Here is a 243,793-nt window from a genome sequence, read left to right on the forward strand (position 1 = left end):
ATCCCAAAAATCTTGGACCCACCACTCTTGTACACAAAGTTCAAAGACACAGTCTAGGAGAAAATATTGCCACATAGACAATTGACAAGGGTAATATACAGAGCATATAAAGATCTCTTTATATCAATAAAGATATGTGTCTAGAAAATCTATATTGTCAGGGCCATGAGAGGGATACAATAATTAAAGCTTTTTTTTCTTTTTGTGATATATCAGTAATAAAAACATAGAAAAATAAATATTTTAGAATATTTTCATGAAACTGTTTCTGGTGCTAAATTACTGTACACATTGTCAAAAAGTCTTGCTTAATGTATTTTCAGATAGTGAAGTCCATGCAAAAATAGTGACACATTTCTGCTTGGCCTTTTAGTTGTACAGGCATACCTTGGAGAAACCACTGCAATAAAGTGAATATCGCAATAAAGCAAGTCACACTAATTTTTTGGTTTCTCAGTGCATATAAAAGTTATATTTACACTATATTATAGGCTGTTAAGTGTGCAATAGCATTATGTCTAAAAAAACAATGTGCATACCTTAATTAAAAAATACTTTATTGCTAAAAAATGCTAATGATCATCTGAGCCTTCAGCAAGTTGTAGTCTTTTCTACTGGTGGGGGATTTTGTAAGAAAAGTAGTATCTGTGAAGTGCAGTAAGGCAATAAAATGAGGTGTATCTATGTATGAGATGCCAGAAAAATAAACATATTTCACTATTCCGCATCAGAGTAAAAAAAGCATGGTAAATGATTGATAATCAATTGGTATAATTCACCAGGTAAAAGGTACTGACGTGTCAATTTAAAAAGGAAATTCCTCAATCATTTCCATCCTCAAAAGGAGTTTATTTGGGAATACCCACAAAAATTGCAACTTGGCATGTGCATGCTATGGAAACCAAAGGCAAATCCATAGAGACAAAGGAAGGGACTTGGTTTTATAGCGCAAAAGAGGAAGTAGGGAGGGCTGTTCTAAATGAAAGTCCATTGGAGGAAAGTAGTAACAGTACAGCGTGGTGAGGCCTTCTCACTGGCTGATCTGTGGCATTTCTCATTGGCTGGGCTGTTGCTGGGCGGCGAGAGAAATCTTCCTTCATTAGTAAAGAAGTTGTACTTCCTGTGGGAGATGCAAATAAATGTCTCTTCGTGTTTGAAGTAATTGAGGATGTATGAAAGGATGTGAGAGCTGCCCCCTACAGGCCTGCCTGACTCCAATTTAGTTGAGGTTTCTCTTATTTATTTCACACATTAGTGCACAAACCCTTCTTGAAAATAAAACTGGGACAGAATCACTGAAAAGGGAATCATTGCAATGTCTAAGTCTTTAAACTTCCAAGCAAAAAAATAGGTGTTTACCCAGATGTGTATAATCATCAGGTTTTGCCCCTTATCTCCTGACTCTAGGCAGATGTGCTCTCCATAAGCTCTGAGTGGACCTACAGTTATATCCTGAGGGCTAACGGTAATACATACAACTTGCTACTAATAGAGTCTGAAATAAGCACAGTCCCTTGAATACAGATAAACCTCAGCTAATTTGGTGAAAAATCTAAGAGATGCTTTTCAAAAAATAAAATCCAGACAAGTCACCATATAGGGTTAACTATGTAAGTCAGTTCTAATCAATGAGATGTAAGCACACCTTGTTGAATGAAGCTCTTCAGAAGACTCCTGAAGAGTGGCACGCTCAGTTGGTACATACCTTTTATGTCTTTTGTCCTTGCCCTTCTTCCTGTCTGGAATACAGATGAGGTATCCAACAGTGGAGCAGTAGTCATATGCCCACAGGGTAATATACGCATCCTAAGGATGGCTGAAGGAGAAGGGGCTTGAAGCGCTTAAGAAGACCTTGAACCAGCCTGGGATTCCCCATTACAACAGAAAAATAAACTGAATTTGTTTAAGCCACATTTTGTGTGTGTGTGTGTTTAGGATTCTTCCTGAGTATAGGATTCTTCCTTTTCCAGGTAAGTTTGTATGCATAAAACATATAGCATTGTTTTAGATATTTTAACATTTTACATTAATGAGATCATTCTGCACATATCATTTGGCAACTAGCTTTTTTAAAATTCGGTAATATGATTTCAAAATTAACCCACATGTATACATGTAGATCTAGATCATTCATTTAAGCCATTTTATGGTAGTCCACTGTTTGAAAATGTTACAGTTTGGTTGTTGTTTATTTCATCCATTCCCCCTATTGATGAACATTTGGATTACTTAGTATTTTTCATTTTACAATGCTACAATAAATACATTGGCATATGTCTCCTTGTGCACATGTGCTAGAGTTTCTCCAGGTAAAGACCTTAAAGTGGAAGAATATAAACTTGTTCAGTTTAACCAGATAGAGCCAAATTACACTCCAAAGTGACCAGGACAATTTACACTCCCACCAGCAGATTACAAGTTTTTCTTTCTCCATACTTAGAACTGTGCTTGGTATTATCAATTATAAATTTTAACAGTCAGTTCGGTGTAAAATTTTAATATTTTCTTAAACATTTTTTTACTTTGGTTTATTTATTTTTTTAGGGAAGATTAGCCCTGAGCTAACATCCGCTGCCAACCTTCCTCTTTTTGCTGAGGAAGATTGGCCCTGAGCTAACATCTGTGCCCATCTTCCACTATTTTATATGTGGGATGCCTGCCACAGCATGGCTTGATAAGCAGTGCGTAGGTCCACTCCCAGGATCTGAACTGGCGAACCCCAGGCCACTGAGGTGAAGTCCGCAAAGTTAACTGCTACTTAACCGATTTCTTTTGTCCCAGGGAAGTTTCTTATTTTAATGTAGTTGTATTTAATGAAATTTTCCTATTCTTTTGTACTTTTTGTATTGTGTTCAATAAATTTTGTCCCACTCTCATGTTAAGAAAATATTCACCCACATTTGTAATTATTAGTTTTATAGGAATAGATTGATACATACTCAGGCAAACATATGCATATCTACATATATCTGTATTTAAACCAAATGTTAATACTGGTGTCAGTCAAAAAATATTAAAATGCTGGAAAATTCTCATTAAAATTAAGAATAAGACATGAATGTCTGTTGTAGTTCTTGCCATTTACCATGTGCATTAACAAATACAATTGTTAGACAAGATAGTCATTGCACCAGATAGTTTGACAACATAGTAATTACACAAGGTAGTGAAATAAGATATACGTAAATGTGTACCTGGAAAACCAGAATAAAACAGTAAAACCCATGAAAACAAATAAATTATGAAAAAATTAAATGGGATGACTGGTTACAAAATTAATATACATAAATCAATATATCTTTTGTGAATCAATAAGAACCAGTTGAAAAGTATAATAGAAAAAGACATAATTTACAATAACAATTGAAAAATAATCAGTTGTTTATAACATGAATAATTAAATCTGTAAAATTATAAAATTTTATCCAAGACCATAGATAAATAGGCTTATATTGTTTTAGGACAGAAAGACTTTGTATATAAAAAAAGAAGACAATATCCTACATCTGTGCACATATTCAATGCAGTTCCAAAAAAATTTCCAATTGCAACAGAATTTCTTTTCAACATTACAAAATAATTATAAAAATATACAAGTCAAAATAGTCAAAAATTCTGAGAAAAATGAGAATGGCTTGCTTTAGCACATATTAAAATGCATTATAAAATGAAAGCAATTAAAAATATATGTTCCTGGTGCAAAAACAGAAAGAATAATAGAAAGAATACAACTCCAGACTTAGAATCAAGTGTCTATGTGGAGTTTATGTATGTAAAGATGGCTTTTTAAAGTAATAGGAAAAATAAAGATTAGTAAATGAACTTAAGACAATTAGCCAGACATTTAAAAAAAAATAAATCTAGGTTCCTACCTTGCCCACTATACCAAAATAAATTCTTGCTTAAATTATTGAAAAATATTTTTAAAATCTTGGGTTGGGGAAGACCTTTCTAAGTTTGTCTCAGCGTGGAAAACATAAGATTGGTAAACTTGACTACTTAAAAAATGAAACTTCTGCATAAAAATAAACACCATAAAAGGTTGAAAGGTAGAAGGCAAATTGGAAATTTTTTGCAAAATGTTAGACAAAGAATCAATGTCCCAGATAAATAGCTCTTAAAAATCAATAGGGAAAATATTTAATGTTTTAATGGAAAAATGGGCAAAATACTCTGAGGCAAGTTACCAAAGAAACAGACATATGAAAAATGTTTAGCCTTACAAAAATCAAAGAAATGCTAGTAAAATGTGAGTAGTGTTTTCCTTCCATCAAACTGGCAAAGATTAAAATTATTGATGAACTCAAATTTGCAACTGTGGGGGGCAGCAGGTCTTTTCCTGCAATATTGTTGAGAGTGTAAAACAGTCACATCACCTTTGGAAAGGAGTGCGGTAGTATATATTGAAATGTAAAATGGTTCACTCTGCAACACACTTCTGGGAGTTTACCCTAAGGAGACGAATGCACATTACTGCTCTATTTACAATATTGAAAATGTGAAACAATCTTAATGCCCATCAATAATGGACTGGGAAAGTAAATTTTGAGGTAGGAATTTCGTACAGCTCTTCAACATAGACTTAATGTTTATTGACTGGAAAGATCTTGTCGAATGAAAAATGAAGGTTTCAGAATACAGACTATGTAAAATTATAGTAATAGATTTGTATGCCTATTTATGAATAGAGAGATGCTTAAAAGGATGCTCACTCTCTGCCCACCCCCTCCACCAAAGAAAAGTAATAAAAAATAATGCATGTTTCATGTTAAAAAAAAATCAAATGCTACAGAAATGTAATAAGTAGCAGGTGAAAGTGCATCTCTCACTTCTCTCTCGGACTCCCCACAACACCTGCCCCAGGGATAAGCAGTGTTAACAATTTGATTCCCACCCTTAAGACCTGAAAGGTCATATCTACCCTCATGCTAACATAGATGGAATAGAGATATATTGATATTTAAATATTTATGTTGTTCTGCTACTTTAAAAAATATCTTATGGAAGTATTGTTTGCACTCATATAACTGCCCATACCACAAGTGTACATCTCAGTGAATTTTCATAAACTGAACACATCTGGGTAACCAGTTCCAAGATGAAACAACAACAAAACCCCAGGACGTTACCAGCACCTACAAGGCCTCCTCCTGCCCCTTTTCCAGTCACTACTCTGACTGTGCTGACTTCTAACAGGAGTCAGTTTGGCTAGTTTGTATTTTAAATAAATGTAACAACAAAAATAAAGTATACCTGCTTTTGCTCAATGTCACATATCTGAGGTACTTCCATGTTGTTACATGTAGTCGTAGATCATTTATTCTCATTGCTGTCTAGTATTGCATTGTGTGACTACTTCAACATCCATTGCACTTTTGGCTTTTGGATAGTGTCCAGTTTGGAGTTGACTAGTGCCGCTATGAACATTCCTGTGTATGTCTTTGGGAATCAGGCATATGCATTTCTGTTGACTGTAAACCAAAGGGTAGAATTACTGCATCACAGAATATGATAATATTTCACTTTGGTGTACACTTCAGAGACATTTTCCAAAACCCATTTACACCCCTTGTGATGGTTAAATTTAAGTGTCAATTTCACTAAGCCATAATATCCAGATATTTGATCAAACATTATTTTAGATGTTTCTGTGAAGGTCTATTTTAGATGAGATTAACATTGACTTTGAGTAGACTTTGAGTAAAGCAGATTACCTTCCATAACGTGGGTGGGCCTCATCCAGTAGTTGAAGGCCTGATCTTGGATGAAGAGGGAATTCTATTAGCAGACTTCAGACTTGAACTGCAACTCTTCCCTGGGTCTCTAGCCTGCCAACCCATCCAGTAGTTTTTGGACTTGCCATCCTCCACAATTTCATGAGTCGATTCCTTAAAATAAATCTCTCTCTCTATGTATACACACATCTGATTGGTTCTCTTTCTCTAGAGAACCCTGACTAATGCACCTCTACCCGCCTGTGTTTGAGAATTACTTTTCCTCCTTTGCATCCTCCACATGTGAAGGAGGAAACGCTAGAAAAATACCAGAAAATGCCAGAAAAACTTGACACTTTCTGTCTTTGGTTTTAGCAGTGTTATGAGCATAGTACATGTTTTAGTGGCATACCATGAACAACATTCCACATCAAGATATTTGGCCTTTATTTGACTTTAAGGATTATGGATCTTCCATTTCGTATATATAGCATCTTCTATTTAACAGCCTCCTAATAATGGATATTTAGATTATTTCTAGTTTTTCATTATTATAAATACTACTGCAGGGCCGGCCCTGGGGCATAGTGGTTAAGTTTGACGCACTCCAATACAGAGGCCTGGATTCACAGTTTCAGTTCCCAGGCATGGACCTACACCACTCGTCAAGCCATACTGTGGTAGTGACCCACATACAAAATAGAGGAATATTGACACAGATGTTAGCTCAGGGCTAATCTTCCTGACCAAATAAGAATAATAACAATAATACTGCAATGAAAAAAATTGCACAGAAATCTTTTAAAATTTTGTGTTTTTCTAGACCACATCCTTAGAACTGAAAATTTGGGCAATAAACACACATATTTAAAATGATGGCCAATATTTCCAAAGTGTTCTCCAAACATATACCAGTGTACACTCCTACCAGTAGTAAATAAGAATGCCTAATTCTCCACACCATTACCAAGTAAGATGTATTTTTAAAACCTATCTTATTTTCATTTTTAATCCATTTGCATTTCTTTGGTTATTTCCTAGGATGACTTTTTAAAATATATATTAGTCATGTATATTTCTATTATGATTTCTGTCCATATCTTTTACCCACTTTTCCATTGAATTAGTTCGTGTCTTTCTAAATGATACATAAGAGTTCTGTAGTCATAGATATGTTGCATTGAATATTTTGTGATGCAAATATTTTTCCAAATTTTTTTGTGTATTGAGGAGGCAATGTAGTATACTTGTTAAGCAAATAGGTTTTAGAATCAAAGTTGGTTTATAAGTCTCAGTTTTGTCACTTACTAGTTGGATAACCTTAGTGAACTTATCTAACTATCCCCCCCAAACCACAGTTTTCATAACCGTAAAGTACAAAAAATAATAATTTTTCTCATAATGGATAACTGTAAGAATTAAATGTTGTGTGTAAAAATGTAAACACCTAGCCATTATCTGTCATTCAAAGTGCTTATTATTATCATAATTATTTGTCTTATAACTTTTTATATGATTTCTTAAGCAGTTGAGAAAGTTTTAATTTTTATGTTAAATCAGTCAATCTTCTTTATGATCTCTAGGTCTTAAGTTACATCATATCTCTCTAAGATAATAAAATACTGCTCTTTTTCTTCTAGTATTTACATAAGTTTATGTTCTTCTCTTAGATTACCAAGCCATAGGGAATTTATTATTATTTTTTTATTAATTTTTTTTTGAGGGAGATTAGCCTGAGGTAACATCTGCTGCCAATCCTCTTCTTTTACTGAGGAAGACTGACCCTGAGCTAACATTCCTGCCCATCTTCCTCTACTTTCTATGTGGGACGCCTGCCATAGCATGGCTTGACAAATGACGTGTAGGTCCACACCCAGGATCTGAACCAGCGAACCCTGGGCCGCCAAAGCAGGATGTGCAAACTTAGCTGCTGTGCCACTGGGCTGGCCCCAGAACTTATATTTTTATGTTATAAAGATTTACCTTCCTCTTCTCCCAAATAGAAAGCCAAATACCCAAAGCCATTTTTCTGATAATTAGTCATTTCCTCACAGACTCTGTGTCACTGTTTTAATACTAACGTAATATTTGTATTTGGATGTGTTTCTGGACTCTTTTTTGTTCCCATTGATCTATTTTCTCATTTTTACACTGGTACCATATTGTTTAATTTTGTTAGCTTGATAACAATTTTTTATATCTACCAGTCAAGCCAGTTTTTCTTCTTCTTTTTTACAACAGATTCTCAATGATTATTGCAGATTTATGCTTTTAAATAAAATGTAGAATCAACTAGCCACGTCAATATCCTGCGGCATAACACCATTACTGCCCAAGGAGAGGTCATCTGCCTGATGCAAGATATGCCAGTAGTTAAGAGGCGTGGTGGTAGAAGAGAAAGTGTTTATTATTACAGCTTGCTGGCAAGAGGGAAGATGGCTGACTAATGTCCAGAACAACCATCTTACAGAACAAAGACTACAGGCCAGTTAAATATGGGGCTGGTTTCTGGGTGGGGAGGTGAGTGGCCTCCAGGTGGGGGCAGACATCTGGTCCCAGTTCCTCATAATCCTTTGTTTTGCTGGATATGCATGAGAGGCTGGAACAACGCCCTATATCCTGATCTTTCAGGTGTCATTGATGATGACTATCAGCATAGACTCTCTGCCCCGGGGTCATCACATTCCTAAGGAACTCAAAAGAACAAAGTTATCAACTTAAAGAAGCTGGGAGGGGCCATAAAATCTACAATACTTGTCTGGGTTAGTCAATCAGAGGTCATTCAAAGTTGCAATATGGTTTCTTTTCTATAATATGGCTTCTCTCATGTCAACCTTGTATTGAGCTGCAGTTGTTACCACCTAGAAACATAGGTTCTTTACCCGCCACACAAGATGGGCCAAATAAAAACTGGCTTATGACAAGGAAAGGGTTTTTATTTCAGGTAATATCAGACAGGAAATGAGAGTGAGCCCTCAAATTTGTCTCATCTTATCTCGTCTCCCCGAAAGAGGGGAGGTGAGGGATTTCAAAGATTTGTGAGGAATGTGGCTGCTTATAGAGAGGCAGGGGGAGTCAGTTGCTTTGCTAGTTGGAGCTTTCCCACCAGCCTGCATTCAGCCTTGGGACATTGTTTGCAGGGAGGAGGAGGAGATGATAAGGAATCCAGGTGGGCAAACTTGGCTGTTTGTCTCCATGGCAGATAGTGGATTCTGGAGCTAAGGGAGTAAGCAGGAAAAGAATGCTTTGGTTTTAACCCTACATATGCTGGGTTTAATGTAGGGGAACTGATATCAGGGCCAGCATTAGTATCAATACCACCCCTCCTCATTTTGTTTTTCAATGTCTTTCTGACTGTATAACTCTTCATGGATGTTTTGATTGAAAGAATATATGTCCTCTTTAATTTCTCTGAGAAGGTAGAGAATGTTTTGATTTCAGGTTTTTCTTTTTTGTAGTTTTTATGCATATGTCTCATCTTACTTCCTTTCTGCTAATTATTTCTCTAGAATGGGAGACCAGGGCCACCATCTAGAGCTGTATGGTTGTGCATCCACAACTTTAGGAGGCATCCTTCATGTAGATGTGGTACAGACCTAACAAAACTGTAGTACAGCAGGCTTAGGTATCAGTCGTATGGAATCTTCTTTTAACTCAAGGTTAGCATGTGTTAGTTCTCCTTGATTCTCCTCTCTGGTAACATGGACACTATTTTATTTTATTTTATTTTTTGTTTGTTCATTTAGTTTTTTAATTTATTTTTTATTTTTGTCTTTTTTATTGCAGTAATGTTGGTTTATAACATTATATAAATTTCAGATGTACATCATTCTATATTTCATATTCTGTGTAGATTACATCATGTTCACCACCCAAAGACTAATTACAATGCACCACCACACACATGTGCCTAATCACCCCTTTCTCCTTTCTCCCTCCCCCCTTCCCCTCTGGTAACTACCAATCCAATCTGTTTCTCTGTGTTTGTTTGTTGTTGTTTTTATATTCTTCTTATGAGTGAGATCATAGAGTATTTGACTTTCTCCTTCTAACTTATTTCATTTAATATAATACCCTCAAGGTCCATCCATGTTGTCACAAATGGCTGGATTTCATCATTTCTTATGTCTGAGTAGTATTCCATTGTGTATATATATGTACCACATCTTCTTTATCCATTGGTCCCTTGATGAGCACCTAGGTTGCTTCCAAGTCTTGGCTATTGTGAATAATGCTGCAATGAACATAGAGGTGCATGTATCTTTATGCATTCGTGTTTCCATGTTCTTTGGATAAACATCCAACATAGGAATATCTGGATCATGTGGTAGATCTGTTCTTTAATTTTTTGAGGAATCTCCTTACTGTTTTCCATACTGGTTGTACCAGTTTGCACTGCCACCAGCAATGTATCAGGGTTCCCTTCTCTCCACATCCTCTCCAACACTTATTGTTTCTTGTCTTGTTCATTATAGCCATTCTGATAGGAATGAGGTGATATTTAAATGTAGTCTTGATTTGCATTTCCCTGATAGTTAATGATGTTGAACATCTTTTCATGTACCTGTTGGCCATCTGTATATCTTCTTTGGAGAAATGTCTGTTCAGATCATTTGTCCATTTTTTAATTGGGTTGTTAGTTTTTTTGTTGTTGAGATATATGAGTTCTTTGTACATTTTGGATATTAGCCCCTTATCTGACATACGGTTTGCAAGTATCTTCTACCAATTGTTAGGTTATCTTTTCATTTTGTTGATGGTTTCCTTTGTTGTGAAGAAGGTTTTTAGTTTAATATAGTCTCATTTGTTTATTTTTTCTATTGTTTCCCTTGCCTAGTCAGACATGGTAGTTCAAAAAATATGTGGCTAAGACCAATGTCAAAGACTGTACTACCCATGTTTTCTTCTAGAAGCTTAATGGTTCCAGGTCTTACATTCAAGTCGGTAATCCATTTTGAGTTAGTTTTTCTGTATGGTGTAAGATAATAATCTACTTTCATTCTTTTGCATGTGGCTGTCCAGTTCTACCAACACTATTTATCAAAGAGGCTTTCCTTTCTCCATTGTATCTTCTTGGCTCCCTTGTCGAAAATTAGCTGTCCAGAGATGTGTGTTTATTTATGGGCTCTTGATTCTGTTCCATTGATCCGTGTGTCTGTTTTTGTCCCAGTACCATGCTGTTTTAGTTACTATGATTTTGTAGTATATTTTAAAATCTGGGAGTGTAATATCTCCAGCTTTGTTCTTTTTTCTCAGGAATCCTTTGGCTATTCGGGGTTTTTTGTTGTTCCATGTAATTTTTAGGATACTTTGTTATGCTTCTGTGAAAAATATTGAAACTTTGAGAAGGATTGCATTGAATCTATAGATTGCTTTAGAAAGTCAGAACATTTTAACTATCTTAATTTTTCCAATCCAAGACATGGAATACCTTTCCATTTCTTTGTGTCTTCTTCAATATCTTTCAACAATGTTTTATAGTTTTCAGTATACAAATCTTTCACCTCTTCAGTTAAGTTTATTCCTAAATATTTTATTCTTTTTGTTGCAATTGTAAATAGGGTTCTATTCTCAATTTCTCTTTCTACTACTTTGTTGTTAGTGTATAGAAATGTAACTGATTTTTGTATATTGATTTTGTATCCTGTGACTTGACCATATTCATTTATTATCTCTAAAAGTTTTTTAGTGGATTCTTTAGGGTTTTCCGTATGTAAAATCATGTCATCTGCAAATAGTGACAGTTTCACTTCTTCCTTTCCAATTTTGATCCCTTTTACTTCTTTTTCTTGACTGATTGCTCTGGCTAAGACTTCCAATACTATGTCAAATAAGAGTAGTGAAGGTGGGAAACCTTGTCAGGTTCCTGTTCTTCGAGGGATAGCTTTTAGGTTTTCTCCATTGAGAATGATATTAGCTGTGGGTTTGTCATGTATGGCCTTTATTATATTGAGGTACTTTCCTTCTATACCCATTTCATTCAGAGGTTTTATCATAAATGGATGCTGTATCTTGTCAAATGCTTTCTCTGTGTCTACTGAGAAGACCATGTGATTTTTATTCTTCATTTTACTAATGTGGTGTATCATATTGATTTATTTGTGGATGTGGAACTATCCTTGCATCCCTGGAATAAATCCCACTTGATCATGGTATATGATCTTTTTAATGTATTCTTCTATTTGATTTGCTAATATTTTGTTGAGGATTTTTTCATCGATGTTCATCAGTGATATTGGCCTGTAATTTTCTTTTTTTGTGTTGTCCATGTCAGGTTTTGGCATCATAGTAATGTTGGCTTCATAGAATGAGTTAGGATGCATCCTCTCCTCTTCAATATTTTGGAAGAGTTTGAGAAGAATAGGTATTAACTCTTTGAATCTTTGATAGAATTCACCAGGTAAGACATCTGGTCCTGGACTTTTATTTTTTGGGAGGTTTTTGATTACTGTTTTCATCTCCTTGCTGATGATTATTGTAGTCAAATTCTCTATTTCTTCTTGATTCAGTTTTGCCAGCTTGTATGATTATAAGAATTTATCCATTTCTTCTAGATCATCCAATTTGTTGGAGTATAGTTTTTCATGGTATTCTCTTATGATCATTTGTATTTCTGCAGTGTCCACTGTAATTTCTCCTCTTTCATTTCTGATCCTATTTCAGCCTTCTCTCTTGTTTTCTTTGTGATTGTAGCTAAAGATTTGTCAATTTATTTATCTTTTTAATGAAGCAGCTCTTGGTTTCGTTGATTTTTTCTGTTGTTTTTTCAGTCTCTATTTCATTTATCTCTGCTCTGATTTTTATTATTTCCTTTCTTCTACTGATTTTGGGCTTTGTTTGTTCTTCTTTTTCCAGTTCCTTTAGGTGTGCTGTTAGATTGTTTATTTGGGATTTTTCTTCTTTGTTGAAGCAGGCCTGAATTGCTATAAACTTCCCTCTTAGAACTACTTTTTCTGTATCCCATAGATTTTGGCATGTCATATTTTCATTTTCATTTATCTCCAGGTATTTTTTGATTTCTCCTTTGATGTCTTCATTGACCCAATCGTTGTTCAGTAGCATTTTGTTAATCTCCACATTTTTGTGGCTTTTATGATTTTCTTCCTGTAGTTGATCTTTAGTTTCATAATTCTGTGGTCAGAAAAGATGCATGGTATTATTATAATCTTCTTAAATTTATTGAGACTTGTTTTGTGGCCTAATATGTGATCAATCCTGGAGAATGTTCCATGTGCATTTGAAAAGAGTGGGTATTCTGAAGTTTTTGAATGGAATGTTCCATGTATATCTAGTAAGTCCATCTGGTCTATTGTGTCATTTCAGGCCAATATTTCCTTGTTGATCTTCTGTTTGGATGATCTATCCATTGGTGTAAGTGGAGTGTTAAAGTCCCCTACTATTATTGTGTTACTGTCTACCTCTCCTTTTATGTCTGTTAATAATTGCTTTATATATTTATCTGCTTCTATGTTGGGTGCAGAGATATTTACAAGTGTTATAACCTCTTGTTGGATTGTTCTCTTTATCATTATGTAGCGCCCTTCTTTGTCTCTTGTTACAGGTTTTGTTTTAAAGTTTATTTCATCTGATGTAAGTATTGCTACATCAGCTTTCTGTTCTTTACCTTTTTTATGGAGTATCGTTTTCTATCCCTTCACTTTCAGTTTGTGAGTGTCTTTAGGTCTGGAATGTGTCTCTTGCATGCAGCGTATGTATAAGTCTTGTTTTTTTACCCAGTTGGCTACTCTATGCCCTTTGATTGGATCATTTAGTCCCTTAATATTTAAAGTAGCTATTCATAAATATATACTCATGCCATTTTGTTACTTTCTTCTGGGTGTTTTAGTGGTTCTTCTCTGTTCCTTTCTTCTTCTCTTGCTCTCTTCCCTTGTGGTTTGATGGCTTTCTTTAGTACTATGTTTGGGTTCCTTTCTATTAATTATTTGTGTATTTATTATAGTTTCTGGTTTGCAATTACCATGAGGTTCATATAAAATAATCTATGTATAACAATCTATATTGAGTTGGTGGTCTCTTTAGTTTGACCTCTTTCTACAAGCTCTACTCTTTTACTCCTCTCCTCCCACATTCTGTGTTTTTGATGTCATATCTAACCTCTTATTTTGTGTGTGTGTATCCATTACACTATTATCATTGAAATAGGTTATTTTAGTACTTTTGTCTTTTGACCTTCATATTATCTTCATAGTTGGTTGATCTGCTATCTTTACTATATTTTTGCCTTTACCAGTGATTTTATTGCCTTTTTTTCTTTGATAATTTTCTTATTCACATTTGTGGGCTTCTCTTTCCTACTTAAATGAGTCCCTTTAGCATTTCTTGTAAAAGTGGTTTCTCAGTTATAAACTCCTTTGATTTTTGCTTGTCTGGGAAACTCTTTGTCTCTCCTTCTATTCTGAATGATAACCTTGCCAGATAGAGTATTCTTGATTGTAGGTTTGTATCTTTCAGCACTTTAAACCTATTGTGCTACTCCCTTCTATCCTGTAAGATTTCAGCTGAGAAGTCAGCAGATAGTCTTATGGGGTTTCCTTTGTTTGTCACTTGCTGCCTTTCTGTCATGGCTTTTAAGGTCCTCTCTTTATCATTAATTTTGGACATTTTAATTATAACGTGTCTTGGTGTGGGCCTCTGTGGTTTTATCTTGTTTGGTTTTCTCTGTGCTTCCTATACCCGGATGTCTGTTTCCCTCTTTAGGTTAGGAAAGTGTTCAGCTATTATTTCTTCAAATAGATTCTCTGCCCCTTTGTCTCTCTCATCTCCTTCTGAGACACTTACAATACAAATGTTGGTGTATTTGATGTTGTCCAGAATTCTCTTAGACTGTTCTCATTCTTTTTAATTCTTTTTTCTTTTATCTGTTCAACTTGGGTAATTTCCTCTAGTCTTTCTGGACACTGTTTTAATTGTGCCATTATAAATTGAGCTAGAGAATCATTTGTGTCACAGTTTGTAATCTCTGTACAGTACTTCAGTTATTGTCAGGGGGCCAGAAGCAAGAATTGGATCAACCAGTATACTGAGGCAAACTTATTTCTGAAAGGTAGTGTCAGGGCACTGTGGCAGAGACTTTTACCTGAGACACACCTAGCCTATACTGCCTGATTCCCATTGCAGTTGGGTGTGGCCACATGACAAGTTCTCATCGAGGAAACATGAGCTCAAGTCATGAATATATATTACTGCCAGGATGAACTGGTTTAGGGACAGACAAGCCTTCTTCACTGTGGTATAATGCACATATGTATTTAATCTTTGTTCCATGTTCCTAGCAGGGGGCTCCTAAAACCCTTGGAATCTCTTGAATGATAAGCATCTTTTGTATGCTAATGAAATGACTCTTGGCCAGAGGCAGTGGGGGGGGGGAGGGGGGGGCAAGGCAGATAGTTTTTGGCTAGTGACCAGAAAAATCAAACCTTGATTAGAGGATTAGGACTTTCAGCCCCATGTCATAACCTCCAGGAGAGGGGCTGGAGATTAGGTAAATCACCAATGACCAATGGTTTAATCAATTATGCCTCTGTAATGAAACTTCCATAAAAACTCCTAAATGACAGGCTCTGAGGAACTTTGTGTTTGGTGAACACATCCAGGTGGTGGAAGGCACACCTCAAGAAGGTACATTCTGCACCCACCTTCCTGTGCACTTCCACCACCCCATACTTTGCCCTATGCATCTCTCCCATTTGGCTGTTCCTGAACTATATCCTTTATAACAAACAGGTCATAATAAGTGAAGTGCTTGCCTGAGTTCTGCAAATCATTTTAGTAAATTATCAAACCTGAGGAGAGGATTGTGGGAATCCCTGACTTTATAGCCAGTTGGTAGATGTCTAGGTGACAACCTGGGATTTATGACTGGTGTCTGAAGAGGGGAGGAGGCAGTCTTGTGGGACTGAGCCCTTAACCTGTGGGGTCTGTGCTAATTCTGTGTAGTTAGTGTCAGAATTGAACTGAATTGTTGAAACCCAGTTGGTGTTGGAGAATTAGAGAAGTAGTGTCAGAAAAAATACACAACATCCACCCTTTATATTTCTATCTTCTATAGAAATACAAAGGACTCTGAGGCCCTGGAGGAAGGTGAAGCCACAAGACAGAATGAGCCAATGACCCTAAATGACAGGTAGATGACCACTACCAATGAGGAATATTTACTTTAGACTGCTACATCAGAAAAAAATTACTTTTTATTGTGTTGAACGATGCAAATTGGAGGTTTGTTTGTTGTAGAATGTACTTCCAAATAAAATGTAGAATCAACTAGCGGAATCAATTTCCTGAGACTGACCCTCCCACCCTTCTTTACTGGGTTTGTTTTTGTGTCTTTTGGATCTTTTCATCTTTTTGTTAATCTGTGTCTCAAAGAATACATATCCTCTGAGCTCTTTGGCTCACAATTAGGACTCTTAGCTCATGGATTTGTTTTTTAGTGACTTAGTTTTAATTTGTTTGTTTGATTTTTAATGTTTGCTTAGTTGACTTTAGTCAACTGATGCCAAACTATTCTGATGGCTAAGCTAGTCTTCTTCTTGAATTGTATATTCATATTTCATTCTTATTTTCCAGGCTTGACTCCTGCTACTTTCCCCAGTGTATTGTTCCCTAGCCACACTTTCTTCTCATTCTTCAAATACATGCTGCACATTTTTTGGCTCTTATCTTTGCTCATGCTATGACTTAGTCTAGAATAATTTTCTCTGCTTTCACTTCCTATGAAAAGCTTAACTAATCCCTCCGTAGTCAACTCAAATGCCACTTCCTCCATGAGATTATCGTCATATAAATTTTTCCTTTCTCACATTTCTTCATAGCTTTTATCATGTCATTTATTTTATTTTATGTTGCATTTTAGTAGGCATCAATGAGATGGACATTGATTCAATGTCCCGTGTCAATGAATTTATTTAGTAAACATCATTCGAGCATTTACTATATACCAGGCGTTTAATACAAAGGATCCTATTTCAAAGTTCCCTTTACAAGTGAAGAGCCTCCATAGTGTCTGACCCACAGTATACTCTCAGTGTGAATTTTGTGATTGAATGTGGTTATTAGAGGTGCCTATCTTGGTAAATCAATAATAAATTCTCCTACTTGACCACTCCCCAGAACAGATGGAAAATTTGAAGCTCCTTCCTTTATGACCGTTCTTGTTAGAGTGTATATCAAATATATAGGCTCAGTAACTCATTCAAGAATAAATAAGATGCTCAGCATGGGTCTTCAAGTAAGATGAGGAGATGTCTATGTGGAGAGGCAGGCTGGTGTGGGCTGAGAGTTCCAGCTCAAGAGAATTCCAGAGGGTGTTGACATGGAGGGCAGCCTGGCATGAGAGTCAGAAACCAAGCGGGAGGGGAAAGCATCATCCACACAGAGGTGCTTCCTGGCTTGTGTTGCTGAAACTGGAGTAAGTAGAGGAGAGCATACACATAGGAAAGAGGATAGGCAGAGTGATGGAAGGTTGCTAACATACCATGGAGTTGATAAAATAAGTAAATATGGTAAGGATAATTCCCAATAGATTCCTCAGTGTCACAGAAGAGATTTACAAATAAGGAAAGGGAGAAAAACTAAGATGAACATATGGTGTTAGAATGGAATTAGAGAGATTGGTGTGAATTCATGGACTTCTATTAATATAGATAGATATAGAAATAAATGTAGGCGTAAATGTATGTGAACGTTCTGTTAACTGAGAGGGCCTGTTGTCCTCCTCTCAATAGCAATGAGCATATGTAGTGCCCAGATCGTGGCTTTTAAATACCATTTTCCAATAAAAGAAACCAGTGCTCCTTGGAGAAATGGCTGAGTCCAAGGCAGGAGGAGGGAAAGTTCAAGATGAGCCCAGAACATCTTTTTATATCAGAAAGCAAGGAAGTGCTCAAAGAATGATGAGACATGTCAAAAGGACACAGGAGCCATCATGAAGGCCATCACATTTGAGCATCAAAATAAATCATGAGAATAAAGGATTATAATCTACTGAATAAAGTATGAAACAATAGTCCATTCTGATATAAATAAAAAGAAAATTTGATGAACAATGGGATGTTTACATAGTTTCAAAGAACCTCTTCACAAAACACTTACAAATTTCAAAGGAAAAAAATGTAACCTCACAGTAAAGAAGTGTGGCATAGACTACCTTAAAGAAATGATGAAGGGAACATCGTCAGTGATGGGACAAATTAAAACCCCGTGTCCCCTGATAGGATGCAGTGAGAAGAACACAGCTTTATTCTCTGATACATCTGCCAAATCGCATAACCTGATTCTAGTCAGGAGGAGACATCAGACACACCAAAATGGACAGGCATGATGCAAAATAACTGGCCTGTAATCTTCAGAAGTTGCAAATGCAACACATAGTTCCTAGTACCTAAATGCAACACATAATTCTAAACTGGATTCTTTTGCCATAAAGGACGTTATTAGGACAATTGGAAAAACCTAAATGGAGTCTGAGGCTTAGATGATGGTAGTGTACCACAAAATCAGTTTCCTGATTTTGGTGTTTGTATTACAATTATTAAGACAACATCCTTGCTTGTAGGCAAGACACACTAAAGTATTAAGGGGGCTAAGAGGCATCAAGTCAGCAATTCGCTCTCAAAGATTTTTTGTACCACTCTTCTGTAAGTTTGATTGTTTCAAAATAGAAGATATATGCCAAAGAAAGAATAAAATGGTTTGTGAGATTTCCTATCATCTTAAAATCAACTACAAAACTTCCACATCCAGTTCTAAATCTATTTTCCAGCAGTGCATGCTCACTTCCACTGCCTTGAGCAGCTTTTTTTCTCAAACGGCTCACTACGGCACTGGTCATGCTCCACACTCTCTTCTCCCCTTCGCTACTGTTCACTGGACCGTTTCTGGACTTAGGATGTGCTTATTTTTAGAACCTGGACTTTAACCACCAGAATAGACGTGTAAATGCCTTAGGCACATTGCAGCGCATCCAGTGTTCATGCTGACAGAAACGTGAGGATGGGATGTTAGAACCCTTAGTAGACATCATATAATAATTTGTATTTTTTATCCCATTGCATTATATTTGATTCTCATGAAAACGTCTATTTATTGTGCAAACCAAATGACATTACATTGTTTTTTCTCACAAATCTCTATGTATAAAAGTTTACATATATAAAATATATTTTATTATCTTATTTTGATAATTAAAACATTTTAAAATTATCAATGATTTCTTTAAAGTTTGCACATATATTTAGCCTTGAGAGGTGAAAGATAAATATTGCAATGTATTGATATAAACATAGTATACTCTGTGTGTAAGAGACCAAATTATCTGTCAGGGAAAACACAATATGTTTGTTGCCATCTGCCTGGATAAGTAAAAAAGATATAAATCAAGTAACTGAAGGAAAAATGAAAAACCAAAGATATTTCCCTGTATGTATTATAGAAAGGAATATGATAGCTCAAGTATTTGGGTACTTCCTTTGGAATGGAGGGACTTATTAATTTCACCAATAAGTATGAACCTTATAACAACTTGAACTACATGCAATATTCGTATCACTTCTATGGCTGTTTAATATAGGAGCTAGAGGGATACATCACTGGGCCATTAAATAGGAAACTCATGTGGCTACCTTATTTGTCACTATGACAGTCAAGCATGTGTCAGCCTGCTTACACCGTGTCAACTCAGTTGACATTAAAGCAGCCTAATCTTTTTGCTTACATGTACCATAATGGCCCATATACGCCCAAAGTATGTCAGTGTGTGTACCATGTCACTCCATTACACACTGTGACAGCCCCATGTATCAATCTACATGCACCATGACAAACAAGTATAAATATGACAGCACAGCATATATCAGCTTGCATGTATCTCAAGAACCATTCTACACTGTGGAGGACCAGTATGTGTTAGTCTCACACACTGTGACACTCTTATATTTGCTGTAACAATGCAGAGTATGTCAGGATGTATGTATCATGACAGCCAATAGAAACTGTGACAGTCCAGGATCTATCATCTGGCATGCGCTATGACAACCTTCTCCCTTTAGTACTCAGTATATACCATGACAGTCTTGCACAAACCACAGTAACCATTTTACATGGGGGCTGAGGGGAGGTAAGCATTTTGTGTCAGTCTACATGTACTATGACTGTCCAGTGGATGTTATAACATCTTAGCAGACCAGTATGCAATGTGACAGCCCAACATGTGTCAGCCTGCCTCTATTCTAACAGTCTGTATGCATGGTGACAACGCATGATTTAACAGCCTGCATGCTCCATGCAGACACCGTGTACTTTAACAGCTCAGCATGAGCCATTCTGCATGTGCAATGACAAATACAGACTGTGACCACCCAGTGTGTGGAAGTCTGCATGGACCAGGATGGTCAGTACATACTATGACAGCTTATAATGTGTTGAGCCTTTCATTCTAGCAATGCAACTTGGTGTGGTGTCTGTGTGTATGTGCACATATGCATATACTTACTTTACCTACACTGGTTCTAGCTAGCTGCATTTCTTTCCATGGCATTGGCTTATGTTTTACATTACTTACTTCGTGTTCCCATTTCCTTCAAGTGGTTGTGTCTCATCTTCTATAACATCTCTCAGCATTTGCCTTCCTCAATCCAAAAGGCTGCAACAGCCTGTTGGCCAGCTATCTTTTAAATTCTTTTTTTGAACTAAGGTGCAGTATAAATAAGTAAAGAAATAAGGTCAATGGAGGGGGTCACAAATTTTACAGTTTAACCTCCTTCTTGTTTGGTTTTCTACAACCACAATCATCATCATCACACACACACACACAATTGCATATACATCACATCTTTAAAAATCCTCAAGGTATCCTAGTGCTAAAGAAATGATTTAGCATCACTGCCATTACCTCCCGTATTTTCCTTCAACTTTTCATTACAACCCACTTTTGTATTACACTTTGTCCTGCTCCATGAACAAAACTCTGCGCTTTCTCACCTCTAGACCTTGGTTTGCCTTACACCCTCTTGGCAGAACATACATCTCTGAACATCTCCTTAAAAGTTTGAGGGCCTTCACTCTTTCTGCCCAATTTTTCCCTTCCATTGACTCAAATATCTAGATATCTTACAGTCAGGGGAATAATATTTCACTAAAAGGATAGCACGCACATTAAGCATTTGGTTCTAATTGCACGAGATTTTAGAGGTATATTAGTACAGCACAATATCTTCTAATAGGTGGCACCCCATCTCAAATTTCAGTTTCAAAAGGGAAGATTTCTCTACCTGAATATACCTATTAGCCAAGCAATATTCTGAGAGGCATGCATGATTTACTAAGATGATTTTCATTAACTAGTAATAGAAACTAAGTGGTCACACCTACTCCAAATCATTGGAATCAGTTTTTACAATCTCTCTACCCCTTGAAAGAAATCATTATTATTCACAAGTATTGTGTGTAATCAATATTTTATTTAGATAATGAAAAAAATTCTGTCTATTGTAGTCAAACGTTCATAGTTTAAAGAACTTAAGATTCTATTAGCAATTTTTAATGTTCTATTCAGCATACTAATAAATTTGAATTTCAGTTCCACCACTTAACAGCTCTTTGAATGTGGGCTAGATAATATATCTAAGCCTCAGTTTCTTCATTTGTGACATAAGAAAGTTGATAACACCTACCTCATCACATTGTGAGAGTTAAATGTGATCATTCATTCACTAAACAAATATTTATTGAATACCTACTACATGCCAATAACTGTTCTTAGTGCTAGGGATATGTTGATGAACAAAATTTTTTAAAAAATTCCCTGGCCTCAAGAAACTTGCATTTCCAGTAAACACGTAGTAGTTACAGTACATTAGAAGTGCTATGGAGACACAGGGCAAGTTAAGAAAGACTATGAGTTCTAGGGTAAGGTTGGCGAAAGTTATCACTGAAAAAGTGACACTTCAGCAAAGTCTTAAAAAATGTGCTGGACTAAACCAGGCAAACATCTGGGGGGAGAGTGTCCAGGTATGGTAAACAGCCATTACAATGATGTTAAGGCTCAAGGAACCTTAAGCATATTCAAGCAATGGCAAAGAGACCAGCGTGGTTTGAGAAGAGTAGGTAGGAGGCAAGGTAGGAGATGAAATCAGAGAGGTAACCTAAGACCCAAATCACGTGGAGTATTAATAGTCATTGTATGAATCATGGCTTTACTCTGAATGAGATGAAAGACTATTGGAGATTTCTGAATAGAGGCGTGACATAATCTCATTTAAATTTTAAAAGATGTGCATTGACTACCATCTTGAGAATGAATAATAGAGGGACATGGGTGGAAAGGGGGAGATGGGTTAGAAAGCTAATCCAGGTGAGAGATGATCATAAAAATGAATGTGGAGAGAAGTGGCCAGAGTCTAGATTAACACAGAGCTCAAGTGATTTACTGAAAAGATGTGAGATACGAGGGAAAGAGGATAATAAATTATGACTCTAAAGTTTTGGCTTAAGCAATGAGAAGAATGCCATTAGCTGGGTTGGTCTAGAGTTCAGGTGGAGCAGAATGGGGCTGGGCAAGAGAAGAGCTCACTTCTGGACATGATGAATTTGAGGTGCTTATTTAACATTCAAGTGTAGAGGTTGAGAAAGCAATTGTATATATGAGTCTGGAGTTCAGAGAAGAGGTATAAGCTAAAGACATAAATTTAAGAGTTTCCCTTTTATAGATGATATTTAAAGCCATGAGACAAGTCCCCAAAGGAAGGAATGTAAATAGGGAAAAGAAATCCATAAACTGAGCCCTGAGGTACTCCAGCATTGAGAAACCAGGAGTTGAGGAAGAACCAACACAGGATGCTAAGCAGTCATCAGTAGGGGTGGAGAGAAACCAGGAGACTGAAGTAGTATTGGAAGCCAAGTGCCCAGTACTGCTGATTAGTCATGTAACATGAGGATGCGGAATTATATTTGAATCAAATGGATTTTAAATATGGAATTAAATTTTGGATTATTGGATTTAGCAACAATGAGGTCATTATCAGTCTTGAAAAGAATAATTTTGGTGGCACTATGGAGGCAGAGTCTGAGTGAATGAGTTTGAGAAAGAATGGTAAGAGAAGAACTATATGTATCAAGTATATACAACTACTTATACATACATATATATATATATATATATATATATATATATATATATATATATACTGTAAGGAGAGCAGAGAAAAGGGCACAGTAGCTGGAAACAGATGTAGGGTTAAGAGAGGTTTTTTTTGTTTTTTGTTTTTTTAATGAGAGAAATAATTGTGGTACTGGCCCTACTATCTGTTCCCCTACATTAAACCCACCATATATGGGGTTAAAACCAAAAGCTTCCATCCCCTTTTCCTGCTTCCCTAAGTTACTTTCATATGTAAATGTCAGTTTCTTTAACCTTTATATCCCTGAGCTTCAGGAGGCAAATAGAAGTTACAAATTATTTAAAACCCAGGTGACTTCACACTGAGCTCGCACTAAAGTTTTGGCTAATTACAGGTCCTTGAAGTTTATTACAGGGAAACTGATGTCCAGAGAATATCAAGAAGCTGAAGCTTCCCAGACCCCAACTCCTCAGCTTCCTGGCTACAGAATCCACCATCCATCATGGAGGCAGACAACCAAGGATATCCACCTGCAGATGCCCTTATCTCACCATTCCCCTCCTTAAAAGCAGCCTCAGAAGGCCAAACACAAGCTGGTGGGACGCACCCACGTGCAAGGCCACATACTCCCCCTCCCCTACCTAAAATCCCAAATAAAAACCCCTGCCTTTTTCCCTTCAGAGAGATGGATTTGAGTTTTGGCTCCCATCTCCTCCTCTGGCTGCCTTTTGATAATAAAAAACCCTTTCCTTACTACAAGCCTAGTGTTCTGGTTTTTTATTTTTGGCCCCCCTTGTGTGGCAGGTAACAGAACCTGTTTTTGTGTCCGGTAACAACAGTAGGTTCACAAGCTGATAAGGAAGTTCCAGAAGAGAGGGAGATTGTTATTTCAGGAGCAAGCAGGAAGAATTCAAGAGTGATGTCCTTGAGTGACAAGAAGGGATGAGATCTAGTACATGGAGTAGTGTTCTTGAGCCCTGCTACAGGACCCCAAGAGCAGATTATGAGCGTCTCTTCTCAAGTCCAAGTTCAGACACATCATGTTGGTAGCTTGAAATAAGCCATAGTGGGACTATTTACACCACAGAAATCAGTAAATGCTGCAAGTCTGAGCTTTTTTCCAGGAGAATTGGATGTTAAACATTTATGAGCACACCACTTAGTTCATCAGTGGAGGTAGTGGCTTTGGATAAGCACAGGAAGTGTTCGTCTACAGGAGAGAAAGAAGAGAACGAACAGAAGTGCAGATTCTGGTAGATGGAGAGATGTATGTAACATGTTGTTCTAGTGACTAGCACACAGTAAGTGATTAATTATTATGTTTATCACCTCATTCAATCATACCACTTGCCTCTAGCTACAACATTGTCCCAGGCTATGTAGCACAGCATTATGTTTTTTGGAGGAAGATAAAATAGTCAGTCTCTGTGGACTAAGACTTTAAGTTTATTGATTCACTGATTTATTCATTTAATAAATATTTATTGAGTATCTATTAGGTGCTCCAAGTTATGTCTTAGATTAAGTTAAATAAATCCAATAAATATTTAATAATAAATTACAATAGACAAAATATTTTAGTGTGTACAGTAAAGGACCAAAGATGAATCCTAGTAAAAGAAAAGATTAAATTTATACATAAGTTCTAAAGCAAGCAAGTATGTGTCATGCGGTATAAACATATAAAATAAGTCAATAGTCAAAATGATTATAGCAGAACTACATCTATTATTATATAATTTTGTGAATTTTAGGCATAGGAGAAGCATCACTTATAAGTATGCATTTTATTTTTCAATAATTCACTGAGAATCTAATTCTATCCAATTTGAGAGCAGGAACTACTGAAGAAATCTAAGAGCCAGAAAAAAAGTTTAATACCGATTGTTGTTTTCTAATCCTTATCCTATTGGACCTATTTTAGCAGATGTCATACTTAGGAAATATTATGTCATTTTTGAAGCTCTCCCACTTTGTTTCTGTAATCACATCATATTTTGGGTCTTCTACATCAACGACCTCTATTTTGAAGGAAAAAGGGTCTTATTCCTCTGTCCTCCCGTATTACTTCGGTGTTTCCCAAGAATCTGGTCTTTTTGACCTCTTTTCTTTGCATGACGTTCCTGGGTAATCATCTTTATGCAAGTACAATTTCAAGTTTCACCTGTATGCAGACAAATAACAGCTGTGTGGCTTCCATTTTGTAAATACGCTGCGTTCTAGAGCTGTACATCTCAAATAACCACTTGAAATCTCACTCAAGATATTTATAGACACTTTAAACTCAACACATTCACCTCCTAGAAACCAAGGCATTACCTGAATTCCTCCTCTCTCTCCCTACTACATCTGCTTAGGCATCCAATTCTATCAGTTCTCCCTTTAATATTCATTGTCCTGCCAATTCCTTAGTTCAGTAATTACTATTTTTACCTGAGTTATTGCTAATAGTCTCCTATTTTGTTTCCCTATTTCCAGTTCTTTTTCCCTTTCATCCCAATTATCTTTCTAAGATACTGACCTGATCAGATTACATTCCTTCTTAAAATTCTGCAACTATATCTATCCTTAGCATATAGTCTCATATGTAATAAAAACACAGATGAATTATGAAGATGTTAATCGTAGTACAATTAGTGAAAAATAGAAATGGCATAAATTTTCAACAATAGCGGGATGGGTAAGTTGACTATAATGTGTCCACTCAATGAAATATCCAGCAGCCAACAGTAACAATTTTCCAGGAAACTAGAACAGACTGAATCTAAGTGATGCACATTGGAGCTAGTACAAATTTATGTTCTCATTTTTTCTACAACCCACACAGTCTTATTCTGACTTATACTCCAAGAAAATTGCTTCATGCTCATGGGGGTCACATGCAACTTCAATAGATCTCAGAAACTCTGCAAATCTTACCCCATTTACACTGTAAGCAGTTTCATAAAGGCAATCACCAACACTTTTGTGCCTGTTGCTCTTGCTTTCTTCATCTCTGATTTTTGTCTCCTGGACCCATACCCCAAATTTAATATCCAATTGTAGTCCCATTGGATTTTAACAAATTTAGGACAGATCCTTCCGGCTCTCTTCAGAGTTCATGTTCCCACCTGGGCTTTATGCATGCCTTTGTTTTTGGTACCCTCTGCCCTTACGTTTTTGAGTAAAGATTTCTTTGCACCCATCCCTAGTCCTATAATACACTATGTCTTCAGAATTTATACGTGGAATTTGGAATTCCCAGTCTTCCATCACTCACTCAAGACAAGTGATGAGAAATGGTCACTGTGCTCCCCCTTCAAGGGGGAATGTGACACAATTGTATGACAATGTGATGCTACACAGACAGGAAACTACTATCTCTACACAACTATGAAGTTTGGGTTTGTGGTAGAGCATTCACAAGAACTGCTAGAAAAGGTATTCCCTGACCCTTCTTGAGTTTCCTCCCTAACACTGATTTGGGGTGGGTGGGATGGAGGAAGGGGAAGGGACATCCATAAGAAATACACAGACTTCCTTCTGCACAAGTGACCTAGTTTGTAGGGAGCCAGGAAAGAGAGGCTTTCTTTGTTGTCTGCTTATCTATGGAGAATGAACACTAAGTGGGTGGTCTACATCTCCAGTAAAAGGAGTCCCTTTTAACGGGAGGCACAGGATTCTGCGACTCAAAGTATAATAGAGTTGACATCGTATATCCTATATATATCCTTTATATCCTAAATATCCTGTATTCAGGACAGACTGAAGGCTGATAAAAATAAACATTCCTCTCTGGCAAGGTAAAGAAAGAAGTTTGAGCCTTCTTATATCCTAGCATTTCTCTTGCTGATTTAACCTCTGGAAAGAAATCTCTCCCTCTTCTGGGTTGAGGAAAAACTTTATTATTTTCTTGGCTAGAGGCCTTATCACCACATGAGAGAAGGGAAGGTGTGTTCTATTCATCACTATATCCCCAGAGTCCAGCAGCATGTGGCACAGAGGTGTTCAATAGGTATCTGTTGAATGAACAAAGTACTGACTGCCTTCTTGCCTCAGGGCCTGTGTTCCATTCCTAGAATGTCATTTCACGTGTTAAGATTTTTAACTCTGCACAGAGACATGTTTGTTCTTCCCTGAGTTAGCGATTCCCAGGTAGTCTTACTGAATCTAGCCATCTGATTCTCCATGCTGCCAGAACACCAATCAGCTCATCAGTCTACTGCGACCAGGCTTGTTCTCACCAAGTTGCCAGTGAACTCCTCGTCGCCAAATCAAACTGTGTTATCAGACCTTTCTGCCACACATCACTCTGATCCTCCTTCTTGAAATCCTCCCATGCTTTAACTATAACTGTGACTCTCATTTTCAAAAATATGTGTCCTTAATCCAGAGCTCTCTCAAGTCCCAAATAACCAGCTAACTGTCCAAGAAGATTCTCAACTTCAGTGTGTCCAAAAATTGGTTTATAATCATCCCCTCAAACAAGCTTCCTGTCTCATATTTGTCATCTTGGTTAATTAGCTGGATTAATCAAGTTGTCTTTGTTCCCCTTTTCTTCAATTAATTTCAAAGTTCTATAACCTCTTTCTAGTTTTCTATTGGTTTCCTTAATTTAAATAAACATTTTGAAGTTTTTTCCTAGTAGTGTTAAGAATGAAATAATAATTATGTTTCTGTCCTCTCAATGATATAATAATAATAGTGATGATGAGGAGGATGATAGAGGATGTTTATTAAGCACTTACTATATGCTAACTACTCTTCTAAGCCCTTTATTTGTACCAATTTATTTATCCTTCACAATAACCCCATAAAGCTGATGCTATTATCAATCTCCTTATACCTTATACCGAGGAGGAAACCAAGGCGCAAGAGGTTGAATAATTTGCTCTTGATTATAATAGCTAGAAAGAGGTAGAAGTAGGAATTAAGCTTGAGAATCTACACTCTTGAATTTATTCCTACACTGTTATTCATTTTTTTCTTACTTTATGTCCTTTCTATTTCAAGAATTCTTTCTTAACAATCCCCACATATTTCAGGACCATAGTACCAACTGTTATTTAGACTGAATTAGAGCTACTCTCATTGATTGCTACTGTTTCTTGTATATTAAATTTTCACCATCTTGAGATCTTTATGCTAATGCATTTTCATTTGGCTAGAGTACTTTTGTGAGTATTTTTTCTTTCAGAAAGGAAATACGGATGCAACACTTTCTAAGTGCTTGTATGTCTAAAAGTTCCTTGCCATCATGAAGGAACAAATGTGGTTGGATATGGTGATGCAGAATTGCCATCTCTTTTCTTTTAAAATCCACAGATATTGCTCCATTGATACTATTTATCCAGTATTATAAATGAAGCTGTTGGTTGTGTCAATTTGATTATTTTTCTTTTTAGGTAACTGCTCTTTTCTATGTGGAAGCTTTAAGGATGTTATCTTTTGATTCCAAAATGTCACCAGTGTATGTCTAAGTGTATGTAGATATTTTTTAAATAATCTTGGCCAGTATTTGGTTTTCCAATTCAGAGAAATTTTCTTCCATTTTGACTTTTATTGTCATTTCTCCTCCATCCACTCTTTTCTCTCCTTTCAATCCTCTCATTCTTCAGATTATAGCACTTGGATTTATCTTCCATGAGTTTTCTCATAATTTTTCTCTCTTTTTCTCCTTGGTCTGTATTCTGGGAGGATTATTTGTTTCAACAATTAAACTCTTTAATTCAACATTTAGTAGCATACATTCCTCTGTTCATTGCCTCTATTGAATTTTTCATTTTGGCAAATACAATTTTTATATTGAAAAACACTTTCTTATTGTTAAATTGCTCTTCAGTGGGGCAGCATGCCGTGTTTTATCAACTCAATATCCCACTAACAGAGAAAGGAGTTAGAATTCTTTAAAGTCTTCTCCTATTTCCTACATTAATTTTTTTTTTAAATGTTGTCCTATTTGCTCTAGTTACTCAGTTCAATACTCTGTTTTGAAGTGTTAATTTGTTTTATTTGCTCCATGATTTTTCCCACTTGAAGAGCTACATAGTTTTTTTTCCCACTGGGGTGTATTCCTTCAAATCCTATGTAATTCTGGTATCTGTAGACCTAGAGAAGCAGCAGTTGGATTTTCTCTAACTTCAACTTTGAAGAGATGAAGGTGCATTTCTTTATCTCTAGGGATTGACCAGAGTCTCCATTCGCCTCCACCTCTCCAATCATATGTGCCACAGAATACTCAGGTAAAACTTACCAACTGGCCCTCACCCTTATAGTTCTTTTCGTTGTGTGGGGACCTGAAATTGGCCACCCCAAGATATGTCTCTTTGGCATCAGGATTATTTGAGGCTGATTGCTTTTGATAAACTGGGACAGGGAAGGAGGCTCTGAGGAATGGAACTTGCCCTTTGTTAGGACACATTTACATTTGTAAGGTAAATCTCTATCTGTAAAATGTGCCTCCCTCTCTGTACCAGGAAGAAGAAAGGAGATGACCTTCTCTCTAACAGCTCTTAATCAATACCAAAGGCAAGGACTTAAATCTGCATTTTATTGTGCTTGTCTGGTAACCTCCTGTAACTGACTTCCCTCCCCCTCCCAACTTGGCATTTCTTTAAGGATTAAGCATCTTTCCTTAGGCTAGGAACTGATTGCTGAGCTCACCTGTGACCGCCCAGCTCAAGACAATAGACTTGCCTTTGGCTACACCCATCGAGATAGCAGACCACTACCTGCTGTGTCCATCAGGGCAATCTTGTGACTATTGTGGGAGGGACTTTTCAGTCACATGTGAAACACCCTGTTTGGGGGTATATAACCACTATGTGCACCCCACTTCTTTGGTGCCCTTTCTTCCTTCGGGAAGAAAGGCCCCGGGCCATGGTTCCTCATAAAGCTTGTTTAATTTTCTCTTGCTATTCTGTCTCACGTGAATTTAATTTGTTCTCCGGCCAGACTAACCCACATTTGGGAAGAGGAAATGTCTTCCTCCCCCACAGTTTGATAATGTGGTCAGATGAGAAATGCTATGAAAACATAACTCACTTCTGAAAAAGTTTTCATATGTGGGAAAGTAGATTCCTAATGGATCAGCAGAAGAAAGATGTGGTGGTATGAGAAACATGATCGATTCTGAAAATTACAAAAGATCTAGCATGTCTGCAGTGGAGTGTGGAAGAGATAAGGCTAAAGAGTTGGGTATGGGCCAGATCATGAGGTTTTTTTAATGACACGAGAAAGAGTTTGAACATTATCTGGAAGGCAATCGGAAGTTGAAGGCTTTTAAGGAGGGGAGCAATAAGATTAGGTGTGTGTTTCAAGCAGATCATTCTGGCAGTAGTGTGGAAAATGAATTGAATGAGGGGAGAATGGAGTGAGGAAACCCAACAGAAAGCTATTAAAGGGGTTTAGGTGAGAATTTATGAGGCTTCTAGAAGGGCCCATAGCAATGTGGAGAATAGTGGAGAGACTCAAAAACTACTTAACAGGTAAAATAAACAGATTTAGTTTGATTATACATGGAATGAGAAGGAGAAGCCAGGGCCTAGAATGGCTTGGTGATGGGTGTGCCTGGTGACACCATTACTGGAGGCAGGGAACATAGGAGGAGAATTGGGTTTAGGGAAAAAGAGGACATATTGTGTATAACTTGTCCAAGATATTTGAATGTGAATGTCCAAATATGTCCAATATGTACACCCACACATTACACATACATAGAAAAATTATTCAGCAAGGATACATGAGCCAGATTTATAGACATGGACATCAACAACATATGGTTGATGTGTAAAGAAAGAATAATAATAGTAAATACAATTTTGGGGCTATTAGCATGGTATAGATACTATACTGGTGCTTTAGGAATAGATAGAAGAATCTAGAGTCTCAGAGATAAGAGCCAGAGAGGTAAACATAGTATGGAGAGAATGTAGGTCAAAAAAATGTGGTGGTGGGAGAGAAGGGAGTTTCAAAGTGTGGAACAAAGTTATATTCTTGAGATGTCAAACAAGTTGAGGACTAAAAGGTGTCCTTCGACTTTGACAATTAAGAAGTCACTGAATTCTTTTTCTTTTAAAGATTGGCACTTGAGCTAACAACTGTTGCCAATATTTCTTTTTTTCTGCTTTTTCTCCCCAAATCCCCCCAGGACATAGTTGTATATTTTAGTTGTGGGTCCTTCTAGTTGTGGCATGTGGGATGCTGCCGCAACGTGGCCTGAATGAGTGGTGCCATGTCCACGCCCAGTATCCGAACTAGCAAAACCCCAGGCCGCCTAAGCAGAGCACGGGAACTTAACCGCCTGGCCTCGGGGCGGCCCCAGGAAGTCACTGAATTCTAATTAAAGAGAAGGATAGACAAAGGGTATGGAAGAGTTCCAATCTCTTTCCTTAGAATTGCATTTGACTTTGATTAGTCACCTTTTGAACAAGTTTTAGAGGAAGTACCTGAGATTGGAAGGAAGTCTCTGAGAGGAAAAAGTCTAGTTGTAGTTGCGTGTTATTGGAAGTGAATAGAGCCAAATTCCTGGAGAGGGAAAAATAAATCCTGCCCCCGCCAGAGCAGGTTGATGCAAATAAACAAAGTTACCTCAGTGTTGTGAGAAGCCCACGATACTCATGTATCAGAAGGGATGGGCAAGGCTGAGATACCCGAACTCGGCTTGAGTAGAGTGACTTAGAGGGAGGAAGGGTGAATGTACTAGATGCCGCATCCTGTTGTCCAGATTCCTTTACCAGGAGCAAGGCACTCATTCTTCCAACTGTCAGGAATGTTGACTGCTGGTTGCTCATGGCTGAGACCCTCCGCAGAACTTGTCCTTGTCAAAGGTTTTGCTCCCTTCCCAGGGGCAGCCTGGATGCAATGACTGGTAGATGCAGGGATATCAGAACTCATTCCCCTTGCCTCAGTTCAGGACATCTCTGAAGGGCCGTCCCAGCTTCAGGGCTCCCATGAGATTGGCTGAAATCTCAGTGCAACCTCATACCACTTTAACCTCTTTCTTAGCAGACTCCAGTCTCTCTTGCTCGTTTAGAGGTATCGTTCTCAAGAACAGTCTTCAATAAACCTCATGCATCAAATCTTCGTTGCAAAGTCTGTTTCTGGGGGACCCAACCAAGGGAATGAATTTCTATGTTATATTCAGCTTAATGTCTCCCAGATTTGGATCTGACAGGAACAGAGCTTTGATTTCATCATGTAGAAGACTGATCAAAAGACTCCAAAGTGAGAAGTTAACATGATGTAATTCCAAAGCAGTAGTTCCCAACTGGGAGCAGAGGTTAGAGATAGGGAGGGTACATCCAGTGGCTGTTCCCATCTGTGTCCACCTTTGATACCTTTCTTCCCCAGATTCTGACACCCCACACTGCCCCCACCACCTCCTTGAGAAACACTGTTCTAATACTTGTGTAACTGTCTGCACATGGGAGTGGACTTGTTCCTTGGGACTCACTGCAGATGGAAAGCCTATCAGTGACACAAGGTAGTCGCTAAAAAAGAGGGGAAGGGCAGAGGAGAGCTATTTTGGTTTTGGTTTGTTTTTTTTTGTGAGTGAGGAACACTCCGAGCTAACATCTGTTGCCAATCCTCCTCTTTTAGCTGAGGAAGACTGGCTCTGAGTTAACATCTGTGCCAATCTTCCTCTATTTTGTATGTGGGACACTGCCACAGCATGGCTTGACAAGGGATACTTCAGTCTGCACTTGGGATTTGAACCTGTGAACCCTAGGCCGCCAACTTACTCAGCATGCGAACTTAATCACTGTGCCACCAGGCTGGCCCTGGTTTTGTTTTTTTAAGGGAAGTACCTTAGTGTGTTTATATTTTGGATGAAAAAGACCAGTGGAGAGGGAGAAGCTGTGAATATAGGAGAAAGAAGTAATTACCAGAGGACCACTTTGCCTGAAAAGACCCTATACAAACCAAGCCCTGTAAATTTTTCTCCAGTTGTCTCATCTCCACAATCATAATGCTAAACTCTTATTTGCATCTTTAGAATTAGAGTTCCTATCTCCAAATACCTGAACCACTAAGACTGGAGGTTGGTGATATTTGACAGAGACTTCCAATGCTCTTCTTCTTTTTTGTTTTTAATAAGAGAAAATAACCTTATATTGCCATATTTTATGTGTTTTTTAAATTGAGGTATAATTGGCATATTATATTAGTTTCAGGTGTACAACATAATGATTTGATATTTTTATACATTGTGACATGATTACCAAAATAAGTCTAGTTAACATCCATCGCCATACATAGTTAAAAAAAATTTTTTTCTTATGATGAGGACTTTCAAGATCTATTCTCTTAGCAATGTTCAAATATGCAATACACTATTAACTGTAGTCACCATGCTGTACATTACATCCCATGACTTATTTGTTTTATAACTGGAAGTTTGTGCCTTTTGACTCCTTCACCCGTTTTGCCAACCCAGTGTTCTTTTGACCCATTTCTAAATGACTTAGACACTCTGGCTTTTAGCTTCTGTGGTCATGATGAGACCAGCAAGTGTCAGCCTCTTTGGGAGATCAGGTTTCCTGATGGTCTGGGTAGTTCTGCAGTGGCCATCCTTCCCTTTGAACCAAAACCCAAAGGTTAATAAGTCCCTTCATATCTAATAGCTAATGTAAGCTATAATTATGATGAAACAAAACTGGGAGTCCAGCTAAATGTTCTTACCACCGAAGGAAGTGTGTGTTCAGGGCAGTCATGCGGCAAGGCTTCGCTGCAATTAGAAATCACTCCTGGATGTTGACACCTCCCTCTGAGTTTCAGAGGGAAAATAAATTGGATGAGAGGAAGGGACAGGACATGCAAGAGGAGGGAAAAAATTTAAAGAGATGCCTGACAAATCAAAGCTCGAAGGTTGAAATTTTTTATTTGTTTATTTATTTTGCCGCTTTGGGGGATGAAAGCAAATTTCCCTGGTAAGAAATGATTACAGGACTGGCTTGGGGGTTATTAGCAAGATATGACTGAATGCAACGCTCCCCACAGGTCATAAATATGACTATATGCAGGAACCGATCATTGGAAAAGTAATTAAGGCTATTATTAACCTATTACTCAATTACTTATTAATTACTTTAAAATGTGGCTAGAAATGAGGCAATTAGGAGTTCACAATTTAATTGGTATTTGAAATCACAGAGGGTGAATTGATGAGCACCAGCTGCTCTGACGTTTTGCTTGGTGATCAGCTGCTGAGGAAGAGGCTGTCAGCAACCTTCTGTATCTCTCTTTTCACAGCACGGCCACGCGCAGGGAGGGCAGGTGTTTCTCCTGGGAGAATATAAAAGTACCTGCACTTTCATTTGACTGGAGAGCTGTGAAGTCAGGATCAGGCTAAAGCATGCCACCCTGGCAGACAGTAGGAGGAAAGCTGTGCAGTGGTCTTTCCCACAGTGGACAATGGAACTGAAGCTGCACCCAGGAAATGTGGGATGACTGTGGGTATGGCTGAGTTCAAAACTGAAATTCTGGGCCAAGTGGGTTATTAGCCAGTCAGGCACAGTATAAATTCCAGTGACACAGCCTTCAGAATCCTCTTGTTTGTTGAGAATAGCTGGGCTAACCACTCAAGACACCCTTCCTTCCTCATTCAGGTCTTCAGAAGGCATTTTGGTGTCTTTTGATCACATGTCCATCAGCTCTGTGATAAGAAGACAGGGTGCTCAAGGAAGTGGCCTCCTCCCAAAAATTTCCAAGCGTTCTCCTCCTTCAAGGAAATACCTTTATGATATTAGATATATCCTAATATTGTTATGCGTATGTTTCTGTTCTCCTCATAGATGTCTTTAATCATATCCTGTGAGACAGGAGGAACAATTCTCATCATATCACAGCTATAGAGAGTTTTCTCATGTCCAGTAACTGTACCAAAACAATGACAATCTTTTCTGAAAAGTCTAGAGATTTTTTTTGTTTGTTTTTTTGGTGAGGAAGATTGGCCCTGAGCTAACATCTGTTGCCAATCTTCCTCTTTTTTCTTTTTTTCTCTTCCAAGCCTAAGTATATAATTGTACATCCTAGTTGTAGGTCTTTCTATTTCTTCTATGAGGACACCACCTCAGCAGGGCTTGACAAGCAGTGCTAGGTCTGTGCCCAGGATCTGAACCAGCAAACCCTGGGCTGCCAAAGTGGAGCATGTGAACTTAACTACTATGCCACCAGCCTGGCCCCAGAGATTTTTTTTTAATCAAAAAAAAGCCTTTTGTTTTTCTAGGAAAACATAGAATATGGAAAGAAGCATCTCAGAAAGGAGGGGAAGGGGGCATGGGAAGTAAAGAAGAGTGAAAGAAAGAATAGAGAAAAGGGCCAAACAAAGAAGCAGAGGAGAGTGAGAAAAAAAGAGAGGCAGAAGAAAACTTATGAGGTGTGCTACCTGAAAATCTCAAGCATATAAATGCAGGGGCATCTCCTTGTCTCCATCTGTGATAGTTAATTTTATGTATCAACTTGACTAGGCCATGGGGTGACCAGACATTTGGTCAAACATTATTCTGGCTGTGTCTATTAGGGTGCTTCTGTATGATATTAACTTTTGAATTGATAAACTGAGTAAAGCAGATTGCTTTTGCTAACGTGAGTGGGCCTCATCCAATCAGTTGAAGGCCTGAATAGAACAAAAGGGCTGAGTAAGGAGCTCCCCCTGCTTGACTACTCGAGATGGTCTTTTCCAGCCTTCAGATGAGCTCTTCTTGGGTCTCAAGGCTGCCAGCTTTCAAACTGGAAATTACACCATCAGATCTCCTAGTTATCAGACCTTCAGATTCAGACTGGAACTACACGTTGGCTCTCCTGGGTCTCCAGCTTGCTTCCAGCCTCCATAATCACATGAGCCAATTCCTTATAATAAATATATTATAGCATAGTATAGTTTATTAGTCAGGGTTGCCCAGAGAAACAGAACTAATAGGAGATTATATATATATAATGGAATATATATACATATATATCCATTGGAAAGAAGCATGTCAGAATACATATATATACATATGTGTGTGTGTGTGTGTGTGATATATACGTGTGTGTATAAATATATATATATATATATCTCCTATTGGATGTGTTTCTCTGGGTAATTCTGACTAATACACCATCCCAAAACTTTTCTTTCTCTATATATTTGGGAGAAGAAGGAGTTTGTCCCACACTACTTCTGGGCCAGTTCATGCTGAAGACTTCTCTATTATCATTTAGTTTCTCATGCCTACTTTCTTATATGCCTTAGGTGTCTGCCTACTTTGCTACCTTTGCTATGGGACCATCACCTGAAGCTCTGGAACTGCCATCCTCCATCATATTGATCCTGCTACCACCATGCTGGTCTCAATAGAAGGATGATTCATAAAGGGCCATTTTTCTTTAAAGTTCAGTTTTAATTCTCCAGAGAACCACTATTGGACGGAAGTTGTATGTAAGTGAAAGTTTAGAGATAAGTAGAAAGAATGTCTAGTGGATTTGTGGTACCAATTAGTTTTGTTATCCAGCATCTCTTCCTCACTGTCTGGTAATAGCACCCTCTTCCATTTGGGAGACCACTCCATTCCCATTCCTTTTGGTTCTGGCAGGATATCATCACAGTGCCCACACCTCATGGTAACAGTAATTGTACCAAGGGATAGACACAAGATCCAAACAAAGAAATCAGAAGCTTTCCTTGGGATTGATATATGGACACTGAGAAAAAGTGTTTATCTTTCCACTCAGGTTACTAAGCCCAGACAGTGTAAAGTTGGAGCTGCTGACAATCATCTTCCCTAATTCCGTTGAAAAAGTCTATCTGTAGTAGGAGAAGATACGGCCAACACAGAAAGCAGCAGAACTAAAAAATGAGGAGGAGGAAAAGAAGAAGGAGGGGGAAGGAGACATCTAATTAAGTTATTTAAGTCCCTAGGTCCAGCTATGCCTGAAGGAGCCATTAACTACTGGACTTTCCAGGTAAATGAGCCAATGTGCTTCATTTTTGGTTTAAGGTAGTTTCACTTGAGGTTCTGTTATTTCTAAATAACACCTAAGGCAAATAATCTACACTATTCTGATTAACACCAAGTATTCAGTATAATCTAAAGCATTCTGATTAACACCAAAAGTGGTGCAGAGGTTGGAGAGTTACTACCAACAGACTTGTAATTGTAGAACCAGCAAAGAGCTTGGGCATTGGACAGTGAGGCCTCTTGCTGAGAAGTTGACGATCTTGATTGAATGGTTGTGAAACAGCTGGTTAAACCGCTGTCTACTGGGTATTTGAGTCAGATTCTGTGCCTACTGTAAGGCTAGGATTTCAGAGGACTTGGTGGAAAAATGTAAGGGTGGTGAAGCATTTTTCTTATTTCTGGTGCCCTTCATAAACATTCTGCAATAAAAAAAGATCAGCTTTGGTTCAAGATGGCCCATCTGAAAATAGCAAAATAGCACAAATAAAACAGCATATGGCTTTGTAAAGAGATGCTCTTTAACCCTATAACAAACAATCCAAGCCTATGGAGGTGAGGAGAGGAGTCAGATGATCATAGATCTTTTCAAAATGCAAAAATTTAATTGTCTGCATCTACAAAGTCAGAAAAAGTGGCAAAAAGTGGGATTAGGGTGTCTTGTGGGATTTATGCTTCCTTCCTTAAGACAGGAAGAGAGATTGTCCTTTCCTACAGATTGGAAAGATCCTTAGAATCTCTTTCCTAAGACATTGTGCTTTTTTCGAAGAAATTTTAAAGTACGAAAAACACAAAGAGTAATATAACAAATGCTTATTCTCCCACAACGCAGAATTAACTCTGGTTAATTGCTTACAGACATAGGTAATCTGTATATAGTTCAAAATTTTTATTCCCTGTAGAGTGTTTCATAACACGATTATAAACCTGTTTTGTCTGTTCCCTTCGTACTAGACATTTAGGTTGTCGTCAGGTTTATAGTATCACAAACAATAGATTAATTACTTTCATTATATATGTTTTGTGATGCATATGTGTAAGAATTTTTTCCAGTTTGTACACCTAGAATTGGACTACTGGGTCATAAAGTTTGCATAGTTTTAATTTTGCTAGCTGCTACAGTTGCTTTCCAAAATTGTTATGCCAATTTATAATCTTACCAGTAATGTATGAGAATTCTATTTTCCAAAAATCCTTGCAAATAATTGATTTTGTCAGACTTTTTAATATTTGCCTATTTGACGAGAGAAAAATGGCATTGTCTTGTTGCTTTACTTTGCATTTTGCAGAATCTAAATGAGTTGGAACTTCTTTTTGCATGTTTATTACCCATTCAGATTTCTTCTTCTATTAACTTTATATCTTGTGACTGTTTTTCTGTTTTCTCTTCTTGATTTGTGGGAGATCTTCATATATTACGCATATAAATCCTTTGTCTGGGTGGTGATTGTAGAATAGGCTTTGACCTGTGTTTGAATTCTGGTTTGTCACTAACCAGTAAGTTACTTATCTACTCTGTGCTTCAGTTTTCTTGTCTGTATGCTCGAGATGATAAGTTTCCCCCTCATAGTATTATCATGATTTATTGAATTAATAGCTACCAGAGGGATTTAGAACAGTGCTTGATAACTTGTCAGAATGCGGAGGAGAGAGAGCGTGATGAAAAAAACACGAGGAGCTTACATTCTTTCCAATTCTTTTACAGCAGCAGAAACAAAACAACCATCAGTAGGTCAATAAATCATCCTGGTACACACATTATAGTGTTCTTGCTGAGTTTCTTCACTTGTCAAGTGCCCCTTCTTTGCCTGTCTCCATTCTGTGTGTCATTCAAGCTTCTGCACGTCTTTGCAAATTTAGCACAAATAGTGTATGTTTAAGAGAACTTACTAGATGATCTCTTCTTCGGTGCCCAGCACTTCTTGAACGTACCTTGAACATAGCCCTTACTTACAGTATTGCAATATTCTTTATACGTCTGCTCAACCTCCTATATGGCGGTTAAGGGTAAAGACTGCCTCATTCATCTCAATATCCCCAGTGCTAGGATCATTACTGCCCCTTAGAAGGGATTCGCTAAATGTTGAATGACTGCCTGACAGAAGCTGTTTCCAGCTGGAGGAAAAATAATGCTTTAAAATTCTTGCCCGGCTCATCAGTAACTAAAAGGGCAGAAGCATTAGTGAAGGTTAATTTTGGAATCATTTATTAAACATATTTTTCATAAATTGTAAAGTTTCATTTGGGAAATCTAGTACACATATATTATGTGTAGACAGCACCTATGCACCAGCGCATCACGATCATACACACATACTATACTGTAGAAATAACAGCAAAAGCTGGTGCAAAAGGTAGCTTCCTGTAGCTCTTCCTAGAGCTCAGCTTGGAGCTTATTTAAAAGAAAGAATTTCTTCGTTTCAGGGCCTCAGCACAGAACTCTGCTAAACAGAGCTCCTGGACTGGGAACACATCAGAGAGAAAGGAAAGTGTCATTTGGCAATTTGGCTGCTGCTGATGACACAGTCATCTTTCAGGAAGAAAGTTAACTCCAGAGGAGGGCTGCCTGTTAGAGCAAAGGGGTCGGACGTTAAGAGAATTGGTTGCTAGGTTTTCTTTGTGGGAAAGCAAGCTAATTTCTTTTCTGCTGAGTATGAAAAAAATGTAGCCTATTTATTCTGACTGAGATAATACTAGCAAAGGAGAGGCTGGAAACCAGAAATACAAATCTTGAGAGGTACGGGGCCTCTAAGGTCGTTGGGGAAGGATTCATGCCTGTTTTGTTCACCCTTTGTATACTGAGGACCTGCAGTGTCTGGCACTAGCAGGCACTTAGTAAAGGTTTGTTGAAGCAGTATATGAATGAATGCCTCCTAGATTTTAAAAGTATCCCCTTATCCTTCTTCTCAACAATTCTTTATTATAAAAATATAACATTCTCAGTATTTTCAAAATTACAGAAAAATAAAGAGAATAAAAGAAAGTAAATTAGTAATCCATCCATAAAGATAAAATTAAGTTTTGAATATTTTCCTGTGGTCATTTTTATATATGCATATGTGTTGGCATTTGCATGTATGCATGCATAGATATAAACAAATTTATAATCATGGTATATAAACAATTTTCATTCTAATTTTTCATTTACATTGAGAATATTTTTCAATATTATTAAACAATTTCTTTGAGAATATGAAACAATTACTGAAAAAAATTATCAACCTATCAACATTTAGTGATTCTTCCCTATAGTTAGATAATTAAGCTGTTTTTAAAAAATAGCTCCTATTTTAAAAACACAAATTCCAATTAATAACGTTACTAAAGTCAAAGGATATTAATATTTAACCACTTTGGTATATGTTTCCAAAATCATTTTCCAGACAGGATTGTACCTAATGCTAGTATAACCCTCACTAACACTGAGTATTACAGATTTTTCTTTTTAAGATTTTATTTTTCCTTTTTCTCCCCAAAGCCCCCCGGTACATAGTCATGTATTTTTTTTTTCAGTTGTAGGTCTTTCTAGTTGTGGCATGTGGGACGTCGCCTCAGTATGGCCTTATGAGTGGTGCCGTGTCCGTGCCCAGGATTTGAACCAGTGAAACCCTGGGACGCCGAAGCAGAGAGCTTAACCACTTAACCACTCGGCCACCGGGCCGGCCCCCAGATTTTTAAAATTTTTTTTGAATTTGGAATCATTACTTCATTGATATTTTAACCCACAATCCTCACAACTAAAAAGATCAAACATTTTTTTTTCATATTTTTCAGCCTTGCATGCTTCTTTGGTGAATTATCTGTTCGTGTCCTTTATCTATTATTTTCTATTGAGGTAAAGTGTGTTTCTTCTTGATTTAACAGCAATTTAAAAAAATATTTTAAGAGTATTAAGTCTTTGTCTGCAAATAATTTCCTAGGTTGTCAAATTTCTTTTAATTTTATAGCAATGTATGAGAAACAGGTTTTAGATTTTTAAGTAATTAAATCTACTGATTTTTGTTTGTTTGTTTGTTTGTCTTTTGCTTTGTGATTTCTTCCATGTCTTTCATTTTTAGAAAAAATTGCCCCTTCCGTCTATGAAATGCTCATTGGTAGTTTATTCTGGTTTTGTTTCATCTTCTTTGGTTTAGTTTTATTTCGTCTAGTTTTAAGCACGTCACTAAGTGATTTCAGTCCAGCTTTATTTTTCCCCAAAGACCTAACCAATTGTTCCAACATCATTTATTGAATACTCCTCCCTTTACATGTTGATTTATGATGGAAATGTAACTAGATATTAAATTCTTACAGGTAAGAGTGTTGGTTTCTAAAATGTTTATACTGCTTCATTGATCAAACTGTCAATTCTTGCCCTAGATACACAGCCTCTAGATAACTGAAAATTTATTGTAGGCTTTATTATCTTGTAAGACAAATCTCTCTTCATTACTCTTTTCATCTTATTTTATTTTATCTTTTTGAAACTTTTTTACTATTCAAAACTATATACTTGTTTAATGAGATATATTTTCACTTTGTCAAGAAAAATTAGAAGAACTCTTTTAGAAAATTTTTATTGGAATCACATTAAACCTTTAAATTATTTGAGAAGAATTAAATAATTACCTTTATAATATGTATATCTCTCCATTTAGTCTTCCATTGTATCTCTCCATATGTTTTTTTCATATAGATGACATACAATTCTCTAAATTGTTTTTCACAAATTTCTCATTAGGGATATTTGTAAATTTGCTTAATTATTTTGATATATAGAATAAAATAGTTTCACTATCATAATTTTGACTATTCCTCGTGAAAAGAAAAATATAATATTTTATATTTATATGTGTATCTGAACATTTTCCTAACTTCTTTAATTGGTTCTAATATGTAATAATTTTTATTAAAAATTTCTTGGGTCACCTAGATCAACAAATCAATAATTTGTAAAGTATTCTTCTCTTTACTTTAATAGCTGCAGCTTATTTCCCTTTAACTCTATTATTGTATTTCAAATTTACAAAGTAATTTTAAATAATAATGAAGAAATTAATTATAATTTTTGTCCCTCAATTATAAATGAAATATTTCTGGTGTTTCAGCTTGCAGAACAATGCCTCTAGATTTTTTAAAAATTATTTTATTGTAGTCATATTGGCTTACAACATTGTGTAAATTTCAGGTGTGCATCATTTTATTTCAGTTTCCGTATAGACTGCCTCATGTTTTCATTCTAATGTTAAGGAAATTTCCCCCTTTGCCTATTTTCCAAGACTTTTTTCAGAAATAGGCATTAAATTTTATGGGATGATTATAGGACATCTGTAGGAGTGATTACATTGCTTTTCTCCTTTGACCTATTACTAATGGACAATATTAATAAATATACTACTAATAAGTGAATCTTATATTCCAAGAATAAAATCTGCACACTCTTCTGAGCATAGTATTCTTCTAATATATTGCTATATCATTTTCATTGGTTTATTTAAGATTTTTACGTCTATCTCTAAAATGTCATTGCAGAAATTGTAACCTGGCCACTCCCTTCCCCATATTCTAGAGGCCCCTTACCAGGTATCCCTCTTTTGTTTTTTTCTTAAAATGGGGCCATGTAGTGTATTATATAAGTAGAATGAAAGCTTCATAAGAGCAAAAATCTTTGTTTTATTTCATGATGATGCATTTAGGATCTTAGGAGTGTGCTGACACATAATTGATATTCAGTAAACATTTGTCGAATAGATTAATGCTTTCTTTTATTGAAATTTCCATTCTTCTTCAATCATTTTATTCTATGAATTACACATTCTTTGACTCTTTATTTTGAGTCTTTACCTGATTAACTGGAATATAGAACCACATATATTACACACAATTTTTTTCTATGTGAGTAAGAGCATGGTATCCTTGCAGAACCTTTGAATATCTGAGGATATCTTTCTGTTGCCATCAGGAATGGAAAAATAGCTGAAGACAAAATTCTTCTCGTATACTTTTTTTTTCCCATCAAAACTGTAAAATATGGTTCCGTTATTTTCTGGTACTTAGCATTGCTGAAGAGTATTATGAAGCTAGGCTTTGTTTCTTTGTCTACAATTTTTGTTTTTGTTTAGAGCCAGGATGCTTTATTCTTAAATTTTAAATGCAATGACAAAAATAATACATTTGATTATTTAAAAATATACAGACATATGTACTACATAAAGTAAGAATCCCTCTCACTACTTGGAAGTTCTATTCCCCAGCTCATAGAACTCCTCTTCAACATTAACCTCACTCCTCAGATGTAACTACTCTAGCACTTGGTTGTGTTTTTCCTTCTAGGTTTGTTTCTCTATATTTATATGAATATAGAGTTTATTCTTTCTAAAATGAGATCATGCTCTTGTAACAGGGTGCCTGGAAGAACTTTGAAAGCATTTTATAAATAGAAGCTGCCAAATGCTTCTTTGTCTAGATAGACACAGAAATTCACATTGAAACAAATTTTCTTGACCTACTGCTTGAACAGCTCTACTTGATTGTGTAAATATTAGATGAGGAAGCACTTGTCATCCTAGGGGAAAGGCACAATAGGAACTTTTGTGTCTTTGCCAAGGCTGCCTTTTCTCAATGTCCCGATGTATGCAGACATATTTGGTCTTTGAGTAGAAAGTGGGAAATTTTACATAGGGACCATGAAGCTGCCCCAGAAGACAGACAGATGCTTCAACTCCTTCCCATCTGAGAGTCAACATTACTAGAATCTTAGACTTGGATTAGGATGGTCCCAAATCAGCACAAGGGTCTCACAGTAAACAAACTAAGAAGAAACTTTGAGTTTCTAGAGGATTAGGAAGAAATAGGAGATGTATGACAGAGCTAGAGAGGGTGAAAAGCCCTAGCAACGTATCAGGAGGTTAAGCTAGTTTAGAGGATCCTACCCAGTGAGAAATTCCTAATGATGGAGAATGGCCAATATATTTCTAAGAACAATGATGTCCTTTCTTAATTTGAGGGTGTTTCCTTTATTGACTATAATTACCTTCTATTATCTTTAAACCGTCAGTAGAAATCTGTTATCTAAAATAACCTAGTGTTAGTGGTACTTTGTGGGTATGAAGGAAGAGGAAAAGAGTCCACTGAAGACTCAGAAGCAAAGAAAACCTATGAGGAGCAGGCTGTAATGAAGAAATAGAATTTTGGATGGGTTATTCAGAACACAAACCCTCCCTGGAAATCCAAGGGACTATACTAGTGGCAGAGGTAGATGTACTTCCTATAGTATTGGGATAGTTGCTTGAACCATCTTATTTGGCTATTATGCAAAGTACTTGACTCAAAACATGGAGAATTTGGGGAGTACTAGATTACATGCTTGAATATAAATAATTCCCAGTAAGAATGACCTTGTCCTAATGAATGTGGTGGACAGCCTCTAAAATGGCCCCCCATGATCCTCACCTCCTGATATTCATGCCTTTGTATAAACCCTTTTGTTTGATTATGGACCAGATTTAGTGACTCACTTTTAGCAAATAAAATTCAGGAGAGGTGATGGGATGTCACTTCCAAGAATAGAATAGGTTACAGAAAGACTGTGTATTTCATCTTGGGCATTCTCTCTTACACACTTACTCTGTTGAAAGTCAACTGTTACGTTGTAAGCTGCCCAATGGAGAGGCCCACATGGCAAGGTTGTGAAGGAGGTCTCCAGCCAATAACTAGCAAGAAACTCAGGCCCTCAGTTCAACAGCCCACAAAGAACTGAAACATGCAAACAAACACATGAGTGAGTTGGGAGGGGATTCTCCCCCAGCCAAGTCTTCAAATGAGAACACAACCCTGGCCCACAGCTTGACTGCAACCTCATGAGAAACATTGAGCCAGAACCCAGCTAAGCCACCCCTGGATTCCTGACCCAGAGAGACTGTGAGAAAATAAATATTTGTTGCTTTAAGTTCCTAAGTTTTTGGGTAATTGTTATGTAACAACAGATAATTAATTCAGCGTGAAAAACAATCAAGTGTACATCACAGGTAGTTGATAAATTGGAGTGATGACTCAGATACGGGATTCTGAATGGAATCAAATGTTTAATAGAGTCAAAGTCTAGGAAATACAATGATATGTTTAAGGATGCATCACTGTATAAAGCAACATAACACAGGATGTTATCCCAAACCATCCATTTTCATGATTCCACTTGGTTCTTAAGATATGAATGTAAATCTGTTTTTCAGAAGAGACAACACAAAGGCTCAGGTGGACCCTAGTGAGACAATTCTGACTTGTTTTCCCTTCCTTTCCAATGACATATTATGAAAACACAGAAAGTTACATAGGAATATTGGTCAAAAGTCTGGGAGGCTTGAAGTAGAGCCGCTCACCAGAGTGTAGAGAGGGCCTTAAGAGTGGAGAATACTGAGAGATCCAGGCTTTCACCTACCAAAGGCTGCAAAGAGCCACTCCTTGGACCCCTCCCCTCTCCAATCACACGCAGCAGGCTCCTCGTTAGTAAGTCTCTTTCTGGATGCTTCCAGGGAATTCAATTCCCAATATTCAATATAGCTGAGGGCATAATATAGACAAATGGTGGAGCACTGTATCCAGAGATATCAAGTTGATAGCACAAAACAGTAGAGGCAGAGAAAGCTTTGAAGCCTGCTTGCTTTTATTAGTAAGTTTTTGTTATAGTCATGGCTGTTATAACAGATTCCTGGTGTTTTCCATCTTTATATTTGTGTTATTATAATTCTAAAACTAAATTAATCTCCAAATACATAATTGCCAAAGTCCTGTTCTATTTTAAATTGTGATTTTATTTAATATTACAATACAAGTTCATTTCTAGAATTTGCCTGAGACAGGGCCCTGGTCAGTCAGATAGTGTGGTGTCTTTGGGCAGACTCCAGCTCTCCTGCTCACTGGCTGTGTCACGGTGGGCAAGTGACTTACTCTCTCCAGGCTTCAGCCTCCTCACTTGTAAGGTGAAGATAATAAAAGCACTTACCTGATAGCATTACTTTGAGGATCCAATGAATTAATGCTTATAAAGTGCTTAGAACAGCAACAGCTCCACAAATGGGTTTGCACTATGTTAGCAGTTGGTTTTGTGATAGAACAGTAAATTCTAGGGGGTGTTGGGGTGTTGGTGACGAGAAAAGAAACCTCAAGCTTCCCCAGTACAGAGAAGTTCCTCTTGCCTCAGGAGTCAGCCTGACCCAGAAACAGCGTTAGTGGTGTGACATAAGGCTGTTTTGTGTTCCCTGAAAATTCTAGATTAATATTAATACTCATGGAATAGTCTCTGGAGGCCCAGACTTGGACCTGCACACACCTTAGCCCTGTTGGGCCTTAACTCATACATATTCACTCAGACAAATATGGCTTAACCTGGGCGAAATAATCAGCATATTGGGCCTTTGTTTTTCATTTTATGGTTCTGTCTTTTCTTTTGAAAAACAAATGATTTATTCTCTTGTCTCTCTGGGAGCAGAGCAGGTCATAAACTGAAAACAACTGTCTGTGGAAAAAAACTTTCCAGACAACAGTTCTTCTAATAGACAGAACATAATCTATTCAGTAGAGAAAGCCAAGCTTGCTTGCTTGCTATTTTTTAATACTCTAAAAAAACCCCTGAGACTGGTAGCTTTTCCATGGTCATCTTTATCTGAAGCTTCACAGTGAATAGACTCCTCCTGGCAGGAATATGGAATGGAGGCCCAGAGACCGACAAGCAGGAGATATGAGGCCCCCCCAGGCTTGTTCTCGAGAGTAAACCTGCTAACTTGAAGGAAGGCTGCTGGTTTGAGGTTGGGCTGGGAATTCTGCGGGCATAAAGAACTCTCTTCCTCTCTCTGGACTAATCAACACATGTAACCACACACTCAGAGTCTCTCTCATACATCCAGCATGCACACACTACTAAATTTCACATTTACTCTTTTACATTTTGTGTGCATGCACACACACACACACTCCACTCACCTATGAACACTCACACCTTCAAGACACATTCACATATACAGGAACATGGTGGTCATGGTTGAGGGGTTGAGTCAGAGAGAATGACTGAGAGGTGAAGGGCTTACATCAGTTCAGAAGACGGAGCTTTTTGATAGATTACTATCAAAGTACGACTGCGACATCACACCTTTCTCAAGTCCTTTGACAGGATTCATAAGCGTGAGGCACGAAGCCAGGAAAAACTCTCTGCAGGTATTTAATATTTATCTTTAAATTCAGCTGCTTGAAGTCTGTCTATTTGCGGTGAGGAATTCTACCTGATCTCGAAATACTAGATTAGGAGAGGAAGAGGAATTTCAGTCATTACCCAATCAACAGGCACTTAACTGATGCCTACCATGGGCCAGGCAGTGCCATGAGCACTGGGCTAGAGGGATGTTTGAGGCATGATTCCTACCCTCATTGTAGTCTAACAGGGGAGATGAGACTAACACACACGAGACAGACTGATTCAAGATCAACGTTATATGGTCAATGCCCCATAGGACCTTGTCTTGTCAAATACGTCCATTTTGGCAATGAGACACTGATATCCAGAGAGTCACTTTCTTATGGCAACACAACCAGATAATAGGAAAATGCTTCTTAGTAGAATTACTCTCTCCATCCCTCTATATTCTTTTGTAATTCTATAAAAAACTTTAACCTGGCCCTGTAGTTTAACTAGGTGTCACCCGTCTGTCCCTCCCCCAGGATTGGGAGGTCTCACAAGGTAAGAACCTGATCTTATATATTTTCAAAGCTCACAGTGACCAACACAGTCATAACTATCCAGGAGGTGCTCAATTCATCAGCCTGAAACCTTCTGAAATAGTCCAGGTAACTTTGCTTTTGGCCCAGGGCTCCATTCATTACACAAGAAGCAGCACAGGTAGTAAAGAACTAAATCTCGGATACAAATTCAAGGTAAGATATTTCAAACTTGGCACAAAAATGACAGACACATTTCCAAGCCTTTCTGTTTTCTTAGCCACTTTGACCTCAGCTCTTGTATAATTTTACAGACAAAGGGAATGTATTTTCATTTCAGCCAGCAGGAAAAGGTCAGTTTCCTCAGGTGCTTTTGACTCTTCATTCACAGACAGAATCATTGAAAGGTTTTGATATATTTCTCCTTAGCGTTTTTTGAAATTATAGCAGGTCGTGCAATCATCAAACATTTATTTCAACAAGAATTTTTTCAATCATTTCCTCTGTGCCAAATACTGGGCAAGTTGTTGGCTACAAACTTGCCTGACTGAATTATTGAACACTTACTATATGGAGAGAAAAAAAATAACAGCATAGCTGTGATATTATTTTCCTAGGGCTGCTGTAACAAATTGCCATAACCTTAGTGGCTCAAAACAACAGACATTTATTCTCTCACAATTCTGGAGGCTGGAAGTCCAAAGTCAAGGTGTTGGCAGGGCCACACTCCCTCTGGATGCTGTAGGGAAGAATCCTTCCTTGCCTTCTCCTAGCTTTTAGTAGTTCCTGGCAATTTCTTGGCATTCCCTGGCCTGTAGCTGCATCACTCCCATCTCTGCCTCTGTCTTTATCTCTGTGTATCTCTCTGTGTTCTCTCCTATTCTTAGAAGGAACCCAGCCCTAAAGCTGAGATGATTTCATCTCCAGATCCTTAACTAAGTATATCTGCAAAGACCTTGTTTCCAAATGAGGTCACATTGTTGACGTTCCAGCTAGACGTGAATTTTATAGAAACACTATTCAACAGCTGTCCCTCCACTTTGCTGGCTTGGGTCTGCATTGAGAAGACTGACAGTAGAAGAGATGATAGTGGAGGGAAGCTTGACTTTGTTTCCATGAGTGAGTTCCTTCCATCTTGCTTCTGGTTCTCCACAGTCTCACTCCTGTCCTGCATGTATCCAGATCCAGACTGCTCACTTGGATTCTGAGTTCCTGATTCACTTGATTCATTGACATCTGACACTGGCTCTTATGTGTTTGCCAAGCTATTAACCCCTGCTCTCACTAGTACCCTGGCCCATCTGCATTACGTGCTCCTCATCATTATCTACCTGTCTCAATTAACATATATTCACTGGACACTTCCTGAGTTTTAGGCAGTGTCTTGGACACTGGACTCTCAGCGAAGACAGACAAAGTCCCTATTGTCATGTGGAATAAGGGAAGGGAATAAACAAAAAACAAGCAAATAGATACTTGGCACCAAGAACAGTTTCTGGCACATAGTAAGTGTTCAATAAAAATTTGTGATTTGATAGAATGAGCAAGATAGTTTCTAACAGTGATATGAAGGAAATAGAGTATTGTTAAATAGAGCATTTAAATAGGGTAAGCATGGAAGGCCTCTCTAAGAAGGTGATGTTTAAGCTACAATGTGAAGAAAAGGAAAGAGCCAGCCAAGGAGATATGTCTAAGGTAGAGGAAAGAGCAAGTGAAACATGGCTGAATTGAGAACAACCTGGTTGCATTTGGGGACAGAAAGATAACAATGTGACTGAGACATACTAAGCAAAGGGGAGAGTAGGTGTCAGAAAGATAGAGGGAAGCTCAGATATATTGGACACTATAGGTCAAACAAAGGAGTTTAGGTTTTTAATTTCCTGTACAACTGGAAGCCATTTGAGGTTTAAGCAGTGAATTGATGTGACTTAACTCATGAATTAAAACGTCACTATAGCTGCTCTGAGGAGAAAGGATTGTAGGAGGCAAGACCAGAAGAAAGAAGAATGCTTAGGAAGTGCATCAGTTAGGATGTTTTAGTTCACAGACAGGTTATAGGTGTAAAAAATATTGATCCCTTCAGTCCTTAGTGTAACCAGGAGAAGACGGGGCTGGCCAAAGCCACAGGATTGGTCTGTCTACAGACTCATCCATTAACCTGAGCTTGCTGAATAAATAGCATCATTTGCCATGTCTGCCACGACGTAAAAAAGATTGGAAAGCATTGCACTAATGAACATTTTTCATGCTTTCTGGCCATCAAGCTCCTTTTACACACCCTTTCTATGTTTGGAGAATTTCCCACTGTGGTAAGCAGCCTCCAAGATGGCCTCCAGTGCTCTTGACATCCTGTTATTCACACCCTGGTGTAGTCCCCTCCACACCGTATTAGGGTTTAGTTTGTGTAACTAATAGAGTGTGACAAAAGTGATGGTATATCACTTCTAAAGTTAGGTTATAAAAGACTATGGCTTATATCTTGGGCTCTATCTCTCTCTTTGATCATTCACTCTGAGGTAGCCTGCTGCCATGTCTTGAGAATATCTGGGTATCCTTATGGAGAGGCCCACATGGTGAGGAACTGAGACTTCTAGCCAACATCCAATCAGTAAACCTTATTGTAAATGGCCCCAGTCAAGACTTCAGATGATGCAGCCCTGGCCGAAAACTTGACTGCAGTCTCATGAGAGACCCTGAATCAGAACCACCCAGTGAAGCTGCCCCCAGATTCCTGATGCTCAGAAGCTGTGAAATGACAAATGTTGGTTGTTTTAAGTTGCTAAATTTTCGGTAATTTGTCGCATAACAATGATAACTAATGCATCCCTTTTGGGAGCCTTGTCACCCCAAAGTGGAAGCCAATAACTCTTTAGTAGCCTCCCTTGCAGCTAGGATGAAGGTAAGTAGCCTGAGCTTTGCCAGTCTGACTCATCTGGCTGAGTCTTCAATTCAGGAAAAAATGACATGAAGAAGGGGGTGCTGCAGAGAACTGATTCTGGGGAAGATGGTGGAGGGAGATTCAGCTTTCAGAGGCGGCAGAAGTAAAGCTGCTAGTGGTGAGTCTCATGCCCAGCTTCTATCCATGTGAGCTGCTGTGCCTGCACCCAGCAGCGGTGAGAATGGTAAGGCCTCCATTGGAACTGTCTTCTGATGTAACATGGACATTGTTCCTGGACTCCAAACCTGATTCACTCCAGGAAATTCTTTCACACATTTTACTTAAGTGATCTAGTAGGCTCCATTGTTGGCACCTAGGAACTCAGACTGACACAGAAGCCTTTGGAAACAAGTAAGAGAAAATGCTGTCTCGAAGTGGCTTTATTAATATGGAAGTGAACTGCCCCCCACAACAAGAAGTACAGAGGAAGGAGACTGTGGAGGAAGGCCATCAAGACTCCAGCTCCACTCTACTAGAGCTCTTGAGGCTGTGCCCTTCCACATGTGTTTGTTCCATCCTCTTTGCTTGTTGCAGTTTGGCTGTGGCTGTTCCATGTATCAGATTTGACATGAAAATGTCCAGAGGGAGAAGGAGGCTCCATATTCCTTGCATCCTCTTGTAAGAGTGAGGAACCTTAATCAGGAACCCTCCATAAACTTTCCTTCATGTCTCATTGACCATAATTTCATCAGACGCTCCTTCCCAAAGCAGTCACTCATAAAGAGGATGATATTACCACAATTGTCTTGGACTAATTAGGTTCTACCTCCAGGATCTGGGGATGGAGCCAGACTCCTTGAAGCATCTGGCCAGGTGGAAGAAGGTGGTTGCATTTAAAACATTAGGGCTTTTCTGGAGATTAACAGATGCTGGGTGAGCAAGCAATACTGTCTGCTATAAGAGGGTATTACAGGTCCAGGCAGAAGTTAATAGTGGCTTGCATTAGGTAACAGGGTGGAAACAGAGAGAAGGAAGCAGACTGAGGGTATATTACACATTTAAAGCAAGAAGATTTGCTGGTGGATTGAATTAGGAGGGAAAGGGAAAAGAAAGGAATGAAGGGAACAATGCATTAGTTTAGACCTGAGCATTTAAATGAATAATTTACTTAAATGAGGAGGGTTGGGAAGAAACAAAGTGAGGTGAGGGTGAAGTTACACATTTAAATGGTTACCCAGCAGATTAACATATAGTTTGGAGTTCAGAGGGAGATCATGGATGGAGATGTGAATTTGAGATTAATCAGTATAGGGAGGGAATTTAAAACCTGAGGACTGAATGGAATGGCTTAGGAAAAAGTATAGCAAGAAAGGAGTGGAGTTCAAAGAACCAAGTTTGGGGCATCCAACAGTTAGAGGTCAGGTAGAAGAGGAGATGTCAGTAAAGGAGAATGAAAGAGAACAGCCTGTGAGAAAAGAACACCAAGATAGATCTCAGAGGACATGAGATGGTTCAAGTAATTGTTCTCCAGCCTCTCCAGTCCGAAATTCTCTCCACCCTCCCCGCTCTGTCCCTGGATATCTACATTGAAGGGAACAACCGTCTTCTGCATCTGTGTTTGAAGTTCGTATATCAGATTTACTTCAAGCGAGTTTCACCCCCAGTTGAGCCTAAAAACCACTGGAGACTGAAGAAAGATAGGAATGTAATCGAGAGGAAAAAAGCACTTTAGAAAACTTGTCTACTTTTTCTTTCTTGAATAATATATGCAAGGTATTTTCCTCATAAATGGCATGGTAAAAGGCTAAAAAAATAAAACCACAAAATAAGCTTTGAATACATCTTTTTATACCCCAAACATTTTAAAACAAAAAGTGAACAAGACCAACTCTTACTATTTTATTGAGACCGTACCCTTAAAGCAGTTTACAGATAGCATTATGTTGCTTTAAATAGAACTATTTCAAAAAGGACAACTGATATATAATGATTTTTCTCTCTTTCTTTTTTTTCTTTTAACACCTGAAAGAGAATTAAGGCATGTCCTTTTATTCTGATCAATGGGAGTTATAGTTTAAAAGGTACACTTCTTCTTCTAATTAAACCCTCAAAGTCAGGCAGCCATCTACAGTTCATTAAAGTTCAGATTTTGCATAAAACCTTCATTATCTAAACTTGATGAGTTTCCCTTCCTTTCAATACATTGCACTCTCTCAGAAGAGGTCTGAACCCAAAAGATCCTTCATGAAATGTGAAGTAAGCCCTCCCCCTCGCTTACTGCTGTGCCCTGATGAACCTGAACAATTCTAACCATCTTTGGAAACAAATACTCTTCTGCAGGGAATAAAATGATTCAAAGGAAAAGTAGCGTATTTGCTGCGTCCATATGCACCCACAGACGTTGTTTGGTATTGCAACAAATAGTCCATTACTTCCTATACTGGCCAAGCCCTGAAAACGAGTTACTCTTATTTTGCCTTCTTGTTGGCAAAAAAAAAACACACACACACACACACACAGAGCACGTATTTTAGAGATCCATATGAAAATGAAAGAAATGAGGTTAACAGAGAAACTTAGTAAAGTGCTTCCCAGGTATGAAGAGAGAAAAAAATATGTGTTCGTAAAGATGGCAATTATTTTGCACTTATTGAATGGGAGAAAAATTTATGTCTAGTCAATGGAAACTCTCTATGCAAAATCTGAGCTTTGATGAGTTGCAAATGGAGAAGTTGAGGTCTCTGTGTTGGAGGGTGGCAATTCCAATGCCTACAAGGAAGGCAGAAGTACAAAAGAGAAGGTGAAAGAATGCACGCCAGGAGAAAACCAGAGGAGAGGATCCTGACCACAGTGGGATTGCTCATTTCCTAGTCAAGCGGGACTGGGTTAGCGGAATAGGAGAATAGAGTGTTTTGCTTGTAATTTATTGTATAATCACCTGGATTTTAATCAACTTTTTAGTAAGTTACATATAATTTGTTTTAGAGTGTGGATTTGGTTTCCTTGCAGTTGTCCAGGGAGATCATAAGAGTCTCCAAGAATGTATATAAAACTTGAAAAATCCTGCCAGGCATTTCTCATATGAAGTTCATGGGGAAGCATATTGTGTGATAGTTAAATTTCAGTTCTTGGAGTCTCCCCAACGTGAGTTTGAATCTTCGTTCCATTGCTTGCTAGCTGTGTGACCTTGGGCAGGTGACTTAGGCCTCAGAGTTTCAGTGTTCCCATCTCTGAAGTCAGGATGATAATAACAACATCTGTTTCAAATGGTTGTGGTAATGATTCAATTAAACCTAGCGCATAAAGCACAGCATACAGTTCACGGTACAGAGCAATTGCTCAATAAATGTCAGCTATAAGTGGACGCTTAGGCCAATCTGGAAAGACCCCACAGGCCATAAATGTACATTGGCCAGACCCTGTCCATCCTCACATGCAGAAAACAAAATCAAGGTGTAGGTCTGATTGCATCCACCAGAGTTGGTGAAAGCACAGTGTCAGCACTGCTCTTTTGGCCGCTTGGGCTTGGTCAGTTTCAGGATGTAGGCTCTGTGCTCTCCTGGATCCGCTTACTCACCTGCAGAGGAGGGCGGTGTTAAAGGCAGGGCCCAGGAGTCACATAGCCCATCATGACCACTGACTAGCTGTGTGGCCTTGGGCAGGATACTTAATTTCTGTGCTTATGTTTCCTCAGCTGAAAAGTAGGGATAATTAATAACAATACCTTCCACATAGGGTTGTGATGGAGATTATATGAGCTAATATATTTAGACCATTTTTTAGAGTGTCTGGCATATAGTATGAGCTCAAAAAACTATAGTAAAAATAATAGTAATGTTATAATTATAGTAATAACTTTGAAATAGACTTCTAGGATTCCAAATTCTGCTTTGCTTCTGGACAAAAACTTTGCAGAATGGATTTATGGAAAGAAAATTCGAAAGAAGAAAATTAGGAGAGGTAGTTTAGAGGTGGGAAAGAAAAGTCAAGAAATTTGCAATAGAGATAACAAGGTATAAGCAATACTATGAGGATAAAGCTTTAAATAATAACGCACAACATAAGAAGAATAAGAAAACTTAAATATGGAAATTTAATATTCAACCCACAAGTTGTATCGAAAAACCCTTCCATTGGGCCAGCTCGGTGGTGCAGTGGCCTGGGTTCGCTGGTTCAGATCCCGGCTGTGGACATACTCACCGGTTGACAAGCCATGCTGCGGCAGGCATCCTACATATAAAATAGAGGAAGATGGCCACGGATGTTAGCTCAGGGCTCAGTCTTCCAAAAAAATAAAAAACAAAACCAAAACAAACAAAAAAAACCCTTGCATTTAGTGAGCGCTCAGTAGACATTTAATTAATTGATTGGTTGGTTAAATGTGATTAAGAACTAAACTCTTCAGCGGATAACCTGAAGCCTGGTTCTTTGGACCCAGTGAAGGCTGAGAAAAACATGTGGTATTCTTACGGTCTTCTGAATAAGGCTAGAGAGGCAATAAATGGATATTTGTGTCTCTCTTTCTCTCTTTCTCTCTAACCAGAGATTTTTGTCCAAGCCATTTATTGTTAAGCAAAAGATCAAGAAAGGGATTGTTGAAACTCTTCTTTAAGTGCTTAATACCCATATTCTCACCCATAAAAATGCACATGGACTCCTCCTCTTAATAAGCAGACAGCTGAGTGCAGGTCAACCTGCTCTAGATCCATTTTCAGCACTGAGGATGGAGGAAAGCTTGCTGTGGAAGATAAGGAAAGCTACTGATTATTTGGAATCTTTTCTTCTGGCACCACTTTAGCTAGTTGGATATTTCACGACCACTGTGACACAGTCACAATGACACAGTCTAGCCTCTTCTCTCTTTCCAGCATCCAGAGTGACTTAAGCAGTTTCCCAGACCTGTGCAGGGTGAGGGACATCAGCCACTTTGAAAGGCAGCTCGAGTGATGCAAAAAGTATTTAAGAACAAAAAGTTACTTGGTGGCTGAGGGTACTGAGGTCTAGTTTTTCTCAATCAGCAGAAATATGACCTCTGCTCTCTCCTCTGGCCTCATTCTGAAAAGATGAACAAATGTAAAACCACGAGTGTCTACTAAGGAGAGACTGTGGAGGAGTGCCAGGCCCTCTGACCCGGAACGTCGCCTTCTGTTCCTTTCAGTATATTCCTATTATGGTGTAGGTTTTAAATACTAAAGCTAATAAATCTCTACTTTCTTTAAAGTCAAAGAAATTGGAGTTATAACTTTGTAATTATAATTGGCAATCATAAAACCAGGAAGGAACCCACACAGGCCAGGAAGGAAGAATAAGATTCTGAAAATCCCAGAACACCCTGCTATTCGGTACAATGATAAGAGACACATGGGCAAAGAGGAGTACCACAATCCAAAATTTGCTGTCACTTCATCTCTCAAGAAAAACTCCCTCCAAACAGGGAAGGACCAAGCTCACAGATTTAAAAGGAGATTGATGCCCAAGATGAGAGAGTGGTTGTCACAAAACATGAGCTCAGTTCTAGTCTCTTGGTCCAAGCGAATTATCCTTCAGGCTCTAAAGCAAGTGTAAGGACGAATGCCTGTTTGGGATAATTAAACAGGAGTTCTGTGAGTAGTTCACAGGAGTGCTAATCACTGGGAGGACAGCATGGGCTCACTAGGAACAAGTCATGATGGTCAGATCTTATTTTCTTTTGTTAAAGGCAACTATCCGGCAAGGAAATGAATTAAACAAAATGGCAATCAATAGGAAGTTCTGCCATTAGGAATCCCAAACCATCTCCCGAGAACAGAAGCTGGGTCTCGGGAGCAGCAGTGAGGATACGGTATAAGAGCAGCATGAAAGACGTACAGGATTTCTTTTTTCATTATTTTTTTCCACCTTTATTGAGGAATAATTGACAAACAAAACTGTATATATTTAAAGTGTACAACATGATGATTTGATATATATATACATTGTGAAATGATTACCAAGATCGAGTTATTAACACATCCATCACCTTTTAAGCTTTTGACTTTTCCTGAAACTTTGTGGTAAGACTGTTTAAGATCTACTTCCAGCAAATTTCAAGTGCACAATACTGTATTATTGACCATAGTCACCATGCTGTACATTAGATCCTTAGACCCTTATAACTGAGAGCTTGCGCCCTTTAACCTACATCCACCCATTTTACCCACCCCCAACCCCTGGCAACCATTGTTCAACTCTGTTTCTATGAGATCAGCTTTTTTTTTTTTTTTAGATTCCACCTATAAGTGATACCATACAGTATTTTGTTTTTCTCTGTCTGGCTTCTCTCACTTAGCATAATGCCCACCCGGTTTATCCACGTTGTTGCAAATGGCAGGATTTCTTTCTTTTTAAGGTTAAATAATATTCCATTATATATATACACCACATTTTCTTTATCCATTCAGCTATTGACTGACACTTACGCTGTTTCCATGTCTTGGCTATTGTGAATAATGCTGCAAAGAACATGGGGGTTCAGCTATCTCTTCAAAATAGTGATTTCATTTCCTTCAGATATATACCCAGAAGTGGGATGGCTGGATCACACGGTTGTTCTATTTTTAATTTTTTGAGGAATCTCCATACTGTTTTCCACAGAGGCTACACAAATTTACATTCCCACCAATAGTGCACCAGGGCTCCCTTTTCTCCACATCCTTGTCAACATCCATCCTGACAGCAGAATATCACTTCCACACATTTTGCTGATTAAAGTCAGTCATGGGGCCAGCCCAGATTCAAGGGGAAGAGAAACAGACTTGACTTCTTGAGAGAAGGAGTGGTAAAGCCACGTTGCAAAAGGACATGTGGAACGGGAGGGATGGTTGCAGCTTTCTCTGGAAAGAATCTGCCAATTTCTCTCCGGGAAAACTATTTAACCACCTGATTTCACTTTCTTCATCTGTGAAATAGGAAATGATACCTACCATTTAGGGATGTTGTGAGGAATAAATTAAGAAAGTGTGTTTAGCACCTGACATATTGTAGTAGCCACACAACAGCAACAACAAAAACATATATTGATTGAGCCCATACTACATTGCAGCATTATTCCAAGTACTCGCTGTAATTTTTATAACAACCCAATGACACACATACTGGTATTTTCTGATGAGAAACCTTAGGCACACAAATCTTAAGTAACTTGCACAAGGTTGGTTGCACATTAGCTATTCCCTCTACATTATGAATGTCTTACTGCCCGCTATGTCCAAAGGATAATTCTTAGTTTTTGTCTCTTTAAGTTCTATTGACACTTGATGCTGTTGACCACTCCTCCATCAATGCTCCTCCTGTCTTAGCCCCCATGACTCTCCTCTGTCTGATTTTCCACCTTCTCTGATTGTTACTTTTCAGTCTCCTCCTTAGTAAGCCACTTTTTAAACGGCAAGGCTCTCTCCCATTTTTCCAGCTCTTCTTTTCTGGAGGAACCCACCTAATGTGGCAACTCAGTTTCTACCTTTCTACAGATGATTGCCAGTCTCCTCCCTCTCCTAAACTCTAGGTTTGCAATGCTAAGTATTATCAGGGACTCATCACGTACGACCCACATATGACCCAGAAACTTCCATGTCTTTCATTGTTTCTCATTCCATTGATTGGAATCTTGTCAATTAATACTTGAAATGTTTTCCAGATTTGGATGTGCCTGTCCATTAGCCAATGCCTTTGGCCTGATGTAGGCCCTTGTCATATCTTGCCTGGCTTATCAAAGTAATTTCTTAAGGGAATTTATCACTTTCAGTTCCTTTCTGACATAGTTGCATCACTGTTATATTTCTACACACTTTAACACATGCTGCTCCCCACCATTACTACACTAGCCCTGGCATCACACTCTCTGGTTTCCCCTCCACTGTCACGTGGTCTTTTCCCTCCTTTCAAGGACCAGCTTCTGCTATACCTCCTCCACAGGCTCTGTCTCGGCTGGTTATTTCTTATCTAACTTCCTTAGGGCACGGTCTACTTGTCTTTTTCACAACTCTCTGGAGTTAGCTTTACCTTTACAACTCTGCATTTTCTCTGTTGTTCTAATATAAGGTCCTCGAGGCCCTAGCACCATTTACAGCAGGATTTCAAAGCTTGCCTGTTGGGTGAACACTCTATGGTGTCCAGAATGACTGTTCTGCACAATACGATGGGCCATGAGATGTCCCTAGCAATGGCACAATCTTGTGGCTAAGAGTGCTAGTTGTAGATATTCTAGTCTACCTGTTTTAGAGAGGGGGCCTGGACACTGGTCTCATGTAAAAGCAAAAAAAAAATAAAAATGAAAAAAAATGAAAAGGCCAGCCCGATGGCCTAGTGGTTAAGTTCCCAGGCTCCGCTTGGGCAGCCCAGGGATTGTGGGTTGGATCCCGGTGGTAGACATAGACACCACTCCAGTGTTTATGTCCCACATACAAAATAGAGGAGGACTGGCACAGAAGTTAGTTCAGGGGCAATCATCCTCAAGCAAAAAGAGGAAGACTGGCAACAGATGTTAGTTCAAGGTCAATCTTGCTCACACACACACACAAAAAAATCAAGATTACTCTGTCTCTCCATGTACAAACTTGGGCAGATGACACCTTTCTGAGTCTGTTTTTTCATTGGTAAACTGAAGCTAACAGTTGTACAGACCTTGTTGGGTTAGCGAAGGAATTAAATGAGATTATATATCTAAAAGGCTTGTGGCACAGTGCCCAGCACACACACACACACAAGAGAGCTCAATACTCCGTGGTTATTTCTGGGCTTATTGCCCGAAAGGCTGAAGAGGTGGGTGTATGAGAGGTGCCCTCTGTTCCCTTCCAAACATCCCAGATTCTGATACCCTTCGTTGGTAGGTGCTGGAGCCACGTTGGCAATTCTCTCATTAGTTGCTTAGAAAACCAGCCAGGATCTGCGAAGCTCCGGGTAAATCCGGCGCCTTTCTCCGGAGCCGTTTATTTGACCTTAGTTCTCATCTGAGAACCTCCACCTTCTCCAAATCACCCAGATGGTCGAAAAGGTCCCGCGCTTGGAAAATCTTTCCTTTGTTGGCGAATCTCGGCCCCAAACTCCGGATTTGGGCGTCTATCACCCTTAGGCCCATGGTTTATGCCCAGACAGAGCTTTTCAAGTTCGAAGCAGGGACTCGGTTCTCCAGATCCAGCGGGTGTGATCCAGATTGTACCTTTTACTCAACGCACCCAAGAACGTGCTGTGGACGCACCCGGCGAGAGGCGGTGGGAGGGGGAGCTTGGTTTGCATCAGGACACAGGGGTGGGGTGGCGAGAGCGCCCGGAGCGCGCACCCGCTCACACTCCAAGCCTGGGCGCGGCTGTTCTGCGCGCGAGGTCCGGAGCCTAGTCCCGCGCTCCTCTAGGAGCGGGCGAGCGCCCCCGGGGCCCCGCGGGTGCCCAGGCAGGGGACGCCGGAGTCCTGCCCCGCAGCGCGCACCCCTGACCCGGCCCCGCCCCCGGCGGCCGCAAGTGGCGGGCGGAGCGCTAGGAGAGAGGCGCGCCGGGCTGTGCGGCGCCGCCTCTCCTCCTCGCCGGGGGAGGGACGGAGGGGCCGCGGGGGAGAGAGAGAAAGCCCGACCGACCGGCTGGCAAAGAGCTGCATGCAACCGGTGGGAGGCCGGGCCGGCTGGGGCTGCGGCTCGGGCCGTTTCTCGGCGGGTCCCTGGCGGCGAGCGCGGACGGCCCGGAGGCGGCGGCTCTGAGCTGGCAGGCGGAGGGTTGTCTCCCGCGCCCGCCTGCCCGGCGCGGTCCGAGGATGCGGGGGGGCGATGCCCGGGGCCAGGGACGCGCTCTGTCACCAGGCGCTGCAGCTGCTGGCCGAGCTCTGTGCCCGTGGGGCCCTGGAGCACGACAGCTGCCAGGATTTCATCTACCACCTGCGGGACCGCGCCAGACCCCGGCTCCGCGACCCAGGTGAGTGCCGCCGCCGCTGCCAGGCGCGACCGGAGGGCCCTGGGCTGGGAGTTGGGGCCGCACCCGGGCCTGAGGAGAAGAGCGACGCGAACTGGAGGGAGGAGAGGGGTGGCCACCAACCTAGAGAAGGGGATCAGGAACCAGCGCGCAGTGGCCTGATGCCAGCTAGAACTGGGCGGGGACCCCGGCGGGGGCTGCCGCGCGAAGGCCGGGTCCCAGTGGGCTGGGGCAGGGTTGGAGGGACCACGCCCGCCACCTGCGCTCCCACCGCCGGGTCTCCTGGGGGCGTCTCCCGAGCTCGGAGCTCCGGGCTCCACTTCCCCTGCTCTGCGCTCTGTGCCAGGGGAGGCCGCGGCGGCCTCGTGAGCCGTGGGAGGGGGGACGAGGCCGGAGAAACTCTAGGAAGTTGGGAGTTGGGGACGGCCCCAGCCTGCGTCTGAATCCCACTGGGCGCTCTGCATCCTCGCTCCGGAGCGCACACTTCCCTTCCTTGGTCTGGGGTGAGAAGGGCGGGGCGGGATCCTGCGTTGGGCCGGGGACAGGGAGCTCCGGGTCCCGGGCAGCCGGGCCTGAACCGGTTCCCTGCGGGTCGTTTGGCGTGGAGGCGGCCTGGGCCTGGGTGCCCGGCCCGACCAGCTGCCACCGCTGGGTACACCAGCGTCGGTGGACTCGCTGGTCACGGCTTCTGCACCTGCAGTTACCCCTAGTGAAAGTTGCAACGCTCCTAACTTTGGAAAGTTCATTTATTTTGGCATTTGACCAGTTAAGGTTGGAGGAGGGAGTTTTAGTGGAGCCATTTGCCTTCCCCGAGGGCCCTGGGTCTCCCCTGTCTTGTCATCCACTCCTGATTACTGGAAGACACATTCCTTCCAAATGTTTACTTGAGGTTCTTCTCACCTGGAGAAATCATTTTCTCGAATATTCTCTCAACCCAAGTATCAAATAAATAAATAAAGCAAGCATATTGTGGTTGGATTTTTAAAGATGGGGTGAGAAAATGGCCTTTCCCCTGATATTCCTGTGGATAAATATTGGAAACAAGCTATTGCTGTGCTAATTATCCCACATTAATTTACCTCATTTTCAGCCAATCCATTACATAGAAATCCATTTATTCAAAGGATATGTTATAGAATTGTTTGAATCATGAAGATGTACGAAGACCGACTTAAATAGCATTTCATCGATAGTATATTCAAAATAGGTCTGTGGGGTGAAGAGAAGTCATTTGTTAAAAGTTTATGTCAGATTTTCCCCACTCAAAGCCTTATTTTCTATTGAAAAAGAAAGATTATTGTTCCCCATTGTCTGTGGTTACATTAATTAGCTGTATTAGGTGATCACTAATGTGTTACTTCAAAGTGGAGAATTAAGTTGAGAGATACTGTTGATCCCAAATGATTTCCCTGGAGGTTGAATGTCCAGCCTTTGTGTGGCTCATTGCTGGGTGTGCTATGCTGCGCAGACCGCAGACATGGATGAGAGCACCTCATTTCATGTTCAAAGTGGGGAAAGTTCTGTCCTTAAGCAGCAGGAACAAGAAAATTATCTAGCGTGCTTCACCCAAAGCGAGCGTTAGTGTTGAAACGTCCCACTTGCTCGCCTGTGACTGTGCCTGGAGTTCCCATTGTCATCCCACGTAAGCATCATCTTTGGCTTTGCATGAGAACAGGGATGAGGCCTCTGGCTGAGTCGCGTGTTGAACTCTCCGGATCTCTTTGGCTGATTTTATGTCTCTGCTCCTTTTGATCCACCAGCTGGACTCCATCTTCTTAGGTTTTGCTCAGCCCCTGCACTGGGCAGCCCTTGAGGAAGAATCGTGGAGAAGACTTCTTGCAGGAGACATACCTGTTTCCTTGGCTGAGAAATAGCCATAGCTAAGAGTGTGCCGTGCTATTCTTTGAGTTCCTGAAAGCACTGTTGTGCTTTCTTACCCTAGAGTACAGGGATTTTGAGGTAGCCCTGTGCCCCCCAGATCTTTGTGTCAGGAAGGGGCCTGCTCATGAGGCAGGAGTTGGGGACTGTGAGTGCAAGTTGAAGGAACTGAGGCTGAAGACAACATCCAAAGTGCACCCTCTCTTCCAGGGCACTTAGCTCAGGCCAGAGTCTCTCTTCGCTCCTTCCTCTCCTTGCCCACATTAATTCTTACATCAGATGCATTTATCTCCATCCCTCTGAAGCTGATTGTCTAAGCCAAGAGTGGCTTTAATTTCTGAGCCCTAAGAGCTGCGTGGCTGGAGCAGCTGCACTGCGCAGCACTGCGAATGCCCCTGCCATTGTGCAGTGCAAACCAGAATGACCCCGCTCAGCAGCCTGGGACGAGGGTCCCTGGGGAGAGCTGTCTCTGCAAGTGGGCGATTTCCTTTTCTGTAAAGGGACCCACCTGAATGCCAGGCTTGGGCTTTCGCTATTGTCCATCCATGGCTACCCAGTGGTAGGTAGGTTTTTTTCAAGCTCAAAGGAGGAACTTTGGTTTTAAAGGGAGAAAACAGTTGTAATTCCCTGTGGACAGCAGAATGACACTGCAACTAGGATATTTGTTCGTTTTTTCAGAGGTGGGATAAGCCTGGGTCCCAGACTAGTGGGCCATCAGAGAAGTTATTCTTTGCCCAGGTAGTTGCAGCCCCCTGATGTGGGAATATGGTACCTAGTCTTCCCCAACTTGATGCTGAAAGAGGATTTAATGAAAGTGTGATTTTAAAAAATAAAGCTAAGTCACTGTTGGAACTTGAATACCTCACCTAGTACTTCATCTGTACCAACTATGGACAGTAAAATGCTGATCTTTAAGCAAAGTGTGAGCACTTTTTTCTGTAGAGAGTGATTAGAATGCTTCTGTTAGGCGTCTTTATGTTGTTTTACATATTGGCAATGTGGGATATAAACTTGGGAATCTCAGAGAATAGCCTTCACAGCAGAAGGAAGAGCAACTGCAAAGGTCCTGAGGTAGAAGTGTCCTCGATGTGATTCAAGGAAGAGGGAGCTCAAGGGTGGCTGGGGCAGAGTGAAGAAGATAGAGAATGACAGGAAATATGGTCGAGGGTTGTGGGCGGGGGAAGGGGCAGGAAGATCACGTAGGGCTTTGTAAACCCTTCTAAGGACTTTGGTTTTTACTCTGAATGAGATGTGAAGCCGTGAGAAGGAATTGAGCAGAGAGGTGGCAACGCTCTGGCTGCTATGCTGAGAACATACTGTAGAAGATCAAGGAGGAAGACAGAGAAACTTGTTAGGAGCCTATTGTAGTAATCTAGACAGAGGAGAGAGTGGCTTGGACTAGGATAGTTGTAATGGAGGTGGTGAGAAGTAATCAGATTATGGGCACAGTTTGAAGGTACAGCACTGGTATTTATTGATGGAGTGGATGTGAGAGGTGAAGAAGAGGAGTTAAAAGTGACTCCAAGGCTTTTTGACCTAAGCACCTCCGTTTACCGTGTAGGGGAAAACCTCAGCAGGAACAGGGGGGAGGAGAGTAGAGATTCAATAAAGAGGCTGCTGTTTTATTTTTAAAAAGCTTTTGTACATATTAAGTGTGTGATGTCTCTTAGTTACACAGTGATCTGAAGCATGAATGTCTTCTTTAACATCGTCAACTGGTCTGTGCTCCTATTTTGTAACTGGGGACTTCGCTTTCTCCTCAAGAGCATCAATTGATTGTAGGATGTTAAAAGGGTTTTCTTTGTGTAGAATGAAAAGCTCTCTTTAACTTCCACTCATTGATCTTGTTTGTACTTTTTGTAGTCAAAAACAATTAGTCTCTTCTCCATTGTACACTTTGGCTATTAAGAGGTTAGGATTGTAACTCTTCTCAAACTGTTGTTTCCACATCTGGACAAGAAAAAAGGATTGGATCGTGGGATTTCTAGGTTTTAACCATGCTTTACATTTTCCTCATAAGTCTTTTTCTTCTGTAGGGTGCCAACCACGTCTGTGCCAAGCACTTTATGTAGGTCATTTCATTTAATCCTCGTAACGTCTTCTAAGACCTTGCTGCACCAAGTGTTCGTTTGTGGACTGGCAGCATGAACAGCATCTGGGAGCTCATTAGAAACGCAGACTCTCAGACCCCACCCTAGACCCACCACATATGAATCTGTGTATTAACAGGATTCTCAGGTGATTCATGGACACATTAAAGTTTGAGAAGCATTGCTGGAAAGAGATTGGTGTATATGAATAGACTGAAGTGCAGAGCTAAACTAGCACAGGGCCATAGGTTGCATTTAAAAAAGAGTTAAGTCAAAGTAGCTTCTGAGGTAAGCGCAGCACATATGCTAAGAACCTTGGAGTTGTTGTCAGTGAAAATTTTCCAGGCATTTTCGGAAGACCTACCTTTAGGCCTACTTTCTCTGTTCTGTACTTCTATAATGGATTTAATCTCTAAGTGTAAGTTAAATTCTGTTCAGTTATAAAGATTCAGCTCAGTATTTTCATTGCAAATTCTTTTATTCAGGACACTGGTTTTCCATTGACCTTCCAGCTTTGTATTTCTGGAGATTTTTCTTCGTTTTCTGGTCAACTGGAAAATGTTCACCTGATCAGAGTGTGAGGAACAGCCTTATGACATGTCATTAATGATTCCTCTTTTCAAGCGGATGTTAACCCTATTCAGGAAAATCTTTTTCTAGACCAATGATTCTCAACCTCAGCTGTACCTTAGAGACATTTAGGAGCTCTAATAAACAAACAAAAATAAAACAAAAAAGCTACCAATGACTGAGCTTTACCCTAGACCAATTAAATCTGAATTTCTGGGGGTGGCACCTGGTACCAGTATACTTTTTAAGCTCCTCCGTTGATTCTAAAGTGCAGCCAGATGGAAGACAACTGTTGAAACCATCAAGTGAAGGAGGAACCCACCTAAGTCTTCTCAGATCAGCTCATATTTCTTTCTTACGAAATTAGGAAAGATGGTATCAAAAGTCAGGGGCCTTGACTGTTACCTTTGTGCACTTACTACCCAAATGAACTGATTCTTAACTTTTTTTGACAGTATTATTGCAAATTTTTATTTTGAGAGCTCTTAAAAAATATCATGAGAATCTCTTAAGTCCTCTTGATTTGGGGAAAAAAAGAACAAATTGAGAAAACTGTGTCCAAATAGTATTTCATTAAAAGGCCAGAATGTGGAACCTTCACTATTGTCATCTTATATTGAATTAGAGTGGGATCACATGTACACTTAGAAGATGTACATGTAAAATCATAATTAAATATAATTTCTAAGGAAAAATTTCCAAAATAATCATTGAGATTAATGATTACCCTTAATTCAAATTTTCAAAGTTAATCCAAAGAGAATCAACCTTAGAACACTGGATTTTCATGAATAGACATTGGTGAGATATGCACAATGGGGTTAACTTTTAAAAATTAATGTTAATTGCAATCAGGAAATAGAGAGTCTTCTAAGGAGTGAGTGACATATTGGATGCACAATATGTGAAGATCTGATTTGCATTTACTTCCGTGACATTTTAGGGCTTCTTCATAAATATTTTATTTAAACAAGTGTGTTTTCATCTCTGTGGGATTCCTCTACATGGACCAGTGAGTGGTTTAGTCAAGAGGTAATTATCAAGAGAGAAAAACAAAAGCAAATTGTGGTAAAGACATCACAGGCAGCCCTGTGGCCAGCTGCCTCTTTCAGAATAAACAATCAAAAGCACAAACTTTTTGATGTGGACTAAACTCTCAAGGAAAAATTAAGCTGACACCCAAGAGAAAACACCCTGAAATTTCCTATTATGTAAGGGGCATAGGCATCGCTTTCACTGTAAAAGTATATCGGTGCGTTTGTGTGTGTATGTGCACGTGTGCTTTCCCATATGATTGGCTTAAAAAAATTCATAATCCCTTCTTAACTGACTGACTTGAAGGAACTAACAAGTTTGCATGCTGAAGTGTTTAGAGAAGGGAGGAGCTTAGTGAGAGACATAAGTGGGAGAGCAGCAGTCTCACTTTTAAAAGAAGTACGAAGTATGTATTTCTACTTTCTAAATGAAATCACAAGTTAAGCCATAAATGTGCACCATGACTTTTCTTTCAAGTGTTTCATTGGGCTGGCTCTAGGACTCCCTTTAAACCAAAGCAAACCTCAGTGACTAGGTTTTGCAGATCTCCTTGAAATATTCATGTGTCTTTATGCATTTATTTTGTCACACAAAAACTTTTATATCAACACTGATAGAATTGCACCTGAAATTAAAAAAGAAAAAAACTCATCCAGGAAATCAAGATGACAAAGTGGAATCAGCAAGAGCTTTGGAGTCAGAATCTAATCCTGAGCTTACTAGCTTTATGACCTTGAGCAAAATATTTAACTCTTCATTCATCTGTAAAACGGGAGTGGAATGCTGTTATAGCCCAGTACCCAGAGTAAGTGCTCAATAAATGGATTTTGGTGTAGGAGTGTCACCTGTCCATGTTTCCTCTCAGCTGTGGTCCATGGGCATGCATATGTTTCACCTATTTGTAATCATTCATAGATAAAACTTTCTATTCTACTTTTTTGTAAACTTAGCATTTGTAAACCGCTTATTAGCTGTATGTCCCTGGGCAAGTTATTTAATTTCTGTGTCTTAGTTTTCTCATCAGTAAAATGGATTACTAGTATCCAGGTGAAATATGAGATGCCCAGTTCAATTTGAATTTCAGATAAACAATGGATAATATTCCATGAAACATACTTATACTAAATAATTATCCGTCATTTATCTGAAATTCCAATTGAACTGGGCATCTTATGTTTTTATTTGCTAAATCTCCAACCCTATATTAGTACCTATCTCGTAATGTATGTGAAATACTTACCATAGGACCTGGCACATGGTAAATACTCAATAAATATTAGCCATGGTTACTATTATTATTATAATTTTTCCATGATAAATAATCATTATTGTGATGACTATATGTATTCCAAAGAGTAGATAAATCTTTTTTACTTAACTATTCTTTTCGAACATTTCCATCTTCTAATTATTCATTACTATAAAATTTTATATGTATAGCATCCCACTCCCTTTTGGGAAAGTTTCTTAATAATAATTTATCAACAATTTGTTCAAATTGCTTTCCACTGAGCCCTGCTACATGTCAACAGTAAATCCACTAGTATTAGATGGTATAACATGAACAAAAGGTTGCTAATTTAACAGGTTTTAAGTGGCCACCTGGTTGTTTCGATTTGTATTTTTTGGTTGGTAGGATTGAATATTTTTAATTTTTTAAACTACCTGTATTTCCTCTTATGTGAATTTTCTGTTTACTCTGGACCATGTACCAATTTACTTTTTGGGAATCTTAATGTTTATGTTACCAAATTGCATTAGTTAGAATATACATATTCTGTCAAATTAGCTCATAGAAGGGGCACTGAAGAGTCAATGAGCTCAAGTTGTCTGACTAAAATCAATCCATTATGCTAGATGGGCTTTTAAAATTTTAGGAGTGCATTGATATATAGGGATCCATTGTAACATTCTTTCCAATGCAAAGTGCTGCCTTTATTTATTATATGAAGTATGGAAAAAATTGTTTTGTAACTTGGATCTCTTTTTCTTTGTGTTTTCTTTCCTTATTTCCAACTTCCCTCCCCTCCCAGCACTTATGTAGCCTTTCATCTAGCCACACTGATCTGATCGCTCTTTTCTAATTACAATTAAGTTACATTCAAAAAACATTCATTGAGTGCCTCTTAAGTCCAGGTACTAGGTTAGGCATCACTAATTCAAAGATACGTTAGACATGGTGACTGCCCCTGTGGAATTGAGATAAGACAATAATTACATTAATAAAATAAAGACAGGAAAGGAGATATGTACTGCATACAGTGCATGAAAGAGGAGAGAAGTAATTAGCCGACTTGAGTGGATCTGCAGAGGATTCCTAGAGAAGTTGATTCTTGGGCGGAGCATTTTGCCTGGAATGTGTGGGTGGGAAGGGCATTCTAGGAATTTACAAAGGCCCTAAGCCGGGAGAGAATGGATCTTCGGTAATAGTAACTGGAGTGTGTGTTGGGAATGCTGAGAGATAAGTCTGCTCTAATAAACACTGGTCAGATGGTGAAAGGCCTTGTATTTCATTGTCAAAGTCCCACAGAGGAGTGGGGCTACAGCGCTCTAATACAGAAATCTTAAACGAAGTATAATTGACTGTGATGAGCCCAAAGGACCCATTCTCAGCAAAGTCATCCGGGAGATTTCAGGATGGAGGAAGTTCTGTGAGTGCATTTCTCAAGTCTGCCTGGTTCCTCGTGGGAAAAAAGCTCAAGTGGGTGGCGGTGATGTTCTTCCTGACCAAGGTAAGGTGCTGACAGATCAGAATCACTGCATGGGAGATTACCTATTTTAGATCCCCAATCATCTCACCCTGCAACTCAAGTATAATTACCCTTTATAGTTGTAAAAACTGCCTTTAGCAAGTTTAGTCATCTGGTTCAAACATCTGGGTTCCAGATATAATTTCAGCCTATGCCAACAGTGACATCTTGCTTCCTTGCCTGTTTGTTTAATAATGAAAAAACACTGTGTTCAGTTGCATTGCAACCACTCAGTTTGTGGATTTGCACATTCTGTTTTCTCTGATGTTACAGGGCCCAGGAGGGAGTAAGCATGGCAGGCCTGCCCAGTGCCTACCAAGCCATGCTGTGGAGATGGTTGTTTATTGTATATATAGGGGCTGTCAAATAGCCAGCACAATTCTTTAAAATAATTGAATTGAGTGTCCTTAGGTGTGTCATACACTCTCCAATTTTCATATTCACCCCTGACCCTGGTCCCCCACATGTAAACTTTACTTAGCACATTTATGGGATATGCCTGGGTACTGAAGACATTTCAGTTTGCATTAGCTATAGCACTGCAGACCCACTGAAAGATTTTAAGCTGAAAATTGAGATGAGCTGATTTGTCTCTTAATTAGATCACTCTGGAGACAGGATGAAGGTTGATTGGAGATGCCATTCACTCAGTCATCCAATGTTTGTTGAGCATCTCCTCTGTGCAAGGCTCTGTTCTAGCTATTGTACACATCTAGGTACCTAGATACAGTATTGTACATATAGTAGGGAATCAAACAGAAAATACAAAGCTTGCACTTATGGAACTTACATGTTAATGAGAGAAAAATGTTAACAAATAAATTAACTAATTACATAGTATGTTAGATAGTAATAAGTGCTAAGGAGAAAAATAAAGCACAGAAAGAGAATAAGTTGTGGGGACTGAAATGGCATCCCTGAGAAGTCAATGTATGTGTAAAGATTGAAGAGAGATGCGGAAGTAAATGTGTATGTAGCAGGAGGAAGAACATCCCAGGCAGAGAAACAGCAGATGTAAAGGTCCTGAGGCGGGCACATGCCTGGCATGTTCAGGTATTAGTCAGGGCCAATGGGGCTGTGGTGGACTTGGCAAGGAAGAGGGAGTGGTAGGTGAGGTCAGAGAGGTGATGGCAGGCTGATTGTAGGGCTGTATAAGCCATTGTAACTTTCACTCAGAGTAAGAAGAGATACCATTAGAAATTTTTAAGCAGAGAAGTGATAATATCTGACTTAGGAATAGAAAGGATCACTCTGACCAGCATATAGAGACCAGACCATCCAAGGGTAAAGGTAGAGTCAGGGAGAGCAGTTTGGTGGCTGTTGTAGTAATCTATGTGAGAGATGATGGTGGCTTGGACCAGAGTGCTAGCAGTGGAGGTAGTGAGAAGTGGTCAGATTCCAGGTAGCTTGAAGGTAGAGCTGACAGGGTTTTCTGGTGGATGGATGTAGGATGTGAAAGACATGGTAGAATCAAGAATGACTCCAAAATTTTGGCCTGAGAAAGAGAAGAGAGCTGTAGGAGAAGTAAGTTTGAGGGGAATGATTAGGAGTTCAGTTTTGGATGTGTTAAGTTGGAAATGCTTGTTATTGAGCCTAGTGGGGCCACAGATTAGGAAGTTGGATATATGAGCCTGGAATTTGAGAAAGATGGCTGGATGGGACATATAAATGTGAGAGTTGTAGGCTTAGAGGTGATGTTTAAAATGAGTCTGGCTGAAATCATCTAGGAAGGCAGTGTGACTAAAGGAGGGAACAGGACTAAGACTGAGTTCTGGAGCTCTCCAACACTAAAAGGATGGAGAGAAGAGCAGAACCAGCCAAGGAAGACTAATAAAGGGGGACCAGAAAATCCAAGCAAGAGTGTTGATCTAAAAGATGGAGAAGAAGGTGTATCAAGGAGGAGGGACTGAACAGCTATGTTGAATGCTCCCAGTTGGTCAAGTAGAATGAGCACTGCGTACTGACCACTGTAGTTAGGGGTCTAGGAAGTGATGTTGACAAGCTGTTTGATGGAGAAGTGGGAACAAGAGCCTGATTGGAGTGGCCTTAAGAGAAACTGATGGGAGAGGAATTGGGGACAGTGAGTACAGACTACTCTTTCAAGTTTTTCTGCAGACAAGAGCAGAGAGAAATGGGTTAGTAGTCCCTGGTGAGGGAAGTGAGATAAAGGGCTTTTGGTTTTCTTTTTAAGTTGTAAGAGGTAACAGCCCTAAGGTGATGAGAATGATCTGATAGAGAACAAAAATCCATGATACAGGATAATGAGGAGAGGACCGGTGAAGCGATATTCTCTCAGTGGGCGTTTGGATATACTCTCTAGGACTTCAAGGAAGAAGTCAAGCCTGCAGATGTACATTTTGGAGCCATCAGCATAAAGATGATATTTAAAGCCAAGGAACTAGATTAGCTCACCAAGGGGCCGATGAAGATGGAAAAGAAATCAAACTGCTAGTTAGAAGTTAGGGAGATGAGAAGGAACCAACAAAGGAGACTGAAAAGGACCAGAAGTACAGTGGGAGGAGAGTCAGGAGTGTGGTGGCCTGGAAGTGGAGAGAGTCTTTCTGGGAGGAGGGAGTGATCCCTTGTGTGAAATGCAGCTGTTGTGAGGTAAGATGAGACCGAGAACTGACCATTGCATTTAACAACTTGGAGGTTCATCAGTGACCTGGAACTGAGTGATTTTAGAAGAGCAGTGGGCAAGTGAGTTGGTAAAAATCTGATTACAGTCTCTTCAAGAGAAAATGAGAGGAGAGAAGTTGAAGAAAGAGAATATACACTACTTTTTTGAATTTTGTTGAAAAGGAAAAGGGAGGATAAAAATGATTCAAAAGATGATTTTTAAAGGAGAAGATAACTGCATGTTTGCATGCTGGAGAGAAGGGAAAAATGATGCAGAGGATTGAACTGCTGGACTGATGTGCTTGAGTAGGTGGGTTTTTCAACAGTTCATTCATTGTCGAGGAGTCGAGGCAGCATTTCTGGGCCCAGGTGGGTAGATTTCGTTTGGGAATCTTATAGGAGTTTGTCTTCTGATTGCTCTTCCATTTTCAGTGAAAAAGGGAGCAGCAGGGTTCTCAGCTGAGAGTGAGGATGGGGTAGGAGTTGATGGAGGTTTGAAAGAGGAGAGGTATAAGTGATTGTCCAGGAGAGTGGGAGTGAATGGGTTGGGCAATTGGAGTATGATTGCCAAGCAACATTAAGGGCCTACTTGAAGTTGGTGATTATGAATTTAAAGTGACATCCACCGGTGTAGGTGTGAGTTTTTCTCCCATGACATGCAGCTGTATTTGTACAGGCATGAAGATACAGGAGTTTGTGTTTAACCAGAGTTTACATATATATGACAGTGAAATAGTGGCAAAATTGTTGATGGTGGATAGAATGGAGTGATTAGAATGATTGAATTTCATGTGAGTAAGGAGAGTAAAGTGGACATGGGGGAAGTGGTAGGATTAGTGGATTGTAGGTTCTCTGGGCTGAGATGATTATTGGGAATGCAGTGAAGAGAAGGGGGCAGAGATTATGGAAGGGCTGAAGTTGTTGGATGACTGGGTCTAGGGTATGATCATCAAAGGGAGGCCCTAAGGTCGGGGGGGGGGGAGGGCAGGTTATTGCAGGAGATAAAGAAAAGAACAGAAAGGCCAGAGTTTTGGAAGTATCGAATTAACCAAAAATGAAGACGAAAGTAGTAATGGAGAGAGTGACAACAAGCCAGGAATGGGGGGAAGTGGCCTGAGCAATGGTAGATGGCTGCAACAAGAATGGGAGTTGTGGTGTACTGGTGCAGTCAGGCAATGAGATTCAAAGCTGGCGGGTTTAGAGTAAACAGCAGAAGTAGAAGACTATTAGTGTTTATCTAGACAGAAGTACTGAAGGAATGTTTTAAGGCAATGGAGTTGAAGAAGAGAGTGTAGATATAAAAAAGATTGAGGTGAAATACTCAGTACACTAATATGAAGTAGAGGAATCCTAATTCCCAGATTTCTGGCATAAGTGCCTGAGAGGATGGTCATGTGATTTATTAGGTTTACTACAGGAAGTTGAGCATGTTTTGTGGGACAATAAGATTAATTTTAAATACATTAAGTTTGAGGAAGCAAATGAGATCTGATGCAGGTGTCCCAGGCAGTTGACTGACGGACTGGGAAGAAGCTACTGAAAATCAAGGAGGGTGAGAAACAGTCGAATTCTAAGACCCCTTCCAACTTGAAGGGTTTTGGAAAGTGGTTCTCAGTCCTGGCTATGTATCAGGATCAATTGGGGAACTTTTGAAGGCACAGCTGCCCTGTCCCCAGGCTGACTAAATCAGAATCTTCTGGGGTGACACCGGAAATATTTCTACACATGAGTCTGGTGTGTAGTCAGGATTGCAAATGACGTGTATTTATGGCCTTTATGGATTGAAATTACTTTTTACCGCCCCATTGTCAAAATAAATGCTCCAGCCATCTGTATAAAACTGTTATAAAATATTATGCAAGGAAATGCAAGCACCAAAATGCATTTACTATCTATCATTGATTTTTTTTTTAACTACAGTGGGAGTTATCTCAAATTATTAGTAAGTATAGATGCTGTTAGTACAGCTAATAATAAATTCTGTGGAAAATTTAGCTGTAGGGTATAACTGTAGCATCCCGGTGCTAACTAAAATCATGGTCTTCTTTATTGTTAGACATGTAATATGATTATCATTTATTTTTAATTTAGGATAACCATACCATAAATAAACTCTGTAAAAATTCCAACCGGGCTGTGAGGTTGCAGAAGAACATGGTTGCTTGATTCCTCAAATCAATAATTGTTCCTGCCAGTATGGTCACGTCTCAGAAAAACCTGGGAAACAAAGAAAGACATGAATGAGGGGCCACATTAGAACCACTTTTAACACTTCATTCAGAAAACCTCAAGTCAAACATATGTTCAATTCTGAATTTTTCAAATAATATGAATGTCAATTGATGTTATACTGAGCTCACTCTGAAGGCTTCCCAAATTATTTCAGAGGGAATGAGAAAGCAGTGTTGTTCACTCTTCTTTAATCTGTTCCACTGGACTGCTACTTTAGATTTAAAGTCACTGTAATATCCTGAATTTATAGGTCATCCTTCTGGGGCTTTTAAAGTGCTTTGTGTGTGTTACTTTAATTTTGAGGGAGCTAAAATTCATCGTGTTATGGACTCTATTTCAGAGAGAGTCTACAAAGAGAGCCAGAAATCCCCCGAAGTGTTTTTTTTTTCCTTCTACATGCTGTTGGTAGCAGCATCCATTGATTCTAGCTCCACACTGCTTTAGAGGCCGTTTATGACTAGATTATTCTAGGCTTCTTGAGGGGGAGTCTAATCCCCATAGGTTCAGTTTGAGAGATCCACTCTGCCGGCTGATAAAGATTAAAATCACAGCTCTTTTGCATTACATTGGTTTTTTGATCTTTTAATTTTTGTGTTGTCTTATGCTTCAGTGGCTCAATCACAGTTATCTTCCCAGTGCCTCAGTGTGTGGGAATTTGGGAAGTTAAATTGGACAGACTCACAAAACAAGAGCTCAGTAGTGTATGCCATTATAGTAAAAGGTGATGTCTGAGGGCCTGTGGTCAGAGCTATGGCCAGTCATCAGATTTGATCCAGGGAGGCTCATGGAGAGAAGTGGGTGTTAAGCAGTGGCCTCAATAATGCAGCTTAGGGCATGAGGAAATGTCACAGGAGGATCAGAGTTGGCTCTGCACTACCTGATGCTTTAAATATTCAGGAAATAGTTCCATTAAATATATTAAAATAACAAGTGCAAAATATCTGTGGATTTTATATTGTCTTTATCTGTTCTTTTTCCAAAGCCTCGTGCTAGTTAAACTAACATTCCTATAATAAACATGCTGAATGTGACAGAAAAGTCATTAAATAAGACTTACCTTAGGTTGATAAATAGTATAATATACAATGAAGACTTAGCAGTCATAAACTTTTACTTTTAATGAATGAAGCAGTATTTAAGTATATGGAACCAAGTTCTTAAAACTTCAGAAGTTAGAAACATGGAAATTATAGTGGGAGACTACCATACTTCTCTAATAGTATGACGTATCAAATAGACAAAATAAATGAATAGAAGATACAAATAATGTAGTTAAAAGTTTGATTTGTATATGAAGTACTTATGGAAATTTCTGCTCACCAACAGAAAAATGATAATCATGGACCATTTCAAAAAATTGAGCCATACAGGATCAGGCCATAAAAAGGGAACATTAATTCCAAAAGATCAAAATTGCATGGCTTGCATTTACTGTCCATAATGCAATAAAAGTATCAATGAATGAATAACAAGTAAAAACAATGACATCAAAACACCTGAAAATTGAACTCTTTCAGAGATCTCTTGAGTGAAAAAAAAATAAGGAAGGGAAACTAAATTATAGACATTGAAAATACAATGGAACTGAAAGCACATATATCGAAAGTGTAGAGTCCAGCAAAAGCTATATTTAGATGAAAATTCTTAACTTAAACTTGTTATAGTAAATAAATAGAGCATTAGAAATCAAATAAACCAAGCATTAAATTTAAGAACCTAGAAATGGAAAAATAAAGTAAACCAAAATATGGGAGCAAAGCATTAGTAAAACCAAAAGAAGAGATTAATGAATTAGAAAGTGAAAAATTAAAAAAAAAACAAAGAAAAAGTGGTATTAATAAACAAAGCCGAGATGTGTTTCTTTGAATTATCTATTCTGACCAAGAAAAATTATGAGAAAATGTGAATAGAAAGCAAAAGGAGTGAGAAAAGGAATTTAGCAATAGATATAGAAGCGATTAAAAAGCATAAGAAAATGCCATATATGCCAGTGATGTCGAAATGCAAATTGAATGGAAGGTATAAACATCTCAGATTAGGTATAAAAATATTTAGAAGAAGTTGAAAGGACTATTCCTCATAAAAAGCTATAGGCCTAGATTTTGTATAGGTCAAGTCTGTCAAAATATCAGGTAATGCATTATCCTCTCGTTTGCTGGAACTATAATAGTCACTGTAAATTTGTTTTAAATTCTCATTGCAAAAAAATTTTTTTTTTTTTGAGGAAGATTAGCCCTGAGCTAACTGATGCCAACCTTCCTCTTTTTGCTGAGGAAGACTGGCCGTGAGCTAACATCCATGCCCATCTTCCTCTGCTTTATACGTGGGACACCTACTACAGCATGGCTTTTGCCAAACGTTGCCATGTCACACCCAGGATCCAAACCGGCAAACCCCGGGCCACTGAGAAGTGGAATGTGCAAACTTAACCGCTGCGCCACCAGGCCAGGCCCACAAAAAAACATTTTAAATGAGCACAAGAATTAAATAAAGGTCCCTAGCACTTCTACTACCCAGGAAGAATCACTGTTAGTTATTTTTTTTACCAGAAGTACAATTGCTAGATCCAGGCTTATGCACATTAAATATTTTGATACAAAGTTATCAAATTGTCTTCTGGAAAAGCTTAGCAGTTCATATACTTTTAAAACTATTCTATAGCATAGAAAACATATAGAAAGCATTCCAGTTCACTTAGGATGCCAGTATCCTACTGGTATGGAATCTGAGAGAGACAATGGAAGAAAATCCTTACGCCAATCTCAGTTAAGCACATAAATGCACACATTTTATGTTAAATACTGGTAAAATAAATGCAGCTTTGTAGTAAAAGAATGATATACTGTGTAACCCAGTGGGGTTTATTTCAAGAATATAAGAATGGTAAAGGTATTACCACATTAATACTTTTCTGTTTATATATATATATATATTTTAATTTTTGACCATGTTTACACAAAATAAGTAAGATAAACTTCACATATTTTCCTTAGTTTACCTTGTGTCATTCCCTCATTAAAAAAATAACTTTATTGAGGCATATTTTGCGTATCCTATAATTCATCTGCTTTAAGTGTACAGTTCAGTGATTATGTAGTAAATTTTTGAAGTTGTGCAAGCATCCGTGTAAATCAGTTTTAGAACATTTCCGTCACTCAAGTAACATCCGTCGTGTCCATTCACTGCTAATCCCAGTTCCAGGAGGCCACTAATCTACTCTCTGTCTGTATAGATTTGCCTTTTCTGGACATTTCATATAAACGGAATCGTACAATATGTGATTTCTTTTGTGACTGATCCTTTCACTTAGCATGCTATTTTTGAGGTTGGGACATACCATAGCATGTGTCATTAATTCCTTCCTTTTTATTACTGATTAGTATTCCATTATATGGATATACCACATTTTGTTTATCCACTCATCAGTTTACGGACATTTGGGTTATTTTCAATTTTGGACTATTATGAGCAATGCTGCTAAGAACATGCAGGTACAAGTTTTTGCACAGATGTGTGTTATCATTCTCTTGGGTCTGTATCTAGAGTGGAATTGCTGGGTCATATGGTGACTCTATGGTGAACATTTTGAGCAACTGCCAGACTGTTTTCCAAAATGGCTGCAGTATTTTACATTCCCATCAATTAGCGTATGAGGGTTCCCATTTCTCCACGTCCTCACCAGCATTTGTCATTATCTATCTTTTCTATTATAACCATGCTAGTGAGTCTGAAATGGTGTCTCATTCACACTAATAAGTTTTTGGAGAAACAAACAATCATCTCAGGTGATGCCAACAAAGCATCTGATAAAATTCAACATTATTCTTGATAACACCTTAGGAAACAAAAAAGCCACTATATTAATATTAAGAATGATGATGATGATGACAGTAACAGTTATAACTATTAATTATAATAACTATGATACGTAATAGAACTCAATGCCAGACACTGTTCTAAGCTTTTTATATAATAACTCATTTAACACAGCAACCTTGAGGTGGGTTCTAATGTTATCTCCATTGTACAGGGGAGGAATCCAAAGCATAGGCAGATTAGGTGATTTGTTTGACTCCACACGGCTGGAATGACTCCACACAGTCGCAAAGCTGGAATTGGAACACAGGCATTCTGGATGCAGAGTCCACCCTGTTAATCGTAATGCTGTAACAGGGAGAATCCTATCTCAGCTGGGCCCTCAGGGCTGCTTGATACTTCTTCCATCATTTGGCCTCTTCCTTGTCCTTCCCCCATTCGTTGAAGCTCTACATCTACTCCTAACTTTCTGCAGACAACTGAACTTCCCACTTCCCGGAGAAAATAGACTAGACAAAAAAAAAAAAACCACACAAATGGAACAACAACAAAGTAACATAGCAGTATAGTATTTGGTAAACATGACATTTCAAATCAGTGGAGGAGAAAAGGGATTATTCAGTAAATGGTACTGGCGTAATTGGCTAACTATTTGGGAAAAATGCTATATTCCTGCTCCACTCCCCTAAATTTTCATATGTTTTAAATTTTACAGAAAATAAAATCATTAGAATTCTAAAGGAAATGATAAGATAATTTATAATCAGGATTCTCTATGTATGACAGAAAAACATTAATAACAATGGCTTAAATGCAGAAGGTAAATTTTAAAATTCTCTCATTTAAATAGATCTAGAGATAGGCTGCCCAGGTCTGGGAGGCTCCAGGTAGTCATAAGACCCAGGTTCCTTCTGTCTTTCTATTTTGCCTTCTTTACTGCATGGCTTCTAACTCACAAGTCACCTCGTGGGCTAAGATGGCTACTGGAGTTCTAGCACTCATATTTGCATTCCTGGGAGAGACAAAAGACAACATCTCCAACTTGAGTTTGCTCTTTTTAAGTAACTTTTCTGAAAGTCCCACTCAGCACTTGTGCTCTCATCTCATTGATCAGAATTTAGTCTCTTGGCCATACCTACATTCATACAAGGATAGTTGGAAAATGTAGTCTTTTGGCTTGATATATTATCATTCCAAGTACAATTTAAGTTCTGCGTTTTTCTGGAAAAAGGAAAAAATAGAAATTGGGTGGCAGCTACCAGTTTCCGTCATCTTTTAGGTAAGCAAAGCCTTCAACCATAAAAGACAACCTGGATAGATTTTGACAAACACAACAGCAACTTTTCTTTACAAAAGGCATTATAAACAAAATGAAGACAAACCACAAAATGGGACAGAATAATTGCAATGAATGTGACATATAGTTAGTATTCTTAAAGTGTAAAGAAATATACCAATTAGTAAAAAATTGATTGCCTGTGCCTTTTGGGGAGAAAGTGTCGATTCTTTGGTTCTTCTTTAAATGTACAGTGATACATTATAGACAGTGCTTAATCTTCTGTGTACTTTTTAAAAGAAACCATGTTGACCTTTTTGCATTGGGGAGCATTTTTTGTTTTGGGTGTTTTTATTTTAATTCTCTGCCCCTCAAGGGCACATTCAAGGCTCGTCTGTTTAATGCTACTCTGTATTAATACATGTACAATGATGGGCTTTTTGATTTAACAGACATTCAGCTAGATTACCTGAATGCTCAATTAACTGCCATAGTGAGAATCATCTGCTTTCACATTGATAAGAAGATCAAATCAGTGGCCATTCTCAGTTCAGTGCTTCATCAGGAAGTGAATTATAGTGAAACAATTAGCGGTCATTTCTCTAAATACTAATCACTGAATTTCAAATCCTAGAAAAAACTTTGCATGTTTTTAGTGGTTATTATAGACTGGAATGTTTTTAACTGAGTTCAGGACTTGGGAACATTGGGAAAGGGCATTGTTTCTTGCCATATTACTTAGACAACAATAATTCTTCGTAGCTTTCTGTTAATGCCTTCTGATTAACAAGCAAGTTGGAGCCAAGTGATTTCGGCTATTTGGTATCCTTGGTAACCACTGTTAGATGATAAATTGAATCAGTTAAAATTAATTTCTTGTAAAAATTTGCTTCCATGAGAAAGTATTGGCTTTGATGTTTAGATGCACAAGAATGAATATATATATATTATAATTATATATATATAAATTGCCAAATGTGGAGAATATTTGTAGATAAAAATCTGCAAAACCTAGTAAATTCAAAAAGTGGAGGAGATGAGGGAAGGCTGCAGAGGCTCTGCCTTTAAGGATGCCACTGCCTACCTGGAGAGGGAAGACTTATATAAATGAAGGAACTGAAGCATAATAGCCACTGTGTGAGCTTTTGTTTAGCTGGAGGAGTAGCCTTCCTTCCCTTGCATCTGTGAATGCAAAGCTATTTTATTTTTATAGAAATTTGGAAAAAGAGAACACTTTTTTCCAATATAAAATAACACAATATATATTTTAGCTCCAAGCCCATTTTTAATGTCAGTTTAGGAAGCATCTTCCTTAGGTCCTGATAGGTGCCTTAGCCAAGGCCCATATCTGCTACAAACCATGCATTTCCAGAAATATACATTTTGGAGATATTGCTAGAACATGGAAATACATTTTGGAGATATTGCTAGAACATGGAAAGGCCAGTGCTGGACTGTGTAGCATGGGCTGGGACTGCTGGTTGGTGCGATAGCAGCACTCCTATTCCCACATTTGGAGCCTGGGGCAAAGGGTGGGGTCGAGTGACTCCATTGTACAGACATGCTCTGGGTCCCTGATGGCCATGCATGTCCCTAGAGGGGACCAGGAAGGAATAGATGATCTTGACTTCAGTTCTACATAGGATTTTGGCTAATGCTGACTTCAGAATGTTCTGCTTGCTCTCAAAGGACCTATAAGATAAAAATTCAAGGAGAAAAAGCAGGAGCTGAGCTATAACAAGGTAAATCACAGCTTTATTTGTAAGACTAGCTGCTTATGGGCTGGCCCAGTGGTGTAGTGATTAAGTTTGCACGCTCTACTTCGGCAGCCTGGGATTCACAGGTTCAGATCTGGGCACAGACCTATACCACTCATCCAGCCATGCTGTGGCAGGGACCTACATACTAAATAGAGGAATATTGGCACAGATGTTAGCTCAGGGCCAATCTTCCTTCCCCCAAAAAAGATTAGCTGCTTAGATTGTTTGTTTGTTTGTTTGCTGAGGAAGATTCACCCTCATCTGACATCTGTTGCCAATGTTTCCCTTTTTGCTTGAGGAAGATTGTCCCTGAGCTAACATCTGTGCCAGTCCTCCTCTATTTTGTATGTAGGTCTCTGCCACAGCATGGCTGTTGATGAGTGTTGTAGTCTCATGGCTGGGAACCAAACCTGGGCCACCAAAGTGGGGCCCTCTGAACTTAACCCCTAGGCCATGGGGCCAGCCTCCTGCTTAGAATTTTTTACCATCAAATCTACCTTTGTTCTACTTTTAAATACTTCTTAAATGAACACTTCCAGAGAAAAAGTACATATCCTGGGCAGTCTATGTAAATTGAGTTATAACACTGCTTCACCACTTAAGAGTTGTATACCTTGAGGATAGTTGCCAAACTTCATAGTGTCTCAATTTTCATATCTGCAAAATGAGGATAATAATGTTTATAGGGGAAGTGTAAGGTATGAATGAGGTTATGGATTTCGGAGAGGGCCTCCTGGCACTTACAGCTCAATCAATGTTAGTTTCCTTATTACTCCCCTCAATAAAGACTTTTCTGAGTTTCAGAAAAATCTGTGCAAGTGACTCATACTTCATCCTTTATTTTTGCTTTCTCTTACTTCTTGCACTAATTTCTCTTCTTGTTTTTTCCATTCCCCTCTGATATCCTACTCTATAATTTTTTTTCTCGTCTCTTTCTTCGTCTTATCCCCTCCTGCTGCATTTTATCCTCCAAACTTGTTATATTGGCTCTATTCTGTTGCTCTTCATAAGTGAGAATGTAATGTAATCTAGGTGTTCATTCACCATACTCGACACTCAACAAGCATGTGCCGGACGCTGTCCTTGGTGCTGAAGTTATTGTGAACGAGAAAGACCTGGGCTCTGTCCTCAAGGAGAGTACCTTCTAGTGGAGGCTATAGATGAGTAAACAGGCATTTACAACTCCATGCAACAAGGGGAAGTGCGGTGTGATATGGAAGCACATAGAAGGGGCACCTAACTCAGATTTGGCAGGAGTGGTGGGAAAGATGGCTTCCCCAGAGAATAAATAAATAAGCTCTGACATGTTATAGAAGTGAGAGTTTGAGCAAAGTATTCAGAGAAAGAGTTTTTAGTAAAAGAACAAGTGCAGAGGCTTGAATACCTGAAGTGGTGCATGACCTTAGAGAGCCTGAATGAGTTTAGGGTTGGTGGAGTTGAATTTTGGAGTTAGAGTGGGAATGTTTATGTGGTAAGAGACAAAGTCAGAAAGGTAAATAGGGGTCTTGTGGGCCATGTTAAGAATTTAAATTTTATCCTAATGGTAATAGTGATCTATTTTCTGATAGAATCCATAGGATATGGAGTACAGTGGAAGGGAGGTGTAAAGGAAGTGTGAGGTTTCTGATTTAGGCAGCTAGGTCATACAGAATGCAGAAGGAGCAGATTGAGGGAATGAGAGAGATTGAGTTGGGTTTTAGAAATGTGTTTTTTAGGTATGAAGGAGTTTTAAAACAGGTCTGAAATTAAAAACAATTAAAAATCAATTTCAAATCATATTTTGAAATTGATAGTGACTGCATTTGTTATTCCCAATTGTTTTCATGTGTATGTGTGTGTTTGCGTGATTCTGGTCCTTCTGCTTATCCTTACATTTTGGTATGCATAGCTGGGTAATGATGGCTCAATTGTGCATATCCAAGAGGGGTCAAAGTGTAAGAAGAACACAGTTGAGGTGGAGGAGAGAACTCAGTATGCATTTCCTGTGAAGGCAATTAGAATAAAATAGAGAGCGTTCAGCCTCTGGTATCATAGGAATTGCTTACAGGAACTGGGAGGTTGGCTTTTTTCCAAAAAGCAAAAGTGCCATTCTAAGTGAGTTCCATGGGCAAAACATAGGCTGATGGTGGTCCCAAGGGAAGTGTATGAATGAGGGTGTAAGGGTGAGAGATAAGTAAGGTCTTTTCCAGCCTACGCTCAATCTCCAAGATGACAGATGTCTCTAAATCAGCTAATATCATTTAAGAAACAACCATGGTTTTGTTATTGCTGAATTTATCTGAAAATGTTTGGAATCTATTTTCATTTCTGGCTTGTATGACCTTTGAGGTAAAGTCCTATGGTAAGTTTATTACCTGCTGGACTACACAGAGCTGCATTTGATTAGTCAGAGCCTGACTTTTTTGCTTCCAGTGGAGCTCTCTCATTCCGATATTACAGGATTTGTTATCCCAATCCATGTTTCTGTAGTTTACACTGGTAGTGATTGTATAATCTTTGATCATACCTCTGTTAAATTCATATTTTCATGATGTTAATTTATTTGGTTAGTTTCTCTCCTTACAGCTAGGCTATTGTCTCCATTGCTACTCAGGTTTTCCCTTGCTTCACCTCTCACATGCCGCCTGTTGCATGGAACTGGACCTGACCTTGAACTTCTGGGGTATAAATTCAGCAATGAGGAGTTTTCCTTACAGGATACAGCATCCGCACATAGGGCCACCATCTCAGGAAACCCAGCGATGGCTTCCAACCCCTTCTTCATGGCCAGGCCCCTCAACTGACAAACATCATTTGTTTTGTTTTGCTTACAGTGTCTCCTGTTACACCTTATCCCTCACACAGATTTGGGCGAGCTTCCTAAACATTCTTGCAATCCACTGGAGGGAGAAATGCTAAGTGATCTAACAGCTTCCCTTCTGATCCTGTAAAGTCCAGGTCATGGACTGGAATTAGTTCTTGGGAGGCAGGGCTGCACAGAGCCAGCTGGCAAAGCATGCATAGCCTCTGCTCCAGTTCAGGCTGTGCCCCTTGCCTGCCAGCACTGCTCCAGCTGATTTCTCCTGACTTGCCAGACTGGACTTTGCCAGTGTAGGTGTTCTCTCTGCTGCCCATCACTTTTCCAGACAACCTCTGTCTCTTCACAGCCACACTTCTCATAAGATGTCTTATACTTGCTGGGTTTCCTCCTCATCTTCTTCAAACCACTGTTGTCCAATTCCCACACCCACATTCCTCTGAGGCTGCTCTAACTGGTCATCAATGACCTGCTAATGCTAATCCCAGCAGCCACATTTCCGTTAGTGGAATGCTGCTGCTTTTGAAATGGTTTTCACTGCTTCCTCTCTTGAATTTTGCAACACTGCATCCCATTCTCTTTTTTTCCTTCATGGGTTTCTTTTCTTCTACTTGCCCCTTAGATGTTGGTGTTTCTTAATTACCTACCTTGGCCACTGCTTTTCTCACTTTCTGCACTTTTCCTCGCGTCATCCCCTCCACTCTCAAGGTTCACCAGCCTCCACTATACTGATAGTTCCAAATCTATAGTCCAGCCCAGACTCTGCTGAGCTCCAGACCTGTGTATTTAACTGCCTCCTGGATGTCTCCATCTGGATAGACAAAAGTCATTTCAAATTCAACATGTCTGAAACTGGAGTCCATCACTTTGGTCTTTACACTTGATGTTCTTCTGCCTGAAATATTCTTCCTGCAGGTCCAAGGCTCACTGATCTCTTCATTGAGTCTCTGCTCAATCATCACTTTCTCAGGAAGGCACCATGGACACCTGTTCCTTCTCTGGCTTTATTTTTCTTCAGAGCACTTATAGCTGAATTTTGTGATAGAATTTTATTTACTTACTTAGTGTTTACCTCCCCCCATTAGAACGTAAGCTCTGTTTATCTGTCCAGTTCACTATAATGTTTGTAGGACCTGGACCAATTTCCTAAACATGAAAGGTACCCAAATAGTAGATGAATGAATAAATCATCCCCCCAAACTCAGACTGATTTCTGTATTTTTTCCATCTTAATAGGAGACACCACCTCCATCCCCAGTCACTCAAATCAGAAACTTGGGTGTTATTCCAGAAGCTTCCATTACTGTCACCACATCCCTGCCTCCCTTCATCCAACAGTCACCAATTCCAGCCATGTATCTCATAATTGTTTCTCAAATCTGTCTCCCAACTCCATTCCTATGGCCACTACCTTATTTCACAATTCAAATTTCTCTCTAGTACTATTGGAGCTCCTCATGTGCTTCCTGCTTCTGTTGTGAACCACCCAAATCGAGCTTCCACAGAAGCTGGAGTGCTCTTTCTAAAAAGCAAATCAGACCCTGCTGCTTTCCTTTGTCAAACTTCATCAGTTCCAAACAGCTACAGGATCAAGTCCAAGCTCCTTAGCATGACATACGAGAGACTCATCCAGCCACACAACATGCCATCCTTAGCTTTCTACTAACAGTAGAGGGTGCTGTGCAGATTCTCGCCTCCATCCTTAAGCTGCCTGCTCAGTCTAGAATGATTCTTCTTGCCCACTTGTCCCCTCCCTTCTGATGGATTCTTCCTCATCATTCTTTTAACACTCAGCTTTGGGTCTCTTTCACCTGGATTCTCTGTGCTCTTTTCCTTATCACTGTACCTACACTTAAAACATTATCTCTCCAGGGGCCTGCCTGGTGGTGCAGTGGTTAAGTTTGCACATTCTGCTTTGGCGGCCTGGGGTTTGCCGGTTCGGATCCTGGATGTGGACCTACGCACTGCTTGTCAAGCCATGCTGTGGCAGGCATCCCACATCCAAAGTAGAGGAAGATGGGCACAGATGTTAGCTCAGGGCTGATCTTCCTCAAAAAGACCAAAACATTATCTGTTCATATATCTACCTCCTTCATTGGATTGAGAATGCTCTGATGGAAAGGTCTGTGTATTACTCATCGTTCCATTCCCCTCATCTAACCCAATGACTAAAGCACAATAAGTACTTGATAAATTTTTGATTAGATAAGAGAATGAATGAATAACCTGTGTAGATGGGTGTTTCTGGCTGAAGTCTGGAAATTGTCATCAAGTTATGGCACAGAATTGCATTTTCAAAGCCTGAAAGATATTAGTGTAATCTGCAAAATGGGAGTTCCTCGTGTGCTCTGTGCTACAGAGCGTTCTCCTTATAGTTATCAGAAAGTGCCAAGATCTTACCTTCCCTGTTGTCCTATTAAGACCAAAAGTCAGAGAGCCAGCCCCGTGGCTGAGTGGTTAAGTTCGCGGGCTCTGCTGCAGCGGCCCAGGCATGGACATGGCACTGCTCATCAGGCCATGCTGAGGCATCATCCCACATGCTGCAACTAGAAGGACCCACAACTGAAAATATACAACTGTGTACTGGGGGAATTTGGGGGGTAAAAAGCAGAAAAAAAAAAAAAGAAGAAGATTGGCAACAGTTTTTAGCTCTGGTGCCAATCTTTAAAAAAAAAAAAAAAGACCAAAAGTCAACTTAACAGTAAGTGAAAAGAAAGAAAAAGGGCATTGGAAGATTATATCCATTGGTTGCTACATCATGAATCTGAAGGTTTTCTCAAACAACAACAAAAGGACATTTTTTGCAATAGCAAAGAAATCGTGTCGTTATTATGATATGTATTGTGTCAGGCATGTGGACAATATGGCTTAGTGGATAATTTCTTAAAGATTTAGAGTATGCTTAGTTGAAAGTTACCATTCCCTCCCCCAAAGTATATACTGGATTTGAGTTTTCAATGTGAAAACGAATGTTTTTGTTGCAGAATTTTATCATCAAATTGTTGGAATTTATGCTGAGAATATTTTGAGTTGAAGGGTTCTGTCTCATTGGCATGTAAAGATTCACTAAGAAAGGCACTATGCCAATGATACTGTAAACTTGTTAAAAGCTAGGAATGCTATACATTACTTAAATGGTAGGGAAAAGCCAGCCTCAAACTGAGGTAAATGTTGAATCTGCACAGTGGTTTTAAAACTCTGAGCCCTGAGATTCTGCAACATTGTCTTGGCTACAATTGGACCTATGTGGTGAAGCTAAAGCTATACCTCACTCCCACAGCAACCAGAGCAGCAACACTGGGATCTGGTTTCAAGAGGGTGCTGCTCTATTATATTTCCCTTGATATGATATTTGAGTTGATTTGGCTGGATATAGCTGGACCTGTGTTCTATAATATAGGAAACATTTTAATTGAATAAAACTAGGTATAATTTCATGTAGTCAGATTCCAAATAGCTCAGGAGGAATGAAAAAGATAAAGGATCTTTTAGATTCTCACATTCAGATTCATAAAAATGGAGAAGTGGAAGGGGGAAGACCCCACCATCTCAGAAACTAGTGCTGAGCACAAACTTAAAGGGTTGTGGGTACACAGATGAAGGGCCCAGGCAAATACACATCTATGGCTTTAAGGGGGCATATGCCATGAAGATATTTTCAGGAATGCTGATGGCAAGAATAAATTGGTATTTTGGAAACATCCAGAGAATAATCAGAAATGTATTATTTTAATTTATGTTCAAACCAAGAAGGAAGACTTCTCCCTGCCTGGGGAGAGGGAGTATTAACAGATGCCAGGAGACATCCAGTGAGGCAGGAGCAATGCCAGCAGATAGAGTTGGGCAGACGGCCCAGTCCTCACAGTGGAGGATATGTGGAATCTAGAAATTCAAGACTTGTGAGCTTGGTGTCCATCCCTGGCAAAGTCTGAAGCCAATTTAGCAGATGATCTGTGAGCACTAGAAAAGAAAAGGTGCCCCCAAGTTGGCTTCTTAAAACAAAGTTGTAATAAACTTCCCATGCTTCCTTTACTGGTGGAGTTACTGTTGACTTCAGTAAGAATTTTCATGAGGTTGCTTATGGTGACCAACAGAAGTCCTTTTTTTCCACTAGGAACAAAGAAACTGAGTTGTGGAAAGGGTGGGTGGGATGAGGCTCATGTCAGCTGAAGAGAAAAGCCAGGGAGGCAGGAAGATACCTCCTTATGGCCAGTTGATGGAGCCAATGAGAGTCTGCTTAAGAGAAAGTGGGGAGCTTAGATACGCTGCTATGTTTAAGCTCAAAGTGTCTCATAATACTGCATTTCTCAAACTAAATCATGAGCAACCTGCATTCGGAGATACTTGGGGTATTTATTTAAAATGTAGATTCCTGGGCCAGCCTCGTGGCTGAGTGGTTGAGTCCGCGTGTTGTGCTTCGACAGCCCAGGGTTTCGCTGGTTTGGATCCTGGGTGTGGACATGGCACCGCTTGTCAGACCATGTTGAGGTGGCATCCCACATGCCACGGCTAGAAGGACCCACAACTAAAAAATTATACAACTATATACTGGGGGGATCGGGGGAGAAAAAACAGAAAAAAAAAAAAAAAAGAAGATTGGCAACAGTTGTTAGCTCAGGTGCCAATCTTTAAAAAAAAAAAGTAGATTCCTGGGCCTCATCCAGATTCAGAATCTCTGGAGGCACAGCCCAGAAATCTATACTTTTTTATTTTATTTTATTTTTGCTGAGGAAGATTATCCCTGAACTGCCATCTATTGCCAATCTTCCTCTTTCTTTGGTTGAGGACGATTAGCCCTGAGCTAACAGCTGTGCCAATCTTCCACTTTATATGTGGGTCAGCACCCAGCACGGTTGATGAATGGTATAGGTCCACACCCAGGATCCGAACCTGCAAACTTGGGCTACCAAAGCAGAACATGCCAAACTTAACCACTATGCCATGAGACTGGTGCCAAGGAATCTATACTTTTTTTTCTTTTTTTTTTGGTGGAGAAGATTGGCCCTGAGCTAACATCTATGCCAATCTTCCTCTGTTTTATGTGGGATGCCACCACAGTGTGGTTTGACAAGTGGTGCTAGGTCTGTGCCCAGGATCCGAACCTGTGAACCCTGGGCTGCCAAAGTGGAGTGCGTGAAGTTAACCACTACACCACCAGGCTGGCCCCAGGAATCTATACTTTTAACAGGCTTCTCAGGCAATTATCAAGCACACGTGAATTTCAGAACTACTGCTATAAAGCTAAAATCATCTGCTGTGAGGAAAGTTACCCAGTTAGAGAAGTATAGGAATTCTTTAGTTGATTTATAAGCAGATTACTGTTTTCTATATGATTGTGACCCAGAAATTTCTGATCTTCCTCTGTGTCTAATTGCCCAGGGTCAAGCCCAACTCTGTTGCCATCTGGTGACAGCCCACTTATGCTGAAAAAGCAGGCCAATGAAGCAAATCTTTTGAGCACTAAAATGGAAATTCTGCATCAGATAAAGACCTCATGTAAAGAGCAATGGGGCATACTGGAAGAAACTCAGTTCTGTACAATTCCTTGACAAAGTCAGCCTCCATGCTGCCTGAATTCAGGGCAGTGGTACACTGCTGCCTGTGTAACAACCAGTTCTCTAGAATTGAAAATGTATGCATAAATATACACGCATAAGTTTATTATAAATTTTATGATATAAAGAATGTGCAGCACAAAATTCACAATAAAAGACACATTACATTTTATTGATTACATCACGATTGATTCTTACAGAATGCTTTCCTTGATTTTGGTCAAACTTCTGTATCCATAGCAACCTTTGGTTGCAATTAACAAATGAGTGTAGGTCCAACTTGCATGGTAGTGGTTAGTTTCATTTATGTTAAAAAGTAAGATGAAAGTGAAATAACAACGACACATCCTAACTTCACACTTTTGTCAATAATGCAAGCAGCTTCTTTGTTGAATCAGCTAATGGTTTTTGAATACTGGAAGAAGTTGTCTTCAATCTTTTGTGTGGTATTCACAATGTAATGGCTACAGACATGGTACCCTTTTAATCTGTGATATTGACATTTTCTTCATCACTTTCTTTTTTTTTTCTTTGAAGAAGATTAGCCCTAGGCTAACATCTGTGACCATCTTCCTCTACATGGGACACCTGCCACAGCATGGCTTCATAAGTGGTGCATATGTCTGCACCCGGGATTCAAACCCGTGAACCCTGGGCTGCCCAAGCAGAGTGAACAAACTTAGCCACGACACCACTGGGCAGGCCCGTCCATCACTTTCTTAAGAATAGTCCACCAACAAAATAATAAATCAAGCCCTGATTTGTGGTGTTTGAAATTTCTTTGGTGTAAATGCTTCCACCATGGCCCATTTCAACCTACCACCATGACATCACTGAATGGGGAGTTGGAAAAGATGTATACAAGCACGTCATTGTATAGTATTTCCACCATACAGATGCGATGTAATATAAATAATGTTGAGAACATAGATAATAGTAAAATGTAGCAAAATGAGTAGGCAATGATGACTTTTGAATATTTATTACCTTTGTTTTCAACATAATGTATATAATTGTAAGTTTATATAATTCAATTTTTAAATAATGACTGTGTTTAATAACCAGCTCTCAAAAGTCCCTGAAAATTTAACAATTGGCTCTTACGAGCTGCTCTGAGCTGGCTCTAGCCCACTACTGAATCGGGGCAAGTTTTCTGAACTTGCAGATATGTGACTGGGTTATGTCCCTTCTTTTATGCAGGAGCACAGATATGATATTCAGGTACATTTTCATATTTGCATAAAATTCAGCTCTTCTAAACCAGAGCATAGCAGTAACGTGCCTGACAAATGTGTCCCGCCCTTGAGCATCACTGAAGAGGGATTCCTAAACAGATGAAGTCACATGCAATAGAACAGGTTTCCCCGTCATGTCTGGGAAACTATTTATGACTCACCCTCTTTGCCAACTCTGCATTTTGCATCAGTAGATATTCTGACATGTAAAGCTACCTCTCTTGTGCTGTATCCTTGTCTTGATTTCAGCAACATTGTTTTTGACCCTTTGGCACTCTGGCATCAAGAAGCCTTTCTGAATACTGTTATGATATTATTATTTCTAATTGTTATGATATCTGTTATGATATTATTGTTTCTTTTGTTTCTGTTTTCTTCTATACCTGTACTGTAAAAGGGTGGTCAGTTTGTAATTAAAATCTGATGGCAGCCTGACTGTGGCCACTAGAGTAAATTTTTGGAGTCATTTGCCCAAAGCCAGGTATAGAATTTATTTTCACTTAGTAAGTTTTTGTAGCTGGAAGTTTGAGACTATCTGCCATATGCAAAGATATTACAATTTGAGCCACACTTTTATGTAAATTCTTCTTAAAACCAGCAGTGCTGTGGAGTGTTGTTTCTTTGGTAGAATTTTTGGACAGTCAGTGAGTAAGTAATATGCCTCCAATGCACAATTATATTCTTTCTTCCTGTTTTCTCACTGTTATGCTTGCAAGCAAATTGTTAAATAATTTCATCCTGCTCCCCAAGAGCATGTCTGGAAGTGTATTCGAATTTCCCACGGTAGGAACCTAGGCTCTATGAGTGTTTTCTGTACTGACCATTGTAATTATGGAACAGGGACCTACTTAAACACAACTTTGCTTGCCAAGGAATATAAACAGAAAATTGCTTTAAGTTGCTAACTGTTCTTTCCTGTTGTGGATATTGGCTATAAAATCTAGCACCTTGGCTGCTATTTCAGTCATAAGAGGTCTTCTACTGGCTCGCAAATATTTCCTCAAGTTAAAATTCTCATGGCGTCCACTGACTCTTGATTGGGGTAAGGAAACTTCTCTCCTAATAGTGTAATAAAATTTTGCATTTATAAAATGAAAAAAGGCAACATTTGTTTTTGTATTATAAAACAGATCAAGTGAAATCAAACAATATTTGAGCTGGAGGGAGACCCAGAACCCATTTCACAGCATTGAAGCCATCTTTCCATTTTTCTTTTCAAGCCAAGTCCGTGTATATAGAAGCTCTTTCAGCGTGTGCACAGCCAATTCCATGGTTTTGATTCAGGGCAAAAAATGGAACCACAATCACAGGCTTCTATAAAATACCCTTTGGCCAGGTAGGTATGAGGTGTGAGTTCATAGAGGGAGGCAGGCAGACAGATGGCAGGCTAGGCACCCTGGCTTCACGTGCCTGATGACAGGAGGTGCCTAATTACAGTTCCTCCTGCACTCGCCTCCTGGAGCACTGTGTGCAGGCACAGACCCAGGGACGTCTTGGGCGGCCATCTGGGTCATCTACCCTAGGGTGACCTGTAGACAGCACTGTGAGATGTTTCTGAGAGGAGAAGCCTTCCTAGGTGCTTTTATGTGTTTTTTGGCATCTGTTTTGGTTGAGACAGAGTCCTGTCTGGGCCCTCAGTGATCCTCTTTAGTCAGAATTGGAAATGTCAGCTTCCTAATTTAAAGCATGTTTTCTTTATTTGTGTTACATTTAACTTCTCCACATTTTATTTACAATATTTAATTATAATTATTCAAGTAATATATACACAATGTTAAGTGAAAATCACACAGTACTGAAAAAAAGGGAAAGAAACGCTTTGATTCTGACCCCTGGGTCCACTCTCAGAGACGACCATTTTCATTTCATCTTTTCCAGTTGTATGTTTCTCGTAATTATCTCCATACTGTAAATAATGTACTTGTACTTCAGTTTTTTATTTACCAACTTTAGAATCTATGCAAACAAGCTGAGGAATTTTCCCATTCCCAATTTATACTTGTTATGTTATTTTGGATTTTTTATTGGTTACATTTTTAGACTCTAAAAAAAATTTAATTTCCGTTTCCTATTGTATCAACCTTAGACATTATCTCTGGATCCTCTACTTTGTAAAATGAGGATATTTGTTGGCTATTATGCTCTTATTAGACTGTGATGGTAAAATTTTTACATTCTGTATCATAATTATAAAGTCATCCATGTTTTGTCTATATGTTAATTCTAAACATTAATACCAGCAAACTGTGTGTTTTATGGTACATTTGAAACTTTCTTAACCAGCTTCCAGTTATGTGACTGGCTGGAATTATCAGGGCTTTCCATTTCTTCTAGAAAACACTTCAATAAATACCATGACAGGCTGAGCGCTCTCAGATAGCAGACCAGTGACTGCTATTCTCATTTGTTTCTGCTCCCATAAATTAAGCTGAATGCTAAGAAGCAGCTATTTTTGTTCCAAAACTTGTTTATTCTGGTTACAATTATTATTGTGATTACATAATGTAATTAAAATTACATATACTGATGAAATATGACATGGTAAGAGAATTGTTGTTTCTATGAGAATGGAATTAAATGCTTTCTAAGATTCATTAAAGGCAAGTTACTTTTTGAAATGCTGCTGAATTAGGAGTGAGGGGCAACCAATGATTGAAACCAATGACAAAAATCTGGAAGGATTCTCCTCCCAGGTTGCTTTACAAATATCTTTAACTTCTTATTCTGCTTGAAAGAAACACTAGTTGAACAAAAACTGCATTATGGGTACTTTTGATGTAAGAAAGACAATGCAAAACTACAGTCCGAGGACCCATATTCAAAAAAAGAACTTTACCTTATATCAAAAGATTGGTGGATTAGTATCTTAGGTTAAAATGTTCACGTTAAAATAAAATATTTAACTGACTTTTTCAATTAACTGTGTCGATTGCAATAGCTAAGAGGGCCTTGTAATGTTAAAGTGATTAAGAGTAACCTTCAGCGAGTTACTTCTCATTTCTGTACCTAGGTTTTCTCATCTGTTAAACTGTGGTAATCATAGGGTTTTCATGATGAGCAAGGAAGTGGCCCATGGACGATGCTTATCACAGCATTGGCACTTGTTAGGCACTCAAAGGTGGAGCAATTGTTATTGCTATTACAATATTGTGATTTTGTGAAAATCACTAACTACTGAGCCATGAAGTGTGATTGGACTCTAGAAAAGGAAATACAGTTTTATATTGTTAATCCTCTGCCACTTGAATGCTTCAGTTCCTTGCATCCAAAGTCTGTAGTTATATGCCATCAATTGCTCAAAATCTTGTTGTGTTTTAATTGGCTTGATATTTGACTTATTTTCATGGAATTTTGTGTCTCAAAGTATTTTATAATATTTTCGATCATAGAATACTTAGGATATTTTGTAAACAAAAGAAACATATTTCTTCACTATATTATTAAACATATCCAGTATCTTGACCATACATTTGGTATTGGGAACTCACTTTCTTCTTGATGGTATTCTCCTCAGGAGTTCCTGCTGTCATCTAGAAATACTCTTTAACCTGCACAGAGCTGGTGTCCTGGGACCCCATATCACTGGCACTTGAAGGTTAGGCACACTGTTTATTAGTTTCCCTAATTTCTCTTTCTTGATTTCTTCTTTTTTCATTTAGTTGGAATACATCCTGAAGTAAATTTTTCAGATGGACATAGGATATAAATACTGAGTGCTTGCATTTCTAAATGTGCTTTTATTTTGCCCTCATTTTTATGGATAATTTGGCTGAGCATACATTCTATGATGAAAATAATTTTCTCTTAGAATTTTAAAGATCCTGTTTCATGGTCTTCTTGCATTATAGAATTGCTTAAAAGAAGTCTGAAGGCAGCCTGCTTCTAGATCTCTTTATGGTAATCTCTCCAGCCTTGTAGTTTTGAAATTTCACGGCCGTCTGTCTGGGTGCATGCCCTTTTTCATTCATCTTGCTCAGCATTTCCTGGAATGTGTAATTGAGAACCGTATGAGTTTATTTCACTCTGGGAAATGTTATTTTATTTTTATGATAATTTCTTCCCCTCCATTTTCTCAGTTTTCTCCTTTGGGGGGCCTCCTAGATTAATCCTCTGTGTTTCCTAGCTTCTCTACTGCTTTTTGTCTCTTTGCTCTATGTTCTTAATGTCTTGGAAGGCAAAAGTTTACCTCAGAATACTTTCATATGGGTGAATCTTTTGTTTTCTCCTCCCATTTCTCCGTACTTCTTTCCCTTTACTTGACCCTTTCACCATCACTTTCCATACCTTTCCCTTCACCTCACTATGGACTTTGAGCATTGAGAAACAAAAGGAATGAGTTTACTCAGGCCATTGGGTTGTATTTCCACATCCTCAAGGTGCCAAGCTGTCTTCGTCCCTTTGGGCTGCTATAACAAACTACCATAGACTGGGTGGCTTACAAACGACAGAAATTTATTTCTCACAGTTCTGAAGGCTGGGAAGTCCAAGATCAAGGTGCAGGCAGATTCGGTGTCTGGTAAGGACCCACTTCCTAGTGCGTAGATGACCATCTTCTCACTGTGTCCTTACATAGAAGAAAGGGCAAGAGAGCTCTCTGGAGTTTTTTTTTTTTTTTTTTTTGAGGAAGATTAGCTATGAGCTAACTGCTGCCAATCCTCGTCTTTTTGCTGAGGAAGACTGGCCCTGAGCTAACATCCATGCCCATCTTCCTCTACTTTATGCATGGGACGCCTACCACAGCATGGCTTTTGCCAAGCGGTGCCATGTCCGCACCCAGGATCCGAAACGGCGAACCCTGGGCTGCCAAGAAGTGGAATGTGCAAACTTAACCGCTGCACCACCGGGCCGGCCCCTGGAGTCTCTTTTATAAGGGCACTAATCCCATTCATGAGGGCTCTACCTTCATGTCCTTATCACCTCCCAAAGAGGATCCATCACATTGGGTGTTAAAATGTAACATATGGATTTGAGGGGAACACAAACATTCAATCTGTAGCTGAAGCTATCTGTAGTAGATCTTATTTTAGGGGAATTTTGAAGCAAAAGATCAAGGGGGCTTCTCTCTCTCAATGCCCATATTAAATTAATGTTTCTTTTTATAAATTCATAAGTATAAGGTTCAGAACTCTATGACCTAAACCAGTCAAAAGGGGTTTTTAGCAATGTCTGCTTACTTTCTTTAAAGATAACGTTAAGTAATAATTGGATATAATTACTCACATTAGCTTCTCAGTTCACTGGTGGTTGTGGTCTCTATCTTAATTGTTCAAAGATCTGAGGAGAAATTGAGGCACTCCCTATCTTAGAAGGGGGTCAGACTCCTTGCTCATAACCTGGTCATTGCTTCTTCCCCTTGAGCTAATCTGCATCCGTATTCTATACCTTACTTCATTAATAGTGATGACACCTAATTGCAACTTTTTTTTTCTCATTTTGGGACAATGAGATAGGGGCCCCTATAGTTTCCAAGAAATTATAAAGCAGCAAACATCCAGAAATTCCCAAGACAGTATGCAAGTTAGAAAGACAATCAAACACCTTTTGCTTTCATCCTTTTTCTGTTATATATTTTAGAAGTTACTTATGGAGGTGGAATTGTCTGAGCTCTGAAGTACCATGTTTTCCACGTGACATCTAGCGTTTTATATGTTCATAGTAGAAGGAAGCATCATGACATCATGGCAAATGGCAAAGATGCTCCCTAGACTTAATTTTGCAGGATTGTCCAAGGATCTTCTGACACAGACTCCCAGGGTCACATCAGTGGGAATAAGTATGTGACATTTAGGGCCCTGGGAACCCTGGGAGGTACCCTAGACTTTGGGGGAATGGGCAGTACTCTATTAGGAGTGCTCCAGCAGGAGGGTTAGAGGGACTGTGCACCTTCCTGTTATTGGTATTTAGTAAAGCTGTGGAGTTATGTGTATCTGTTAAACGTCTAACTCTTTATCTTCTTCCCTTTGCTTAGTAATTCTCTTGTGTTTTTATGATAATGTCTCAACCTTTTCGATAGTTTCAATACTTATTTCTGTTTCATTTATTATTGTGTAACCCAAATATCCCCGAATATTGCCCATTCGTGAGCCCAGGTGAGGCTACTCTAGCTTTTTATACCTGGGCCCGCTCTATCACTAGTCTTTACCTGCCAAGAGATAGGAGGACCCCTGTCGTTCCACTTGTGTTTTCCTGTGAGTCTCCCATGGAGGATTCAGTGGATAATAGTATCCCAGATAGAATGAGCCCCTTCCTTTGGCTTTGCTGTCTTTCAGCTGAGCCTATTGCTTTTGTCATCCCTCCAATCCAAACTTGCTGTTCTTGCTGTTTCTTTCCAGTGCTGCCCCTGTTTTCCTTGCCTTGGGTCCCTGCTAATCTCTGCTCTGTTCCCAGGCCCCCGCCTGACTTACCACTAGTCATGTAGCTTCCATTTCCCCCCTCTCTATTGTTGCTGTTTGGAGTTGTCCTCGCTGCTATCTCCAGTGCTCACATTCTTGGTCTTTAGGGAAACATTTTTCCTATCTGAGCCCAGCTTGTATAGAGTGTGTCTCAGGGCAAAGCTGCTTGGACTCCTAGTGATACAGGATGCTGATAAGTGCCAAGAAAAGTGAGAGAAGTTCTGGGTGTCCGCAGGGGAGCACAGTTCCACCCAGGGTCAGAGGATCTGGAGAATGTTAATAAAACACCTGTTTGTAGCCCTTTTCCCTCCTCAACCTCCAAAGCATCATTTGAGATGTGCCCCAGACTCTCCTCTTTATTCTGTGTTTGTGTAGCAGGCCACCTGTGCTCTCTGCCTGTGACCATCTCCAGTTATTCTCTATGTACTTTTGGGAGGTCAAGAGCCTATCTAGTGACCAACTTTCATTAAAATAGAGCGAACTGTTTGGTTTATCTTACAGACAGAAAGTAGAGCAGTGGATACCAGGGGCTGCGTGAGTGCGGGACTGAGAAGGGAATGGGGGGATGTTGTTTAATGGGTATATGGGATGATGAAAGCGTTCTGGAGATGGATGGTAGTGATGGTTGCACAACAGGGTGAATGTACTTGATGCCACTGAACTGTACGCTTAAAATGGGAAATTTTACGTTATGTAGATTTTTACCACAATAAAAATAGTGAAAAAAATCTACCTGGTTTAAAGAGAAGTGAATAGCAGAAATGTCTTACAAAAAAACATGAGTACCTGCTCATAGCTATGGTTTTGTCCACTGCCGTTAGGCAGAATTTCTGTGACTCGTGGAGAGGGCATGCAAAAGGAGAACATTTTTTGAGAAGAAATGGTATTCCTTGTATCTTCCAGATAGAGTTAAGGGTAATTTGTACTGAAATCCAAAGGTCTTTTTCTTTATAGTCAATGCCCTTTAGAACAATTACTGCATTTCTTTGTCATATACCAGTATTATTAATCATTCTGATGATGAATAAATGCCAATTTCTACACATGAATGCTGATGAAAATTAATACTTTAAAAGATGCCACCTTTATTTCAGCAGCATGAAATATTTACGGAAAGGAAATTGATTTAAAAACATATAATTTGTAGAAAATTGACAGTTAAATACAAAGACACAAGAGCCCATGCTTTTAATCAGTTGCCAATAATCTAAGCCTGATCCTGCTTTTAGCACAGGCAGATCCATCACCTGGAGGTACGTTAGGGTTTCAGGCATAGAAGTCCAAGCTAGTAAGAGGTTGTATGTTGGAAGAGATCTGTGTTTTTAGCCATGGACCCGGGTTCAAGCCAGACAGACGAGAAAAAAACATAGGGAAGAGTTTGAACCAGGAGTCCACTCTATGTTCTGACTTTAAGCAGGCTTGCAGCTTGGAACCATTTCTCCAGGAGAGGTACTTCTGGGGTTAGTGTTGGCCATAGGAGCTCGACTATTATATGGGGACACATCTGGCTATGAGAGCTTCTCCTGAAAATTTAGTTTTTCTGTTACCCTCTGCATAGGTCACTCTATCCCCAATTATGTAATATTCATAAAGGCAGCTCAATACAGTGTGTTGTGAAATTAATTTAATAAATGATGCCTGCTTCTTCCATGCTTCTTCCATTACACCGCACTGCCTCCGTGGAGTCTTAAATGTTCAGAGAAACATGAAATATTGTGTCATTTTCAACCATGAAGAAAAGGTAATCTTAATGCTTACTTTCTATGTACTCAAACACAAGGCTTCTTTGGCACTTTCTTTTCCTGAAGCACAGTTTTTAGTGTATATAAAAATGGAAATGATACATAGCTTAGAATTTTATTATTTAAACATTGAGTGCCTCCTGTGTGCCAGACATCATGCTAGTTGTAGAAGATATTTTAAATATAAAATTTCTCTCAATTCAAGAATATGAGATCTGGAAGGGCCCTTCTATCCCATCGCATCTTATTTTGGATATCAGGAAAATCAGGCCCAGATGTGAGTTCAGGTTCCCTGAGGTTACCCAAGGGACTCAAGGTAAGGCGTGGAATAGAAAACAATTCATTCGATAGCAAATCCATCTCGGTCCTAGTGGAAACAGGCAGCATGGTCAAACTAGGTAATTGAGGAGAATTTAATACAGGGACTTTTCACAAAGGTGTGGTCAGGATTCAGGGAAACCGGCAAGGGAGAGGACAGTACTCCAGGGCTCGTAATAGTAGGGAGCCAGTGCCACCCACAGACCTGAAAGAACCTGGAAGAGGAGGTATGGCCTTCAGTGGAAGGACACATGCAACATGGTGACCTCACAGGAAGAAAGCTGGGGAGAATACTCTAACTTCACTCTCCTCCCACCCTCTAATATCCCACTAGGGCCTTTTATTGGCTCAACTCAACAGAAGCCAAAGGCAGGGGAGTCCCTTGATATAGTGCATATGTGGGTCAGCCTCACATGGCCCAAAGGGGAATGAGTTTGGAGTGGTAAGTGGAAGATGCACAGCATGTAGTTCCCTATTAGGAGACTTAGAACGCGTCAAGTATCTAAATGTTAGGGCATAGTTTCAAGGTTAATAAGATGTTGGAAGAGGGTCTTTGACTCATAAAGGGCATCACATCAAGTGCTGAGTTATTTTCCTATAGGATTTTTAAAGTTTCTAATTTGAAAGAGAAAATATTGTCTTAGAATCATAGACCTCTAATAACAAAATGCCTGTAACCTCAACAGCCTGAAGATACGTAAAATTCATTCGCCCCTTGCCCCTAACAGCTCAGCAGGGCACACCAGGACCTTATGTCCTCCTTCCGGGAATTATTTGGAGACTCTAGGGAGTGTCTCACATATGTTTTAAAACAAGTCTGCACCCAGACTCTGGGTCATTTCCTCATATATCCTGTCTGTCACCCAGCTGTTGTGCTGTGAAAAGCATATCACCTCATGTAATTCCCTCCATGCTAATAGACACCTGAGAGTCCTCTGCCCATACCTGTATAGGCACAGCTAGAAAAGAGCATCTGCCCAGGTCTGCTTTCAGCCAGGTCATATGATTAAGGGTCAGGGCCCCATCCTGCAGGTGGCCAGCTGTGCCTGAGGAAGAACCAGTAGAGGGAGTCTGCCTAATTCTGGGGTCCAGAGCAATAACGGACTTTGCAATACTGCACCGTGCCCTATAGAAGTAGACAGATGTCAAGTAGAATGGAGAAGTAGGGCTGTCCTGAGATATCTAATGTGGTAACCCACCTCCCCTCTGAATGGAGAAGTAAGAGGTGGGAGAAGTGCCCAGGAACATTTAAGGAAGTTACTCTTCACGGGAGCCAGGAATGGGAAGAAGCATTCCCACCCTAACATTACACATTGCTTTGTGAGATTTTTCTATTTCACAAAAGTGGTTGTCAGCAAACTTTTGATCTTATTCCACAGGGTAGATGAGAGATTTGACACTAACTGCATCAAAGCAAGATCAGATCTGGCCTAGGAAATGACTCGGCCTGACAAAGTTTGGAAAGGGGTCCCATGGGAGATGTGAATTTTTGGGCCAGTGCAGCACCGTCAAGCTTAAAAAGAATTTCAGGCTATGAAAGCACTATGACAGGCTTTTATAAATATGCAAGTGCACCTGATTCTCAAATGAGCCAGGCAAGGAGGAATTTCTTCCCCCATTTTAGAGGTGAGAAATAGCCTAGGAAATGTTAGAGGCAACCTGAAGTTTCGCAAGAGGTGACAGCTGGACACCAGGTCTGCCAGTTCCCATCCCCGTCCTCTACTGGGTGAGCTGGAGCTCCCATTTCCCACAGACACACCAAGGAGGGTTGCTGACCTCTTCGGCCTGTGCCCAGTGCCCACATGTTCTTGAGTTTTGTTTCATGGTGTTCTTTTCAAGCAGAAAGTCCGCATTGTCTAAAACCCTGCACATCAGATTTTCTATTATTTCACAAGAATCCTAGCACATCTGAGTGTTTCCATTTACTCTGCACAGGCCAGAATCCCATGATACAGAAAACATTGTAGATTTCACAAGCACTTTAAATGAAGCAATAGTGGGTGGTAAAATATTTTAAGTGGATTTTTTTTCCAGTTAAATAATTTCTGTAGAGAGTAAAAAGGGACTGGAAATCCAGTAGCAAACCTGATGGCAATTCCTGAGCCTTCATGTTAGGCAGACAAGAGGCTCAGGTGTGGCGGGATGGGGAAGTCCAGTATTATGGACACAAGAGGTAAAACCCAGCTCTGAGTGTTTGCAGCTCCAGCCACAGTGTGACTTCAGCAGCCCCTGCCCCATCTGGCTGAGGCAGAGGGGGTGATGGCAGTGTGAAGAGGAGTGGGTCGCACTGATGAGGCTGCACTTTGCAAATAGAAGGTGCAACAGAAAGTGTTCTCTCAATGCTAATTTTAGGCCAGCTGCTTAGTTAACACAGGCAGAATCATCTGGGCAGCCTTCTGAGGAAAGAATCTCAGGGCCAAAGACACGAAAATGTGCTCCTTCCTTTATGTCCATCACAGGAAAACGCAGGTAATGCCATTTGCAATTTCCGCGCCCTAATTCATTTCACTAGTCCACGGGCTTCTTAGAGTTAAGGCAGTAGAGTGCTCTGTTTACCTGGCTCAGTACCTTAATAATGTATGGCCCCTGCAGGCCCAAGTTAATGCTCCTTAATCCTTGTAATTTGTGCCATGAGCCAGTGCTAAGAGAACATCATATCTGTTACAAGAATGAAAAGAAGGAATGGCCCTAAAACATAGCTTCCAATTGGATAGCACCCATTGGCTTGTGGCCACTAATGGGAATTATTATGATGGTTTTAGCCCTAGATACAAACATTGCTGTGAACTCAAGGTCATTTGGGAGTTTCACAAGAACCGTAGAATGGGAGAACCACATCCAGGCCCTTTATGACAGATGAGGAAAACCACAGAGGGACAGTGACTTACCCAAGGTCATAAAATATAAAAGATGGCAAGGCTGGTCCTAGAGCCCTTGGAACGTGCAAGCTCTTTCCCAGGGCCACCTTGTACAGTTGAATGAGTTCTGCCCTGTGCAACATGGGTGGCCATACACACAAGTCCTGGCCTTCCTTTTCTCCTGATGCAGTCTTTGGACCACGTGGCCAAATGACCTGGGTTTGGTCTTTATATAAGAGAAGTGGTTATAAGGAGGACTTGGCTCACTCCTTTTTTATGGGAAGCCTTCTCTGAATCCCAGACTGGGTTATGTATCCTCCACTTCTAGGTTTCAGTAGCACTCTGTGAATTGTGGATAGCATTACTGAAATTCTCTTGACAAGCGGTTCTTTGAAGGCAAGGACTAGTTACTTATTTTGTACTCCTGGTTTAGTCTGCAGTAAACATCAGGTGCTCAATAGGATCTCCTTCTCTAGTCCTCAGTAATTCAACTCAATAAGCTGCTATTAGGCACCTGATATTTGCTTGTTGCCAGCCCATTTCATAAAGCTGCAGGAGGCCTCACTAGTTACTAAGCAAGATGACCACTTCTTAGCAGTAAGACTAAGTCTGGATATGGAGCAGCTGAATCCTGAGATACCTCATGAAGAAACAAAAACCAATGACTTACATTTATTGAGCACCAGTACCTTTCTAAGCACGCACTGCAACCCCAGGAGGTGAATACTATTATTAACCCAACGTTACCATGAGGAAACGAGATCCAGAGAATTGATCTTAGGCCACACAACTGATGTTGGGCTGCAGACCATGACTGTGTGATTCTAGAACCTGTGTCTGTAACTACTGTGCTATGTTGCCTACAGAGAGTAAAGAGCAAGGTCTCTGCAAGATTGCATTTTCCAGACAACTTAAGTTCCATCATTTAAACACCCAAACATCTGATTTCAGCCTAAAATCTATTACTTGCTTCTTATCCAAGATGCCTCAGGGTCACCATTTGGAGGATGCCCTCTGGGCTATTGAGGTGTGTATGGAGCTAAGTTTCCTTTCACTAGATAACTCCAGAATGCTTTGATTTTTGAGTGCAACAATTTTATTGTTGTTATTATCTTTTTAAATTTCAAAGTAATATATGTTCTTTGTAATGAGTTTAAAAAATACAGAAAATGAATGAATTTAAATGAAGGCTTTGTGGTCACATGGAAGGGACTGTTGATGAGGGAATTCTGACATGAGCTATTGTGGATGATCCCTAAGGTTTCTTCTAATCCAGTGTTTCCCCTTTGGTTCAATTCCCTGAAACACCGAACATCTCACCACCAGAGCCATCTAGTATTGCCTGTTTCCTCTATCTAATTCCGTTACCAGTTTCCCTGCAAGGTACCATGTGATATCCTCAGGTTCTCCACCGCCTGATTGTCTAACTAAATTTCCCAGTGTTTTTATTTGGCCCCCAAGACACGATTGTTTTAGGTTTAGGACAGCATCTTGTGTTCTGAACCACTATATGTACGTATATACACTATATATATGTACACTATATGGACATATAAGCACTGTATGTGTGTGTGTGTGTATATATATATATATATTTACTTGATCAGGTTTGCTCAGTGTTATCTTTAGACGATCTGCATCAGATTAATCTGAGATCTGAGATGCTGGTTAAAAGTGAAGATTAAGGGCCTTCACCCAAGACCTATTAAATAAGAATATCCAAGAATGAAGTCAGGGATCAACATTTTTCCCCGGCCAAAACGTTTTATTTTTTCTTTTTGTTTAGGAAATTTTCAAACGTATTCAAAAGAAGAATAATATCATGAACTCCACATACATACTTCTCAAGTTTCACCAATTATTAACCCATGGTCATTGTTTCATCTATAATTTGAGGCAAATTCCAAACATCATGTCATTTGAATGTTTCCATATGTATCTACACAACATAACCACAATACAATTATCATATCTAAAATAATTAGCAATAATCTCCAATATCATTACATTTCAAATGTTCAAGTGTTCCTTGTATCATAAATCTTTCTTCATGGTGTAGTGTTTTAGATGCTGAATCATGTAATTGGTTAGGTTTCATTCTTTTCTATGACAAGTGGGGCGTTGAGACCCAGTTCTGTAGCCATCTCCGGCGACTTTACAAAACCTCATACATGCATTCTGGCTATTTACCTGACCCCTGACTTAATCTTCATTTCCCTTTTATTTCTCTTGGCCCTGATTTCCCCACAAAGTTTATTTTATCCTGTCATGCTGTATGTATTTTTAAAGCTGCCTCAAATCCTTTTGCAAGAAAGGTAAGTCACATGTAAGTGAACATATCAGTGATCTTGAGCCACTTGCCTTCCTTCATTTTGCACCAGTCTTTTAAACCAGTTCCTATTATCCCAGCTCCTGACCACGAGTCTCCTCTTCGTTTTTAGGTCCCACTCCACCTCAGTCTCAATGCTCAGCACCACTTTTCCAGCTCTGTCCTTTTTCACTTCCCACCTCAGTAGTGATTCCAGGTTTCCTTTGCCTGCCCTGGAAGAACCACATTTGATTAATCCTGAGTGGTGCACTGGCTCCTCTCTGTCATCACCATCAGATTTCCTGTGGCCATGAGATGACTAGAGAGAGACACCAAATCCTTAAGTTTCAATATACTCCCTTTGGAAATCCCAGTCCTCTGGGACAACAAGAGGTTGGGAGGGCAGTTGAAAGAGGAGAGCTCCGGATGGGAAGGCTGGGGTGGGTACCAAATATGTCATTCATTTCTATGTTTTGCCCTGAGTTATATTTGTTGCCTTAAGAAGTAGAGATGGGACAAGGCTGACATGTGTGGGACTAGGACAATGGTTACCAATCTCTGGTCCCCTGTTTATCCTTCACAAGGTTCTCGCAAGTCTGAAGCAAATTGACAAGATAAGGACAGTGCAGTGGTTTTATTCATAAAGCACAATGTAGTAATTTAAGAGAATGTTATTTGTTTTTGGTGTTAAAAGATTCTTTCTTGTATGAAATGTGTTGTGTGTTTTAACATTGGTATTAGCAAACTAAAAAGTTGATAGCCTATGTCAGTCCCCTTATATTTTGTTCATGAACCAAGAAGTCTGAACAAAGATGAGTAGACAAGGATGGATGTCTTTTATGGATTTGACTTGGAAGGAAAACTGTGCTGGAGAACTGAGATTATCGTTGTTGTAATGATTGTCATGATTTTCATTCATTTGTTCCTTGTAAACCACGGAGCAGGATTAAATAAGGACTGTATTCAGAAATGTTTTGGGATTATAGACCCAACTGCACTAGAATGTACTAAACCATATGTATTTTACATACTACAGTAGCTTAAAAGTGTTCTTCATTCTTTTCTTAATACTTGCTCTTTGTAAAAACAGTCTAGGAGGGAAAGTCCCTCTAATTTCATCCCAACAGAAATGACTTGCTATATCTCCACGTGGTTTTCAATGTAAAAATAAACACTTTTACCATGAAAACATCAATATATACATATTGTCTATCAACTATAGACAGTGTGTCTTTTCCCCTCATTTTAGAAGGCAAACTGTAATTTTTCTTTCAGCTTCTTCTTTCTACCTCTTAATTTCTAACATCTTTTCTATTATTTTTAAGTTGGCAAAGTTGGATTTACATTCTGTTCTACAACCATATTTAAATCTTCCATGCTTTGTCTATTGCTTGGTTCTAAGAGTTGAAAATCAATAAATGGTGTGTATGTTATTATAAATGTAAAATTTTATTTAGCATAGAAGCAGGAGGTATACTGTGATTATTTTTCCTTTTATCAAAAACTTTTCCTCCTAGGATTCCTAATTTCGTTCTCTCTCTCTTTTTTTTACACTATTTGAAGATAAATAATGATATCATTAGAAACTGAACTCTCTATAGTGTCATTTCTTTCTTTCCAAATCATCTTTTTCTGAGGAGACCTCCTTCTGAGAGCCCTGTCTTCCTGCTCCAGGCTGGGCTGCGCCTCTCTAGGCCTGCCACTCAGCTCTCCCACAGGGAGTTCACTGGTCTGATCAGAGTGCAGTTTGTTTCCTGTACACTAAGTCCTTCTTCTGTCTCATTTTAATCTCATAAACCATCCTGAAGTAACTTCCTATTATAGGTGCATGGAGAGTAATCTCTGACTTCTTGTAAGCCTGAAAATGGCTTTTTCAGGCCTCTTACTTCATTGATAGTATGTTTGGGTATAGAATTCTAACTTGAATGTAATTTTTCCTCAAGTTTTCAGGCATTATTCCATTATCTAGTGTTTTTTCTGAGAAGCCCAACGCCAATATAGCTCTAATTTCTTTGTGTTTATATTATTCTTGTCTTTTAAGCTTTTGTGACTTTCTCTATTTTTGTGTTTTGAAATTTTGTAACCACGTGTCTACTGTTGGGTTATTTTATTATGGGTGCTCAGTGGACTCCTATAATTTGTCCTTCAATTCTAGGGAGTTAAAAAAGAATTTTTCTTTGATGATTTTTACGTTCATTTTCTCTGTCCTAACCTTCTGGAAAACTTAGATGTTAGACCTCCTGGATGCATACTCTGTATCTCATATCTTTTGCTTAAATTTCCTGAATCTTTGGTCCACATTCAGGTAGATACTTCTTGACTTTACCTTCTGTCAGTTTTTTTGTTTGTTTTGTCAATCATGTTATTTTATTTCTAAGAATACTGTCTTATTCTCCATTCCATTTATTAGTAGTCTCCTCTGGTTTTATGGATGGAATACCTTCTGGAAACTTTCTGTGAATTAAATGTTTTTAAAGTTCTTGTTTCCTCCCTGATTTATCCTTCTTTTCTCTGGGAACATCTTTTTTTGCTTCTATACGTTGATCTGGTTGCTGTAAGATTTCCCTCCATGGCTGGTGATTCTTTTGCAGCTTAGTCATATTTAATAAGGAGGCAGTAGAAAAGCTGACTATGAGGCTGTGTATCTGTGGGTGAGATTTTAACAGACAAGATTTACTTTAAGGGGATTCAAGGGGCTCCATTTTTTGTAAGAACATGGAGGATGCTACTCTTGGGCACTAATTCTCACACTAGTTGCTTTGGTTTTTCCCTAGACAGATTGGACTATATTTTGGTGAAGATTTTCAATCCATGCCCATGTTTGTAGTCCCACATCTCATTCTTAGCTGCCACCATGCTGGAAATGTCTGTGTCCTGAGCCTGAGTTCAGTAGGTCAGGTTGCCTACCCCTCAGGTGTGTCCCCCTTCTGCATCCTCTACCACTCGTCTATCAGCATACTGTCTTCCAGAAAAATTTCTTAGTTTATTGATGATCTTGTGCTGTACTCTTTGTGTTTGTGGGCTTATACTTTTTATTTATTTTTTTTATCACTTAATGGGAATCTCAGGAAGGAGAGGATATAAATATCTATGCAGCTGTGCCATTATGATCAAAGTCCCCCTTAAATATTTTATATACATATTTGTACCTGTATTTCATTATCAACATCAAGTTGAAATATCTGTAATCTTCCCCTGCTAACAATATAGGACATTTACTTTGTTTTTACTTCCTTCCTTCTTCTGTCCCCTATGTTTTATTGAAATTGTTGGAATTTAAGTGTGTGTATACTTATCATCCCTTTGCTCTAAGAACAGTTACGTTAAACTTCATACCAGGAATTATTTAGATTTAATACATTTTTTACTGTTTTCTTTGCTTATCACTAATTCCTGTGATAAATAGTATGTAAGTATACATTTTACATACTATGTCCTTCCCTTCTTGGGTTCTCTATTCTGACAAATGTTTATTTGTTTGGAGAATTTTCTTAGGTTTTACGCAGGAAAAGGTACATGAGTGGTATATTTTCTGAGTCATTGACTTCTGAAAGTGCCTTTTTGTCCTCTTGTAACCGTGTGGCTGGCTGTGGAATTCTAGGGCTACCATCTCCTTTTCTTAGGTCAGGTGGGATCTCAAGGGTGTCTGTTTCTGGGTACTGCTGCAGCCATACTTCTTAGTCTCAGCCACTATTTTATAAATCTCACTGAGTATGTGAATTAATTTGCCTATTGCATTAATTTGTTTTATGTCAAGGGCATTTGTTCTGATGGTTCAGCTCGGTTAGCCTCTTTGAGTTGCTGATTTGGCCCATTTGTCCCATGACTTTTCCATCATTGTTGGTTTATGTGATCTTCCTGGCCCTTCACAGTTTAGGGGGGCAACTACTGTTCCTCTGTCCATGTGCAGTGATGGGTGCTCAAGCTTTTCCCTCGTTGGATAATAAGATTTGTTATTCTATAACAAGTCTGTAGGCTTGCAAGGGTCCCTTAGAATGATAGATGTCCAGCTGGAACGTCTGTTGGATCTAAGAGTGTTGTGGGGTCTTGTATGTGGTGTCCTGGGATATTGCTGCAGTACGTCATGTCCTACAGCCGGGGCTAATAGCTGGTAGAAGAGCATTCTGGTGACCAGGCGTGAGTGCAGGGCATTCCAGTCCACATCTTGCCTGGAAGGATGTTCTCCACGGGAGCTCTGAGTAGTTTCATGTACGGTCACCCCCAAGCAGCAACATCTGCAGGGACCTGGATCAGAACTGGGTTGCCATTTGCCTCCTTTCACCCCTGAATCACCATCTGGTTATTCTCTTGACTCTTAGACAAAAGGACCAATTACACTTTCCTATTCTTTAGGAAAATTATCTTTAGAATAATAATTTTTTGATGTCACTATTTTTTTTTCAGTTTTTGTTATGAAATATACCATAAAGGCCAAAGAGTATATGGATTTAAGACATATAAAGATCAATAAGACTACCTACTACCATCAATCAATACCTACCATCTAACTTAAGAAATAACTTCTCTTCTTCTAAACAAAGCTATTTTGTGATTCTAAGCGGATTCTCCCTCTCCCTTTCCTGCAGTTGTAGGTGTGAGGTGGGTGGTAGGTGTGGTCTTAGTGACTCCACGACAGTTTTCTAGCATTTCTTTTGGAAAAAAGAGAGAAATGTATAAATGTAGTGTCTAGAGGACACACTGAGCTATTTTCAAACAGAAGTCCTGCTGATGACTCTTAGTGGTTGGTGTGGCTGTGTAGGTCACCACTGGTTTCTCCTGGCAGGTGTTCCCTGGCCCACTGCTAACCCACATCATGCCTTTATGTGAATAAGAAAAAGCCACTCTTGCCATTTGCCAGAAATTTTCTATGATAACGATATGCACAAAAATCTGTCATGACTATGATTTTGACTAGCCTCTCCTGGAGTTTACAGATCACAACAAAATTCATGGCAAACATAGCAGTTGGCTACAGAGCTCCTCAGGTGGGCTTCATCCAACATTTACTGCACACCTACTGTGTGCCGGGCACTCTTTTAGATCTTGAGATTCAGTGCTGAGATAGCGACAAGATCCCTGCTCTCATGGATCGCCCATGACTGCACTTGTGAACAACCTGTTTTTTGGGCGTGTGAGCTGGGAGTCAGGTAACAAGCTGGAGTCATTCTTGAGTATCTTGTAGTTACTAGCAAAAGTGGGCCCAGGCTTTAATTTATTAAGAATATTGTCTATGCCAAGTAAACCCCGAGAGGCCTTGTTGTACCAAGCTGATGAGTTCAGACCTCAGGTGGGATTCTAAATCCAGGGTGACCATATGTCCTTGTTTACCCTGGACATGTGATGTTCCATGTGATTATCAATATTACCACTTTTCCCTCTTAATAGTGGCCCAACCTTGGACAATAAATTATATGGTCATGTTTATTAGTCAACTTTTTTGCCATGGTAACAAATACCTTCAAGATCTTAGTGACTTAAGACATCAAATATTTAGGTTTTTGCTCGTAGACCTATGGATCAGCTGCGGTTCTGCCACCATCTATGGGTCGGGTTTAAGTTATTCCTTATTCTGGACTTTGAGCCTATACCATTGTGGCACGCAGGCTGAAAGATCAATCCTTATTTAAGACCTCTTCTCACAGCAGACGGTGGGAGCCCAAGAGTCCTCTGGTCCAACGTGGCATGGGCCATATCTACTCATATTTCATTGACTAGGACAAGCCACATGGCAAAGACCAATGTCAGGGCATTGGGATTTATACTTCTCCCTTGGAGGGGGCACTGTAGTGGAGGAGAGTGAATAATTGGTGAATAATATAATTATTACATCATACTCCTGAACCCTACTGCCTTCTGGTATACCCCTTCTCCAGCCTTTGCTGGTGGTCTCTTAGCAGTGTCTGTGTTAGGACAATGCCGAAGTGATTAACAGGATGTAAGGAAGGAGTTTTGCCTCTGTGTGGATTACAGAACGTATTAAGGGATTTCACTGTGTTGTGGAGCCTGTTTTGGTTTTAGCTTTCATTGGAGGGGGTGGGGGTAGATGTTTTCTGTGGCAGCCAGATTATCTGGGACAGTCTCCTCCTTCCCCTGCCTCCAGCACTACTGCCTATCGTCGAAGTTTGCGCCAATAAATTTTCCACTCTACTGTGTGAGCTGTCAGAACCAAGTGGACCCTGTGGCCAAACCATGCTCTCCCCTACCTCATATTGGGGCTCTATGAGGTGTAGCTTCTAGTGCTCTTTACTCTGCCCCTTCTGACTCTACTCCCTGTCCCCCATCCCTGCCTTTGTTGCTCTGTGCCTGGGATTTTTAATTTTTATTTTTCCTTCAGTGTCCCTTCATTTGCCTGTGTTAAATGTTCAGCACTGATTGGCTTTTTCTTTAAAACAATTCCAGAAATTCCTCAGTGTTACTGATTCACTGATGGATTGGTGGTACCTCTTTTTGTTTTCCGTTGTTATATAGTTTGCTTATCCCATTTCAGTGGGACTTGGGGAGAAAAAAGTAGCAAAGAATTGAGCTCAGTTACCCATGTTGAAACTGGAACCCCAGTGTTTTCAAACAGAGATGTAATACCGTTTCACCACAAAGGCAAACATTGATTGGGAGGCATGGAGGAGGCACATTAGATCCATCACCAGCCCTGGCAGCTGGCTTTCTGTCAAGAGCAATTTTTCATGAAGAAACTGTTTTATCATCTCATAAAAATGATCAAGTACCTTCAGAGTCATGTTGAAAAGCACATGTATCATAGGTGGTCAGCTTGACTCAGTGGGTAAGTGATTTGCAGGAGGGGTTCACACACATGCCTCGGCAGAAATACAAGCCTTCTCATATCACGGATCGTTGGTGTGCTGTGGATAGTTGAAACTGTGAATATTAAATAACTAATTCCTGATTTTCTCTTTCACTAGAATTAAAGTCTATGATGGTATGAAATGTGTCTGTCATCTTCTTCATTGTATCTCCAAAGCATAGCACAGTCCCTGGTACACAATGGACATTCAGAAAACTTTGGCTGAAACAATGCAAATATTAATGATGGGTAGTAAAGGCAAAACCTAGGGAGAATCTTTGAGGCTCCTGAGTGTAGTGGAGGGCAGTAAGGGCAGGTAGAGATGTCCTTTTAAGTAAGGAGTTTATAGCCATCACAGTGCCAGAAACAAGTTTCAGGTTGATGCCTCAGCCTGCCTGGCTCTCCTGTAGGGTGGGGTGGAAGCCTGGCATGGATTGGGCTTTGTTCTGAGACTTAGGAGCACAGCCTCTGGACACTGCACTGCCCTGGACCCTGGCTGAGGCCACAGGGCTGTGGTCCATGTAGCAGATCCTGTTGTTGTCCCGCCATGTCCCCTCACCCTTACCATGTAAGTGCGTGCCTGCTGACCTCCAAAGGCCAGCCCTTTCATTTACTTGCATGTGGGATTTTTCTGGCCACTGAAGCTTACTTTGCCACCTGTACTGTAGGTTGAAAATGCCCCTTGAGAGCTGCCCTCAAATCAGTGACTGAAAGGAGCTGATGTTATAAATAGCCCAGGTCCCTGGACCCAGGAGTAGGGTGCCTGAGGTGTGTGTGGCCTTTTCAGCAGGCTTAACCTACAGTCCCCCATGGTGGTAACTGGCTTGATAAAGCTCCCTTTCAGGCTGCCTTCCCTGGCTTATTTCCCTACTCCCCTACCTGTGTTTTCTTCATTTTCTAAATAATCCACTTGCCCTTGAACACTTGTGCCAGGTCTGCTAGGGAGAAACCAGACTGTAACAGTCAGCTCTGGGTCCTGGCACCTGACCACTGGGTGGTGGGTATTCTTGAGACTTCAGAGGACTTGAGCTTCATTTTGGATAGGCCCGTAAAAGTTGATATCAAAAATAGAAAAAAAAAAAGCACTCTAGTTTCTCTTGTTTTAAATACTTATTGCTTAAATTGTCCCAAAATTATATTCTGCAGCTCTCTGAGATGATGGAGGAATTTTTAAGGACAGTTGAAACCACTCTACTCACAAAGTAGCCATGATTTGTGTTGCTGTGGGATAAGGTCTTGGTTGACTTGCAGGGCATACCTAGTCCCCCTGAATGTACCGTCTCTTGCTATAGCAGGCTGTTTATTGTTTCTAAACATGGCCTGCCTGTTACCTTCTCTGTGCTTCTGTCTGAACCCTCATTGCCCTCCACAGCTGGCTCCCGAGGGATGAATGTGAGAGGGTTGTTCTGCCTGCACTGTGCAATGGGTGAGCATGGGAGGAGCAATCACACTGACCTTTGATCTTTGCTTCTTTGCAGATATCTCAGTGAGCCTGCTGACCCTTGTGGTCACTGCCTGTGGCCTCGCCCTCTTTGGCGTGTCTCTCTTCGTGTCTTGGAAACTCTGCTGGGTTCCGTGGCGAGAACGAGGCCTGTTCTCTTGTAGCAAAGACAACAACCAGGAGCCTCTTAACTACACGGACACAGAGACCAATGAGCAGGATAACAGTGAGGGCTTCCTAGACCCTCCCACACCCTGCCCTGACTCCTCCATGAAGATCAGCCACACCTCCCCTGACATTCCCCTCTCCACCCAGGTGGGGGGCCAGGAGAACTGTACCCATGGCGTCCGTGTACAGCGCCAAGTCACAGAGCCAACCTCATCGGCTCGGTCAGTAATTCCCCCTTCCTTTCTGAATGCAAGGCAAGGACCACCATGTTCCCCTCTCTTGGCTGCAATGGCATTGATTAGCCAAGGAACCTGGAACCTTTCACATGTCCAGTCAGTATCAGAGACATGAATATGGGAAAACTCAGTGCTTCCTATCCTCCTGTGAGGTTGCTGAGCTCTGCTTAGTCTCTACTTAGTCCACAATAATAGCAGTTAACATTGCTGAGACTTACCATGTCAAGTACTATCTCTCTAAGAACTTTATGTGCATGATTTTATTATAGCTCACAACTTTGTCTAAGACGGATCCTATTATCATTTTCATTTCACAGAAGAAGAAACTTAAGTTAGGGAGATTAAGTAACAAAGTCATATTTTGGTAAACACCCAAGGTAAGGTTTGAACTCTGGTTCAACCAACACCAGAGCCTGCGTTTTTAACCACTTTTCCATGCTGCTCTCCTGGTGCTATAGAGTTTATTCCCTGTGCCTCTGACCTAGCCTTGCTGTCACACACAAGCTCCCCTTAGAACCCACAAAGTGTCTGGAGGTCATCGTTCATCTCTAGCCTGTGAAAGGCCTGTAGAGTACCCAGACCTGGTCATTCTCTTTCTGTGGGCTGGATGCTTTATGCTCTTCAGCAGTAGAGAAATAATAGAGTGCAGTGATAAAAGGCAAGGGCTCTGGGGGTCAAGGAACTGGCTTTATTTACGTGTGTGATATTGGACACATTACTTTACCTCTGTATGTTTCCATTTCCTCCTCTGTAAGAGAGGAATAGTGATAGTACGAACGTGTAGGTAGTTTTAAGAATGAAATGATAGCGTGCACATCACATGCTTTGCACAGGCCTGTACCTGGTAAGTACAGAACGTGAGCTAACATTTTGCCTTCGGTATTCCTATTAGCATCATCATTATCATTGAGACTAGCCTCTCCCAAGACCCAGATGTTACATAAAGGTGGCTTTAAGGTTAAACAGCCAATTCTGAATCACAGTATATGAAAATTCTCTCTTCTTAAGAGACTTCAGGAAAAGAAACTCAGAAAGCAGCTTTCTTTAAAATGAAAATATTAACTTGAGTGATAGCCAGAGGAATAACATGTGCTGTTATTTGGAAAGTATGAGCACAATGTTGTGGGGGGGTAGTTTTTAAAAATCTTTTTTATTTGTTCTCTGGAAACAGAAATAAGATTTTACCTTTTTTTATGTTAATCAAGTTTATCCTAGAGGCTCTGCTCATTCACATTAAGTGGGATAGAATATGACAGTTTATAATTTAATTTTTTCAGAAACCTATTTTAGCATCATTTCCAATTCTGAATCAGAGAGCTGAGCCTAAAATATTCCTCTGCAAGGAAATGGATGGTTGTTTGCCATTTGATTTAGAAGAAATCCTCAGATTTTATCACTAGGATTTCTCTTCAGATTTAAGACTTAAATATAACTGGAGCTCTGTTTAGTGCCACTGTGGAGTCTCTGCGATGGTGCAGACTCATAATAAAATCCTTTCAGCACTTCAATAACCAGAGCCTTTCAGATGGAGTCACCATTGAAATTATCTCTTCGGATTTACTCTGCATGTTAATTTTTCTGATCTAAGTTCCATCCATACAGGGCAACAGTACTGTTTTTCTTAGATTATGGATCTGAGGACTCTGCTATAATTCTCATGAATTGGTAGCAATCATGTCACTATAATTATCACAATATTTATTCTAGAAGACCATATAAGTACTCTGCATATCAAGAAATATAGTTCATTTAAATATAATAACTGTAGATATCTTCACCACTGATTTGTGGAAATTGGGTAGAAGGAGAAAAAATAAAAAGAAGAGAGTGAAGGAATTATCCCTGAAAAATGAATTTTACCCTTAGGTTTATTTTAGTTTTGGAGTCATGTAATTAAATTATCTTTTCTGATGGCCAAAATCAAGTTTAGTAATATCTGAATTATCATAAAAAAACTAAACTCTTTCCAACTGCATTTGACCTAATACTGATAATTTGCATCATTATGCATTTAAAACATCCTTATGTAAATTACTCCTGACCTAGTTTTATGGGTTATGTCTGGAAATACATATCTTTGACTCATGGTCTTACCATAGTAACAGTGGTATATGGTCTTCTAATTCTTTAGGGATTCTGTTATATTATAAACACACACACACACACACACACACACACACACACACACAACCTTTTACTGACAAAATGGGAAAACAAATCAAATTTCTTTCAGGCTCCAAAACATTTTCAACATTCTTTTTTAGGTAACATTTTTGATGCCATATTTGAGGAGGGGAAGGTACTCTTTGCTGAGATGGCTTTAAACAGTCTGCTCTTCTGGTTATTCTTTCTTCTCCCTTCTTTCTTATTATGCTTCTTGCTTTCTCACTTCTGTCACTTTCTTTCTTACTGCTTCCCTTCTGCAGCCATTGTCACTCATCCCAAAGTTCTCAGGATACCTCCTAGGCCCAGAGTGCATAAGGCTTAGACTCCCATTTAAGGCCATCTCCACTGTCACTGGGATTGGCATAGCTTCTGTCATGGCATTTCCGTTGGAATCTCACCCTCACCCAGCCTCTTAAGATGGGATGTGTGTGTGGCTCCCACCAGTGCCTTTTGGAATGTCCTAAAGATGAGCTTTGTTTCATCTTCTAAGAATCTTTCTGGTCAGGATGATTTTCTGTTGTTCTTCTAAGATCAAGCACATTGGAATTCTGCTTCTAATTAGCTCAATTACTGTTAGAATCCTCCAAAATTCCTGTTATTTCTTTTGAATTTAGATGAAACTCCTTTTGTGTAATGACCTAATATCCTAGGAATGTGGATTTTGTTTAATACCAGGACATTTTAAGGGTTTCTACTCCAAATACATGAAAATCCCCCAAATAGAAGGAACCTTGAAAGGCTGTCTAATCCATTTCCTGATTCACGTCCCAAGATGAAAGTCCAACCTGTTTTCCTAAGCTTTCTCAAATTTCCTATGTAACACTTTGGTTTTATAAAAATTTCAATTACCGCACCGCCAACTCCTTATCAGGCCTGTTACAGCCCTGCATCCTATTGCCACAGTCTGCTTCTCTCAGCTATCAGGCTTACCTCCTGCTCAGGGCCACCATGTGGCAGAACCCCAGAGGACACTGCTGATGTGGACTCAGTAGGAGACTTTGCCTGAAAAAGCTTATCACACTCCAGCTACACTAGCTTCTCCTTAGTTCCTTTAGTATCCCAGGCCCTTTCCCGCCTCGAGGTCTTCACACATGCTGTTCCCTCAGCCTACAATGCTTTACTTTTTTTTTTTTTTTTTTTGCCATGCCCGGCTCCTTTGCAGCCTTAATGTCCCAGCTAAAATGTTACCTCCTCAAAACGCCTCCCTGACCACCCTCTCTGAAGTGTGTGCTCTTTCCTCCACTCCCTCCCTCTCTTAACTCTCTTACACGTTGCCTGGCTTTCACTTCTTCATGGGATTGAACTCTATTTCTAACTAAATGATTATCTGTTTATTGCCTATACCCCCCTCTAGACTGTGAGTCCTGTGAGCTCAAAGACCACATCCGTTTTGTTTCTCCCTATATGGGTAACCCCTAGTGCAACTCCTGACACATAGCAGACTTTTTCCATGAATGACTGACAGAATACATTCATCACTGTAGGGCCACTTTTCTCGTGTTCTGCTGGCAAGAATGGCAAAGGGCCCAAGGTATAAACTGAGTAGGGCTTATAATGGTGTGAGGCTGGCAGAAGGCCATTCGTCCCAGGTCTCACATTCATTAAGAGCCTGACAGTTTTTTGATCTTGTCTCTGAACTAAACAATCCACAGAGTCACAGAAATACAGAATTGGAAGAAGACAATCATCACACTCAATTTGGGTCCCATTACTGGCCACATCTCCAGTAAGTAATACACTAGGATTAAATATTGTGATTACTCTATGAGTAGAGAATTGGTTAGATGTAAACATTTAAAACTTCATGTTTTTGAATTATTCTTTTAGTCATTTCTTCAGATTTTAATAGACTGACAGCTTCAAAAATGGAAGTTGCTTAGACTTCTCTCAACTTTCGTGAGACCCTGAAACTTGGTGTAAATGTGTAGTTTCTCTACTGATTTAATTATCAGAAACTTGTGTGTTCGTGGTATTCATAGGTTTACTCTAGACACACGTACTATGTGCAAAGGTCTGTATGACATGCTAGTAATAGAGGGAAAAGATATAGCCCTGGCCTCAGAGAAAGGCCCACAGTCTAGTTGGAGAAATATACAAGAAGAGCATTAATTACATACATTGACATACTCAAATTGTTCTTTAGAAGATTAGTCTGGCAAGAGTGTATAAGATGTGTGAGATGAGGTGAAGACCAGATACAGGGGCCAGTTCAGGCCTGTAATGATGAGGGCCTGAACTTGGTTGAAAGCAGTGGGAAAGGCAAGAAGCACGAGATGTGAGCTACTTTAGAGAAGGTGTTGGTGGACATAGGCTCATCTTAGTCATGGGGGATAAAATACTGGAAGATGACACCAAGGTTTCAACCTGTTTAACTTGGGAGTGGGCGGGAAGAAGCAGGTCATGCTTCAGTGTATCCAGCTGCACTTGACCACTCACCTCCACTGGCCAAGGCCTACATCTTCATTGTCTCAGTCTCTCTAGAGGCCTCTGAATCTCAGAACAAGAGAGCTTCAGATTCCCATTTCTTCTTGCCTTACTAGTCAGTTAACTGTGTCTGTCCCTATCTGGGACTTCCCCTTCTTCTATGTCTGCCTGTGTTTCAGGACAACCCAACTCTCTCCTCTTCATCATCAGGGGAGTTTCCATAAGGGAAACAGAGTCCTGTCTCCTCTGTTTCCAAACCTCCCTGTTTTTACTTGAACCAAGTAAAGAAACCATGATGGTTTTGAAATCACTCTTTCCTCTCCTTGGACCATGAAGCCTTGTCAACACTGATGCCCCAGAACTGAGAAAGGGATAGACCAAGTTTCACCACTGAGATAAGGGAGGGTAGAAGAGTGTACACTTGTCCGTGGCTGCACAGGAAACCCAGATGGAAGGGATGCTGGGGATTCTGAGCGCTGGCTCTTACACAGAGCCTAGATGGAAGGTGTGGTTGGCATATGTGCAGAGAAAGCTCCTGGAGCAGAAGAACTAGAGATTCCATCCTGCTGGAGCACCAGGAGCTGAGATGGACACAGTTAACTTCCCTATTGAGGTCTAGAGCATCAGCTTGGAGGCTGTTAAGTATGAAGCCAAGTTAAGTAGGCAGGCTCAGCTCAAGTATCATCTCCTCCATGACAATTTCCCAAGCCAGAGGCCTCCTTTTGCTTCTGTGGCTCTCTAGCCTCCGGTCAGTTCTTATGCCCCTCTGTCCTGCTTTAGAGTTAGTGCATGACTGTCTCATCATATTACCACCCCCATGCCAGCTGCCAGTCATTCCTTGAAGGCAGTCACTAGGCTTTGCCCGTCTGTGCCTCCACCCTACCTGACCCGTGCTTTGCACTTTCAAATTTGTTAAATTATAGTAATGTCCTCTTTCTTAAGATCCAATGAAGGTAGTTGGCTTTTTGGGTGATGGTTCTGGGACTGAGACTTTGTTTGGAGACTTAAAGTGGGATGCTGGAACTGGTTAATTCAAATTTGGGGAAAGGAGAGGAGGAAAAGCCTTTTGCCTCTGGGCATGCCTCTCCTGACCCTTGGCTGCAACTCAGCAGCAGGCTCAGAATCCTTCAGGCATGAAAGTGTGTTTTTGAGTTTATTGTGGGAAATCTGCTTCACAGATTTTGTTTAATCATCTTTGAAATTAGACTTTCTCTAGGTTCAACCACCAATCTTCCAGCTCAGGTCTGGGACAGCCAAGTCCAATCTTTAAGTTCTCTTCCTTGTCTCTTCCGTGACAGGAGAATGGCTTCTGCCCACACTGAGAGAGAATGGGGGGTGGAGGAAGCTAATAGTCCCAATCCCAGTGGCCAGCTTCCCTAAGACAGCATTAGGGTATGACTGATTTACAGAGGACACCATCTCTCAGCTTCCGTTATCACCTCCTGTCTTCGGGGTCCACCTCCTCTCCTTCCATTCATTGTGCACTTAAGTCCTGAGAACACCAAAATACAGGACTCTCCAGACCTACTCAGAGGACTGTCTGCTTCAGATACAGATCACTCCTTGCCACACTCACTCAGCGTAACTCAGTGGCATTAAAATTCTAGACCCTTACCCTGGGGGGCCTCTAGTTCACTGCACTCAAGGACCACCTCCCTTGACCATTTTAGAATCCCTCATCTCGGGTGGCAGGAGCTCAGATCACAACATTCTGTTCTGTATCTTTCCTCTCTCCTGCTTTTAACTTGCTTTTTCTTCCCGCCTCTATTTGAGTAGCCTATGAGAGCTATGGAATATTGATTTTCCATTTCCTCTACCTCTTCTTCTCCTTCATGTCCCTGGAGCAGCCTCTCTGCTCTACTTTCTCATTTCTCAGCTCAGAGAGCTGCGGAGGTTATGCAGGGAGGTTACGAGTTACCCAGGTTCTCTGGCTGCTCTGGGCTTCTCCGGTCTAACTCCACCCCCACTCCAACTCCAGTAATGGCCAACTCTCTCCTGAAAGGAAATTGAAAGCGATTGAAAGAGAGCCCCAGGGAGTGAGAACTGTCATGGCCTGTTACAATCTTTGCTATCTGCTTTAAGCCACTACCTTACGGTTGGATTCAACTGTTTTCCCAATAGTAAGTGTGATTCTGAATGGGAGGAAAGGGCTGGGAATGAGACTAGTCATGTAAAACATTTGGGTAGATAATAGTATTCATATCTGTGCTTGATTTTTAAAAAGAACCTTCAGCTGTGTGTAATTTTGAAAGGAGGCGTCCTGCGCAATTGGGTTCTGAGGGGATGGGATCCTGCTTCAGTCTTTGAAGTACAAATCTCTCCCTAATGCCCTCCCCAATCCACCCCTTTTACCCCCTGGCAATCCAATGTGGTTGGGAAGAGCAAAGCACATAGGACTTACTTCTCTGCAGAGTTCATTTTTAAGAAAATGTACAAGTAAAACAGAATATGTTCCATTGCTGAGCAGCCAATTCATATATTTTAAATTTAAATTTACATTTACATGACAGGCATAATCCTACACATAAGGGTTAAGAGAAAATGTTGCTGTGATGAAACTAAAGCCAGTACTCAGAAAACTCGAAGGTAAGTTGTTAAGCACAGAGAATCTGCACAGCAACCACCTTGGGAGAAAAGTGGCAGCAGAGTGTCAGGGATTGGGGCTGGTGTAGACACAGAACTGGTGTTCCATCACAGGTGTTGGTCCAGAGAAGGCACATCCAGAGGGCCTTAAGGGAGCACTTTTAGTATTTAAACAGAACCACAAACTGGACAGCACCCAAAATGGCCCATTGTATGTGGAAACTGACTCTGGACCCAAGTATGGCCCTTGTTTGAATCCAGCCTGGGGAGAAAAATCCACAGCAGAGGAACCAGAGCTGGTACCAGCCCCTTATGGCCTCTGCATAGGGCTGGACACTTGCTGTTCCCTGCCAGTCCTTTCTGCCCAGAAATCCCATGAGAGCAAGATTAAAGCTCCATCCTAGCACTACGAAGGTTCAACATCTGGACAAGGGAATGACCTGGCTGTACTAGCACAGGGGGCCACTTAGCAGCATCCCCTGCCTCCTCCCTCTCCTGACAAATCAATCGTAAGATAAGAGACAACTTAAGATTGTGGGTTTCTCTGTAAGGAATTAAAATCTCACAACATAAACTTTCAGACCACACAGTGTTTGCACATGTGGAAATGTATGTGCCTGGGGTGTGTCTGCTTGCAGTAGCCTGCTGGCTGTGACAGGTGCAAGTGACAGCTCTGTGATTGTGCTCTTGTACCACGTGGGTGATTAGTGACCAGGAGGGTATTGTAGGATAAAGAAGAATGTTCAGCATAGCAACATCTGTATGACAAGGGAGAATCATTTCAAACTTGTTTTGGGGTTATTAATCCCATTTTTACATCTTTATTTCATAAAGTAGTCTTAAGAAAGGAAAAGAAGGCAAACTCAAATGTTTACTCTGCCTTTCTAACTATTTACTAATTCCTCAGAGATTCCTTTTTCCTTCTGGTGAAGAGAGGCTATTTTAATTAAGATTATGGAGAGACTGCAAAAAATATAATGATTCTGAACTCTGAGATAAAAACAAACAAAAATAACCTTAAAAACAACCTTTTATGTAATGACTACTTCTCTCAATTTGTGAGGACCCACACAGATAAGCCAGGTTTCAAAGAGAATTTCAGGGAAACTTCTAACCCAAACCAATAAGCTTATGGGGTGAAGAGTAGATTCTGTTAGCAAATATTTAATTTGCAAATATCAGTATCCAGCCTTTTGTAACTGAATCCTTACATACATTTATAGTAGCTTACCTTTAATTTTTATACCCTTAGTGTTTATTACAGAAATAAAACCCTTCTTCTTGATCACTGATCACCCATGTGGTACAACAGCAGTTCAATCACAGAGCTGTCACTTGCACCTGTCAGAGCCAGCACACGCCACTGCAAGCAGATACATTCTGTCACATACGTTCTCGTGTGAGCAAAAACTGTTCTTGTGATGAGGTGATTTGATTTGAACCAGTGTGAATTTATATCCTTATAAAGCTATATGCCAGTGACAGGAAATTCTGTTTCATTTAGAGAAAGATTCATTCTTCTTGAGACAACACATAGCGAACTATTTCAATTTCAGTATGATATTATATATAAAGGTGAATAATTTTAGTTTTAAACCAGTTTGTACAAATCTTTACATTCCACCAGCCGAATAAACCTCTTTAATGTCATATTAGTTTACAAAGTACATTAAACCTTTAAAGCTCCAAGGTCACATGTTAGTAAGTTCATTTCCTGATACCAGGCCTCAATTTTGTGCTTCAAGCCTTGGGGAATGACTTACTCACACTGATGAGCATTTTGAATTTAGGCCAAAAAAAAAAAGAAAAAAAAGCCCACAGATCTAAGCTTTTAATGGTGCAGAACAGTCTACCTACATCCCAGGCACAAGTTTCTGAAAGACCCGTAGCTAATGAGGTTATAACTTTGTTCTCTCTTGCTCTTCACTCAAGGCATAATTCAATCCGAAGACAACTCAATCTGTCAAACCCGGACTTCAATATCCAACAGCTTCAAAAACAAGAACAGTTGACTGGAATTGGTCGAATTAAACCGGAGTTATATAAGCAGAGGTCATTGGATAATGATGATGGGAGAAGGAGTAACAGCAAAGCCTGTGGGAAGCTGAACTTCATTTTAAAATATGACTGTGACTTAGAACAGCTCATAGTGAAGATTCACAAAGCTGTCAATTTGCCCGCCAAGGACTTTTCTGGGACCTCAGATCCTTATGTCAAGATCTATTTGCTTCCCGATCGGAAAACCAAACACCAGACTAAAGTTCACAGAAAGACCCTGAACCCTGTGTTTGATGAAGTGTTTTTGTTTCCCGTTCCCTACCATGACCTTGCAGCCCGGAAGCTTCACTTCTCTGTGTACGACTTTGACAGGTTTTCCCGCCATGACTTAATTGGCCAAGTGGTGGTGGATCACTTCTTAGACTTGGCTGATTTCCCCAGGGAGTGCATCCTTTGGAAGGATATCGAATATGTCACCAATGTGAGTCCAGCATTTCTTCATTTTGGGGGGCTTCTTGGTCAGCGTGCACACAGAATACTTACACTTTATTTTATTTTGGGGGCAAAGTATAAAATTCATGTCAGTGTACACAGAGCTTTTGTTTCAGAACCTCCTTTCTGGAAGCAGGTCTTTAACAATATTCCTTTTGCAATTTTCAAGAATTGTTTATGAAAACGATATTACAGAATAACATTCTCTCCTTTCTATTTTCTAGTTCTTAGCTATTCCCTAATAGATAGTAGATATTATCTGCCCTCCTCACCACACTTTCTTTAGAGCTTTCTTAGGTTGCTTGTGCTAAATGGATCCTGGCATCCTATATTAACTGTAATCTGCAGCTAAGAGACCGTTGCCTGACTCTCTGAGAGCAGTTAGTCCTTTCCCATGTTCTCAGGTCAGCTCAGTAGCATTTCCCAAGATCAGATCTTCAAATTTAACCCCAGAAATGAGGTTGAAAAGAGTTGGCACCACATTTTTAAATATAGAATCAAAGTTACAAGGATGTCAATCTGAAAAGATGCCACAGATATTGGCAAAATTAGTCTACAGAAGATCAAATCCAATTTAGGGCTCAGGAGAGAAGGCAGAAGTACTATATAGTGATGCCATATATCTATGTTTACATGTTAAACATGAGATTGCAGTAGTGATATTTGTACCCCATTTACATCCTTTTCACTGTCGTGCAGAGATGTCTCAACACTGCTGAATTAGAAAGGAAAATTGGACTTTCTTAGGTAACTAGTATTTTAAAGCCACTTGTTTCTTTCATCTGTCCAAATTCCCTCAGACAACTTTGTTAGCTCGTCTTCTGGGATATGAGTCCTTCTGAGCTCAGCATAGTTCTGGTTCTCTGCCTTGGCATCCAAAGACATCAAGCACCATACTCCTTCCTGAGCTCAGGCGATGGTCCACCTTGGGTTTGGAGCCCGTTTAGTGAAGTGATTTCACTCTGCTCAGGAAGAGAACACACGGAATCTCTGCCCAGTGACCAAATACCTGTACTAGGACTTTCTCATCCTCAGCCACTTTTGTGAACTGGGAACTCACCCACACTTTGGTTGTCCCAACGGACACCTTCTCTTTGTGTACCACAAAATACCAGTGCCAGCTTTGTCTTGCTACTCAGATAAGTGAAGTGTAGCATGGGGTTTGACTGGCCTTTATCATAATGATAATAATGACATGATGCTGGGAAAAGGAAAGAAGGAGCTGGAGAAGGTGCAGAAAGTATCAGCTGCTGAAACTAAGGTGGTTTGGGAGATTGGGGGAAGGAACAGACTTCTTCAAACTTGAAAGGTTGTGATTCTGTAAATCCAAAAATGGATGCTGGGGCAAGCAAGGATTGTATCCCAAATCCCACTTGGCAAAATAGGAGACAGCATGAGAAACTTTGAAGAAGTAAAGTGGGCAGGCTGCTTATCTAAGATAAGAATGGCTCGGGAATGGACCTTCTCACTAGAGTTTACCAGGTCCTCCTGGGTTTAAGCTGAGACACTGCCAACGGACAGTGATGAGCTGTGGTAGAGAGAGGTTAGTTACACCATCTAATGTGACACCAAGTTATATTTTTTGACAAACAGTTTCTGTAAAATAGCTGGAGTGGTTATTATAATGCTCAGCAGGAGTCCTGCTGTGAGTTGACTTCTAGAGACTTTATGGAGAGAGCAACACTAAGCGCCAAGTGGCTGATAAAATTCTGGATATGGCTGCTATTGGTGGGAAGGTCCCCTAAAGCAGTTTCCTGTGGGATGAGAATATAGAACAGCAGCCTGGAGAGACCTCCTGGCCCTGAGATCGCTGCCATTTTAGCCCTGTCCCAGGACTAAAAGTTTCCTGTCCATTGTCAGAGAATCCTGGATTTCCACAGAGTAGAGGAAAATGTAAAATTATTTATCAAGGAGGAAAACTGATAAAGCTAAAGACCTCAAAATTCTCAGTTGTTTCCTCAGGCAAATAATAAATATTCTGAGCATTGATCTAGGCCTTTGGATGGCCAGCAGGAGACGAGAAGTCCTGAAAATGGCATTACAGATTATTTCATAATCTGCCATATATTTTTTAAAATTCTATTTTAAAAATTATTATTTGAGGCTGTTTTGACTGTGCTTGTTTGAATGTGACTTTGTACAGAGACTGCCGTGAAGGTCTGAGGTTTACCAAGTTCCCATTTTTATAGTATAGCATGTATGTAACGCAGTGTATGTAATGCACACATGCAGATTAATGAGGGCATAATGAAGTGAATAGACATGGACCCACCCCTCAGAACATAGCCAGTACTTTTGCTGGCCCTTGGGGTGCCCTCCCCCTTCACGTTCCCTCTCAGTTCGCTCCTGCCAAAAGGAAACCACTATGCTGAATTTTATTTATATTGTGGCATATTTGTAAGACAATGTATTATTTGGTTTTGTCTATTTCTGCTTTTCATAGCTCTTCTTTGAATTTTTTTTCAGTCCACATTGATTATGACATTTAGCAATAGAGATGGATGGAGCTGTGGTTCATGTATTCCCATTGCTGTATAATATCCCATTGTGTTATATATGACAAATTAGTTTTCTCGTATTGATACTATTTGGGTTGTTATTAGTTTTTTATGATTCCAAATAGTACTGCAGAGAACACTTTTGTGCACATCTGATTCACATGAGGTGTATGCCTGATTGAGGTAAGCTGCACACACGTTCAACTTTTCTAGGCAATGCCGAGTTCTTTCCCATAGAGTCTGTACAAATTGATCTTCCCACTGGTGATGTATGACAATTCCTAAAGCTCCACATTCTCACCAACTCTTGCAATTGACACAGTTTAACATGAGTGTGCATGCATGCGTGTAAAATGGTATGTAATTTTCATTTCCTTGATTGCCAAGGTGGCCCATCTTCTGACATGTTTTATTGGTCATTCGTGTTTCCTTCCTTGTGAAGTGCTTATTATCTTTTCCTTATTGATTCATGTATGTTCTTTATATAGTCTGGAGGCAAATCTTTTGTTTGGTGATGTGTCTTACAAACATCATCTCTCAATTTATGGCTGTCCTTGTACTCACTTGATGGTATCTTTTGATCAATAGAAGTTCTTATGCTTAATGTAGTAAAATATCAATATTTTCTGCTGTGAATTAGCATGTTTGCATCTTGTTTAAAAGATCCTTCCTTACTCTATGTCATAAAGATATTTCTCTTATACTTTCTATTAGAAGTTTGAAAGTTTTGACTTTCCTAATTATGATTTTAATCTACCCAGAATGAAATTGTGTGTGTGGTGTGATACAGGCATCCTGTATTAGTCATCTCTGGGTGCCATAAAAAAATACCATAGACTAGGTGGCTAAAACAACAGGAATTTATTTCACACAGATCTGGAGGCTGAGAATTCCAAGGTCAAGGTGCCAGCAGCTTCAGTTCCTTGTAAGAGCCCTCTTCCTGGCTTGCCAGCCACCTTCTTGCTGTCTCCTGACAGGGCAGAGACAGAGGGACAGCTCTGGACTCTCTTCCTCTTCTTATAATGACACCATCTCATATTCAGGAATCCCAGTAAATCTCAGTCAGGATAAATAAAAAGAAATGCTCACTTAGAAATATTATAGTTAAACTATAGAACACTAAAAAGGAAAGCAAGACCTTGAAAACAATGAGAAAAAAATTATATACAAAGGAATAAATATTGGACTAAATGTTGACTTCTCAAAAGCAATTGGACGTCAGAAGACTATGGAATGGTAGCTTCACAATACCAAAATCAAAGTAACTGAGAGTTTTATGGCTTCAATTTTTATACCCAGGAAAACAATCTTCTAAGAGCAATAACAAAATAAAAGCATATTCAGAACTGTGGCTTTTGGTTGAGGGTTATTGCCAGTCTATGGCTATCCAAGGAAGGTATTTAGGGGAATAAATATTCTGGCCTCACTTTCCTCCCTTCCTCGTTGTCTGAACCTAACTAGAAGCCAGAGACTAAGAAAGCTGTTTTCAGTTTGAAGAAAAATAAACAAAAACCCCAAAGGCTCCAGGGGCACCAAGCAGGAGCCAATGGATTCCAACTAACTTCTATCATTACTCATCGCACCTCCTTTTTATGTATTTGTTCAATTTTATTTCTTCCCCATTAGACAGTTCTGTGAGTGCAAAGACCATATCTGGCATGTTCACTATGCCCAGCCTCTAGAGTGGAGTCTGGAAGTGAAATAATTACTAAGCACCTGCTGAATAAAATGAAGTTCTTTATTTGGTGAGCCTCTAGGGACTGATTTGGTTGGGGGCGGGCGGGTTGTTGTGCAGAGCTGAACCCATAATCTAATCTCTTTTTTTATAAGCTAATCTTTTTTTTATTTTGTTCTTTATTTCTCCATGGGGATTATGAGTTTTGTAAATATTGGCAATCAAATAAAAATTAATTCTCACACCTTCCTGTGAAGGAACAAAATGGCAATTATTGAGTGTAAAGGTGATAGTTTAATTAAACCTCTCAATTACTGAAACCAGATCAATCAGTAATAGTGTAATGCCTCTCTGTGGGATGTGTATCAGTCAATAAGAGAGAAGATAGCATCTGGAGGAAAGTCAAAGTTAGGAGAGCATGAGTTCAGTGGTCAGGGTAAGTATTGGCTATACGCTTGGCATTTTCAGTGTACCCCACTCATCACTGGCTTCCTGACAAATAGGTGTTGAGCACTTCAGGAATCTCTCTTGGTGGCATGCTTAGAAACTGGTTCAGAGACTTTCTCTGGCACCTATAATCATCTCAGCTAGACTCTAATTTGGAGGAGATGCTAGAGTTTTCACATGGTAACAGTAGAAGTCATGAGATTCCCTCTATGCCAATATGGATCCCAGTTCATAACAGGCCAGGGTACAGTTGACAGTCACATAGACTTTCTTTTAATGTTAGGAATTTTAAAACTTTACATTTCCCTCAAAATTTGACTTTGTGAGTCATTGTAAAGTCCTATATTTTGCAGTGGCTGATTTAAGAATTTCCCCGTCCTGTCTTCCAGGGCCCTGGGGCCATTTCTAGACTTGATAGAGGTGGGCACCTGGAGCCACTCAGGGGAAGTTATAAGCCTTCAGGGAAGTCCAGGTTGCTTGCTCCTCACAGTTGAATACAAATGGGCAGGAGAGTCTCTGTGACTGAAGAATTTTATTAATTTAATCCTGTTTCATTCTGTTGCACCATGAGTCCTAAGTTATTATTGCATGATTCTATGGCTTTGTCACATTCAGTCGTGTCCTGGTAGATGTGTAACAACTGGATTAGGGGTGGGGAATAGAAAGGGGACCTGATTTGTAGCATTTGTTTATTTCTATGGTGTGAGTACTCCCAGCAGGACTAATTTCAAGCTACCAATGTGACATTGCTGAAGGTGGAGTTGGCAAAAATGCTCACATTGGCTTCCACAAGCTGGTGCCAACTAAGAGCCTGCTCCAACTAAGTACCACTCCATGTAGTGCTGAAAACACTAAGGCTGGCTGGCTAGCAGATCCTAAGGGACCAACAATTTGAAGAACCCCATGGAAAGCCCTGGTTTCCGATTGACAACAGAGAAGCCAAGTTTCTCCTATAATGTGGATGTGGGTGGAGTCCAGCCATTACTGGGTTCTAATGAGCTATGTCTTCATGAGCATCCACTGAATCCCACCCTGTCGTTTTTCCCACTTATGATCTCTCAGACATGTTATCCCCTTGATGTCTAGATTATTCAGAAGGAGTGAAAAGTGGCAGAACTGTGGAACAGAACATATGAAGGAAGGGATTAATAAAGCTACAGTTCTCTGACAGAGAGTCTTTGGTAACTTTTCTCCTAGTGTAGGTGCCAGGACAAAGCCTTTGCTTTTTCAAATGAACTATATGACACATACAAGTGTATATACAATGTATATGTATGATTTTAACCTAACTGCAAAATGCACATTAGTCAGTCCAGAATTTAGCTGAAGAAAGAGAACATTATTAATCTTTTCTTTTTTTTTTTTTTTGAGGAAGATTAGCCCTGAGCTAACATCTGTGCCTGTCTTCCTCTATTTTATATGTCAGCTGCCTGCCACAGCATGGCTGTGTAGTGTGTAGGTCCACGGCCGGGATCTGAACCAGTGAGCCCCGGCTGCAGAAATGGAGTGCATGAATTTGCCTGGTCCACCACTGGGCAGGCCCCATTATTAATCTTTTTGAAGCTTCCTGTGTGCCCCTCCTCCATCCCTAACCTCCCCCACCCCCCAAGTAATCAACGCACTGAATTTCATGTCTGTAATTCCCTTGTTTTTTAAGTCATTTTACCACTTAGGAATAGTTTGTTTAGTTTTGCCTATTTTTTGAAATTTATGTGAAAGAAATTATATTGTATGTATTCTTCTGCAAATTGCTATGTTCAATATTATGTGTATTGAATCACTTATGTTCACATACATACCGTAGTTCATTTTTTTTTTCGGCAGGGGTGGTTTAGCATTCCATTGTGTGGCTTACCGTAATTTCTTTTGCTAGTCTCTTGTCAATGGATATTTGAATTAATTTAAATTTTTTCTATTTTAGAAAATGCTGCTATGTGTATTCTTTCTGTACATGTCCACTGGTAAATATGTGCAAGAATTTCTCTAGAGTAGATAGCTAGGAATGGAGTTAGGAGATCACAAAGATTCTATCTCACAGTGGTTTGACCACTTTGCAATCCTAACAGCAGTACGTGAGCCCATCTTAGTCTGTGCTCTCTTCAACACTTGGTATTGTGATACTCTAAGTCTAATACATTGATCACAGATTCTTCTGAGTTTTGCACATTGATCGTTATACTTTGCAAGACCAAAGACAGTTTTGTTTCTTCTTTTCTTTTTGATTCTTTTTCTCCCCACACCATCCCTTTTGCTTGCTTTATTGCATTTACCAGGTCTGCCAATACAACAGCCAGTAGAATAATCTTTGGCTTGTTCCTGATCTTAAAAGGATGCTTTGAATTTTCACCACGAGGTAGGACACTGTCTATAGAGTGTTTGAAAACCTGAATGGATATTGAATTTTATCACATGATTTTTCTGAATTTATTAAGATGATCATATGTTTTGCTCCTTTTATCTTGTAATGTGATAAAGTATATTCCTTTATTTTCTCATTTTGGTGAAAACTTGTATTCCTGGATAAATCTAACTTGTTCAATATGTATTGTTTTTCATATACATACATATACATGAATATGTGTGTGTGTGTTCAGCTATTTGGTTTGTTAATATTTTGTTAAAGATTTTTGCAACTAAATTCATGAGTGAGATCAGCCTCTGATTTTATTTTCTTGTTCTCTCTTCATCTGCTTTCATTACCAAAATGGGTGATGGAGCATTCTCTCTTTTCCTGTTCTCTTGAAGATTTTGTGTATGATTGAAATAATCTTATCCTTCAATGTTTAGTAGAATTGACCCGTACAACTTTCTGGGTCAAGTGTTTATTTTTGGGAAAATTCATTTCATTTCTTTGATGAAATATTCAAGTTGTATTTGTTATGGCACTATACAAGTTTTCTATTTCTTTATGAATTGATTTGGGTGATAAAGATTTTTCTAGAAATTTACTTATTTCATTTATGTTTTAAATGTATTGATTTGAAGTTCTTCTTAATCTTTTCTTTTCTTTTTATTTTCTACCTCTTTTGTAGTTATGTCCTTTTTCTTATTTCTAATTTTGATTATTTGTCCCTGTTTCTCTTTTTCTTTGATCAGTGTCATTGGAAGTTTGTCGATTTTGTTAGTCTTTTCAAAGAACCAACTTTTAATTTTGTTGATTCTATTTAGTTTTTGTTTTTTATTTCTTTTGACTGTGGTTTCCTTCTTTTTTATTGTTTAGGTTTATTCAGTTATTTCTAATTTCTTATATCTTTAGGTTGGTAATTTTCAGTTTCGTCAAACTTTTTGTCAACTGTTTTATTGACATTATTGAAGTGTAAAAACCTGTACATATTTAATCTATACAACTCGATGAGTTTGGGAATATGTATACACTTGTGAAACCATCACCACCATCCAGCCATAGACATATCTATCGCCTCCCAAAGTTTCCTCCCACCCCCTTTGTTATTACTTATTATTATTATTATTATCATTTTGGTGTGGTAAGAAGATTAACATAAGATCTTCCTCTTGGCAAATTTTTAAGTATACAGTACAGCATTGTTAGTTAGAGGTACCATGCTGTATAGTAGATCACCAGAAATTATTTATCTTGCATAACTGAAACTTTAAATATGAGTTTAAAACTATAAATTTCCCTTAAAATACTGCTTTAGCTGTATATTCACAAATTTTAATAGTTACTATTTTCATTATCATTCTGATCTGTTTTCTAATACCCAATATAATTTTTTGTTTGATTTATATGTTATTGAAAAGTGTTTTTTTGTAATTTCGCATTATATAGTTTTTTTATGTTTTGTTATTCTAACAATGAGAATGTGATCAGATGATATAGACTGTATTTTACAGATTATTTGATTGTGTTGAGATTTTCTTTATGTTCTCTTACACTTCAGTTTTTATAAATATGCTATATGTGCTTGAAAAGATTATGCATTACTCACATTCATATCTTGACCGATATTTTTCATCAGTCTAACATATCAGTTATTGGTAAAACATTTTAGAAATCTTACTATGAGACTAGATTTCAATTTCTTCATATATATGTGTATAGTGATGACATGAGTATTTTTTATATCTTTCTGTCCATTTGAACCTTTTATCATTATTTAGTGTCCCTCTTTACCAAGAGAAATGTTTTTTGCCTTCAAGTGTACTTTGTCTGGTATTTTTAGAACTACAAAATCTTCTTTTTAGTTGATTTGGTCTTATATATTTTTTTCTGTTCTTTTACTTGCAAATTTCCTGTATCCTTATATTTTAAATGTAAATGTTGTAAGCAAGTATAGCTGAATTTTTTTTAAAAATCCATCCTGAAAATCATTGACTTTTAACAAGTGAGATTAGTATATTTATGTCATTGTGGTTATTAGTATTTTTGGATTATTTCTCCTATTTATATTGTGCTTATTTTAGTCCTGCATTAAACCTTCTCCAAAACTGTATGTATATCTTGGAACCTTCCAGTCCAGTCCCTCTACTCCAGATAACGTGCGATTATTTCCCAACATTTTAGTTCTATCTTGCCTTGCCTTTTTACACCCTTCAATCAGATATCATAATTAATGTTTTATATAATTAACAATTATTAAATTTACCACCTATTTGCCACTTTTCTTTGTTTACCAATTCTTCAGGCTTTCCTTCTAGATTATTTTTCATGTTTAGTACATCTTTGAGAAATTGCTTCAGTAAAGGTCTGTTGATGTTAACTCTGTCAGTTTTTATTTGTCTTAAAATATCCCTGTTTCACATTTATAATTGAAAAAATATGAGTATACAAGTCTTATCTGGATAATTATTTTTTTCTCAGCAATTAGTCTATTAGCTGCTTGCCTCCAAACTCTTGGTTTTGAGAAATCAGCTGCAATTTAATTGTAATATGCTTTTCTTTTCTTTATTTTAAGTCATATTTTAAGTATATTTAAGTCACATTGAGTGATATTTTAAGACTTTCTCATTATCTGCAATTTGATGATGATTTGAATGGTGTGGATTTTTGAGAAAATTTTTGTTTATCTTGTGTAGGATTCAAACAGTGTCCTGCATCTGAGGATGAGTTTCATCAATTCTGAAAATCCCCAGCAAGAATCTCTTTGAATATTGTCTCTTCCTGACACTTTCTATCTTTTTCACCTGGAAATCCCTTCAGATATTTTTAGACCTACTCACTCCATCTTCCATTTTTGTTTGTTGGTTTACTCTTTCTTCTATTAGTGATACATCCTGGATAATTTCTTTAGGTCTTTCAGTTCAGCAAATCTTTCTTTAGCAGTTTCTAATTAGCTGTTTTACAAGTCCATTGAGTTTCCCATTTATTAATGTAATTTTCATTCCCAGAAGCTTTATTTGATTCCCCAAACTTAAGTCGTTTGTATAATCACTTGATACTTTTTCGCACTTTTGATATATATTTTTTAATTTCTTTAAACTTATCAATTTACTTCTAAGTATTTTCAATCAGATAGTCATGAAATATATGATTCTAGACATCACTTCTGTATTTGAGACAAAAGGAAAATGGCAAGGAAAAGAGGCAGTGCTTGCTACCTCTAAAACTCTTTTCTATCAGGAAAGGAAAGCTTTCCTAAAAATGACACTGATGTCTTCTGCTTATTCTGCTTCTAATTGGCCAAAGCTGTGTCACATAAACATCCTTACATTCAAGAAAGGTATTGAAAGCATATTTTTCTAACTTTTCAGCCTCTATGCTGCAATGTGGCCGGATTAAGGGATAAGAAATGGATATTAAATTGGCTAGTCCATTGTATCTGCCCTAGTGGCTCAGAAGGAGATGCTCAGGATCCTTTAATTGAGTCTGAGACTGAACTGCAGTATTCCATCTGGAAGTACTGGGGTGCACAAAAAGGGGAGGGCAGAAAACTGAGAAAGCAGGTTGGCTCTGTTGGGATATCTGGATACATATGCAGAAGCAATACCACAGCTCAAAGAAGATAGCAGAGGATGCTGATATTTTTTTCTATAAAATCTACCCACGTTTTCATTGTTTTAGCTGGAATTGGAAAAAGAATAATGGAAGAAAAGAAAAGAATAATCCTTCAGTGGGTAAATAGATAAACTATTTCATTCATACAATGGAATACTATTCAGCAATGAAAGGGACAATGTGTGCATAATGTACACACAATTACATGGATGAATCTCAGAAGAATTATGCTAAGCCAAAATGAAGCCAGCCTCAGAAGGCTACCTACTGTATCATTCCATTTATATGCTATGAAAGAGGCCAAATTATAGGGACAGAGAACAAATCAATGATTGCCCAGAGTTGGGGGTAGAGAGATGGGTTGACTACAAAGGGGCAACATGAGGGAATTTTTGAGCAGTGACGAACTGTTCTCTGTCATAGTTGTGGTGGTGGGTACATGACGCTATGCATTTGTCAAAACTCATAGAAGTGTCTAACAAAACAGTGATATTTACTGCATGTAAATTAAAAATAAATTAATAAAAATTTTGAAATCACTTTTGAGGGGGAAAATAAAGACCTAATTAAATGATAGAAAGATCTAATGAAAAGAGTCAGTAAAGGTAGAGCTTGAAGATGTGGATATAAAAGTTAAGATAACCAGTAGAGTAAGTTCCCTGAGAGGTAAGAGACAGGATCTAAAATGCAGGTAGAGAGGTTGGCTTTAGATAAACAAAGGGTCAACATTTTCTTTGTTATAGGAATTAATGAGAAAAATGTGGGAGCAGATGCTGATAAGGTTGTAGATTTGGAGATGTGTAGTTGAAGACAAAACATAAAAACTTAAGTGCGAAAGGGATGGCAAAGAATTTTCATCTTGAGGACCAACTCTAATTGACTGGTGGTAGCTGACTAGTGGGCCGTATGAAGAAGGATTGAGAAGCAATGTCAAGGCTCCACAAATGAGAAGACCAGGATCCAATAGCAATGTCTGCCTTAAGTTTTGGACAACCAACTCCCTTCTGTTATTCCAGCTAATTCCTTCCAGTGCTCACTCATATATTTGTTCTGAACACACACTATTCTTTGTCTGCAATGACCTTTTTTCTGCTCCTCTTCTCTGTTCAACTGAATGGCATCTATCTTAGAAGTCCTACACTTAACCTTCACCTCATCAAGCAAGTCCTCTCTATATCCACCCAAACCAGATTAGGGTCTCTTGTGTGCGCTAAGGCTTTCTGCATTACCTCTTCACAGCACTTATCATGTTCAATTATATCTGTTTATCCTTGCCTACCCCACCAGACTAGATGCTCCTTGAGGGCAAAGTCCGTGACTGTATCTTTAGTACTTAACCCAAGAGGTGGATGATAAATGCTTTTTGAGTGAATGAATGAACAAAATGAAGATAGCTCCAATGTAGTGTGTGTATCTTAAGTAGGATTTGCTAGAAGCAGAGGCTGAGAGGGATTCTTGTGCAGGTGCTTTATTGAGGGACTGCTCTCAAGTGAAAAATGTAAGGAAGTAAAGGGAGCAGAATAAGCAGAGACAGGAGTTCAGCTAAAGCCTGTCCTGAGCCTGATCCCACAGGCAGCTGTGGAGCATGAAAGGCACCACTGCACCATGAGACAAGGGGTCTGCATTTTACCCTGCCTTTGTCATTGGCTGTAGGCACCCCCTGGGGAGCGGGTGTAACTTGCCAGTTATTTTTAAGGTGGCTCCCATCAGCTGAGGGGAATTTTCCCAAGAATGATGCAGCCGTGAGCTGTGAGCAGCCAACACTCATAGCAGCTAAGAAATGGGTGCACCAGCCTGGTAAAGGGGCTCTAGGCAGGACACATGGGGTCTACGGGAGTGTGATAGAACAGAACAATAGGAAAGGGTTATGGGCACACAGGAGAGACCCTGAGTCACGTGACCTCTGGGATGTAGGGAAATGATGAAGGAGAGAAGGGGCCCTCTTTCTCTCCCCCCACTGCCAACACACACTCCTTTCCTAGCAAGAATCTGCTTGCTGCCTCGGCATGGGTACCAAAGGCGGGTGTCAGCATGGCCAGCTGAATGCTCCTGAGAGGGTGGCTGGCTGGAAGGCAGCTGAAGTGGACTCCACTTGGTACCTCCTTACACAATCAGATATCTCCACAGCTGAATACATGGGGACAACCTAGCTCAACGAAAAAAATCTTCTGCAAACCTGGAACAAGTGAAGGAGAACTTAATAGAGTTGTCAAGGACAGCAATTTCATCTCTGAAGAAAGGTGAGCCTAGTGGGGTAGAATGTCCCCCTGGGACTGCTTTTAATGATCTTCTACCTGTGGAAGCATTACTGTCCAAAATAGCAAGCCAGTTTCCTGACAGAAAGCCTTGTCCCAGGGATTGGCATTTGCTTGCTTGGAAAATGAGTTTTGAGCCTTTGGAGAATCGAAGAGTCTGTGGTATTTACAATACAACCTTACCGTCCAGTAGCTAAGTGTAGTCTAATTCTGACAGATGGCTCTCAGGGGAAATTTTCTTTCAGATTGGATTATACTTCCATGCCGAAATGCTCTAATTAAGGGGAGTCTATAATCATAGAGGGGGAGTGAGAGGGAGGGGAAGGTAGGCTGTTTCTTAGGAAGCTGCTCTGGAAAATGGCCATGTTTGCGATCTCAATCTTCCCAGCTCCACAGACTCAGCTACACTGAGAATCTAGGACACTGCTTTGCTAAAAACATGGTAGTGCTGGGTCATTGGTCAGCTTTCAGCAAGGAGCCATGACTGCAAGATCTTGCCTCTCTAGCCTCGTCTCCATCTGGTTTCATCCTTTGTTAACTGTTCTGTCTCTATCATTTATTCAACAAATGTTTTGAAATACCTACTATGTGCCAGGCAATGCACGAGGCATCGAGTACATGAGGATCCTTACTCTCTTGGAACTTATGGTCTTAGGAGATGGGAATGTGGGAAGAAGGGACAGATAGTAAACAAAAAATTGCACAGATAATTATTTACATGTGTGGTTGGTACTGTGAAGGAGACATAGGCAAGTGCTGTGTTCAAGACCTAACCTAGGCTGGTGCATTAAAGAAGGATGCTCAGAGGAGATAGCTTTGAAGCTAAGGCTAAAGGAGGATTATGAGTGCACCTGGAGAAGGGCAAAGTCCCAGGCAAAAGGAATTGACATGTGCAAAGGTCCTGAGACAGGAACAATTTTGACCAGTTCCAGGAGCAGAAAGTGCAGAGTGGTTAAAAAGATGGAAAAGAGACTAGAACTCAGGCAAGACCAAGACTAAGTAGGGCCTTGTAGGCAAGAATAAGTCTTTGAGTCTTTATCTTATGAGTAGTTTTTGAAAGATTTGGACAGCAAAGCGACCCAAATAGATTAATATTCTTAAAAGTCATGCTAGCTGCAGTGCAAAGAATGGACAAGAGAGGACAGTGAGGAAAGAGTCAGCCTATTGTAGAAGGCCAGGAAAGCGATGATGATTTTTCTCATCAGGTTGCTGGTAATAGACAAGGAGAACAGTAACAGATTTCAGAAATACTTTTTTAATGATTTTATTGAGGAATAATTGGTATACAATAAACTGCATATGTTTAAGGTGTACAATTTGACACTATTTGACATATATATACATTTGTGAAACCATCACCACAGTCAAAACAATGAACATATTTGTCACCCCAAAAACTTGTCTTATGCCCCTTGGTAATCCCTCCCTGTCTCTCCTCCCGCCACCCATCCTCCCATCCCCTGGCAAGTGTTCGTCTGGATTCTGTCAGTATAGATGAGTTGAGATTTTTCTAGAGTTTTATATACATCAGACCATACAGTATGTTCTCTGTTTTGTTTGGCTTCTTTCAATCAGAATAATTATTTTGAGATTTGTACATGATGTTGTATGTGTTAATAGTTCAATCCCTTTATTGCTGAGTACTATTCCATGGCATGGATATATCACTGTTTGTTTATCCATTGCTTATTTGGATTATTATTATTGGATTATTTGTATTATCTTCAGTTTTGGACTATTACAAATGAAGCTGCTATCAACATTCATGTGCTTCAGATGGGCATATGCTTTCATTTTTCTTGCTTAATTACATAGGAGTAGAATGGCTGGATCATATGGTAGGTGTATGTTTACCTTTTTAAGAAACTGCCAAACTATTTACCAAAATGGTATTGCCGTTTTACGCCCATACCAGCCGTGCATGAAAGTTCTTGTTGCTCTGCATTCTCACCAGGACTTGGTAGGGTTGGTCTTTAGTTTTAGACATTCTAACAGGTGTAAAATGGAATCTCATTGTGGTTTAATCTACATTTCCCTAGCGGTTTTTGTGAGTATCTTTTCCTGTGTTTCTCTACCATCTGTTTGTCTTCTTTGGTGAAGTGTCTGGTCAAATCTTTGTCCGTTTTTTCGTTGAGTTGTTTGCTCACTTGTTATTGAGTTGTGAGAGTTCTTTATGTATCCTAGATGCCAATCCTTTATCAGATAGATGATGTGCAAATATTTTCTCTCAAGATGTGGCTTGTATTTTCATTCTCCTAACATGCCTTTTGAGAGGGAGAAGTTCTTAATTTTGCTCAAGTCCATGTTATCAATTTAGTCTTGTATAGAGTGTGCTTTTAATGGCATGTCAAAGAAATCTTAACCTAATCCAAATTTATACAGTATAATTTTCTACTGTTTTCTTTTAGAAGTTTTGTGGTTTTAGCTCTTACGTTTATGACTATGATCTATTTTGAGTTAATTTTTATATATAGTGTAAGATATAGATTGGAGTTCCTATATATATATATATATATGATATCCATCTTTTCCAGCACCATTGTTGAAAAAAACTATATTTTATCTACTTAATTGCCTTTTGTTCTTTTGAAGAAAATCAATTGATCCTATATACAGAGTCTATTTCATATCCAGAGCCTATTTCTGGACTCTCTATTCTTTTCCATCACTCTATTTGCCTGTCTTTACTCCAATACCACAGTGTCTTGATTACTGTAGATTTATAGTAAGTCCTGAAATCAGGTAATTAATATAAGGGCTCTAACTTTGTCCTAGTTTTTCAGAGAGATTTTGGTTATTCCAGGTCCTTTGCATTTTCATATGAATTGTTGTAATCAGTTTCTCTATTTACATACAGACACAAAACAAAACAAAACAGACAAACAAACGAAAACACCAAAATGCTGCTGGAATTTTGATTGAGGTTGCATTGAATATAAAATCAATTTGGAAAGAATTGACATCTTAAAAATATTGTTTTTTTAATTACCAAGATTATATATCTCTCCATTTAACATATCTTCTTTAGTTTATTTCAGCAATGTTTTGTAGTACAGATCTCTGGATCTCTCTTACTATTCATCTTTTTCCTCTTTGGTACTCTGCCCTGTAAAGTCTAGCTGGGTTGGCATTTCCAGACTCCCAAGTCCATTTCCTCAACTGAGGTAGCCCTCAAGACTCCGCTTGGGTTCCCACCTCTCTGTGGTGTGTCTTGAAAACTCTTTCAAGTTAGTGAGCTGGGGCAATTATCGGACTCACTTCATTTGTTTCCTGTCACTCAAGTATCACGTATCTTCATTGTCTGATGTCCAGTGTCTTGGAAACTATTGTTTCATATACTTTCTTCCAAGTTTTAGTTATTTAAGATGTGAGGATAAATTGATTTCCTGTCTCTCTGTCATTGTCAGAAGTGATTAATATTCTGTAAGACTTTAAGAATGGAATTGGTCAAAGATGATTTTCTGGTTTCCAGCATGAGCAACCTCAAGGAAGGTGTTGGTATTTACTGAGATAGGAAGTATTAGGTGAAAAATAAGGTACTTATTTTTTGGTGTAGATAAGATCATGTGTTCCATTTTTAACATATTCAGTTTGCACTTTCAGTGAAGCATTCAAGTGTGGACAAATAAAAAACAGTTGGATATACTAGGCTGAGCTTATATGCAGTGTTTGAGTTGGAAATATGAATTTATGAATTGTCAACATATACTGTTAATGGTATTTGAATCGTAGAGGTTGATGATGTTACTTACTAGTTCAATCTAGAGTGAACAAGGAAGAGGGTGTGGGACCAATTTCTGAGACCTTAAAGTAACCTGAAGTGGGACAGCCAAAGAGGTAAAAGGAAAACTGGTTGATTGTGTCACAGAAATCACTAGAAGAATGTTTCAAGGAACCGTGAATGGTCAGGTGGGTCAAAAGTTGCACTGATGTTAATTAAGAAAGGACTGGAAAGACCCCATTAGATTCTGCCACATGAAAGTCATTGGTGACTCTAGTAAGGGAAGTTATTGGTAAGGACTGAAGCCAGAGTGGAGTAGACCGAGAAGCAAATGAAAGGGAACAGGGAGGCAGCTTGTTGAAATAGCTCTGTGACACATTTGGCTGCAAAAAAGAGAAGGATTGCAATGGCAGCGGGGGGATGTCAAGATGAGAGGGATAAGATGCTTTAAATGCTGACAGATAAGAGCTAGTAAAGTGGGGATGCTTAAAGATGCAAGAGAGGACGAGCAGTAGAGGAGGCCCCATGGCTGGGAGCCCATTGGAAGGTGAGAGTGGATGGGATCCGGAACAGTTGGTGGACCAGCTTTTCTTGGGACACTTCCTCCCTGATCGTGAGTGGGAAGGAGGCCCTACACAAGCAGGAAGTCAGATGTAGCCCCATTTGGTGGCTCTTTCTTCTCTGTGAGTATGGGACAGAACTGTGTGCTGAGAGTGAGTATGAAATAGCCCATCCTCATGTAGCTTGTGGTCCTGTGGGGTGCACTTGTCTGATGATTTCTTTTATATTAACTATAATATATAACTTGTTAAACTCAGTCACAATTTAACTTTGGTCTGTTTTAAATTTTAGAACATATTTTAGTCTTCAGAAATGATTTGTTGGCTTTTTCCTTTATTAGGTAATATTCTCAATATGGAAAATTTGAGTAAAAACAAAATGGTGAATAACCCTGAGTACCAAGTCACCCTAATCCCTCTGCCCAGAGACAGCCACTGTTAAAGCTTGGATATATCTTTCCTGTATAATCTCTGTCTATGGCTCTTCATTTGCAGTTTTTATATGGTTGTGACGCAATTTGGTCTGTTTCTTTGCTTTAATTTGTTTCAGGGAAGAAACAGAATGCACAGCTGTACATCTCAGAGGACCCCCTCTGCAGATGTGTGGGGCCCCTGTCCCTGGACAGCTAGAAAGGGCTCACTTCCCTTTGTCCATGTTTCCTGAGATCAGGGCTTCCCTGGCAGCCAGGCAGCCCTGGGAAGCAAAAGTCCAGTGTACAGCCTTCAAAGGAAGTTGTCTGACTGCTTCTTTCTTTGGAGGCTGAGCAATCACAGTCAGTGTGTCCAAAAGAGAATCTGGCACTGACCAATTAACCAATACTACTTTCGAACAATTCTCCTGAAAAATATTCCAATCAAAGCTTGCAGGATAGTGCTTGCAGGGCTGTGCACTGGGCGGGGGTCTCATGTGCAGCTTCAGATATCTTAGGACCAGCATCTCTACCATAAAGGATGTTGCAGGCACTGGGGAGTACGGAAGTTTGCAGATATGTGGTGCTTCCACTTAGGCCTGGAGGGAACGGTCTCACTGTTCTTTCACCACAGGTTGTGGACAGCAGCTTGTTGAGAGGATGGCAGGCAGAACAGAGGAAATTTGGGAGCCTTGCCATATTGAGACAGAGATCAACAACTCAGTGAGGGCAGAGCATTAGGGAATGGTCCAAGGCCCCGCAAAGCATTTGTTCATTCAACAGACATTGCAAGTCAGGCTTGATGCTGGGCCCTGGGATGCCCATGGAAACGGGAGGAGCAAACCACAGGCTGGCAGAGGCTAAGTCTGTTGCATCAGAATAAGAAGCAGTTCCAAGAAGAAGCAAATTGTCTTTAGCTGCATTTATTCCTCTTTCTCCCTGGAAGAGTGAGGGGAGGGAGGAGAGAAAATTTCCTAATGAGTGACTTTCGTTAATACCTGGGTTCCATATTAGTAGATGCTTTCAGAATCAAAAAGGACTCTTCAGCATAGAAGGAGTCCTTCATCAGGTCATGTGATGTTTAATAACTATAGTTTGACCACACTCTTATAGAAAAAAGTAGGGGATCCCCCCTCCAAAGATGTACACAGGCTCCAGGAAGCCACCAGAGAATCTTGCACTGGCCTCTGCACCAACTCCATCACCCTCCCCAGTTTCTATTAATCCATTTCCAAAAAGAAATGTCACCAGATGGCCCTGCAGATGTCACCTGGCCATCAGCAGGGCTTCACCGCAAACAGAGAGGCGTTGGAGAATTTCTGTCATTTCAGATCAGTTTTGGATCCTTTATTGGGCATTTAGTACTTTCTTAACACACTGGGCTGGACAGTACAGTCCATAATCATGCTGCTGTTAGAGAATATTGCTTTCACATTTAATGGAGGAGTGTCCCAGTGACTCACAGATCCCAAACATTTTGTAAGAGAACTCCTCTCTTGTTAGCATTTAATGCCAGATTTTACTGTCCTCTGCTTCACGAAGTGCACACTCCCTCCGCATTCTCAATGCCTTGAGCTATTTTTAGCATTTAATCCCTTTTAGGTATCAGAACCATCAGACGTTTTTTTTTTTTTACAGAGGAGAATCTTTCTGAATTTTCAGATTGTGGATGGCTGGTGTTTAAGAATTGAGCTGGTCCTTTTAAAAAATGGGCTTCTTTTACTGTCTCAGATTTCATACCCAGCCATGGGCATCAGTTCTTCTGGTCCTGACTCTGGTCTGTATATTTCTCAATTCTAGCAGTTATAGAAAAGTAGCTGAGGTGAGTTTGACTGACCCTGGAGAAGGAAAGAAAAGCTGAACTCCACAAGCAGACCAGTGGTGGGGTGGGGAGGGGTACTGCTGGGCTCTTAGGCAAAGGGATCACACACCCTGATGTGGTTTTGAGCTCCCCCACAGCTTTTGGGGATTGGCTTCCAAAGGGGTCAGAAAATTCAGAAGTGGATTTGGAATAGGAAATTTCAGGTGGGCCCCTGCCCGTTGTCCCCATCTGTCCTCCCAACCCCCACTCTTATTTTCCTCACCAGAGGTTAAACACCTCTAACAGGGTGGCCAGGAGCTGGGAGAGGGGGAAATAGGGAGTTATGGGTTAATGGATACAGGCTGTCTGGGATGATGCAGAAGTGCTGGAAATGGATAGTGGTGATGGTTGCACAACAGTGTGAATATATGTTATGCTGCTGAATTGTATACCTCCAAATTGTCAAAATGGTAAATTTTATGTAATGTATATTTTACACAATTAAAAAAATATACAGAAAAACAGAAACCTTCTACCAGGATGCCAAAGGGACTTGGAGCCAGCACAGGAGAGCCCAGACCAGAGTGCACTGCGCTGCCCTGCCTCCGCTGGGCGCCGGACCAATGTCGCCGAGGGTGGCTCCCCCTCATTTCAGAAGAGGCTCCAGAGACCTGGGCTAGCACCCGACCAATATCTGTCCTGACAAAACCCACCCATTTTATGTCACTTCCTTATTTCTCACTTTCTTCCCCATCCCTATGCAAGGTTCTCTCCTGGGTACTGAGTATACACACTGGAAAAAAAAAAAAATCTTACCTGAAAGAAAGGATCTTTCCTATAAATCATCAGTGCCATCAAGGAACGCTACACTGAGGCTGAACCCTTCATCCCCCGCATGCCCACGTGGGGCTGGATTCCCAGGCAGTTTCCAAGGAGGAAGAAGAGGTCTTGAGTAATGTGCACGTCTTATGTCCCAGGTTCTGTGCTTGTAGATGTTTCCCAATTAATTTTCAAAAACGTGAAATAGGATTATGCCTATTTTACAGAAGAGGAAATTGAGGTATAGAGGAGTTCATTACTTGCCTAAGGTCACACAGTATAAGGAAGGAGGCAAAGTTTGAGGGTAAGCCTAAAGTCTGTGTTCCAAACCTGTTTCTTCCATTATACCACACTTAAGAATATCTGTCCTGGGGCCGGCCCGTTGGCGCAATGGTTAGGTTTGGACGTTCTGCTTCAGCAGGCCTGGGGTTCTCCAGTTCGAGTCTGAGTGTGGACCTACGCACTGCTTGTCAAGTCATGCTGTGGCAGCATCCCACATATAAAGTACAGGAAGATGGGCACCGATACTAGCTCAGGGCCAGTCTTCCTCAGCAAGAAAAAGGAGGATTGGTGGCAGATGTTAGCTCAGGGCTAATCTTCCTCAAAAAAAAAAAAGAGGAATATCTGTCCTAGTATAAAAATATGCTTTGAACAATGCATTCATCAACTCTGGAATAAAAGTGAATTTGTATGACCATTTGTGTATAGCACACATATGAGAGCCGCTAGTGTTTCTGGTGTTTTCATTATAGATCCCTCCACCCTGTGAGTCACTCATGCCAGTGAGACCACCCCTAATGCTTGTCCCCACAGTGTAGTTTTTGATGAATAGATGATTCATCAGAGCCTGAATAAAAGACAGCCTGGCCAGACAGATTTCCAGAGAACTAATCAGGAAAGGATGCTAAAACACTGAGGTGGAGGAAATTATTAATCAGTATTTCTCTCCAGGAGAATATTACACACAGTTGGAAATAATACTTTAATAAGCCACTTAGAGAGACTGATGACATTCTCAAGTAGCTCAGGTTGTGGTGAATGCTCACTAACCTCTCTTCTGAAATGTAGGTCCAGTTAACTGCAAGCTTCAGGCTCAACTGTTCAGATGATAGAGTGGAGACCAGCACTGCTTCCAACAACCGTCTTTCTCTACCCATCAGAACTGTCAGCTTCTCTTCTAATAAACACTGAAGAGGTATTTAAGTAATACCAGTTTCAAGGCCGGCCAAAGTTGGCTCCTGCCTGAGCGGCCTACGTGTGTTGGTCTGTCCTGCAGGCTACAGGCCTTTATCCCTGTCAGCCCACTTCTGCCTGATACATACGCCCCTCCAAAATGCGAGGGGCCTATACTGACTTCATCTTCCTTATCTTAAGGCTTATTGCTAAGCCTCACTCTGTCTTCTTTCATGCCCAGCCCTCTCTCCTCTCAGTGCCCACTCCCCAGCTCCTCCTTTCGTGACTGGCATTGCTTGTTGCCACCCACCAACTTTCAACTCAGAGCATGAATTTTCCAGAAGATATGAGAGTGTAGCAAGAGAGAGAAAGCAAATGCTAGGTGCATTTTGACACTGCTTAAAAACAAACAGATAAACTTCCAGCTTTTAAAAACATTTCTAAATAATGTGTAAAACAGCCGTGTTTAGTGGTTTCCCGACTTGATCCCATCACTAACCCTTAGCCTAATCGTGAGTGACAGTCGCATATAGAGTGGGGTCAGAGATGGGGTAAGCATCAGGTTGGTAATAAAACTAGTGATTTTTATGATATGATGCTCTTGTCTTAAAAACATCCAGATCAAAGTGGTCACCTTAAAAAAAATTCTTCTTATAAATGAACAGCCAGGTTTTTAAAATAATTTTTAATGATTATTTTGCACTTTGAAACAAAGAGTATGTATTGCCTATTTCTTAATAGTTGAATATCATTAACTTTGGTGGGGAAAGAAACTAAAAGCTCAATAGTTCCTAAGGTCTTTGATACAAGCAAAGTATTATCTGTGTGTTGTTTGGGGCAGTGGCTACATTTTAAAGAGTCTGCTCTTTGTGCTAATTGGCCGGGAATGTGGCTAGCCAGGATCAAGCTCCTGCAGTCAGGGCAAGAGGGCCCTGAGGCTTTGGGCAGGTGGCAGTCACCTAATGCACAATGCAGTGGTGATGCTGGCCTACTTTTGAGAGCAGCTCCCAAGTTACAGGCTCCCCATGTGGGAGCTGCATGTCAGACTGGAGCTCGAGACTGCTCGCTCCCTGCCCAGAGCCTTAGCCTGTCATCATTGATTTTATGGGGAAAGAAAGCATTTCCTTTCGTAAACACCACACCAGCGTCTTCAATAAGATGATGTAATGGGATTAATGATGCACTTTCCAGAATCCTCATCGATTCTGAAGATGTAAGTGGAAACTTGAGATGAGGCTAAGCTCTGTTTTGTCAACATTTGGCCACTCTGTTAAGCAAAGTATCCTCAGACAAACAGTGGGCTTAGTTGAAAGATATAGTCATATTTGAATACTCAGGGCTGGCAGGATTCTGTCTGTGTTACCAGACATCACCAGGAGTGTGACACTCAGGCCTGAGAGTGAGGAGAAAGGAAGAAAAAAATAATGAGCCACCAATCATTCTATGCCAGAGCCTGCTGCATAGGTGAGCTGGTGGTGTTGCCTTGTGAATGCGTTTTCCAGGAAATAAACCCCAGAGGAGTAGAGAGGACAGGATGAGGTGAGGGGATCGGAGGGACCACTAGACCTTGCTTTTTCTGAAGGTGTAGGTCTGCCATCAGCATGAGGAGGGCCCAGGAAGTGAGCAGTTGTGTGGCTCTTTGGCCAAATTTCCAATTGACCTGACAGGCCATCCTTAAGGGGTTTGGGAGATATGTGTGTTTGGGAAGTGCTATGAGATTTTACGAAGTAGAGCAATCTTTAGATTTCTGACATACATGATTTTAAAGGAAGTGGGCTTTTCCATTCCTAGAGAAACGTAAACACGCACAATCTCGAGAGTTTCTATACAAGTGTTGTCTAGGCATATCAGAGATGGAGAGGAGATAAATGTCTCTCCAGCAAGGCTGCTGGGTTTGCATAGCTGCCCTGAATGTGTGCACTGGGATTGAAAGAGGGTTTACATAGATTTATCAGAAAGTTGTGCCACAGACATTCAAACTGACATCAACGAATGCATTTTATTAAATGCTCCTTGCCTTGTGTCCCTAGATGAGCTGAGTTAAACAATAAGACCCAGACATCTGTAGTTTAAAGTTTGGAAACATGCAATGTCTCTGGCTGGTTATTATCTGAATAATAAAGAAAAATGTAGTGTTTGGTAGATCTTGGTGTTGTTTCAGAATAGTTGGTGATAATGGATATGTTTGCGGCGTACATTGGAAGGACGATTTCACAGGTGGAGACTTATCTGCAAACTCATCAAGTTGTATATGTTAGATATGTACAGCTTTTTGCATGTCAACTATACCTCAATAAAGTAGTTTAAAAAAAAAGAATAGTTAACCAACCATTAGCAAGTTTATAATGACTCTGTAATTTTTGCCTAGTCCTATGGGGAATAGTAAAGAATAATGTGGCATGTGCCCCCTGACGTGTTAGGGAAAATGAGGTACACCTGTGAAACACTGACCTCGCAATACGGAGCAGGACTCATACAAAGATGTGAAATACACAGAAATTACTGTGAGCTGGAAAAATGAGAAAGGCATCTCAGAGTAAGTACTTCGGCTGTGGTCCCTCGTTGGTTTGACTCAGTGGAGTGCTCTTAAAGTCGGGGGGCATACGTTGAGGTGCAAGAATAAAATATTAGAACTTCTGTTTATATTATCTCATCTTTGTTATTTCTTATTTTTTTGTAGATGTTTATTATAAATAATTTGCTGGAATTTTCTACATGTATATAAGTTATAAGTAACTAAAATGCTTATGTTGGGGGTATATGTCCCAAATTTTATTATACTACATGTGCCAGTTCTAAATTTATTTCCTCTCAGCTCTAAATTTATCCTTCATTGCCTGCTCTGGAAAAATAGAGTTGGGACCTTTAAATAGTTTTCCTTTCCACCCTGGCACAATGTTAAGCTCTGTCAGTAGAGAGGGCTGGAGAGACAATGCAAGAGGAAGGGGTTTTAATCCCTAATTCTGGTGTCCTCCTCTCCTCAGTCTCATGCAATCTGCAGTGAGCACGGCTTCCCCAGCACCCAGCTTTTGCAGTGTAGACCAGGCTCCTCCAGCACCCATGCAGCTTCCCTAGTGCCCTGCTTCTGCAGCATGGGTAGCTGCTTCCATGCCAGGCTCCTCAACACAGGTGGCCCTCCAGCACTTGACCTCTGCAGCACTCAGTGCCAGCAGCTTTCCTGGCACCTCCTCAGGTAGTTTCATAGCAGAATGCCTCTGAGAGACAATGTCCCATGAATAGCTCTTCCTAGCACCTAGGTGGCAGATTTCTGGCAAGTTCCAGAGGGTGGATTTCCAGTAAGTTCTCCTGGTGCAATACCACAGTGACTTCTCTGTCATTCAGTGAGTGACAGCTGTGCCCTCTCCAACAGTATCTTGGGTCTCAGCCTTGAGGACAGGGAGGATCTTGTCCTTGGGTGCTCTATCTCAGCCCAAGGGGAAGGGCTGCTCCTTACCTGCTACTCCTATATTCTTCCAAGTTCTCTTTGCTTCCTGCTAGCCAGTCCCTCATTACTCCAGTTCTCTGTTACAGCTAATAATTCTTCATATTACACTTTCCCTGTCTGAATTACTGGATGGTTTCTTTCTCCTGTTTGGACCCAGACTGATACAATGCACCTCTTTTAGTGAATACATACATACATACATAATTGAGCATGCACTGCCAATATACGTATATTTTCTGTTTTATCAATTATAGTTATGTACTATTTTACTGATTTTCATAAACGTTAAAATTTTCACAATCTTCTTGATTATCATGGCTTTACACTGCCTCTAGCAAATATCTCAAGTAACAATATAGACCAGGTATGGTTAATCCTTAATAATAGTAAATAAATATCCAGATTTCAAATAATGTTTTTGATTAGGATTGAGTGAGGCTGCCTGTGTCCATCTTTATTGTATTTTGTGAGTAGACTTTATATTTAAAATAACAAATAAAGAGAAGGTATTTTATTTCCTTACCTACTGCAGAGCACCGTATTGCACATCTCTGGGGCCTATGAACCCTCATTAGACACCTCTGGTCTAGGTCACCTCCTTGTCTCCTTTCTAGTTCGTTCCTTATACTGCAGCCATGGTGATCCACATAAAAAACTCAAAACACTTCATTGGCTCCCCATTGCTCTTATGATAAACTACAAAACATAGCTGTAGACTATTTTGAGCAGGCCTCCAGTTTGCAAACATGCATGTCCTCAGGCCATGGTGAATCTGATGATCCAAACCCCGGCAGAACCAACATCTGTCTTCTTCTCCAGTCTTATCACCTACCCCCACTCACCCCGTAAACCTGAGTTGGAACACATATGCTGAGGGATCCTGCACCGGGGCTTTCCTGTTGGATCCCAGGTCCTGAGACTTGGACTTCCTTCTTTTATTCAGATGCATGACCCCTTCCTCAGTTCCGAAAAGCTTTTGAGTAAGTTGGATAATTTAAGGCCGTGTTCCCAGCTGATTGGTGTTCTCACCTCTTCTCCTTTTTTCAGCATAGTTCTCTGCTGCTTATTAGCAGGAAGCTGCTCATGTGCTGGGCTTACCGTGATGCTTTACAATTTGTTCTCAGAGGTGGAGGTGCTGGCCTTTGGTGTGCAGGGGCATGGAAATATATCCATCATTTTACTAGGTGCTATCATCTCACCACCCATAGTGACAACATTGCTCCTGGGAACACTCTCCCAGCCTCTCCTCCATAAATGCTATGACCACCATTTCTCTCTTTGCCTCAGTTGTGTCATACGGAAAAGATATTAATACTTGTATCTAGCTGTGGAGTTACTGTGAAGAACAAATGAGTTAGTGTTTGGACTAGTTCCTGTAATAGAGTGGGCATTTCAATAAATGCTATTTTTTAAAGGTCCACACCAAGATAAAAGTACATTTACTTAGATTTTCTCTCCGCTACTCTCCTCTCACACATTTCCACATCTGGCTCTACCTGAAACCTGAAAGAGGCAATTTTCTCTTTCCTGCATCAGATTCCTGACTCTTCTCAGCTGGCATTCTGTAGGACACAGGTGTGCCACAGACGACCTGCAGGTTTGCTGAGATACTGATTTCCCCTCGGCTTTCTGGGAGGCCAGGTGGGCTCCCCTTTGCTCCAGCCTTGCCTCCTCACCTAGCTGGTTTACCCTAGTGTGTACTATAGATGTGGCTTCTGTGTTTGCCACACACAAAATGTTAGGGAAACACTGGGTCGGAGTTACCTTTCACTCTCCCTCTTCTCTCTCTTCTGTTGATCTTTCTGGCCTCAACTCAAATCCCACCTTTCCCTTAAATTCTTCCCTGCTTTCCTTAGCCATAAAGAATAGAAGCATCCATCTGGCGCAGGCTACCCCACCTTCTCCCATATACTCCTACTGCAGTTATTGTCTGATCCATCAATTGAACAGATACTCAGCTACTGCCTTGGGACATCTCTTATGGGCTATAACTGGGTTAAAGAATGAGGATGGGGCAGTGGAATTGATAGGATTGACCTTAGAGATCATCTAGTCAAATAATACATAGACAAAAGAAAGGAACCTTAACAAGGTTAAGTGGAACTTGGCCCATTCCTTTCCTTATTGACTTGTGTCTGCCACAGTGAATCCGGCCCAGGGCCTTGTACAAATAGGAGCTTATGAAGTGTTCCTTATTTGAATCTGATTGGTCACCCGCAGGCCTTTTCCGTGGATTTCATTTGGAAATCAAATCTAAATCATTCTAGTGGGATGATAGTTTCTCTTATGCTCATCAGCTGTCCCAGGTCTAGGCTGAGATTACTGATGATGTGTTTGAGCCTGTCCAGGGGCTGAAATTGGTCCCTGTGGTTAAAGTCAACAAATGATAATGAGCCTATCAAATGATGGAAGAAGCAGTTTCAAGAGGCTAATTGTTTGGATCCTAATTGTGGTTCTAGCATGGAAAAAAAGACTGAAATGTTTGGTGAATCTACCATTTGTGTCTTCAAACTTGAGTTGTTTTCTAATTCTTGAAATTTAATTTTAATACCTTCTTTGAAACTTTGACATTCGGCATCCAGATCCTCCCTTGGGAGAATGACTTCTGTATTTCACTGTTCTGAACCGTGAGCAGTTAGCATCGAGGCCACAGCTTAAGCAGCCCTGGCCTGGTTTGGGAACTTTGTCTCTTCTGCTCTTTTCTCTCCCTTCCAACCTGACTCTGACTCCATGTAATGCAACCCCCCAGGGAGGGGACAAGAAGAAGATGTCCTGCTGCACGTTACCCCTCTGTCCTCCACTAATGCGCCTTTCCTCCTGTGATTTAATTATTTAAACCTCTGACTTGAGAGCATTAGAAGGAATAACAAAACTACATTTTGAACCTTATAAAATCAGTTTTTACAGACAACTGTCACATTTCACAGCAGATGTAGTGAAAAGTAATTGTGATCATCAATACTTGAAGCTCCACTTGGAGGTTCTGTTATTTGGAGAATAATTATGCTTACTTCATTTGTTTTCTAGTTGTAATTTTAAAACATACTAATTCATGAGTTCCACGATTCTTTGTTGAATGGTTCCTCGTGCCGGGCACTGTACTGCTGTGTCCTAGGGTCTCTGCCTTCCTGGTGTTCCAACTAAAAGGGGAGGCAGATATTCAACAAATAATTACACAGATTGCAATTTAATTAAAATTGTGAGGAATACTATAAGAAAAAATATCAGATACTCCAAGAACCTGTAACAAGAGGGTTAAACTTGGTCTGAGGAGTAAGAGAAAATTTTTCCAAAGAAAGAGTGATTATGCTGAGGCTGAAGTGTGAATAGCAGGTGACTCGGAGGGACTGGCCCAGTGGCATAGTTGTTAAGTTCACGTGCTCTGCTTCAGCGGCCCACAGTTCGCTGGTTCAAAACCCGGGTGCAGACCTAGCCCTGCTCGTCAAGCCATGCTGAGGTGGCATCCCACAGAGAAGAAATAGAAGGACCTACAATACAACTAGGAGATACAACTATGTACTGGGGCTTTAGGGAGAAAAACTTTAAAAAAAAAAGAAAAAGATAACTGGGAGAAGAGGCCTAAGGAGAAGTTCTGGAAAGAGCATTTCATGATGAAAAGACAAGCCATGTTAAGTATTTGGGATTTTTCCCCCTATACAGCAGTGGAAACCTACTGAGGGATTTTTAGGATGAGAGTGACATGAAATTATTTGCATTTTAAAAATAACCTTCAGACTGTTATGTGGAGAAGAGACTGTAAGATGTCTAGGGAAATTGTCAAGAACTATATTAGGTATTGTCTTATGTTGAGAGATTAGGAAAAGAGAGCCAATGTCTGGCTGTCTGCAGGATAAGACAAAAATAATATTAAGTTACAGTGGTCTTCAAGACTTGACAATAAAAATGTTTTAAATTATTGATATTACCAAGCTTTGCTCCCCAAGCAAGGTAATGTAGATAAACCAGTTGTAATTGGACCCCAACTTTTATGTGAGTGTCCCCAAAATAGCAAAGCGATGAGAAAGAGAGCCTTGATAGAATAATATTCAGATAAATGGATAATCAGAGACCCCAAACCTACTCCTCCTACTTTTCCTAAAAGGCACGTTGGCAGGATCCTAACAAAATCAAGACATAAACCAGGAAGAGCCATTGCTTATCTGTCACCAGCCACATCCATCTTGGGAAAATATCCACAATTTTAAGGATATTCCACCCTGGGAGCTGGGGTTGAGTGAGTGGTGAGGAAGACTAGGGTGGGGAGAGAATGGATGGCCAGGACTGTTAATTCCTTCCATTTTCTATTTTATTTCTCTTTTATTCTCAATATTTTAACATATGGAAAAATGCAAAAGAATAACATATGTTTATAGGTTAACATTTTGTCATATTTAATTCTGATATTTTTATAAATATAAAATGGCACATAGTCGAAGCCCTCCCAATGCCCTGAGATAACCACTGAAGTTGGTGTGTATTCTATCCATGAATATTTTTATTATTTTAGTACAAATGGTTATATCCGTAAACTAAACATAATGTTGCTCCATGTGTGTTGAAATTTTTCACAAGTAGCATCACAATTTATAATTTGCTTTTTTAATTTTAATATTATTTTCTCAAGATTTGTCCACACTGATGCCTGTACATATAGATCCTTTAATTGTTGTTTAGAATTCCATTTGTGAATAAATTAGTTTACTTATCCATTCCTCACGACTGATGGATGGTTAGATCAATTCCACTTTCTGCTAAAAAAAATTCTGTAATGAACGTCCTTATACATGTCCCTTTGGGGCAATACTAGAAATGAAATTGCTAAGGCTTGGACTATACACAAAATTCAATTTTATTAGGAATTTAAAAATTGCTTCCCCAAGTAGTTATGCTAATTTATACTACCAGCAGAAATATATGGGTTTTAGTATCTGTACATATTCCCAAAAACTTGGTTAATTGATTAATTTTGACAATCTGACAAGTATTAAATTGCATCTCATTATTTTAAGTTACAATTCTCTATATGTATTTATTACATAAATATATATAATCATTAGAATTTCTTATGGATTGCCTGATTGTATAGTTTAGCCATTTTTCTCTTGGGGCTACTTTTGTTTATTAATTGTTAGGATGTTTTTATTTTCTAGTTATAAGAAGTTATTTTTCAATTATGCATGTTGTAAATACCTTCTCTCAGTCTAAAGCTTAACCTTTAACTTTGTATGTTGTATCTTTTGTCATAAAGAAGCCTTTGCTTTGGATATGGCCAAAATTATCTCTTCATTCCTTATGGTGTACAGTTTTAGACTGCTTTAAGAGGTCCATCCTTACCCAAAATCATAAAAAGAGCATCTTAGAGTATCTTCTAAAACTTCTGAAGGTTTGTATTTTATAATTTATTCTGTGGTCTATCTGGATTTTGTTTTTATGTGTACAGTATGAGTGTTAGAGACCCAAGCCTGTCTTTTTCCATAAGGATGTCTATATCCATTATTTATGGCGACAGTTATGTTGCATAACAAATAACCACAAAACCTCAGTGACATATTTATTCTGCTCCCAGACATGGCTGTTCTGCTGATCTGAGCCTCACATGTGGGTCTGTTGTCCGATGGAGTTTGGCTTGGCGGCTCTGCTTATCTCAGGGTGCTTTGACATGTCTGGGGCTTCTGTTGGGACAACTGTAGTTAGCTTTGCTCCATGTGGTTCCCCAAGCTGCTTCTCACAGGAGAGGCTCAGAAGTAAGAGAGAAAGTGGAAGCACATAAGGCCTTTGAGGCCTAGGTTTGGAACTGACGGGAGTCTTCAGCTTCATTTTATTGGCCAAAGCAATTTGCAGGGCTGACCCAGCTTCAAGGGGTGGTGAAATAGACCACCCCTTTATGAAAGGAGCTAAAACATGACATTGGAAAAGGTATGTACAGATAGGGGTGGAGAATTGGAGCCATTTTTGCAATCAATCTACCATAAGAACCAATTGTCCCAACACCATGTATGAATAGTTGAGCCTCTCCCCATGAATTTGTAAGTCTACTTTTGACATATGACAAGTTCTCATATATACATTGGTTTTTCTCTGTACATTCTTTTTTATTCCATCAGCTTATATTTCATCAACTTCTGTAGCATTTTAGTGATTGTTGAATCTGGCAGTGTGAGTCTTATCCCACTTAACTCTGTTCTCAACTTTCCTCTCCTCCCTCTTACATGGATTGGCTATTTTTAGCCCTTCGTTATTCCTTAAGAATTTTAGGTTCAGCTTTATGAAAAACAATGTAGACATTTTTATTTATATTGCATTGAATTTATATATTAATTTGACTAGAATTGACCTATTTATAATATTTCTTTTTTTCTACCTGTAGATATTTTATTTCTCCATTGATTTAGATATTCATTAATTCATTGAAAAAGTATTTATTGAGCCATACTATGTGTGAGGCACTATTCCAGAAAGTGTTATGCAGCAGAGAATAAAAGCAGAAAAAGTGCCGGCTTTGAGGACTTTATATTCTAGTAGGGGAAAACAGATAATAAACAAAAAACTACTTGTGTTAGGAGGTGATAAGTACTACGAAGAAGAAAAAAAGCGGTGTGAAAAGGGATAAAGAATGGCAATTAGGTTTTATATAGGGTGTTCTTTTATTTGTCATTCCATAATAATGTTCTCCTTAAGTTTTCAATAACTTTTATAGATTTATTTCTCAGTACAAGATAGTTTTTGATGCCACTGTGAAAGTTGCTTTTTTTTTTAAATTACAATTTTGGGGGCTGGCAAAGAAAAATGCTACTGAGCTTTGAATATTGATCTTATATCCTGCAAACTTTTGCTTTTGGTTATTAGTTAAATTAGTTTTCAGATTCTCTTTAGATTGTCATGTTTAACAAAATATAATTTTGTTTCTCTTTATTCCTCCTGCCACTGGTGTTTTTCTTATCGGGAGCACTGTTAGGTCCTCCAGAACAATATTGCACAGAAACGGTGAGAACAGGAATTCTTGTCTTCTTCTTAAAGGGAAGATTTCTTGCATTTCATGTCAAGTATGGTGTTCTCTGTGAGGGTTTGATAGACACCTTTTATCAGATTAAAGATTCATAGTTTGCTAAATATCTTTTTCATGCGTGAGCGTTAGATTTTAGTAAGTGTTTTTTCTGTCTATTAAGATGATAATATTGTTTTCCATTTTTCATTTCCATCATGTTATGTAGTGGCTTATAATCTTATATTATCTCATGTTAAATCATCCTTGAATTCTGGTGATAAACTTTGCTTTGTCATGATTTCTATTTTTTCATTTATTGCTTTATTTTGTTTGCTTATGATTTCTTTAGTGTTTTTGCAGCTACGTTCATAAAGGCAATTGGTGTATTATTTTCCTTTCTTATACTGTCCATGTCTGGTTATACTATCAGGGTTATACTAGCTTCATAAGATAAATTCAAGAAAGTTCCTTTTTTAAATCTATTCTCTAGAAAGTTTTGTATAAGAAAATATTGGTTCCTTGAAGATTTGGTAGAACTTACCTGTCAAGTTATATGTCTTAGGGAAGTTTTTTGAGGTGAATTTTAAATAACTGATTTGATTGATTGAACGGTTAAAATTTTTTCAGGTTATCTATCCTTTTTTTTGAGGAAGATTCACCCTGAGCTAACATCTGTTGCCAATGTTCTTTTTGCCTGAGGAATATTTACCTGAGCTAATCTCTGTGCCAATCCTTCTCTATTTTGTACATGGGTTGCCACCACAGTGTGGCTGACAAGTGGTGTAGGTCCATGCCTGGGATCCAAACCCGTGAACACGGGCCACCAAAGTGGAATGTGCCAAACTTAACCACTATGCCATGGGCTGGCTCCTCAAGTTGTCTATTCTTTTTTTTTTTTCAGTGAGGAAGATTGGCCCTGAGCTATCATCTGTTGCCAATCTTCCGCTTTTCGCTTGAGGAAGATTGTTGCTAAGCTAATGTCTGTGCCAATCTTACTCTATTTTGTACGTGGGATGCCGTCACAGCATGGCTTAACAAGCAGTGTGTAGGTCTGTGCCTGGGATCCAAACCCATGAACCCTGGGCTGATGAAGCAGAGCACACAAACTCAACCACTATGCCATCAGGCCAGCCCCTCAAATGATCTATTCTTGATGCAAACATTGGTAATTAGATTTTTCTAGATAATTTTCCATTTCATAAGTTTTCAAATTTCTTTGCTTAAAGTTGGTTATAACAGTCTCTAACATTTCTAAAAGTTTCTAATAAAGGCATAATTATGACTTCTTTTTCATTTCTATCATTGCTTATTTGTTTTTATCTCTTTTTTCTTGATCAATTTTGTGAAGCCTTTAATTTTTTAGGGCTTTTCAAAGCACCAGCTTTTGTATTGTTAATCCTTTTCTCTTTATTTTATTTTTTGTTTTGAGGAAGATTAGCCCTGAACTAACATCCCCTGCCAATCCTCCTCTTTTTGCTGAGGAGGACTGGCCCTGAGCTAATATCTGTGCCCATCTTCCTCTGTTTTATGTGGGATGCCTCCCACAGCATGGCTTGACTGGCGGTGCATAGGTCCACACCCAGGATCCAAACCAGTGAACCCCAGGCCACTGAAGCGGAACACGTGAACCCAACTGCTGCACCAAAAGCTGGCCCCCTTTTGTCTTTATTTTTGATGTTTCCCCCTTTTCTTTCTTTTTTGTTTTGTGTTTGTTTTTTGGTGTGGCTAGTCTGTTATGCTTTTTCTAACTTTTTGGTGTAGTTTTTTGTTGCATCCTATGAGTCATTCAGTTCTAAGTAGCTTCTAATTCCCATTATAATCCTCATGTGGCTGATGAATTATTTAGAAGTGTATTTTTTAATTTCCAAATTTGTGGGCTTGTTTGGCTTTTTACCATTGATTTATAATCTTATTGCATTTTGCCCAGAGAACATGATCTGAAGAATATCATTGTTTTGGATTTACTGAGACTTGCTTTGTAGCCTTATATGTGGTCAGCTTTTATAACTGGCTCCTTAAAAAGAAGGTATTTTCGACTTCTGGTTTCTAGTTCTTCATGCAAGGAACCTGGAAGCTGCCACTCCATCCTAACAACAAGTAAAAAGCTGAACAAACTGAAATATCACCAACTCTTGCAATCCATAAGAGAGGTGAGGACACAGGGCAACCCCCCAAGACTGGAGGTGAGCACAGAGAATAACAGCTTCCTGGAGTAGAGACTCATGAATGGAAACCACTGCTGGAACCATTGTCGGGCAGGAAAACCTGATGAATTGCTGGAGGCTCAGTGTAGACAACTCTGAGAATTAAAAACTCCAGAGGCACCCAGTCATAGTGGAGTGCCACCCCCCCCCCCCCACCCCGAGTTTTGTGAGATTTACCTCCAGGAGCTCAACCAGGTTTCCACAGTAAATATCAGAGAAAAATCCGTGCTTCTGGCAGGCTGAGGAGAAAAGAACCATTTTGAAATACATGAGAGCACTCTGTTCTTCTTAGCAAGGCCTTCCGTTGGGAGAAGCTGTTTAACCGGAGCCTAACCTGCTTGGCTATTATCAGAACCTAACTGACCTGGGGGAAGGGAAACACCCAACTCCAGTCAGCTCTAGCCATCCTCTTCCACCTAAAAGGGAGAGAAAAAAATTAAAAACACTTGTGAAGTTCACAATTCAGAGACACAGACTCACTAAAAGACTGAGACCCAATCATACAACTATGGAATGCTTCCCCTCCCACACACCTCACCATCATGTTAATAAGGTCTACCTGTGGCAGTTCCTTTTACCCTGTATGTCATGTTTGGCTATCAGGAAAAAATTACAAGGCATGCCAAAAGGCAAAAAACACAATTTGAGGAGACAGAGCAAGCATCAGAACCAGTCATGGCAGGATGTTGGAATTATCAGGCCGGAAATTTAAAACAACTATGATTAATATGCTGAGGGCTCTAATGGACAAAATAAAAAGCATGCAAGAACAGATGGACAGTGTAAGCAGAAAGATGGAAATCCTAAGAAAGAACCAAAAAGAAATGCTAGAGATTAAAAAACACTATGACAGGAATAAAGAATGCCTTTGATGGGCTTATGAGTAGACTGGGCACAGCTGAGGAGCAATCTCTCTACTTGAGGATATCTCAATAGAAACCTCCAAAACTGAAAAGTAAAGAGAATGAAGACTGAAAAAAGAACCAGAATAGAATATCCCAGGACTGTAGGATAACAACAAATACACATAATGGGAAGAACAGAAGGAGAAGAAGAAAGGAATAGAAGAAACATTTAAAATAGTAATAACTGAGAATTTTCCCTAAATTAACATCAGACACCAAAACACAAATCCAAGAATCTCTGAGAACAGCAAGCAAGTGCTGAGAAATTTATACCTAGGCATATCATTTTTAAATTACAGGAAATCAAAAGTGAAGAAAAAATCCTGAAAGAAGGCAGAGGAAAAAAACATCTTACACATAGAGGAGCAAAGATGAGAATTACATCCAGCTTATCTTCAGAAACCATGCAAGCAAGAAGAAAGTGAAGTGAAATATTTAAAATATTGAGAGAAGAAAACCACCAATGGAAAATTCTATACCCTGAGAAATTATCCTTCAAAAGTGAAGGAGAAATAAATTATTGAAGGAGTTTGTTGCCAGTAGACTGTCCTTGCAAAAAATATTAAAAGAAATTCTTTAGAAAAAAGGAAAATAATATAGCTCAGAAAGTTGGTTCTACATAAAGAAAGGAAGAGCATCAAAGAATTAAGTGATGGTAGAATAAAAACTTTTATTTTTCTTATTCTTAATTGATCCAACAGATAACAGCTTGCTCAAATAATAATAGCAACAATGTAGTTGATTAGGTATACTTATGTGTAAAAAGAATGTATTTTCTCCTATTATTGAAGTTAGACCTCTATCATATCCCTTAGATCAAGCTTGTTAATTGTGTTTCTCAAATAATTTATATTCCCTCTACATGTTTTGTCTACTTGGGTTATCATTTACTGAAAGAGGTGTGTTATGATGTCCCACTGTGATTGTGAATTTGTTGATTTTTCTTTCTGGTACATAATATGCTGGTTCAGGATCATTACATCTTTCTAACAAATTGTTCCTTATATCATTATGTCTGTTGGAAATGAGATGAACTACATATTATGGAAAACCAACTAGAGTGGCTTAGTGACAGAGAATGTCATTTTTCTCAAGGAATAAGAAATCTGGTGTTAGACAGCTCAGAGCTGGTCATGCTTTTCAAGGAAGTTTTCAAGGACCTAGATCCTTCTAACTTCCTACTCTACCATTCTTACAATTTTGCTTTCAAATTTGGCAATACGTACAAGAAAGACAAACCGTGGAAGGTTGAAAGACAAAACTCATGTGTCAGCTAAGACTGTTACTTTATATCAGGAAAATATAGCCTTCTCAGAAGTACCATCCAGTAGATTTTCACCTACATAGTTTTGGCCAGAAAGGGTCACTGATCATCCCTTGCTGCAAAAGAGTCCATAAAATTGAGTGTTTTTAACTGGGCCCATTTCTGCCTCAAACAAAATTGGGGTTCCATTAATTGGGAAATGGAGAGATTGGATGTTGGGTAGAAAATCAGCAGAGTATACCATACCTGCTTTATCCCTGCTGTTTTTCACCTTAAAGGCCATTTGTCCAATATTATATGAACTTTTGGTTAGTATTTACCTCATATATATTTTTCATTTCTTTATTTTCAACGTTAATGTGTTGTTATGTTTTAGGAATGTCTCTTGTAAATAGCATAGAACTAAATTTTAATTGGAAATTTAATCCATGTACACATATTGTCATTACTTATATATGGATTTATTTCCACCATCTTAGTATTTTTAGCTTTCTAAAATAGAAAGTTAACATGGTTGATTTTTTTTGCCTCTTCTGTCTTTTTTCTGGTTGTTTATTGAATAGGTCGCATTTTTTGTTGTCCATTATAGCTTTTTTTCACCAGTTACTTATATTGGGGAACTTAGAATGGCTCCCTTGTACCCTCTCTTGCTCTCCTCTAACATTCCATCAGTCACCAGTTCCTGTAAATCTCATTTTCTACATTTAGCTTGAATCTCCATTGCTACTGTGTTGGCCCAAGCTATGATCATTTCTCTGCTGGATTTTTTGCATAGCCTCCTAATCAGCCTCCAAGAATCCATTCTTGGTACTGCTTCTGAATGACTTCACTAGACTAGCTAGAGAAATTAGTAAGAAAACAACTAACTAAATTTTTGTGCCCTCATCCACATGGTCCAATCAAATTGAGTGCTTGTAACACAAGGAAATCATAAAAGGAAAATGATGATGCTCAGGTTTCACACATTAGCATCAAGGTGAATGGTGATGCCATTTACTGGACTAGGGAATACTAGAAACAGGTTTAGAGTGAAATGTCGTGTTTTGTACATAGTGAATGTGAAGTGTCTATGAGCCATCCAAATGGAGATGTTGGCTAAGCTGTTAGATGCATGGGTTTGAAACATAAAGATAAAGCTAGCCTGAGCATGTTGAAGGCATGGGAAAGGATCATCTTAGATGATCTAGAGTGGAAAGAAAGCAATGCCTAGTACCAAACCATGAAAACTTATTACATTTAAAGATCAAATGGGATAGAAGCTTCCCCAAAGGAAACTGAAAAGGTAGAATCAAAAAGAAGGGGGAGAAGCAGGAGAATCTAATGTTGAATCCAGAGGAAGAGAGTGTTTCCACAAGGAGGGAGTAATCATATACGACAAATGCCTCCAAGAGGTCAAGATGAAGACAGAGAAATGTCCTTAGCAACACAGAGGGCACCCTGTGAGAGCAGTTCGGGTAGAGACCTGGTGCACAAGCCAGGTAGAAGTGGGTTGAGGAGACAGTAAGAGATAAGGAATTGGAGCAGTTTTGCCTAAACAGCCCTTTAGAGAAGTTTGGCCAGACGAGAAAGTGGCTGACAGTAGTAGGAAGAGGGCCATGAGAATATGTTTAAACACTGATTAAGTAGGACCCATTGGAGAAGAAAGGGTGATGAATGAGAAGGGCAGAGATAATCCCTTAAGTTTCTGAGAGGGCTTAGTGGGGTGGGAGATCAATCCCACTTGGTAGGATGAGCAGCACAACTTCCAATGCAGGAAGGAGAATGAAAATACGAGTGTCTTTGTAAGGATGTTGAGAGAGCAAGTTGAGGTAGTTCCTGTTAATGACTCCTGTTTTCTCCATGAAGTAAGTAGCAGAGTCATTCTGGATAAAGTTCAGAGGTTTGAAAAAGAATAGGAGGTCTGATTGGCTGGTAAATAATAGCTACATTTGGTTGAATTTCTAGTGTCAGGGACATATATTATTTCTAATAATCACAAAACCCCGTAAATGCTATTACCCTCACTCTACAGATGTGGAAACAAATGTTGAGTAATTTGCCCGTACTCACACGGCTAATGCTGGCAGAGCTGGGATTAAACTCTAGATCTGTTTAACTTTAAACCTACTCTTTAATTTGAAACATTAGAGGAGTACGGCAAAAACAGTGATCTCCTCCAGTTTTTCACTGGCTTGTTGGAAATTCTCTGCCACCTTCACTGGCCTTTCTACATTTCATACGGATATTTGAGATCTTTTGTGACCCAGTTGAAAACTCTAACCTGCGTGAGCAGACTTAGTCGTCTTCAGTGGTTACATTTATTTCTGTTAAATGTAAGACATCATTAGGATGAAAATAGACTTTGGGGTCAGGTTCCTTCATGGCTGGGGAGCTCTGCAGCTGTGACAGATGGATGAGGGAGAAAATGCTAGAGGGAGAAAGGGAAGAAAAAAGAATCTGTCCTAAACTGAACCTTCTAGCCAGTCAGTGAAGACTTGCCTCCCAGGACAGAGTTTCTGGATTGCTAGGAGTCTCTTGTTCTGTGTCCTGGACTGTCTGAGTGAGCATACTCCTTCGGTATCCAGGCTCCCTCCTCCCAGACCTACTGCACCCTAACCCCACCTTCACTACATTAGACAGTGAAACCCTTCAATAACTAGGAGGCTTACAAAATGGAAAGCTATGATAATGGAATGTAAGCAGTTTTGTCTTCATGACTGTGAAGGAAAAAAACCTGATGAAATAACTTAGAAAGCTTCAAATGGGGGTGGGAGAATAGGAACTGTAGGAGAGGAAGACATACTCCTCTACCTTCTAGGTTCTTCTGGCTGTTCTAAGAATTAAATTGACGTAAGACAGAATAACAGAAGAAAATCAAACAAGTTTAATAATGTGTATACATGAGAGAAACCTGGTAAAACTGAGTAACTTACCAAGATGGCCAAAGCCACCATCTTAAATATAATCTTCAGCCAAAGGCAAAGGAGGATGTCGGGAGTGGTGGTTTGGAACTTCAAAGGGAAAGAAGGCAATTCACATGGAGATGGAAAAGCAAATGTTTGGTAAACAAATGTTTGCCATTCCTTGCAAAGACAATGGTATGTGGAGAGGACTTTGGTTAAATGGGCCTTGCTAGGTTCCTCCCTGTCTACCACACCTAGTTTATGTGATATTATGGTTATCTATGGTGATAGCTCCTTCCTAGAACAGGCTTTCTATGTTAAATTCTTTTAGGTAGTTAGGGGGAAGGTCAAAGTTTCTTCCTGAATCTTTTGTTCTTAAAAATAGTCAAGCCAAAGAGATGCATTTTGGGTAGCAAATCCTGATGCTCCACAGAACAAATGACTTGTCAAGAAAATAGACACCCCAGTCTGAAAAGTACATCTTTTATTCTCCTCACAATTTATGAAGAAAAACACGTCATATTTTTTTCTCAGCCAAAAATGAAAAAAAATTCACATTTCTCATTTTTTATCTTTGCAAGCCTAAAAATATTTTAATACTTCATAGTATAGCACATTCTGGTAATGTTTGCACTATGTTTAACAGTAGGCTGTATTTTATTTGAACTTCCAACCAAACTGGATTGGAAACACACGGAGTCAGGGGACTCTTTCATTCACCTCTGCTCCCTCCAGGCTCTAGCACCTGGTGCTGTGCCCGACATCTTGTGGGTGACACCTTTTTTTTTAAATAAATGAATGAATGAGCTAATTAAGCTTTCCTTGTAAAATATTCTCACCAGTTTTCATTGTTTTCTGCTTCTCATTGCTTTCTCTTTACTGACATTTTCAGGGGATTTCTCACCTGTTTTAATTTTTGCTTTTTCTAACTGTTGTATTTACTGTTTTAGTTACTGTAGATCTCACAGGTTTTTCCTGTTATAATTTTACTTTCTAATCTAATAGTGAAAATACAACATGATGATTTGACATGATTTGTGTTTCTTACGATGTTGATGAAGATAAACATCTTTTTGTATGTTTTTTGACCATTGGTTTTTCTCCTTTTGTGCCTTGTCTGTTTCTTTCTTTTACTTATTTTTGTATTAGAGTTGACTTTTGTTTTTTCTTTATAATCTTTAAGATGTCTGAAATTAAAGGTGTGAGCCTTTGTGTGCTTTTTTTTTTTTTTGAGGAAGATTAGCCCTGAGCTAACATCTGCTGCCAATCCTCCTCTTTTTGCTGAGGAAGACTGGCCCTGAGCTACCATCCATGCCCATCTTCCTCTACTTTATATGTGGGATGCCTACCACAGCATGGCATGCCAAGTGGTGCCATGTCTGCACCCAGTATCCAAACTGGCAAACCCCGGGCTGCCGAGAAGCAGAATGTGCGAACTTAACTGCTGCGCCACTAGGCCGGCCCCCTTTGTGTGCTTTTTGGCATTGTTAAATGTTTATGTATTCACATGTATAATGTTCTTCCGTTGGAGGTTCTGCCTTTAGAGTTATGCTTAGAAAGTCTCACCTCCACCCGCACGCAGTCCTGAGATTACAAAAATCACCTGTGTAACAGGAACAGCAACATCAAGGACTGACATTTACTGAATACTTAGCCATTTGCCAGGCCCTGTTGTAAGAACTTTATATATGCTATCTTCTTTATTCCTCACAAAAACCCTATGAGGCATATGATATTGTTATAACAAATGAAGAAACTGAGACATAGAAAGGTGAAGTGACTTGCTCAAGGTCACATAGTGAGTGGCAGCACCTGGAATCAAACCCAGATAGTCTGACTCCAGAGGCCACATCTAAACTCCAATCTCTACTTTAAAACTTGAATCTACTTGGAACAAATTTGGTGAACATGTATGCTAGTGATCTTAACCAATTTACCCCCAAATAATCAGTTATCTCAACCCCATCTGAATAAACCAACATTTCCTAACCACCAATATTGTCAAGTAACAAATACTCAGATTTTTAACTTTTGTGTAGTCTGCACATTTGAGCCTTATGTATTGATGTAACTAAACCATCTTTTTTTGTGTGTGTGTGAGGAAGATTGGCCCTGAGCTAACATCTGTTGCCAGTCTTCCTCTTTTTGCTTGAAGATTTTCACTGAGCTAACATCTGTGCCAATCTTCCTCTATTTTATGTGGGGTGCCTGCCACAGTGTGGCTTGACGAGCAGTGCTAGGTCCACGCCCGGGATCAAAACCTGTGAACCCTGGCCTACTGAAGCAGAGTGGGCAAATTCAACCACTATAACACCAGGCCAGTCCCTAACTGTCTTTTATAACCCAAATTTGGCATTTGATGCATCTGCTGATAAAGCTCTTGAAAACTGTTTCAAGTGGCATTACTGAAAAGGGTCAGTTTCAGCAGTATTTTTATCTTCATTTGATTAGTGGTAGCTGTATAATTGTTTAAAAGTTGTATCTCATCTTGCCCTTATTTCAAAGCCAGACACAGTAGAACCCATATTGTATGATTCCATTAATATAGAATGTCTAGAAGACGCAAATCTATAGAGATTCAAAATAGATTAGTGGTTGTCTAGGACTGGGGGTGGGAATGGGGAGTGACTATAAATAGGCATAAGGTTTCCTTTTAGGGTGATAGAAATGTGCTAAAATTAGATTGTGGTGGTTGTAAAATTCTGTAAATGTACTAAAATTCATTGAATTTTATACTTCAAACAGGTGAATTTTGGGGGATGTAAATTATGTCTAAGCAAAGGAATTTTAAAAGAAAGCAAAAACCTTCCTCCTGCTCAAACACACATACACAGAAGATGGGAAATCAAAAAGTGCTGATATTAATCATAAAGTATAAGCCTTGGGGCTGGCCCTGTGGCCTAGTGGTTAAGTTCAGTGCACTCTGCTTCGGTGGCCTGGATTTGGTTCCCGGGTATGGACCTACACCATTCGTCAGCCTCCATGCTGTGGTGGTGACCCACATATAAAATAGAGGAAGATTGGTACAGATGTTACATCAGCAACAATCTTCCTCAAGCAAAAAGAAGAAGATTGGCAACAGATATTAGCTCAGGGCTAATCTTCCTCAGCAAACAGACAAACAAACACAAAAAATATTAGCCTCCAAAATGTAATAAAATTGGGATAAATATGAAAATAATTAGAATTTGAAAGCAGTTCACTGCTATCCTCAAACACATGCTCTCGTACACCTAGCCTGTTGATTCTGGGATCTATCGTGAATGAAAGAAAATGTTGGGAACATATTGTTAAAAATTGTGCTACTAAAGTAATGTGTGAGTAGAGTCTTAATAGAATTTTTAGTGCTTAAAGAATAGAAACCCCTTTATAACAGCTAAGTTTGTTTATCAGTTTTTGTGTATTTGTGTTCCATATGTTTTTATGGGATAATTATGTACCAAATATTATGTACCAAAATTATGGGATAATTATGTACCAAATATGTACCAAATTATGTACCAAAATAGGGAACTGTCTGTATACTTCGGTCTATTTTTGTACTTTATAGTTTTTTCTCCATTCATCTTCTTCACTTTTCTGGTAGCAGTATGCTGATATTATAATTATAGCCTCTTAATAATACATTTTACTGTCTAGTAAGACAAATTTCCCATCTTATTCTTATAAATGATAAAAAGATTGGTTATTTCATCCATTTAATCTTGCAAGTAAATCTTTAGATCATTTAGGAAAGATGTTTCAAAATGAATTGTGACATTACTTTGGAATTTGCTTATATTTATATACAATTTTGGTATGAATGTACGTCTTTCCAATATTAAATATTCCCATTTGGGAACATAAAATATCTAAATATGCTCCAGTCTTTTAAAAAAAGCCATTTAGTAACATTCTGTAAAATATGTTTATCTGGATTCGATACATTTCTCTTTAAGATTTTTCCTGTGTACTTTATGTTTTTGCTGCTGTTGAGAATGGAATAGTTTTTTTTTTTAAATCTGTTTTATTCACTGGTATATGTAGAAAAGATTTTTAAAATTGAGGTATAATTTATATTTGATAAAATGCATAGATCTTAAGTGCTCAGTTTGAGGAGTTTTGACATTTGTGTTCACCCATGTCACCACCATCTAAAACAAATTATAGAACATTTCCGTCATCCCAGAAGGTTCCATCCTGCCCCCTTCCAGGCAATCCCTCCACCTCTACCCCAAATGGCAGCCTCTTTCTGATTTCTATCACCATGATTTCCTGTTCTTATACTTCATTCTTTCATGTGGGGGAGGGGCGATTGTTTTGCTCAGCATAAGGTTTTTGGTATTCATCCGTATTGTGAAGGATATCAGTCGTTTGTTCTCTTTTTTTACTGAGTAATATTACACTGTATGAGTTTACCAGAATTTATTTATCTATTTTTCTGCTCTTGGACATTTGGGTTGTTTTTAGTTTTGGCCTCTGGGTTTTTTTAAATTTGTTTTTATTTTTGGCTAATATGAATACAGCTGTCATGAACATTCTTGTACAAGTGTATTTGTGAACATATGTTCTTATTCCTCTTGGGTAAATACCTAGGAGTAAAATTCCGTGGTTATAGTACAGGTATATGTTTATAAGAAAAGCCAATAGTTTTTCAAAGTTGCTGTACTGTGTTGCATTCCCGCCAGCAGTGCATGTGAGTTCCAGTTGCTTCCAGTTCCTGCCAAGATTTAGTGTTGTCATCTTTTTTATTTTAGCCATTCTAGTAATGATATTTCATTGTGGTTTTCCTTTATGACTAACGATGTTGAGCACCTTTTCTTGCTTTTCATATATCTTTTATAAAATTTATGTTTTAGCTTTTTGCCCATTTTTATTGGGTTATCTTTTGATTTGTCATTTTTAGGAGTTATTTATATTTACATACTTAGAATAAGCCACCTTGTTTCATTGGTTTCAATAGTTATTCACTAGGTTATCTTTGATTTCCAACTAACAGTCATATCTTCTGTGAAGAATCGTATTTCATTCCTTCTTGGTAATAACTTTACGTTTTATGTGTTTTTCTTATTTTATGGCCTTGGCTAGAACTTCCCAAACTGTTGAATAATAGGAGTGATGGTAGAAATTCTTGTCCTGATCCTGATTAATGTTCAGCTCTTGGTGTTACATTGTTGTTTTATTAGGAATAGGTGTTGAATTTTATCTCTTTTCTAGTGAGATGTTTGCATGGTTTTTCTCCTTCAATCCATTAATATGATTTACTAATTTTGAAACATCCATGCATCTTGGAAGAAACCCTACTTGATCAAGGTGTATTATTAATATCAACAGATTTTTTTTAATAATATATGATAGAGGATTTTTCAACTATATTCATATAAGAATTGGCCTATAGTTTTGTCCAGGCATTGCTCTAAGAGGTGTGCGAGCAACACAGATAATGAGTTAACACATACACTTCAAATACTGTGCTAAATGCTTTACATATGTTAGTTCATTTAATCTTTAAGAAAGAGAGAGAGAGAGAATTATTATTGCCCTTATTGGAAGTATATCTGAGATGTCCCCTGATTACCTCTACACTACCCTTTATTGTAGCAAAATCTCTTATTTTCTTAGAGTGTTAGGAAATTGCAGTGGACACAGAAGGAAATGGTCTGATGCTTGTGCTTGGAGGAAAGGCAGATCCTTTTTTGCTAAAGACCCATTTGCTCTAGTTCTCAAATAGGATTCAGTCAAGGGAGCCTATCTCTGTTTCTTATTTTCTTTTTCCCACTGGCCGCAAAGGCAACGAGTTCCGGCTGGTAAAAGGTGTGAGGAGGTCAGCCCTGAGGCTGGAAACATTGTGTGGTGAAGGGAAGGATCTGGAGACTTGCAGTTCCCAGGTCAGCTTTTCCAAGCCTCCGCAAGTCTCCACCACACAAAAAAGGAGACTTTCACCACCTTCCCCTGTACCATCCCCTAAGATCCTCGTGGGCTATACAAGGGCTCCCCACTTGGGAGCTCTGTAGGTTCTGCAGTCAGGTTGTCCAGTTAGGGTGTGGCTCTAGCACTAACTGGCTATTTGACCTTGGGCAGGTTACTTAACCTCTCTGTCCTGGGGTTCTCCTCTGTAAATGGCTGCAGCCCCGGATAAAAGTGCCAAAAAGAAGGAGATATACTCCTGCCTTCATCATCTCACAGTCTAACACAAATATCTCTAATTTCATGTGGTAAGGAAAATATGGACAAAGTTGCTAGAACAGAGAGCACAGGCTTGGAGAGACCTGAAGATGGCACAGAGGGGATAACTTGCAAGCTGGGGCTTCAAAGATACAAAAGAACATTTTGTAAACAGAGAAGTGAGCCAGATGATTTGCAAGAAGAAACAGCACACTAAGGAATGAAAGGGTAAGGAGCATGTAGGGAGTTAAGAATAATCTGACCGATTGGAGAATTGGACATGTTAATAACAGAACAGCTGGCGGAGTCGTCTTTTAGAGGATATGCTAAGAGGTTCACATTTGAACCTAACAGCATCCGGAATCTTTTGAAAGATTTAAGCAAAAAGTGAAATGATCAGATCTGTGTTTACTTGGGGGATGGATTGGAAAAGGTAGCATTGCTTCTGAGTCATCTTTCACAGAGTGATGCAAAGGGAATGGAGAGGAAGAGTTGTAATCAAGACACTTTTTGGATGTCAAATGAAATGACTTGGTGACCCGTGTACCAAGCTCTAAGAGTTACGTTGTAGTAGAGATGGAGGAACAGTTGATGGGGACAGAAGAGAGGTGAGATGCCTACTGCTTGTCTCCAGTAAAAGGTTAAAAACACCTGATGTCCTGTGATTATCTTTGGAGCAGGTTTACATCCATGGTAGAATAAAAATAATGTGTTTTCTTTATGACTGTTCATACCACTGAGCATGTGGGTTTAATTCACTTACTGCCGTGCCTCCCTTTAGAGTGCATCTTTACTAGAGAACCTGATCCTCCCTTCTCCTGTAAACTGTGAATCCTTAGTTTTGATGGAAATTTTCAGGATGACAAGGGTGCTTAGAATGCAGGGTGAATTCGTAACTGTTTCCAGCTCATCTTAATGTTTCGCTTTCTTCAAAAGCCAATGAAACACGTAGCAGTCAGAGCCAGCACACAATGCCCAAGCTTCTAAGGATGCTCTGATATTCCCAAATGATATTTGTTCTTTAAATAAGAACACATTTTCATCTCCAATTACTTTTGATTTTTTTCTAGTGAGAATTGATGGATCTATAAAAAAGTGTTTTCAGAAAAGATTATTTCACATTCAAATGAAATATTAAAGCCTTTTCCATAGCCCTTTAACTTTTGAAATCTGCTATCTTTGTTTTCATCAAGGACACTCTGATTAGACATGCTCCTTGGGAAAATTAAAAAAATCACATGTGAATCTCAATTTATCTATTAGGAAAGCATGTTGAGAAAGAATTATGTTCAGGAATTCTCCAATACTCAAGATTCCTGCACTAGGTGAACCAAGGCTTGGAATTCACCTCCTCTTGCCCATGTCCCCTTTTAAATCATGCACGTTCCTAGGATGCTGAATTAAGCGTTATTAGTCAACAGCCCTCACTGTTTCTGACCTCCAGTCTCCAGACCTTCCCCTCAGATACAATTGCACATTCCACCAAATCCTTTCTCCTTAATCCAACTTCTGATAACACAGTTGCCTTGCTCCAAAACTTTATTGTCTCCTCTTGGCTACCAGTTAACGTCTGAGATCAGGGATATCAGGGCTGGGAAAGACTTCACGTTTGTTTAACCGTCTGCTTGGTACTTGATTCTCCTCTAAAGCAGAGGAGGCTGCCGAGCAGACGGGGGACTTACCACCTTCAGAGACTAACAGACTATGGTTTTGTATTGTGATAGAGAAGAATGTTCTAAATCTTCCCATGGCTCCCTCTTATTGGTCCTAGTTCTAATCCTTGGAACCGTTCAGAACAAGTTTAGTCCCTCTTCTTTGTGACACCACTTCAAATATGTGTTGAGAAGAATCTTGTCTTTCTTGAATCTTTTCCTTAAAGCTTAATAGCTCCTGATGTGATCCTGACCGCTACCCTCCCCAGTCCCCCAGTAGTTGTCTTCTCACTGTCTTCTAGGTGATCACATATCTCTAAAATTGACAGAATTAATATTTCAGGTGTGTTATAACTGGTGTACACCCTCCCTCTCTAGACTGTACCTCTGTTGATACAGCCTAAAGCAAAATTATTTTCCGGTAGCTATATCACATTTTGATTCAAAATAAGATTAAACCAGAAAGCCTTTTATTTTCATATACATTACATTGCATCTACTTCAGAGGTGGTGTCATTGACTTTTTAGGCCATCAAATAATTTATTTTGATAAATTTATATTGTTAGGCATTATCCATCTCACCTAGTTGTCAGGATTTTTATGGATCTTGATTCTGAACTCCAATTATGACTATTGTGTCACACCCAAATTCTATGTCTTCTTCTAAATTATTGATAAAATTGGAGAACTGGATAATACCTGAGTTGCATTATTCAGCTCCCTTTAGGTGTGATTGTCCAACTAGGTATGAATTCACCTTGTTTTACTATCATCCAGCCTAAATTTATCCAGATCATCTACAAGGAGATCAGGAGACAGCTTACCAGATGCTGTGCTGAGGTCCACATTTACTGTGCCTACAAAAGGGCCCGAATATGTGAGTCAAATAGGCCAAATCAAAAAAGAAAGTGATGTTAATCTAGTATCACCTGTTTTTAATGAACCTGTGAAGACTTAATGATTTTTTAGGGCCTCTGAAACCATACTTTTTAAATAATCAATCCTCATAACAATCCTGAGGTAAGCACCAAGCTTACTTTTCCAGGAAAAGGGCTCAGCTCTTTACTCTTGGGTCTATAGTTGCCCTCTCTGCCAGTTAGGGCCCTGACTGCTGCCTGTGGAAAGCTCTCCCTTTCATCCCAGGTGGTCAGTTCCTATGGGGCCCAAGCCAGTCACTAAGCTTTTCCTTTTCCCCCTAGTGCTGAGAAAAGCTGAGCACCTAGTAAGCCCTCAGTGAGGTGCTGTTGGCTAAGTATGTCCCAGAAGAGAGTGTCTGCCAAACTCACCATATCTTCCCTGACTGTGTTGGGTAGTGTTTTGAAATATGAAAGATTCAAATCGCAGCAGAGTAAAACCAGCTGTCAGGTCTTTCAAGACAAGCCAAAGCTACTTGTTTTTCATAAGAAGGCAAAGTGGTTGCTTGGATTGAGCTATTATTGTTCTTCTTATCATTAAATTCCTCTTGGTGTTATTATTATTATCAGTCCTATCTGCCATTGCCGCTCTAGGACACAGCCAGCTTCTTGTGTGGTAGAGATGGGATAGGAGCTCTCCAGCCACTGTCATACTTTAGAAACCTTTGAGGGAAAGTCCCAATTATGTGGGGATGTAGGGAACTGCAATTTTCTCTCCACAGGTGGAATCAGTCTTTTCTGAAGCTCTCTCTGAGTAGTCACCAGTGCACTGGACCAGACTGGGAATCCCAGACTCAAGGTCATATTGCATTGTAGGCATAAGGCTATGTAAGCAAGCAGTGGAGGCTTCCCTCTATCCTGAGCAACTGTGAGCCGTATAGAATCACATGATGTGAGCATATCATAGCAGCCATCCTGCCTCATGGACTCACTTCTTTTGCTTTCACTGTTCTGCAGTAGTTCATGTGAGAGAGGTGATAGTATCTTGGATGGGGTAGCACTATAAAGAAGGAAAAAATTGAACAGGCTCTCGATATTTTTAGAGGGAGAAAGAACATGACTTGCAGATGTGGGAGGGTGAGAGAAGAGGAGGAATATAGATATGATGACTGCCAGATTTTGAGTTTCAGCTTCTGGGAGGATGTTTTTACCAAACTGAGATGAAGAAGACTCGGGTAGGAGGGGAGGGGAGGGAAAGCAGTTCTATTTTTGAAATATTAAGACTGAGATGCCTATTCAACAATTAACTAGACATCCAAAGAAAGCCTTTGGATAGATGAGTCTATAATGCAGGGAAGAAGCTGAGTGGAGATACAAATGTTGGACTCATCCGTACATAAGCGGCATTTTAAACCAGGGCACTGGATCAGATCAGATAAGATAGTCATGTGAATACTTTTGGTCAACCATAAAGTGCTTTACACATATGTGAAGTTATTCTCTTGTCTATTCCTAGCTGAACATATTATTAGTCAAAGTAAATACTTTCTAATGTAGGGCCAGTCCTATGGAATCAGACCTAGAATCATTTGAGGGAGCAATTCAGAAACGAAAAGGAGTAGGCCAATCGCAACCCTCTCCCAACACCCTTTGAGGGCTGCTGGGTTCACTCATGCCCTAGCACCAGCTCAGAAAGTGTCATCCTCCAGGCACACTTCCAATGCAATTAATCATGTTAATATCTATAAATAAAGTGCAATCAACGGTTCCTTTAACAATGCATGCTAATTATTGGTAGGATCTGTCACTGAAGAAGCATGTTTTTGCCAGTTTTGTCATGTCTGGAGAAAATATCAGGAATATAGTTGGAGTTTCTGGGAAAATGGAATGATCAAATCATTATCAGTTGCTATGTTACAGGTGGGCAGGTTTGGGCCATTAGTGTCATTATTACAAGTGAGGATTAATGACACTTGAGAGGAATGTTGCAACTAGAATTTCCTCTTCACTTGCTAAATAATGATTTCTTGCTGCTGTATCTCACAAGAGTTTTTGCTTTTGAAAGAGACTGTAAGAACAAGATTTCTCAGTGAGTTGGTAGTGCTGGGGAATATCGGAGGGGGTGGGGGGCGCGCGGTGACCAGATGTCCCATAGCGAGGTGGCTTGCTGGAAATTTGACCCAAGGTCCCAGGAAGCTAGACTACTGAGACTGAAACAGATATCCAAGAGCTCTTGTGCGTCCATTTGTTTGTGCCTCAACTTATTAATTCAAGAAATATTGACTCAGCTACTCCTAAGTGTCAGCGCTGGGAGAGGTGGATAAGTGGGACTTCCCCTGGAAGAGAACACAGACCAGTGAGAGTGAGAAACTTGTAATCAAGCGCAATAGTGATAATAGCTACCTCATATCCAATAATTAGTACATACATATGTTTTCTCATTTACTCTTTTTGACAACCCTGTGCTTTAGCTATTAATCCCAGTTTCCAAATGAGGAAACTGAGACATTGTATAGCTCATCTAAGGTTGCATACTAGTAAGTGAGGTACTAAGACTTGAACTCAGCTTCAATCAGTTACACTATATGTATGTTCAGGCTTCAGGGACTGTAAATACCAGTTAAGTTAGTTTTACTTTTACACCCAGGGTTCCTGGACCCAATTCCAACATGTGTGTGGAGGCTTCCCCACACCAACAAGCAGTTCTCAGACACCTGCAGGGTGTCAGAGAATTCCACTCAATTCTGACACTGTCTACCCAAAGATAGAATCAGATTGCATGGGTTGAGGGCTCAGTCCCACAAGACCACTCTCCATTTTAGACGCCAGCTGCAAGCCCAGGTTGTTACCTGTAATTCTGGCCCACTAGCTATAAATCAGAGATTCCCACAACACCCTCCTTGGATTCAATTAATTTGCTAGAATGGCTCGCAGGACTAATGGAAACACTTATATTTAGCAGTTTATTAAAGGCTGTAATAAAGGATACAGGGAACATCCAAATGGAAGAGATGCATAGGGCAAGGTATGTGGGAAGAAATGCAGAGCTTCCATGCTCTCTCTGTGCTGGCCACTCTCCCGCACCTCCACATGTTCACCATCCCGGAATCTCTCCAAAAAATGACTGAGGAGCTGTCTTTTTTGGTTTTTATAGAGAATTCATTATGTAGTTGTGATTGACTAACTCATTGGCCATTGGCAATAGATTCAACCTCAAGCCCCTCTCCCTTCCCCAGAAATCAGGGTTTGGGACTAAAATCTCCAATCCTCACATCACACGGCTGGTTCTCCTGGCAGCCAGCCCCTGCCCTTGAGCGGGGTCCAAAAGTCATCTGCATTAACACAAACAAGAAATTCCAAGGGTTTGGGGAGCTGTGAGCCAGGAACTGTGGTCGAAGACCACATATATATGAGAAATACATTTCTCCCCTAACCTCAGTTCCCACTTTTCAGAAGCAAACACTTTCAAGTACTTTAACTGTTTCTTTAAAAATATGCCTTCTTATTTTAAATAAAATGCTTGATTTCATTTTAGCTTAGTTGAAGATTTCTCTTGAATTTTATTATGGAAGATTTAGCTCATAAGGTCACTACACACACATACACATACACACACACACACACACACACACACACTTCCTTCCCCTATCTTCTCAAAATAGTTATAGATTTGTGGAGATAATTATTCATGTCTATATCATTATTATGTAAACTTAATTACAGCTGAACCATGTATTGTGCTGTGATTACATTCTCATTTCCCCCCAGGAGTTGGTCATTTGTTTCTGGCTCTTTCCTCTGATCTCCATATTCCTATCTAATTGGCTACTTGACATCCCCATTTGGATGTCAAGTAGGCATCTCACATTTAACCTGCAAAACTGAGTTCTTGTTTTCTCCCATAGCCCAATGCCTTTTCCCTCTCTGTTTAGAAATGAGAGTTATTGGCAATTCCAGCTTTCCATAAACTCAGGCCAAAAATACTGGAATCATCCTTGACTCCTCTCTTTCTATCATTTAATCTATAAGAAAATCCAGTTGTTTTATCCTCAAAGTTTAATGACATCCTCACCTCCACTGCTTTCTCTAGCCCAAGCCACATCACCTCTCACCAGATTCATTGCAATAACCTCCTAACTGATGGCCCTGCTTCTTCCTTTATCCCCTCAGACTCTTCTTAACACAGCAGCCTGGGTCGTCCTGTTAAAATAAAGTGACAGTGTGCTACTTTTTGATTCAATCATTTTAATGGATTCCACTCCCACTCAGGGCATAAACCATAATCCTTTCAATAACCTAGATGATCTGGTCCATCACAACTTCTCTGACCTCATCATTTTTACTCTCTTCCTTTTTCATTATCTCCTTTCCCTCCCTCAGACATAGCAGGTACACTCCCACTCAGGGCATCTGCACTGGCTCCTTGGTCTGTGTGGAATCTTGCCCAGTTAGCTGCATGACTAGCTTCCTCACCTCATTTCATTTCTCCAGGTCCTTACTCAAAAGGCACTTGCTTGTGAAGTCCTCCCTGTTTACTATTTTATTTAACCCCTCAATGCTACTTATCTCCCTTCTCTACTTTTTTTCTCCATTTCATTATACATGTGTGTGTTGTATGTGTATTTATATATATTCATGTATGTATTTGTGTGTGTATAATTTATTTTGCTCCTTGTCTATCTTCACGTACAGGAAACATAAGCTCCATGAGGGCAAACAATTTTTGCCTGTTTGGTTCACTGATGGATTCCCAGCACCCAGAAGAGTGTCTGGCAAATAAATGCATTCCATAAATGTTTATTGGATGAAGAATAAACAAATGAATTATCTTGGTTTTATTTGCAGTGTGTGTGTATGTATGTGTGTGTGTCCATGTGCCTATGACTAATTTATCCCAAACTCTGTCAGACGTTTAAGTCTCGTAATAAATACATAACATTTCATTTATTTCTATAGGAGACAGCCTTTTAGGGCATAGAGCAGGGCTAGGAGTGGTGTGGAGAAGTACATGAAGAGATCCAGCAGATAAGACCAATGTCCATACACACAAGTCAGTTTCTGAGCTCTCCATACAACTCCATTGGCTTATTTGCCCTGCACAAATGCTACCCTAGTTCAGTCTATTCTTTACACTAGTCTAGTAGCATTCTGATAACTTTTTCTATGCAGTGGGGGAGAGTCTCACAATTTGTTCTTCTTTAAGAGAATCTCAACTGCTCTTGGCACTTTGCACATCCAAATTAAATTTAGAATCAGTTTGCCGAATTGTAATCTGAGTGGAATTACATTTAACCTGTAGATCAGTTTGGGGAATATCTTTACAGCACAGTCAGGTGCCGCATAACAACATTTCAGCCAAGCACAGATCGCATATAGGATGGTGGTCCCATAGGATTAATACCATATAGTGTAGGTGTGTATAGTAGGCTATACCATCTAGGTTTGTGTGAGTACACTCTGGTGTTCACACAATGATGAAATCGCCTACTGATAACATTTCTCAGATTGTGTCCCTGTTGGTAAGTAATCCATGACTGCATTGAGTCGTCCAGTCTATGAACATGTATATCTCTTCATTTATTTAGACCTTCCTTGCTTTATCTTTTTTCTATAAAGAAATATTGGACAGGGGCTGGCCCCGTGGCCGAGTGGTTAAGTTTGCGTGCTCTGCTGCAGGCGGCCCAGTGATTCATTGGTTCGAATCCTGGGTGCAGACATGGCACTGCTCATCAAACCACGCTGAGACAGCATCCCACATGCCACAACTAGAAGGACCCACAACGAAGAATATACAACTATGTACTGGGGGGCTTTGGGGAGAAAAAGGAAAAAAATAAAATCTTTAAAAAAAAAAGAAATATTGGACACTTTTTGGTAAATTTATTCCAAAGTATTGATGTTTTTTGATGCTATTTTAAGTGAATTTTTTTCTATTTTTATTTTTTTACTTGTTTTTTCTGGTATATAAAAGTGAAATTTATTTTTGTTTACTGACTCATGTCCATCAGTCCATCAATAAACATGTTTATTAATGCTAATAATTTATTTGTAGAGTTTTTTGCATTTCTTTATACATCATATCATCTAATAATAATGGCAGAATGTGAATTCTTCATGTCAAAACTTTATACCATTTATCTCTTTTTCATGCCTTATTTCACTAGCTAGGACCTCAAGAAGAATGTAGACTAGAAATTGCAATGTGTGTTATTCCTGACGTTAATTAGGAAGCTTTCTACATTTCACCATTAAGTACACCATTGCTGTAGCCTTGTTTTTAGATGCCCTCCATCAGATAAGCAAATTCCCCTTTGTATTTGGTTTGTTAAAAGCTTTTATCTTAAATAAATGCTTGATTTTATCATATGTTTCTTTATTCGTTTAGACAATTATATGATTTTTTTCTATTTATTTTGTTATTATGGACAGTTATTTTTTTTCATTTTCATATGTTAAATCAACCCTGTAAACTTGAGAGAAAATACCTATGTTAGTAACGTTTTATCATTTTCATGTTTTTCTGCATTCAGTTTTCTAATATTTTATTTCATTTTTTTAATTTCAGTTCATAAGTGAAATTCGTCTATAATTTTACCTTTCTTGTAATGGCCTTCTCAGATTTTGGCACCCAAAACGTGATAGCTTTAAAAAATGACTTAGGGCGTATTTCCTCTTTTTATCTTGTCTGAAAGTGTTTGCATAATATTGGTTTTATTTCTTCCCTAAATACTTAATAGAATTCACCAGTGAGCTCAGCTAGGCCTAAAATTTTCTTTATGGTGAGATTTTCAATTACAGATTCAAATTCTTTAATGAGCCATAGAAATACAGTCTTTTTGTCTTCTTATATCAGTTTTATAAGTCTTGGGTTTTGAAAAATTTATCCATTTTATCTAATTTTTTAAATCTGTGGGTGTAAAATTGTTTATAAAATCCTTTTATTATCTTTTTTAATGCTTTTAGTAAAACTCTGTGATGGTGTTGCATTTTCAACCATGTTATGGTTATTTGTGCCTTTTTCCCTGATCCCTCTTTTTTGTCTGTCTGAAAGAAGGTTATCAATTTCTCTTAGCCTTTCAAAAGCTAACTTTTGACTTTATTGATTCTCTCTGAATATATGTTTTCTATTTCATTAATTTCTGCTCTTATGTTTATTATTTCCTTCCTTCTTCTCACTTTGGGTTTAATTTATTGTTCTTTTTCCAAGTTCTTGAGATAAATGCTTTGATCACTGAGTATCAGCCTTATTTTGTTCCATTTTATGCATTTAAAGCTAAAAACTTTCCCTTAATCTGATTTTTAAGCATTTGTGTAGGAAAAACCTACAGTGCTTTTCCTTTTTGGTTCTCTTTTACTCCCCTGCTACTACCACACTCACAACACTTCTGACACCAGAGGTGTGATGGTTATTACCACACCAAGCAATTCTGTGACACCAGCTGGGTGTCCTACAATTTCACTCAATTATGACACTATTTACCTGTAAATAGCATCAGATCCCACAGGTTAAGGGCTCAGTTCCACAAGACTGCCTCTTACTTCACATGCCAATCCAAGTAGTAGGTCTACCCACAACTTCTGTCCAATTTGGCTACAAATTGGAGGTTCACATGACTCCCTCATCAGTTTTGACTAATTTGCTAGAGAGGCTTAAAAAATTCAGAGAAGCACTTATGTTTACCAGTTTATTAAAGGATGTGATAAAGGATACAGATGAACAGCGTGGTGAAGAGATACACAGGGTGAGGTCTGGGAGGATCCCAAGCACAGGAGTTTCCAACCCCATGGAGATGGGGTGTGTCACCCTCCAAGTATATGGATGTGTTCACCATCTGGAAGTTCTCTGAACCCAATTATTGAGATTTTATGGAGGCTTCTTCATGTAGGCATGATCAATTATTTACTCCATTTCTAGCCCCCTTCCTCTCTCTAGAGAGTGACGGGGAGGGAGCTGAAAATTTCAAGCTTCAAATGATGGCTTGGTCTTTCTGGTGACCAGCTGCCATCCAGGATCCATCCAGGACCCCATTCAGAGTTGTCTCACCAGAACAGAAGATGCTCCTAGTGCTCTTATCACTTAAGAATCTATAAGGGTTTCAGGAGCCCTACATCAGGAGCAGGGATGAAGACCAAATATATATTTCTTATTATAATCACAATATCACAGAATTCTACGTTTTGAAATGTATTATTTTCAGTTCATTACATTCAATATATTTCTAATTTTCATTGTCATTTTTACTTGGACCCATGCTTTATTTGAAAGTGTATTTCTTAGTTCCCAAATGTATGGAAACATTCTAGTTATCTTTTTGTTATAGATTTCTAGCTTAATTGCATTATGGTCAGCCCTCATCCTACCTAACATCTCCACCATGCTCTGCTGTTAACTAACGTCCTTCTAGAATATCTTCCATGACATCAACTGTTTGTCTCTGAAAGTGACAGAGAGTGGTGAGAATGTGTGATGGTTGGGTATGCAGGCATATGGACCACAACGATCTCTCCCCTTTTCAGTACAGGAAAATATGTGTGAAAAAGCAAGTCGAAATGAGAGCATTGTCTGTGTTCAGTAAAGGGTTGTTAACTCAGCAAGCTTGGAGTGCTTACACCCTGCACATTCCAAAGAAAGGACTGGCCCTTGACTGGTTCCTGAGAGATAACCTCTAAGCCCTTAGAATGTCCTGCCTGATAAGAGTTCTTTGTATAATAGACCTTGGGCCACACCAGATATTTTACGCTAACAATGTGATTTATGGTGAACACTGTTTTTGTTCACCTAGGACCCCGGGCCATGCTGTTTGACCGCTGATGAGGGGAATGGAGACTGACTAGCTAAGGTCAGTCAAATGGGCAATCCTTGCCACCTGCAATGAGAACCTTGGACATCAAGGTTTAGGTGAGCTTCCCTGGTTGGCAGTACTTCATATGTGTTGTCACACATCACTCCTGGGAGAATTAAGTGCTGTCTGTGTGACTCCATTGGGAGAGGACAACTGGAAGCTCATGCCTGGTTTCTCCAGACTCTACCCTATGTGCCTTTTTCCTTTGCTGATTTTAATCTGTGTCCTTTTCCTGCAATAAACCATAAACTCTGAATATAACAACTTTTCTGGGTCCTGTGAATCCTTCTAGTGAATCATCAAACCTGAGGGTGGTCTTGGGGACCCCCAACACAGTGGTACTCAAAACTATTGAGGAGATGGGGGTATCAAATTTTGTTGATAATGACTCTCTTTGCTTAACTTGTGTAACCTTCTCTAAAGCCAAAGTTCAATGATTTTGGTGATGTTAATATCATATAAGTGGTATTAATGAAGAATTAATCAGAGCTTCCAGTTAGATACATCAGATGAAAAACATGAAATTGCATCTAACCCCTCTTGAGACTCCATACAGTGACATAAAGGGACTACAAAAGGCATAGGCAGTAGAAGACTTTTGCTTTGACCCTTCAGTTGTAAATATAGACAATTAGGGATGTCCTAGAATGTGACTAAAACCAACATCATAAAAGAGAAGGTCCAAAATAAACAAACAGATCAACTGATCGCTGAAGAAAAAGAGAATAAAGTGAGAAGAAAGAATTCTAATTAACATCCATCATTGAGGACCAAGCAAGATCAGTGAAAACAATGATGATGTAAAATGATTCTGAGATGAAATAATTTTAACCTAAACTCTATGCCCAGCCAACTTTCTCGTAAGAATTAGGCCACAATAAATATTATTTTAACTACTTGTGAACCCTCACTGGAAAAAAAAATATTCAAGGACATACTCAACAAAATGAAAAGTGTATCTAAAAAGGGAAGATGGTGTGGGTTTTAAGAAACTACAGTGAGCAAAGAAATGTGAACTTTTTAACCATAGTTTAAGTGTTTGTTAATAATTTGGCTGGGAAACATAATGGAATAATAAGAAACTGTATTTTAAAAGACAAAAGCGTATAATATATTAAATTACAGGAAGAAGAAGATTTGAATACAAAATTAACTTGATTTAATAGACATAGAAATTTGCCCCCTACAAATAGAGAACACTCGTTATTTTCAGATGCATTTGAGCATAAATGAATAGAATAGAATAGAATAACATTTTAAATGCTTAAAACCATCAAGGCATATTCTCTGAACTCAAGGCAGTAAAACTAGAAGACAAAAATGTAGTCCTCTGAAAACTTGTCTTCTCAGGCTTTTTGAAATCCTCATCATTGACATTTAATTTACATACAATAAAAATTAGCCAATTTTAAGTGTGTAGGTTTTGCCAGACATATTTTTCTATCATCCCCAAAGGTTTCCAGTGCCCCTTTAGAGCCAGTATCCTCCTCCCACCCTCAGGCCCTAGCACCCAGTGATCACTTTATGTCACTTTATGTATTTTTGCTGTTCCTAGAATTTCATATAAAAGGAATCATACAATATATTGTCTTTTATGTCTGACATCTTTCACTCAGCCTAATGCTTTTGGGATTTATTCATATTGTTTTTTCTATTTGTAGTTTGTTCCATTTGGTTGCTGAGTAGTATTCCACTATATGGATATACTGCATTTTGTTTATCCATTCATCATTTGATGCATTTAGGGTTTTTTTTTTCAGCTTGGGCTGAGAACAGTTTCAAACAAGTCTTTGGACAGATGTGTGATTTTATTTCACTTGGGTAAATAACTAGGTGTGGGATTTCTGGGTCATTTGGCAAGTGTATGTGTAACTTTAAGGGAAACTGCCCCAGTGTTTTTCCAAAATGGTTGTAACATTTGCCTTTCCGGCGGCAGCTTATAAGAGGGTCAGCTGATCTACGTCCTGGGCAACAATTCATATTGTCAGTCTTTCACTTTCACTATTCTAGTGGGTGCATAGTGGTATCTCACTATCGTTTACTTTAATTTGGATGAAGTATTTCTCCAGATCTTTTGCCCATATTTTCGTCAGGTTGATTCTCTGAGTTGTAGGAGTTCTTTATGTATCTTGGACGTAAGTCCTTTATTGGCTATATGTTTTGCAAATATAATCCTTCAGTCTGTGGCTTAACCTTTCCCGTTCCTAACAATGTGTTTTGAAGAGCAAAAGTTTTTAACTTTAGCGAAGCACAATGTATCAGTTTTTTCTATTAGGCTTTGTGCTTTTTGTGTCCATCTAAGGAATCTTTGTCTAACCCAAAGTCACAAACATTTTCTCCTATGTTTTCTTTTACAAGTTTCGTAGTTTTAATTCTTAGGTCTATGATCCATTTCCAGTAAATTCTTTTATATGTTGTGAAGGAAAAGTCGTGGTTCTTTTTTTTCTCCGACAAATGGATATCCAACTATTCATTCCAACACTGTTTCTTGAAAAGAATATCCTTTCTTCATTAAATTATGTGGCTCCTTTCTAGAAAATCACTTGATCATGTAAATGAGGGTCTGCTCCTGGCCTCTTTATTCTCTTCCATTGGTGACTATGTCTGTCTTTTTGCTGGTACCTTACTATCCTGATTACGGTAGTTTTATTCTATGTCTCATAATCAGGTAATGTTCAGTCCTCCAATTTTGTTCTTTTTCAAAATGATTTTGGATATTCTAAGTTCCTTGTATTTGCATATAAACCTTAGAATCAGTTTGTCAACATCTACAAAAGGTATGTTGGGATTTTGAATGGAATTGAATTGAATTTACAGATCTGTTGGGGAAGAACTAGTATCTTAACAATATTGTCTCTTTTTTTTTTTAAGATTTTTATTTATTTTCTTTTTCTCCCCAAAGCCCCCGGACATATAGTTGTATATTCTTAGTTGTGGGTCTTTCTAGTTGTGACATGTGGGATGCCGCCTGAGCATGGCTTGATGAGCGGTGTCATGTTCACGCCCAGGATCCGAACGAGCGAAACCCTGGGCCGCCACCGTGGAGCGTCAGAACTTAACCACTCGGCCACGGGGCCGGCCCTAATATTGAGTCTCTTGATCTATGATTGTGAAATATCTTTTCATTTATTTATGTCTTATCTAATTTGTTACAGCAATGTTTTGTAGTTTTCAGTGTACAGGTCTTGCACATAATTTGTTAAATTTATCTCTAAGTCTATACGTAAGTGTATTTTTAAATTTCAATTCACTTGTTTCATTTCTAGTATATAAACATAATGTTGCTTTTGTATTGACCTTGTTGGCCTTGCTAAACTTAGTTCTTTTAGTAAGTTTTTTAAGATTCTTGAGGATTTTCTACGTAAACAATCATTTCATCTGCAAATAAGAGTTTTACTTCTTCCTTTTTAATGTGCATGTCTTTTATTTTTCATTATTTCACTGGCTGGAAACCTCTAGTACCATGTTGAATAGAAGTGGTGAGAGCAGACATCCTAGCTGTGTTCCCTGATCTTAGGCAGAAAGTGTTTCATCTTTCATCATTCCGTATAATGTTAGCTATAGCTTTTTATAGATGCCTTTCCTAATAGAAGAAAGTCCCTTTCTATTCCTAGTTTGCTGAGTTTCTGTCCTAAATGGTTATTGACTTTTGTCAAATGATTGTTTTGTATCTATCGATACGGATTTTTATTTTTTGGTATGTTGATATGGTGATTTACCTTGATTAAGATTTTCAAATCTCGAGCGAACCTCACATTCCCAGGATGGATCTCCCTTGTTCAGAATACATATTCTTTTAAATACGTTGCTGGGTTTGATTTGCTAAAGTGTTACTAAAGATAACTGTGTCTATGCATGAAGATACTGGTCTGTAGTTTTCTTATGATATCTTTGTCTAGTTTTATTAGCAGAATATTGCTATCCTCATCTAATGAGTTAGGAAGTATTTCTACCTCTTCTATTTTATGGAAAAGCTTGTGTAAAATTTGTATTATTTTTTCCTTAAGTGGTCTGGAGTGTTCTTTGTGGGAAGGTTTTTAATTATGACTTCAATTTATTTAGAATATATGATTATTCAGGTTACCTATTTTTTCTTTAGTTTGGTATGGTATTTTTTGTCTCTCAAGAAATTTGTTCATTTTATCTAAGTTGTCACATTTATTGGGATAAAGTTGTTCATAATATCCTGTTATTATTTTAATGTCTATAGTAGCTGTACAGATATGTCCACTTCCATTTTTGGTAATGAAAATTAATATTTTCTCATTTTCTTTCGTGATCAGTCTTGCTAAGGTGTCGGCTTCATTGATTTTTCTATAGTGTTTCCATTTTTTATGTTTCACTATTTTCTGCTCATAGTTATTATTTCCCTCTGCTTATCTACTTTGTGTTTGATTTTTCTCCTGTTTTTTGTGTTTCTAAGTTGAAGCTCAGATTGCTGTTTAGAGGTGATACTTTTTTTTTAATGCTGTATATTCCCCTATAAACACTGCTTTTATAATGTCCTACAAGTTTTGATATGTTGTGTTTTCATTCTCATTCACTTCAAAGTAATTTTTAATATACATTGTGATTATTTTTCTTTGACCTGTGAGTAATTTAGAAAAGTATTATTTAATTTTCAGATATTTGGAGATTTTCCATATATCTATGATTGAATTCTAGTTTAATTTTTTTCATGTTAAAGAATATACTTCGTATGATTTCAATCTTCTTGAGTTTAATGAGAGGTTTTATGATCCAGAATATGGTTTATCTTGGTAAATGATATGAAAAGACTGTGGATTTTGCTGTTTTTGAATGCAGTATTAGTGGGTGAATAAGTATCATTAGGTCAACTTGGTTGATAATGTTGTCCAAGTCTTTTATATTCTTACTTCTTTTCTGCTTCTTTGTTCAATCAGTTACTGACAGAGCAGTGTTGAAATCTCTAACTCTGCTGGTGGGTTTGCCTATTTCTCCTCTTAATTCTGTCAGATTTGTTTAATATATTTTGAGGGTCTGTTATTAGATGCATACACATTTAAGGTTATGTCCTCTTGATGATTTGACCCTTTATCAATGAAATGCTCCCTTCCTCCCAGGTAATTTTCCTTTTTTGGTATTGAACTCTTTGTTGATATTAATGTAGCCACTCTAACTTTCTTTTGATTAGTGTTTACATGGCCTAACTTTTTCAACCTTTTTTAACCTATCTTTGCTATGATATTTTAAGTGGATTTCCTTTAAATAGCATATATAATTGGGTCTTGCTTTGTTGTCCAATCTGACAATGTCTATCCTTTCAGTTGAAGCTATTAGGTATATACATTTAATGTAATTATCAATATGTTAATATTTAAATCTATTTTTTCTGTTTGTTTCATCTGCACTTTTGTTCTTTTTTTCTCCCTTTTTTTGAATTGAGTATTTTTATGATTCCATTTTATCTCCAATAATGGCTTGTTACATGTATCTATTAGTTCTTTTAGTGGTTACTCTATTATTTAAAATTTACATCTTTATATTATTTTACTGAATCTTTATTATTTTGTTTCCTCTGCTTATTTTGTTTTTAATTTGTTTTTATTCTTCTGGTTTCTTAGACTGGCAGCTGAGGTCATTGATTTGAGTTTTATTCTTGTCTAGTATAGGCATTTTGGTGCTATAAATTTTCCTCTAGAATATTGGCACAGATGTTAGCTCAGCGACAATCTTCCTCACCAAAAAGAAAGAAAGGAAGAAAGATTTCCCTCTAAGTTCTGCTTTAGCTGCATTCCACAAATTTTCACATATGTTTTCTTTTTAATTTAGTTCAAAATACTTTCTAATTTCGTTTTTGATTTCTTCTTTGATCTGTGGGTTATTTACAAGTGTGTTATTTAGTTGCCAAATACTTGGACATTTTCCAGATATCTTTTTGTTATTGATTTCTAATTCCTTTTCATTGCAGTCAGAAAATATACTTTGAATCTCTTCAAATTTGATTGAGACTTGTTTTATGACCCAGAATATGGTCTATCTTGTTCAGTGTTCTGAGTGTACTTGAAAAGTATTCTCCTGTTGTTTGGTAGAGTGTTTTTTTGTTTTTTTGTTTTTAAGATTGGCACCTGAGCTAACATCTGTTCCCAATCTTTCTTTTTTTTTTTCCCTTCTTCTTCCCAAAGTCCCCCCAGTGCATAGTTGTATACTCTAGTTGTAGGTCCTTCTGATTGTGCTATGTGGAACGCCGCCTCAGCCTGGCTTGATGAGCGGTGCCATGTCCTTGCCCAGGATCCGAACCGGTGAAACCCTAGACCGCCAAAGCAGACTTAACCACTCGGCCCCGGGGCTGGCCCCTGGTGGAGTATTTTTTAAATGCCTCTAGTTAAGCCGAGTTAGTTGGTAGTGTTGGTGTTGTTCAGATAGTCAACTCTCTGACTATAACTGGGTCTTACTTATTTATTCTCACAATTCTATCAGTTTTTGCTTCATGTATTTTGAGGGTGTGCTATCAGGTGCATAAATATTTAGAATCGTATGTGATCTTGATGAATTGACCCCTTTATCATAATGAAATGACTGTCCTCATCCCTGGTAATTTGTCATTGGTACCATATATCATTGTTTGGACATATACTTTGATGTTAATTTAGCCACTCCAGATATCTTTTTATTAGTGTTAGTGTGACATACCATTTTTCATTCTTTTACTTTTAATCTATTTATATATTTATATTTAAAGTAGATTTCTTGTTGGCAGCATAAAATTGAGTCTTGCTATTTTATTGAATGGGACAATCTTTACCTTTTAGTTGGATGCTTCGATCATTTACATTTAATGTAATTACTGAAACAATTGGGTTTAAATCTACCATCTTCCTATTTATTTCTATTAGATTTGCCTCTTCTCATCTTATTCCTTTTTCCTTTTTTTCTGCCTTCATTTGGATTAATTTAATATTTTTAAGTATCTATTTTATCTCCTTTGTTGGCTTATTAGCTGTAACTCCTTGTTGTATTATTTTAGTGATTTCCTTTCAGTTTGCAGTATACATCTTTAACATCCACAGCCTAACTTAAAGTGATATTATACTACTGGTACTATCTATAGTACAAGAACCTTACAACAATTCTAGTTTCGTATCTTCCCAGTGAATGACCCCAATAAAATGAGAATGTCTCTTTCACAGTATCAATTTTTCAATCCCAAGGGGGTCTTTAAGTTGCCCTGCTTGAGTTAGGTACTCATCCCTAAACAGACCACACTGGACAGGGGCATGAATATTTCAGTCAACCTGAATTCCTCTAGCAACCCTTCTAGAACTTCATGGAATTGGGAAAGAGTCACCAAAAGAACCTAAGAAGAGGAATGCAAAAGTGTACTAGTTAGATTAAAAACCACAGCTATCATAGACCACTACAGGCAAACATATCGTAGAAGGAGTTTACAGATTAGCAGGTAGAGAAGTTGCAGACGCTTGCTATAAATTCCCAATATGTCTTGCCAACAATACTGAACTTGGCCACACAAAGCAGGAGCAAATGAAGCATTTCTTTGTGTGACATTTTCCTTCCCCTTGTACCCTTTAGGGCACGCGGCTTCCAGTGACACTTCTACATATCTGATTCCTGTCAAGCTGATAAAGCAGCCAAATACTCCACCACCCTTTCATATTTGACTTTTATCAGCATTCTGGAAAATTTTTTCTAACAATCTAAGCACTTCTGTGTAAGCAGAGTTTGTCAACATTGGCACTTTTGACACATTGGACCAGCTAATTCTTTGCAGTCAGGGGCTCCCCTGTGCACTATAGGAGGTTTAGCCAATGTCCCTATGCTCAACCCACTAGATGTCAGTAACACATCTGCCTCCCCAGTTGTGACAATCAAAAATTTCTCCAGATAGTGTCAGATGTCCCTTGGGGGAGCAAAATTGGTCCTAGCTGAGAACTACTGATTTAAGGGAGTGTTTACAAACATCAGGATCTACAAGTTCTTGACCCCAAATCGGCATCAGCAGATGGGGAGAAAGCAGTTAGCATTAGGTGCCATGAACCCCTGTTCCTTATCCCACCAGGCCCATCTCTCCTCAAGGGACCATATCTGTGGTTCACCATTGCAGAATCAGCTCCCAGCACCTGGAAAAGAGCAGTGCTCAACACAACCACTACAACAACAAATGTTAAAAGAATAAGTGAATGATCGATGAATGAAAAGAAAAATCTGGATGATTATTCACTGTGTTACTCTAGAGAAAAGAGTGACATAGGTGGTATGTACATGAGAAAAGGAAGTCTTTTACTGTTTTACTTAAAATTTTCTGTATTTGAATTTTATCATTTTTACTTTCATAATTTAGAAAATTTTAAATGATTTCTTTTTAAAGCAGGGGGAAATCAAACCAAGTGTTTTCTCTTTGATAATTATTTCTTTATTTTGCCTTTTTTTTTTAAGTACAAATGTAGACTTTAGCCCTAGTGTACATCATTGAGTCTGAAGCTTGATTTTTTTTTTTCAGTTTTAACTCATGAGCAAACAGCCATATAGTATAAATATTTGTGAAGAGGGTTCATGTTGAAAAAAGAAATGCGCTTAGCATAAAAGTAGCCTGACACATCACATTCAATTACGTGCATTGGCTTTGAGGGCAGGAAGTGGACTGCATGCATCTTCACATCTCGAACCCTACAGAACTTACGCAGTGTGGGCCCTCAGGAATTGTGTGCTTAAAGAATTAATGATGATGAAGCTTCTTAGGCATGATTTTTGTTCTTCCTATTTTACTTTGTTAAACCAAGATTTTCTGGGTAGGATGAGAGGAGAGGAGGAGCAGGCTAAGTTCAGAAAAAGCCTCTGAGGAAGAATATGTGTCTGGGCCTTTCTGCTTATGGCAGACAGAAGTCAACGGGCAAACGAATAGGCCGGGGAATATGGAAGGGAAAGGATAATTTGTGGGGCCAGCTGTTGCTTCTCTTTCTCCTCTACCAGCAGCAGGAAGCTGGGTCAGATCCTCCCTCTTCAGGGAGAGCAGCAGGGAACCCACAGCACAAAGCACTTCAGCGCCTGCCCCCTGTGACATCCCCACTCCTGTAGAATTCTCTTCTCTCTCCTTGACCTCCACCCCGGAGGGAAAGACCCAGCCACCTGGGTCTCTTGAGGTCAGAGCTCCAGGAACCAGCAGAGCCTGGCTGCAAAGTGAGGTCATTTATTTACACGAGGCAAGAGATGCACGAGGATAGAGCAATCCATCTCCTTAGCGACCAAACAGATTCCCTTTCCTCGTCCTCCTGCAGAAGCGGTCAAGGCAGGGAGGCTGGGCGAGGTGACCTTCCAGAGCTGAATCTGTGCTTCCAAAAATAGAAGCATCCTTGGAGAATCGAGAAGGGGAGGGGAGGCTGTGGATGTTGAGGGCAAAAACCGGACTCCCCAGAGCTTTGTCAGTGTGAAACTGTATTAATTAGACGCAGGTACCCAGCTCAATAACCTCAGGTAGCTCAAAAACTGAAACTGAATGAACTGGCTTTTTTTGTCCTTTCTATTTACACACTCACTAGCCTAAAAAGGAGAAAGAAAATCATGTCTTCTGACCTATTTGAATGACTGCACATTGCCCGAGATGTCTTCCCCAGCAGAGGGAAATGGGGGCTCCTTAGAGACACACCAAGAGAAAACAAGAGCTGCGGCAAAGTGGGAGGGCCCGGGGCGGCAGTAGGGGGTCTTCGGGAACTGGGTCCCCATCCATCTCTCCCTGCGTGGAGACTTCTTGGGTCCCTGTCCAAGGCTTGGTAGGGCCACGCGCATATTCAGGTATGTCCAGGTCCGTGGATGTGTGGGATCAGGGGCTGCCTCTCCCAGGCTCCTGCAGCGTCCTTGTCCAGAGCCACGTGGAGACTGGGTGTTTCCAGGGTCCAGGGGAGCCATGTGCTAGTCTGCACAGGTGTCTGACCAGGTTGTGTGCAGTGCCTTGGCAGGTGGAGGGTTGTGTGAGTGTTGGGGGGCAGGTTTGCAAGAGTGTGCAGGGTATTGTAGCAAACTTGGGGCATCTGCTCTGAGGGCTGTGTTCTGGGCTACAGGGACCTGTGTGAGGCTGTGCCAGGCTGCGAGTGGCTGGATAGAGGGTGGGAGAGCCCTGGTCACCCTCCACAGCTTTGCTATCTAAAAATGGGCTCTGCTTCCTTAGGGTGAGGGGCTCCCGAAGTGCAGGAATTAATCCTTCTCCGCGTGACTGACAGGAAGGGGAGAGACACCAGGACTCGCCAGGTGAACAAAAGGAGTGTTGCCGTCCTTCCAGTGCTGCCCTGCAGCTGATCCTTAGGCGCACTGGGCTGGAGACACTTCCTAACATGTCAGTTTGTGCTTTCTCAACAGGACAATGTGGATCTTGGAGAGCTGATGTTTTCCCTCTGCTATCTTCCAACGGCTGGCAGGCTGACCATTACCATTATAAAAGCAAGGAATTTAAAGGCAATGGACATAACAGGAGCATCAGGTGGGACATTGTCAAATTCAGACTTCCTCATATGGTTCTAATGTAGTACCTTATGAAGTTTCTAGGATAGTAATAAAGTGCACGGACTCTGGAACCAAATGCCTAGGTTTAATCCCAGTCCTAGACCTACTAGCTGTATGACCTTAGGCAAGCCGCTTAACCTCTCTGGGTTTCAGATTCCTCATCTGTAAAATGAAGGTAATAATAGTATCTGGCTCACTGAGTGGTTATAAGGTTAAATGAGTTAAAACATATGAAGCCATAAGAACAGTGCCTGGCACATGCTAAATGCTGCCTAATGTTCGCTGTCATTGTTATCGTCATTATTTGCTCTTAGATCTTCTGCACCATAATTGGGAACTGGACCTACAGTGTGCACATGCTGATAGAGCTTGTCTAACTGGGTCTTTCCTCAGATATAAGCAATCACCATCTCAGGCTCGTGGAAGACTGAAGAATCCCATGTCCTTATAAAAGACCTGTCAGTGAACTAGGCAGTTTGGTGTTTTCCAGTGAGTCAAGCATGTGCAGTTAAGTTGTAATCCCTAACAAAACGTGCCCTGACATGCAGTTCCTACTATACGAATTCACAAGTAACCTCTGCAGAGGCTCCCAAAATGTGGTCACAAAACACACAGTCCCCTGGCTCTTAGTCACTGAAATCAAAGGACATCAGATGCAATGTATTCTGCTTCCTGTACTCAGTGTTTTTCCAAGCAGAGAAAAACAGTGTGGCCCCTTCTGGCCCTCTGAGCCCCTCCTGGACAGTGTGCAGGAATCAGGACAACACATGGTTATGGAGGCGAAGAGAGAAGGGGAACTCCCCATGGAGCAGGAGGATAGTGAGGTGGAACCAGGAAGGTGCCACGTGAAGCAGAGACCAGCCTTGTCACCTGTCACCGCATCCCAGCGTGGCACCACAAGCAAGCCTGTGCCCTTTCTCTCCCTGGGGGCTCAAGGTCCCTGCACTTAACGAAATCTAGCCCCCAGCTTCTCCCTGTCCTCTGGGAATTCAGCTTCTCTTTTTCCTAAAGCCCAGATCTTTAGGAAGAGATTCCCTGGGGTGTCTCAGAGTCGGGACCTGCAGCCCATTTCCCCAGGCCTTGGAAAAGCCTTTGCATTTCTCGTCCTGTCGTAGCCAGGTGGGTCTTGAATTCTAGCTGGGGCATTTTCTAATTCGGTAACAGATGTTTTCACACTATTTTTAAATTCCACACATTTTGAGAAGTCAGTGTCGTGTGCTTTTTCTTGAATGAATGACTTAATTATCCTAACTCTAATCACTGCCCAGGCATCATATTAATTAAACTTCTCAAACTCCAGTCTGCAGGCAGGTGAAAGATTCCTGCATACCATAGTCTATGAAACTCCACAGTGACGAAACTGCTGGCCTAAATCTCCACGTATCCTCATAGTACCCCTGCTTGTCACGGTTTGTACAGATCCCTACGTGAAAGTCTCACTGATGTGTGATGGCAGACGACTGAAGAAGAGGAAAACATCCACCAAGAGGAACACTCTGAATCCTGTTTACAACGAAGCCATAGTCTTTGACGTCCCTCCTGAGAACATTGACCAAATCCATTTGTCTATAGCGGTCATGGACTACGACCGGTGAGATTCCTGGAGCTCTTTCTCAGTGCAAGTCTGCTGTGCCCAGGGCAGGGAGGGCAGAGGGGGAGTGCAGCCACAAGTGCTTACCTGGTGTCCCAAGCTGCAGGAAATGAGTCGAATGAGCAGCACGTGGAAGGCAGATTGACAAGGAGTCACTATTTTCCAAACCACACTCTAGAGTCAGATTACCAAAGTGCCTCTCAGTTTTCCCATTCTTTCCTCCCCCTTTCTTACTTCTCTCTCATCCTCCACCCTCCCCCACGTCTACCCCCTCCATCCCTGCATGTCCCCTAGATCTCAGCTTGGAGAATTGTGGCCCCACAGGACTCAATCTTCTCTCTTGAGCAATCCTGCCTGGCCTTCACTGGAAAGATTCCACTCAAAACAGCAGAATGATTACTTTAGCCAGACCATCAACATTTCTAAATACATAACTTCATCCTTTTTTTCCTTCTCGCAATGTGTTTAATAAAGATCATTTCCATCCACTTAAGTCTGAAAGCAAACACAGAAATGTTCTCTTGAAAACGCTAGAATCAGTATGGATGACAGGGTACATTAAAATGTATAAGATGCTCGACTTTCTAATTAATACAGCACAGAAGAGATATTTATAGCCTTCATTGTAGCCAATTGTGTATTTAAAGGACAGATTTGAAAAACAGTTATTTTAATATGCAAAGCAAGTACCAACAGGGAATTATACATGTTAAACCAGTCATTAGACTGAAATGCAAAGTATGTTTTTAATTGGGAACCTCCCACGTGGTCTAGGCACAATTATTAAAAAAATCATTCTGACTTCTGCTATAATCTCACAAATATTATTTGTAGCTAAAAATTTTCCCACATACCCCTGAAATGTCAGTAAGGCAGCTTCAGTGCCCTTATGCCTGGGGGAAGCATAACCGTATTCCAACCCAGGGAGCACCTGGGTTGGCTCAGCTGCCCATGGGTGTGACAGCCCGTGCTAGGCAGTAGACCTCATCCTGTCTCCCCTGGTTGACACACAACACCAATAGTGTCAGGCCACAGAAGGGGACATTGCCCACCAACCGTGGAAGGCTAGGCCAGCATTTTTCAAGCTATTGCCAAGTTTCCCGCATCAACAAATCTGATTATGTGAGCTCTGCTTCAATTTAATTCTCAGTAAACTCATGAATCTGGCCTGGAAAAATCCATGGCAGAATTCATGGGGCATCTGCAAGCAACTGATTTTAATGTGCATAGACTCAAATATCCTTCACACTACTTCCCCACCCTTGTCTCCCCCTTACTCCCTGCACACAAATAGGAGAAAAATCACTCATCTTCACAGGAAAGAAAAAGAAAGAGAGAAAATCTATGAGTTTGGATCCCAAAGAGTTGAAAGATGAGCCGTATCATTCCAGTTATGCAAAGGATTTGTAACTAAAAACTGCTAAGGAAAAATAATTTGACCAAGGTAGGGGCCTACCCAGGAAATGTTTCAGAAATATTAGCTCTGAGGTTAAAGGAGCTAAGTATCTTTCTACAGTAGGGAAGTCAAGTTGCTTATAAGTAGCAAAGTTGGGCTTGGAAAAGAGGAAAGAGCATAAAAAACGTGTTCTGTAAAGAGAGGAGTTGCAAGAAGACCCAGGAGCTGTCTCCACTCTACCCTCTTTATGAGCCCAAAACTATAACTGTCAGACACAGAGCTTCTCCCTTACCTGTACTTGGTTGCCTCTTGCAAGAATTTGAGCAGCCATTATTGCAAGAAACTCCTTTCAGATGGCCTCCTTTTCACTGCATGCATTTGAAGACTTGGAGATCAACCTAGTTCTAGAACCAGAGGTGGCATCCTTAGCATGCATCAAGGAGGTCTTTGAACATAGAGTTCTCGGGAACAAGCTAAGTTATGCCAGTGTTACGAAAGCTGAGGTGTGTGAGGGCCAAACTCTGTTCTTCCTCTTTGTGCCACTGAGTATAATATTGGGTCCCAAGTACTATTGTCTGTTAAGCTTGGCCTGTATTTTAAATTAGGGAATGAAAAGAACCACCCCTTCCATAATTCCTCTGTTAGTTTAATTGAGTAGTTCTTGCTCTTACATACCAAAATTTTAAGAAAAAACTATTGTGGGCCATTTTCACAGTGTAGGTCACAATGAGATCATCGGCGTGTGTCAAGTAGGCAACGAAGCTGAGAGGCTGGGCAGAGACCACTGGAGTGAAATGTTATCATATCCTCGGAAGCCCATTGCACACTGGCATTCCTTGGTGGAGGTAAGACTCGACCCCCAAATGCTTCACTTTGTGGAAGAATAAGTACTTTACTGTTCAAAAGCAGGGGCTACCACAAATGCAAGTTAACAGGGTCTATGGTCATAGTTGGGCTTCTCTGGTTGAATTTCCTAGGGCTGTTGGGAATTATATTCAATCTGAGGTTGACTCTGTAATGCCCACGAGTGTGGTAGGTTTTGAACATTGATCAAAGATCATCCCTCACTTTGGTGGTCTTTAAAAATGATCAAGATTCTCTGATTCTGTGTTAGGGCTTGGGTTGACATTTGTAGGGCATCTGGATGAGTGTGGAGTTTCAGGCCACCATATAATGACTTATGCCTGGCATCAGAAAGAACTCGAGACTGGGAGAGAAGAGGCCTGGATTCTAGGACTGGGTCTAGCATTAACCTATGATTCTGGGCAAGTTTATTAGTATTAGATTCAGCTACATATGATAGAAATCCTAAAAACAACAAACCATGAAACAACAAATGAAATGGAAATATTTCTCTCCGACATAAAAAAGTTCCAGCGGAAGGTAGTCTAGGGTGTTATAGTGACTCTGTGATCCACAGAGACCTAGATTTCTTCTGTCTTTCTGCTTTACTGACCCAGTGTGGCTTTTTTGTGAGGTCACCTTGTTGTACAACGTGGCTGCAAACCTCCAGCCATCACACATCTTCCAGGCCATAGAAAGGTAGAAAGGGGCAAGAACCAAAAGTACACACATTCCTTTTTTAAGGATTTTCCTTGATGTCTCATGCAACACTTCTACTTGCATTTGACTTAGTCACACAGACATGTGTGAAGAATATATTCTTTTTGTTAGGTGGAAATGTGCCCAACTAAAAACCAGGGTTTTGTTTTCAAGGAAGAAGAGGAGAGTGGTTACCTGGAGGCAATGGGCCATCATTCTGCCTCTCACATCCTCATTCATTCACTCACTCCCCCATTATTTACTTCTCATTTATTCTTCCCCCATTCATCTTTGCTCATTGACTCACTCATTTATTTACTAACTCATTCTCTCAAAAAACAAATTGTGTTTACTAAGTAATATTTCTGAGGGTCAAATGCCATATTAAGTGCAGAAAATACAGATGTGAATAAGAAACCATCTCTTCCATTGAAGAGCTTGTAGACCATAAGAGAGACAGAAGGTGGTATATAAATTAATCATTTAAGTGCACAATCATAAGTATTGTCATCTATATCAAGTGCTACAGGAGCACATGGAGGGAGGTGTCTATCACGCTTAGGTGAGATTGTCTGTGAAGCATTTCTTCCTTCTGCTTTCCATAAGTGAAGAGAACTGAGCTCCTGGAAACAGGGTCACTGGGGAGCATGGGTTCCAGGCAGAGGACTTTCCACGTTCTCCCAGTGCAGGCAGCTCTTCTCCCTACAAAGCCATTCTGAGAGGCCAAGGCTAGAGCCCTGCCCAATGTGGGTTCTGCTGCCACTGACAGCCAGGTGAGTCTGGTTGAAGTGAACATGCGGGGCAGCTGTAGAGAGGGAGAGAGGCCCCACACCCGGGCCTGGCGACGAAGGGGCAGTCTTCCTTTGTTGGAGAGAGTGCTGGAGGGAGAAGAGCAGGGCAAGGTGTATGAACTGATTCTAAGTTTCAGGGCCTCTGGGTGTATTCAAGAAGAGCCTAGGGCCCCCTAATTTGCAGCTTCCTGAGGCCACTTCTGCCCCTGGGCCAGACAAGCTGACTCTTTCTTTCCTGGACTCAAAATTAATCCCTAAGGGAGACCCTGTGAACCACCTGAGAAGTAGCGGGGGGTACTAATGCTGACTGCACTGCATCTCACTTCTTCAGCTCCTGGTGGAATTCTCAGAGGAGTCCGTCTGTGGGCTTGTTAAATTGTGTGAGCCTGTCACTAGCAGTGGCAGTTGGAGCAGTTGTAATAGACTTTTTGCACCCTTGTAAGTCACTGCTGACTCTAATTCTTATTTGTAATCTGGAGTGTCGGGGTGTCAAAGCTCTCCGCTTCTCAGGACACCGGAAATGGGCAAGGACAGGATTAGGAGTGCAGCGTGGGGCTGAGCCCTAATTTGGTGCCCATGCAGTTCTTTCTCAATGACCTTGCCAGAGAGCCACCATGGGTGGCGCGTTGCAGCCTGGGTCCCCAGGGGGCCATGCATGTACCTTCTACAAAGGAATGCGTAGAAAGCGGGCCTTGGAGTCTTCCGTCGCTGCCAAGGGAAACGTGCTATATGACTCTGGTCACGGGGGAGATCTTGCTTAAACTCTGAGTGCTTGGCTCTTTGAAAATCTGTGTTCGACAGTTATGTAAGTGAGAAATAGATGTTTTCAGGGTTAAACCCACTGAAACTTGGGAGTCGTTTGTTACAGCAGCTAGAATTACTTTGGCTAATACAATGGCCGTTTCTCAACTGTTGCAACAGAACTAAGGAAATGAAATGCCGGTGCCCCTTGTACGGAGGGCAAACCGAGGAGGCTGCCCCTGCCCTGTTGCTTCCTGTCTCTTTGAAGTACATGCCCAGGACTCCAGATCCAACCTGAGAGGGGAAGCGATACTTGCCTTTTTAAAAATAAACATGTGACCAGGAGAATTGGGGCACTGGTACCAGAGGAGATGAAAAGCCGTATGGGAGAGGTCACCGCGCTTTGTAACAGCTGTGAGGATGGAGGGGGCCGGAGGCTGGCGGCGGGAGGCACTCGCTCCGGAGTTGGAGGGACCTAGATTCAATCCCTGTGCTGCCTCACAAGGTGTTTGTTTTTCTGAATCTCAGTTTTCTCATCTGTAGAGTGGCCAGAACAGCCCCTATCTCACAGGCTGGTTGTGAGGATTAAACAGTCTAAGCTGTGTGACGCACAGTGGCTGGCACATAAATAAATGCTCAGGAACGTTCTCAGTTACGATCATTATTATGTGTGTCCTACATTCTGAGGGATTGCTGTGTCCTCGTGTGACTGTCACACAAAGAAATACCATCCACAGTGTTTGTCATGGAGGATAAAAGGCTGGAAAACCCCCCACCCCCCACACCCGGCGGTGAGCCATCACCTCAGATGGGAGCAAGGGGTCACTTGCGACTTGGCTGGACATAGATGCGCATATTTAAATTCTGTTCCTTCTCCTTTCTTCCCTGGCCTTAAAGATAAGCTGCTCTTATATGCTCTATGAACCTTTAAAGTTTCTTCTTTAAGACAAAAACAGCAAATTAAGTCCCAGTGTTGTCAATAAGTCTGTGTGTGTGTGTGTGTGTGTGTGTGTGTGTACATACGCACGTGTGTATGAATGAATGAGGAGGGGAGGGGAGAGGATATGTGATAGTTAGGATTCAGGATGAAGAGAGGCTGGCCTGGCAGAAACTCTTCACTGCTGGGGGCTGAGGGACCAGGTTAGGACTGAACCCTGAGCCCTGCAGAGATCTGGCAGCCTGCTCGGGGCTGCATCCAACACACCCTGACCTTGCCAGGGCAGGTGGCAGATGGAGTCTTCAAAGCCAATGAGTTCAAAAAACCCGTTTCTCTCTCAGGTATTTGGATGGCTTCACTGCACACTCAAAGGTCAGCCAATATGGCTCCCTTTACTCTCTATGATGTCAAAGGCTTGGGTAGCTGGATAAACGCCATCGGAGCCGGCCTCCTGGGACTTGGGAACAGGAGCATCCCCGCCAGGGGGCCGCAGGAGATGATGGAGCTCTCAGGGCTCCGACCACAGCCCCTTCCTCCATATATCCAAGAGAAGATGGTGCTGGCCTGGCCATATCGCAGCACCTTTCCCACCCTCTTGTGTGTGAGCTGACCTACATCAGGAGCCCCAGGGAGAATAATGGAAATAGTTCCAGGTTTTCATTACATCCCTGTGTAGTGCTGCATATCCTCTGTATTAACAAACAGTAATCTTTGTTTGATGGGAAGACCAGACACAGACACCATTTGCTGGAATCAAATTTACTTCTCTAACAGAGATATAAGACAGAAAATCCCATCAGCATATTTGGTGAAGATCAGCAACATTATCATTACTGACAAAGGTGAACGATTCTAAGCCCCAAAGTCCTGCTCGAGGGGTGCTCAGGTGTGGATAGGTCTTCCTCTCTCCAAGCTCAGCCTTTTCTACATGTATGTATAAGGATAACAGGATTCTGCACCCAGCTAGTCTGCCGGTCTGCTGGGACCACCTCATTGCGCCTGATACCCCCTGCAACTAAGGGTTATACAATTCCCAGCATAACTAGGAGGCAGGTGTGGCACGGTACACCTGGCATGAACAGAGTCCTCATCTGCCACCTTCTACCTCCTAAAGGGTGTGAACTTAGAGCTATAGAACTAGAGCAAATGTCAGTTACCCAGACTCAGCTGGGAGTTACACCAGCAGGCCCTTCAAACCGGCTTGGATATTATCCATCAAGTGCCCAGCAGAGGCTACTTGGAGTCTTCGAGGTCCACACATTCCCGGGAGAAAGCATCTAATTGCCCAGGTTGAGTTAGGTGTCCACCCCAGTCCAGTTCACTGTAGGTCAGGGGTCATGGAAATGTGAGCTGGTGCCCATTCCAGAAGGAGTGTTGGGAGTAGACTTTCTGAGAAGGGTCCTGGCAGGACGGGGAAATTGACACACGCAAACCTGACTGCTACCCAGATTTTGAATTGAGGGAGTCAGAGGCTCTAGCACTCTAGGCAAATTGTTATTTACAACAGATTTAGGAAATAAGAGTGATTCCCCATAAAGGGGAGGGGTGACTGGCAAAAGCCAAGCAGATCCAGTTGCAAATAGGGAGTTTGGTGCATTGCAGGGCTTGGGTTCCGATGAGAGCCAGACCAGCAGAAAAGGAAACTAAGAAAAAATCTAAGAAAACAAAAACAATACGTGGACTGAAGCATAGGTTGGGGAAAAGCCCTTGGAAGTGCTACCACTCAGCAAGCAGGAGATACTTGAGTTGCCCATAGGCACCCCAGATTGCAGATCTTTGGTAATACCATGAACTCCAGTCCCTGTCAGGTCAGTATGGAGTGAAGTGAGGCCAGTGATCACATGCTTTGCCTTCTGAAGGCATGGCTCAAGCATGGGGTCACTGAATTGAGCATAATAAACCTGGGGTAGCCATGAAGGAGACGAGTAGTTGGTACATGGAGGACCACATGCTGTCACAGCATCTCCATGTTATAACATGCTCCCCCCACTCATAGTCCAACAGAATGGCTCACTGTTTCAGAGAACAAAATGTTTGTTCTGGGTGGAAACTGAAAGAACAAGAAATGTGTAACGTACTTTAAAATAGTGCAAGAAAATATAAATTTCTTTATGATCTAAAATGAGTACCATCCTGGTAAGGAACAGGAAGGGAAAAAAAATAAACCTGATCTTGCTAATTAATGTTGCTCAGTCTTTTTCAGGTCATCTCAGTCTCTTTGATGTAAATATTCAGTCAAATGTAACATTCTAATTCCCTGCTAGAACTATTTCCTTTCTTCCAGAGGCCTCCTCTCTCCTTCTTCCTTCCCAAGCTGGCATCTAGGTGCAGGGAAGTGCAAAGGCCCTGGTGGCAGGGAGTGATCTATTTGCTTTCATCTGACTGGGCATGTTGTCCTGCTTGTCTTTGGCCATCAGATGCCTCCATCACTGCCTGTGCTGCTGAGGATCTTGGCTGGTGTAACTTGTGGCCTCTCTTCTCAGCACAAGGCAGGCAAGAGGAATGCTCTTCAAGAGCTTGGCCCCCTTTCAGGCTGACCAGGCCCCACTTTGGCTCTTGGATCTCTGTGGCCCTGTGGATCTCTGAGGTCTGGCAGCACCTCCTGTTGAATACCTGGCCTAGGAGGTTTTCTTTGCAGCCCCTTGTTCAGGGTTACTTCTCCACTTGCTAGAACCCTCCTGAAATCTTGTTAGCCAATACTGTCACCTCTTTTCCACATCCATTCAGGGACACGTGGAAGCTGCAGGAAACTCGATGCCATTACAGGCACCCTCTTCATGCCTGTAGAGTTATGTCACCATTTCAACATTGTTCCTCCAGCCTCATGTTGGCTCAGGGGCCACATATGCCTTCACCTTCCTCCTCAGTCCATCTGAAACACAGAGTTTCAAGCCTGAGGGGTAAAGCCAGGACCTCACATCAGATCCTTTCCTCCTCCTCTCTCCCTATCTCTTCTGCCAAAGTCTCTCTACCTTCTCTCGCCAGCTGGTGGAAACTTCATTTATATCAAGAACATGATTCCTCTCTACCTACACCTTATGTTCAGATATCCGAGGTCTCCTCTCAACATGTAAAGGGAGCATTTGGAATTTAGATGTGTCTCTTTTCTCTTGACAAGGCCTGGCTTGGAGACTCTTGTTTTTTGAGGGCCTAGCTGATCATTGACCTTGTGTTATTTGCCCTTGGCTTTGTTAAAAAATAAAATTCAACTAAATAATTTTAAAGATCTAATTGGCTTTATTAATGATTCATGAATCAGGCAGCATCCCATCTAGCAAATAGAATTTCAAGGAGCTGCACAAAATGGAAGAGTTTTATAGGCAGAAGGAGGTGGGACAAGAAGTTATTGGCAAAGAGTGGATTGCTTCAGGCACAGTCACCATCCATTGGGGGACAGAAGGGGTCTATCAGGATTTCCTCACTAGTCTGACCAGGTAATTCCAGACTGACTGGTTAAGATGACATTCCTAGAAGAAGCTGAAGCTGCAATTGAGTTAGGTTTGGTGAAATGGGTTTAGCACGAGTGACTCCATTTTGGGCCTGTTTCTTTTTTTCACAGCTTGCAGGAATATATGGCATTGATTCATTGCATGGAACAACACAATTTATAGAAAATGGAAATACTATCCCTGTTACATAGATATTGAATTAGTATTTGATGAATGGATGAAAGAATGAATGGAATGAGATATATAATGAAAACGGTTGGGTTCCTTTAGTTCTAAAGTTCCACAATTCTCCATTCAATGAAATCTAAAGTAGAAGTCAGTTCAGGGCAAGATGTAAAAGTTATGGAGACTGAATTTGCAGTAGGCTCTTCAAGTGGAGATGGTCCTTATTAAGTTCTAAGTTTTGATTCTCTTTTCTCCGTTTAGAAGGACGTGAGAAGAAGTCACCTCCTCCCTTGGTACTGTAGGGGAGGAAGACAATTCCTCTACCCGCTCTGGGTCCTCTGGCCAAACAACGAATTAAATTCACATGAGACAGAATAACAGAAGAAAATTAAACAAAGCTTTATAACATGTATACATGGGAGAGGCTCAGGCAAAGTGAGCAACTCGCCAAAATGGCTGAAGCCACCACCTTAAATATCATCTTCAGCTAAAGACAAAGGAGGATGTTGGGGGTGGGGGGAGTCAGTTATGGGAGTTTACCAGACAAGTACAGTAAACAAGAGTCAGGTTATTATGCAGATTTGAGTCCTTGCCTTCTGCATTGATTAAGAGTTTCTAGAGATAAGGTCATCCCCACTTCTTCCTGGTACAGAAAGGGAGACACCTTTACAGATGGAGATTTCCTTTACAAATGTAAATGTCTCTCAACAAAGGGTAAATAAATTCTACTTTTCAGAGTTTCTTTCCTGTCTGCAGTTTTTTAAAAGTAACCAGCCCAAAATAATCCTCATGCCAAAGAGACATATCTTGGGGTGGCCAATTCCAGTCCCCTACTTTTCTCATGAACTGCCATCTGATGATATGGCTTTGCATTTTGAGTGCAGCTGAGAAATTTTCAGAACAGTAACTGAGGCACCTTGGTAAATCATGAAGGTCCCTCTCGAGCTGATATGGGTGGCCAGGTCCTAGAGTACTTCATTTTCTTCTTTCATAAGAGATAGAGGAAGTAGAAATGCCACAGAGATCCCTATGGCGAATGACAGACTCCTGCACCCTGAATGAGAACTGATCAGGAGGTGATAAGGACATTGGTCTACAAGTTGGCTTTTCTCAACAGGAAAACATTTTAGCAGTAGTTTTACACAATGTAATGATTTGCTCCATGTACCTTTAAAGATGAAAAACAGAAAAATAGTGAGAAAGTATTTTTTGGACAAAATAAAGGACTTGTATAATTGGTTTTTTCCAAAAAATAAATTATTTTTATTGGTGGAATTTAGCATGCCAGTATCCATAAACACCTGCAGGGCCACTGAAACAAAACTGATTGCAAAGAACATAAGAATGTGCTACGTGTTTGGGATCTGAAAAATATTAACAAACCTCTTAGAATCTCTGCCAGTTGATGTAAGTGGCCAGATTGCAGTTTGGACAAATAGACATGGTTAGTGTTAATGGGGCATCGTGTTTCCAGCTGGTGGAGGGAATGGTCAGCAAACAAAGCCAAAAGCATTGGTATTTCCCAAGCAAGTCTTCTCTTTTGTATTGAATTATCTGTATAAAAAAAGGATACTAAGCATTTTCTCATCTTCAGCTGGGATAGAAAACCAGTGACTCTCCGAAGGTCTGTAGAGATAATAATCATACAAAACATGGAAGCATTAGGGTAAACACTGGAGGTATGAAAGATGAGAATAATGTGATAGAAAATAACATTTCTCCCTGAACAGAAAGTCAACTGCATCTTGACTCCCCTCATTCACGTATGACCTTGCCCCAGTAGTCCTTGCCCTGGAGCGTTCCTGCTGCACACTTGAATAGTAATTAAATAAGAAAGTGGTTAACAGTGGGCTTGAGCCTTCAGCAATCTGCATCTCCAGGAATGGCATTCATAGGTGACTGCTATTACAATGAGTTGATGGGCCAATTCTTCCCCCCAGATGAAATGAACTAGAATGGTTTATGCCAGCCTCTGAAAGGACTGCACCCACGTGATATCTGAGGGAGGAGAATACTTCCTGGGTTAAGGGGCCTAGAGCAAGGGTAGAATATGCTGGCAAAGGACAGAGAACATCAGGATGGCCACTGCTCCTGGAAATGAGTCTTTCAGGAGATATGCCTGTTGAATGCTGCCTCCCAAATATCACCAGAACAACCTGTCGATAAGACAAAGCTGAGTTTATTGCTTGCCTGGTAATCGAAGGGAAAGAGCAAGATCTGATTTACTGAGATTTTGAAGTATGGTTTAATGTGCTTCTTTCAGTGTGACAAAGGGGACAAGACAGGGGATGGGGGAGTTTGGTTAGGCTTGAGTAAAGATCCTGATATAATAGTTGAGGTGGACACAGCAAGGTGAGGATTTTGAGATCAGGATTCAAAGAGTTTGGAGTATAAACTGTTTATTGATGCTTTCTAAGGAAGAATTGATGGTCTGTTGGGAAGTTCCTGTAATGAACAATAATGTTATTTGCAACTTTTATGTGTCTTGGCAAGTGTCTCCAGAATGTTAATGAAGACAATAGACTAGTAAAGTCAAGTTAACATACAATGCATTCTGTAGACAGCTGGCTGTGTTGAGGTAGATGACATTAGTTCTCACACCCCAAGAACAAAAGGCAGAAGGAGAGGTCGCAGGGATCCTGCCAAGCACTACAGGTACCACACAGACAATGTGAATGTTTGTTACTTGCCTCCCCAGCATCAATCCCCCTTTCTGATGTCCCTGACTCCTGATTGGGGATTCTGAGAAGCCTGGTTCCATCCTTGGCTCCAGTAATGGGACTATGACCTAGTCCCAAGCTAAACCAATCAAGCCAACTGTGGGGATTAGCACTGCATATGCTGATTCAGTCAAGAGAGTGGTATAGAACATTTGTTGGAAATGCTTGGACAAAGATGCTTGATACTGAACCTCTTAATCCCCAGTTCATGTGCCCGATGCACAGCAAGCCAAACACTCCATCGTCGGTGCTTGGAGATGGAGAAAGATTTATCTGAATTGGCCAAAACAAGAAGGCAGGGGCCTGGGTTTGCTCAAATCTGCCTCCCCAAGAACAGAAAGCAGGGGGTTTTATAGAGCTAAGGGGCATGGCAGGAACAGCTTCAGAGAAACAAAGGGGTACTCCTCCCGATAAGCTCTTGGGCAGTCTGACTTCTGGGCTTCAACAACTACTGAGGGCTGGCCACCTGGTGATTGTGACCTCTCTGAAGACATTCTGTTTCTTCTACAAAACAAACTCATAAATCCTTGAGACCCGAGTCACCCCTTAAGTTAAACAAGAAAACAGCAAATTGACAAGATTCATCTATGTCTGTGCTGGGAACAAGGTCAAAAGGCAATCATGTTCTTATTGAATATCTACAGTAACCCTCAGGTACCTGGCTTCATGCTGTCTCTTTCCTTTTGTATATGTAGGGGAAGAAGAAATATTCCTGTGCCCTCTAGGTTCTTCTGGCTGGTCTAAGAATTAAATTGACATAAGACAGATTAACAGAAGAAAATCAAACAAATTTAATAGTGTGCATAAATGGGAGAAAGCCAGGAAAACTGAGTAGCTTGCCAAAATGGCCAAAGCCACCACCTTAAATAACATCTTCAGCTAAATACAAAGGAAGGTGTTGGGAGTAGTGGTTTGAGACTTCAAAGGCAATTCGCATGGAGATGGGAAAGCAAATGTTTGTTAAACAGCTATTTGCAATGCCTTGCAAAGACAATAAGACATGGAGAGGACTTTGATCAAATGGGCCTTGCTAGATTTCTCTCTGTCTACCACATCTGGTTCATATTATACTATAGTTATTTATGGTATCAGTTCCCTCCTGAAGCTGGCCTTCTACCTTAAATTCTTTTAGGCAGTTAGGAGAAGGTCATATTTCTTCCTGAGTATTTTTACTTAAAAATAATCAAGCCAAAGAGACAATTTTGGGGTGGCAAACTCTGATCCTCTAAAGATGCAAACAAAGAAGCATATACCCCAGGAGCAGCTGTGGCCTGTGACCTCTAGAGGAGCCAGGCTTAGGGTGAGGACAAGCCCATGGGTGGCAGAATAGAGATCATATGTTTGAGCTACTGGATCAAGCCTTTCCCAAACATAGTGTTACCTCTGGCCTTTGTGAATATGTAAGCATGTAAATTTCCTTTGTTATGTAAGCAATATGGGGTAGGAGTTCTGTTGCTTGAAACAGAAAATATCTTATCTAGGCACAGGTAAATACCCACTGTTGTCCCAATTGATGTTCCCTTGGAGTGAAGAGAATCATTCCCAAAGTTGCCATGAGATCAACTCTTCTGTCTTGCTCACTATGGTATGTCCAATACCTAATAAAGTACCTGGCACATGGTAGACATTCAGTAAAGTTTTCCTAATGAAATGTTATCAATGTTTGGTTACTTAGCTCATGTGTTCAAACAGTTATGGCCAAAAGAGAGACTCTCTGCTCTTAATGACACACAAATACTGTATAAAGTTAGGGAAAAAACTGCTTTCCTTTTGCATGTATATCTTATTTGCCAAAGGGAAATTCAAATCCGACATGGACTTGAAGGAGCCATGGGCAGCTCTCTGTCTTATCATGGCTCCCTTAGGTCGATACAGGCACAGGTCCTCAGGAGTGAAGATCAGTCACATGACTGTCCGTCCCCATCAACCTCTCCTATCATGTACTGCAATTCATTTGTTTAGAATGAATATGAAAATCTATACTCTTTGAATAACAGTATATTAGCAACTCTAACGTTATCTTTTAACCCAATGCTTATTTATTTTATTTTTGTTTATAAACTAAAGCTCAGTTGTACGTTTAAAGTCTGTGATCAGTAGTGGTAGAATTATATATTTTCCCCTATTTTAAATAAAGTTCAGAACATGAAATGTGATGACATTGATCATTGAAATGCTTAAAAATAAGGAAAAGGGGGTTTCTAAAAAGCCAGGGGCTTTGCAAATCTGAGCAATTACATAATGCAATCTTAACTTTCAGGTATAGGGTGTACTACATGAGTTGTGCTCAGATTATCAAAAGGAGAAGCAGTTAGAAAGAGGAGCAGAGAGAGAAAGGTGTGGTTTTTTCCTATGTAGCTGCAGATCCGAGTGGAAAGTGCTTAAATACCGTACCTAGTGTTAGTAAGTGTCCATGTTGAAAAAGTTTATTAGAAAAAGATCATAAAACCAATCAAGAAAGCAAATGCCATCTGGAGGGATTAAGATTGACTAAAATTAAACAATGTAAACATTCTGTATTTTCCTTTCTGTTATTCATGTTTAATGAAGTCTCTGAAGGGGGATGTGGATCCAAACAGAGTGCTTTTGGTTGGGCCTTGTCTGCTTTCTCTCTCCTTCTTGACTGGAGTCAGGGTCACATCGAGAAACATGGCTGGATTAAAACAGGTGGCACCTACCCATGAGGGGAAGATGGACGTGGAGGAACTGCCCTAGCTGCAGAGAGGCCCAGAGTCCATAACCAAGATATCAAGGCTGAGCACCTGGTGTTTCCATCCTAGTTCTGGAAGCTTCTATACAGGGATAGAGAGTAGGGCCCTCCAGTGACAGTGACTGTGGCCACAGATCCAGCCTCCAACAAGGGAACTGAGAGCCAGGCAGCGTCAGGTGGGCTTCTGGTGTTGGAGAGAATGATGGCAGAGCTCCTCATGGCAAACTTTTAGGATGGAGGTAGTATCCAAACAGTATCCCGACTGGGCAGATGGGTCAACCTGGTGGTGGAGGTGAAGGGTGCAGGAGTTGGACTCACTTCAGCACACAAGGTCCAAGAACGAGTTGTTCAACCAAGGCCCCTTGGCTATGGAAGATTGTATCACAGGACCCTGAAGCCCGGCAGGGCAGCCACAGGACTGTCGTTTTGCCTCTCCTCCTGGAGCTTGCAGGGTGACGTCAACATTGTGTTCATGGGTGAGTAGCTGGGGGGTGACAGAATCTGATCTGTTACTTGCATTTTAAATTTTATGTTCCGTAAGTTTGCAGAATGTCTATTCCCAGGATTAGCACTAATGGCTCTTATCCTACTGCTTAAAAATAATGTGACACTTCCATCGCTCCTCAAGTATGGAACCAAAGTATCATGTGAATGTGGGCTTACCTAGAACTAAATCTTATGTCAGGAATAAGGAGCCAGGGATCCTTGCAGAGAAAGAAATAGTAACTCAGAGAAACCCTACACTCTCAGAATAACAAGGGGAAATGGGACACTGCCACAGTCACACTGATGAGTCCAGCAGAATCTAAGCCACCCCACACAGTGCCCCACCCTCTCTACCTCCATCCTGCGTCTCTCTCACACGTCAGTGGGCATGAAAGAGTTAATGGCAAAGGCCTTGAGAAAGCTGCACTTTGTTACAGGGAAATAGCTTTTAGCTCCAGTTGCTGCTGTCAGAAGAGATGCTTGAAAGCAAGAAAGGGAATAATAGGAAAGAAAAGGGCTTTTGAATCACGTGGGAGTCTTCGAGGACTACTCAGCCCGGAAGATGTTCCTCTTATTTCTTCAAGCTAATAATTCTCTAAAGCCTCCAGCACAGATGGAGCTTCCTTCACTGTCTTTACAGATTGTGATTGAATTCACGAGAGCCCAGGAGACAGCCCTGATAGTATGGACTTCCTCAGTGGCAGGAACTGGGGACAGCATTAATTACAGCAGTAGCACCGGAAATGCAGCCCTCACCCTGTGTTATAGTTGAGGTGGATGGTCTCTCAGCTTTAGGAGAGTCCTTGAGCAGTTGCAGACAGAGACTCACAACTCTTTGCTTAGTGAATCAGTTGCAAAGACCAGAAGGGGACCTCATGAGCTAGGGAATGATGGGGAACCAGGGCTGTGAAAGAAGAAATAGATCTGGACCAGACACAGGGCTTCACCCATTCCCATCCTAGAGAGGATGGCTTGGAAGTTAAAGCCGGGACCCCTCCACCACTCCTACCCACTCTGTGCTCAGGGAACCTTAGGTGGCCTCTGTTTCTAAAGCTCTGTATTGCTGCTGAGTGGGACATGCCTGCTGAGTAGCTGTCAAGTGGGGGTGGGGTCGGAGGTTGTTTAAGGGGCTGTGGTTGAAGTAGCTGAAGGAAGAGTAGGTTTGGGAGAGACAGAAGTGGTGGAGTGGCAGCCAGCCACAGAGAAGAGAATTGGATGGTTTGGGGGGAGAGAGGGAGTAGGGTAGAGAGATAAAAGACATTTGGAGTCAGTTTTGCTGGCAGGAGACAAGGTAACCTTCAGAGCTCCAGGAAATCTTCAGTAGGATTGACATGAGTTTGCCTTCGGATTGTAGTATGAGAACTTGCTGAGTCTGGCCCCCAGTCTAGAGGGTCCATGGCAGTCCTGTATGATTCTAGATTACTTGTAACCTGCTGTTCATATGCACCTATATATGTACAAATTTAAGTTAGTTCTCAGCAAATTTAAGCGTACACCTAAAGGCTTGAATTAATTGTTTAACTCTGTGGTGTCCAGTTCGATTTTTTTCCTAAACTCTTTTCTGAAGTCAAATCTAATTTGGAAACTGAATGCGTAAAACAGTTAAATGCAAGAGCTACTGTGGTCGAAGCAGACACAAATTGAAGAGAGCAAAATCGTTTAATCAAAGAAGAAGGCATGACTCAGTTAAACTTCCTGGTGGACTAGGACTGTTGTGCTGTTCCTAGTGTCTAACAGGGAGAGGAAGCTAACACCGGCTCTGCCACTTAGAGCTTCTGTCCTTAAGCAAATTACCTGATCTCTCCAACAATCAGTTTCCTCTTCCATAAGGTGGGGCTATTACTACCTAGTTTTAAATACCTGTTGTGGTGATTAAGTGACATAACATACATGAAAGCACCCAGCATAGTCTCTGGCAGTGAAAGATGCTCACCAAGTGTTGAACAAGTGAGAAAACATAACCCCACCCAGCTTTTCAGTGGCTGGTTTTTGTTGATGCTATCGCAGGGGTCAAATAAGGATAACTTTCCTGGGATATTCCAAGTTTGTCATTTCTCTCGCTTTTGGAATTTCCAATGCTTCACAGAGACTTGGATGTCAAGAACGTAAGGGGTGGCACAGTATTTCACTAGGTTCTCGATTATACATGGAATGGAGCAGGGTGCCTCTAATGATCTTGGCTATGATTTACAGTGAGAAATACATTTCACATCACGACACACATGAAGATTTAAAACTGAAACAAAAGTTTCATGGAAGACTACACATACTTGTGATGCATTTTTTGAAAAATTTTTATTTTATTAAAAGAAAGAATACTGCTCTTAACCATTAAACTGATTCCACAAACCCATTAATGGGTCATGGGTCCATGCTATGAAGAACACTGACATAAAAGCTATGCGCTTTTAGAAAAGCCAATATAATTTTGATTCAGTATGGGACTGTTAAGAGGGAAATGTGAAATCATAGCCAAATGCATGCATTTTTAAGGCCAGCCAAAGTACTCTTTCTCCAAAAGACCAGAATTCTAGGCTTTTCATCATATATATTTGTCAGGAAACAACACCATCCCTTGGCTTTGGCTTCTCTGCGTAGGATGCAGCCTGCCCATGTTGGTGTTGCCTCATTTGCATGAGTACAAATAGACCATTTTTATCACAAATATTTGACCTTCTGGTTTGGAGCTGTGCTTAACCTTACAATGATAAACAGCATGGAGATATCAACTGTGTGTTTATAATTGAACAAAAGTGTTGTGTAAAGCCACAGAGGAAGGAAGAGGGACTCTTGATGGATATGTGTGTCACTGCTATGAAAGAGTTCCCTGAGGGAACTGGCTCCACGTGGCCTCCTTCGCCCCACCAGGTGCTGGGTACTGTCCTAAGTGCTGAGGACCCAGTGCCCACCTTCACGGAGTCTGGTGGGGGAGTCTGACAGTAAATTGTCTAATTGATGTTTTTAAAATTTGTATGGGAACACAGATGAGAGAGTTCCCAACACCTACTGGGGAAGGCTGGTGACCAGACAGACACACTGACCTGCTTGCTGGGGCAGGCTCTTGAATGTGAGTAGGAATCGTCCTGCTGAGCAGAGAGAAAAAGGAATTTCGAGGAGAAAGACTAACACATTCAAAGGCACAAACATGTGAAAGAGGAAGCCTGGTGCCTGGGACACCAGGGAGTTCAGCATGACTGACACACAGGGTGCATGGAGGATAGAAATGGGTCCAGAAAGGGAAGGAAAGGTTGTTCAACATGATAAGGAATTGCAACTTTCTGCTGGGACAGAATGATTTTAAGGGAAAAATTTTAAGACGAGCTGCAGCATGCTCAAATGTGTGTTTTGAAAGGATCACGCTGACCATCTGGAGGAGCATGGGTGAGAGGGGATGAAGCTGGAGGCAGAGACAGCTGTAGTGGTCAAGATGAGCTGTGCTCCTGTTCAGGCTTGAAGAGGGCAGAAGTGGAGGGGATGGGTGAGAAAGAGTGCCCTTGTGAAGCTTTATGAGAGGTCAGGGAGAGGGAGGAGTTCAGGATGATAACCAGGCCTCCATGGTCGCCAGATGGATGGTCCTGCCATCCACTGAACCACAGAATGGTAGAGAAGGGACAGGGTGTTTGGTGCAAGGATGAGGGAGGGGGAACTGGCAAAGGGAGAGGAGATTAAGGAGTTTCAGTATGTGCCAAGAGCAGCAGAATTTGATAAAATGTACCATTCACTTAATACCTTCTAAAAGATGCTCTTTTGGAAGGTATATTGCATTCACAACTAAGTTCCTTAGATTTTAATCATCTACCCCTGATAGAAAGATGCACACACATACATACGCAAATGTACATGTACACCTGCACACACACACACGCACACACAGTGTATCTATCTCCTCCCTTTTTCTTAGCTGACAGCCAGTCAGATTCTATTCTGGGCCCAAGGCCATGTGAAGAAGGCAGGTTGATTCACTGTTTTTTAAATGAAAATGCCTGTGCCCACAATCTGCTGACAAAAGGCTAATTAGCCTGAATTTTAAGACCCAGATCCCTTGAGGAAGAGCATGTCAGAAAGCTCTGAGCTTCACCAACAAAGCTCTCTCCAAATTAGGGGAGGTTGCAGGTTTTCCCAAGTGGCCCATGTATCAGTATTACAGAGTCCAGACTCAGCTGTGACCCACCCTGTGAAGAGAAGGGACCTCTATTCAGACAGGTGAGTTCTTCACATTGCAGCCATCTCCCTGCGGAGGCCAAGAGTAAGGACTGAAAAGAATATTCTGGAAGAGCAGTCATCAAGGGAACTCAGACAGATGGGGTATCCTTCAAACAGGGAGTAGGGGAGGGAGCAAGGACTAGAGAGGCACAAGGAGACGGTCAGCATCAGGTCACAGAGGAAGGCTGAGCCAAGTCTGTTCAAATCAACTTCAAATTACACTTAATAAAATTTAAAAATCATTCCTCAATACTATGTCCCATTCCTCTACTTCTCTTCAAATTTCTCGACTGTCTTGAGAAAGAGAGCACACTAGTGTTTCTGAGTGCAGGGGTTGGTTGGGCTGCGACACTGAGTTTTTATGTCTGTCCTCCTCCCCGCAGGGAGAGCAGTCTCAGCAGAGCCATGGTACCTGATGACATCCAGATCGGAGACAGACAAGGACTGAGGAATTAGAGTTAATGAATATAGACAACTCCTTCAAGATACTTGGCTGAAAGAGGAAGGCAAGAGATAGGCCAGTCGATAGAAAAAGATGAAGGGTTTTGAGAGTGGGATTTGCTTTTTCAGAAGCAAGACATTTGAGCATTTTTATAGGCTGAGGAAAAGGCTGATAGGGAAAGACATGTTGAAGATGCGGGGGAAGGGGGCAATGTAACTGATGTGTGGGCTTTAACCTGGAGACACGTGGCCCTGGCCTGTGCCCAGCTCTTCTCACAGAGCACACAGGATGTTCCTCCATCCTATTTCAGGCATGACTATCATGGCTGACACTGTAGCCTATGGAAGCAGATGTTACTCCACAGGCAGGATTAAGAGAAGCCTTGCGCTGCTCTCAATGCAAGGGCAGAGCACCCAGCATTTATGCCATGCCCTCTACTGCCTCCCACACTTACCATAACCGAGGCCCAGCCCATCACCTGCCTCCTCTCTCCCCACATCTCTAGGTCCCCAGGTTTTCTCTGCATACTTACTCCACATTCCATTGTCCTGGAAGCAGCTCTGCCCTCTTCCAACCTGGCTCAGCCTCGAAAGGGCCTCTTTCCCCTCCTGGGTCCTGCTGAGGCTTTGCCAGTGTTCAGACCCTGCTCTTATTCTTCCATCAACTATGATCCTATTGTCTGGACAACCTAGCCTCTTCCTGTTACTGCACCCCTCAGATCAGAGCCCCACTCCCTGTCATCCCATGCACCTCCCGTACCCCACCTCTGACACTTGAATGGACGTGCCACATCTCTTCTCTGACCTCCTCTCTGATTTCAGCATTGACCCTTGAAGCAGAAGCTTCTTGCTGCTAAGTCCTCTCCTCCCAGCTCTAATTCACAGCCCCAACCTCCATTGGCTTCCGGAAAGTGCAGCTATGGACAGTCTTTGAGCATTTATTCTTAAGTCCTGAAGGGCCCAACACTGAGGTGAGAGAGCACCCCTCACTACTCAGAATGCAAACACTCACTGTCCTTTTGGCTTCAGCCAGACAAACTCCAGGACATCCAAAGGGATAAAGCAGCCTGAAAAATGTTCCTAAAAACCCAGCTTTAACAGAGAGGACAAAGTTTGAGGAGAGAATGGAAAAAACTTTACAAACTGGAATTATACAAGCTAGTAGAGGCATGGCGGCATGCACACAACATAGAAGAGAAGGAAAAGTCACTGGGCCCAGTTTCATGATGGTGTGAGACCTTCACTTAGAAAGTGAATCTAAACCTTCTGGGGAGGTTTCCCTGTTCCAAGAATCAAGGAAAAGGAGGCAAAGGGGAGTCACGGTTGGAGCCACTGGTAGGCTGGTAGGAAAGGGGAGCATGTCCGATCTCAAGTAGCCTGCACTGATGCTGGGGGTGGCCAGTGCTCAGAATGCTGGTTTGTACCCGCCAAGGCTGCCGTAGAAGCATTTTTTTGAGTGTGGACCCCCAGGCCAGGTCACAGGAGTTACAATCAAGCTCACCAAGTCACAGGCTAGGAGGTGAGAGATGAGGCTGTGAACTGAGACTGGAGAGGCTGAGCAGAGAGACGTCAAGGCTGGAGATGAGACTTTAGCAAATGAGAGGTCAGGAAAATGAAGTAGGGATGGGACACAGATGAGCGGCAGAACCCCTCAAGGGAATTGCACTGAACAAGTTACTCCCAGTGCCTGCCCCATCTCAGCCTTCCCTCCATAGACACACAGCTCCACCCGTAATATCTGTGGAAGTGTCAGAGAACCGCCATGGTTTGTAAAATGTATCCCTGACCACAGATGATTGGATTGAGAGGGGCACATGCTCCCAGCAGCCAGTCTCTCAGCTGCCCAGTGACATATGACATGCCTGATACCCAAGGTGGGTTGGGTCAATTGGATACTACCACTGGTCTTGGTAGATATCAAGAAAATGAGGCATCAGCAGAACCGTGAGATACAGAGATGCTTTAGAGGTCTTGGTAGACCATGAAAAACTAGACTATAGGTACAGTACACTGAAATTGCAGTGAGTGGGAAAATATGCTCAATAGAGGATTAAGAAGCCAATCAGTAAAAAGAGGAGAGAACAGAGAAGAACTGAGTCTGATTAATAGCAGACCAGAGCCAAGATCCAGAAGTTGTGATGGTGAGGTTTCAGGAGTTACCTTGGACCTAGAATAAAACCCCTGCTCGGTTCATTATAGGACCCCCTCCTGCCATGCTGCCTGCACTTGAACTTCTCTGAGAATCCATTTCCATTATTGCCCCATGAGTATTTTTAAAATAAATCGCCACTGCCACACCTAGCTAGCCTTTTATTGAGCTGCCTTGAGTGAGCCTCTGTTTCTTGCAACACAAAGACTCACCAGAACACGTATGAACTTGGGACTGCCCAGAAGTACATTTGATGGATGTTGGATTTGGGCCACTCACTTGGTTTTCACATAGTTTGCCACAGTCTAGCTGTGCTTAAGATGAAACCTTAAAATGGTAGGAATCTCCCTGAATAGAAAAGAGGCTAGAATGAGCAGAACAATACAAATAGAAATGAGATTCATCCCACTGAGAGGAAGCCAGAGTTTCTAGAATCGAAGCACAGATGAAGGAGAAACTCCAAGCACTTGAGTGTAAGGAAAGCTGCTCAGGGAGAAGCTTAAAAAGACCCTGGTTGGTGACTCCCTGTTGAGAGGCATAGAGCGGCTGTGTATGGACCCAAAAGATCTGATAGCAACGTGCTTTCCTGATGGTGAATAAGATGTAATAAGTCAGCCAAAACTGGTCAAACTCACTGATTTTCATGGACACAGACAACTCTCTAGGAGCAAATATGGATGCATCTTCAGATGATTTTTGGGTGAGAAAATGAAGGACTTGAGAACACGGGTGGTATTTTCATTACTTCTTCCTGTTGCCCTTTGGAACTCTGGAAACCAAGAAGCACCTCAAAAATGATCAACAGTTGCCTCAGAAGATCAGGTTGATGTTTAGCTGAGGTTATGCACCATGACTTAACATACCAGAAGAAATCATTCTTAGGCAAGAACGCAGAAGATCCTACAAAGACATGGGGGACTAGTGATTGATTAATTGATCTCATCAAGAGGATTTAAAAATGAACACCAGGAGGAAAAGGGAAACAATGCAAAACAGATAACACATGAGATCAGTTGCTGTGAATGGTAATAAGTGGGATGTGAAAAAGAGTTTTACCTAGGTGCCCATCAAGGGACACATGGATAAAGAAGATGTGGTATATATACGTAATGGAATACTTCTCAGCCATAAGAAATGATGAAATCCAGCCATTTGTGACAACATGGATGGACCTTGAGGGTATTATGCTGAGTGAAATAAGTCAGAGGGAGAAAGTCGAATACCGTATGATCTCACTCATAAGTAGAAGATAAAAACAACTACAAACACATAGCAACGGAGACTGGATTGGTGGTTACCATAGGGGAAGGGGGGAGGGGGGAAGGCAAAAGGGGTGATTAGGCTCACATGTGAGGGGATGGACTATAATTAGTTTTTGGGTGGTGAATATGATGTAATCTATGCAGAATTCGAAATATGTTACGATGTACATCTGAAAGCTATATAATGTTATAATCCAATGTTACTGCAATAAAAAACAGAAAAAAAAAAAAAAGAAAAAGAGTTTCAGGACAGGCAGTGCCACAGGAGGTAAGCCCAAATGCCCAGCTATAAGTGGCCTTAAGTGTCCTAATGCATCCCGCACAGAAAACAAATAAAATAACCCAGAGCAATGTCTACATTCACCCAAGCAGGTCAACAGACCATGTGGAAACAGGCAGATTAATGTGCTGTACCTGCCTGGAAAGCTGTGCTCCTGAGGCTAAAAACTCACTGAGAAGCAGATGTATGGGGCTTACAGAAATGACCCCACTATGGGAGTATCACGGGTAGAGGGGTGATGCTCTCCTGAAACAAAGCACTAGCACAGAGACAAAGTCTCATTGTGAGGGAGAAGCTCCTGGAGGAGACATTTCCTGGAAGTCCTCTTTCATTGAAAACAGAGGATCTGATAAGTTCCTTTTTTTTTTTTTTTGACAAGTTCTTGAGTTGTTTCGCTGGCAAGATCTATCAGTTAGAATACTTTTGATGTAAAGAACAGAAATTCTGACACAAACTGGATTAAATAAGGAGAAAATGTATAATGTGGCTATGGAGTTAGAGCTAGGATGGGGATCAGGGATTGTAGATTCAGTGGTTAATGATGGGGTCAATCTTTCCAGGCTGCTGGGCCTGCCTTCCATTTTGATTCATCTTCAGGTTGGTGGCAAGATGGATGCAGTTCCAGGCATTGCGTCCAGACATGAAAATAACCAGAGGAAAATGAACTTCCTGAAGCTCTCTATTAGGAGCAAGGAAAATATCCCTCAAGCCCCCAACAGAATTTCCCCTTACATGCCATGGCCAGTGTATGCTGATTTTTTTTTTTGGCGGGGGGAGATTAGCCCTGAACTAACATCTGCTGCCAATCCTCCTCTTTTTGCTGAGGAAGACTGGCCCTGAGCTAACATCCGTGCCCATCTTCCTTAACTTTATATGTGGGACACCTACCACAGCATGGCTTGCCAAGTGGTGCCATGTCCACACCCAGCATCCAAATGGGCAAACCCTGGGCCACCAAAGCAGAACGTGCGAACTTAATTGCTGCGCCACCGGGATGGCCCCCAGAGTATGCTGATTTTTGAATCAATCACTGGCAAAAGGATCAAGATTATGTGGGCCAAACAGGTCCAACCTTGGAGATGGATCCCCTACCCCTGAGACACTTAAGTACATGGGGAGAGGTGGGAACCTGGACAAGTTCAAGGTTCACTTAGGAAGGAGGAAATTAGGGGAAATGGGTACTGGGCAGGCAATTAACAGTGTACATCACAAGGCATCTTCTGATATATATAGACAGTGAGTATAGGTAAGAAAAAGAATATATTAAAATAAGGAGAAGAAGAAAGAAAATGTATAGAAAAACAAGAACTCTTTGGCAAAGTAGAAGTAATGAGGGACCCTTAGGAAAACTACTGTATCAGAGATTCTGGTAGTGAGGAGATAATGTTTGGATATGGTCAGATTCCACCATTACCCTTAGAATAAAGATTTTCAAAAACTCAGAAGAAAAAAATCAAGGTGGTGAGGGGTCTTAGGGCAGGCCACCCCAAAATATGCCAAAGTGGCATATTGATTATTTGAATTAAAGCTACTTGAGAAACAGCCAGTACAAGAAGGACACTCTGACCCTCCTCTCTGTTCCCCTGAAAGCAGGAAATAAGTCTCCCATGTGAAAGTTCCTCTCCTCGCACCAGGAGGTAGAGAGACATCCTTGTTGCCAGAGGTAGGGAATTCAAGGCTAAGAAGCTGTGTAAACAAACTCTGCTTAGTTTCTTTGCTAATTAATACCCAAGCCTAAGTCTCTTTGTCGTGTCAATTCTTCACACATTTAGTATTTCTTTATCTGAAAGGTATAAATGCTTTCTGCTTTCGTCACTTCTTTGAGCCTCATATATTTTGGGTTCCCGTATGTAGGAAATTAAATTCGTTTTTCTCCTGTTAATCTGTTTTATGTCAATTTAATTATTAGGCTAGCCAAAGAACAAGGAAGGGAAGAAGGGATAACTTTTCCACCCCTATGATAGACGTTGTCTATTGCTAAGAGCTTAGATGGAGAGACTTGAAATATTTGAAAATAGCTTTCTTTAGAATGCTATTCTGACTATGCAATCAGAAATGATACTCAGAGAGGTATGATAGAAACACATGATTACTAATATTTTAGGTGGACATGTAGAAAAGCTGAAAAGAAAACAGTAACTGAGGCTGGCCCAGTGGCATACTGGTTAAGTTTGCATACTCCACTTTCGCGGCCTGGGGTTCACAGATTTGGATCCTAGGCACAGACCTACACATAGCTCATCGAGCCATGCTGTGGTGGCATCCCACATACAAAAATAGAGGAAGATTGGCAACAGATATGTTAGCTCAGGGCCAATCTTCCTCACCAAAAAAAAAAAAAAAAAAGCAAAAATAAACCAGTAAGGCAGATGCAGTCTTGCCTTTTTCTTACTACCTAGTCTCTCTCAGCACCACCTTGCCCCATCCTCATCTTTCTGCCTCTCTGTACCACTTCCATTTCCTAGAACTGCCTATTTCTCCATGTCCCTAGACGGGCCTCCTCTAGTCCTGAACCTAGAAATCTGGTCCTCTGTCTATGCTGGGAAGGTGGGCTTCTTCAAGGAACATACCAGGCACTTGACACAGGGCCACCTGTTTTTTACAAGTGGGACACTACAAGCCATCATGCAGCAAATTGCTTCCATCAAAGCTTTGGTCAAAAATACCTGAGGGTAAGTGCCTCTTCATATTCTCCTGGGCTAAGGACCTCCCAAAACTACTGACACTCATAGCATCCTAAAGGGACGTGTGTCCTACCATCTCGGTTAGCTGGCCATGTCACATCCACCAAGGCCCAAAGGCCTTCCCCTGATTTGGAGGACATTGTTTTCCAAGCTCAGGCAGAAGCCCTTCTTCAGACTGATTAAAACACCATCTCATTGTCCCCTAGCAAAATCCATCTAACCTTCCAGCTGTGACTCTCCCACTCCCCTGATGTCTGCCCACAACAACTCTGGGCTCCATCATCTGCCTTCCTGGAAACAAACCATTTTCTGGCCAATTCCAAAAGTCTCAAGCCAACATAGTCACCACAGGGCAGCAGATCAAGTCTGGATCCCAAAGCTCACCAGAGCAGCAGCCCCACTGAGAACCTCTCCAGGTGACACATGATCCTGGCAGGCAGCTGATGGCCTGCTCCCACCTGCCTCTCCTTACATCTCTGGGAGTTCCGTCAGCACTCTGCACTCCAGGGAAAATTGACTGCGATGAAGAGCTCTTCTAACGACCCAGCACTCTGCCAGCTCCCACACCTATGGATGACCTTGAGAATATGCCTCCACCAAACCAGCCCTGGTCTGGTCTCAGGCCTCTCCCCCACTGTTCCTGAGCCCAAACCAGGATGGGAGAGTCTGTCAGGCCTGACTTTCAGGACACTTGTCACTTTAAGGAACAGAGTCAAAGCTAGAGATGCTCCCAGAGGCACTCAGCACAGGGCTTGTGCTGCCAACACTGCGATGCCACTGTACTTGGGATCCTGGACTTAGCTCCTCTCTCATACACCTCTACCCACACACCTCTACCCCACCAACCTCTCTAGCTCCCCACTAAAATTGATCTCCCTCCTTTATGATGCTGAGCTTCACTGGACTTTTGTCAGAAATTTTCTCCAGTCCTAGTGCTCTCAGTGTCCCTGAATATTCACATGGGTAATAGGACCCTTGCCCCAGTGTCAAGTGATCCCCACAGAGCAAATAGCCCTTTCATGGGGCCTTTGCATCAGCTCTGCTACCCTTTGCTGCCCTCCTCTGGCCATCGATGTCACTGCAGGTAACCTTTCAGTGCTCTCGGTTTCATTCCTGCGCTCATTCAATAAACACTTATTTAGGACCCCTCAGTACTCTGCAAGGTCTAAACGCTGAGGATTCAGCAATGAACGTATATGGTGCTTGCCTTCCAGAAGCACAGAGTCTCCTGCAGAAAACAAGAGAGCGAGAGAGAGAGAATATGAATGAATGGGAATGGGAATGAATGAATTCCAGTGTATCCCTGTGGAAGTCTAGATTTGCTCATCATTCCACAGACTCCACCACCTAGCGCCTTCACCTGACAAAATCTTTGGAGTTGAGCACCCCTTCACCTTCAGGGGTGGAATTAGAGACCTTTGTCCTCCTCTAGTAGTGAAGTGTGTCAGTCACATCTGTCTTCTTCCTCCCCAGCATTTTATGGTTTGTTTTCATTCATAAACCAACTATTTCTAAACAGGTGGTAAGCATTCAGCCAGGCACTGGAGATACAGGTCCCATCTCCCATGGAATTTACAGTCCAGCTAAGGAGACAGACATAAGTCAATCATCAAACAGATTGTTTGATGACGGTTATAGTAAGTGTCACCTGGTGCTATGTTCTATCTTGTTCACACCTAGTGAGAGCCCTGCACAGCAAGGCTAGGACATGGTTTTGGGGAAGAAGGGATGAACCATAGAGGAGCACCGCCTGTGCACGTGGTAGGCATCTCAGGAAGTGCTGAATGCTGAATGCATGAAAGAGGCTGCAGAGCAGAGGCCTGAGAACCAAGGCCACTGTTTCCAACAAGCTCTGCTAAAATCAACAGCTCACGTGCTCTCTCCTCACCTGTAGCATGCCCACCCCATCCTGACACTCTCTTCCACCCAACTACATCATCTCCAGATGCAGATCCAGATGCGTGAGACTGTGTGGGCCAGAACCTTTGGCAGGTTTCTGGTCAAGTCAAGGACAGTTCAGGAGCCACAGTCCAATACTGCAGGAGCCACATCTGCTCCAGTCACCAGTGTGTGCCCGGTCCCCCATGCAGCACCTGGCACATAGGAGGTACTCTGTAATTCTGTAGTTGTTGTTGTATCAATACATGAATTTTGCATAATTATTCAGGCAGGAGCTCAGCTTCTGCAAGGAATTCAGTCATGATTAGACTAATTTGATCAGCGGAGACAACCATTCTGGTTAGTGGTGGCCAGAAGTCGATTTATAACCTAATCTGATGTATTGGCCACCAACAGGGTGTAGACTCTGAGTTGTAGTGACACCAGCGGTTAACCTCCAGGCCCAGGAGAGCTCTGCCGTCATCCCTGAGCTGAGATTTAGGGGTGACCCTTTGTTCAGCCTGCTCTCGGCCCCCAGGGTGAGCGGGCTGGTCTGAGAAATCTTCCCGGTGAGGAAGGGGCAGGAGGAAGGATGGCCAGCAGCAGGGGACAGAGAGCAGTGTGCAGCGACGGTGAGGGCCCAGGGTGCAGAACAACTGTGAGAACGTATTCCTGAGGTTTGGGAGACAAACCTCTGCAACCACTATGCTTCTCGGAGGTGTCCTGGTGGGCCCCTGTGCTGGAGGTGACCCACTTTCACTTAGACATTCGGCAGGGGCTGCAACACATTTTGCTTAAAACTACAGCTGGTTTGTAATTTCGGCCTCAGACGGTAATTACAGCTGCCAGGGCTCCTTAGAGAGATAATTACAGAAAGGATTCAGCACATTCATTTTATCTACACACTTAACCATCAATTAAATCATTACCGTCTAATCCTATTCCAGAGTCTAGAAATGTTCTGTGAATATATAATTTTGAAGGCACTGAAGTTTGTTTTCAGATGGTTTTAAGTGAAAAATTGCTTAATTTCCAGAGCCAACAGAGGCCCCTGTGTGTGCTTTTCCTGTGGAGGCAGAGCCAAGGGATGTTCTCTGCTTGTGGTGGCTGCCTCCCCGATGCAGGCGGTGCTGGCTGTCTTTGATCTCTCACGAAGTTCTTGGTTTTCCAGAGCAGGATTGCTACCTGGGCCTAGAGGTCAGCGGCTGGGGACAGATGGGAGGGTCTCCTCTGCTGGGATTTTGCAGGGACCATGGACCACCATCTACTAACTCAAAGCCAGGGATGAGGTCTTTTCCATGTAGGAACCCCCAAAAGTGTCATATTTAAAAGCCCAGGCTCTGGCCAGCCCTGGTGACCTAGTGGTTAAGGTCACATGCTCCACTTCAGCGCCCAAGTTCAGTTCCGGGGTGCTGACCTACACCATTCGTCTGTCAATGGCCATAATGTTGCAGCGGCTCACATACAAAAAGAGGAACATTGGCTGTGGATGTTAGCTCAGGGGAAATCTTCCTCAGCAAAAAAAAAAAAAGAAGAAGAGGAAGGAGAAGATTGGGGGCCAGCCAGTAGTGTAGTGGTTAAGTTTTCTCACTCCACTTCAGCAGCCTGGGGTTCTCAGGTTTGGATCCCGGCACAGACCTATGCACAGCTCATCAAGTCATGCTGTGGCGGTGTCCCACATACAAAGTGGAGGAAGATTAGCACAGATGTTAGCTATGGGCCAATCTTCCTTACCGAAAAAAAAAAAAAAGAGGAAGATTGGCAATAGATGTTAGCTCAGGGAAAATCTTCCTCAGCAAAAAATAAATAAATAATTAAAAACTAAAAGTTTGAATAAGCTCTACCACTGCTGAGCTGTGTGTCCTTGAGCAAGGTTCTGAACCTCTCTGAGCCTCAGATTATTCAACTCTGTGACAGCACAATAATAGACCCTACCAAATAGAGCTGTTGTGAGACTTAAAAGAGAAAATAATGTAACATGTTTAACACGGTGTCTGGCACTAAATGGATGCTAAGTAAATTTTAATAATTGGTGTGATTTATCATACGAGTATGCACAGGGATAGGAGAGAAGCAGAAGAGAGCACTGGAGTGTCTAAAATGTGCTGCCGTGAGGCCCAGCAGCCTCTGAGAGCATGTGGAGCCAGGGGCTGGCACTGCCATTGGCTGCGATGCCTCAGGCCTCGCTGTCCAGCCTTGACCTTCACAGCCACTGTCCTCTTAGACCTTGACCTCTCTCCGTGATGACCCACCCAGGAGCCACTGACCACAGTCTCACTGTGCCCCTTGTCCCCTGGTCCTGCCCTCTGTCAGCTCCTGCCAGTTCCTAGACAAGCGTGCTTCCCTCCCACATCTCTGAATGCCCTTTTCTGTCTCTCGTGCATTTTCCTGGGCTCACAGTTCGACACAGTCATGGCCCAAGTTTCTGTCTCAAGCCATTTTCTGTTTCTTCTACTCCACACAAACCCGCTTTTGAGGACAGGGGGCTGAACACAGGGATACAGTAGTTTCCTGGGCCCCTGATCCCAGAGAGACAATTCTTCCAAAATGTTCTTGGGCTGAATCAGCTGTTCAGACTCTGTACCTAAAGCTGGGATTCCAGAGGCACTGTCTATATGGTGGGGCCCTGAGGAAGTCCCCTATTTGGGAACTGACTCTTCTAGACTGCTGCACCAGTCCTCTGGCTACTGTCTGGGCTCAGCCCGTCCTGCCCTTCTGCCCACAGCACATCTTCCTTCTGCTAAGGTTACTAGAAAGCCCAGTTCTTATGGCCAGCATGGAACTAGCCACAGGGCTGGCTTTTGCCTCTGCATGAGCAGCAGCTACGTGGCAGCTCCAAGCTGGGGGCCAGCCCCAGGCAGGCATTGTCCAAGTGTCTGACTAGCCTGGAGAGCACCCACTTGATCCTACAGTTGTGCCCAACCCTAAGTCAGGGCTGCAGAGGAAATGAGAATCTCCCAACCAGTGATGTCATGGAGTTGGGATGTCTAGTGTTCAAGTTCATGGTCAGTCATGCCTGGTACCTAGTGTATGCTCAATAGGTGTTAACTATTATTGTTGTCATTATTGTCAAAGGAGAAACCAGGCATCGTGAGGCTTATGGAGTTCCTGGCCCGAAACACTGTGAAGACCCTGACTCTCCTGCCTTGGAACCTCTTAGAAGGGCCTGCTGGTCCTCCTGTCCAGAGGTCTGCAGGTCCAGTGACATCATGACAGCTTCCTGACTCCTAACTCAGCATTCAGTACCACAGATGCCACAGGGTGGTCCTTTAAGGACCTGGATCTGGGCACTCCCAGAGCAAGGAAAGGAAGAGCCCTCCCTGGCCCTCCTGCCTGACACCCAGTAGCTACATGGCCCCTTTGTGTTGACTCCCTCAAGGGGTAGCAGGATAGGATACCCTCAGCTCCCTGTCCACAGGCACAAGGCTGGTACACTGGAGCCTCCTGGCTTCTCCTCCCCGTTTCCTGGGTAATGTAGGCAGGAAAGTTCCTACCCTGCCTTTCTGTCTGTGAGCCTGCCTTGGCCTTGGTCAGCTCCCTGAGCCTCTTGCAATGACTCCTAAATAATGAAATGATGCTCATCCAGTGGACAGTAATGACCGAATCCTTGAGAGGAGCTAGGGAGGGAAGCATAGGGCACACCTTGACACCAGCACTGCCTGGGGTGTCCACCCTGTGTCCCAGCATGACCTGGCCATGACCACGACATGGCTTTTACTCCTGGAGTCCAGGGGCACATGCATCCTGGTGTCCTTTTGCTTTGGCGTATGGGGTTTGGTGACATGGAACTATGTATGAGTCTGCAGCACAAGTGAGAGAACACCTGCTGGCAGACTGCTGAAGCTTTCTACTGCAGTGGAATGGTATGTGTTGGGGTCTGACCAGTCTCGATCTAGTATCAGAGCCCCTCTGAGTAGGAGACAGATGCAGCCAGCTCCCTTGTGCCCCAGCGAATACATCTGGGAACTGCCTGCCTGCTTCGTGTCTCACGCTGGCACCTCACACCTGTTCTTTCTTTCCTTCTAGCTCTCCCTGGCTTCCTGTTATGGGGTAGAACCCAAATTCCTTACAGTGCACACAGAAACCCTCACGACCGGGCCCCTCTCTCTCTGTCTGGAGTCTTCCTGCCCCTTGAAGTTTCATGCCCCGTCACACCACATGAGCTACTGCTAGGATGCAGAGGCACTGTGCTCTGTGATGTCACTTTGCTTTTGCACGTGCTATTCCGGCTGCCTGAGATACCTCCCTGGAAGTGCCTTGCAAATGTCTACTTCTTTTGGCTTCAACTCAAGCATAGCCTCCTCTCTGTGTATATACCCTTGTGATAGCTCCCATAATGCTGTGTTGTCATTTTGTGTCTGTTTTTCTGAATAGACTGAGTTTCCTGAGAACAGGGACTGTAGCTCATTCATTCTGAGTCCTTAGACCCTTGTGTAGGCTCCAGCAGTGAGTAGGGCTCAGAACTGGCTGAATAAGAGAGAGATGGAGGAATCAGGGGAGGGAGAGCCCAGCTTCCCACGTGCTCAGCATGAGGTGTGAGAGCCCGTTTCCTGACTCACAGATTGGAGGTCCTTCCTGGACAATCGGTGCCCTATTTCAGTAGATTTGTGTGTTTAGACTTCTACCCACTGAAAAGCTGAATGGAAAAACTCTCACTGATAGCATCCCACGCTTCGCCTGACAGCAAGGGATCACTCTGTCTGGAGGGGCTTTTAAGAAAAGACTGTACGGTCTGGTCCACAAGGAGAGAAATGCAGCTGGGCTTCGGGTCCCGCAGACTTTGGGATATTTCACATTTCGAGATGATTTGGTGACTTTACATGTAAAACTGAGAAGGTGAGAGATGGAGAAGCAGCAGGGAACAAGGACAGAGGGGAGAGGAGGCCGAGGCCTCCGGAAGGGCTTCAGAGCTGCCTGCTTCTGCCTCGAATCTATTCCAAAAGCAGCTCTTGCAACGTGAGGGTGCCATACTCAGGTGCAGGGACCTGGCTCGAGGTTTGCAGGAAACATCACTGCCTTTGCCGGCTCCTGTGAAATGAGCAGAGTGCACACAGATGCCTTGTTGGGCCGTAGCTTCTGTTCTCAGGGTTCCAATCCCTGCTGCCCTCCTCACAAGGCGGATAACAGGGCGGCAGCACACCCCTCCTGCTCCAAAGAAGAAAGCGTCCCGTGTGTGTGCTGGTGCCGGCTTCAGCAAGAAGCCTGTGCTTTATTTATTGCAATTTCATGCTGCGATTATTCTACTTCAATCAATACTGAAAATGGCAACTGTACCCACTGTGTCTTCAGCATTGTATAGGGCGTGGTTTTGTTTTCCAGACTTACTGAAATCGTTTGATAAAGTGGCAAAATCTCCTCCACTACAGCACAAAAAATTCTCTCGAAATAACTCACCTTTTATAGGTGTTCCAACATAATTCCGCAGTGGGCACACTGAGTTAGAGGCTGTGTCTCTATGGCCTCCCCAGAGATCTGAGTCTTCCCCCACCCCCACTGCTGCTGTCACCGCAGTCGCCATAATGCCTGGCTGTGGTTTCATGGGTAGATGAGTTGGCACCAAGGTGAGACACTTACTTGGCCTGGTTATTAGTGTGGGGCAGTGGTAGGGCTTGGGGTAGAAGGGAAAACTGGGACCTTAGTCTTCTTGGATGAAGGGGGATGGCCAAAGATGTTACCGTTGGTAGCAGGGGGGAGAGGTCTAAGGTAGACAGGTGGTTTTATAAGAAGGAGGAGCAAAGGCATCAAGGAACAAAAGAGACAATGCTACCACCCCACCCTGAGTTACATGGAACACGAGGGATTAAGCGGCCTTCTTTTGGGAGGGCTGCAGAGAATCTCGACTTCGAGGAAGAACCAGGATTCAGTTAAGGTGAGGAGACGGATGGAAGGTTTTAATAAAAAGTCAAGGATGTAGAGGATGGCAGATGGAGAGCACCAGAGGAGGGCTGGAGATGGTTCAAAGATGGAGTTGGTTCACGGCAGGGGAAGTACAGAACCGGATGTGAGTGACAGTAGGGAGGGGAGAGGTGACTAGACATGGGGGATGGAAGGCAAGGGAGTGAGGCCTGGCATGTTTGGTCCAAAGGGGGAAACTCAGCCTTACTGGAGGAAGAAGGGTGACCAGGCTGCCCTAGGGGTGGGAAGATGAAGCCACAACCACTCAGACCAACTGCTCTCCCAGAGTTGTTTGAAAGGGAGCCTGAGCCGTCTCACGCAATCATCCATTCATTCGTTCATTACCCAGTGTTCGTGAACCTTGGGTCTAATGTGCCCCTGGCCTTCCCACCACCTTAAACCCTTACCTGCCTGCCTGATCACCACCTCCTCACCTGCTGCCCTGGACTGTGCCCATCTAACCTGTCAATCACTGTGTCCTTCCTTCTGCCCAGTGCTGGTCATTGCACTCCTGACAGGCAGGCATGCCTTGTCTATAACATGATACTTCAGATTATAATAATACAATGTTGGGGCTGGCCCCGTGGCCGAGTGGTTAAGTTCGTGCGCTCCACTGTCGGCAGCCCAGTGTTTCATTGGTTCGAATCCTGGGCGCGGACATGGCACTGCTCATCAAACCACGCTGAGGCAGCGTCCTACATGCCACAACTAGAAGGACCCACAACGAAGAATATACAACTATGTACTGGGGGGCTTTGGGGAGAAAAGGAAAAAATAATAATAGTAATAATACAATGTTAGCTTTCCTCTGTTGAACACCTACTCTCTCCAGGGCACTGTGCTGAGCACTGCACATGCATCATCTAATTTAACCCTCACTCTGTGAGGGAAATGGTATTATCTCCCCAGATAAAGAAACTGAGGCCTGACTAACTGATCCAACATCATGAGACAAATAAGTGGCAGAGCTAGCATGTTGAGGTAGATTGCATCATTTATCCATTGCTATATGCTCCTTCCATGCTCTTGTGCGAGCTGTACACCCCAGTGACTTTGGACTTGGCCCTGTGACTTGCTTTGACCCATATGGGTGGGGGGACAGTTCCAAGCAAGGGCTTTAAGAAGCATCACGTATTTTTATTCACCCCCTTGAGCCTTTGGTATCTGTCATGGGAATTACCTGGGTCCCAGAAAGAAGACACAGAAGCAGACCTCTGCCTGTCTGGAGTCAAGTCCAGCTGAGCCCAGCAGAGCTGCAGCTGACCCCCAAACCCACGAGCAAGAAATAAGTGTTTATTGCTGTAAGCAACTAAGGTTCGGGGTTATTTGTTATTACAGCAGATGCTGACTAACACAGGTTTAAGCTGAGATCTTTCTGATTCTATACAGTGCTTTTAAAATCACAGTTCTTCTACCCCAGTGCTTCTTGGGCTTAGATACCAAGACTATTGGGACTCTGTCCAGGTGTGGACCTCTCTCCACTCCCTTAGGAAAGGCTCTCTCTCTTCATCATCAAGTTGAATCAGTCAGCCTATAGCTGTTCCAGCTGTACTCTTCCTTTTCTCCCCCCACTTCCAAGAAAAGAATTTGCCCGTGTCTACACATCTCAGCAAATCTCTCAAACCTGCTTCTCTGCTGGCCAGACAGCTTGGAAGAAGACGCAGCTGTATCAGTCAGACACAACCAGTTTCTCGCATGGTCGGTCAGTTTATGGATCACGTAGCTGTGCTGGTTCTAAAAGGTTTTTCCCTTCTGCGCTGTTATTTTTCAGCTCGATTAAGACTGTAAAACTAAACAATGACTAAGAATTTTTCAGAAAATTCTTTTGTTTTCATCCTGCTGGCACTAATTCACCATCCCTTATGACCTCACATTCCCAAATGATTTGTCATGTGAGTTTTTTGCTAATTTACTTTCAGTTGTTTTGCTTCTGCTGTTTCTTCTCCAACCTAATCATCTGCTTTTATATAACCATAATTTTCAAAACCAGTAGGACAGGCAGTGAACAATATGTGCTAAAACTGATTAACTGACAGCTCTTTTTTTTTAAATCCTAAAAGCTGATGGAATAGTCTTTTCTATCATAGTAGTCATGTTATATTCTGTGGGTTTTTAAAGATTTTTTTTTATTTTTCCTTTTTCTCCCAAAGCCCCCCAGTACGTAGTTGTGTATTTTTAGTTGTGGGTCCTTCTAGTTGTGGCATGTGTGATGCCGCCTCAGTCTGGCTTGATGAGCGGTGCCATGTCTGCACCCAGGGTTCGAACTGGCGAAACCCTGGGCCACCGAAGCAGTGTGCGCGAACTCAACCCCTCGGCCAGGGGGCTGGCCCCTCTGTGGGTTTTTAAATGTTGTACTTTGATAAGACTAAACTTTGTAGAGGCAGAGATGTGATTCCTTCTAATTGGAACATGATTTTCCCTGGTGATCTTAGCGTGAAAATCTCAGAAGTGAAACCTTAGGATTTTGCTCATGCAGCATTTCTTCTCTCATCTTCTGAGAAAAGAACCCCGTCTTCCTTGAGGATCCACCCCTCCTCCCTCTCTGTTCATGTGGTTTGGGAAGACATAATGACACCCTCACTCCAGGAGCCTCAGGAGCCCACCCTGGGTTCGGACCGCTGAGGCAGTGGGGTGTGTGGTGGGGAAGGGATAAAGAGAGAGCTGTGTCTTATAAGCATGACTTCCAAGGACTCATTGCTGTGGGTGGGAGCACTGCAGATGACGGGATTGAGTGGGCATTGTTGTCAATGTAAGCTGGGAAGACACTCCAAACTGTGTTGCTCTAACCCCCAAGGGCTGGCCATTAGCATATTTATCATCAGTTCCCACAAGAGTCTTCAGTTGTCCTGATCTCTCCACTCACGTATTTATTCAGATGATGTTCATTGAGAACCTGCCATGTGCCATGTGCTCTTCCAGACACTGGGAATGCAGTGTTGAGCAACGTAGGCAAGATTACTGCCACCATGGAGCTTGCATTCTGGTGGCAGGAGACAGGCAAATCACAAACTAATAAACAGAAAATAGGTCATGATAAGTTGAGGATGAAAATATAACAAAGAGATGTGATAGGAGTGAATGGAGCTAATTTTTGTTGGGTGATTGGAGAGGTGACACTTAACAGAGACCTGGAACGAGAAGCAGACAGACCTGGGAAGAGCAGAGAGGAGGCGAGTGTGCTTGGGACGCAAGAGTCCTGGGGAGTCGGGTCAGGGCAAGGAGGGTAGCTGCCCCTGTGTTTCTGGTCTCCGCCCCCCTCATCAGGAGTGCCAGGGGAGAGAAACTGAGTGCAGTCTCCTCAACCTGACCCCTCTGTGGACTCATCTTGTCTGACGGGCCATGTGCTTCCAGCAGAGGCAGAGCTCAGCTTCCCCACTGGTAACACAGCAACCCCTAAAATTCATCCAAGATTAGCCTCCCTTTCCCAGTCCTTGCTACACCCTCAGTCACTTTTCTTCCTTGTCCCCTTATTTCCAGCCCCTTGATAAGAATCCAAGGCCCTCAGGTTCTTCTTGATCTGAGCCTCTACCCTTTGTGTCTGCCCTGAGTTGATTTCCTCTCCCCACACAGCTCAGCAATTCCCTGAAGAATGTTTGTCTACATCTCACAAATCTCCTTTGTTTCTTCCCCCTTCTCCTCCCAGCTGCGCTCCAGGTTTCTCTGCTGGTCATCTCTAGATGTCTCAGAACTGCTTCTCCAGCTGCCAGTCTCTCCCTGCACTGCTTACCCCAATCATGGACACAACCCCCTCTTCAATTCCCCAAAGCACAGCTAGTGCCAGGCTGCAGCATTAATGAAACTTTCCTGAGCTTGAGGATGACATGAGTGATTACAAGACAAAACAGATCATGTGAAACTGAAAATTCTATAACCAGGGAAAGAAACATCCACCTAATATAGTAATTGTCCCTGCCAGTAGGAAACTGCCTGCAAGGAAGACCCTTCGCATCATTATATAGGATAATACAGCCTCTCATGGTCTCAGCCTCTTGGACTAAGATAGGATCTGGGCTTTACCTTGGATAATGTGAGCCCCCTGGTAGCCCACCAAAGACCTTCTTCCCCAGGGCCATGCAAACTGTCCTACTGGTGGATCCTTCACCAGGCCAGGGAGAGGCAGGAAGCTGAAGTCAGTCCTTTCTTCACTCGCCAAGTGGTGAGTGAGCCTGGAGGGGTTCCTGTGTCTAATTCGCACAAAGGCCCAATGTTAATAGCATTCTGGAGAGGTACATTCCATGGCCTACTGTTTTTTAGAAGAGAACAGGTACTCACATTAGAGAAAATTAATTGTGCTGATAGGTTTTTGTTTTTTTGACTTTGTGAGGATCTTTGAGATGAAAAGCTAATGGTAGGAATAGTACCCAAAATGTTGACATTATTAATAACTTATATCAATATGAACGTCTAAAGCTTTAGGGCAAAGAAAGTTTCTTATCTCATAATCTGTTTTCAAACAACAAACACATTTAAGGATCTCTCTCTGAGAAAAGTAAGCTGCAAGACAATACATTTTTTAAAATTACTACGTGTTTAATTAATTTTTCAAGATGAAGTTGTGTTCAGTCTACTAGATGTGTTTATTCTGTACAACTACATCTCGATGTTTAAGCTGATTCTGAGAACTCTTCCCAAGTTGAAGAAAAACACATCCATGAGACACCTGGAGAAGGAGAGGAGACATGCAGGGCCTGGGGAGGTGGGTGAAGACCTCTCCCTAAGGTATCATGGGGTCGGGTATTTTATCCCTCATGGGATCACAGTAGGCTACCAATTCCACAGCTGCCCCTTTGACCTATGTAAATTCTGGATGTGAATGACCATCTGCTGGGTCATATCTGCCAGAGCAAGTATCATCGCCCAAGGTGGGACAGGTGCCCAACAAGGAGGCCGCCCAGTGCCTCAGGTGGTCTGTGGAAGTGATTTCGACAGCTCCTCAGTTGTTTGCTTCTCATTCTATGCCACTCTTCTTAGGAAGGAGAACCCAGATTTGACCAGGTCTCCCTCCTTCCAAAGCTTCCACTGCCTGGCCATACCTATTTATATTCCCTAAATTAGTTTTCTTTTTTGTACCTTTTCTCCTGATACTCCTCAGTTTAGAACACCTTTCCTCCACAGTCTCACCATATGAATCCTACATAGTCCGCAGGGTTCAATTGAAGTGCCACGTGCTCCATGAAGTCTCCAATGAACTACACCCCTCTCAGCAAGAAGTGCTCTGATTGCGATTCACGTTGACCGCTTCTCACCTCTGGCTTTTGCTTTGTCATTAATCAGATACATCTGTCTTCTCTCCTGACTGTGAACCGCTTGAGGCCTGAGATTGTGCTTCCTCCCCATGGTGAAATGTAGGGTCTTTCATTATTCACTCAATTGATGTATTTAGCTGATTCGGGCTCATTGTGACCTTTGCTACAGAAGATGATTGAGCTTTTCCTCTGTGGTCCGCAGAGAAGTTTCCAGTATGTTCTGGTCAACAGGCAGGAGGGGACTTGTCAGTGTGAGAGTGCCCAAGGGAGAATTAACACAGATACCATCAGCACACAGTGGGTAGAAACACCCAGAGGAGAGATGCAAGGTACCTACACATGAGTAGGCAGGGCACACTTCTCTCCAATGTCTCCCTCACTTCAGGCAAATAAGAGTGAGAGGACACTGAGGTCTTACCCTTTAACCAGAAAATGCCCACAATCCATAAGTGGCAATGGTGATATCCTGAAGTCAAGTTCCCGAGTGAACAGATCTAGCATCCATTTTATTATGCACTAATGTTTATGGTCAGCTGGGGGTTGGGAGGTAGTATATGACTATTCATTCATGATATCCTTGGTATTTATATTTGTAGCTCTTTGTTCTTTTTCAGAGCTCCATTTGTCACTTTCTATGAAATGCTGAATTTAAACCACTCTGGTCATGTTTGGGGACCAGACAAATAGATCTCTCAGGAGCTGAAGCCAACCATCTCCTTTCTGTCTTCACTGACCAACACTTCTATAGGGACTGGATGAATGGAGGCTCTCACAGCAAGAGGGTGTCCACTGCTCCAACGTGGGCACTCAGCTCTGGTTTCTCTGTTCCTGTGTGCTCTCCAGTCCAGTGTCTGCATTGCTTCCAGGGTCCAAGTCCTAAAACACAAGTCTGACCATGTTCCTCCCCTGTTTAAAATCTTTCAGTAACTGCCCTTTGTCCAGAACAAGACCAAGATCAGGTTCCTTGTCTTGGCACTCAAGGTTCTCTAGGACCCCACCTCCATCTCCTCCTTGCACATTATGCTGAGGCCATGCCCAATTACTGCGGGTCCACACTGTGCTTATTCACCTCACGCCCTTGCCACTGCTTTAACATTTTTGTGCTGTTCTTTCTACTCCTTTTTGCCTGGCTAGATCCAGCTCATCTTTTAAGCATCTGATTTAATGTCCTCTTCTTCAGGAAGCATTCTGAAGATCCTCTCACTATGACTTAAATGTCTCTTATCTGTGCTCTCTTCTCCTAGCACCCTGTGCCTACCCCTAACATAACATTTGGTGCCACTTGATATTATCTGTGTACGTGTCATCCACAGCACATCCAGCTGCTTCTTGATGATAGAGACCGAGCATATTCATCATTGTATAACCAGTAGTTGGCAAAATGCCTGGCACAAAGTTAGCATTGAATAAATTCTTATTGGATAGAATTCCAATTTCTTTTATCTTACAACATGTTAAATGAATACTGATTTGTTAGATGGATCCTGCATGTCATTTTTTCAAATCTACAGGTATAGCGGTTCTGTTAATGTATAATAGTAGCCCAGTGCTAGCTCTCAGAGCCAAAGAAGCTCCGTTTTCTTGAAGAGTAAATAAACCCTACCGTCCTTCCAGCATCCAGTTCTCCAAGTGCCAGGCAATGCCCATAAGAGTTAGGATGATACAATCAAGCACCCAGTCATTGTCTCAGGTGAGATTTGTGGCAGCACAAAAGCTCAGACACTTCTCATAAATGTCTCTGCCAGAGAATGGTCTTAGTTTAAAAGTAGGTTGGAGGAGCTGGCCCCGTGGCCAAGTGGCTAATTTCTCACACTCCGCTTCATCGGCCCAGGGTTTCACTGATTCGAATCCTGGGTGCAGACATGGCACCTCTCATCAGGCCATGTTGAGGGGGCGTCCCACATGCCACAACTGGAAGGACCCACAACTAGAATATGCAACTGTGTACTGAGAGTGATTGGGGGAGAAAAAGCAGGAAAAAAAAAGATAATCCAAAAACAACAACAACAAAAAGAAGGTTGGATACCCTTGACCATTTCTTCCCAAAAGCTCAGAATTCCTTCCTGCTTGGAATCATGCTGGCTGCTTATCTCTCAAGATGCCTCTTTGCATTAGCTGCACCATTTATTGTATTATGGCTTTCTGTTCAAGTAATGATCAATCACATTTCCTCTGAAACAATCACTTTGCAGAGGGAAATGGGGGATTCAGTCATTTATTTATTTGCCAACAAATATTGACTACCTACATGTGTATACATCTGTGAGAAAAAAATAGACAAAATTTATTGCCCTAGTGGAGCTTATGTTCTAGGGAGAGAAACAGAAAATAACCATTATAAATGAGAATATTATGTAATATTGAAAGTAATAGGTACTATGAAAACTACAATAGAGCAAGTAAGGGGGATCAGAAATGTACTAGTGGTTTCTTTTGTTGATTGGTTGGTTGGTTTTTTTAAAGGAGGGTTAATTTTTTTGGTTTATGTCGTGTACTTTTCAGGTGTACATCATTATATTTTGACTTCTGTATAGCCTACATCATGTTCACCACCAAAAGTCTAGTTGCCATCCATCACCAGTCACATGTGCCCTAAAGGGGGGTTAATTTTAATAGAGGTACTGATAGGCCTCAAGGAAAACTGAAACATTTGAGCAAACAGTGGGAGGAGATGAGAGAGCAAGCCATGTGGATATACAGCCTGAGGGAACAGCCAATACAAGACCTTAAGGAAGTTTGAACAAGGAACAGTGAGATCAATTTGGGGGATGTAGAGTGAGTGAGAGGGAGAGTAATAGGAGGTGAGATCGGAAAGGTAATAGGTGGCCAGGGCTCAGGTTACATAGAACCTACTAGATCTTCATAAGGACTTTGATTTGTATTCTGAGATGAACAGGAAGCCATTGCAGGACTTTGAAGAGATGTAACATGATCTGAGCTTATAACTGATCCCTCTGGTTCTGTGTTGAGAATAGACTCTATGGGGGCAGAGGAAAAGTGGAGAGATCCTATAGGAGTCTACTGGTATTATCCAGATGGAAACAATAGAGGCTTGGACCAGTGTAGAAGCTGGCTGGGGTAGTGGAGAGAAGTGGTTACATTCTGAATATATTTTGGAAGGAGATGTGATAGGATTTCCTGATGTAGGGTATGACAGAGAGAAATGAAGGATGATTCCAATGTTCTGGGTCTGAGAAACTGAAAAGATGGAGTTGCCATGAAGCGAGCCAAAGAAGACTGCAGGTGGAGCACCGGTGTGGGGCAATCAGGAGTTAGACCTACTAAATGTGAAGCATCCATTGATATTCTACAGGGAGACATCAAGTGGCAGGTAGATACAGGGATCTAGAGTTCCAGAGACAGGTCAAGCTGTAGTGATAAAGATGGTTGAGACATAAATGGAGAAGAAGTCCAAGGACTAAGAATCAGGCATTCCAATACTGAAAGGCAGGGAAAGAAGAGAAACAGAGACTGAGAAGGAGAACATCACTGAAGTGGTAAGAAAACCAAGAGATGTCCAAAGACAAGAGAGAAGAAATTATTACTGGGAGAAGGGAATGATCAGATCTGTCAGTGGGTCAAATAAGATGAGGACTGACAACTGACATTGGGTTTATCAATGTGCTGGATGTTGGTGACATGGGATACTAGCTTAAATAATGTCTCCCCAAATTTCTATCTACCCAGAACCTCAGAATGTGACCCTGTTTGGAAATAGAGTCTGAAGATATATTTAGTTAAGTTAAAATGAGGTCATACTGGATTAGGATGGACCCTAAATCCAATGACTAGTGTCTTTATAAGAAGACGATGTAAAGACACAGAGAGACACACAGGGAGATGCAGTGTGACGACAGAGGCAGGAATTGGAGTGATGCAGCTATAAGCCAAGGAAAGCCAAGGATTGCTTGCAACCGCCAGGAGCTAGGAATAGGCAAGGAAGGATTCTTACCTAGAGCTCTCAGCCCTAGAAAACTAATACACTTGGTGTTGTAGTCGTCTCACACTCCCATAACAACAAAATACCATAGACTGGGTGGCTTCAACAATGGAAATTTACTTTCTCACAGTTCTGGAGGCTGGAAGTCAGAGATCAGGGCACTGGCATAGTTGGGTTCTGGTGAGGACTGTCTTCCTGGTTTGCAGTTGGTTGCTTTCTCACCGTGTCCTCACGTGGTGGATGGAGAGAGAGAGAGAGAGAGAGAGAGAGAAAGCACTCTCTGGTGTCTCTTCTTATAAGGACCTCACTCTCATTGTCTCATCTAACCCTAATCAGCCCCAAAAGGCCCCATCTGCAAAACCATCACACTGAAGGTTAGAGCTTCAACATATGAACTTGGGAGGGTGCGCAGTTCAGTCCACGGGACTTGGTAAAGCAGTCATTTAACCACTCTGTATCTCGATTTCCTCATCTGTCAAATGGGATAATAATAGAACCCACCTCAGAGAATTGTGGTGAGGAGTAAATGAATTACTATCTGTAATATTCTTAGAACAATAGATACTAAAGGCTGTATACCCTTAACTATTATAATGATTTATGAATCTAATCATTTTGTTTTGAAATTAAAACACTCATTTTCGCTTGTTCTTTGCTCAATTCTCAATTAACTCATTAATTTGACAGATTAAATTTCCCTAAGTTTCTAAACACCAATTTCACACTTAATCAAATTCTCTTAAACATTTCAAACTCAGGAAAAAAACCTTATAAATCTAGCAAATAAAATTTTCCTAATATTTAGACACTGTTTAAGCAATCGAGTGACTAAATTCCCTTAAACATTTCAAACTAAAGTCACAAATTTAAAATGTGATTATATCAAACTCTTCAAACATCTATCATGGTCAGTGTTAAACAAAATTGTTCTCAAGCACTGTTAACTCTTATAATGCTGATAAATAAAATCTTACACATTTAGATTAGTTTACCTTAAGCATTTCAACATCTTAAGAATCAAATTTATAAATTTAGAATATTGGATTTTCCTAAGCATTTAAATATTGACTGTAAATTTAGCTAGTTAAGTTCTCCTAAATATACCCATTAAAATCATAAATTTAGTAATTTTCTACTATGTCATATTGTTAGTCATTTACCTTAAAAACATAAACAAAGCAGAACTGTGATAACAAAATGTGTTATTGCGCTCAAATAAATATAACTTACACAAATGTATCATTACTTCATCATTTATAATTCTTAACTGTTATACCTTTCTGGTATTACAAAGCTACTTTTCCAAATAACAGGAACTGAATATTAGTTCAAGTCCTCAGTAGCAACTGAGATTACAGATGGCTCGTCTGCGATCTGACTTCCAAATTGCAGTAGGGGGATAACTGTGCACGGACATGGCAAAGGGCATGGGTTGCCTCCCAAGGGAATTTCACCAGAGCTATGAATGAACATGACAAGTCCCTTCTCATGGCTGCCTTCTGCTAGCCATACTGTCAGTGGGGGACAACCCCAGACTTTTTAAATGGAATTTCATTTCACCATCCAGTGAATCACATATATCCTAGGAACCTTTCAACCTTCACCCTTACCCAATTTTTTTATCATAACTTTTTTCCTTTTACCTCCCTGATTTGGGTAGATGTAATTCTCCGTGCACACACACACATACATGCACACACGCACAGCAGTTATGCTCAAGCGTCCTGAGAAGACTTCATTTACTTTCTTTTCTTTTTCATCATCCTTGATTCTCTAGTCATTTAACCACGAGCTCTTCAAGAGCAGGGTGTGCATTGGTCATCTTTGTGTTTCTGGTGATCAGCACATTTGTCTGGTGCTCTATAAATGTTTGTTGAATGAATTAATAAATAAATACAATGAATTGTTAACTTGGAGTAAGAAACTCCAAATAACCTCCACCTAACTTCATCAGGTAGGGTACGTTTTGCTTTGCAGTAATTCCCTAACTTGCCCCTTCCCCTGAAAACCTCTGACAGCACTCTTCTTCCTTTTGAATGGCACCTCACGCATAGCCCTTGCTTCTTGCTTGTTTCTGATGCACCTCTCTCAGTAACAGTTCACGTGTCACATCCGCTGCCATTCACCACCTCTCCCCCTCAAGGTTGACTTGACAATGGATCTTAACACACTTTCCTACCAGGTCTGGACTGTTCAGAATTCTTTTCTGAACTGAGAATCCTTTTTAGAAAGACACAGTAATGGAGTTGGCATCCAAGCTGCAACAATTTGCCACCCTGGGAGTAGTACTTAAGAGCACACATGTGGATCCATAAAGGTATGGTCGCAGATTCTGGCTTTGACATTTACTCCCTTTGTTATTTGGCTTTTCTCAGACTCAGTTACCTCTGTAAAAATGTAGTTGTAATATCTGTCACAGAGGGTCAGGGAAGTATTGAATGAGATAAGGTGTGCAAAGCTCTCAGGGTGCTGGAGTGCTCAATAAATAGGAGTTATTAGGCAAATGGACACTCATTTTCCAGCTGTTGCCCCAATCCCCTGACCGGAAGTCTAGTTAAATTCACACTTTATTTCTTTAGCATACTGATTCTTAAAGGGGTGGAGAGAGGGAGTGGAGAATAAAGAATGCCTGCTTTGGGGAAAGGGAGAAGCTAATCAGATTCTAAGCAGGCAGGGCATGATGTTTCTTCATATATTTGCCAAGCTGTGCTAAATAGCTAAGTAATAGTCAACAAAATGGTAAGATTTTTATGCTTTTTAAATAAAATTTTAAATACAAGTTTAACGATATTAAGCACATAGAAGATTGAATCAAGTAATGAGTCACTTCAATTTTTGACAAGCTTCTTAGTTCAAAGCCCTTAGATACTTCCTGTAATCAAAACCCATTTTCAAATTCAGAGGGAGATATTATCTAATGATCCACTCAGTCTTTTCATGTTCTTAATTTGGGGTCAGTTTCAATGGCCTGTCTCATATCAGCTGTCATTTTTGTTATCAAAATGTCACTTCACATTACAGTTTTCATTGGGACAGTTCTCATCTTTGGTTTCAATTCAATTTAATTCAAATCACATCTATATGTCTCAGGATAATTGAATTCACTTAAAATCCCCTCTGGTTAGATAAGACTGTAACCACTACTTCCTGTTGATGCCACTGAAGTTCCTGATACCTTCCAAACCTGTGATGTTGCCTGGGAGGCCACTGGATCTGATAACAGGCATACTGCGGCTTCTGCCCATTGAAGTGGGCCTGGCGCCAGCCCTGGAACCAGCTAGGCCAGCCTGTGGCCACAGTGCTTGCGTCACCTTTGCTATCTCCAGTGTTGATGCCACAGTCTCCACCACCCCATCCCCTCACCAAAATCCTACTGGGTCGGTGCTCTTCTGAACTATAGAAAAATTTTTCTTTATACCTCATTTTATGGAAATCTTGGCTGAGAAACAGCTCGTTAAATTATAAGAGTTTGGAAAGGTGTTGTAATTTGCTTATTTTGTTTTGTTGGTTCAGTTGAGTTTTTCCCCCGTAAAAGACTGACAAAAAGGGTTGGACCACAGCACAATTCACCCATGCCATACTTAAAATTGCCTTCTCTTGGAACAATTAAACTACTTTTTTTCACATCTGACTGCATACGTGACTTTCCCTAGGAGAAGTTTGTTTCCAAGGAGCTTTTCTTGCGAGACCAGTAGTAGAGATGACCTCACCACTCCTCCAGACATACTGAAACTCCTTTATCCCATCATCTTGTAGGCTCGCAGACCAAAAGCACTCTGGGGCCTTAGTGTCCCCTGTGCTTTGCAGGAAAACAAAGGATCCTGGACCAGGCAAGATCAGGACCCAAAAACAAAGCCAACTAAAGAAGAGAGAACCAGTAGACCACTCCGCAGTATTGCCATGGGCTGAGCTTAATTCCAACTAACTGCATACACAATGGAAACTCACCAAGTGAGCAAAGCCCAGCTATGGAGGTCAGGTTGAAGCTGCACTATAACTTGGCCATTGGCAGCATGGCCTCTGCTAGCGGTATCCCTGGGTAGGGGGACTGGTGAAATATTGGTTGAGGTCATAGCCCAGCCCTTTAAGGAGACTTCAGATAAGGCTGTAACAAACCAGGGATAGAGGTGGTCCCTACGGCCGGCACTTTGGGAAAGCTCTACCCAACGCAGGCTGAAGGGACTGCTCAAATGGAGAGGTGAAACAAAGGTCAGAACAGGGAAGAATGAGGTTGTGCATAAACTGAGGGGGCAAATGAGAGACACATGCAGGTCACTAACCATAGGCATCCAGAGAAATAGAATAAGAAGATAGGAAGCCATAAGTGGGATATGGCACCTGTTGCATGCTACTAGCTTGGGCTAGGGTTTCTTAAAGTTACATCATCTGGCTAGATTTACAGTGTAGAAAACCAGGCAGAATCTCAGATGTATAAAGTGGGCTTACAGAGTGAGTTTAGGAACGATGTAATTGCTAAAGCTTAGACTTTGAAGTTAGAAGTCTTGGGTTCAAATCCTAACTCTGACACTTAACAAGTGTGGCTTGGGACAAATTAATCTCTCTACATCTCTGTATCTTCCAGTAGAGAACCTCCTAGGGTTCTTTTAAGGATTTGTAGAGTTCATATCCTAGTTCCTGGAACACAATAGGTATTCAAAACTGAAGGGATGTGGTACGTGGTCTCCTTGGCTAATAACAAGACAACTAATTCCAGACCACATTCATTGGTGGGGCTGAGCCTGTTGACAATTCGCCTTCTGTGATAAGGAAGGACTCAGGGACTGGCAAACTAGGCCAGCGGGAGTGGGTCTCACAGCTGAGAGAAGGGACCCTGGGAACTAGGGCCTGACCTGGGTGGTTGGTTGGGAAGTAGAGCCATTCGGAAGATGCTCCAGGGCTGATATCAGCTGGTCTGGGAAAGTCGTGTTTGAATTACAATATAAGGCAAATATCCATTCACATTTTCCTCCTCGTCTCAGAAAGGAACTCCCTTTCCCAGGGGTGTGGGTGTGCCCACACCCAGGTACATGCTTCAAAGCCAAAGGTCACAGTCGGACACAGCTTTCCCTCTACAGTGTATACACTCTGGCTTTTATTACTTTCTCTAAGTTACAGCCTCATGCGTGAACATTTGATCTTTGAAACGCAGTCCATACAGTCCAGTCCAAGAATGTCTGCAGCTCTCCCATAGTGTATGAGCACATTTTTTATTATTGTTCTGTCCATGGAAGTGACTCTAGCTCTCTTTCTCTCTGTGATTGCAGCATTAATACCCTTAATCTATACTGGGAGATGCCCTGTGTTTAAATTAAGCTGAATGCTGGGCTGAGTCTGAAACACAAGAAATACTGCTACCCTAAGTCTGGGGCTCTGTTGAAAAAGCCCGTCCTTCACAGCTGGGAAACAAGGAATTGATGTGGCACCCTGCAGAACCTCTCTCATCTCTTCAGCCTTACTTCCTCCTGCTCCACTCCTCACACCAAATTCTGACAACTCCTCCAACACACCATGTGTCCTTTCCTGCCTGTGTGCCTTCACACAGGCTCTTTCCTCTGCCTAAAAGGCCTTACCTCCTCTCTTGATGGACTCCCCTTCAGCCTAAATGGCCCAGCTCAAGACTTACCTTTCAGAATCCTCTTGTAGACCTCCTCAGTCCCCTCAAAGTTCATCCTTCCCTCCTCTTTGCAACCTTATTATTCAGCTTCTGACATTGTAATTTCTCCCTCTGTGAGCCCTTTGAAAGCAGAGGGTGTGTCTTACTCACGGTATCTGTATCTCCAGCATCTATCACAGCACCTGGCACTTGTTTGATACACATTAAAAACATATGGATGAAAACCAAAACATTCTTTTTATTTCTTCTTCCTACAGAAACGATGACTATGAGTAAGAGGACTGCTTGTGCCAAGGACACAGTAGGACAACCATCTTACAAAGATCTTAAGGAACTTTTCCCATCCAACAACATCCGGACGACTCCAGTGACCAAATGCTCAGCTGTACCCACAGCAATAACTGGCCATCTTTCCAGATTGGGTTTGGTGGACATGAACAGTCCAGCCATCTTCAGGTGGCCTAAGGTGGTATGCTGTAGGGGAAGCACATCTCATTGCTGAGAACCAAGATCAGACTATGGAAGAAACCAACTAATATAGCGAGACAACTAAAAGTAACCAGGACTACCAGGACTCTTAGTGATGAACAAAGCCCTTAGTGATGGAGTCATAGCACCTGCCCTGGCAGCATCACTCTTAGGTGATATTTGCTTGAATGCCCTGGAAGGACAGAATATTTTAAAATATATCCAGGTGCTAAATAGGCAGCAGATCTAATTCACACTGGACTACCTTTGAGCTAATAACTGTCACCAGAAAATAATTTCACCCAAGAAGTGCTCCAGCTTTGCAAGGAATAGCCCCAGGAGAGTAATAGGATAGGCATGCCATTCCCCTGGAGAAACTCTAGTGCAAGGAGAGTTAGTTCACAGCAAATTCACTGCCCCCTCCCATGCACATGGCTGTGAGTACCAGTTGATCATGGCCCTCTCTCCTGCTAAACCCAGATTCTGAGGAGTCAGAATCTCCAACACTGTTTTCTAGATAGCCAGCAGCCACTTCCTTACAACAGGGGTTGGCATTAGAATGAAAGTTACTTGTCATCCGTGTTAGAGAGGCATTCATCTCACTGGCGTAAGCATCTGGAATACCCTTCCCCAGGCACATTTGTCCACTGAGGGAACAGCCTCAGCAATAGATGTACTATTGTGTGAGCTGAGTTCATGGAGAGATAACACAGCTGTCCCCGATGGAAGGCACAACTTTTGGGCCCTCTTGGCCTGAGTGCCTTCTGGGGTATTTCCATATGCAACAGCCCAGAGGCACAGCCTTGGGCAGCCACAAACAGGTTTCCTTTTCACTTCTAGACACATATATCACTTTCACAGCGCTTGGGGAACGGAAATACCTACAAGAGTGAAGGTCAAGGGCTCTCCTTGGATATCTCATTCATTACTCAGTTTCCTTTGTGACCACATCAGCCAGCCTACTACCAGCTGTGCTCCTCATCCTCACTGCTTCTGCCTCCATACAAGTGAAACCAAAGGCCTCAGCATAACCCTCCCAGGGGAGGCTGTTACCTAGTGGTCCTCTCTCTCCCATTATGAGTGCAAGGTACCCCATCTACACATTTGCACCACTTCTCCAAGATAACATTTCCCTTTTCCTACAATCCCTTTGCAGCAGACTCTTCATTTGAAGTAACAGTTCAGTGTGGGACTAACTGGGTAGAAGCAGGATCATTGCATGTCTTCAGAAAGTTCTTGTTTCCACAGCTGCCTGATAGAAGGAACTACCCTGATGTCAGATCTAAAAAGAATGGAGGCCTTTGGTTGTGTGAGGCAGTGTTACTACACTTCAGCTTCACGTGTTCCCCAGCCTGCCTAATCTATTTCCATCTCTGATTGGCTTTCAACCTCCAGGATCTAAAGGGAACCCAAGGTTCTGCCTGTGTCTGATGACATGAGAAGAATTCAAACTTCTTTGCCCAATGTTCCCTTCTGCCTGTTCCTTCTCATTCAGACATCTTCCAACATACCAGTCTTTAGAACCAAAGCATGAAGGACTAGTGCCAGCAGGATAGTCAGCAGAAATATTCTCTCTAGAGCTAGGCAGATAAGCCCAGAAGAATGGTCCCAAAGAAAGCAGACTGGCCCCAATAGATATCAGGCAGCCATCCCAATAAACTTTGACATGTCCTCAGCGCTGGGAGCCTGGGTGGGGGATCCGGGGGTAGCTATGCCTATTGTTCCCCTGCAAGATCTTCTACTCAGAGAGCTAGCAGCCCCGGGGTACTAATGAGTATGCTACAGGCTTGAAGGTGGCTTTATAGGGGCCAGTAGGCAGCAGCCTGCCCACATAGCAGGCAAGTGGCTTTATGTCTGGAAAGCTTGGAGTAGCCAGTCCAGCCACAGCCAGAAGCTGGTTATAAATTTAAACTCCCTGAGCCCATCTGCAACTCTGCCTCTGTTCTCTTGTATTCTCTTTGATTTCCCTTTAGTTTCCTAGTAAATGTTCCTTTTGAAAAATTCCAACCTTGTCTCATTGGACTTGGGGGGAAGGGGATTCTCCAACATCTTTCCCAGGATAGAGAAGGAAATTTAAAGAACCTTGGAAAAAATGGAAAAGGCAGTGGAAAGGGATACACCCGGTTAGACCTTAGGAAGACACCTTGGGGAAAGCTGGTTCCAAGAGATGGGGAGAGACCAATGTCTCCCCCACCCACCTGGCCCAGAGGCTCAGCCCCCTCCTCTTGCTGCCTTTGTCTTCAAGGAGATCTGCCCTGGATGTGTGTTGCTTCAAAAGCATCTTCCCAGCCAGTGAACTGGGCACATTTAGCAGGTGATGTGATGTCCAGGAAGTACACTAATACATGACCAGAGGAGGAATGGGGGAGGGGAGTGGAGGGTGGTTTCTACAATGTGGATGTTTCCAGAATGCTCCAACAATCATGACTCTAAATGGAATGACTTAGTCCTCATGGCCATCAATAGAACTACATTTCATATGAAAAGAAGAAAGTAATACTCTCACACTTAAGCCAAGGAGACTGACGAAAGTTAGATCTGGAAATTGTCCTGCTCTTCATGGCCATCCTGTCCTGTGATGGTGGGTGTTCCAATTATTGCTGCCTAACAAAGCACTACAAAGCTTAGTGGTTTAAATAAAAAGTTATTATCTCTCATGATTATGTGGGTTGGCTGGGCTTAGGTGATTGCTCTCTTTTAGGGTCTCATGGTTGCTATCAGATGGCAGCTGAGACTAGTATCATCTGAATGCCTGACTGGGTGGGATATCCATGATGCATTCTTTTCTCACATGTCTGGCTCCTCCACTGGGTTGACTGAAACAGCTGGAGGCTGGTTTGGCGTCTCTTTCCACATAGTCTCTCCACGTGGTTAGCTTGCACTTCCTCACAACATGGAGATCTCAAGGTAGTCAGACTTCTTACGTAGCAGCTGCCTTCCTTCAGAACTAACATTGCATCCCCAGTTGATGCTGCAAAGTTCTTCTAAATAGCCTCTGAAATAACAGAGTCATTCCCACCATAGACCATTGGTCAAGAGCAAGTCATAGGGCCAGGCTAGATCCAAGGGGAAGGGATTTCACAAGAATGACTACCAGAAAGTGTGGTACATTGGGGCCACTTTGGAGATAGTGGTGATGGGAGTGGAGGAGGGGATGGTGCCACTGAATCAGAGGGCTTCCTGGATAGCTGTTGCTTTAAAAGCACATGCAATATTTAACATGCACAAGGGTGGAAGGGAGGGGAGAAGTAATAAGGGGCAGAGGATGGGGGAAGGGCTATCCATGGACACTTAAATAGAGCTTAAACTAAAGAAAGGCAGTGGTCATGACTGATACAGAGCTGCCGATGTCACAAGAAACCCTGGAGGAAAAACATGATTCTTGTCATTCTACTTGACTGCTCAAAAGCTTGAGATGGATGCTTTTTTCCCCCGCATCTCTGAGCCAGAGTAAAGGTGGAAACAAGACATTCCCATGCTTGGGAACATACTTAGAGATGAAAATGCTAAATATACTAAGTAGAGGTTGTCTGTCCCTCTTCTGAAGACTTTGCTTCAAAAAGAATTATTGCAGCTAATTAAGAGAAAGGGGTTTTATCAAATCTGGTTGGAATGAGCACAACTCATGCCAGGTGTCCCCTCACATGAGGTCCCGACATCACTAGTGTTGCCATGGTTCCTTCTCCAATTGATCCCCCTCTCTTGCAGCAGTCCTGCCATATGGAATAGTCAGGGTCCAGTCCACTGCTCTACTCCCACCCTGGTCTCCTTGTAACTCAGCCACCTTGCTAGAACTTTCAAAGCAAAGTTATAGAAACTGACTTAATGAACTGAGAAAAAGACGTAAACATGGATGTGGCCATGGCCACCTATGGCATATGGCCAAAAACAATGTCTGAAACTTGTATCTGGATCCTGATAATTCTGCAGGCCATTTAGCTGCCCATGGCCACTCATTTCACTGATGGCCAGTGAGGGCTATTGGGAGTGTCCAGACAGTTCCCTGAAAGTGCCACCCATACTCAAGCCAGAGAGGATGGCCTCACTTGTTGCTTTACTGTCCCATTCTAGATCTCTGCAAAGATTCTCTCTCACACACAGGATTCCCGAGCTGGTTGCTGACACAGAGCAAAACCAGAGGCTAAGAGTGGCCAGTGAGACCTCTCTGAAACTCAGGTTTTCTCACTGATGGGACCTTCTGACTCTTCCTCCTCCAATCCTCTCTCAGGGCTGAAGAGAGGTGACACGTCTCAATAACCTTTAATAATTACCTGCAGGCACTTCGCTAGTCACAGACCCAATGATGGCTGCCACAAGGGTCCTGCTTGGCACCTATCTTCTAAGCCAGAGATAAATCATAGGCAGTATTCAGAGAATTCTGGTACGTCCCTGAGATGCCCATTCCAGAGAAGAGGCACATATGAATGGGACCCTTCCATTATAGCACATCCTATTCC

The 243,793-nt window shown here is 40.8% G+C and overlaps 1 protein-coding gene across 2 annotated transcripts; it reads left to right on the forward strand.

The window, feature by feature from the left end:
* The first annotated feature begins 59,794 nt into the window (after positions 1–59,794).
* Positions 59,795–241,337, forward strand: SYT9 (synaptotagmin 9). 2 transcript variants are annotated; one of them, XM_008514543.2, is made up of 7 exons: positions 59,795–60,246; positions 111,752–112,103; positions 121,224–121,770; positions 188,605–188,725; positions 190,168–190,339; positions 192,451–192,580; positions 239,126–241,337. In XM_008514543.2, the coding sequence occupies exons 1-7, from the start codon at positions 60,102–60,104 to the stop codon at positions 239,132–239,134; spliced, it is 1,476 nt and encodes a 491-aa protein (XP_008512765.1). In that variant the 5' UTR covers positions 59,795–60,101; the 3' UTR covers positions 239,135–241,337. The 2 variants fall into 2 exon arrangements, 1 of the variants encoding a protein (XP_008512765.1); XR_011541594.1 differs by having other exon boundaries at positions 59,812–60,246; positions 192,456–192,580.
* Positions 241,338–243,793: the final 2,456 nt, after the last annotated feature.

The sequence above is a fragment of the Equus przewalskii genome, chromosome 6 (genome assembly GCF_037783145.1).
Source record: "Equus przewalskii isolate Varuska chromosome 6, EquPr2, whole genome shotgun sequence".
Classification (NCBI taxonomy): Eukaryota; Metazoa; Chordata; class Mammalia; order Perissodactyla; family Equidae; genus Equus; species Equus przewalskii.

What these genes read in the sequence shown, in the direction of transcription:
- SYT9 (XM_008514543.2), top strand. Translation starts at nt 60,102, where the DNA reads ATGCCCGGGGCCAGGGACGCGCTCTGTCACCAGGCGCTGCAGCTGCTG. An exon ending in ACCCCGGCTCCGCGACCCAG is followed by an intron (nt 60,247 to 111,751) that starts GTGAGTGCCGCC and finishes GCTTCTTTGCAG; the next exon opens with ATATCTCAGTGAGCCTGCTG. An exon ending in GAGCCAACCTCATCGGCTCG is followed by an intron (nt 112,104 to 121,223) that starts GTCAGTAATTCC and finishes TCTTCACTCAAG; the next exon opens with GCATAATTCAATCCGAAGAC.